At 38.6% G+C, this 243,793-nt stretch overlaps 9 protein-coding genes and 2 long non-coding RNA genes across 46 annotated transcripts in view; 5 read left to right on the plus strand and 6 right to left on the minus strand.

Moving 5' to 3' along the window:
* LOC122572905 (zinc finger homeobox protein 4-like) overlaps positions 1-94,615 on the plus strand; it is a 404,144-nt gene extending 309,529 nt beyond the window's left edge. For 9 of the 11 annotated variants that reach the window (XM_043738577.1, XM_043738576.1, XM_043738579.1 and 6 more), the window contains one exon: positions 86,416-94,615. In XM_043738577.1, coding sequence (XP_043594512.1) covers positions 86,416-87,134 — 719 coding nt within the window. In that variant the 3' untranslated portion in view covers positions 87,135-94,615. Of the gene's footprint in view, positions 1-53,946; positions 54,018-86,415 lie in introns of all 11 variants that reach the window. The other 2 variants (XM_043738585.1, XM_043738586.1) reach the window with 2 other exon arrangements.
* A 24,782-nt stretch (positions 94,616-119,397) lies between these two features.
* On the minus strand, positions 119,398-128,874 carry LOC122572289. The gene is made up of 4 exons (XR_006318432.1): positions 128,743-128,874; positions 128,513-128,670; positions 120,170-120,292; positions 119,398-120,089 (listed from the first exon to the last, which is right to left on the minus strand). It is a non-coding gene; the product is annotated as an uncharacterized LOC122572289 (long non-coding RNA).
* A 3,658-nt stretch (positions 128,875-132,532) lies between these two features.
* LOC122573112 lies at positions 132,533-134,705 on the minus strand. 2 transcript variants are annotated; one of them, XR_006318661.1, is made up of 3 exons: positions 134,004-134,705; positions 133,750-133,892; positions 132,533-132,745 (listed from the first exon to the last, which is right to left on the minus strand). It is a non-coding gene; the product is annotated as an uncharacterized LOC122573112 (long non-coding RNA). The 2 variants fall into 2 exon arrangements; XR_006318660.1 differs by lacking the exon at positions 132,533-132,745 and adding an exon at positions 133,260-133,380.
* A 208-nt stretch (positions 134,706-134,913) lies between these two features.
* Positions 134,914-176,102, plus strand: LOC122573111 (protein-L-histidine N-pros-methyltransferase). 3 transcript variants are annotated; one of them, XM_043739073.1, is made up of 6 exons: positions 134,914-135,256; positions 149,712-149,923; positions 168,248-168,460; positions 170,996-171,383; positions 171,453-171,561; positions 175,985-176,102. In XM_043739073.1, exons 1-6 carry the CDS (start codon positions 135,065-135,067, stop codon positions 176,026-176,028), a joined length of 1,158 nt encoding a protein of 385 aa, XP_043595008.1. In that variant the 5' UTR covers positions 134,914-135,064; the 3' UTR covers positions 176,029-176,102. The 3 variants fall into 3 exon arrangements, with proteins under 3 accessions (XP_043595008.1, XP_043595010.1, XP_043595007.1); XM_043739075.1 differs by lacking the exon at positions 175,985-176,102 and adding an exon at positions 175,155-175,418; XM_043739072.1 differs by lacking the exon at positions 175,985-176,102 and adding an exon at positions 172,310-172,533.
* On the minus strand, positions 171,567-177,735 carry LOC122573110. Of its 3 annotated transcripts, XM_043739071.1 has the most exons (8): positions 177,525-177,735; positions 177,310-177,443; positions 176,767-177,009; positions 176,221-176,605; positions 175,733-176,120; positions 175,452-175,574; positions 175,095-175,227; positions 171,567-175,008 (listed from the first exon to the last, which is right to left on the minus strand). In XM_043739071.1, exons 3-8 carry the CDS (start codon positions 177,006-177,008, stop codon positions 174,960-174,962), a joined length of 1,320 nt encoding a protein of 439 aa, XP_043595006.1. In that variant the 5' UTR covers position 177,009; positions 177,310-177,443; positions 177,525-177,735; the 3' UTR covers positions 171,567-174,959. The 3 variants fall into 3 exon arrangements, with proteins under 3 accessions (XP_043595006.1, XP_043595005.1, XP_043595004.1); XM_043739070.1 differs by lacking the exon at positions 177,310-177,443; XM_043739069.1 differs by having other exon boundaries at positions 177,310-177,735.
* Positions 177,736-178,738: 1,003 nt separating this feature from the next.
* LOC122572338 (Golgi to ER traffic protein 4 homolog) lies at positions 178,739-180,421 on the plus strand. Its single transcript, XM_043737200.1, has 6 exons — positions 178,739-178,851; positions 178,937-179,015; positions 179,389-179,666; positions 179,754-179,852; positions 179,941-180,081; positions 180,172-180,421. The coding sequence occupies exons 1-6, from the start codon at positions 178,739-178,741 to the stop codon at positions 180,419-180,421; spliced, it is 960 nt and encodes a 319-aa protein (XP_043593135.1).
* Positions 180,422-182,811: 2,390 nt separating this feature from the next.
* LOC122572340 (serine hydroxymethyltransferase) lies at positions 182,812-186,382 on the minus strand. 3 transcript variants are annotated; one of them, XM_043737206.1, is made up of 7 exons: positions 186,243-186,382; positions 185,295-185,477; positions 184,458-184,651; positions 184,160-184,371; positions 183,755-184,079; positions 183,173-183,672; positions 182,812-183,084 (listed from the first exon to the last, which is right to left on the minus strand). In XM_043737206.1, the coding sequence occupies exons 2-7, from the start codon at positions 185,457-185,459 to the stop codon at positions 182,918-182,920; spliced, it is 1,563 nt and encodes a 520-aa protein (XP_043593141.1). In that variant the 5' UTR covers positions 185,460-185,477; positions 186,243-186,382; the 3' UTR covers positions 182,812-182,917. The 3 variants fall into 3 exon arrangements, with proteins under 3 accessions (XP_043593141.1, XP_043593142.1, XP_043593143.1); XM_043737207.1 differs by having other exon boundaries at positions 186,239-186,381; XM_043737208.1 differs by having other exon boundaries at positions 185,295-185,586; positions 186,243-186,378.
* LOC122572339 (ubiquitin carboxyl-terminal hydrolase 7) lies at positions 186,243-200,113 on the minus strand. 5 transcript variants are annotated; one of them, XM_043737205.1, is made up of 18 exons: positions 199,618-200,113; positions 198,453-198,551; positions 197,851-198,123; positions 197,624-197,742; positions 197,209-197,343; positions 196,746-196,940; positions 196,462-196,633; positions 196,172-196,364; positions 195,921-196,074; positions 195,576-195,770; positions 192,767-192,988; positions 192,190-192,484; positions 191,816-192,035; positions 191,574-191,741; positions 190,977-191,481; positions 190,802-190,873; positions 190,641-190,740; positions 186,243-190,471 (listed from the first exon to the last, which is right to left on the minus strand). In XM_043737205.1, the coding sequence occupies exons 1-18, from the start codon at positions 199,709-199,711 to the stop codon at positions 190,347-190,349; spliced, it is 3,336 nt and encodes a 1,111-aa protein (XP_043593140.1). In that variant the 5' UTR covers positions 199,712-200,113; the 3' UTR covers positions 186,243-190,346. The 5 variants fall into 5 exon arrangements, with proteins under 5 accessions (XP_043593140.1, XP_043593138.1, XP_043593136.1 ...); XM_043737203.1 differs by having other exon boundaries at positions 186,243-190,450; positions 190,641-190,734; positions 199,618-199,851; XM_043737201.1 differs by having other exon boundaries at positions 190,641-190,734; positions 199,618-199,851.
* Positions 200,114-203,361: 3,248 nt separating this feature from the next.
* Positions 203,362-209,282, minus strand: LOC122572321 (inositol polyphosphate 5-phosphatase E). Of its 4 annotated transcripts, XM_043737171.1 has the most exons (7): positions 209,207-209,282; positions 207,529-209,068; positions 206,132-206,353; positions 205,135-205,444; positions 204,499-205,058; positions 203,930-204,398; positions 203,362-203,858 (listed from the first exon to the last, which is right to left on the minus strand). In XM_043737171.1, exons 2-7 carry the CDS (start codon positions 207,995-207,997, stop codon positions 203,744-203,746), a joined length of 2,145 nt encoding a protein of 714 aa, XP_043593106.1. In that variant the 5' UTR covers positions 207,998-209,068; positions 209,207-209,282; the 3' UTR covers positions 203,362-203,743. The 4 variants fall into 4 exon arrangements, with proteins under 4 accessions (XP_043593106.1, XP_043593107.1, XP_043593105.1 ...); XM_043737172.1 differs by lacking the exon at positions 206,132-206,353 and having other exon boundaries at positions 207,529-209,274; XM_043737170.1 differs by lacking the exons at positions 207,529-209,068; positions 209,207-209,282 and having other exon boundaries at positions 204,499-205,040; positions 206,132-207,502.
* Positions 209,283-209,415: 133 nt separating this feature from the next.
* LOC122572318 (uncharacterized protein CG5098) lies at positions 209,416-218,893 on the plus strand. Of its 10 annotated transcripts, XM_043737159.1 has the most exons (7): positions 211,559-211,814; positions 213,071-214,279; positions 214,388-216,496; positions 216,590-216,771; positions 216,874-217,192; positions 217,279-217,488; positions 217,792-218,893. In XM_043737159.1, the coding sequence occupies exons 1-6, from the start codon at positions 211,682-211,684 to the stop codon at positions 217,479-217,481; spliced, it is 4,155 nt and encodes a 1,384-aa protein (XP_043593094.1). In that variant the 5' UTR covers positions 211,559-211,681; the 3' UTR covers positions 217,482-217,488; positions 217,792-218,893. The 10 variants fall into 10 exon arrangements, with proteins under 10 accessions (XP_043593095.1, XP_043593096.1, XP_043593098.1 ...); XM_043737160.1 differs by lacking the exon at positions 211,559-211,814 and adding an exon at positions 209,416-209,946 and having other exon boundaries at positions 217,279-218,893; XM_043737161.1 differs by lacking the exon at positions 211,559-211,814 and adding an exon at positions 210,761-211,076 and having other exon boundaries at positions 217,279-218,893.
* Positions 218,894-221,678: 2,785 nt separating this feature from the next.
* LOC122572939 lies at positions 221,679-243,322 on the plus strand. 3 transcript variants are annotated; one of them, XM_043738693.1, is made up of 6 exons: positions 221,878-222,031; positions 223,664-223,798; positions 240,948-241,266; positions 241,350-241,502; positions 241,572-241,716; positions 241,960-243,322. In XM_043738693.1, the coding sequence occupies exons 2-6, from the start codon at positions 223,786-223,788 to the stop codon at positions 242,572-242,574; spliced, it is 1,245 nt and encodes a 414-aa protein (XP_043594628.1). In that variant the 5' UTR covers positions 221,878-222,031; positions 223,664-223,785; the 3' UTR covers positions 242,575-243,322. The 3 variants fall into 3 exon arrangements, with proteins under 3 accessions (XP_043594627.1, XP_043594628.1, XP_043594629.1); XM_043738694.1 differs by lacking the exon at positions 223,664-223,798 and adding an exon at positions 229,018-229,097 and having other exon boundaries at positions 222,015-222,031; XM_043738692.1 differs by lacking the exon at positions 223,664-223,798 and having other exon boundaries at positions 221,679-222,031.
* The last annotated feature ends 471 nt before the right edge of the window (positions 243,323-243,793 follow it).

The following is a 243,793-nucleotide window of genomic DNA, read 5'->3' on the forward strand; positions in this document are numbered from 1 at the left end:
CGAGGGACCTAGTTCGAGACGATGATTGTCACACGGCTAGGCTGCAACCTTGGGAAACGCGTGTTCGTCTGGTAGCCGTTACGCTGATGGCCTGAGACGCGAGGCTGATGGTACACGAACCGATCCTAAATCATTTCTTCTGGCGAGGATTAATGGGCTTTCGCCGTTCTTTACGGTCCCCTGCTGATTGTCGCTTCTCCACGGGGAGATTACCGCGACGTCTGCTTGAACGTTTTCTGGTTTTGCGGCTGGTGCCACTATTCTGCTACCCTTTGTTCGCTTCGAGAAAGATTGTTTTCTTTTACGGGCCATTTTAGAAGTGGGTCAATGAAGTACGGCCAGATAAATAGTCGAGACCTTAGATATTCTCTGACCGGGGTTAACTAATAGCGGAAAAATGTCACCCATATCGGTAATGCTTTCGCGAAGTGATCCTAGCTTTGAATTATGTGCAACTTTTTACGATCGGAAGCATCGGTGCGTTTACGACGATGTTCTTGCAAATTCAGAGATTTCGGACGATATTTTAAAAGAATAACGCGGGAGAAAAAAGCGATAAGTGCATCTTTGTCGATTTCCTGATTTTTAACGCCGCTTTGTGATTGAACAGGAGAGTTTGGATGCGACATAATTGGCGCGAGTCTTTTAAGAATAGCTGAGAAGTCGACGAAGTTATACGGCAGCGATATTATGACGTGCGATACTCTGCAAATTTTGGAGCGGGGGAAAAAATACACAAAGACAATTTTGATGATATGAGATTGATCGATAACGTACCGAATCCTAAGATTGTTTCCCTGTAAAATCTTCCTAGTCTACCCCTCTAGTCTTCCAATGAAATTAATTGTTATCAAAGTTTCTTGAAACTCTTATGTGACTGTTCGATGATTTATAATTCTCTCCTCCCTCGGTCGTTTTATTATTGACGACGTTCCCCACGGTTTTAATATTTTTTCCTTGGAAAATGATAAACTTCAAATGTCCTCGAATATAAAAAATTTTAGGTAATTATCATACGTTGTTGTGGAAACCCTACTTTATCCTTCAATCTCAACTTTAATATACAATTATCAACTACACAAAGAGAAGCAATTATTATTTAGAGAGAAGGACTTGTAGTCTTTTACATTCGTTTAAACTTGATTACTTCGTTTAAACTATTAAGTCGAACATATCACTCAGTTTTAATACTAGAATGGAAACCGAACTTTGTCAAACTTTAACATACAATTATCGATCGATTACGGATGTTCATGGATTTATGAAGAATTCAACGTAAAAATGTACATACGTAATACGCATAACCGTCTCCTTGACTGTATTAACAAAACTAAAAATTTTGCATAAAATTGAAAATTCCTTTCTATCTCGATTATCAATATCGTAGAGAAAAAAAAACCAATTATGGTTAAAAGTCTCCGCTTGGAACATATAGTTCCATAAGGTATAATAACTGGAAGCGCGAATTAGCAAAAGCTACACGAATTTCGGGTTGGAATTGCCTCAGATTGAGGCATTCGGCAGAATCTGCGTGAGCTGAAGGCGTTCGACAAACCGGCAATAAGACAAATCAGATTCATTACACGCATTCGCGGAAAATCAACGCGCCATGTAGCCAAAAGTGCGTACAGTATTGCGATTCCCAGAAGCTACATCCGCGAAACAGCAATAATAAACAGGTATCCGCGAAGGCGAGCGTGCCGTGCGAGCATAAAGTGCGAAATGACTATGCTCGCGAGAGACACCCGCTTTTTTCAAAATATCTTCCAACGTAACGTCGAACCCTCGATGAAGACGAGAATGAAACCCATGGACGCGAAACGCGGGAAAGAAACGCGATCTTTAAAGCGTTGTAAAATATGTGCGAATGTTCCTTAAGGTTTTGGTAACCTGAAGTTTTTGCGCTGAAGTACACACGCCGCAAGAAACGCACGTTTACAGCTTCGCTAAGGGTAATCTTCTTATAACTCGAAAATCTGTAGTGTGTTGCGTAGCAAGAGCAGAGTATTATTTTACGGATACTGAGAAGTAACGTGTACGCTCGTGTTTGAAAGTTTGGAACACGCTTTGCTTTTCGGGCGAAAAGTTTGAACGCGTTCTTCTGAGAAATAAAAGTGTTGTGATTATGAGTTTCGTTTATCGATATAATTAATTAGCGTTTCGATAATATGCAATGCAGTTTAATATCGACGAGTCCTAATAACTTTTGTATTCAAAGTTTCTCACAACCTTGGTAATCAGCTCTCATTTATATTTTAATTTATTACGTTTGTCAATTGTAAATTCCGTCCCTCAACTTTGTCGTTTCTTTGCGCTGCGTATCTGCTTTATTAATTTAATAAATAATTCGATTGGCTTCCTTGATACTCCAACTTGATACTCCAAATTATTTTTTATCATGTTCTTCAAAATGTTTTGAATATATGAAATCTGTCGTACACCGAACAACCTAAGATCGAACGATACATCATCAATGATGAAATACACGCATGAAATATGTTTCTCAGCTAATATCGGCGAACATTCGGCAACTTTTGTAAAACTTTCGTTACAAAATACAAGTTTACCGGATACCTGGTTTTACATCCATCGACTTCCACAGGAAATCGATTAGTTCGCGTACCGTCCGCCGACGACCAATGCCCGATGCATTATCGATGCAATGCGGGCCCTCATACACATACATGAAGAGAAAATGGCGGCCGCGGGTACAGCCGCGGGTACAGCCGCGAAGGTGTTGATAGCATCTTGCCCTCTCGCTTCAGTTCTTTCTGTCTCTCTCTCTACCTAGTTACCTGTTAGAGCTGCCATCGATGGACCAGCCACCATCGCTGACGTCTCTAAGCGTACAACGAGCATCCCTCGGTAATATATCGATAGGACGCCGACGATATTGCTTTCGCATATTTATACTTGGCCTCGTGGGAATCGCCTTGAAGGATAAGAGGGAGAAACGCTATCGGCTCGCTGCGATCGCCAGTCCCTTCCACGACTCCCAACGACGCTCACCTGGCCTATCGAGCGTTATCTCGCGGATACCCGGCAGATCGCAATCGTTTTAATATACATTTGCCGCACGGTCACGCCTTTCGGTCGATAGCTCGGATCTCATAGGGTTCGATGGAGTTGTACAAACTTTGTTAACACTTTGGCCACGGTGCACGTGCTTTATCGGTCCTCTTACGCGAATACGGCAGATAAGGAATATTTTAATATCTTTAATGTCGCGATATTGTGACGAAGAATATTTTGATACTGTGTGTACTCGCTTGGTTTATTAAATTTTTATTGCCACGCGGTTGAGTCGAAGATGATGAATTTATAACGTTCTTGAAATGGAATTTAGGGATTGTCTTTGTTTGTCGTGCCAGTGAGATCGATAAATCGATAAAACGAATAGATCGGGAAAACGCGACGTTGGACGTTTCAGGAGCGTCTCTATTTTCTTATTTTTCTAGACGAACAATGTATCACGTTACGAAGAATAGTTAAATTCGTTAAACGTCGATATGTACAACGATTTGGATAGTTAATGACATTCTACGTTTATTCGAAATTGAGACGTAACAATTTTATAAATTATGTTCATTATATATTCGTACAATGTCGAATATGTATTACAAAATCTTTTATAAATTCTCGTTTTCCCTGAACATCGGGCTATCTATAAAATATATTCTTTCGAGGTATACGTTATTTCCAATAAAAATAGAATATATAAAAGCCGTTCATGAATCATTGATGCCAAAGGAATAAGAAGCGACTCCTCGATTTTCAAACACGGCGGCAGATGATTCCCTTTTTAAAAAATCGACACATCCCCGCAAGATGCATTCGTATTCATTAATACAATTTCTTACATGTAATACGACACGTACGAGATTTTATAATAGAAACCGAACGGAAGAAGTTTTTCAAGTTTCGTTACTTACAATTAGATCTAGTAACATTCTATCATTTATCCAACAACATTCTTACCAACCATATCAAAGAACTAGTAAATTCGTTCTTACCGGTGTTTACAGCAGTGTATAGAACATCTGATTGGTTAATGAGAATCCTCAACTAACTTAGACTTTCAGCATATAGGAAAAATGAATTAAAGAAGCAATAAGAACTACGAAAAATATCAGTTCTTTTTTAAATTACAAATTTAAGGATTTTTCTTCGAACGAAACATCTCTGATAACCTACAAGACGTAACAATTAAAACCGTAATAAACCTAATGAATCTTGGAATTTAACTTTCTTAAAAAGGAAATATCCCACAAACCGAGCATAATATTATACAGTTAGTATACAAAATTTATCAACTAAAAACATGGCGATCTCTCTACAAATCCAACTGTCTCGATAACGAAACTTAGAAAGAAAGAAATTTTATAGAACTTAGTTCTCTAGACAAAATCATCCCCTGCCATCTGCGCCATCGTTTACCCAATGCCTTGTGCATATAATTCAGCGCAAAGCTACGCCGGATTTCAAACACGCGCTCGTGATTAAATCACGATGATGCCACGTTTATCCGCGTTAAAATACGTTGCTCCATTTCGGTTACGCTGTTGTGAACCGAGAGGACGAACGACGCCATTGTTCACCGGAGAATTCTAAGGAACCGAGTGTTTTCTGGATGCTGTAACGATTTCGATCGTACGGGCACACCTGGCTGGGTGGCATTGCTTTCTCGGGGCCGAATAAACATAATGTGTCGAGGCCCGGCCTTCCGAGGGCTCCTCGCACACCCTCGACGGCGGAAGCGCAGATGACAAAGCGTTTTCTCGCTAGTAGAAGGACAAAGAACGCTTCCAAGGATTACCTGGCCCGAAGGGATACACACAAAACTGAGACACGATCGCGACGTGGGGGCAGATTTCGAGATTTCTTTCTGGTACACGACCTCCTTCTTTTTTAGAAAAGGATGCTATCGAATTGCTATTCACCGAAAGAATAATCGATGTACAGGTCGTGCACGGTGTTTAGTTATGGGAGTGTGGGTTCATCGTAGAACTGAATTAACGAGGGTGTGAAGGAAGTAAGGAAATTTTATTCTTTGTTACATTGGTTGTATTATATCGTGAACCTTGTAATATTAGTTTGAATTCTGAGTCTTTGTTAGCGGTTATCTCGACTTGGGATTCGTCGAGGAAGAAAGTTTCTTCCTGATGATGATTTATAGAATTACCGGAGCGTTGCCCAGAATGATAATACAAGGCAAGCAAGTTTCTGGTAATTCTCGAGTTATCTTAGTTTGTAACTCGTTGAACGGAAGAGAGTCTTCTTTGAAAAGTCGATGTTAATACAGGGAATTATCGATTCGAGCGTCGTTTTAAATAACGATCGTTTTGAACATTCAGAAGTATTTTAACAGCAAACTCTGACATTCATTCCCTTATATTCTATATCAGCCGAAAATTCCGCATTTTCAGAGAAAAATACGTAAAATTTCCCCACCTATACATGTACGTACCGTATCAAACGTATCAAAAAAGAAAGAAATACTCGTTCGACTTAAAATCCGTCTACGTAAAACACGTCAGCGCCATATCTTCGCCCTGATCGCGCACAAATCAATTCTTTTAATAATTCCGCGCATATAAAGTACCCGCGCAAATTCCCTGGACGACGCGATACAGCCGTGGATCCCATTTACTCGTGGAACTCACGAGTTCTATCGAACTCCCGAGATAAGGAGAACGCGCACGGGGTCCGGTTGGATCCGTTTGCAAAAAGCGGCGAACCGGTGGTCCACTTTCGATCCACGACTCTACTCAGCACGGCCGATCGAGGGATTGTTCCCGCGACATCCAGCGATCAGCGGGGAAATTATAATTGAGTCGGAGATTAAAGGTTTGTCCTTATTATGCCCGGGCCAGGGTGGAGGCTCGAAAAGACCCGAGATCCGAGAGAGTGGCGAGAGGGATCCAGTTTTTACTGCTTCGTTTCGTCCTCCCTTTCCACCCCCCTCCCCTCGTGCGTGTCGTGCACGAAGTCAACCGTCAGCCCAATCTTGATGTATCTTCTACCCGAGGTTGCCCGTTGGCTTTTCATTGGGCCGGTCCTGCCTCCATTTATATCGCATTACGAGACCAGCTCCTTGGAATCCTCTCCGTGGAAGACCCCCAGACCCACTGGTCCCCTTGCATCTTCGGCCACTGCACTCGTTTTACCGTGTTCGAGATGGTACAGGTCAGGAGTAAGGTCATCCAAGTGGGGAAGGTCGTTTCGTTTTTCGGCGATCGGACTGGTTGGCGTGCATCCAGGTGTGAAAATTAAAGGAAGAAGGCGGAGGATAGCGAAGATCGGTTTGTTCCATATTAGGATTTATTTGTACATCGAGACTTTTGGAACTTATTTAGAATTTTACGGATGTGTAGGCTCGAGCAATGGATTTTTCTGCGCGATATATATAATCGTGAAAATTGGTGTACGATAAAAAGAGAATTAACGCGAATGATTTTATCGCATTAACCGAGCAAGCAGAAATAAATTAATTTTATAAGTTTCAAATCGATGGAAAGAGCGTGAACGAAAAATATCGCACTAGAGTACAAGCTGGTAGGAAAGTGGACGTTGATGTATCAACGCTTCTTTTAACTTACGTACTTAAGCGCCCTTTATTTTTACTCGATCAAGCGCTACATTATAGAATTCGTTGATGTCGATAGACTGCGAAGAAGAAACAGCTCCGATCGTGTACTTCATCATCAGCGTAAATCATCGAATCAAGAACGTTCATATTTCTACGTAACAGTCTAACATTCTATATTACACGTAGGGAAATAGTTGGAGGCAAATAACAGAAGAAATCCTGCGAAGCCGCGTCGAAACGGAAAGTGATGTGTTTTGCCCCGCGGAGAGGAGCCGAAGTGGCTGTTGCAACCTCGTTCCCGTCAGAACGAACGAGCCTTTCGAACAAAAAATAAATCAATTTGCCCGTTACGTAACGATGCAGTTTGGAGAAAGTGACAGTGGTTCCGGTGGCCGGAGTCGGGTCGAATGCTCGAGTCGAGTGATCAGGGAAGAATTAATGGATCGGCCTGGGATTGTCTTCTGGAGGGCGGAAAGTTGAACGAAGGTCGCGTCGGTTAGCAATTTTACCGCGATGACAAATGACTTACGGATGCTTCGACGATGTTTAACAGGGTGCCATCTGTGCCCTGACGGAGTCGGCGTAGAAAGGCGAAAAGTGGCTTTGGTTCGCGCGATGGAAAGCGAGAGAGACGAAAAGGGACGGATGATGATGCGAGCAAAATTGATAATACCGGCGGATGTAAACGATTACGAACCGCTCTCTTGGTTCTTTCTTTCTCTCTATGACGTATCTTGCTCTCTATGGTGTATCTTTCTCCGTCGTTTCCCTTTTCTGCGTGGCCCGTCGTGCTTCTTGAATTTTGACGAAGTCCACGGCCCAGAGGGGACGCGAAATCGATTCGGGGCTCGGTACTTTGTTAAAGTGCGACCGCAAAAATCGTCGCCGGCGTCGTTGCGAAACCGGTTTCGCAAAACGATGACATAATGACGCTCGGCCAGGCGAGGGTGAATTTAATGTTTCGCGAATCTCGGCGTCTCCCACGTTGTACGATCTAACGATACGGTTTTTATTATTTTCCAAAATGCAGGATGAATCCGCGTTGTACTTTGCGGAAGATTAAGGTCCTTCACTCGGTAATCTCGAATTACGCGTTTATTAATACGATCGATACTCTACGACGACGCCGCTTGCAAATTACTTACCTACGTGTTTTGAATTACCACCATGATTATTGGTTTCTAACTTTCAACTTTGGAAACAATAACGAAATGCGCAAGTAATTTAAACGTTCTTGAAAATGTTCTCGCAATTTCTCATAGCAAATTCGTAGCTCGACCCCATAAATTGCAAACGATTTCAAATACCAGATAGTTATAAACGCTAAATTCACTGGCTACCACAATTCTTACTGAACGTAATATCCATCGACGTACAACCCTCGTCTCTCAGTGGTAAGATACAATTATCATATATAAAAGGAAACATATGTCGTACAAACAGGTTCGTTAGTGCTAATCAAAACGAATCAACACTGCCTGCTTTCTACGTCAATACCAGCCACAAACCAAACGATTCACCAAAACCAATCTGTGGGAAATCACTTGAGCGTCGCGCTTATACTTCCAACTAATCACGTTGATTTACACGGTGTTTATACGTATTTATATTTCAAGCGTTTAGTGCATACCGAGATGATCTATGAGTTGCATTAACCGAGTCTCGTTAAACGGGGCCCGAGGCCAACGAAGAAGGTTCGACGGTTCCATGGTCCCCTGGCACCGATACCCTTCTCCACGAGCAGCACACCATCGTCTTACCTTCTCTAACTCATTCTCCTCTACACCTTCGTTCTTCTTCCTTTCTCTCTCTCTCTTTCGCGCTTCCTTTCCATCCTCGCAGCGCTGACCGCGCACCATGACCTGACCCTTCATAAACTAGGGCCCAACTGTGCTATATTTTAAATGCATATAGACGTAGGCGTTGCATGCCGTTAAAATAAATACAACAAGTGCCGGGGAGGCTCTCGGTGTGCATCGGTTCGGGTATAAACGCTGGCCCTCCGACACCTCGTTCGCCCTCTTCGAAAAAGAAAAAAACAACCAGACGACCGACCGTGAAAGAAGAAGAAGAAGAAGAAGAAGAAGAAGAAGAAACCACGACCCGTGAACGTCTCGTGGCGTCGTTATACGCGAAACCGCGTACCGTTCTGACGCGTTTTAACGCGTTTCTAGACTGTCCAAGCTTTTACTTTTTTGGTTGTTCGACTTGATCAATTTGGTCAATTTCTAATGGCGGAATCGTGTCGGTGAATCGACAGGTGACGAATCGTAGGTTTATAAGGTGACGTACAAATTTATACCTAGCGGTCTTCGAGTTTTTGGAAATTATCGAGATCATCGAAAGCATATGTATAAAATTATGTGTTCGTACGGGAAGGTGGTCCTTTGCACCCTTCCATCGTCATCGCTACTAGACAATTTACAATTTCTATCTATCAGAAAATTCCCCACGATGGTTATACGATATAATCATCACGATAGATGATTAACACGATTTGAAGGGGAAAAAAAATTATATTCAACTTATTTTCAAGCGAACCGTCCTATTCTCCAGGATGTTCGCCGAATCTCCTTCAAAATACACAAAACATCCGGCATTCTCCCGATACCTAACAATTCGCAAGAAATTACTGCGAAGTATTCCACTTGAAAGAAGCCTTCTGTACTCTGGAGAAACGCCTAGATAGCTTCCCGAGAGGATCGCGATCAGCTCTCGCAGAAGTGGCATCGATATCTCGCGTCTTCGGACAAACTCGAACCCGTCATAGCGAGCGCATTCCGCCTCGGTTGCCTTTTCTCTCTCGTAATGGGAATTTTGATTAGAGGTGGATTTATCGTCTCTGAAAAGAAATCGGAGTCGAGAGTCGCGGCCAGCATACCGCTAGACTCCAAGCAGTCTGGGATCCTTGGCGAATCCTTGGATCGCCTATCTCTTCTCGGTTTATTGCCGTGTTTCGTTCTTTCCTTTTTCCCCCTCTCGCTCTCTCACTCTCTCTCTCTCTCTCTCTCTTCCTTTACCTCTCGTTCGATGCTCGTCCCGGTGAGCTCGACAGCGCCCCGTAGCCCGTAGCCGGTCGTCAGAATCTCGCCGCTCTCACCGGCATCGGCACACGAACGTAGGCTTCGAAGAAGAAGCAGAGAAAAGGAAGAAGAAGGGAAGAAACTAGCCGCGCAAAAACTTTCGACTACCTAGTTCTCGCCAGGCTGCCATTCGATCTAGTTAAAATCATCAGACAGACCGGCCACTCGTTCTCCACCTTCGGTCTCTTCTCCTTGCCGGATCTCCGTCGATATCCTCGCGATCCAACTTTACGGTAATCCCATTTCCAATACCAACGGTGTAATACTACGAGAACGGGTTAATCCGAACGACGAGACGCTTTTCTAAACTCGGAAAACACACGAGGTGTTGTGGTGGAAATTGGTGTTTTTTGAGGGCGGTGATCGGTTGGAAACGGATAGTCGATGACCGCGTGATAATTGCCGAGCGTGAATACCCTTGGAACAGGATGAGAAACGCCGTAGTGCGAACGTTCGTTGATTTCGATAATAGATAAAAGTGCACTTACCTCCTAGACTTTTTAATATATGTAATACACAATAGGCAGTCAAACAATCTCTTCGGTGCGAAAACCGAAAGAAAGAGGAAGAAAGCATTCGACGTGAAAAAATCGAAACCGTCCGTTCTTCTACGCGGATTCGATGCATAAATACTAAAGGGTATCCGCGTGCAGAGCTCGGAGCAGAGAATTTATCGCATGACGTACGAGCGTGTTACCGAATCTTCGCAGAGGCATCGTCGCGCGGGGCCACGACGCGATCAGTCGACACGTGGTTTTATCGCGGCGCGTTGTCGAGGAGGAGCGGGCGCAACGTCTGAATCGGCGGTGTATCCGGTCATGAGGCGCACACTCGTTCGCGCGGAAGGTAACTCGATTAAAGCGAAACACACACACGCACAAAGGGGACAACAGGGTGCAACGAGAAACAGGCAAAAAGACGGAGATAAACGGAGAAAATTCGCTGTACATAAAGCGAGAGGAAACAAGGGGAAGAGGAGAAAGAGCGGCGATGGCGAAGGTGGAGCAGGAGGCGACAGGGCAACCTGGACCAAGGGGAACCTCCTCGCGGGCAATGGAAGTGGTGGCAATACGGTGGTACGCGACTTCCTCGAAGGAAGGAGAGGGCGCGGTTCTACCGCGAGGAGGAATCCTGCGGTAACACATGGAAGGATAGAGTTATTTATTGTTATGGCCGGTTGCTCGGCGTCGTTGTGTGTGGGTGTTGGGAGGGTTCGGGGGCCTCCGCTGCTTCGGCCGGATTCTCTCGCTCTCTTCTCTTCTCTTACTCACCGTTCACCGTGTGCTCCATCTTTCTCTATCTATCTATCTATCTATCTCTATCCATCTTCCATTCTTTCTTCTCTCTGGCTCGCGCTCACCGTTGGACTTTGGTATCTACAAATACAGATACCAAACTTCTCTGGTGCTATAACACAGCCACTCTCTTTCTCCGGACCTCCGTTCTTCGTCTCTCTTTCTCTCTTTTTCTCTCTCTCTCTCTCTCTCTCTCTCTACTATTCTCTTTCACTCGTGTCCTCCCTCGTTTCTTCCCTTTCCTTCTCCTTGAGTCGTTCGTTCTTCTTTTCCGTCGCGCTCTGTCAGGGTCCTTCTGCAACGTGTGCAACGGGCCGCCCACTCCCGGTAAACCCCGCTGGGTGTCCAACACCTACCTACATGGCCGCGGCACAACTGTATCCGTCCCGAGCTCCGTTGACCCGGTCCACACACCGCGATCCGCCGCCAGCACCACTGCCATGCCGCCACCGCGTCAGCCACGGGGACCGCACTAAATTTATCCCCCCGAACGACTTTATTACATTACTTCGAACGTTTAATTCGAAATTATTACTTAGACCCGGACACCAACGGAACTAGCGAGCAGGCAAGCTACGCGGAGGCGGCCGAACGAAGGCACCTTTGATTTACGTACGGTAAAAACTACTCGGCCTTCCCATGTTCCCTTTACGTTGCCTCTCGCGACAATCGACCCACTCACAAATCAGACTGATCGATTCCATTTTTACGATTTTTGAGAATTTAGTATCGGCGCATACGTATACAACATATTTTGGTGCAGTCGGTTGCGGTCAAAGGGACTTTCACTGTTAAGACCTTCGAAACTAGAATTTTCCAACTGGAAGTTTCTATGACCGTGGAATTATAAATCCAGTCAAAGTCTGCCTACAGAAAGTTATCGGTGCATATTCTTTATTTCCCAACGAAACCTTCTTCCCTCGGGTCCTGTATATTTTATTTTTACACTACCAAATCTCGTGTCGATACAAAAGTACTGCACCAAGTGGCGCTACTAAATGAAATTTAATGTACTTGCACGAAATGAACATGAATATGTACGAGGAAAATAATAAATACAAAGTGACGTACGAGTAGCTTTCCTACGGCACTTTCTACCAGAAAAAAAAATAGACGAACGGTGTTGCTAGTCATCTTTCCACGAAGAGTACCAAGAAACTCTTCCTCTTCATAGATCAAACTTTCTGAAGAAGAAGAAATTGTGGCGGTTCGCATCGATGAAACCAGATCCAATTTAAAGTTTCGCGGGGACAGGTAGAGGGCGAGAGTTTGCAATCTGGAAGAAACGAACGCAGTAGGTAGAGTATGCGGCCAGGCTGGGCATAAACTGGCCGACTAACAACCCACACGTACTCTGTTCAGCCGCGGAAGAAGCCGAAGTGGGGGCCGGGTAGACGGACGGACAGACAGGCGGACTCAGACACACTATTAAGCGGCGTGGCTGGCTTAAAGCTCTAGCGAGTTCGCGAGCGCGCCGGAACAATCTTCCTCGAGAGTACGTGTGAAAAGTGAGAAAGGGTGGGCACGTGGGGAGGAGGGAGAGACAAGGCAAAGGGCTGTAAATTATAACTCCACCGCGAGGAGTCGAACCCAGAGAGCCTAACCTCAGCCAGACTCGTAAAAATATCTCTCTCTCGTTCGTGGCCGACACCCGAGCGCGGCTCACGACTCCCAGTGGAACCGGAACCGCGAAAGCTTTCGACCATCCGTGCCACTTCCGACGTAATTTCTGCCCTTCGGCGTCTGGTGTATCGTTCTGGTTAAAATAATTTCGCGTACGATCGATCTGGCAGTATCCAAGTTGCAATTTAATCGACTCGAATTTTCCATTCGTACCGTCTAATTTTTATGTTCCAAGCTTGCTGTTGCCGCAATACGCGAAAAGATCGTGAACGTTTCCAGAAAAATACCAACGTACATTTGAGATAGAACAACACGCGTGTCAACGACGTTCTTTCATATTTTCGTCAAATTTAAATCGCAGATTAATACGTATCGAGTGTCGTTCGAAGAGAGGGGGCTTCGATGTAAAACGAAGAAGGAATCTCGCCATTTAAAACCCATCGATTAAAAATATCGCTAGCTTTAAAACGAGTCGACTCCCCGCAAAAACGATCTTCATCGCTGGATTTCCATATCATGGCCGTTTTACGAATCCGATATTTCACTTCTGTTCGGCGATTTACCACCGCTCGTTTATTCGAACAGAGATCTCCGCGAGTTATTGAGCGATCACGTCTTATTTCAATACCCTGCAATTCAATATTTTATCCTGGTTAGCAATTTAATTGCTAGCACGACAGAACATTACGAAACTTTCGAACCTTAATGCCGCGAAAAATACGATGCCCGTAGAGGATTCGTTCCCGTGGTATCTTCGTTCGATAAACAAACGACAGCAGCGTTCTTCCGGCGTTAGAAACCACGAAGATTCCAGCGATTTAAATCATAGCGACGATAGAGAGTCAAAGGTAGTCCGCGATATAGGAATAACGATGGCCCGTAACAGCGACGAACCAGTCGTGGCGGTAATACGTAGCGATTTTACAGTGATACGGTGTAATGGCGTCTCGATAGGCGAAAACATATTACGTAGCTCCTGTCTTCCGTTGGCTGGAACAAAAGTAGGGAACAAAGAGGCCAACGAGTCTCATGCAAATGCGCATACACGTGTACACACGTATATAGACACATTCTGGCTATCCAGTCGAGTTTAACATTTAAAGTGGATTGTGGTCGACCAGTGAAAATAAAGAGTCAATTATACCAACGTCGATAGACACAACGAACGATATAATGGTCGGGTAGGAGCGAAAGATTTTGCGCAACGATATACACACGCGACTCCGACACGCTCGTCGTCGATCACGTTGCAAACGATCTTACGTTCAACCGTTTTCCATCCTCAGATTCTTCTGATTTTCTCCCCTGCGTCTCGTCTACGAGAGCAATCGCGTCCACTAAGCTACATTATCTATATTACGCTAAACCAACCGTGTCCAAGGACAGCAAGCGATACACCAAGATGAATCTAACGACGGAGCTTGTCCACGTGTCGTCGGATTTTTCAGGTAGCCGCGGATATCTCTCTGCCGGGAATAAGAAACACGATAGGCCCGCTGCATGCCAAGGGGGAACGATCTCCACGCCGAGGTGGATCGATGATCCATCGTCGACCACTTGCCGTTCCGTTGCTACGTACTTGTATAGAGGTTGTCGGCTAACCTCTTTCCCCGAAGAACGATCATCATCATCGAGCGCCGTAAACGTCGCGTTTACCTTTCGCTTTTTGCGTGGCTCGCTGACTTTCCCGAAACGGGACGGCAAAGGACGCGTGCAAGCGCAGACCTTTCGCGCGTCACGAGCGTCGTCAGATCGAAGGAGGGATTTAAATTATGAAATCCCGACTATACGCCTAGGAACTGAATTTTTCTTCATTGCCACGATCAGAGAGTAATGGAATATCGTATAACTTTTCATCCTCGTTAGCGTCATATTTCAAGTTTCGCGTCTGCTTTCGAATTTCTGCGTAAATACTCCAAAAGACAACCCTTCCGAGTCTCTTGGTTTCTGCAAACCCCAGATCTCTGCCCCGATGTAACTTACCACGCACTTGACAAAATGACTAATTCCTTAAACATCACCTCGTCCGGCGGTCTTTGCCGGTGAAACACCGATCCACTCGAAAAAGCAATCCTTCCGAATCTTCCTCCCAAATATCCAAATCCTCGTCAAATATCCTATACTCCCGGCTCTCCACCACCCACGCGGGAAAACAAACAAAATTCCGCTAACCCCCGAGTGTTCCGCGTGAAACTTCGCATATACGTGCAGCCATAGCAGCACACGCACACACACAATTGCAGGCGGCAGAATGAACGATGAGGCTGGCCAATGATCCGCTACTAGCGGGTCGGCACATTGTTACACCGGACGGTGTATAGTGTTACCGGGATACACCAAGACGGTTGTTGTGTACGAGGTGTTGTTACGTAGGTGTAGAGAGAGAGAGAAAGAGAGAGAGAGAGAGAGAGAGAGAGAAAGGTAGAGACAGTAAAGAGAAGAAGGGGAGAGCGAAAAGAGCGAAGAGCCTCCGTGGTAGCGTCGGTAACTCTGCCAGGCGACGCGTCGTAAACTTTCGCCTCCATCGGCGAGCGGCTTCGCGCCTTCCTTGGTCCACCTTCCTCTCTTTCTTCTGCACCCTTTTTCTTCCTCTTTGGTCCCCTTCTCGCTATCTGTTTCTCTTTCTCTCTCCCTCTCTCTCTGTCTACCTCCGCTTCGTTTCACGGTTCTACGGCCGAGGAACATTCCCCCACGCAGCAAACACCTCGACTGCCTTCCTATTCTTCTCGCGCGTATGATTCAGCTTCGCTTCGGTTAAACGCTTATGCAGATTGCCGATAGTAAACGACCGGCTCGACGGAAATAAAGGCCAGAACCACTGGCAGGACGGGGACAGGATGGACCCAGCACGGCGACGGAAACCGCTGCCGTCGTGATCTCCTTTGGTGCTTCGTGAGGAAATTTTCGAGATATGTAAATACACAGGCCAGACGAGAAACGTTTATCCTCTACTCTTAATAAAAAACAAGAGTAAAACGAAGATTTCCGGAATTTTTTATATTTTATTTTATTTTATATTTTATCGTAACGGTGAAAGATCGTAGATACCGAAACGATGAAAAAAGTTCTTCGTCTACAAAAGTGTCGTTTGAGACTTGCCTTTCGATATATAGCTTGAATATATAGCGGATAGGAAAAGAAAAAAAAAGGGGGAAACAGATATAACGAATGATGTAAAAAGTTGTTAATAATTCCAGGAATTGTGGAGAATACGTAAAACGAATAAAAAGAGACATAGTAAAAAATTGTTAATGATTCTAATAATCGGGAAGAATACGACACTGTGGAAGACGCGTCGGTTACGAAAGCGTTTCCTAAAAACGTCAGAAACCTCCGATGTTGAGGCATTCTTAGCGGTGTTCCGAGTAATCCTCGAGTAAGTCCTGTGGAATTTCACCGTCGAATTTCGTTGAAAATCCGCTCACGACCCCTAGCTTCTTAAAAAAGACTTAATTATCTCACGTTCATCGTAAGATCATCACGCTCACAAATAAAGATTTTGACCCAGCCGTCATTCGAATCACGTACCACGTGTACCCTATACTTAAGCATAACCTTGAATGCGAATGGTAGAACCGATTCTTCCATTCGGCCGAAACGTTCCCACCTTTCTTACTTCCTCGTAATAAAAAATAGACTCATTGTTTAATTTATATCGAACCGAAGGACCGAGAAACCTACGTCCCCACGAGTAGATACTCGAAGAGAAAAATGAAGATGCACATTGTGACGAATGTCTTTTGAAAAAGATTCGTGGACGGTGATAATCTACGTACGTGCAACTCTCGCGGTTAAATATAAAATCGTGCAGCGTGTACATAGAAAATTGTATTTAATTGAATCCTGGCATAAAGTCGTTGGCATATCACACTGGAAATAGTTAGAATACATTGGAAAGTCGTGCACGTTACCCAGAAAAACACTTTCAAACATTCCACCAAAACGATAAGCTCTTCGACTTTCTATCTCCTCCACGAAACTCATTAGACCGGCGATCTTAACGAGCGGACACCATTTCTCGGTGATTTCAACACACGTATCCCGCGTCTGTTTGCACACCGATTAGAATTCCATGGACCAGCGGTTCGGTGCGCCTCGTTTTTCGCGACTTCCAAGCAATTTGTCGCGACGGTGTCTCCTTTACCCAACCAGTAATTAATAAACCAGCCATCGACGGAATTACCGGGACACGCGAAACGGCAGCGCAAACACTTTAACTCTGGTTCGTCCGGCTTATACTAATTGAGACGCTCCCTTGAAAGACAGTCGTCGTGGGCTCGCTAACAGCCATTGTCAACAATCAGCGGGGCTTAATTATGCACGCCTCTAATTGCCACGCTCAACGGCCGTTAGACGAAGATGAAAGTGTTTGGGAAGAAGACGATGGAAAGGGAAGAGGACAAAGAGAAATAACATAAAGAAGAGGGGGAAGACAAAGAAGACGTTGGTCCGATGATGTTGCTAGCCGTGTACGGGACCAGGTTCCTCCACTTAACGTTTCTTGCGTCAGCCTTAATTTGTTTAACTAATCAGAACAGAGCGTTAATTGTTTAATTACACAGGCATCGGTCGGATCGGAGGTTAACACGGTAGGCTAATCATCGTTCGACTCTCTCGGAACGTCGTTTGAGGCTTGAAACGGCTTCGTGACTGGGCCGTGCTAATTGTCACGACGCGCACGGCCGATCCTAATTGACCGCGAAAGGGGAAAAGAGACGCGGACAAAGATAAACGGCTGAAGACGTCCGGTCTTCTTGGCCAGGGACGTAGCTTCGATTAAAGCGCCCACCTACAAACTGGTCGCATTATATTCTGATTAACGTCTCGGCCTCGCGAGGTGGTCCCCGCACTGACCACGCGCGCGCGGTTCGCTCTTCTTCCTTTCCCCGAACCCTTTCCGCGTCCCGCGAGTGGTCGCGATTATGCGAGGCCGAGCCAACCTCACCTTAGCCTTATCATCGCATCTACGCGACCGTGGATAAGAGTAATTGTCCGCGTCTCGGAGGAAAACCGCCTTGGGTACTGTTAACAAGTTCTTCCTTTTTTTCGACGGGAATCTAAGGGTCTTTGGAATTGGGAGATTGCTTGGAACGTTCGTGGGAAATTTAAACGATGCACATGATACAGAACGATGTAGAAAGTATTCAAAATTGTAGCACGTACTCGTGATTATATTTAATACGTAGTTATTCCGAGTAATCATGAATTTGTGCCAAGTATCGGGCAAATACCGTTCCTGTTTCAAAAAGAAATTACATTTGATTAACTCAAAAAACTTTGTTTCTCAACGAGACAGTATGGAAGATTGAGAGACATAATTATATCCTTGTACGGTCTATTCGCCAAATATGGTATCTCTTATTTTCCAAGCAAACTGCTTAAAAGTAAAGTTTTCCGAAACTTCTCCTCCAGAACGGACAGAAGTTTCATTTTTGAAATTCCTTCTTTCTTTAGAAATGAAACAGTAATATAATTTTGTAGTCTCTGCTCATGCTAGCTGCTGCATTGTTAGTAATGAACCGAGGAGAACGAAACGCGAAGTGTCTTCGTGTCTGGCCCCATTTACATTCCTAATTCTGTTCCCGGGTCTGTCCACGTGACATCGAACAGTTTTATCAGTTATTCCGTACTATTCCCAGTTGTACGATTCCACGCATATGTAAAGAAGTTTCACAACCGCGTAAAAGTTGGTGAAATTACGTCGAGCAACGGAAAGTATTCCAAAAGAAAAAAAAAAAGAAAAAAAAGGAAGAGGACGAAGAGAAGAAGTCCAAAAATCATATAATTTCCGTGTACGACTAACTATTGCAATTTATTTATTTTAACGGAGATAAAATGTTGCCTGAACGAAAATAGAGTTGGAATTAAATAATTCAATGGACAGCTCGGTTTTATTCGTCACGTAGGTGTAGAATTACCTTGCTGATCTTTTAGTCAAAGCAAATATCCACTTGCGTAACGGGTTAAAATAATTTCTAAAAATATATCGTGTAGCTGGACACCAAAGTAATAACTAGACACTAACTAGTTTTCAGAGGCAGTCTAATTTGCTCTCCATTCATTCTTCGATCTCGATCGGATCGATAACGTAGCTAATCAGGAAGCAAAGAACCCACTTATTCGGTTCCCCTAAATAGTTTAGAATAGTTTTATATGCATCGAGAAAAGATACTTTATATCGATATAAATCAATTAGTTATCTATATTTGAAAGAAATAAGAGCAATTTGCTTAAAATCAGAATAAATTAGCTTATTCCGAATACTCGATATTTATTCTTTATATGAATAGATTAGAATAGATAGGAAGAAAAGATTTCGATTTCGCTTCTCTCGCACGCCTAATTATTACTATCTTATCTAAAGCGTAATCAAGCTTCTCATAAAACTATATCAATTCTACGTAACTAGTAACGTTTTGGTTAAAGCAAAATGTAATTCGTTCAAAGCGACTGCAGCTTACTTCGTGATATTTCGCATTAATCTCGGATAAATCGCAACGCCTGATTCTATCATTCACGTCTTATCTCGCCTAATTCAAAACGCTGCTTCTATATTTTCATTTAACATATTTACTATCTTGTTACGAGATCCATACGTCCTGCTCTATGTTTCACATTCCCCCTTCGATAAGAACATAAAACTAGCAACCGGAGAAAAATGATAAATTCCTTCCAACAGCTACCATTTCGGTTCAAACTACGAAATAAAATCTCCGCCTAGAACATTGAATTCGATTAAATATAAAATCGACTTGAACTTCCTACGATCTTCCTCAGATGGAATTTCTTAGGGAAATACGAACGAAGAATAAAAATTGTAAATTCGTCCCATAGATCGCAACTTTAACGACATTTGCTAGAATAGAAAACCTACCTAGGAAAATAACCCTTTCACCAACAAACACACGCGAGACTCGCTAAAACGCAATTCTGAGGCAATTCGTAGATGATCCGAGGGAAACGTCCGACGACGTGATCGCGTTCCTCGGTGTCTCTCGATTCGTTCTCTCCGAGATCGTACGTTCTGGAACCACGTATGCGAACGACATCCACCGGACGATATCCACCAGAGCGAGCAAGAAAGTTAGATTAAGGCCACGGCAGCTCCGGTGCTTCGTTTCTGACGAGACAATCAAGTAATGCCTGTTCGGTATGCCCGGCGTTGAAGCGGCCGCGCCTCTTGGGTGCCGTAAGCCACGCCACCGAAAGGAAAAACCGCGTACCACGGCATCTTCGCGCCACCTTCGACCTTCTTCTTGCCCTCTGCGTCCGCGAGCTTCTGAATTCTTCATGGGCATCCAGCCTCTTTTTAATGGGCCGCGCGCCATTTACTTTGAATGGACAATCTTACGTGGCTTTGGTCCTGGGTAGTCGGCAGTGATCGTGCGCACGGTGATTCGTTTTCCTTCTGGTCCACTGGGAGGCTGATTGATATTGGTAGTCGTTACTCCTTCCACTCTTTCGTGCGTCTTCGCTGTTATTCAAAATAGCGAGAGCGGGTTACGCTCTGCTTTTGGTCTGAAAAGCAGCGTACACGAATTTTGTTTTCCTTGGGTCTAGCGAGAACGCGGCATGCAGCATCCTCCTGTTTCGGAAGTTATGGTTTACGTGGGAACAGTATCTGAATTTCACCGGAGTGTAGGAATTAACGAGGAATTATCGATTAGACGTAGAATTTGCTACGTCTTTGCGGAACAGAGACGCTATGTTAACACAGAATGTAAGAGGAACTGTTATATTAAATATGATTTTGAATATGAGAATAAATGGTATTCGTAAATAGAATTATGATTCCAACTCTCGAGTGGAATTATAGTGTCATAGGGATAAGGGTGCTGTTCGAATGAAGCTAAATGCAACCAGTTATAGCTGAATTATTTGCCTTTGAGCTGGTATTCTTTAACCAGAAAGTTTTATAATTACCAAGTTGAAGGCCAATAAAGGCCAGAAATAGATAGATATGACAGAAGATACAGGATATTACAAGTCCTATTATATGGTTTATATATTTTTCGTGTACTATACGTAGATACTTGAACAAAGTGAGGTTCGTTTGAAACACGATGTAATAAGGGAACAGCCGAGGAAAAGGAATAAGTGCGTACAATGCAAATAATTTATGATACGTCTGACACGCATGGACATAATCGAATTTCACGTTCATTTTCACGCGGTGTCGTTCGAGTGATAAAAAGAGGGAAACGTAAAGCGATGCAATACAAATCACGTTGTTACAATAAATTTTCGCGATTGTGTTCACTACTGTACGCTGCGACATATGTTTCGAGGTATTGTCCGTATTTTAAAAGATACATATCAAAACGAATCAATTTCTCCGTTATTTACGATCAGTTAGAGAAATGTACACGAATTTTTGGAACAAGGAACAAGTTGTGTTGAACGATATTTTTTCAATTTAATACGCTGCGTATTACACTGCTTCTTTTAATCTAAATGCATGTTAAACTTCAGAAAGTAACATCATAGCGTATTTTATTTAAAATTCTACTCGTGCGGTATTTTACAATTCATAGGATGTGTATCTATTAAAAAATCGGAGAACGAAATATTTACAGAAGCCATGTCATTAGCATTGTTTCGGAGATTTATACTTGCTATGTTTGATACTTAATTCGTTAACAAGATGTTGTCTCGGTTCCTAAAATTAGTAGTTAACTCACTGATTACACGTGTATGCTTTACGTAGGTGTTAATTAGGTAACGCCTTCAGAAAGTTTTTTTCTTTGAAGCGTCGCGTTAGATTGATTTACACCGGACAGTGTGAAATTCTTTGAATCGTTCGGACAGTGTGGTTTCAACTGTCAATTTTAGATCTGATCGACACGAACGAGGAAAAGTCCATTTGCTTTTGTCGTGCGTTAATTTACTACAAATAATTTATACCATTTTTACTCTAAAACGTAACACATGTGCGAGAAAATACAATTTACGTGTTTTATATAGCGAACACGAATTGAAAACAGTGGAATATTATATTTGTGTTCTTCTAACATTTACGAACGCATCAAACTAGTTACCAAATTAATTAACAAGTCGAATCGTACGATTCTATTTCTCCAAAAAAAAAAAAAATGAACCTCAAACGTATCATCGTCTATTTTAGTCTGTTGGCTCCAAGCAAGAAGTCTTCAATTTGCCCGAGAGATTCGTTTCCCCGCAAAAAGATGGTATATCGGTAGTGTCATTAGGCGCAATTAGAGAGGTAATTATGTTTTTGTCGCGGACGAGACGTTGACAAAGTCATCTAAACGGCTCGGAGAGCAGCGTGGAAAATCGTGAAGGAAAATGGCGGCCTAGGTTCGCCCATTAAAACGACAAGCAAATAGCTAAATTATGCAAGCTGATACAAAAATTTCCGCTGCTCCCGAGGCGGTAAACGTCGCTAATGCTTTTACGGGAATGCTTAACCGCGGTCTAGCTGGAAATCGTTACGCGTGTTATTTTCTCCGCAATTATATTACCGAGAAAATGAGATGAGAAAGCAACCGTCCGACAATAATCCGCGAAAGCGCGATGCTAATTGCTTCCTGTTCGCACGTTTGCGCGCTGTTGCTTATCAGAATTATTTACGGCGGTGTGGAGGACGCGAAAAACGTTTAAACTAACGTCGTTTGACTGCAAGGTTACCGGAAACGGAAAAAACATGCGTGTTCCTACTCGAGGAATATCGTGACAATCGTTGACAGAAGTAAAAGCGTATTTAGTTTGAAGAAAGTTGCAGTTGTTGGATAACAGAGGGACTTTAACACAGTTTTAAGGCAATTACAGAACGCTGACGCAATAAATCTTCCAATAAATTGATTTCGAATGTAAAGTTTATTCGTTCCAGCGTTTACTCGAACAATAAACAATTTCTCTTCTTTTACAATTTGCTTAATATTCTTGGAGTTTTCTAACTTTGAGAGTTTCTAATAGAATATCGCTCGAGTGTGTTGTTTGCTATTTAAAAAAAAAACTTATAAAACAATTCCACTGTGAATTATAAATATTATCTTTAAAATAATCGTGATCTTCGTCCTAGTACAATCTGTCACGAAAGTGTTTGGACGTTTTCATCGAATTGCGATATAAATAAGTTACTTTTAGAATTAATTCTTGCAAATCGAACAATCGACGACTTTTTTTAAATGTATCGTTCCTTATAACACAATTCACCCCTCCCAAGAAAATCTATTAAAAAAATTCACGCAATCGAATAGGTTGAAACACAAATATCCGTTAGAAACAAACACGCGCCTCTTTCCACTCCCTCGGCTACTACATTTAATTTTCCATCAACGAGTAGAACGTTACATCGTTTCGCGTGCAATCACATTGTTCAGGGTTCCGATTGTTCCTGTACGCGATCGGTACGGTAGTTACGTGTTAATCCGTCGTCTTATCTCGCCGATGTCGATGGATTATGATAAATGGTATCGAGGTTTCTCCAGCGGGCAATGCAAAGATCGCGCACGGAATACGAAAACCGTCGAATGTTCCGCGTTGAATGTTCCGATGAAGGGTGGCTATCGAACGGCCCCGATGACTCAGGCGTTTCTTTTTTTTTTTTTCTTCTATTCTTTTTACTGCTATCGCCGATGATAATTCATGTCAGGGGTGCGCGACACGATCGGCAATCAATACTCCGAACGATACTCTCCCCTTGCCATTTTTCGGGTCACGATCATCATTCCACGTGCTAACGTGTCGTCTCCCCCTGCTATGGAAACGGAAGAACGATCACGCAGTTTCTGTTTGTCCGATTTAAAATTCGATTCGCCGTGAATACGAGGGGAACAAATAAAATGCTTTCCCATTGACAGAGAAAACGACGATTGTTTATAGAGAATGGAAGCCTATTCGTTGAATTGGAAATGGAAAGTTAGTGAGATCTAATTCTCGAAATTTCAAAATATTTTAATTGCGATAAACCTTCCAATTATGGCAAGCTGCTCCGTTAAGCTTAGCGATATCGTAGACGACACTGTTGCGTTCTACACTGGTCGAGGGTTCCGGCTGCGAGTCGTGTAAAAATAAAAGTTGCCAATGTTTCGCTATCATCGTAGCTAGCTTCGTCAAGGGTCGGCAGACGCGCTGATATTCGCTGATATATTACACCTGGAAGTACCTCGAACAATATCGAACGCGGCAATTTTATCTACGATAATGATAAACGTAACATTCGTGAGAACGCAAATCGTAAAAATCTTCAAGACTCTCTTCCAATTATCTTTCGATGGACCATTTGAACGACTCTCGAACCACAAGTTCCCACGATTATATAACTTACGAAATTCGAATAACGTCCATCGTTTAACGAACGCAGAAGATCCGAGAAATGGGACGAGCTTCGTACGTGCGGTTAATCGCGACTTTTAATTCAACGCAGTCCCCCGGTTTCCACAATTTCTCAAAAGCTTCTGATTGATCGATGGCACCGTCGGCCAGCGGGAAAAATGACGAGGGATGGATTTTACGTCGGAGAAAGTCGAGGGGAAGAGAGGTTACACGTACACGGCTACGTGATCAGCATTAACCCTCGTCAGTCTTCGTTGCTTTTTTGGCTAAAAAAGGGAGCGTTTTAAATTTCCTCGACTATTTCGAGGGTGGCTTCCTTTGATCGCGGAGAATGTCATTACGGCTTCTACTCTTACGAGCTCCGTTGCCGCAAGCCCAGTGCCTGCCTCCAAACGAATTCGAATTTCCTTCTCTAGCATAACGGGGGATTAATTTTGGTTCGTTGAAAATTAGAATAGTCTTAGTTTAATCTTATTTTGTTTATAAAAAAGAAAAATGTACAACAGCAATTGTAGATTACATATGGAAATATATTTAAAGTTCACGCAGACGGACGTTGTAGGCAAATGTTGCATATAGAATGTTACTTTCGTTCTTTGTACACTCGACTCGATTAAATCAGAAAACACAAAGTTTTAAATAAAAATAATCTACGATAGGAAATACCACTCGTTGTACCGTACGTACGCTATTTTCATGAAAAGCGTGCCGAGATTATATCAGGTCGTCCGAAAGGTTTCTTTCGTTTTATGAGGAAATAATTTTAGTTTATAAACAGTTTTATATTATTTTATCGAATTACGTACGATCCATCTTGTTTTATCAAGATAAAGATCACAACGTTCGACAGATTAGGTTTCATGTTTGTATAAAGATGCGTGGTTGTAAAAGAAAGACGCTTTTCGGACAACCTAATACCAGAAACTATGGCGATAATTGCAACCGAGTATTTCTAAATCTCCAAATTTCCATAACTATACACTTCTCCGAGCTATATAAAAAAACTTTGCAAAGCTAATGGACCCGAAATATTCGAAACGACGGAGAAGAGGGAATTTAAATAGGAAGTAGGAAGAGAGTCTAACGCAAAGATCACTGACATCTATTTACGCGGTCAACTACAAAGAAGGAATACCAAAAAGAAGAAGAGACATATCCCTCTTACTGATCACGTACAACGATCAGCTTGATCGAACGTAGCGGCCACGACGCGGCGGCGTCTGGATCGTCCAGCAACGAACAGATAATCATAATGGGAAGAATTTCACGGATAATGCGCGTGCATACGAGATGCAGCCCGGATCAGTATGCAAACCGTACACGGAAAGTTAAACTTTGTCATCACTCTGTGTAGAATACGTATTATATTGTTCTTCCTACTGTCATCAGGGTTTGCATCAATTATTAAGCCTGCCTGCTGAATGGTAAGGGGTTTCTTAAACGAAATTACTATATAGTAGTCATACTAAGTAGGAGTACCATATAAATAATATGCGCAGGTATATCTTACATCGTTCCAGGACCCTTTAAATACCAAAGCAACGTATATTTAGAAAGTAACGTGTTATTTACTATGAATGCGTAGACGTAAAATGGGTTCGATGACCCGTGATATGATGACCCTGAAATAATCCTGAACTTCGTTCTGAATATTCCATTGTATCGCTGCAAGTAGATACATGACAAACGAGTTGGTTTTGAAACGTGCGCTGCATTTTTATGCTTGTAAATACGGATAAATATATCGATAGTCGAACAACGTACGCTGGTTCTTGAGTGTTATCATTATCGCAATTAAATATGGTGTAATACATCCTCGTTTAACTGCAGACTTTTCGATTTAATATTACGTACGTTAACGTTTATCTAATATTCTGTAAAGAGGATCGTAGTATAAATTTAAAGAAAAATTAACTGAAAGTATCTCCTTCAAGCTTTGCAGAAAGTTACAGAAAATAACTCTGTACAAAATTGCTATAAATTAGTTTTTACAAGAAAGAAAACTCGAGTAAAAATCGAGTAAAGAAAAAAAGAAAATCGAGTAAATTACGTTCTGATAATCTCTGTCGAAAGTTTATCACGAATTCGAATAATGTAGCTCGGCATTCGAAGAAACCGCATTATATAGCGATTGTATCAAAAATCTATTAAAACGCTGAACGTGCTTATAAACAATCATGAAAACCGAGAAACAAATCGAATGAATTACGTGGTAATAATTTCTATCAAAAGTCGATTGCCAACCAAACATCCAAGTACCCGCATAAATTAAGAAAAATTCAAAGCAACAAGAAACAAAAGTTGCGCGTACGAAGAGATCGCATTATAATAATATTTCTCTACCGTGCAGCTCACCCTCGATGCACTCTCGCGGTTTCAATATACCCCTTCACGTAGGCGTAGGCCAATGACAAAAAATATGGTAATGCCGCCTTTAGCGAAATTTCACGTAGTAAAAATATTAAGTCTCGGTAATCGATCGGTAACGCTGCGGTGCTCCATCGAGCATAAAGAAAATAAGAATATCGAGAGAGGCAGAGAGAGGCAAAGAGAGAGAGAGAGAGAGAGAAAGAGAGGGGAGAGAAGTACCCTCTTACCGATCACGTACAAAGCTGAGCTCGATCGAACGTGCCACGTACATCTGGATCGTAGAGTAACATAATCATAATGGCAGACGTTTTGCGGATAATCCGTGCGCGCGTACCTACGTTCGATGTATCGATTCAAGTATACCCACCTATACACGCGCGAAGGATAGCCCGAAGACGCGATTGTAAAGTGTACAAGATCACGCATACAAGAGACCGACGCATAGATCAGAGAGATTCACAAGCATAAGCGCAGGTGGACGCGGTGGTACGAAACGATCGTCATTCGAACGATCTCCATTTTTCCTCCTTTTGTTCCTTTTCGATGCTTATTCGATTTGATCGATGCAGGATGCGCAGAAATAGACGAACAAAAAACGTTAAACGATACTTTGAAAAGGAAAAGTTGGTACGGTATGTAGCGAGATTGCTGGGAATCCAAATTGGTCACCGCATTACGGCATTTGCTAATGATACGAGCCATGAATTCCGATTCGATGATTGCTCGAAGATACGCTACTTCTAGTATCTCGTACGCGCGTGCATCTGCAATTAGGAGGACAACTTGAGAATTCTTCGGGGATTTTCCGAGAAATACGCGGAACGAGGACGGAAGGTGGTGTTTGATGACGTTTATCGATGTGTTCATTGCCGATCGCATTTTCTTTAGCTATATTTATATATACTTCTTCGTACAAGCGTTCCTCGTTCAGTTGGATGTTTCTCGTACTCGGTTCTTCGCGTACAATTTTCCTGTCTACCTTCCACTTTATTTAAGAATCGTTAATATATTATCGAGAAATACATTTGCAACACCATCGACTGGTTCTATTGCAAGCTACGACGTTTCATCGACGGAGAGTTCTCATTTTCTTCGAAACGTATATTTTAAACCGATTAACTTCAATTAGTCTTCGAATTAACAAAGATATTAGCGTGAAAGTTTAAGGATACATCAAAGAGCTTTCTATTATTATTCCTACGTTATTTTGCGTGTGCTCGACGTTATACGAATTACGTGTCGCTTGAAATATATATTTGTATTTCGTATTTACGCAATTTGTTTAAACATCTGATCGACAGAAACTTCAAGCAAACAACTTTCCACTCGTTTGAAAATTCGCTTCGCTGGTGACAGAGCTTTGGCGAACCTTTAGGCACCCCGAAACCGACTGAAATTTTCACAGCAATTTATTGCGTCGTATTTTACATCGTTCGCGGGGAAAATAAGAAAAAAGAGCGTCTCCGTCTACAGGTTAAACAAACGGACAGAACTCTCTGTAGCTTATAAATATTGACTGACGGCGCCATCGTGCTCTCACGCTCGCGTTTCCACGTACTCGTACTCCTGTACGCGACGCTATAAAACTCACTCACGTACACAAACAATACATATACATCGTGATGCTAAATTCGTAGTGGAAAGCAAATCGGTATGATTCTATAGGTAATAACCATTGGAAACTAAATTTCCTTCAAAACGATCGCGTCCAATGCAATCTCGTTCTTCGTGATTCTCTTTTTACCTCGACTCGTAGCATCTCCTTTGACTTTACTTGTATCGCGAATTTAGAACCACGGTGTATATATACAGAGGTGACCGTACGAAAATCATGCAGCGACAGAGCTAGAGGATTACCCGTGTGTTTCGCTCGCGCGCACATTTCTCCCATACGGTGTGCACGTACATTCCGCAGACGCATTGCCGTGCACCGGTGCACATATAAATAATTTGATATACGATTATGCATGTATGCCACGCGCAATGCCCTACACGCACACAGAGCGCCGCTAATGGAATATTCGCGGCCAGAGGGACGAAGACGAAGAAGAGAGAAAAGAGAGGCGCGTCTTTACATTTCAAATAAGTCGACGGCTCCGTACGCTCTGGGCTTCCCTCTCGCTCTCCCCTTCTCCATCCCCCGTTTCGACTCTGGGGCTGCTCCTTCCCTCTTCCTTATACGTATTCATTATTGGTACGCGCCTGGTTATACCGCTCGAAACGTGCGTAGCCAGGCCGAATTCTCTTATTTGTCATAAATCAACGCCGGATCACGCAACAGTCCGAGAATTCGTGATTTCGGTCCGCTGTTGACGTGGGACGGATTTGCGATGCGAATTCTTACCGGCCAGGTATTCGATTGTTCTTCTTTTCTTTTTCTTTCTTTCTTTCTTTCTTTCTTTCTTTTATACTTGTTTCTTTTCCTTGTTTTTCTTTTTTTTTTACGTTTCCTTTTTAGGTTCGAGTTAGGTCTTCTTTTTTTTTTCTGTTTCCCGTAGTGATTCGGCATGTTGGTGGTGCACTCGTTTGTTCCGTTTCGGTCTGATTCGCAATGGAATTCGAGCTTCTCCTTTTTCGCCTTCCTTTTTTCACTCGGCTTGCCTCAACATGTCACCATTACATTTGCTCTTGCTCCTCCTATAGATTCGCAATGGAATTTCAGCTTTCTTCTCGTCTCTTCTCTTCTTAACTTGCGACGTGTCATCGCAATCGTTTGTACCGTTTCAGTTTCACTCGCAATCAAATTTCAGCATTCTCTTTTCTTCGCGCATTCACAATATCACCATTACCTTACTCTTCTTCCGATTCCTAACAGAATTCAAGCTTTTTGATCTTCTGCCGTTTCACGCTCTGCTCCATTCCCTTTCATCGACTTATTTCATTTCCAGTAACCCAATATTTTTAACATTTTGCGATAGTTTTGCCCTATATATATATATATATATATACATTTAACAATCGCATAGTCAATATCAGATAGAAAAAAGCTTCTTTCGTAAAGTCGAAAGTTTAACACGAGGATTTTCTTTCGCGATCGGTTCTTCGAATAAAATCGAAGGACCCGTGAAAGGGACTCGGTCTAACGAAGCCCAACCCAACTACCATCGCCAAGGGTTGTCCCGTTATCTTTTACAGATAGCGAGACCCACCTCCGTACCCTCTCAACCTCGTTCGCTTTCTACGTGGAAGGACCAGCTCCATAATCACGAGCAATCCTTATTTATTGGGAATCGATCGTATTCAAATCCCTCCAAGGTTCTTCCACCGGCAAGAACTGACGGAAACTTCTTTTTCTGACCCGTCGACCATCGTAGACCAGAAAAGAAATTTATCTTGCACCGTACCGGTCCTTTTTACCTTTCTCTTATTCCGGAGGAAAAAGTCTGATTGCGAGCGAGCCGATACTAGAAACGAGATCACGGTTCTCCCTTCTTTGCACAATTTGTAAGTCGAAGTTTCTTTCAGTCGCGGGCAATTAATATTTTTCACGATGATTCGAATTTGACATATCTAAAGCAAACTCGGACATCGCTACCAAACGATCATTTCTCTTGTAAATCTTACGTACGTTTGTCATCGCACGAATTCTCCGAAATTACGAATAGATCTAACCAACGTTGCCTGTATATTTCCAAATTGCTTCTCCCAAGGATCTACACGTTGAAACCATTAAAAGTATCAAATGTGAAAAGGCAAAGTCCTCTCGAAAGTCTCGCGTATTTCTTTGCCGGTCGAATATTCCTAAGGCTACAAGTGGTTACAATGGATCCGTATCCAGACGAATTGACGTTTTGATGGTCTCGATATGGCAATGTAATCAAATATGTATGTATATATATATATATATATATATATATATATATATATATATATGTCGCGTTAGCGTTAGGATTAGAGCTGGGGTAAGGGCGTGAAAGAAACCTTCGTTGTGATTAAACATTGTCGTTATGCAATAGAGAAGATATTGACTAGAGCAAATATGATTGTTACAGATATCGACGAGTAACCGTGGTAATTAGATACTCGAGACGCTAATGACAATGATCCTAGGTTCGATAACGAATTCGCGGTCAACGGGATAGTAGACGTATGCTCTCACAAAATCCAAGTCCGACTCTTGGTTAACAGATCGCGAAGACGTTATTCCTTTTCGTTAATAAAGTCGCAAGCAGGAATGAATTTTCGTCGCGATGATGCCACCGAGGAAAACTATGACGTGGTGTGCCCAAGGGCACGAGACCATCGGATTCGTGGAGAAAGCCTTCGTTTGGAAAGTGAGGGAAATTGACGTTGCTGTTAATTGGTCAATTTCCATGTCGGTGGTTAGAAAAGAACGCTAGCCGCCCTTGAGGAAAAGTTGCTAGCGGGAAGCGTCGTTCGTGAGGAAGTAGGTTTCCCCTATCCTCCCGTAATTGGGACAAAGACTGTTTGTCCGTTTGAAGGACTTTAGTTAACTAAATCTTAAGATTTATAACGGATCCTCAGGCTAGCTGAACATGCACTGCGGAGACGCATCGACATCTGGCAACCATCTTACCCGGGGAACAGGGTCTGCGTGTGGAGAGCCACGGGACAGAGACCGTTGAAATGTCTATTGTCAAGTATCGCTGCAACTATTTCTTTTAAGGAGAGCTATACTGTTACTCTATACCTTTGTTAAACAAACGTTCATCTCTTGACCGCGGTTACGTTGGCGGCTGGTTGTCGCCTCGAGCCCAAGCTCACTATCACGAATCTCAAATAAGTACAATCGGGTTGAATGACAATTGTTTAATTACGGCTATGGTAGAATCTAGATTACAATATTACGGGATTTTCCCAAAGTTCCAAAGGAAGGCTCCGGTGTTCTTTCATCTCCGACATATATATATATATAGATTTTTATGAGCGTGTGCATCACAGTCTTCGGATGTTCCGTATGTAAGAACGTCCGAACACGCGTGTAACGATGGCGTAAAGCATTAAAGAGCGGGATCAATTTCCCTCGTAAATTGTCGAATTGAAAGCGAATCTATCGAAATGTTCCTTCTTACGAAAGCAACGATCAAGCCAAATTCGAACTCAAATTCGAAATCAAGTATACAGGATCAGTTCTCTGAAACGTAATTACGCTGTACATCTATCGTTAGATGCGCGTTTTTACAGATTTATGGGAAATCTGGCAGATGCAAAGCAATATCCAAAGTACTCTTTCTTAGATATTTAATAGATACAACAATTTTCTGCCAAAGTTTCGTTCTTTAATTTCATTCGTAAAAGCGCGAATTTGCATAAATATTCACGATCTATTTATCATTCGGCAAATTCCTCCGATTCTCTCGCGTCTCTAACATCTCTCGTACAACTTTCTAAGCGAGTTCTTTGTCATTGGCTAAGATATTCGAATAGCTACGCTCGTAAAACCGATTTCCAGTTCCGCGGGAAAAAAAGATGGCCGGTCGCGCTCTTAAAAGAGCGTTCGAAGGCTCGTGGCAGCGCGTCCCGCCTGAGGAAACAGTAAAATCACGCGGTGCGTGGACGTGGAAATGTAAAACATAACACGTTCGAGCCTAAAACAGAGGAACCGAGTTGTCCGGCCATAAAACGGGATAAAGAATCCAATGTTATCTCACGAATTGTCGCCGGCCGCTCTTTTTACGGGCTGGCCGCGTTGAGCAGGCGCCTTTAAACGCGGGTTTTACACGTGACCAGGTCCGGCCGACTTGGCAAAAAGAAAATGCGCGCGAACCACGCCACATAATACGACTATAATTGCGGTTTCTGTCCCGTCCGGCTATCCGCCGAAGGAAGAAGAAAAAAATATATATATATTTTCACCGTGACTGGGACCCCGTAAAATTTCCTAACTCGCTTTTGTCGCGTATTATCTCGTAAATGTCACTGGGCTTTAGCAGTACGTGTCTTTAGGTGTCGCCTTTACTAGCTTCTCTAAGATAATTCCTTTGAAAAGCATATTACTCGATAACGTTCGAGGTAAGAGAGGGGAAAGGAAGGAAGAAGTTAGGTAGAGGCAAAGAACTACGAAGAAGATGGTCAAAAACACAGTGTGAAAAGGGTTTTCGATATAGGTTCATGGCACGTTGGCGAACCATCTGCTTTCTTCGGTAGAGGCTATTAGGAGAGGAGCTCGTTATTTTTATTAGCCGAATTTCGATCGAATAGGAAGAACGTACGTAGGAAATGATCCCGGTAAATTTTGAACGACACTGTCTGTTTTGTATAGGCGGGCAAAAGATTGTGCGTATATTTTTCTATTTACGATGTAAAAGTGAAAAAATTAACGAGAATATCGAATATAATCGTAGAATATTGCACGTGAAAACGCATGCACAAGATGAAAAGTTTGCAGGTTTCGCGAGTAACAACCCATTGACGTGTCTTTACAGCTCGAATCAATTACACAGAGGTGATATTACTTTTCATTTTGCAAAATAATTTCCACCGAACACGCATCTCTGGATATTACGCGGCACGCCAGAGCGCGATACGAGTTAATTTGAAATTCGCCGTTGCCATCAGAGCCGCGCGACGAAACCTTCTCTATCGAAGAGAAATCTCATTTTCTTCGCCCTCGCGACCTCCCCTAAGAGCCAGTACGCTGTACGCCCCTGTTACGCGACCAGGGCCAATATTTGCCTAAGGAAATTCAGAAAAGTTTACACACGGGGCTGGCTGCCTTACGAGCTCGACTTTTCTTCAGTCAATTTTCTTCTCGCGACCCTCTCCGTTTTCCACCGTTTTAAAATATCACTCGAAGGGATCTCACGAACATTTTTACGAGAAATAATAATTCCATTGGGCCGTAGTTAAATATTATTTTAGAGACGGAAATATGCGAGAAATGTAACTTTCCAGGCAACGCTTACGCGTTATTATTTCATTAAATTATATAAGCAATTTTAACATTTAACCGAATATCGCTATCACATAATGGGCGTCGGAAAAATTCTCTTCGTTCGATTCTTTCCTTTGTCGTTGTAAAACAAAACACTCGATACTCCTGACGAAGATAGCCAAATCTCTATCACGCGAGGGTTATCAGTTTCTTCTCACCGAATCGCGTGTTTCTATAGTCATATATAGAAATTTCGAAAAATTATGTAAAATACGAAGGAATCGTTGTGATGGCGCATAATATTTCTCGATTATTAATTACAATAATAATACAGAGATAACAAAACCTCCAAATTTACCTAAAATTTTCATCGACCTTCATACAATGAAAATTTGAAACTAAACCACGATTATTAGTTATAACAATAATCATGATAATAGTAACAATAATAATAATAATACAGAGACAACGAGACTTTCTCTAAATTCGCCTAAAATTTTCATGAAATTTTTCCAACCACCGTAACAGCCCAACCGGCTCGTTTAATATTACTCTCGGCCTAATCTTCGGCATCTTTCGCGTCCCTGCAGATCCACTCCTGTGTATCGTTCTTCCAAGGTATTCTTTCATTATTGAAGGTCAACATAGCGAAGATACTTGGACAATAACCCGTAGGCGAATTCCTGAGGACCCGTGGAAGAAGAGGGGAAGCCTAGATTACAGACACGGAATAGCATAGAGACCCGTGGTGGCTCCCGTGGGCGAGGGTTGTCGGTGGTTCACGGTGGAGGGAACGGCAATCATCCCTACTTGATGAGTTTTTCTTATTTTCCCGACGGAGTTTTAAAAATGGCCGTTTGGCATGCAAGCCCGAGCTCACTCCGCTCTCTTGGATTTATTTCGATTACTTTTTCCAACCCCTGTCACTTCACCCTCGTCCTCCTTCCGATCGAGAATGAAAGGACACTCTTTGATCGGTCGTGTATCCCTGTCTCGTTCTAAAAATGATTTTCCTTGATGCACTTCTTCTTTTGGACGACAATCGTAAATTTAGAGATATTTTGAGAAGATTAATCCTAAGAGCGAGATGTCATATTCTTCAGAATGGAATTTTCACTATTTTGTCGAAAAAAAAATTATTATCGTCTGACAAGAAAAATATCATTATTGAAAAATTCTTTAAATCCCTTTTAATGTCTGTTATTTGAATGATAAGGGACGAACATATTCGTCGGTTAAATCTTATCGAAAGACCCTTGGCAACCACGAACCTCGCTGTTTAAACATCTATGTAATCAATAATATATAAATATTTCTTTGGTTCTAACTAACAAATGTAATAATATACCGTGGTAGATGAATAATTTGTTGTATCGATTCTATAAAGGATCCGTGGCACCTGTACAAACAAAAAAAAAAGTTTTTCGATTGAACATCCAGGCCGAAGCGCACGGTAGCTTGTCTGGCAATCATCGAGCATTGAACGAAAGATTACATTAGTAATAAGCCATTGATATTTCATAGGGATCTTGTAACACGGTTCACACGTACGTACCACTGCCTCACGAACCTGTTCCCAAGAGATCTCAATCAAGGCGAAAAATAATTTTTATCCCGACTCACGCGAGCTAGCCTCATAATCTTGCCTGGGTCTGATCGAGTTTCGTTGCGAGTTCGATGGTCCTCCTGCACCGAGGATATTTCATTCCCTTGCTTTTTTGCAGCCACTAAATGTCTTCTTTAAAACTCGACTCTGTTAGAAGACATAGGCCGGAAAATTAGGATAGAAACTGACACAAATCGTTAGATTTTTATTCAAAAATGGGGGAAAAAATGGAAAAATTAAATTACATACCGTAGAGCATGATTCTAGTACAGATAATTAAGATTCCACCGCATTCGAAAGTTTACCATTACGACAAGTTCGATATCTTCCATCGACTTTACCTTCCATCGACATATCGTTGACTTAACATTAACGATAAATCACAATTCTGTCCGATCAAGAAATCTCTGAAAATCTCAAGAAACTACAAAAACCGTAAAAATAAATCAGATATTAAAAAAAAAATAATAATAAGGAGGAGAAAGAAACGAAAATGCGAATTTTGGGAGAGCGCGTTTTATGGCGAACGGAAGAGAGGAGAAAGAGAGACCGATAGAAGGTTCCGGCGAGCTGTTCCTCCAGTTCTCTTCACGGCGTTTCGTCACACCTCCACACCTCCTTTGTTTTAGCCGCTTCGCCTCGGTTTCGCCTCGGTTTTTCATGGGGCTTTTTGTCCGCGCGTTTCGCCACTTAACTCCAGTAGTGTCACGTCATCGCCGTGCCTGTCCAACAGCTATCCAAAGGACCTCTTCTGTGTGCGGAGATATTAAAGGTATGCGAAAACCACCGGCATCTCCGTCTCCTCCTCGAGGATTCGTCCCTGTTCCATTCCTCTCTCCTTTCTTCGCTCTTCTTTCGATCTTCTCGACGACCCGTTCTTCTTCTACGTTTGGCCAGGCCGCTCTCGAATCTCGATCCTAATTCCACAAAACAATGCCGATCCGCGGCTGGTCTCCGCCGATTAAACGCGATCGCCAGTCCTCTCTCGTTTCGTTGGATTAAAACTCGCTCACCGAACAGTTGGCAGAGGCTTTAATTTGACTAGGAAACGACGGACGAAACCTTCTCGGATACCTTTTTGCTCGGATCCCTTAGGTCCATGCTGAGTTCCTTGGAATCGTACGCCGCGCATAGTTAATGAGCTTCTTCTTTTTTCTTAATATTCGTATGGCAAGGATGGCTTGATCGTGTGGTTAGACGAGACTCGCTCGGTTGGATGGATTTATTGGAGTTGGAAAGGTGGTATTCGGTTTCTCATTGTGTAAAAGAATGTTAAGATTCTGTGTGGAAACGTCGCATCGATTCGGCTGAAGTTATTTAATTATTTTGTATAATTTATTTTCATTGTATTGTTCGATTCGATTGAACGTGGGTAAATTTTGACACAAACTGTTGTCGCAAAAAGATCTTGATTCTTGATGAAATAATTAAATATAAGTAACGAACGCGTGATGCAGTTCTATACACCGTAGTAACAATGTTCGAAGAAACGATCGATTCGAGACGATCTTAAATTCTACAGATATTTTTACAATTAATTGTCTCTGTGAGTTCAACTTTATTCTTATTCCTCTACACAATTGTCGAGCTAAAACTTACTTGCAATTTATAACGCGATATTAAAAACTGTAATTTATGAACTCGGTCTGCTTTATTATCCTTCTGTAACGATTAAAGCCCGTCTGTTTAACACGTCATCGTGCAGACAGGTTCGACGATGAAACAGACGAACGAAAATGAACGGGAAATCGATGCACAAAGGACGGATATTTTTCTTGCGTGGTGGGTCACGTTTTAACGAGACGGGACTGAAAGAATTACGACGGCATACCAAAAGTGCGGGACAATTAACTTAGAACGCATCGGCCTGATTGAGAAAAGGTTCGCCCGGGCGTCTGCCTGTCTGTTTGTGGGCATGTCTGACATCGTTGGGCATGGCCGTCTGAATGGGCCTTGGAATGCGGCACCCACACCACCGGTGTATTCCCTTTATACGCAAACACGTATACATACGCCTGACCGCTCACCCACGCCACCAATAGCTGCTCCATCAACGGCGGATACCAAACCAATTCTATTCCTGTATTTTCTATATATAAAACTTCCAACCTTTTTATTTTTTCGCACAGCGTGAATCCATTAGCGAACCGACAGTATCTTCGTACGATTGATTTGTTAATAAATAATCGACGAAGTAACAGGTTCACTTAACATTTGGAAACATATAAACTAGATACAATTTGAATTTTCATATCGTTTTCATAGAATTTTGTACAAAGTATCCTATTTCAGACGACTCACGTTTCCTGATGATGATTTCCAAAGAATTAGTGACGTAAATTAACGTTGACAGAAATTCTATTCTTTTCTTCTCGTAAGGTTTCGTCTCAAAGTAACGTTTAGGATAAAACGACTTTCTCCTTCTATTTTTTTTTATCTATCATCATCACCGACTTCTCTGCATATTTCATCTTTCGCTTTGAAAATTGTACACGTTTCTTTGTATCGCTATCACTTAGTTGCCAACCTAATACATTCGCGTCCATTTAAGTTACCCATAAACGCGTAAAGATCCGCAGTCTGAGTCGATTCGAAATCAGATTGCTAGGAAGTGTGTTAAGCAAGGACTCTGTAGCCGCTAGGAATGATTTCGCCCGCGTGGACGTGTAGATCGCCGCGGTTTGCCCTTGCAAAGGCAGGAACCTCGGAATGCCGCACACCTAATAGCCTCCGGTGGCGCTCCGCGTGCCCCGCAGTCTAGTCCTCTTCGTGGCCGCATACCTTCGTGGACCCTGGAGGAAGCTGTGCCACGAGCTCACCGGCTAACGCGGCGGAGGACCTCGGGGTTATGGTAGCCACGCAATTTCGTTTCGTTCTTTTGGGTGCGCGAGGCGCGACCGGCAAATCGTCAGAACGCCTCGCCAACCGAAATGAGTTTACTGCACGCTTGAACATGGTCGGGTCGTCTTGAAAACTCCGAGTATAAGCAACGCTGGATTAGCTTAGGTAGGAAATTTGCACAGACAGCGAAAAGATTTAGGAATTTTGAGAATGCAGATTTCAGAGGAGATCGATGATGTTTTACGCGAGACGTATTTGCTTAAGTCGGTCGATTCGATTTTGTACTTTCATCTTCGCTGGACTTTTGTTCTTGCAGATGGTAATTATTGTTTTTATAATATGAAATATCGGACAGTATTCTTAACGAATGTCGAAAGAAAATGGCACGAGAAATAGAAAAGAGCGTTCTCTCTGCAGAAGTCTTCCTTTTTCGCTTGTAAGCTAGGTAGCTTACAGTGATCTTAGAATAAAAATATATATGGTCAATTAAAAGCATCTACATTTTATTTCGATCGTTTCATCCCGATATTTTATTCCGATATGCCGTTGTCAGCAAAGCGACGAAATATGTTGCGAATAATCCCGTCTAACGCAACTTCAAACGGATGATCGCTTTCTAAATTAACAACCAGCCTCGTGAACCTCTAAGGAGCCCTTAAAACCACGATTTCAAAGATAACGCCGGGTCCCATTGAAAATCAGCGCGGCACGATTATGCATTTTCGGGTCCGCAGCGTCCGGCCACTTCCAATTATCCCGAAACTTTTGTCCTTCCGCCTGGAAGCCTTTGGTCTGGGTCAATACCTTTCCTTGGCCAGTTGCCCGCGAAAGGAGCACAAAGGAACGAGTTCGTTCACGGTGGACCAACGGGCGCACTGATTAAAAATTATCACCCAACGACTACAAAAGGGCCACTTGCTTGCTTCGCGCTTCTCCTCTTTCTCGCTCTTCCACTTTTATTCGGCTTCCCTCGCGAACAGATTCCACCCTCTCCCTTTTTCTCTGTCGTACGGTCAGCTCTCCTTTTCGCCGTGACTTCTCCTTATTTATCTTCACCAAGTTCTTCCTCGAAAGCTAAACGCTTTCGTTGCGGCACAGTCGCCCAATAAAGAAAGAAACTTAGCGGACGAATGAGAAGTTAGACACCACAGCGGTGGTTGGCGAGGCTTTCGCAGAGGGCGAACGTTCGTGGAAAAGAGAAACGTTCGAGGATAATGCTCGCTTATAGAGAAATACGTACGGGCCTGTGCGAAGTCGAACTGATCAATTTTTGTTGATTTCTTGACTTCGTTACGCAAGTACAGGATCGATGTTCGATTCTCGACTATTCTGCCAACTTCAAGTAACATTCACGGTGAAAAGCTCGTTCGTTGTCGAGGTTTCTTGGATCGAACACCGATCGCGTACGGCCATAAAGCGAATTTCCACAAATTACGTCGCGGCGTTTACAACCGATCGCGAAGGATCGCGGACACAACGGCCGCGTCTCTGCGACGTGATTCGAAATTTCAAAGTGCGCCACGAAACGGGCTGACTTTTACACGTCCAGCGATGATAACAATGTTACGGACCCACCTTCGGCTACGCGCGACGTTGCATTCGAACGGAGAACGCGTGAAATTTTCTAGTAAAACTCCATTTGTCCAAACTTGCGGGAGGAAAACAGTTTACGTAACCGCGGAATTTACGTAATACGAGTTCATCCATTTTCTCCGCCGCTTATTGTTTTTCGTTCGCATAATAGCAGATAGCGTTCAGACCAGCGTACTCAATGGACAAAAGTGCAGTTAACCGTGTACCAATTACAATTTCCTTTCAATTAGTACAGTTCTACCGTCCATTAAATTCCGTACCATTTAATCGTATCTTCAAATAACTGCAAAGAAAAATTGACAACGAGATATAAGACCTGCCAAAAAGATACTTTCTATATGCACTGCAAATACGATTTCAAGGAGAGAATCTATGGTTTAATACAAAGTTCCAAAGAAACTGTCTCTTACGTGGAAAAACAGTTTCACATGGATCAACCTAATACGTATCTATCCCATCAAAGTTCCAATTACGAGACAAGATCCTCCCGTCAACTCGATCACGATGAGACGTCGCACGATCATCACCCGATTCAAAGGTGATCGACGTTCGAAACGTTGGAGCGAAGGCGTAACGTTCTGTTAATCAATAAGAGAAGGCCGCTACCGATGCCTCCGTACGGACAGTCCGCTCGATCTTTTCAGATCGATTCTCCCTTTCGGACGTATACACGAATACACCCATCGGCATTCACGAGCGCCGGTCACGAAAGGGGCCGTGACTCGCGACGTGATTCGCACGTATCGTTGCCCTCACGATAATTCCAATGCCAGTGAACTTTCAATCCCGAACGAGCTTCGGGCTAGTCCAGCGCTGAATTCTCGTGTCTTGAGCCGATAGCTTCCTCCTCGTCAGACTGGCCGGACTATGATTCTCCGGCCAAGATCGAATCGCCAGGATTCGGCCAGGATCGTCCGCGTGAATTAGATAGGAACGAAATAAAAAAATTAAAGTGTAGATTTGAGAAAGACGTTGGTAGTTCGCGTCGTTGCATTTTGTGTAAATGACAAATTTCGTAAAGGTTTCAGACGAATTTTTTATTACCATTGCGTTGGGCGTTGGGATATTGAGAGATGACGTTGTTTATAGAATTTTCTGTTTTCTCTTTTCCAAATTTGTTAGACGATTTGTTGATGTAGTTAGCGATTCAAACCTCGAACGATTTACGAAGCTACGTTTACGACTTTTCTTCGGTTTCGTTGGTTACACGCCATAACTAGAGAAAATATGCAAATCTATCGCTGTGAAAGTCCAAACACGTTAAAATAGTCGTTGCAAAAAAAAATGTAGAATCCTTCATTATGCAATCTTCGTGAAATTTCTTGCACTATCGAAGCAAACGTATTACTCCTTCCTTTATGCGGCAATAGAATTTCTAGAACGAAAATTACACAAGAATTTTGCAATTCAAGTTACTTAAAAAGCGCATTTACTTATTCCAGTCGGCGCCGAGCCGATTAATAATCGAAAATCAACGTTTTCCGCTAAGATGATTCCAATGAACGAAACAACAATAATAACGAGAGAAATATATATATAAAAACATTTCATCTAAAATTAGCAGGTTGAACAATAGAAGAGCTATTAATTTCCTAGACTCTCTAGAACGGTACCGGAGCGAGCCAATTCTCGTACCCCGATTCTTGGAACTCATTTCAATCCGGCAGGATAATTCTGTGCCGAAGACATTCCGACGGTCAGTGAGTCCTTCCACGTCACGGGCCAGAGATTCTTAAAATAAATCTTTCGGCTGGCAACTTCCTCACTGGAAACTTAGTCGATGAAACGAATACGTTCTCTGAGAGGCTGGAGGTCGAGGAAGTTCTTAGTGACGAAGGACGCAGGAGTAGGATAATTTAACTCGGACAGAAGCGTTTAATTTTGCTTTTGTATATTGCTTCGTAGAATCTTTGTGACTAGGAAATCGCTAGACTATGGCTATTTATATAAATTCCATTCGGAAGATAAACCGATCGACCTTCTGAATATTTCTTAATCTTAATTTCAAAAAATTTTTATTACTAAACCGCGTGATTGGTATGCGATTCTTTTTTATTTTCAATTTAAAGATTAAGCTCGAAGAGGTTGATCAGTTTGATTTAAAAAGTTAATTTCTGAACAGACAGGAGGATGCAAAAAGGTGACATGTAATATTGGTCAATGTAAAATTTAAGACGAAGAAGCTTAGCGCGATTTGGCAATGCGCGAGTCTGCCGCCACCCGGTCGTACTATAAAAATCTTATCGGCGATCTTTGTGCCGCTCGAGTGGGGACGCTTAATATTAATGTCTCCTCTCGCGCGGTGGTATCCTCGCATCCATACACACCGGGTGACTCTGAACGACGTGCAACGATATTCCAAACAAGACGTTACAAAACGAAGCAGCAATATTTTTCCGAATAATGTTCAAATCAATATTTCGTAGCTAAAATTTGTATCAAATCGTCTAATTTCTACGCTGAAATCTAAACTTGGATCGATAAAGAAATGATATCTAACGTGAGATATCCTTTAGGTAATTTTTTAAACGATACCGTCACGAAATCTTCGAGGATACCGAAAAATATGAAACTGCTTTCAATCGCTAGGCTCACGTTTCACGTGGCTCTTTACGGTAACTCTTTATCGAAAGAGGAAACTTCAGATAGCCTTTCGTTTCCGTAAGAACGGCGATAAGGAGAGAATTAACGAAGATATCGAAATCATTGACCCTCCTTGACTCTCTTCTTCGTTCGTTCTGACTGCATGACTTTTGCCAATAATTGCGAGTCACCTCGCCCAGGGGACTTTTCGCAAGCGGAATCGTTGCACGCAAAGGTCGCCAGGTAATTTCCGAAGGAGCAAACATTCTTCTAATTGCGATAATGAACTGAAACCGATACACGGAGACTAAGCAACACCGTCGATTCTTCGACTAATGACCAACTGAATCGAACAATCTGCATTCCTCGAGTGTCACGATCATGAAATATGTATGCGAACGGTGTTCAAAAAATCCACAGAATTAAAATTCATGGATAAAGACGAAACGAATATAGCTGCTCGAAAGATAAAGCAGAAGATAAAATATTAATCACCAGCGTACAAAAGATCATTCTTAAACCGGATTCCATGGAACATCTACAAATCTGTAAAATCGTATATTTATCTGTCATAACTCGACTGCTGATTTTTATGCCAATTCCTATTTTTAAAGCATATGCTGAAAACAATTATTTCGTTAGAAGTTATTCGTATCGCGTACAATTTTGCGCTTTCGAGTTCCTCGTAAATGCACCAAAATCCGCAGTCTAATCTTAAACACAGCACCTAGAATAGAGATCGAGTGGAACCACCCGTTAGAAAACGCTAAACGCGAACGCGTAGAAGAATCGTGCACCAGGTACCAACGTCCCGTATCCCCCAGTATAACGTATGAACACCACAGGCTCGAGGTAGTATAGGAGTTTAATTGGTGGTAATATGAATCCGCGTAATATAAACCGCCATCAGTCTCTCGCCAGGAGAGTGCGCGAGCAAGAAAGTGGCGGAGGTGGCCCTCAAGAAATAACAGAGAAGGGAAACACGTTCGACCCAGACCCACGAAACGATGTCTCCACCTTCGTAATACCGACGACTCTTTTTATCACTGTCGCGAAACACGTTGCCCTTTGAACGTTCCGAGTCCAGCCTCGTGAAACGAGAGTAACGGGGGCAATTTAGATCCGGTCGATCGCTTTGTTCAGCTGAGAATTAGGCGTCCTCGAGGATGATAGAACTGGGACCGAGAACAAACGATCTCTACCAGGCGCTAACAAGCTTTTTAAACGAGCGCAAATTGATTCGCGATCTACTTGTTCCACGCGCCAGTGTATATGATACGTAGATTATCGTTCGTAAGTATTTAGATAAATTGTTTGATTCTTAATGGCGATATTTCAAACAACGCCTATTGAAATGCCCACTTAAATTTGATATTTAACGTTTCTATGTATCGTTCGAATTTCCCATTTGAATCTGGTATTCGAATTCGGTATTTGATCAAAAGAATGGAAATTAATAACGAATCGGTAATTAGACGTGGTATTTGCTATCTATTTACGGAATCACGGTAGACTATGAGGTTTAAGTTGCTCGTTAAAGTTACATAGTCGCATAAACGTAGAAAAGTTGCAAATCTAATTTAATCATGAAACTTAGCATACCGACGTAACGAACAACCCCATTTCAGCCAATTTATACACGTTCGAAACTCAAAACCACGAAACTCTCTACTATTACGAAACTTTCCATTCTCCCCGTCCGTTTGCTCACCAAATGTCAAGTCCACCGCCATACGAATAACACTGCTACACATCGCCGAAAGTTCGTAGCAATCAAAGAACGCTCACAACCCTCGTCCGTTGTCTCGGGGTGCGACAATCTCTCCTGGAATACCAGGGAGGGCCAAGTTCCAAGTTCGTTGACTCGCCACGAGTCGTAAGCGATCCTAAGAAGATAAATACACGAGCAGAAGACGATTCCAAGGCGTTTCCCCCGAGGAACCCGCTATCCCTCACAGTCCACCCTCTTTTTCCTCCGACTGCCGTGCATTTTCTCTAATGTATTCACAAATCTTCGTTCTAGCGCGACGTTATCATTCTCCGAGCAGCCTGGAGCGTCGTTTCACGGCGAGCATGTGTCCGTGCATACGTGTGCGATAGCGCGAGGGCGCTCGCTTTCTTCCAGCCCCGTTCGAGCTGCAAGGGTGGAATTCATTTCGCGGCCCAACGCCCTCGTCTATAGCCCGGCAGCGGCGTTCGATTGCTTCGATTATCCTTACCTTATTCCGAGAACCCCTCCAACCCCCATCCAACCTCTCTTTTTCTTCCACGATCCTCGATTCGCCATTCTCGTTCCCGGGACGTCGACGAGAGTGACTCTATCGCGAGCGACTTCGCGTTCCACGTAAACCCCTCCCCCTTCCCTTCTGCCTGATCGGAGAGCTCTGGAAATCTATCGTTCGGGGTGTAACTACCCTCGAAATCCCCGATGGTCTTTCACCTTCGTCGCAGAGCGGATCCTCTTCGCGAAAGCTCGCAATATGACTGAGAAATACAGATAAAGAGATGGAAAAAGAGTTGGAGCGACGAAGATGAGGGTAGAATAAAGAGGAGTAGTGGAAATTAGGGTGAATATAGTCGACAAGATTTTCCACGAGGAAGTTTGTTAGCGAAGTAGTTGCAGGTTGAGAAAAAATCGGTCAAAAGTTTGGAATCAGCACGCGTTCCAGGTAGATCTAAGAATTTAAAGAGAAAATGAGCTTAGAAAGATTCTGCTACCTTCGGCAATCCTTTCGTAGGAAATGAATGAAAGTAAGGGAAATTACTGTCGATATCCGGAGAAGAAATTTGGAATTCATAACAAAATTACCTGATAGGAAAAGCAATTCTACATTGTCGCAAGTATATGCGCATGGATTTCTCGTGTTGCTTTGTACAATTTTTATCTTTGGTCGTGTAGTTTACGACTTCGTTTAAGAATGTAATTAACATATAGTTTAGTTTATCAAGTTCATTTAGGTGTTTTTGTGTTATAAATGAAAGAGCCGATCTTACGCGCGAAGGTAATAAGAGAAACGCGATAAGTTTCAGTTTTATCGGCTTCCGGATTTTAACGTTACTCGCCGATGACTAAACGCGAAATAGTTTTTTCGATGGCTCTTAGCTATTTATTGTCTTTTAAAGTAAAGGAGAATTTTACGAGAATTTTACGTTTTCGCAATTGGCGCGGACACAATGACGGTTTTATTCGAATTTTAGTCGCTTCGAGTTTAATCCCGGAATGCTTGGCTCGGTACCATGAGCATCGGCCGTGACAAATATGCAGGCGAAATATCACTATAGGGAAAGGAGTTTCTTCGAGAGATCTATCGCATACCGATCGTACAGAGAAAAACGGCGGTATCGTTGGTAATTTAGCTTTCACGGTTTAATGATTCTGTCGAGCGCGTAGCAAAGAAACAAACGTTTCGAATTTTTCCAGAGGAATGCAAATTTTATTTCCTCGTGGAATCTTATTGTTCGCTTCAGATGGAACAGTTACGCAACAAATATACAAACTACGAATAAAGCACTTAGAATTTACTTTAAAATTGCACGAAGCACCAACCATCGATCAAAAATCAACCGAACAAATTGTAAAATACACTTTAACCGAGGGAAACCGCAAATCCTCGATCCTCGATAAAACGATAATACATCGAAAGGAACACTAATCTTTCTACATTCTCGATGCACAAACCTAATTTCTTCGAAACTTTCTACCTCGTAAAACAGGGATTTATTTACGCGATTGAAATACCATTTATAACATAACTCACATTATAGTTTATACTTTAGTTCGCCATATAATTCGTGCAATTTACCATATCCACGAACTAAGCTCAAGTACTATATAAAATACCATGGAGCTCGTATTACGTCGAAACCAAACGAGAGAGGCAAACGTTCCTCGGCCTCCAAGACAGCTACCAAACAATTCATCTGCCATCAACTATGAAACCGTCCGTATCTCGAGAAACAGGGTCGAAATTTATTCATAATCGAGGCTGGAACGGCGATATGGCGAACATTTCGGTGCCAGAAAGAAGAATATCCACGGAAAGACACGAAGGGGTGGAGAATCGAGGGGTCGAAGTCGCGTCGTCATTCCAGAATATGAGATTTCCAGCAGTTCCAGGCGAGGGAGTGATCGTAGGTAAGAGATCGAGGGTCGAAGAAGGTCCAAGGGAGAATTCGCCAGAGAAGCTAGAAAGAGAAGCGGATATAATGGGCACCCAAGCGGCTGAGGGGCATAAGCCAACGAATCTGGCGACTCGTACGCGAAGAAAAGCGCGTACTCGTACGAGCAGAGTCGATCGGGAGACATTATTGGATTCTGAGCATTCCCCGAGTTATTAAAATTCGAAGCGAACCGCGTGGCGACCAGAGCGAAAACTCCCCCTTTCGTCTCGCTGGTCTTCGGGGGTGGAACGTTTGTCGAAGAATATTAAAGCCTCGGTACCCGAAGCTCCGAAGAAAAGAGAGGAACTGTTGGTAAAATCTTAGCCCACGCATTTCTTACGCGATTTGTTAGCGACGAGCGAAGAAGGTTTCAACGAGCTTTAAAAATTTCGGCTGTTTCTGCTAATTTTATATGAAAATTTATATTTTATTGCGTTTGAATTGTTTGAAAGATCGTTGGATTGTTTAAAAGATCGTTTGGAGAAGAGCATGACCGATATCGACGTTGCTTGTAGAATCTCTTTCAACAATTAGGAACTGTGATTAGCTTTCAAGAACCAAGAGCCACGACTCGATTATTTATCATTGCTATTAACATAGAATACCCGAATATTTTGACGAGCATTGTTAGCTCCATTATCATACAATGAATATTAGAGAAATAAAATTGCTCCGAAGAAATTGTCAAGTTCTTAAAACCGGCAGATGCTATCAAGTAGATAATTATCCCATTACAATGGTAATGTAAAATAAAGAGTCGTTATATTAACATCCATAGCGTGAAACTTTAGTACAAACAAATCTATACCAACGATTGGTAATACGTTGAAAGCAGAAATCGCGATATTTTCCACGTTAATTTACCAAAGAGAGTCCAGAATATCGCAAGCATTTTATCGGCGGTCTCCGCCTACTCTTCGTCGATGCTATCATAGCCTATTATCAAATCAAAATGATCAATCATCAGGGTCAATAGCGAATACCGGGGGAGGGTTACCTTCTCAGTGGTGCGAGGCAAACACAAAAGGCGACAGCCAGTTTTCAAGAGGGTCCGGTAAAAGGCGGTAGAAGTCACCGAGGGCAGATTCAAGGGAGGGAAAGGTGGCAAAGGTCGTTCTCGAACCTTGATCAGGGGTGTCCGTCTCGTGTGAGTAAATACAGGGATCTTCTTCGTAATCGGCGTAATCGTTCGACCGACCATCGATCATACTTCCACAATAAACTTAATATCATTTCGCGTCGAACTGCCTGAAAAGTTGAACGCCCGAGAAATGATCCCTCGATTACACAAACGCGACTCGCGTGGTCGACATTGTACGTATTGGGAAGCGTATCGCGGAGAATTTTAAAGGAAACTAACGTAAATACCTTTGCTATCGATGCAACGATGAACGAAACTTTTTTCGAGTAAATCAATCGTTGAGGAATTTTCTTCGGATCGTTTAAAGAGACAACGTTTGATATAATCGATATATCTGTTATATAACGGGATCGGTACGTGAGAAAAGAATAAATTAGTCGAGATTTGCCATTGTGCTTGGAATGAAAAAGAAACCCAGACAAACGTCCAAACGAAACCTATTTACGATTACCCAGAAACGCGATTGACATTCATAAAAGAAAATCTCCGTGCAACGTGTAACCTTCGAACTACATAAAAGCTCTAAGATAATAATCAGCCTGCCCCCTTACGAACAAAGCAGGCCGAACAATCAAGTAACGCGCACGGCACGCTAACGAACAAATAAAAATCCCTTCCGCGTATTGCATTTTCCGGCGCATTAGTTGCGCACAATGGTTCCGGTAAAAGGTACAGCGGTAATGGTACGCAACGTAACGAGATCCAAGGAAAAAGGCAAACAATTCCGCCGCCTGATCGAACATAAGTAAATTAAACGCTAGACAGCTATATATGAAGGTATTCGTTTATACGACGAATAAAAATACAAAGAAAAGCAGAGGATGTTCGTCTTTAGCGATTTTATGCATAGAGCGTCGGAATGAACAATTTATAAAAATTGACAAATAAACGTATTTGAATAAGATGAATTAGAAAATTACGTATACCGGTTAAGAGGTTGTCGATCCATTAATGCAATCACAGATCTTCCCACTTCTAATACCGATTACCGTCATTTTCAAAAACGAAATTGATGTTTCTTTCAAAGTTAGGCGCGATACCACTGTGTCGGCAGTACGTTCGCAATCCATGCGACATAATTTTCAACATGACCTTTCATTCGTTTCAAACATTTTCACAATCATCTTCGAACGCGTAACACGAATCTTTCCCATCAATTCTTCCGACACACGCTGCACGCGTGTTACGGTAGCAAATAAAAACACCGAAGATTAAAAGCGAGGGTGTCGCAAACGCGCATGTGAGCGAGTTTCTCTGCTCGAAACGAGAAACGTGGGACGAGAAAAAAGACCGGGGGTGAAAAAAAAAACGAGCAACTCCACGGTTACGTTTGATTTTTGATCTGCATTGCTGTTCGCCGGCCCGGAAGGAAAGCCTTTAGAGAATTTTTCCAGCTGGGAAAGCCGTTCGAATATTCACCGAGCTTCTGGTGGCTCTCTATTCAATCCGCTCTTTCATTTCCGTGATTGCTGTTTTAAATAATTGCATCTCTATACCTCTCCGGCCGCGGAGTCCCTTCCTGACTCGTTTGAGCAAAATATTTGAAATCGACCTGGGTTATCCCTTCCCCGACATTCGCCCCTCCACGACGTTTCCACGTTTTTCATCGGATGGCTTCGATAACTCGCGATTTTTAATTAAATCCTTTCTGACTGGCGGCCGAGATCGATGAAAAGAAAAATGTTGGCACTCGTGCGCGACACGTTGCCAAACGGGATTCTATGAAATTGGCTATCGGCCCAAGCTGAGCGCGAATACTCGCGAATCGACGGGGGTAAAAAAGTCATTTGCGGGATTGAAATGGAAATTCGATCGTGTTCCCGTGGAAATTCCATTCGCACGAGAGTGGAACTTTGAACAGGCTGTTCTATTGATTTCACCGAATTCGATGGTCAATGAATATCTTTTTTCTTTCCTCTTCGTTCTTTTCGTCTTTTCTTTCTCTTTCCTTCTCTTTTTTTTTTTTTTTTTTTTTTTGATGCAAATTATAATGGCCGTTAGAGGTGTAACACCGCTGCTGGATAGAGACACGACAACCCTGAAAAATTAGAAAGGACCTTTTCCTCGCTTTCCAGGGTGTCGAACCCTCGCTTTTCGATATTTTTTAACAAGCTGCTCCATAGGGAAAAATATCATATTTCTGTAAAGGCAGCTCGAGCGTCTCCCTTTGTCGTCCCCTTTTAAGTTTAGTTGCCATCTCGAGCCGGTGAACGATCGATCGTCTTGGTTCCGTCTCTCCCTTCTATTGTCACAGCATGGCCGGAGGGTGAAGCGAGGAAAACTGCTGGAAAAATTTACATCCTCGATTGCGACAGTATGGTCGTGTTTGGGTTAGCTACGAACAAACGTGACGAGAAATCGCATGGAAAACGTATCGAACGTTGGAAGAACGTTTTTATAGCTATTGACTGAATATGAATGTAAATGTGGCTGGTTACGTGTTGGTTATTGTGGACGTAATAGCATATTTTTATTTAAACCAACTGTTGTAAAAAGATTGACAGGGAGAGGACGTTGTTACGTAATATTTATATAGACCGAATTTAATCATTTTTTGATAGCGAATTATCGAGTACGTAAATGACAATAACAAGGACAGAATATATATTTCAATTTCGCATGAGCGCGAAATCTTTTCTCCGAACTGTTAAACCTCGACATTGCCAATCTATTTGTTAAATGGGTTAAAAGTTACTTCTTTGCGCGTAAAATAACGATCGTAAAATATCCGTAAAACAATAATGCAAACTGCAAATCAAAATTTCGAGATAATAATCCAAACCACAAATCAGTGCGATAAACCGCCTCCTCCGTGAAATCCACCTCGTTCTACAACCACGCTGCGATCTACGACCAGTTACAATGTCAGAAAAGGACGAAAGCGAATCCGGGCGGCGCCGAACCGAGCGACAAGACTTTCTCGATCTTCCGTTCAAATCACCGGGGCCACTCCTGTCGCCGTGATATCTTTGTTCCACGAAAACCGGACGGAAGGAAAGCCCGTTCCTCGAACCACAGCAACAAAAATAAATCCTTCCGCGAATCTGCGTTCCATCCAGCGTGAACGATCGACGAGGAAGAAATCAGAAAAACCGCAGAAAAATCCACGGGACAGTCGATGCATGCGAGGGTGGAAATGCAAGAGAAAAGAAGAGAAGAGAAGAGAAGGGATGGCGTATCGCGGGTGTCGTGATTCGTGCGAACCGGCCTTTACGATTCGAAATCGGTCGATGGAAGCGGCGGAACGGGAGACAACGGCGAGAAAAGAAGAAAAGGAAAGGGAGACGAGGGAGAAAAGCGAGAAAGGAGGGCGAAGGAGAGGTGAGACAAGAAGGGAGGAGATGATAGAGGAACGGAAAAAGAAAGAGAGAGAGAGGAGAGAGAGGAGAGAGGAGAGAGAGAGAGGAGAGAGAGAGAGAAAGAGAAAAGAGAAGCCTCGAGTGCTAAGCCCGATGCGAGAGAGTGGCCAGGCTAAGCCCAAGGCAGAAAGAAAGGTTTTATCTGCTCGTAGTTATTTATCGCTTTCCGTTGTAGCGCTGGCGTCGGGGCACGACCAATCAGAAGTCAGTATCCCCGGGTACCAGTCCGCGCCATCCGCATACATTATCGTGCGGAGCCTCGGCCATTGTCTTTCCACCGTTGTAAATCACATTTTATTCCCTCGCTTACGGTTTCGTTTTATTTATTTGTCGGAGAAACGTATCGCTACCGTACTCGTGGCCAAAGGGGCGCTCGCGCGCGCTCCTCGCGCTCTTCCAACGTGTACAGACGGACGAAGAGACGGACGTGCACACATAGAAATAGATACACCTATATACGCACGTGTACCATCGCGGAACAACACGAGAAGGACACACGTGTAGCCAAAGGAAACACACGCTTCCCCGTAAAATCCGTGTAAGGGGAACACACATCCGTGAGTCGAGGGTACCATCGTAGTTGTTCCCTCTTGTTTTCTCCTTTGAACGCTCTCTTGAATCGTCCTTTCCTCTCTTTCGTCGAACGACGTAGAACGTGTGAGAGAGGGCTTCGAGGGGGAGAAACGAACGAACGACTTGGATTTTTATTAAGCACCCGGGTGGACCGAGCAACGTCCTCGTCCTCGTCGTCTCCAACGACGACTGTTTAACTAAATTCCATCGCGGGATCACCCTGCTGCTTCGTGATCTCCCCCTAGGACCCCGATAGCCTTTTTTCTTGCCCCGAGCTGCTCCGCTGGCCCGTTGTCCTCGTTCTTTTGGCCACGCTTTCTTTCGAGCCTTTTTCTTCTCTCTCTCCTTCTGCACGCCGCGGAATAAAAGTGAAAGGATGCCTCGCATGATTTACGGAAACGACGAGCTGATGAAACGGCTCTCCGGGCCCCGTTTTCGAACCGCACCGCTCCCCATCGGCCACCGCGATCACCGCCTCGATCCACTACCACGCCATTCTAATTCCACGCGCTTTTTCTCCGTCCTCCTATCGTGCCCGCGTTCTTTTTTCATAGCTTTAGCGCCGATGTTATTGAGCATTCTATGGCTGTTGTTCGTGCATCGATGAGTTAAGCAGTAAACTATTAAGGCGTTTATTATGTCCAGATATCCTGGAAGATATCCCTTCGCGGACGTTGGTCGTCTTACTTCGTATAATTATCATTCATTTACGATAATCATGGAATACGTGTGTTCGACACAAAGTGCCCGAAACGTCTCTGCATCCTCTTGTATTTAATCGATAACTCGGATATCGTTGGAGGATCGATCGTCTTCACGATTTCCTGCCACGATACACGTACGCTTTCTTCGCGTTCCACGCTGTCAAATGCTCGCAACGATATCGCACAGTACGAGATATTGTCACGTTCAAAAAATGCACGAACGTTCGAAAGAGATATATACGTCACGCTTAATAATTGTTATCTGTAAATCGTGTTGCATTGACAATTGGCGAAAAATATCTGGTCGGTGAAGCAGTAATTTCGAATTAATAACACGAAGGAGAAAAGATTCGAGGAATTGGGTCAGTGATACGAAATTATAGTTTTCACGCAACAACAACGACGACTAAAGATCCGTACGTACAGTTACAACTGGATAAATAAGTACATTGTACGATCTGCTATAAACGTAACGACGTCCATTTCATTTACAAGCGTGTCGCGTCGTATTATTTCATTTACTCTCGTATCACCGAGCATCGATCTTTATGCTTTGCCTCTTAACGATTCAACGATTCAACGATTCAAAGGGAACGCATGATTTCTCCGAGTAGCAATGAAATCACATTTTGAGAGTTGAGCCTCGACTCCAAACGATTCGATGCGTAGCGCGGTTTATTAACATGCTTCGACGAACTGCTGTTTTATATGCGCGCAATCCGCGCACCATGTTAATTATGGGTTGCGTTACCTTGTGCCGATACTTAACCACAGCGTTGTACTCGACCCGGGTGAATTATTTCGCTCGTACAAAGCCAAAGATTTACGAAGTTTCGTAGTAAAAACTATAACACCCCGATACCATCGTTGCAGTTATGAAACTCTTTACGCATATGCTCGTAAATGTACCATATAAAAGAAAAAAAGGGCTCGCTGATGTGTATAATCCCTTTGGGTTTTTTAATTAATCATACAGTTTTTCGCGTTATAATTGTGTGCCGCAGTTAGGCGCAATAACGATGCTTCGGCATCTTCGGGTTGTTCGAATGTAATTGTGAATTATCTCTACTCTTTCTGAAACCACTGCCATCATTATTATACGACGATGTAGAAAATTATAGTCGAACAAGCTGAATACGAGGTTCGTTTAAAACTTCTGTATTACCTTGTCTTGTTTATATTTTAATAATACGTGTTGGGTTATAGTTTTTGCTGCAGATCGTAGGAATAATAACGTCGATAGTTAAGTATCTAATTCGCGAACGTGTAATATAAGAGATATTTTCTCGCAGAATCCACATTTACGCTTATCCTTACACATGTGCGCTTCGTTTACGAATTATCGTCGAATTTCCCGTTTAAATTTCGTTTTCAATCGCGTTTGCTTCGTCGTAGGATTTCGATCAGACGCGTAACCTGGCTCCATGAACGTATCAGTAGGCTGACTAAAAACTAGACAATGACAAGTCAATTAAAGAAAATGAAAGGAAAAAAATTGATTATATAATAGAAAGCGACATGCAAAACAATCGAGTCTCGAAGCGTAGCATAAACTTTCACGCTTATCAAGCTGCACCTACGTGGTGTTGCCATCGACGCATACGATACTCTCGTACCGCTTTCCTACGAAATATAAATCACGCTGCACGAAAGTGTCCACGGCCGCACTAAACCGGCCTCCGCGTGCCAGTAACGAAACAACAATCGACCATAACGTGACCCACCAACAACAATATTATTGATCTCTACTACTTGAACGATCAACGTCCTCGATGTTTATCGTTCGCGGGAATGCTCGAACCCGCCGAAAAAGCGAACAGAGACTGTTCACGGCAGACAGAGTGAAACGGCTGTATAAAGAATTCTACTGCAGTACGGCGACGCGACGGAGGCGCCGGTTTCGAGGCGAAAGAGAGTCTGGCCTGCTCTGTGGTTTCTTTCAATCGGCTCCCAAAATTAATAACGACTGATTTTTATCTCCGATCCATCTCCGAAGTTAGCAATTTCATTTTTAACGAAAAGACGTTGGAAAAGAATTTCGAAGAAGTTAAAAATTTAATTTTCTTTTTAATCGTCTCTAATAACGAAAAAAATTTTCTCTAATTTTGTTCCAATAGAACAGAATAAATCAATCGAATCGATGCTCGCTAGAGGTATTACATAGATTTAGCCCTGACCCTCTTCTCCTTTTATTCAAAATTGTTTCGTGTATGAAAAATTAAAAAAAGAAAAAAAAGAAAGAATTAAGAAAAATACATCACGACCGAATAAAACACCAAATGCTTGTGATAGTTTCAGCGGTGCAAGTAGACCATGCAGGCCAGGTTCTCTCCCAGCCTCAGTCGCGTCCTGGCCATCAACAGGTCAGTAACAACGATAAATATACATACATATTACTCAAACTTAAGCGTGCGGATAGAGACAGACGGGCGAGAACAGTGTTCTATGTTATAATGGTACGACGCTGATTATCTGGATAAATAGGAGAATATACAATTTGAAACGTAAAAAAATCGGTAAAATCCGGATAATCGGCGTTTTATCGTAGAAGCGTATAGTTGCGTTGTTAACGCATTATGGATCGTTTAATTGAAAGCGGCGATGATGACGGTACACGTGATAGCGTAGATAACGGTGCGCAAATTACATGGCACGCATTCGCACGTGTTTGACTTGTATGTAGATACTATCGTTTTTGTAACAGTATTGATGTGTTTGCCTGTGTCAGACGAGGAGTAACCTTTTTACCTTGGATTCTCAGTAAATGGAAATTATTGAAAAGAAAAGGTACATTAATTTTAATGAGTCGGATAAGGTATCTGCTGGTTCGTTTAGCCCGATAATATAACCAGTTTGAAATTTTTAAAAATATTACGCTGTGTGAGTTAGGTATCTCATTTCGATATTACTATAGTGATAAATATATAGGTGCTCGAACGTTTCCAGATACCTGTAGTGTGTATAGATGATATTCGGATAATGAGTTTTTGAAACGAAAGCTATAGGCGTAGCAAGATTTATAAAATACCAAGTTCTTCTTGAGGAACATTTTATCAACGTACAATTTAATCCGCAACAGAATGTTCGACCTACAAATTTCGATAATTCGATATGTTGATTTTTCGTTAGCTTGAGATGGATATTTCACTTGTTTCGTTTCTATATTAAAGACTTTGCGTAACAAATCATTCGAGCAATAATTTGAAATTCAAAGTTTCGAGATTCGAAGTTCGCAGCTCACACAGATTCGAAATGTTGCACTTTTAAGATTGTGTGGCAGTTGCTCTACGTTTCTTATTACGAAATTGAAAACTATTTTTTCAACGTTCCAATAGTATAAGCGAATGTTTTCAAAGTATAATTTATTCTACTTCCGATGAATTTTTCCATGTAAATCTCACTTTTTCAAATCCTGTCTTAAGTAGACCAATAATCGTTAAAACTACGTCATTGAACGCACGCTCGAAAAGATGAAATATTGTCCATAACGTGTAAACTGCAACATAATGCCAGATTTACATCGGCTAGCGACAAATTCATAACGCGTATAGAAAACCTCGGCGGGCAATTACAACGTGGCAGTGCAATTATTTATTTAATAGTCCGTGAAAGAGAAAGTCGTAGAACAGGTTGCTGCCACTGTTACGCGTCGTGGCCCTATCGATTATCGTTTCACGAAACATACTTCGATAGTTCGCTTCAACTTTTTCTCGTAAACTGTCGCGCGTTTTATGCAGGAACGTAACAACTTGGGAACAAAGAAACTTGTTGACCACTGACAACGAAGGAAAAGGCTTCTCGAAGCTGTTTTTCAGTGCGTTTCAAATATCATCTACTAGACTACGAAAAATATTATTTCATATCTAGCATGGTACAAAATTCTAAAAATTTTTAAATATTTTTCACTCCTAATATACGCGTGAAACTTTAAATCGTCGTAATTGTTAGGTCTGTGTATTAATTCGGCGTCTTTAGATCTAGCTATCTCTACTTAAAATTTAAGTATATTTTTTTTATGTACTTAAAAATCATCTACATATCCAAAATAGATTTTTGAACAAATTTTTCATTTTCTACGTGTCTTACGCTTTCCTCGTTAAAGATAAATCCAACGTATCTCGCAACTCATATCTAAAATTTCAATTTTAGATCAAGCAGGCACCGAATTAATTTACGATCGTAATAATTTCCATCGTTATCCTCGCACGTCCAAACGACCATCCCTTGTTTTCCCCAATCCCCAATCGCGTTCAACTTTTTTTTTTCGTCGCCGTACACCCTGTTGCCTTCGCCATGGACGACCTTTTTCTTTGCGTGCGAAATTAGTCTAACCTCAAATTAGCTCCCCGTCAAACATCCAATGTTTCCCTCGTTCTGCCTTATGTCTTGTTACCGTTGTTTCTTTTTTTCCCTACTTTGGCGAACGAAACTCGAAACCTGCACGGTGGGTAACCTTGTTTTGCGTTGGGTCGCGCGACCAGAAGCTTTTTTGCCCTGCCCTTTTTTCAATTCTACTCCAGCGTGTCTCACCCTCCATGCAAATGAGCGTATCGCGGATGTTCCTCGCCCCGTGGCAAGGGCGTGCTCGTCTCGTTTAGAAAGGAAATACTCGACGCAGAACGCCTCTCTTTGTGGCTTTGGCCGCGTACTCTGTTTGTTGGGGGTTGCACTGATTAACCTGTCGCGTGCGAAATTGCGTTAACTGCGATTAAATACTTTGCCAACGATGTATCACGGTTTAGAAAGAGAAGAACGAATTTCAAACTATAAATTTTATTAACGCGATTAGTACCAACCATCACCGTTACGTTATTAGCACCTTATATTACTAAAATATTATAATATCACGTTATATCGGTATAGCGGTCGGCGTACGGTTTCTCTAACGTTATTAACAATTCTAGTCGAAACAATAAATATTCATATTTGTTATACACAAGACGATATAAAAGTCACCCTTTTGAATTTTGTTAGTCTTACTTCGTATTTCATAAAGCATCCTAGATAGATAAAATTCCCTTTTTAATATAGCCTGTCTGGCGTTAAAACAGTGACGTGGCAATGAAAGAAGGAAAATAAAGGAGACGATTAAGTATGTAAGAATAAACTCGATGTGAGGTCTACCAGGCGTCACCTCGACCCTTAACACGACCCAAAAACCGTCAAAGTCTGCCCGTTGTCATGTAGATTCGTAATCTTCCGCATTGTACCAAACAATGGAGGCATTCAGTCCCAGGAATAGTGTGAATGCTTATTAAAGTCACGCTGGTATTCACTGTGTTTAGCCTTTTCTGAAACCTTTGCTTACGATCGACAAAAAATGCCTCGATACAAAGAAAAATGTCGACAAAGAAAAGCTGAATTTCTACCAGTCCTTGCATTAGTACGATGATTGGCCATCTAGCCGTAAAATTACGCTTTGATTGAATTTCCTTGCCTGGTATTTTAGACGTTTCGATTATTCTCTCGTTTCGCGCCATCTTTTTAAATAGATTCTGATGAAAAATATTTCTGACTTGCGTTGAAGGTTGAATCGCGATTAAACCCACCGTGATCCGATTAAATTATGCATAAGCTTCTTAGGAAGATGACAAAATTTTCTACACGAGAATTTTCATATTTTGTAAATCAGCGATATGCTAGGAAACAATAGAATTACCAGAAATCTCGAGAATAATTTGTACATCCAATTTCGCAAACTATTTTTAATGGAATTAATGATCGCTCTGGATTTAAAGATCTGGCTTAATTAAATACCTTTCGTTATCTTTCTACGAAATTTCCATTGAAAATATTCCGTTTAAACGCTCGCTTAACTTACAACGGAAAGATAATACAGCAACGAACGGCTACAAATGTTTAATTAAAAAACTAAGGTATTCTTTACCACGATTAGATATTGAAAGTGAAATAACGGAGATTTCGTAATCGTTTGTGTACAAAGGAAATACAACGAAACGTACATCATTTCGTAACGAGCGTTGATCGTAGGTTCGACAGAAAGTTCTTAAAAATATTCTACTACAGAAGAAATATTTCCGTGGTGACGCGAAAACGGTGAAAGCGAGCAAATGATACGAACGATTATTTTATTGTACCGAGAAGATAAACTGTCTGATCGATATCTAAAGGCGAACCCCTCGGTACGTATGCAGCAACAATGCTGCACAGCTCGACTACTCAATGATTTATAACCCCACTTATGAACCAAATCGATTTCTCTCGAAGGTACTATCCTGACGCCTACACGCTCTTTTAATGCGGATAGATTCGTGTGTCTTCTGTGAAAACAACGATGCTTTTACATCGTTTCGGTACGAAAACGAGGGATTAACCGTGCAAAAATCGAAACGTAAATTTCTATAATACGCGTGCGTGGACAAATTTTGGGACGCGTAATAGATTTGGCTAAGGATTTATCACTATTTATTATTTAACACTATCGTTGTATTCTTTTGTGCGATGGACGAATGCCAAATGATTAATAAACGAATAAAGGAAACTAGCGAATATGTTAGAGCTGAATCTCGATTATCTCGACGCGTTTAGCCATCTAAGTTCTAAAAGATCTTACACGTTCGCGTAACCGGATCGTTCTATATTTTACGTGTACAGTAATAGTCCGATACAAGTAAAATATAAAAAGATCCACGTACAATTATCATTCGCGTAGATAGAGCAATTTCTAGTGTAATTTAAATACAAGAGAACCATTTGCATGGACAGCGGCGCTCGTATATCATACACCGTGAATACCTCTCGTCCGTTAATCGAAAGCAACGTATAAACAAATTATCGATCAAACGACGAAGGGGAGGCATCCCAATATCATCGGTGTCACGAAGACACCGTTCGCAGGATCTCGCGAGAATGATCGTCAATTCCGCGCCTGGAAACCTCCACCCTTCGATCACATACCGCGGCGTTCTAATAAACGTTTCACAAAAGGATTTTAAAAGCGGAACGGTATCCAATTATCGCCTGGTCACGACATCCGATCGTGCTGGAATTGCAAAAATAAATTCCCCGGATAGCCTTGCTCCGTCCGTAAGGAATAAAGGGGATGATGGTTGACGAAGAGAGGGTAAGCGGAAGGTGGCGAGGATGCAGTGTCAAGAAAGCGGAAAGTCCGATAATGAGACGTCCTCGCTTTGAAGTTGAAGGCAGGGCGATCGTCGAATGTCGACGTTCGATCGACGAGAAATGAGGCGAGCCCGATGAAGAACGAGGAGAAAGGGCAAAATAAAAAGAAGGCTACGAAGGTGGCAGAGGGTGAAATAAAGGCTGTTAGACGGTGGAAATTACTCTTTTCTAGAAAATCACGTGTGCCAGCTGCTGGTTGCACCAGCGATCGCGCTGTCGTATCGACTAAACAGCGTGTCACGTTCGTAGACAGACGACACGGACCGTGAAAACGATGTATGTACCGTTCGAAACGCTTCCATCTTCCTTACTTTTCGTCGTTTAGCGATCATTCGCAAGGATGAGGGGGGGGTGGTCTCGTCTCTTTCTCTACAAATTCAATAGCGAATTTGCCGCATCGTTAAACGATATAACTCATAAAATTTCGCAGTTCGATGCGAATAAACGATTAAACGGATGCGCGTTGACGATCGCAGTGGAAGACTTTGCGTTCAGTTTTACCTTACAGTATCAATCTTTTATATGGCGATTTAAACGCGAAAGCTATTATTCCTGATGTTTGAAGATATCGTCATTAGCGTAACGTTGCAAGAAATTTGACCAAAATTAGATAAAACGTAATTTTTCCATCACAATTACGAATAAAATAATTTCTTTCGATCGTACGTTCAGGGAATATATATATTCGAAAGGGTGGATCTCGTGACTAGTACACCATCGTGTCTGCTCGCGACGATACTCTGTCGCGTATCGAAATGTCACGACAGAGATACCGAGGGTCGACGTCCGAATTAAAATGTTTTAAATAGGAATGAGGGTAATTGCTCGGTATAAATAGTCTTTTTGTATTCTACCTCCTTCGCCGATTGATTCGAAGTTAATCACGCCCGATGAGACGATATCATATAAATTAGCTTCTTTCAGGTTGAAAATGATCCGTGTGATTCTAAATCGAAAGTTAAATAAATTATGAAACTCATATGTACATATAATCGCTTATTTCGCAGCCTAAAATCAACGTATAAATTACTCTTAAAGCGTCGCACACATACACGACGTCCGTAGCAAACGCGTTAAGCTCGTGTAGACAGAAAAACTTACAGTGAAATGACAATCGTGAAGCGACGAAGTTTCAGAGTGCCGAATGAAATACAGTGTATAATAAAAAGGAAAGTAAAGAAGTACAAAGAGACATACACATGATTATTTTATGACACGATGGATTGGTCAGCACCTGCAGGACTCACGATCGTCAAGGCGAATGACCGTCTCCTCGCATTGTCCAAGGTTACGGGTCATCCCTGACCCTGCCACGCGTCCACCCCCTTTGAAAAAACTTCGGTAATGATCGTTCGTGACATAAAGCTATTTTTTGTTTCGACGCCTGCTATCCGTAAGAACCAGCGGCAATTGCGGCCCGCAACGCACAACCACACAAAGAAACTATGTATGTAATCGGAATACATTTGCGAGAATCACTGGGGTGAGCACGCATCCCCCATACTTCCGATAATAACGGATATCCGCGTATAAGGGGGGAAAAAATAGGAGAACTAATTTACCACCCCCGTATACTGAACGAGCGACCGCTCGAAACGAAGTATTAATAAGGGTAGTGTGGCTTTACATACAAAATACATGTTATAATTGGGTGCTTGCGAAGCTCTTTGCTCGAAGGTGCTGATAAAAATAGTATAGGAACAATTTCACTGTACCCTTATTCTTCGATATCTTGACATTTATTTTTATACATATATATATATTTGTATTTCTTGGAAATTAGCATCGTTTAATGTGAAACAACAACCAAACGTGTATTTAAATTTGTTGGAATTTTGGCAAAATTTCTTTCAGTTTTTATGCGAAGATACGACTAGATCGTTGGGACAAAACTATAATGAATAATTCATCGAAATAGTAGAATTAAAAGATCAATAACGACGATGTGTGTAAATATTAAGAAGGAAAGTTTTCACGGTTAAACTGCAATAGCACAAAATTGAAGGTGCAAGATACAATTGAACATAAAGTTTTCCAATTTGATCGTCAACGTGTAACAATTTAATAATTTATTCGAGTTACGTCGTATGACAAAGCAGAAACTTTAATATTAAATTTCTAGAGGAAGAGAACGAACCCCCGGTAGTTTTACCTGCGAAGGGAATGAATAATTAACATCGAAGCATGAAATTTTGTAAATTGAATGTTATTTACTTGCAAAAAACAATAACGTGGAATCTTTTCCATTATCATTTTTCGACCCTTTCTTAAGGGCACGCAACCTATCATCGACCTACCATTACTCTGTTACCGCACAGCCCCAACTTATTTAAGTTTACTCGTGCATGACATTGTATAAAATAATAAAATTTCGTTTCTATGAAAATGAACGATATTTGGTTAAGTTTAGCTGAATTTTTTACTCGGCAACAACGGTTAATTAGACGCAGTATTTTCTTTTTTAACTGTATGCATATAAATTGATGTTTACACGAGCGTTTTAGAAATTTTAAAGATTAATGCAAAGATGTTAATTAACCAAATCGACTGGAAATTTTATCGAAGAACGGATAAACGCGTCGTACACGATGAACAGGTCGCGTAAAGATGTGGCAGTTCGTATAAAAAATATCGTCATCCCGTGCGATCCATAGACAGCCTCTCGAAGCACAGTTTTTTTCCTACCCCGTGAAATATCCTCACCCACCCCACAATTCGACTCCTCTTGGTCTGCGTGCCTATCGTTGATGGTTATTAACAACAAAAGAAAGAAGAGTGGGGATATAGACATTAGTACCACCCTTGCCCCCGCTCTTCGTGATGCTATAAATATAAAAATAACCCTCACCCCTAGGATAAATTTCTATCAGCCATGCGGGAAAATGTGACCCCGTGGAAAATACAATTCGAAACCGACATATGGAACATTTGTTCGATCGTTGCTACCGATGAAAGATTCTTTCGTTGAAAAGAGAACGTGTATCATCGGCAAATATTCAAATGACAATTTAAAAAAGTTCGTATTACTTTCTAACGTGTTCTTTAACGTAGGCAATTTGATAGTCTCTGTACGTCTATATTTCTTTTAACAAATTTTAAACAATCCCTGTCATAATATCTCTTCGAGTCGCTGATCTTTCGACATATTTACGTCGAAACGAACGCCACGACTATTTTTAGTTTTATTGCGTTGTAACTGTTGGCGATAGAAATTCCTGGCCCGATATAGTATGACACCTAAAAATCAACGATACAGCATTGTGAAAACTTTGAAGAAAACTTAGAAGCTACGCTTCTACGGAAACGTTTACGAAGGTTTTAGGATAGTCGATGGTTGACTGGCCCTTTTTTTTTTTTGTACAAAGTACAAAGGGGCCGGTCGAAGGGTGAAGAAATCACCCTTTCCGCGTGTGTCTATGTACCGCCAGGGGTGATAGTAAAAAATAACCAAGATATACGGCGTAGCCAGCAGTGCCTCCGGGAGCATAACTTTGCTAATGTATCCTTGCGAAACTTATTCTATGCTACGATCTCTCCCTTTAGCCAGTCTCTTCCCTTTCTCCGAACCCTCTGCAACCCCTGTACCTATTTCTCCGCTAATATAAAGAAAGGCAACAGTCTGTATTAGGATCTACATTCGCTAAAACGCGAAAGCTGCAAATTTTCTATCTCTGTATTTCGGTGAACCACTTAGGGACGTTCGAGGACAGATATAGAACGCTTCGAAGTTTATCCAATTTCATTCTGTTTTATAAAAACTGCTATCGAAGTTACAAAATGCTACGAGAGATTGCACGTTTTCGTTAACACAGATCATCGTAATTCTTATTATTAGTAATAATACAGAAACGCGAGAAGCGTTAACGTTACGTCGTTTGGAAAATTTATAGTCATTTCTAACGGTTGATATCGTTATATTTAGTCAGATTGGAAGAAAACTATTTGTTAGAAATGTGTTTCGTTAAAATCTTGTTTACTTTGTTAACAATGGATTGGAACACGTAAAATGGAAGCTGTCGTGCGACTACTACTGACTTTGTCAATCGATGATAGATTCTTACAGTTTAAATGATTCTCGCCTGATTTTAGTTCACACGCCACTTCTAAAGAATAATCGTAGAGCGGAAGTAAAAATCTGGGTTCTTTATTATGAAGAGCCATATGAATAATCACGGAGGGAAGCGTTATCGCAGTAATTCGTACAGTTTTCAGCGTTTCGCGCGTGATACAGGATGTATGTTACACGATCGGTTTCCTAAATTGAGTTGTATGTGTGATGTGCCCCTTCTTCGTACTCGAACATGTGCGTAAATCAAATCTGCTTCAATTAATCCCATCGAATAAGAAAATCCATCTTGGCACTTACGGCCTTCTTAAGGAAGCTACGTAATGAACTTACGTCCTTTCATAAAATATAAAATTCTTTTTACCGTTAATTAACGAGTCTTTGATATATTAAAGTAGAAATATTACAATGTTACGATACGAAACGGTATAGCACGTGTAAATAAATTATATCGTTATATTCGGTGGATAAATAACGTTTTGATAAACAAAGGACTGTTTCCCACAAAACTTTAGCTTTGGCACGCGCGCATTTATTCGACACTTGCAACGTTCAATTAGCTTGGCTGTTAATAACTCACCAAAAACTTCTACATCCTCGTTCCAAACGTAGTATCATTACTTAAACATAGCTATTAACGGTTTCCATTCGATCGTAAACAAAAGCATTCTCGGTCACTTAATCAAGTCATCAAATTAATCCACGTAATTACAGAAGACATAAAAACATCCCCGTGCCGCGTCGAAACCGCAGACTAAACGTTTCCCCAGCGATTCGGGCATTAATTGCCACGATGTAACGGGTGTACGAAAAGAAAAAGGGTCTGAAGGCTGGGAGAGTGGAAGCAACCGGCTTCGAGTCATAAACGTGAGTTATGTCAGCCGTTGGATAGTTGAATCTCAGTATTCTGTGGCGCGCTTTCGGTCCGTTAATATCTTCATTACTAAATCATCCCCGCCCACGGAGCATCGTTCGCGTTTCCTCGCGCTGCCTTCAGATAGACGATCGCGTAGATGGGAATTTCTGGATTCCACCCTAACCACGGCCATTTTCATCCACGGCACATCGCCGGTTTATGCGATCGGTTATCTCCAATCCGGCAAACTACTCTACTCTTGCCCTTTCTTGCCGAATTTCCCTGGAAATCTTGATGAAACGGAAAGGTAGATTAGGTACGGAAAACGAGGAGGATTGAGAATTTCAAAGGAGAAATCGCTGTAAGTTCGAGTCTCGTAGAAATCTCGTTTCGAGTGAAAGAGACAATTTTTTATTAAAAAAAAAAAAAAATTGAATTCGAACGGAATCCAGTTCTTTCGCAACTATTTTCTATTCTTTCCGTTCTGTTCTTCAAGAATCACAGAAAAGTCGACTATGAAGATACGTATCCACGTAGAAAGTTTCGGTCGAATGAAATGTATCTACGATGCGAAGGAAATAATCTCGTAAAAGAGCATCGATTTGAAGCACCTCGTCGAATCAATTTCATCGTTGTGAAACGCTGTATTATTCTCATAAAATTCCTACTAACTCTGTTTCTCGTGCGCGTGAAATTCATAAATAAGAATATTTATTCCTATAATTTTTCGTTCTTACCTTGTTAAGGATATTTAGATGAACTTCGTCCTCAGTCGTATCATACGCGCGAGTGGAGTCGACGGACGATTTAATACAAAGAGCGGATTTTAAATGGCTCTCGATCGGGTGGCATCGTTTTGAGAAATCAGACGAAACGTACATACAAAGTAACGGAGCCATCGGGTCAAAATTAACGTTCTCTCTAATTTCCATGGGCGCTGTTGTTCCAGCTACTGTTACGAGGACACGCTTTCTACCAGGAATTAAACCAGCGACCTTAAATTAAACCGTTCATACGGACGGGTCGTAAGGCCTGACACTCGCGATAATTCACGTCGACCCACGTTGACAGCACCGCCGTGTCGCATACAAATGGCGAAAATTCGTATGGTCGTTACCTTCGTGTAAAATGAGAAAAAAAAACGAAAGACAGAAAGAATCTTCCATGACCGAGCTGAACGAAGAAGAGAAATGGAGAAAGGAGAGAAAAAATGTTTCCCATTCGCGCTGGATAACGCGATCCTGTTCTTCGCGTTGGAAACGAAATTAACAAATGACGAACAATCCGAAGTAACGTTCGCTGCTGCGAGTTTCGTGTCCGGTAAATTAATTCCTCGGTTTATTAACTCTTTCGAAATCCATGATCAATGTATGTCATAGGTCTTGTATCTATAACGCGTATTTCATTTTATTAATTTCGTTTCATTTATTTATTCGTTACATTTCTTATTTTTTATTCCTTACTTACGTCGTTCGATGTGTGTTATGTTGTGTTATTCGATTAATTAAATTAATTTTAGTAATACATTAAATGTCAAGCATAATAATTTGTTTTTATTGTACGGAAACTATAAGAATCGCGATTGCCGTAACGAAGTGTTGAAAAGATTTCGAAAGTTCAGGAATAACTAATACTCAAATGTGTTAAAATTAGTCACGCGTTGCACTTAGCCAGTGGATACGTACAGACTGGTTCTGTCAGAAAAGTACATGATTATACCTTGTTACACTAATATCAGCTGTTCTCTTTCGCTTCCAGAGCTTGCTTATTTTTCTCCGAGAATGATTTGACAAGCTACATGAACGACAGATTCATATGTACGACTTTATGCTACATCGAAGAATATTATTAATATTCTTAAGCGGTAAATATATCAATGTAGAAGAAATGTTTATATCATAATATACAGCGTATAGACATTATCGATGAATAGTAGGCTGATATTTCAGTCGCATAAATCGTACAAATAATTCTCTTAAATTGTTATCACCGGGGATACAACGAGTATCCATAACGATTCAGCTTTAGATTGCTTAATTTCGTAATTTTCAATTTAATTTTATCACTAACCTCTATCACGAGGGATATCAACTACAAAATAAAATTAAATACTCCAAATTTTAGTAGTCTAACAAAAAATATCATAGTAATCTGTAACCAAACGATATTATATTTAACGACAGACCATTTAACTCGTTATATACATCGACGCAACTCGACGGTCGTAGTTTTCCACGGAGATGTCATTTCTGTTCATCCAAAGATAATAATAAGCGTCGTTCGGCCGATGCGAATATTCTCAAACGATCATCGCTCGCTGACACGCGTGTATATTTATTCCAGAGATTATTTTCTTCTGTTCAATATAAAATCGTCTATTTCAGAGTTAATGATGACACTCGTCATTGTAACACCGAAAAACGTCGAAGAAAGAAAGAGATAAATAACGGCGGGGATCGTTTGGAGGCTCATTAAAAACCAAAGTACTTTCTCCGCCGCGTAAAAGGGCAGAAAGGATCGCGTTAACGACGTGCTCGACAATTAACCCCGCCGGATGGTCTCTCTTTTCCCTTCCCCTCGTTGTCGGCAACCGACCTGGGACAATTAATTAATGCTCGGCCCGGCCGTTTAATTCGGGACGCAAACGAGTTGGATCCTATGTACCAAGAGACGACAAGACAGATAGAGAGAGAAAGAGAGAGAAAGGGAGAGAGAAAGTGAGACAGCTGGATACAAACGTCTCCCGTTGCAACCTGTTGCTCGAGAGATCAACCGGATGGGCGAGCCAGGATTGTAGAGGAAGAGAGGGAAAGGTAGCAGAGAGGATGATGGTCGTGATCCTTTTGGGGGTGGCAGTGATGCTGCGCGAGCTGGCAATTAAGCCATCAACCCCTTAATGAATGAACTCTGTGAACGGGCATCGAGCCACCGGCAACCCCATTAGCTAACTAACCCCGAGTTATTTGCATGCCTGTCGGCGAGGGTGAGTCGCTCAGATTCACCGAGACAATTACCAGTGACTTTATGGTCAGGTGCTTAAAGGCTTAAAGCGGAGGATCCCTTAAAGAGGCGGGTTGATGGGACCGCGATAGAAGACGTTCTGTTACGAATCGGGTGGATGAGAAATGGGGTGATAACGAGGTGTTTTAATTGTAATTTATTTGCTCTCGCTTTTCCTTTTCTTTCCGGCGTGGGAGCGAATGAGAGATGGGAAGAATTTTAATATCTTTTTATTTATCACGCGTATGGTTCGTTTCTTCTTTGATCTATTTATTTATGCAGAGTGAATCGCCGCAACAGAAGTTTCACTTTTGATCGTATCGATAGCGTGACAAGTAACGTCGATCGTTAGTTAGTTATTATTAGTTCGATTATCAGTCAACTGAGAAACGCGTATGGTAATCGTAACAGATGTTGTTTAATCAAAAATTTATCGGTCAACTTCATCATCGACATAAATAGAAATCTTCGATCTTCGACGTAAATAGAATTCTGCCGTATATACTAATCCAAGAGGAATCTTATAATATCATCTTCGTTCCCAACGAAGCTAAATTTACGGTACGGTAACACGGTGAAATTTGAAATTACAGGAAAAGGAAATCAGAGTATTTTACGGTGTGTTGTGTAAACATTTTAATACCGCGGAAAGGATGAGGCATTAAAGTTAATGGCGCAGAACCTTACGTGCACGCGAAGACGAGTTTTTTACCCTCGCGATGGAACCCTCGAGAAAGCAGGAATTTGCTCGAGCTGTGTCCTAAGATTTTCCTCGAAGATAAACCAACCCACGTGGTCAGAGAGCTGAACTATCTCATCGTGTTTTTCACGCCCCAAGACGGGATCGTTCGTCTCGTGTCCATAAGGGGTACGCTCGCGTGTGAAATTGACCAGGACTATAGACGACTATGTTAAGTGCTACTAATTAAATGCTCCTTAACCTCGACCGGAAACTGTTCCTCACTTCTACCACCATCGAGATAATGTCTCTTGTTGTTCGTACATACTGCGCGATAAAGTTCTTATATTTATTTCTTTTCCAAGATCGATAATAAATTTAAATACACTGCTTCGAACAATTGGAAAATCATTTTCCGCGCGACTTTTATTTATCTAATCTGACAATTTCTTTTCAACTGTTCTTACGATCAATGTATCAGATTGTAGAGGTTTTCAGATTTTATTTGATCGGTCGATACGATAACGTTGCGTTCGTAATCGCAACCCTCTAATTGTATCGAGTTAACGTATTTCGAGAGAAAATACATTCGTATACCTTAGCAGCTAACTTGAATTCTATCGTTCCGTTAGGCTGGAAAATTAAGCAACGATAAAGCCACGCTTTAGAAACCACTTCATACACTGTCCAAAGAATTAAAATACCCCAGAATGGCAAACATACGTGTATCCAGCGCTATGAATACATTCAGTCCTTTGAGATTTGCATTTGAAAAACTTCAAACAATTTCTCAAACTTTCCATTCGAAACAGAATTCATAGAAAGAAGAGAAAGAAGACTGAAAGGATGGTCGAAGCACACAGCTGGTATCGACGAAAAGACGAATCTTGGAGCGTGCATCCCGTACAATTTCGGAGGATCGCGTGTCGAGACGCACTTTGTCCTCCTAACTCCCTTATACCTTATCCAGTCCTTAGCGCGGAAACGCTAATTCGTTGATTATCCTAATGACTGTCAGAGAAGCAGCAGGAAAGAAGAAAACCACGTACCGCGGGCCCATCCGCTTGATTTATTCCGAGTAGCCCCTTTGAACTTACCGACCAACCTCTGCATATTCCGTACTTTCGCCATTTCTCAGCGTTTTCTCCTTCGTTTTTCTTCGTTATCGATACGCTTATCCGTGTAAAGTTTCTCTTTTTACGATTTGCAATGGAACGGCGATCGAGTCACGGTATCGCGAGAATCGACGATTCGCGCGTCGTGATTCCCCGTGGAAATCTTCATTTCTCATTACGGCATCGGAGTATCTAATAGTTAGACGCTCGTGTCTTGATCACGATAGGGCTTCTTAATCTCACCAGACAAATCTGACGTCCCAGTTTCTTACCCCCTGCCCGGCAAGCTTCGTCCCAGATTGTGTCAAACTCGAGAAATTAGCATCAATGGCCTACCTACGTTTCTATCTTCCGATCTTCCTTTCCAGCTGATAATATTTTCTAACAATTATCTAGCTACGTATCCAACTATGTACATAAAGTTAACGTTAACTATTGGAATACTATTAGAAACTCCTCTAGACAGTTCTTAAGGCGTCGAATCAATTTACAAATCCAACAGCGATCGACTTTACAATTATCTCACACTGTTTGCTTAAATCCATCGCTTGTAACAGCCTCTCGATGAAATTTTCGAGAACCTTCGTTCGCTCTACGCCTCTGTGTTACTTGCGTGTAACCGCAGAGCAAAATTTGTACAGAAACTTCCACAGAAACTTCATATACGCGTACTCAAAGTCTAAAAGGAACTTTGAATTTCTTAAATAGTGAACTATTCGTTGACGAGCTATAGAAAATGATTCCAATTGTGCACATCGCACAAGAGCAGGAAATGAAATACGATCAAAGACAAAACAATCAGTTAAATACAAAAGCAAAATTGAAATACATAAGAGTTGGTTGAAGAACTCTCGGTCGGAGCGTACATGGTAGACAGCGTGGGCACATAAATGCGAATTTAAATTATACGGGTACCGGTCGCCATCTCGATAGGGTTTCTTAATCCCCTCTGGGAAACGCTAACGCCCTACTTCCACGCGGAGCCTCTACTTAATTACTCTAATCACGTGTCGATGTCGCGTCCCGAGGATCGACCAATCGGCAGACTGGTTAATGCCCGGCTACAACGGAATCTCTTGGCGCGAACTCGAAAGAAGAAGACCCTGGTATGCACCGAACGAATCTCTCGTTTCCCGTGATAAGTACCGTGATAAGTAAGTAACTTCGTTCATCCAATTAACGCCTCGAAGCACTTTTATTACACCCTGTAACTGCCACTTTATTTCTTAATTTCGATGTATCGGCACCGCTAATCGCGTTCGAGACAGCAGTCCAGTGAATCTCGAAAGACCGTTTCGTTATTTCACAGAGTTATTTCATAGTGTCTTTATCACGCTGCTACTCCATTCATCCGAACTCGTCCCGTGGCAAACAGTTTGTATAATTGTTGTTCATGTAACAGAAGCTCGCCAATCTTCCTCGCTGAATTTTATCTCGCGTTCGCGCGAATGAAATCAAGCGGCAAAAGTTCGTTCGATCGGGCATTAACTAGAACTCGGTTGCGACAAATGGAATTGCACCGTGATAAAAGCACCGCGAACTCTTCGAATAATCCGATATTTGTTCGAAGCATGGAAACGTATCGTGTCGTAGAGCAAAGTTGCAACTGAATCGATCGCGATACGCTGAAAGGATGATACTTGCAAGAGCCGTAAAAATACGTGACAAGTTGTAAGAACGCTAGGAATACGTGGTTGAATGCAGATTCTGAAAGTCTTCGCTTGCTTACAACACGATGATTCTCGACCTGCTAATTAAAGCTCGCGGTATCGATTACCAGCTCAACAAGTTTCACCAAAGACTTCCTTATTGGCGCATAAATTAAAACGCATCTCGTTAATCTCGTGGATGATAAACCGGCCAACGCGAAGAGGGGATACCTGGGATAATCGTTAATTGGGGATTGTTTCCTTATCCCTTCGTTCGAACCGTAAATTACGAAACCGAAGAAAGTTGGGCTCGGAATTCTTCAGCTTCTTCAGCTCGGAAGAAGTTCCCGTTTCCTGTTTGGCTCATCCTTCTTTCTCTTTTGAAGAAATACGCTTCGTTTTCCTTTCGCGAGGATAACAAGGGGGTGATAAATAAACGGAGGTTTCGATATTAAAATCTCTGCTTCGAGTGTTTCTCTGGGCGTTTGCCGGACCATTGTTTGCGGCAGCCAGAGTCGAATCCTCCTAATTAGGAAATTCTCGTCGCGACCCCGTCTTCGCGCACGCTTTCTTCCTCCAAAGCTTTTTATTATACCCGGTATAACAGGGAACGAGGGTGCCTCTATAATTATTATTCAAATATTTTTCTTTACCCCGGCGCGGTCGCATTAATATTTACGACGCAAACCCCGACACTCGCATCCCTCGCGAACTTGGCGTTTCCACCACTGAGAAACACCCTGTGTATTTTCTGCTTCTTTCGATTTCTAGTGAAATATATTTTCTAATTTGAAATTATCGAACTCCTTCGATATTACACCTGAATATCTATTTATTTGCTTCATTATTATTCAGTGTATTTAATCATATTTTCTTTGTATCGCATTCGTTAATATCTCCGTTATTTCGATAAAAAGAAAAAAAGGAAGATTACGCGAGAATAGAATTAGTTGCTTTGAGAACATTGCAACGACTTACTATTCTTTCCCTTTGTCTCGAAATAATTTTCTCCATTTTCCAAGATCATCGACATTTTTTAAGTCGAACTACGTACGTATATGTTGGACAAAATTCTAACTTACGTCATCAATCGTTTGGCTGCAGAGCTAAATTAAATTAGGACGAACTGCTCGTACTTTGATCAATTCTCATGTCAGCTCGCTCGTATTCATGCAAATCCGCTCTACGATCACAATTATGTATTTTAAGTTACGATTATAGTAATCAGAACGATTTAATCATCGTACTTGTCTCTCCGCAATAACTGCAAAATTACTCTACGTTCTGAATTTAGGGGAAACTTCTGAAAAAATTTTGCTACACGGTTGTAATACACGTATTATCCGTGAGTTATGAAATATTCTGAACATTTAAGTCCAGTAATTATCCACGGACGATGGAACGTAATTTGTACTCTCTCTTTTTCTTTATCGGTAAAACCTATATATAAAAATTGTAAAAAATGATAGCCAGTAAGCGCATTACATCTCACGAAAGTTTAATTAAAATTGTTTACGATCATTAATTGGCGCATATGCGGGACAGTTAACGATTACATGTTGAGACACAGGCACTCGAATTTATCAGATGAATTATACGAGAATCAGATACTAAATTAATACGAGATTGGCAGAAAGTGGAATGAACGTGAAATAAGAGTTTCCAACAACTTTCTCTAACTCGGCTTTATTTTTCTTATTGTCTTATAGCGGCACGCATGAACTTTTAAGTATTACAAACTCTTGAAACGCAAAATTAAAACAGCAAATCGTGGAAAATCTTTCGACTATTACGAATCGACGAATTCAATTCCTGTAACGCGCACGAAAATCATTCGATATTCTGTCTCGCAGGTTCCTTTCTCTCTTCTCTCTTCATTCCAAAAATAAAAGCATAAAATCGAATCCTTAAAAATGCACGTACGAATATAAATAGGGTTGCAAAAAATAAATGTTGCGATAAAGACACAAAACTCGAAACCAAAAAAATCATTGAGCGTCTGAAATTTTCCAACTTCTTTCCTTTTATGCATTCGCCAAATAAAAATACCGCGGAATCACACTCTCGGCAAAGCCTACACACTGAGATAAACAAAATCTCGACGAATAAACGGTTTACCGACAAAACCGATAAAACCGAGTAAATCAATTCGCATGAAAATACCCAAGAGTCGAACGAGTTCGCAAGAAGCGAGCCCAGACAGCTCTATTCGATTAACTACGAAATCCCTTTACATAAATCACCCCTGTAATTTCTCGTCTGGTCCACTAATTTCATTATAAAACGATTAAACAAGTAAGAAGTAAAGGAAGCAGCGTACGAACGAGCAAGGTCGTTCGACCACGTTCCCATTAGTTCGTTACGTGGACGCTCTTGTAAGGTTTACAGCCCAAAGAAATATCGCTGCTCGAAACTTTCAATAAGATAAGATAGGCTGATTTGTGTCGGGCTAATGAATTCACCTTGTAATTCTCCAAATTTGATTGTGAACAACTAGCAAACGATCTACCTTTGAAATCGGATTGTTCACCTCGTTTACGATATTATGGCGCGACGAATAGCGAGATCTATCAGGTACATTAACGTCTCGATTATCATAGTTTTCTATAAGAGGATACACGTAAGCTTAACTAATTAAAAGGAGAAAAAAGTTTGCTCGACGCTAATGTTAACATTCGTCTCGTACATAATCATCGTAGTTTAATAGCGCGTACATATTGTTCTATTTCTGCGAATTGTTTTGTTTAATTTATTAATTTTTATACGTATAATAACCATCTCTAATTAGCTCAAATAACCTTACTATAGATTCATAGATATTTAGGATATTACGCTTACGATACGATTACTGTAGATTTATGGTTACAACGGAAAGCATTTTTTCTTCCTAGGCTCTCGTTGCTTCGTTGTTATATCGAAGATCGATGTTGTCTCGTAATATACGAGAGGTTTAAAATTATTCCGTACAAAGTTCTAAATTGAATTTTAAGACGTCCAATCTCGGCTGACGCAAACGAATCTATATATGATACTTAAAAACGTGAAATTGCTGTAGGTGGATGTAATTCGATGTCCAGAGACTGTTCGAGCGTAGACCGTTCAACGAGGAATATAAATAAGCGGAGACTTGTACCAAACCGAAAAGGGGTTGGGAAAAAGGGAGGAAAGTTGGATTCCGAGCGTGTCTGATCTGCGTAACAAGCCGCGCATGACCGTCAGTCGAGGATCCACGTTCCACCCTCCGATGGTTAGGAATCGCGCACCCCCTTCTGGGCTTCCTAACGATGTGCTAACAAAATACGAGCCGCGGATAAAGAGCTGTTTCGAGGAGGAACGTAAGCAGATTGACGAGGAGACGACGTTACGTACGTCGGGAATAAGAATGGGGAAAAAAAGAACAGAAGGGAAAAGGAAACGAGGAAGACAAATATAAGAGGTTGCAGAGGGTTACGTCTAAGAAACAGACGATGGAAATGATTTCTTCTTTCCCTTCACGAACGGGCTCTACCTTCCACCCCTTAATTATCCGGCTGACAATTATTTTTAACGACTCCGCGATATCCTAACGAGACCTAATCCGCCGACGTGGCGTCTCTTCCCAAAGAAACAACAAAATGGAATGGTAAGCTGGATGTCGAAGGCTGTCCCCTTATCGTGTTTCCTTTTAATCGCTCTGATATTTTTTTCTTTTTCTTTTTAGTATAGTCTCGTGACGTTTCTTATCGAAATTACGATCACTCTGTCTTTGGCAATATTATTGGGGATTTATTCGAAGAAATTCGGATAATAGCGTCTTAGCAGATAGAGAAGGATAGGCTGGAGTTTATATAGACTCAAGCCTTGCACCGCTTGCAATTAATTTCTTCGCTTATTTTTCGATAGTCTCGGTTCGTAGAAGAAAAACGAATTTCTTCGACTCTCTCGACTTTCTTGCATCTCTTGCGTTACTATGCCGTAATATATCGATCCTTACAACGAAAGAGGATAGACGCGATGAACGTGAAACGTCAACGGCAAGTGAATCAAAATGGAAACCTCCGGGATGAACGTGCACGTGGAAGCATACGAATACAGTTTGGTTAAATCATAAGGTTAAATCATTTCTATAGTCTCGTCAGACAATTACTTCTTTATATTACCACTCGTGTGGCTGTTACGATGAAAATTACTGCGTTCTTATATTTATCATAATATACGAATGACGATCGAAACGGTCTTATATACATATGTCCGGAATTAAAGAGTACCGAAGGTCGGTCGTTGTTTGGTTTAAAATATCGAATAGTTTGGCGGACGAAATTATAAAGAGCAGGAAAATTCCTCTCGGTATTCCCACGTTACAATCGGCACGAACAATCGACACAATTGCACAAAACAATCCCGGTCGCCGCAAAGTGGCGAAGCATGACCATCATCGTGATCACGTGAGGGAGTCCACTCCTATTTTCGATCGCTATTACAGCACGATAATTACAGTACGATAGGCGACTTCCCACGTCCGGCACGCCTCGCTCATTAAGTCGTCGCTTAATGATACCTGCAATCGGCTGCGGTCTTATACCCGTTATGGTTATGGCAACGCGCGTCATGATCGTCGTACCATGTATTAGTTAATCCCGTTTATTTCGTTACCTGCTACGCTCGCTAATAAATCTGCCCTTATACCTACGTTGAATATTACGAAACGACACGATACAACGTTCTCGATTACTTTTCGCGATTATACAATGATTAATCCAAGTTGACCGAAGAGAAGAAGTTAATTCGTGGTTCGATCGGCCGATATTCGTAACATCGTAATTTATTCGAAATATTCTATATGTATTTGAAATATTTTCTTGGCATTACATCGTTACAGTGTCCCATGATTTTCCGATATTACGTTAATTCAACGATTCGTTGAAATAAGTTACGTCGATACGTCGCTCTCGAAAGATCTTTTATTGCCACGTTTTCCGGAACACGCGAATTAATAAGTCTCTTAACTTGTCCGTATTACGATATATCGATTTTTAAGCGCACGAAACGTTTGCGTTTAAGAAACGAGCCGGTTAGCAGATCAAAAGTCAAGCTTTTCAGAATTAATCTGTGAAAGAGAGTTTACGTACGGGTTGATCAAGAGGTTTCAATCTCGAACGTCGTTGTTTCTTGAGCTGGGGTGCTGTGAGAACCCTGTGATTCGCGTGTCGACCAGTTAAGAATCATTAAGGCAAATCTTCGAAGGGGTATTGCTTGCCATCGTGTCAGGGTCAGGCTGGCCTATATGCGCGTACCTACTCGTTGAGACAAATATTGGATTGTTACCGGATACATTGTTGATCTAAACCCATTTACGACCACGTCACAACCACCATTCCCAACGGGACCAATCTCACTAACAGGGCCGGATCGTTTAACGAACTTACTTTGCATTCTACTCTTCGCCTTTCACGAGGACGACCAAGATGCGCGACTCGAACCAAAGAAACCAAAATGGAAATGTACGAAGAAACGCGTCATAAATGCAGAAGGAAGAAAGCAAGAAAATGACCGCTAGCAGTTTATAAAATTTCTATGAGAAATTACTAATTGGTCGTTTCTTATAGTTAAAGCAAAGATCTTAAAGTAACCCGAAGAAAGTGTATACTGTAAAAGAGAATTTAAGGGATATTACGGAATTTTTTCGAGAAACTTTCTCTCTGTCCGATCGACACTGACGCAATTACGATCTTCGGACATACCGCAGACGAGGAGACGAAAAAATAATTATGGCAAACTTGAATCTCCATTCGCCTCCGAGGAATAAACCAGCGTCAAGAATAAACTAAGAAAAGCTTACCTAAAAGATATAATACCTTTGCTCTGGTTGTTACGAATCTCCAACTCCGTCACTGTCTACGTCGTTTACTCGTTTCGACTCGTCGATTCTCGTAACGCTACGATATATACCTGTCAATCTTCTAAAAAGAAAACTGCAAAGACAAAATTGCAAAGGCGACGCAAGGTGGGCATAAACTTTAACGAGTCGAAGGCTGGAGCCGTGGTCCGCCCCTGACTTTGGCGGGTCCGCGCGTACCCTTCACGTCGGATCCGCAGCGTTGCTCTGCATTTAAATAATTAAAGATCCGACGGGACGGATGGATGCACGGACTCGTCGGTATTAATGGGATAATCGAGCGTTCAACGTCGAACGAGAAGTGGCCGGAGGAGCGGCGAGGGGAAGGCAGCAAACGGGGGGGGGGGAGAAAAAGGTTGGTGGTTGGTGACGATGCCTCGGTGGTGGTGGACGGGTGATAATGATTTTATAGTCAGCTGAACTGGCCGGGGGAGGAGGGTGAGAGAGACAATTGACTCGATAATACGGGTCTTCCTGCCTGGCACCCGTTGATACCGACGGCGAATCAAGTGCGAACAACCGACCAGGAGAGAAGAGAAAGAGAAGAAACGAGGGACAAGGATAAATGTTCCGTTCGCTAATGACCCTGGTGCCTCTTTAGGGACTGCTTCTCGACTTAGGCTACCGGTCGAAGACCTCTCCTCTGCCTCTTCGTCACAGCACGGGGAATCAGGTACCTGACAGGGAACTCCACCTCCTGGCTTCTGCCGCGTCCTCCCGTTTTGCAGACTCAATACATACTAGCGGCCACCGGCTTTCGGTGGATCGCGCTCACGATCCTCGCGCGTCCAGAACTTTGAGAAACCTAAGCGGTGGATAGCGTGAAGCGAAATCGTAGGCTGTCTTTTGGCCTTTTAGCAAGACCTTGGCGAGTCCTTTAGCGCGTCTCGCTGACGTTTTCCAACAAAGATCGTGCACCGAAACAACGTGATAAATCGCGCTTTGTTGTTTCCATTTCGTATCTTTCTGTGGTAATTGTTAGATAAAAGGGAGGATTTTAACATGACGTACGAATGGAAGAAGGAACAAGCTTCTAGACTTAAAATTACTACGACGCTTTTAAAAGCAGCCGTTGAATTTATAAAGTTTTGAAAATATCAAGCATCCAACGGATGCTACTGTATTGTTTCATTATTCAAATGGGAGGAACTGTGTGTTTAATTCGATGATCTAACAGAAAGACAGTTTTGTTTAGACGGGATTGATCGCAAATACATCTCGAGTAATTCAAAAGTTGCCTCCCAATAAAAGACACGATGTTTCCCTCTGTGCTCTTCAAATCTTACGCGGGGTGTTACTAGATACGAGCCAGATATTTGTAAAGTAATACGAGCGATTGAAAACGTACGATTATATCGAAACACAATTCGTTTCGTCCGTGTGTTTGGATCATCGCCATCGTCATCGGGACCCGATCTGTAAATCACCCGGTCACCAAAGAATTCAGCAGATATCGATCAGCAGTTAACCAAAAAGATGGATAACGAGTGACACAAGTGTACAGGTGCTTGGCGTTGATATCCTCGAGTTTCACGACGAATAAGCGTGTACTTTTGCCGGCAGTTTTTTATAACGGTCCTATTCAACGAGCCGTAATTCAGCGATAAAGCGTCGAGTCATCGATACGAAGAATTAATATCGTGTCACGTAAAACATTTAACAAATGGACGCTTGAGTTTCTTTCGCTGCTCGTAAAGAGCATTTGCTTGATCTCACCTTTTCCACCGAGTTTGACGTTCGTACACAGGTGTCGAAAAAAAACACCTGCCCAATAAGATCGTTCGCGACGTTTCCTCGATATGCGTGTCATGTCCGAGATTCAATTTTCTTCCTCCCGACGTTTTCAAAAAATCATCATTTCTTGCATAAAACTAAATACGTTATGCGTGTTCGTAATCGTATATTTTTCGGACGCCTTGTATTACTTTCAAATCTTTCAGCTACCTTTTTGCCTCGTTTTACGCAAAACATCGCCTCGGCGCGAAGTTTCTACGAAATTACACCTTACGTTATATGTTTTCACTTACAAGCAACGATCGTTACCAAAGTTTGAAAAAGATCGCGCTTCTTCAACTTTCTCTCTTCATCCATAGTATCTGGTTAGACCTACGCTAATATACCTACTCTAATTTCATAAAAAACTAAACAACTGGAAATATCTCACGAACAAAGAAAGCAAAGTAACGAGACATAGCGGACACAAGGCAACCGTACGATCCGCCACAAAGAGACGATGGAAATAAAAGGAAATTCGAATCGGCCGGCTATCGAGCGATATTTATCGATCTCGTTACGAAAACGGCCACCTCGAAATGAACGAAGGAAGAGAGAAAAAATAAAGAATCGATTTCACGATTAATACGGTGGTACAAATAATTTTGCTGGGCCACCATGGAGCGACGAAAACGATCGAAGGACGTTCGCAAGGAACGGAGACGGCGAACGAAGGATAAAAGCAGAGAAGCGAAAAGGATGCGGTCCCGTAGGTTCACGTGCGCGCGGCGAACGCAAAAATAGCTCCGAGACACGTCAATAATTAATTAGCAGAATTTATCGATACGCCACCGCCGTTATCTTGTCCGATACGCGTACGAAACGATTTTGTGACCGTGCAGGGAGATAAGCCGTCGTCAATTCACTCGGCTGCCTCGTTCCCGTAGAAATTACGACTTCCTCGTGATCCTCGACATCCAACATTTCCAAAGGGAGGCGCAGAGTGCCCCTACGACGAAACCTCCTGGCCTGTATCGAACGTCAAATGGGTGGGCAGGTGACTCTCCGATGGTCCAACCCAAATTTGGTCCCTCGAATATGAATGTCGCCCATTCACCGTTATAAATAACTATTCCACCGTTTATTTCGTACACAGCCAACCTCGTACACTTGCACGTATAGCTGGATGGGAGCTGCTTTTGGTCATTTAATTATTCGACTTTTCGTAAAACTCTGTTAACGCGTACAATTAGACGGGCTGCTGTAAATTTTATTGGATTCCACGGATATCGCGATACACGCTCCGGAGATTGCATTTAATTGCATTTAACGAGACCTTATCGGTCGTTGATATTGTAGAATAATAAATGGAAGTTTCGAATACGAGCTTGCAGTGTTTTATCTTTTACGAGCACAAAGTTGAAGTTGAATTGCAAATAGCGGGAACTTTATAGGGCACGGGCGAGTTACTCGAATGTTAAACCAAGTTGGAGAAATATACGAGTTAATCGTCGGATAACCATTTCGATAAATTTGAGAAGCTGCGTTGTACAACTGCAAACAACAAATTTTATAATCACTCGCCCCGTATATATTTTGATTCAAAGAGCCTTTTGTAACGCGGAAAGCCCTTCTGTTTGTTGTTGTCAAACGAGAGTTGTTGTCATTCGAGTACAAAAACTCGTATATGGATAAACCGACATTCTATCGATTAGCTTGACATCGTGGACTGATACGAAAATTTCGTAACGTATTTCGTAATACGAACATTTATCACGCGATAATATTTGACAAAGCTACAACAATACGTTCGATGAAGGATCTCCGATACCAACGATCGACAAAAAAATCAAGCAAGAAACACTTGCACGGAGCAAAATACAATTTGCTCTTCCATCCATACGTTGAACCGCGTCTTCCCTGCGAACAACTTCGTAAAGAGCCACAGCCTTCGGATTCGAGAACGAAAGCACACAGATTCCATGGTTGGTACGAGGCGCGACAACTTTTTCTATATAAAACACCGTGGTCCCATCGGGCACCATCTCAATCGGAACCGAAGCGTCTTCTAACGAAGACCCGTTCGCCGATCCGGCAGAGATATACTCTTTGGAAGAAACGGGACGGACAACATCATGGAGAGAGCCATTGATCCTGGTGTTCGGGACACGGTTTCACCCATGTCCGAGCAGCGGTTCGAAGGCTCGGGACATCGGTCCCTTGACGTCTCAAGCGGGAGGGTCTCGCGTCGGCCGAGATAACGAAATTAGCCCGGCCGCTAATTTATTTCCTAATTCTCGCGCGAGCGGAGGTGTGAAACAGCCGTTCTGAACCGTGGTATCCACGATAACGGGCCTCGATGTGGAATAAAAAGAGGAAGAAAAGGTGCCTCTCTGTTTCGGTTGGACGGTGAATTAAAAAGGGACGGAGACACCACGAATGGGAATCGGCCGAGAAGGAGAAAGAGAGAGATAGCGAGGAAGGTTATAAAGAGAGGCGAAGAGGAGATAATGCGAGGGAAGGAATGCACGCCCACGTTCACAACGTGTTTTCCTACGTCGGTGTGTACGGTCGCACCGCGCGAGAACACGCTGGTAGACGTACGTGGAATGCACCGTTGTTGCATACTTCGCGTAGCAAGCTTATGAACGCGCGAATGCATCGATCCCCAACCGTGGCATTGACTTCCCGAGCGCTGAAAGATGGTCGGATCGGTCGGGTGATCGACTGCGCCCAGGATCGCCGCGAGATTAATGCCCTTACACGAGAACCTTCCTTTCGACCAATTGTATAAATGGTATTGGTTCGGTGCGCTGATATTGTCGAGTCAATCTTCGGCTATGGAGATACGACAGGCACGCTGATCTTTTGGGCGATCCTGATCGTCCAGCGAATTCTTCGTTCGACAGAACGTCGAGGACTAAATTTGTTAATTACGATATTGGCATCGGATGTAGTCGAAACGAAGTTCGATTTGCTAGACAGCTGGGAGAAGAGATTTGTAATTCGTAAAAAACGAGGGTGAAGAAACTCGGAGATGGTGGAAATTGAAATTATCAATTACGATTTATCGTTGGATAAATCGCAGCACGATTTCTGTAGAAAATTTTGGTAATTGAGCTTCGATAGAGAGTTGCGAGGAAAGTAGATCAACGCGGCATTTAAGGAGACTGGTAATATCGTCTCTCGATTAACGGAGACAGAAATTAAGTTGTTCTTTGATATACCAAAAACGTTGGTCGATCGAATCTCAACTTTAAAATGAAACGCAAAGATAATTGCTAAAGAAGATTTAGATAGACGAGCGTAAGAAAGAGAATTGCATCGTGGAAGAAATTAATTAAGGTAGAAATACATAAACGACGACAACGAAGGAGCTTGTGTTTTCGTTTTGCTAGAGTTTCTATAGTGTCGAAGACTTCTGGCCTGACAGTAATTCTTTGCGTCAATTATCCACAAACGCTTCGTAGCTATCGAAACGAACATGTCACGAATGGAAGCGAAGGGAAAAAAGTAAACTCATATCGAGAGTTAATATTGAAAGAAAGCATATCGAGGCTGCTACGTTCCGCAGCAGCAATTACCTCATTCGCTGTCGTAATTGGAAGACAGACTGTTAGGCCGTAATTTTCTTTTCAAGAAATGCTCGAGCAATTAGCGTAAATAGATACAAAATTGCTCGTCTCCCTGCTAACTATATATAAATTCGTATAACCAGTGTCCCTTCTTTTTCCTTCATTATCATTAATACACTCGATGTGAAGTAAAAATAGATTCAGAGCAAGCTAGTATCACGAGGAAAATATTACAAAATTCGTATCAATGCGTTACACCAACGTCTCGTACCTTATTTCCTTGGCATGAATAATTATTAACGCTCTGTATTACAACATGATATTACCTATATAAAAAGGTAAAAGAGATATCTTCAAATATACCAGATGGTGTGTTCCATACATATAAATGAAATAAACCGTAAAAGGATAAACGACGAATTAGCATAGTTTTAATGAACGAATTTAAATGAAGTTCCATTTCCTTTGAGACTAGTCACATTTACAAATGTAAATATCTTGGTGCGAGAAAAATTAATCTTCTCTATTGAGAATTCCTCCTCTTCCAGTCGTTAAAATACTCATTAGAATAACGAGAAAATTAAGGAAGAATTTCAAAGAAAAAGAACGAAATATAGTCCCTTGTCGCAAAGTTCTTTGTTGTAATTCTCGTTGTAATAACCGGAGACTTGTAAAGAATTTCGAAGCAATGGAATTAAGCACAGTGGAGGAATGCATTGTAAAATACAATTTAAAATCGGTAGAGGAATCGCTCGACTGTCCTGGATGGGACGCAGTACGCGCGGCTTAGCAAACCAGCTTCAATTTGACAAACTTGCGCGTTGTCGTTACGCTGTTCCAGAACATCCATTAAAATTCCTGGAGGCGCTAACTAACGACATTCCCGATTATTCTGTTCGACGCCCTTCGAATGCGGTTTTATAGCTGTCAGGATATACAGACATATACCTACTTACCAGCGGAACCCACGGTATTGCGTCTGACACGGAAACTCGCTCGTAAATTCCCGCCGAACAAATTTCCAGCATGTGTCGCGGCTATCTTAGGTCCAGTGGTCCTCAACCGACAACGAATCCTTATCTAACTCCGCTAAAAAATTGAATCGATCGACTACTGGAAGATACGTGAAAAAAATTCAGATTTCAGATTTTATTATATTTAGAATAATTATTTGCTTGAAAATTTGCAACTGAAATGGAATTTAATTCGTTCTACGAATCGGTGCTTCCTATAGTAAAACACATCAGAAGCATTTATCGATCTATAAATTGATAAATAGAGAAAAGCGACGATATCGGAAATATTGTTTTGAAAATTATCTCGAAATTTATAACCGTACATCCTATCTGTTGTAACGAACAAACCTAGTGGAAAATTGGATACCGATCAGGTATCCAGGCAGAAATTTACAAAAAATGGAGTCGATCGGTTACTCGAACGCAAGAGTCTCTCAGAAGCCGAATTGGTCAAATCCGCTATTTATAAAGTTATCAATCCCACGTTACCTAGGTGTGTATATACACGATATACAATTGGTAGCAAATATCTCAAAAGAGAAATCTCATATTTTCATTTGTCACAAGAAGAAAGCATCGGTAATCGTAAATTCGAGGGAAACTTTCGAAAAATGATATTTCTAATCGTCATCGTCGTATGAATTTTAATTTACAAGGTTGATCGGCGCGACGTCTGAACGGCTCGTATATCGAAGGAAGATTGAGAGCCGCTGTGGAGCTGGGAGCGGCCGGCAATCAGAATCTCGTACGTAGTCACACATTTAAACAAAAACACACATCGAGGTGGTACCGAAGCACTACTATCTCAATCCGTACGCAAATGAGCTTCTCCTGCCCTCTAAGGAGACGAGGCGAGAGCGATGCGCGTGTAAAAGTTGCCCGGACCCGAGCGTGTGTCGGCTCGTACGTGTTTCACGCGCGTGAGTTTCTCTTGTTCGATTCACGTACCGTGATGATCGGCCGCGTGTATGTACACATGCGTGGACGAGTAGGAGGATCGCGGGAGGGCAGAGGGAGAGGGCAAATCACAGCCACTCAAAGAAATAACCAGTGCTCATTAAGAGTAATAACCCCTCCGTTCTCTCGGTCGAGCCGATTGTTTCAAGGGTGTCACACGGATCGGGACAGCTGCGCGATCTACTGCGCGTCATTCGACGCTCTTCCTTATTATATTAGCTCGTTCGGGGTTGTAACGGGGTCCTCCAATGGCCTTGGTGCCAAAAGAGATCTCGCCAACCTCGCGATATTCTCCAGCTCCGTCTTTACTCGGGCAACAGCCAAGAACTTTTCGTCGCTTGTTCTTGATTGCACGTTGCAAATATCAACTTGTACATGCGTTTTGTCCACGCTGAAGAAAGTGGAAACTTGACGATGAAATAACCACGAGGAACTTCTCGTAGCTTGTGGTTGGCGCGTCTTCCAAACGAATATCAACTTGCACAAACATCTTGTCCGCGTAATTAGTGGAATATTCGCGTTGAATTTGAAAACGATATTCGTTGTCAGCAACAAGCGTATACTGCTGTCGCCGTGTGTTGCTGCGCGTTTCTTATGTTTCTTTGATCTTTAGCGCTTCGAACGGAAACAGGCAACAAACAGCAGGTCTGACTTATAAAGTAAATAGATTAGTTACTTCTGAAAGGGATTATGAACGCGTGGACGTCGTTCGGCTTGCGTTATCATCGATGAGGAAATGGGTTCGGCGAAGATCGTTTCGAGAGGAAGCGTTTTAAGTCGCGTTAGCCGTCGCGAGATTGAAATCCCCGGTGGAGGCGCGACTGCTTGCGTTCCACGAAATTGTTACGCTTAATTCACGGAGTCGAGGACGATCGTCGACATCTGGACGGTTCCGGTCATCGTACGATCAACCGATTACATACTCGCAGGCTGCTACTTCGTTTCGCGATTAAATTCCGGTTCTTTGGAAATTACGCGTAAATTTCTTTTCTATTTCTAAGCAAATCTCTATCTTAATCCCATTCCTTTGGTTTCTCTAAAGTATCTAATTCGCCCGCAATCTAACAGACAACCGATATCCGAATGATTCTGGCTGTTGCCTAATTTAGAAACGAAGGAGTTCGAACAAATGCAAATAGATCATCCTCGACGATGGACGAATTCTCCGGATTCTTGCAAAATTCCTCAACGCCATCTCTCGCAGAACTATACCGCGGTGAATGTCGCTGCGCTAATCCCGCCATTTATCCGTAACACATTTCTCTCGTCTTTACTACACAAGCGACTCCTTCCAAGAAAGGTCCCTTCGACATTCAAGGACATAAAAACGCGGATTATTTGGCCTCGCGATCGACGCGAACCATAATCCACGCGGCCGCGAATTACCGACGGTCAAGAAAACGAAGCTGAAGAAAGAGAATAAGAAGAAGAAGAAAAAGAAGAAGAAGACGAAGAAGAAGACGGTGAAAGCGTTAACCAAACAGGGCTAAATCCACACTTCGCATCGGCAGAGGTTCTCATTAGAGTTTCAGGTTAAAAGAAGCGAATGTTCGAGGCACGGCAAGTATGGTCTTCGACTCTAATAACTATCAATTCCACGTTGACGCGGAACAGACGGACCAAAGCGAGAGAGACAGAGACGATATCCTGCCTGATATTCCGCTCTCTCGTCCAGGTTTGCTCGCGCCCCACCAAGCCTGATAATTACAGGCGAACGTCCAGCGAATGAGCAGGGGTATCATTAACACTTCCTGCCTCGTAACGACTCCTCGTCCGATACACGATACGCGATATACCCATGCGCGTCACTGCGTAAACCTGTCAACCCGCCTAATCGACGTGCAACAACGCATCCTCACCGACCACGAGATCCAAGATCGCTCCAAGATCGCTCGAGGATCGTTCGAACATCTCACCGGGATCGCTCGATCGAATCTTGTCTGAAATACATTGCCGTGTCGCGCTATATTTCGTTGAAAATTGGTTCAACGAAGGCGTTCGTGCATTCTTACAGGCTATAGCTTTATTTGAATTAGCCGAGCTTGTAATTCAATCTCGAATTTTATGTGGAATAACTACGACTCGTACGATACGGGCCGCTATTAGTTTGCGATACAGTAACGTAGGAATAAGTAAAAATATTTGATATTTCAGGTCTAAGAAGAAGAAAATATCGGAGAATGATTCAGATATCCCTGCTGTGCGAGATATTACGTATAAAAATTAATAGAATAAGCAAGAAAATAAGTTTCCCAAGCGAAGAAAAAGACTACCGTCATCGAATTGTTAACGTGTAATTGCTAAGACATCGTGCGTAATGGAATCTCGTTAATTAGGAGGCAAATTGCTCGTGATCTGTCTCATAAGCCTTACCTCGCCTATGATCCATCGTTAAAAATAAGATCCTTCGGTAAAAAACGGTACGCTGGTTGCTCGATTCGGATCAAACAATGACGATAGCCGTCTAATTGAAATTATCCGTGGATAGACGATGCCACGGTTAGGCAAGCCGGTGTAGAGCGCAAGGAATGACATTGAGCTCCTTTCTGGAGGCGGCCGCAGGAATTATCCCGTCAATGCGCGTCGCCCCGCGGCCAGGCTAATAACTACCAATTTACCTGTCTCGTAGAAGCAAAAACAGGTTCCATATAAATTCTCTGCTGGTTACATCGTTGACGTTATTATGACAACTAAGTCGGCACAAATCAATTATAACCCTATCCGCGTTTGGAAATCATTCGAAAGAAGAACCGCTTCGGTAGTTAGGAATCTCGGTACAATAGATTGCAAAATGATAGTCAGACACCAGTTACGTTCGTTGTTACGATCAAGCGAAGCTGGCCAATTTCGTTGAAGTTTATGGTATTTGATTTATGAAATATCGAACGTTAGTCGCGTGTTCTAAGTCTAAAGATCTAAAAGATCGCGAAACTGTTGGAAGACCAAGTCGACTATTTTGGCTTCTAACTAATTTCTTTCTAATTCTAAGGAAAGATCGTGTTAAGTCACGTTTCCGCGTTTCTCATACAACTTTAAGGTGGTTTCGTAAAAATTTAAAAAACGGAACAGATTAAGAAACCGATTTTCTAACAGAACGAATCTGTGGTTTGATTCCAGTAGCGGCTCCAGGTTTGAGCGGCAGCATGCACAGCAGTGGGCTAATGTCGTTGCACGTGGAAGGGGGCACCCAGGTCCAGGTGCCGCGCTCTTTGATGCAAGCATTCCTGCAGCAAGACCCGAACCATCCAGGCCTGGAAACGGTGCGATTGCCGACGCCTCCGTGCGGCTCCGATGAGAACGGGCCGCCACAGCACTGTCGCGAAGTCGAGACGGAACTGTGCCTGGTCTGTCGCCGATGCGGCCGAGCTTATCCGCAAGAATCGACGCTGCTCGCTCACCAACGCTCCTGCTATCTCGGCAATCAACAGCGTCGCGGTGCGTTGCGCCTCGTTCAATCTCGTTACGCCTGTTCTCTGTGCGATGGAAACACCCCGACGAGAACCTACACGACTGTCACCGAATGGCGGCGTCACGCTGAAACGTTGCAGCATCGAGCTCGCCTCGAAGCGAACCAAGAACGCCAACAACAGCAACAACAGTTTGGTAACATCGGCGCGGAATCTGTGGGACAGTGTGGCGAGGAAGTGCATCCGCTCACGGACGAGATGGAGGATGTGGTGAATCAAATCACCCTGTTGGCTGCTCGCGCGGCCGCTGAGAGCACCACGGGCCAGCCGCAGGCTAACGAGAGGGCGAACCAGGACAACAATAACGCTCCCGACGTCAAGAGGCAGAAACTGGTCCAAGAGGTTGCTGCTTTGGCTGGCGCGCGTTAAACGGAGCGTGTCACGTGCGAAAGAAGCGAATAACAAAGACAGCGGAGAAGAATCGTCAGGCAGAGGTGTTACGACGGGACGAGCCATCGAACGTTCGCGAATCGTCTGGTTCGCAGGCTGACGATTTCTTCGGGAGGGGAAAAGGAAGAGGAGAACGAGGACGAAGGAAGAAAACGGAGCTGGGAGAGAGTGTTCGATGGGTGCTCCTCTTCGACGGGGTACTCGATAACGAAAGCAAACAACGTTCCTAACTGGCTAAATAAAGGGGAGGGGGTTCCAACCTAGGCAGGAACTGTCGGTGAGGGGGGGAGGGGCTTTTTCTTCCGCTCCGGGCACCGGGGAATCCCCGGCTCCAGATACTCGCGCGTGGACGGTGGACCAATCAACGAGGATGCCGCGTAATGGACCTCTCTCTTTATTCTCGTTTTCATTTCGGGCCGCGCACGGGCCACTGTCGCGCGCGCAATCACCAATTTAACTAATATTTTTGTTACAATATATGTACACACATAGCGTGCCACCAAAGCAGCGCGCTCACCAAAGTTCCTTCGATAGAAAGAATGAAGAATGTTTCGGAGTTTTGACGGACACACGTAACGGGACGAGTGAAAACAGAGAAACGAACGACCAAAAGGATTATCGGTTTGTTGTTTGATAATTGAGAGAGACGTTTGCACGAGTCGAGAAACGAGCGATTTTCTCGACGGATCGTCGTTCTTTTCTTTTCTTTTTTGTGTCACTTTTCTTTTCTTTTCGCGAAGCGACATCCGTGTCTCTATCCGTGCGTTGACTGTGTACGCATCGGTCGCTTCGTAAGTAGGATTTTGGGGATGGAAACGGCGGCGCGGAAACCGCGACGCGACGAAGAAGCACGCGGAGGAGAATAAATACGTGGGGGAGAGGAAAAGAATGAGCGTCGACGACGCCGGGAAGACGCGTCGAGGTGGGCTGATTTAAACGTTCCTATGTAAAGTAATAATAAAGATTTAATGAAACAAAAGAAAAAAAAAGTTACTAAAACAAGCGGACAGACATTAAGGACGCGGCGTAGTAGGATAGATGGCGCGGCGTTCGCGAAACTAATAGCGTCGCGCTCGTTGCGAATACATACGTACATATTCATCTCTAAGAAATGAAAAAAAAAAAAAATGAATCTTCACTCTCTGTCTCTCTCTTTCTCTTTTTACGTGCGTGTGTATGGGTGGTACTGCGTAAGTAGCGTGTGTCAAGGAGGATGCGAGAATCGGATGAAGCGTTGTTCACACCGACGATGACCACGAAAAAGGACGAAAGCCTTTCCTTTCAAAAGACACGAAACGGAAGGGAATGGCGAGAAGAAAGGAAGATCACCGCGTGTTCCTCTTTTCTTTTTTAATCGGCAAAAGGTGAACGCGCGAAAGTACGTACAGAGGCCAGAGAGGTTCACGTGTCGGAGGACGATCGGACGACCTTTTGAGGAAATCGGTGGCTGGAAGGATTTTTTCTTCGAAAAGAAAAAAAAAAAAGAAAAAAAAGATGGAGAGAGAACCCACGCGCACACGTGCACACTCACACGCACTCACTCGTGACACGTATACACGTGCATACACGCATACACAAGCCTAGTAATATCCATTCTATAGTTTCGAGAAACACCCACAGGGCACGGTAACCCCGCGGCTGGGAGGGGTTCTTTTTAAGTACGATAAAACGCGTAATGAACGTCGCTACCGGCGCGCGAATTTTAAAACGTGAGTTCCGTTCATTTTTCTCTGGCCGTGAGAGCAAAATGCTCGTAAGGAGAAACGTCGAATGGAAAGAGGAGTAAAGTTTCGTGGGAGAGAAACGAGAACGACGACGCGAAACGAAACGAAACGAAACGGGGAAGAAGCAAAAAGAAGAAATGGGAAGGAAAACGCGAGAGGGCAAGTTGCCCCGGTGCCCGTCGCGATACGGTTCGCGTTCACGAACAAGCAAAGACACAGCAACATGGTTCCTATATTTAATAAATTATATTTAATAACGCTAAAAAAAAAACCTAACGATTAATGATTAATATTAATGATAATAATAAACATAGTAATAATAATGATAGTAATAATGGTAAATAGTTATAGCTAACGATAGCTGTAATTGATTATCGCTAGTTAATCGGTCGACGATACGATAGCAAATCGGTCAGCCGCGCCGGAGACCGCGATCGAGCGCAGTGCTGTTCAAGGCGTGAACATTTTCGGTTCTTTCTCACTGGAAAGCCGGAAACGGTGGATTGCGCGGCGCGTGTGATGCTTTCGGGGTCGACCGAAGGAAAGCGCGAAGTTCACGTACGCGCAAACCGGGTCTCCGTGGTTACGAGAGAGAAAAAGAAAAGAGAATTAAACGCAGTTGAATCGGATGAACACGGCATAGCACTGGACACGATGGAAGAAAAAGAGAGAAAAAAAAATGAAAGAAAGAAAGACATAAATAAAAGTCACCTCTCGATCGACGGACACGGGGTTTTTGTAAAGGTCTGCTCGGGAACGACAAGGAATCCACTATTAGCTCGTAAGTTAACGGTTAATTACAATTAAACTGTAGACTTTAAGGGGAATATGGGAGGATATGCATCGGTAGACGACACACGAGACACACTCATGCATAGGTATATATATATATATATAAAAAAAAGGTATATATATATAAATAAATGAATAAAATGGATGAACAAAAAGTATATATATATTTATGTAGAAAATTATATAAATATATATATATATTATATATAAATATATGATGTTGTAACGTACTAGAATCCTCGCGGGTAATATCCGAAACGGCCACGTGTATACGCGCGTACGTACGTCGTGTTTCTCGCGTTTTGTTTAATTTTTTAAACACGCTTTCGCGCCGAAATCGAATACACACTGACACACACACTGACACAGACACACACACACTGGCACAGACACACACACACACTGACACACACACTGACACACACATACACATACACATACATGTACACAAAACAGGAAAAAAGTAAGCGAATTATCAAAAAGCCTGAAAACTATCTGGGAAAATAGTGAATTGGGGATATCGCGAATGTGGAAAGAAAGCGGGGGTTGTGCCACCGTATGTGCAAGGGAGAATGTGAAAAGAACCTGTTAAGGATCGCGCTCCGAATCTTAACCTCAAAAGCGAAAAAAATTAAAAACCGAGGAGTTAAAACGAAGGTAAAGAGCGTACGACGAAGTAAGAAGAAAACGAATATATATATATATATACATATATATATATATATGTAGTATAAAGAGGGTACTACCCGGCTACGTGGAAAGTAAATTAGGAAGAAGAGAGAGGGGTTGAAGGGGATGTTTAAGGGGATGAAAGGCGGGCGCAAAACGCGTACTGGTCGTTAGACGTCGAACGAGACGCAAAGTAATAACTATTTGTAAGGTAACTAAGCAACTCGAGGTTCCTGTCTGCAAAAGATGCTTTTTCTAATGTAAACGTTGATAACGACGATTATTAATATTATATTTGATTATTACCGACTATTATTATTATTATGATTATTATTATGATTATTATTATTATTATTATTATTATAGATTTACTATATTATATTTAGATATATGTGGCCATGTATTTATTATTATCTATGTAAAAAGTTATAGCGTTGGGCTAAAACTGAAACGAATGGACACACGGTAACACGCACACACGACACACATACGACACCTGTTTAGCGACACTGTACACACACGTTTATATACACGTATTTATACACGCAAAGAGAGACACGTGTAATTATTGAGAAAAAAGAAAATTCACACGTACATATAAACACATATACGTATACACATATGAAAATCGAAATTCCCAATTGATCGCGTTGCTCCGCGACGATTCCCTTTTTAGTTAAATCGTAACACGGAGCATCCAAAACGAATGGAGAAAAGGAAAGAGAAATGTTCGTAACCGATACCTCGCAAAATAGGACAATTGTTACTATCCGGTGATCACGGGCTAATTAAAGATCTGCGTAGATGTTAATCTGTAGATTACGAAGTAGCGAGCCCCCTCTTATTTGAAATCGTGGCTTTCACCACGTTTCGTCGATCTCGAACGCTCTCATCAAGCCTGTATATTGCAAACGACCTAACCGAACGACTATACATACACACGATATATCACTAATCTTAGCAGACGAGACGCGAGACCTTGGAAAAAGGGCGAAACGCGTCCCCTTTTATCGCGCGTACATTCTAACGAAAGAGAATAAGAAAGCGAAAGAGGATGAAAGCAGAAACGAGGAAAAGAGGAAAAATAACGGTATGCACTTTGGCGCACAAAAGAATCAACATCGTGTTCCTTTTAATTGTATACATACACATATGTATAGACGCGTATACATGTATACACGGAATATTTAATTTTTCTAATCGATTCGCGGCTAATAGACACGCAGGAGATTTGCACGAGACGAATCGACGAACGCGCAACTTGTTTCGAAAAAAAAAAGAAAAAAAAACATGTACATCGAACATATATTCACACTGTCTACACGTACGCATATATAATACACACACATATGAACATGTAGACGTAATACACACGAAACATGCGTATATACGTGGACACCACACATCGAGAATTGAAGCGAATCGAAAACATCGAGAATGGTCTCGAATCGATATAACGTATATCGCATATACGCGCGTGAATTCTCAAAACGCGGCAACGTACGTGCGCGTGTACGCAAAACTGGGTTTTGGCGTTTTGAGTTTCGAGTACGGGAGATTGCGTGATAGAGTAACCGAACCTCGCTACTAGCTGTTCCTAAAATCAACAATGATGAATGAGTGATAAGCGTGCGCGGATTAATTTAAGGAGTGAACTATAAGAGATGCAATTGAGTATGCGGAAACTATTATTACGTTGCGAGAAATTTTCACCGCCCCATCGCCGCCCGTCACCTTCCGGTTTCTCTCGTCGATCGTGCGACATTTCCTCGCGAGATCACGCGACCCAAGAACGTTCGACGACGATATGTCCTTTCGATTCCACGATCGATTTTTCTATCCACGGCCTGCTATAATCGTCGACGAAGCTCGTACGAATAGATGCGGCTGCAAAACCGAAGCCATTGCTTATAAGAAAAGAGAAAAAAGAGGAAAAAAGAAGATATAAGGCGATCAGTGAAAGAGAAACTATTCGGATGATCAGTTACACGTATTTACAGGGTCACACGGTCGATTTTTAAGAAGATTGATCGTGGAATGGGAACGACGTTAAGATCGATTCGTTAAAAAAAAAAAGGAAAAAAAATAGGAAAGACGAAAATCGAAACGTTGTTGATCGAAAGAATCGCGGTTTCCTTTTTCTTCTTTATCGGAGAGCACAGAAAATGGACACAACAACGCAAGTGGCAAAACGATACGTCGTGTAAGATTCGACGAGAAAAAGAGCGGCCGGCGGCGAGGAAGTTTTTCAGTTTTCTATAACTGTCGTTGAGTTTGTATGAAATATGTTGAATACGACTATACTTACTGGTATAACCCTATTGGTTATTTCTATTGCTATTGCGATTATTATCTATTATTATTATTATTATTATTATTATTATTATTATTATTATTATTATTATTATTATTATTATTATTATTATTATTATTAATGCAATGATTGAAAGGGCGTTTATTATTATTATTATTATAATTATTATTGCATTATGAATATTATTATTAATATTGTCACTATTATCGTGGTTCACATTTATCGCCGATTGAATATTTTGTGAATTTGTTCCGAGCTACATTTTCATTGACTATTAATTAATAACGGATACTAATTGATAACGATAGCGATTAATTCTTGTGAGAGATTGCCATGTGTATATCTTATATGTACTCACTTACGGGGCCCGTGGCCCTCCGATGGGGCCGGAAGAGGCCGTGCAACCAGCGTGGCCGCGCGGTCAACCCCGTAAACGCCGGCTCAAGGACCCCGACGATGTTGGCGCCGCGCGCGATCCGTTCCTCTGCGTGCGAGAGCAATTTTTTTTCAAGAGCGATCGTGGTCTGTGTCTGTCGCAAGGTACTCGATCGCCATACTTATAAAAAAAAAAAAAATAACGTTTCTCTCCTCGCGCCTCGCGCCTCGCCCCTTTTTTTGTAAAACTCGCGGAGACGCGGGGAGACCCACTTGACGAGAAACGGTAAAAAGAAAAAAAAAAGGAAACGATACCGACGGCTTCGATCGAATACAAACCAGGATAAACGAGAAAAATACGACAAGAGAGCAAGCAAAAAAAAAAAGGTGGAGGTAAAGGAGAGAAAAACGATAACCGGAGAGAGAAAAATGTGGAAGGGCGCGCGAGCATGCAAACAGACATGCGTTTCTCGTACTTGCTGACGAAGATGCGCAAGGGAGACGTACCGGGTGTCGTTGTTCTTTAATCATTTGGCAATCGTTCGCGACTTTCGAACGAAGTTTTCAAGCAAGGATTTATTTTTCTTCGTTGTAGAGTTCGCATTCCTTCTGTGATGCCTGTCACGTTCGATCGCGCGACAATTTTCATGTTCCTACCAAATCGACCTCGCCCGATATCTTTCGCGTCGCGTATCAGTGACCATCACCCTTCGTTAATCTCCGATTAATCGTCGATCGATTAACTTGAAATAGAAAAACCGCGTAAACTCGGGAATCACGATGGAACGATAAGAAACGGAGGCAAAACGCGGCCGAGAGAGATAGAGACATCGCGTACGTTCTTTCTTGTTCATCTCGTCCACCCACGCTCGCCCTTGTGTACAAATATATATTTATGGTGCCATATGTGTTATGCGCGCGCGAACAAGATCCCGTGTTCGCGCACGCATCTAGATTTTATAATAGAGAAAAGAAAATGATGAAAAAAAAAAAGAGAGAGAATAAAAGGAATAAGAGTTGAGCGAGCGAGAGAGAAAATGCGACATGCAAGCGCGAAAACGTATCGACATACGAGCACACATATACATACACGAGCACATGACAATTCATACTTACATGTATACACGCGTTACATGTACACATACACGTACACATACATACACGCACGCGTGCACACACACACACACGTACATACATGCATACACATATTATATACATACATGAATACATACATACATACATACATACGTACATACATACATACGTGCATACATACACACACACGTGCCATGCAAGATGGCTGTACCTGTATACGTATATAAATATACGCGAGCATACAGTGATGCACATATTTACGTGCGCTATTCCTATAAAGAGTAATTGAAGGGAGAGAACAAAAAGAAAAAAAAAATAGGAATTTAAGAGTGAGGCGAGGGAGATCTGCGATCTGGCACCAACATCGTACGGCAAAATGGGTGCGGTGCAATCATGTTCCTATTAGGTTTCATATCTAAGCGAGTAATTAATTATACCACTAAATATAAATGATGAAGAAGGATATAATGATATTATATATATATTATTGGATATATATATATACATACGATACGATTATATATAGATCTAGTCTGTGAAACTGATGAATAATCCCCTTCCTATAATCCTTTTCTTAAATAGATAAAAGCTGAAACGTCTTTTTCCCTGATCGATCTCTCGTTTCTTTTTCGCGTCTTCGTGGAAAATCAGAGAACGAAATTCACGCGTGTACTCCTCATATTAGCGTTCTTTTACAAGTTGAATCGTTCCTTCAACTACGGAGACATTTCTTTCCCCTTAGGGGTGAGAAGCGAGATGTTACGTTCTGTTCCGTTCTTTCTTTCTTTCTTTCCTTTTGATTTTGTCATCGAATTGCCATTAACCGAACGTCTAATGAAAAGAGTTCTCAATTTCTGATTTTCGAAGATTTTCGATCTTCGCCCCGATATAATAAAACGGCTACGCCAAAGCGAATACTAACACATTCGGGATCCACGCGATACCGTGCTTCTTGGAGATAAATTCATATTACTCGATCGATCATCTATCGACGAGAATCTATCAGCGAAATGATATTGTACGAAAGTGAAACAATAAGAAAAAGCAGTATAAAAGTTGAAACCATGAAATGCATCGACTTGTTTAATTGCGTCTGGATCTCGAATGTGTTAAATCTCGAGTCGAATATTTTCTTACGAGAAAAGAGAATCGCAACGAGCCGAAAGAAATCGTTAAAACGCCGTGGCAAGGTGAAAAGAAGAAAAGAAGAGGAAAAGGGGTACGAGTAAGAAAAAATAAAGACCTTCGAAAAAAGAAAAAACGGAGGAGGGAAAGTAAACGAAAACATTTGATTCCTAACGTTTCGCCCAGGGATGGTGTATTCTAAAGTAACTCCGTGTTCCTGTTACTCCGATAGGTTTTGCCGCGAGAAAAATAAACTGCAGAACACGCGGTATCTTTCTGCAAAAATATCCCGAAAATGGCTCGTTTTTATCTTGTTTTTCCATCGTCGCTTTATTTTTCCGGGGTCTTTCTACCGATTTACTACTGAAACTTCAAATACCATTCTCTCCCCATTCTGATTGGTGAAGAAACTCGCTTCCTGTCCAGCATGCATCAACGGTGAACGTCTTCGTCGTTTTACCAAAGGTGAAGATTCGTTCTGCCTCAACGGGTTACTTTTTATCCAACGGAAGTTTCGATACGGAGCTTTCAGCGAACGCGATTACCAACATCGTTTTACGACGAAATAAAAATTTCTTTCCGCAGACAGTACGATATATATCGTTTATTTAATGGTCTCGTTTTATCGTTATCATTTATTTCGTAAAATTTCCAACGCTTCTACGAAATTTTTCTACGAAATTAAAACACCAGAATTCTTTGTACAATTGTTTCTTTCGAACCGTTCTATGAAACTAAAACACTGGGACTTCGCGTAATGCTACCGTATCCTGTCCATTGTTATTTTAGGGCGTAGCAAGTTGCCTTTCTTTAAGTTTTTCTTTCGTTTTTCCCAGATATTTGTTACTCTATCGAGAAACATGTTGAATTAAAAGAAATTCGATTCAATTCGATTAACCAATTCCGAGTAACATTTAAAATATCAATATGAGAAACTGGGAATATCGTCGAAAGAAAAGGATAAGGATGCAAAGATATAAAAATATTTAATATAAAATACAAGTTTCACAAAACTTTCGGAAACTCCTCCGTCAATTGTACCGTGCGTTATCGCGGATGAACGAATCACCAAGCGCGAATATCATTCTATTATGCGGGATTTCATTTTATTTCCGGTCCACAGAGCGTCCCATTTCCGAGTTCCAATATTAGCTCACCTGCTAATTTGCATAGAGACGGAAAACACGGTCGCTTAAGCGAGCGATGTCGCGTGATAACGCGACATCGGTAACGCTCGTACCACGATGACCCGATGCAATTTTTCAATGACGCCATTACGGATCGAAGCCATTCGGTGTCGAAGCGTTCCGAACAATCGCCGTGACAGTCTCCAGTCACTGTCGATACGATCGAATTTATTAATTTCGTGATTTCGCGCAATTGCTGAACAGAACTGGCAAATTCCTACGCGATTTCCAGGTTATTCTTCTCGAGACTAACAACAGACATCTATATTTATTGGATAGTACTTTTCCTTTTCTTCTTTTTTTCTTGTGCTTTAAATATATTACTCTAATATAAATTACCAAAACTTATCTTTTTCGCTCTAAACGAGGAGGATTCGTTCTACTATGATATATTTCCACATGTTCCATTAAATGGTAAGTATTACCTGTAAGAAATTCGATGTTTCTTGAACGACCTCGTTGCACGAGACTCGCGTCTGTCGTTGGTCGCCGCGCTCTGTCGTTAAAGGCTCCTCGAATGGTGCATTTGCGAAACATGATGACACAGATATCGAGGTAAGTACGAGTTTCAAATATTTCAAATATTTCAAATATTCTAAACCCTCGATCTCACAAGTAAAAATTCTGTAATTTTCCAAGGCATCGAATATGTTAAGTTTTAGGATGATCTGCTTATCAAGTTACATGCGAGTCACATTTGGATTTCGCTCGTAAAATAAAACAACGATAAAATAAACCATAATAACATCGTAATAAAAACAAATCACGGGAAAATGAATATAATAAAATTTCTATCTGACTCTTACGTTAGATTCATATATTATAATTTTATACCATTTAATACCAGACATATTTTTCGACTATTGCCTACATTGTCACGACACATCAGTAAATACTCAAAAATTATTTGAAAAAGTTCCGAAACATAAAACATTCGCATCTAACAAAATAATTACTACGACCAAACTTTCCACCGTCGTAAAAGCACGTCCGTCATAGATATTTGTCGAAACAATTCCTCCAAAAAGATACAAGTTTCCAAATAGAAAGCCATTTTTTTCCATTCTATTAAGAAAAAATTCGCATGAATTGGAAGAAAAATGAGCTCGATACAGCCCTATACGCGGGGGGCAAACAAGGAAACTCACGTGGCATTCGCGACGAATCAAGAGCGTTTCGAGAGAACGAAGCAACTCGTCTGGAAGAGGATGAGAGAAGAAGGATCTCGAAAGGTCTTGGAAAGAGTGTTTGCTCGCGAAATGGAACGCAAATTAGGTTTAGACGGGATCGAAGCTCCGTCGTATCGAAATAAAGGCGACACGTAAAATATATGCGACCCACCCTCGCCATCCGTAACCTTTGGGAAGCTGGCAGGGACGCGAGAGCATCGTTCAGCTCTATCTACGTCTCAGCCAACCCCGATTCAACTCCCGTCTCTGAGAAACCCCCAAAGCGTCTTCACGACGCGATTTCGTCTCGAATGCTAAGTTCGTACCGCGAAATTGCCATAGGCGACTGACTTGAAAATTTAAATATCGTATCTTTGCCTGCCAAATGGCAATACGTAAAGTAGAAGTGGAAGGGTTGGAAGTAATAATTTCGCTATGCAACAGGATTTTGTATAAATTATCGAAGCTACGATAAAATTGTTTATATCCCAACATTATCGAAACGAAGCTACAGCAGTTAGATGTAAATGCGGCGAGCGCTATGCTAGGGTCCAGGGTGAAAATATTAATTAGATTTTTCTATCGTTCTCGGCTTAGTTTCTAAAAAAAAAAAAAAACATTACCATCGATACCAAAGATCGCAGGATACGACGAAATAACTTTTCGATTGTTCTTTTGAAAAGTTGATAGACGCATTTGAGTCGAAATTGTCAACGAAGAACGAAAATCTACCGCGTGGAGTGGGTCTTTTTGTAATTTTGAAAAATCGAAATACTTTTAAACCGTGATACATGGAAGTTGATATAAAAATGGAATATCGAAAAATTATAAAACTTGTAGCTAATAAAGAATTACTCTAACATTTTCACGGTCACGATAGATCCATAAACGATAAGTAACCCTTAGCTACTTCTTTATTCCCTTCTCAGGAACAGGAATTTATTTAGAACAAACAAGAGTAGTCTGTTGGATTACCTAGTAACGTCGTTTGTTAAATCACTTCGTAACGTAAATTAATCCGACGTGACTGTTTTATTCGACTTTAATATATAGATATATCTCTGTTTGGAGATTCTTTGTAACAGAGAGTACTCGAAATGTACAATGTACATAACTACATTTAAAAAAGGAAAGGAAGAAGAAGAAGAAGAATATATAACGCTTAACGCGGTATACCGTTACTATTTCGAATTACGTGGCAATCTAAAATTGCATATTGCAAATACATCTGAAATGCATTCAACGCGAAATAGTGAATGGGTACGACGTAAGACAGCACGCGGATCTAAAGGAAATGGCGAGAAGCTCCGCTGAAGATTCCTTTGGACAGAAATAAGGCAGAGATGCATCCACCTACATAGTTTTCCTCTTATCCTTCCTATTTCCACTCAATCGCATCTAGTACATCTTTACCATTACGTACATCTCGGTATCTAGTCACCAACACAGCACACTGTACGTTTGAGACAATTTCTATCGAAGCTATCGCTTTTTCTTCGGTGCTCTCCTCCTCCCCTCTTTCCTTTCGCGTTCGTGCAACGTTAAAATTAAAGAGACATTCCTTTACGATGATGTAAAATATATAGAAGAAGCACGTTCGTAATGATCGAAGACTACAGGAAAGAAATACGATAAATCATCTTCTGTCTCTTATAAGGAAGTAATTTAAAAGAAGCTAATAGGTATGCAATGAAATATTGGCATCCGACAAGAGCGGAGAAAAGAATATTCCAAGCAAATTTACAGCAAAGCATTCTAAACAAATTCTCCGTCCTAAGACGATCTTTCTAGACCTATAGAGAGGCTATCGCGATTAATTCAAGCAACGATATTTGAAATCATCGAATAGACGCATAACGAGACGCGTTTCAAGTTTCGATACAACGCCGGTCGGTTTTCAAACGAACAACTAAGATGTATTATATTTATCGATTCCATAAGACGATGAGATGTTGTTTTCAGCAATTAATTTCTCGTCGATCTATACGTTTCGCTACATTCACGTACCGTTGCCACAAATCAACTGCGTTCAAACACTTACGAGCAGCAGTATACGTACCATGTTATCGGGACGTTAACATAATCAACCGAGTATCCTCGGAATCAAAAGAACCAAAGAAACGAAACCACAAAATGAATCGAAAAGACGAGCGAACTCCGGCTCGCTTTAATAACTCGGAAGAAAAAAAGAGAAGATTATTATACGGCAGGAGAGAGAAAAAAATGCAAGCACAACCGATTCCCCGGTGTTAACATCGTTCTCGGAACGAGCACCCGGTATATAAAGAACGTACGTCTTCGGACGTTGCAGCATATAAGACTGCTATACCTATACGCGCACACACAGACATACACGTATATATAGTTACACGTTTACCAGGAGGTCGTATCTTCTCGTTAGCCGCGCGATGAAGCTACCCGCGCCGTGGAGTCACGTTTTTAATTTCTACCGGGCTGGCCTTAGTTCATTTTCACACCCCCTCGCTGGGCGCCGCGCTCGCCAGCCGTCTAATAAGTAAATAATAACTCGTTCCGCCACATAACTCGTCCCGCTTGGCCAGCCCTGTTCGGAGGCAAGCCGAGCTACACCGCTTGTCCACTTGCAATTAATACGAATTCCACGGTGACACGTCGCGACGAGGCGATGTTTATTTCGCGGCCGAGCTGTGCACGCGCGAGTCCTGGAAATCTGAAAACTCGCGAACCTAAGGACACGTTTACGGTACGTATACGTGGCGCTATTGAAACGAACCGAGCTTGGATTACGTGTGCTGTTGCATGAGCAAGCGTGCGTGCGTGTATTTTAGTTTCGGGCGCGTTGTAATTGAATTGATCGATTATCGAGAGTTTTATCGTTTAGAGTATCGTTTATCGTATTAGAGTTGAGAATTTTGAATTATAGAAGAGAGGTTGATGAGAATGTCTGAGAATTTTGGAAAAGAGTCGCGTAAGACTCGAATTTCCATTAGACGTGTATCGAAATGAACGCGTGTCGCTATCGTAACGTGTACAGTATGTATATGTACAAAGTATCTATATGTAACTGAATTACATTACCGCTACATATCGCTACTACATATTAGTTAGCTGAAGAATTAGAAAGCATACAGTTAGTTGCATAAATTTAATTACACGGGGCATACTATGTAGTTATCGGCTATTGGCCTGTCATTTTGTAATGATGACCGAGGTGAATGAAAAATTGATTGAAATTTAATAAAAACGACATTCGACTTTCTCAGGATCAGAGAATCTTACATCTTAAATTACAGAAGATTTCCCTTTTAAGTAAACAAGAACTACCAGAATTCAGCGGATTCCGCTCGCTTCTACTAACTCGACTAACTAATTAATTCGATTGCGAGCCACGGTAAAAGCTGTTGGATTCGAGATAGCAAGAAGCCTGCAGCATGTAGCGCACGAAAAACAAGCCACTAAACTATGAAATTTAATCATGTCTTCACAAGTGCTTGACAACTTAATGTAAATTCTTTTTTTCTGCCCTTTTATACACGTTGTATTCCAATGGTAATGAGAATTGCTCTAGCATCGCCGGTTGTAATAATACACGAATACAAAGTCATGATCTGTGAATGTGTATCAACGCATTCAGCTAATATATAAAACACCTCTACTCGTTAACATGTAACAAATATTTATGGGAAAATAAAGTGAACCTTTTTCCATCGATCGGCCTCTGCTTCTTCGCATTAAACAAAGAAAGTTCAATGGGAAATTAACGAAAGATCGACCATTTCTTCTTCTCTTTTATTTTCGTATAATTACGACAATCGTGGAATAAATAATCTATGTAATCAACCAATCGACGATTCTCATCGTTATCAATTGCCAAATAATGGCAAGGATGTTCCCCTCTTCGCGGTCGTGTTCCCACTTTCTTGCTAGGTATTATATTGTACAGAAGGATACAAAGATTCGAAAGAGCTGCGAGGAACCGCGTATACGTAAGTACACAGTTTCGCTGATTTGACGATTTGACAGGTGCTGATCGGCGGCTCGTTTAACAGCATTTAATACGCGGCCAGCTGAAAGAGAGCAAATCGTATTCGAACGGAAAACCAGCCGGTGTTTCTTCTCTTTTCTTCCCCTTGGCACGACCATCGTTTCACGATATCTCCGCAACTTTGTCGGAGTGTATATGGTGTTCATTAAACGCAAACACCTTAGGTCCATGGTAATCACGACGCACCATCGCGAAATGCGTTGCATCGAACGACGTATCTGCCACTACAATTAAACACTCTCGGTACGCAGAAAAAGCTGAAAGGAAACGATGCACGCGATTCGATTCTATGGAGAATCTCAAAGCGAAAACAGAGTTAAAATCGTCTTCTTCCCAAGATAGCAACAAGGAACGTGGAAATCTTATCGATTCTCTTAATTTGCAAATCGTTTCGTTCCAGAGACAACCTTGGCCGTAGGATCTCGCCTCACCGTTTAGGCGTTAATTCAAATTTCACTGTAAAAGAATACGATTACGCTACCAGAAGCACGAAAACGAAGCGAAACGCTATATGAAAATTCAATTTTACCCAGAAATTTCAAGCGAAAACACGGTAAAACCACTTTTCTCTGAAAATACCAACAAGCACTATCGGAAGCTCCTGAATCCTCGGAAAGGTCCAGCAAGAAATTATCGATCAGAGCCACGCGTACAGTAGTACGCGTTAGATAGTGTGGAACAGCATGTATATGTGTAAAATAAAAGACTTGGACAGCAGGGGGATTGGCAAAAGTATCTTCTGTGCTCGTATGAATACGTGGATGTATGTCGCGGGGACGAAAAAGCGTACGGTGGAGGTAGGAGAGGGTGAGACGTAGGGCGAACCTCCTTAGAATGCATGTGTTTGCCTTTAATACATTTTTCGACGATGTTGACCGAGGCGTATCTTCAACCTGTGCACGTGTGCACGCATATGTATGTGGGAACCAACAAGCTACGGGGTGCCGCTAAAATATTCACCTTGTCAGAGCCGAGCCGCAAAATGTGGACGGCAATTTCCGTGGCTACCGAATTCAAAGCGACGCAGAGACTAAGAAAGAAAAACGATCCTCCTAGAAAAATTCGCTTTATCTCCGACCTTCGTGTACCAGGGCTTGGCTAGCTACGAACTTGTTTTCAAATAATAATCGCATTCCTTCGACGACGAAAGGTCGAACGATATTATCTTTTTGTAGATCGAGCTAGAATTGTTCGAGCTTTGATAGTTCAAGCCTGCGATGTAACGTAAACTCTGGAAGCGCGTTCTTTTTTGCTTTTGTACTCCAAGCTCAGGCTTGTTACCGAAGGGTAGTTGAGATTAGAATAAAGTTGAGATTAGAGTTTAGGAGTAAACGCTGCTACGTTGTACAATAATCTGACTACGTTTCGCGTTCATCGCTCAAACGTATGCAAAATGTATGTAATATTTAAAATGAAATTAATATTAAAGTCCAAATTATTCGTTGTTCTATCTGAAACGATTAAATGAGGTAGAAAATTACCGGAGGAAATGATTTATCTCATTTTAACGCGAAATAACATCGCTTTAAGATACAAGTAATAAAGTAGTTAAAATGATCCATTATTGCAAACAGTAATTTTTCATTCTTATCCCAAATAGAATTTCCTAAGTTTGTTAATGTAAATAGATATAATTCGGGAACAATGGCATTCAATTTTAACGAAAAAATTGCAGCTACCATCAAACATCTTGGAATTTCTCGAAAGAACAGCTTGATTTATATAACGCGCAATCTATTCTAAATTATACTGTACACAATACGTTTTCCTGATATAACTGATGGCACATCGATCACGGTTATCGATATACTAATAATCTAGATCGGTGTACAAAAATGTGTTTTCTTTTTCTTCCTTCTACGATCGCATAACACACACACACACACACACAGGCAAGCAAGGTACACGCGTTTTATCGAATCATTAAGACAAACTGCATTAACATAATCATAGTATGCAAACAGCGATAGCAATTTCCGAAATAGCTTCTTCCATGTGTGTTTAGCTGCTGGACAACAGCCAGCCAGCCTGGAACAGATTTCACGTGAAATTACCGTAGGCTTCGCCTCCTTTGTAACCGATTTTATCGCGTCTCATGTTATTAACAGACCGTGTGACATGCGCGTATTATCATGGTTGACGTTTAGCCACGCTTATTCGAATTAGATAATCGCATATTGCCCATTGTTCTTCGTTCGGAGTATAATTATTTAATTCCATGGAAGATAATACAACAGTTGCGTCGTATCATAGCGATAAAAATTTTTGTCTTAAATATTCGTACGTGCTACGGATTAAAACATTCGTTTAACGCGTTGATTAAAATTGATTAAATATAATACTCGGCTATAAATTTCAATCGTATTCTTCTTATTAAGTTATAGACCACGAAAATATAAAAATTGTACAAATGTAACAACTGTATGAAAAAGTACAAAACACAGAAAAGTATCGACGTCGATCAGTTATGGATTTGAAGAAGACGTGTTACTTGTTACGTCAGTGAATACAGGTATATTAATCGTAACAATCTACCAACAACAATTTCGTTAAATACTCGTCTAGAAAACTAATAAAGTTACATACAACGATTTCCTTCTGTTACGCTTCTTTTATCAGATTCTGAAACATCGATTCCAAATGAAGATAGCGTTGTACGCTTCCTGTTACGGTAAAAATCCCTGTTTCAACATGTTCATCGCTATCAACCAGTTATCTACACATATCTACGAAGCTGTAATAAACAATTTTCGTTCCTTCGAAGTGCACGAGTCGATTACAACGTAAGCTATCGCATTCCAGCGATCCTAAAAATCCATCTTAATAACATAATTCCGCTGGTAAGACGAATAATATCGGATCAAGGTAGATTTATTATAATAAATCTACTGTTTCAGCCTGAAGCGTCTCCTCCTTTGATCGCGAAAGGTCCACGGTAAATTAACATGATGCTTTACGCGTTCTGGTTAACGCTGAAACATTCCAAGCATCTTTTAATAAGATAATAATCTATCCAGCCGTTGTAAAGGGACTATCCGGCCGATTATCGGATAAACACGATAAAAGGAGCAACTGGATCGACCATTATAAATTCAAGATCGCCGTCCATCGTTCGCAGCGATTAAAAACGCTGGCTAGGGTGGCTGAGCTGCAAGAGCAATTTCGAAGATGGCATTTCCGACGTCCAGCGGCTGCGGCCAAAGCCTATCTTCGAGGCGATTTCACGTGATGTTGTTGCCTCTGGCCTTTCGTTACCGACCGGAGATCCAAAGGGAGGGAGGATTCAAAGACCCCCGCTATTTCCCGCTAAAATCATTCACCAAGATGCTCCTTATCTCGCTATGCAAAAGAAAGGTAAGGCGCAGACAGAAATTGACAATTCCTCGATGGTCCACGAACGTTCCATCTCACCCTCGCCAACCCTTTCTCTAATCCCTTTCTCTGGCTCCTTCGGTGACTTTCGTGAAAGGCCGAACAGCGCGATAAACGAAGAGAGAAAGAGCAGGAGGAGGGGGGCGGGCTGGTTGACGACAAATCTCTTTTCCTACGCGGAGAATAGCCAAAGACAGACGAGAGAGGGAGAGGGTACCTACTTGCAAAAGCTACGGTTAGGAGAAAACGCGCGGCAAGGTAAGAGAAGGGGAGCGGAGAAAGGACAGACAGCGAAGAAAAGAAACGATGCTCGCAGTGTTTGTCCAAGAGGATTCGAAGAAGTATAGCGAATGTGTTCGTGGAGGTCGGCACATAGAGAGAGAGGGTGGTCACCCCTCCCATCCATGGCCACCCACGTGTGGGTGGTGGCTGTTGCGGAAGAACTCAGGCAGAGGTGAGAGAGAGAGAGAGAAAGAGAGAGAGGGAGAAAGAGAGGGAAGATGTTGGTTCCGAGGTAGTCCTCTCTTAGAGCATTTCAATATATGGCAAGGGCCTTTGAGGTTGCGGGGGTTAGGGTGCTCGAGGGCAAGAGGAGGCACCCACCTTCACGGTGGAAGTGAGGAGCGCAACGATGGTGTGGGGTGAGAGGCGCTATTGATTCTTCTTTTAATCTCGTCGCGACCCATCCCTCGAGTCGACCTGAGCTGTGGGGGGAAAGGGAGGAGGTGGAGATTGGGGTGGTGACGCTAGCGAAGCTGGCAAGAGGAGGAGAGAGAAGGCGAAGGAAACGAAAGAAGAAGGACCTTACGGCCAAGGGGTGGCAACGCAAGGTCCCAGGGATGGGTGCCACAGGGTGAACCTCTCCAAGGGGCGAGGGGATGCCCTTACTTATTTGAATGTGTCGTCGCGCGAGACAAAAACGACGCCGGTGAATCCACGGAATCGATGTGCCACTACCACCGAAAACCTCTTCCACCCGTTTCCACCCGCATCGCCATTTGGCTGAAATCGTGGAAGAGAAAAGAAAAGTTTGAAGACGTAAGAGAGGAATAGGCGACGCACGCGTGTACTGGGTGCACGCAGGGGTTTGTCGGGCAGAGGCCCCGCAGAAGGATGATATTTATGTATCTATTGATTGAGTACCGCCACCACCGGCGACCGCTCCAGGCACTTTTGTTTCGCGTGAAATCGACCCCGGTGAGAGGGAGCGGTTTTCTCTGGGACGCTTTGCTCCGCCGTGCTCGCGAATCGATGAATGTAAGCGGTATCGGTGGAGATACGATCTACCGTTGGCAGATTTGTAATACCGTTTCATAAAAGCATCGTTGCGCTTGTGCCGCATTTTCGGTAGGTTTAACGATTGGTTGTATCGGCATCGGGTTTAAAATCGATAGTCGACACGGGTTACTTAGGAAAGCGGTTATTCGCGTAATGATCCAAGATATAGATCAACGATTTGTACGAATCGTTGAAAAGTAACAAAATTGTTAATATTTCAGAGTCGTACGTTAGCCGCCGTAATCTGACAAACTCTTCGCTGACAAGTTCTTATCCTCGCTCTTGTAGCGGCACACGGAAGATTCGAATCGGGAGAGACTCGTATTGTCGTGGCCTTGGAGTGGCGACGTTGTTTTGGCTCGCTAGGTTCAAAGGTAAACAAACTCCGGACAAAACATTGTCGCCGTTATTTGTAATCGTCAACCGGAGTTACATTTGAACTTTTTACGATACTACCGGTCGATACAAATAGACGAACGTGCTCTCTAGGACAATCGTTATAGCGAATCATTATACGAAGCCATAGAGTCGAATAGCAAGCGTAGAGTCGAACAGTAGCATTGATTACGACCGACGTACACTATCTCTGTACTTGTATTTTAATATACACTGACTATTACAATTTTATCACTCGTCTCTTTAATAAACCAACACCTGTAACAAACCACCTCACTCTCATATATTAAAATTTTCACGTATTCTTCCCTGAAATTTGTTTCGTTCCAATCGCTGTTCTTGCAAAGGAATCGTCACTCGTAACAATATGAAAAAGAGCACGATTTTCAGAAATCGGACTGGGAAGCGCTTAAAATATAACCTCGGTTAAACGACGATTCATATTCGCCACTAATCGCATATAAATTACATCCGATCAAAGAACTCTCACGATGCAGGAAAAAACGCACGTGAATCCCTCCCTCCTCCCCCGAACCGTTTCTCGTCGTTCTCTAAAATACTTTAGCATCTTTATTCGCAGTAGATATCGAAATTGCGAGCGTGTAGCACGTGCCAGCTGGGTATTAAAAGTCCATAAGTATGGGCCGCATGCGGCGTATAAAAATTCAGGAAACGCAATAAGCGCAACGAAATAAAGTCGTGCAGTTTCTTCCGTTATCCGCTATACTTCCCCTTCTTCTCTTCCAGTTACGCCACTTCCCAACTCCGTATCCCATGTACGCTCGCTACTCTTTCATCTCTCTGCTCCGTCTTCCTCTTTCGTTCAACATCTCTTCCTTCGTCTTTACCTCCATCCACCAGAAATACAGCCCCAAAAGGGGGTGAGAAGAGCGACGGAGGGGTAGAGAAAAAAAATCAGCTCCGTGGCCGAAACGAGCAGGGAGCAACGACTGGAAGACGCGGGGTTGGATTTTGTGGGATGAGAATCGCTGGTGGAAATGACGAGAAGACGGGGGAGTCACCCTATTTTTTTGTGCACCCTGCCCGGGCTAGGGTAAGATATTGATTTTTTTTATTTTATAATTAGGGGCTCGCACCCCTTGGCTGCCAGAAAAACATGTCACCCCGTGGAAAGGCCGCCGCTACCCTAACAAAGTCCTACGTATTCGGCGATACCCTTACGGCCCACGTATGCTCTGGACCATCCACTGTAAGTACCCTAACTCCGAGATGTTCAACGACGCGATAGGGTGGCAATTCGAAATAAGCTAAGACTATTATTCAGCTTGAATTTTCTAGAATTTGTATCTTCGTCGAAAGCAATGATTGGCGCCGATGGTTATGCAAATGTATAGTCATGATCTTTGAAACCTGTGTCGTAACATTTAGCCAGAAATTATCTACGAAACCAGTATGAATTATTTACTCGTCGTACGTAACATGTACAGGTACAGGCGTATCTGATGATTACCTGTAAAACTAGTACGAATCGAAGAGATTGTTGCGACAGGAAGGCAGCTTTTCGTTAATCGAAGTAAAGTAAGAAATACCAACTCAGAGTCGATCAAAATCGTATCGGATTTTGAAACGTGATACGAATTCATAGATATCTGTAGCAATACACCTTTACGCTTTTGAAGATGAAACTCGTACATCTTTCTTGTTCTTTCAATAAACGCAATCCTATGTCGCCAAAAATTGCAACCGCATCTCTAAACAGTTACGGAAGGACGATGGTCTCGCTACCTTTCAGTCAAGCGCGTGTAACCGTCGCTTTCGATTCCTTGGAAAGAATCAAAGCCACCCCCGGGAGTGCGCTCGCGCCACGGCTCCCGGAATTGAACGAGAGCCCTGGTAAAAATCACAACGCGTCGGCTCACCGCCGTTCTCGTTTCTCCATATATAAGATAGCACGGATTCGTAGAAATTCCAGCTTCGCAGGGTGAGAGAGGAAGCTAGGCTAAGGAGCTAGGGGATGGCTGGAAAGCTGGAAGGAAGGTGGCAGCCTCCACCGGTATGGGGTGAGTTCACTCGCGAGGTGGAAGCTGCCGTGGGGTATGGGAGATTGCAGCAACCCTGCAAAGTACAAAGAACCGGCATAGCCGTGCAACCCCTACCCCGTCGTCACGTTTCTTCTCGCTTCGCCATCCTCTCCCTTTCTCGCTCCTTGCACTCTCCACCCTTCCTCCAGTTCCGTCGGAGGTGACAATTCCTCATCTGCCTCTGCTCACACCTCCGCACGATTCCTTTGCAACCCCTCTACCACCACACGCACTAACATCGCCTATACATACACGCGAGACACCAGTTCATCGCGCTCAGGCATACACACACGTACGTATGTACACTCTCGTTCAGAAGTATTAGGATACCTGAGCACGATAATTGTACGATAATTCACCAACCAATAACATTTCGAGATCGACAAACTTCAAGTTTGGAGTTACGGACCTATTTTTACCTAATTTTCTGATTTCCCATCGATTGGGTAATTTGTAAATTCGTAATTTGTAAAATTTGTTCGTGAAAGTTTGTGCTTTCGTTGGCAAACTCGTTGTTATCACATACGTGCAAGAATATTTATCAACAACGGTACCTTGTAACTCGCGAATAATGAGATTTTATGGATAACATCGGTACGATCGTGAGGCTACCCTGCCGCGCTCGTACAAAGCACCAAAAAAGATACATAAGATACCTAAAGTAGAGTACACGTTGGAACGTTTAGTAGAGAAAACGAATCTCTATTTAAATTTCATTTCTATAACTACGTTGGCGAAAACGTAAACTTGTATAAAAATGCGTGATTGAACCGCGTATACATAAACACAATGGTGCGCGCTTAAGTTTTCACTTATGAACGGGTGTGTACGTAAGCGCGGTTTCTCGTTCGCCTAAACGCACCAAGGCGGCCGAACACACACGCAGCCGTACGATGGTGTACAGCACACCTCCACACCTATACAGTGGCATACATAACGAGTCGGCTTGTCACACACAGAGTATAATATGCAAAGACCCGCCTCCGGGTTGCTATGGAAACTCTAGGAGCCGGCGTGAGAGGTGGCCGGTGCAGGGTGGAGGGCCAAGAAAAGGAGATTCGAGAAACGGTGGGCCAGGAGGGTGACAGGGAGAGGAGGCAGACACTCTTGGAAATTTGTATAACTACCCCCAGGAGCGGCGAAAGCGGGTAGGAGAAGCTGGGTGACTCTTTCCCCGTGGAAGGCGGGGGCACACACATCGATCCGGGGAACCACCCCGCGCCCGACGCTCCTTCGTCATCTCGCAGAGCTACTGCCACCCATCCGCCACCACTTCCACCCTCTTACTCTCCGCCAGGCAACTCCTGCATGCCTGCAGTGGCTCTGCTCGCCGAATGTTTATGCCTTGCATTAGAACCGCTCTTTCTTCTCCGATGCCGCGCCAAGGGATACGATATTATCCATATGTGGAGCGATCGTGAATCGCGTTTAAGGGCGAGGAGTTCTTGCATGGCGAGCGCCCTGGACGCTGAGATTGCACAGAAGGGAATACTCGATCGAATGTAAATAAGGGGTTGATCAGGAAGATCGTTTAAACGAAGAAGAAAGAGATCGAACGGTTGATCGAGACTGGTTTCTTTCGATCGAAAACCTTTTGCACAACTGGACCGATGTTGTTAATGATATTGTACACGCGTTGATCATTGGACTAGAAATCGTTGGGTTATTAGAATATTTAATTTTAACTTATTTCATTCTGGCGTTCTATATTTGGATAAACATCGGTAATTAACGGTCTTTGCTGCGGATAAAGTACAAATTGTAGGTATAAACTTTAAAATCGAATATCTCAATAGAAATTACGATTATTGTTATATGAACCAATGAATCGATCCTAACTATTTTCATTCTAACTATCTCGCACTTACGGAAATACGTGTTCTTCAGACAACAAGTGGACTCGGTAGATACATATTCGATTTTTCATTCGATTTCAATAGCAGCACGCTGTTATTCGCGTTGCATCTCGAATAAATTTTGTATGATTTGCGATCGATTATTTCGAAACGACGTGCGATATAATTTGTCACTGAAAGATCAACTCGCACGATTCCACACGCCGGAACCTCATAACGTCGACTTCGTAACATACGTTTCTATGAAATCCCTCCGATAAGAGTAAAACTTTTGTGTCAATTCAATTTCCAATTCCACGCACAAAGGTGTAGCAGAAACAAAAACCAAAAGGCATCTAAAGTGCTTCGAAAAGGCTAAAAACAAATTTCCATCGAAATAAAAGCCCCCGGTAGCACGATAATTTGCACGCATTCCAATCGTAACCGCGTCAAACGAATTTCAACACGCTCGTAATCGTAATCACGCTCGACCGAATAAAAAATCTGTGAAATCACATGGAAGACAAAACTAACAGTAATGAAATAACAGTAATAATAACGGTAATGATCGCAGCTTGAGTAACCCCGAACGTTGCACGACGAAACGATAATTTCCTCGTCGGCCTATTAAATCAAGATTTCACGAGCAACGCCAGCCGGGACGGTTGTGTTCCTAAATACGAAGGCCATTAATCCGCGCGAAGGAAACGCAAACACCGTGGTCGCGGGGCCTAAAACGCGAAAGGATCGAAGAGAGCCATCAACACCAGGAAGTCCGATAATACAGCGCACGACCCCGAGAAAGGAGATTAGCCGAGCGAGCCTCTCATAATCCGAACGTAAAGCAGATCCGCGATGGAGAGTCGCTCACGGCGAATCCTGACCGCGGTTTATACACCAGGCCGATTCTAATCGAATTAACTGAACTTTCACCCGGCTCCGTAGTCACCTAACGACCGGTCCGCAGCAATTACCAGGCCCTCGTGTTTCGATCATCTCCTTCATTTCTTCCTCTCCCTGTACCATTTACCCTTAGTCTTATTCTATCGTTACAAGTTTTTCGTCCGCAATACATATTTATTCGACGCGTTTCTGCTTCTCTTTGCACGTACTATAACACCGTAGTAAGGTCTTGTTCAGACGAGTCGAGTTACTTGATAGGATACTAACGATTCAAGACCTTTAAATGTGAAATCTGTAAACTAAATAATATCAAAGGTAAACCTTTCTTTCTCTTTCAATGAATGCCGTTTAATTATTCCAGCTGTCTGCGTCCAATAGAATTTGTTAACTTTCCAATGAACGTAACGATTTAAGTTACTATCCTATCCTGATACGTCAGAAAATGCACCGTGTACGCGAATACCATTCGTACGTATCCACGTCTATAGCGTGTTAAACCTGGCAACGAGTTCCTGGACAGCTCGGGGCGACCGCTTCTTCGGGCCACACGGTAATAAGTTTTCGTACCGCGAAGAGGGAAAGAGAAGTACGGCGTCGAGGGAAACGCGTTGCCACGCGGCGACGTGCCCGTGGGTTCCATTGGCTCCGTGGCCAGTCATAATCATCATGACGATAATTATGTAGGTAAATGCGGCTACAAGGGAATTACAAGATGAAAAAAGAAAGAGAGAGGGAGAGAGAGAGGGAGAGAGAGAAAAGAAGAAGATTCGAGGAGGCAAGAAACGAAGATGGGTCCCGATTCCACCGCTGGCCAGCTGCCTCCTCGTTCGATCCTTCGCTAATTATCCTCGTAAGCACCAACTTAATTGCTACACACACTGCCTCTTCTTTCGATCGGTCCCGCTTTTTCATCCCCCTTCCCAAGCAACCGATCGCGATCTTCTTTCGATTTCTTCCTCCTATCGTTGTCTCGCCTTTTCTCTCGCTGTCTCGTTTGATTCCATGCGAACCTCTCACCGAGTAGGAAGTAGCAAAAGTGTAACGTGGGACCCGGACGTTCGTTGCCATTCGGACGTAGATCGCTCGGAGAATCAAGAGCCTGTCCGCTGAAAGGGATACTCGCCTACTTCCTTCGCACTGGATAATTCCGTTTCGTCTTGCGAGAAATATCAAGAGGACGCGTTATGGGATTGGCCCGTATGACTCGTCACTTTGTCGATAACATTCATAAAATCACGAAAGAATGTCACGTACTAGACTGACGCTAATTGATATCAATCGCAAAACACATGAATATTAGAAACTGTAACCTGATACGAGAACATATCGGTATTAATCATTCCAAACGAACAATTGGACGATTCTACAGACGTATGGAATTAAACAACCATAGACCTGCGTCGTATGAATATCAAAGGCGATAGAGATTTTTTAAAGATCCAAAAATTTCAATGCGCGTTTAATTCGACTGGAAACTTCCGTCGTTAAATGAATAATTACAACTGTAAAGTAGCTGTAAGCAAAGAGAATTTATGCCGTACTAAACGAAACTAAAGCGAAACATCGCGAGTCGAAATTATATGTACGCGTAATATGAAGAAGGTGGATCGTGCGAACTCTTGAATCAATAAAATTCTTCCTGCGGCGATTAAAAGCGCGCAATCTGTTTCTGACAATCATTAATGTATTTAACCTGACTAGTTATTTTCAACGCGTCACCAGCGGTAACAAGACAAGCATTCATTCAACAATTCGAATCAGACAAGAATGATTCGGCAGATTCGTAATCAAGATCCCTGAGACGCAGCCCCGCGTGCATCGAGAAGATTGGTTCCGATATGTTGCCAGGCATGTGATACAAAGTCAAAGGTATGCATTATAACGTCATACTTAATATAAAAATCATTTTTCGTGTTATACATAATCTTACATCGTTATTTCGTTGTTACATGTACCTACTACTGAAAGTATTATTTTCTCCCAGTGTCCAATGAACTTGGCAGAGTCATTCTCAGTACCTAACGTGTCCCGCTAAAAAATAATCTTAAAGGGATATAACAGTCGTGCTTTCTTTGACGTAAAACTAACAATGTTACCTTATTTTATCGTAACAAACTCGACAATTAGGTGGAACGTATCGTGACGAAATAAATATAAATAATATGAGAATATAATATTTATATATGGTAGGCAAAAGGATGATGAAACGAATAACGTTCCAACTGGAATATAGAAAGCTCGAGTCCATTTCCTAAAACTTTGGTAGCTTGAATATCATCAAACATGCCTGATATCTACTGACGATAAGAAAACATTTAAAATAAGCTTTTAAAATACGAAAAAATAACAATTGCCTGGTGAAAAATTTTCCAATTAATCCACCCCCTCCTACTTCTTCCGAACGTGCGACGAAGCCATCCGCGAGCTTATCTCACGCAACAATTCACGGCGTACGGCGATCATAAAGGTGGAATCGGTAGGAATGGTCTTTTGTGAGCGCACGATCGGTCGTGGAGAAGGCAATGCTAGACAGGCTCGGAAACGGCGCGGCACCTTCTCGTGATCCCTAATACTAGATCGCGCAGGGGCGCGAATTCAAATGAGCCGAAACGACCACGGCACGGTTACCGGGCGCAAAAATGCACGGTACGAGGATGATTACAATGTTACCGGCACGGTAGAACGTAGAATTGCAGAATCGAAGGACGGAAGAAAAGGTGGGACGACTGGGTACAGAGCGCGCCGGGCCAACAGATAGAAAGGGACAAAACTGAACGAACCATGATACGATAGAGGAAGAGGAAGGAAAAGGGAGATAGACGCGGATACGTGGTGTGTGCGTGGCGTGGGTGGAGACTGCCCCACGAAGCCCTACGGGCAGAATTATCATACCCACACACCGGCACGGAGTCCGATCTAATCACACTCCCATATACATAAAATAACTGCTCTACGGGGCCCTATGGGGCACACGGTGTATACAGGGTCCACGGTGAGAGACCAAGCAGGACGAAAGAACGCCGACAAGAGAGAGAGAGAGAGAGAGAGAGAGAGAGAGAAAGAGAGCGAGACCGGAGGAGAGAAGGGGGAGAGAGAGAGGTGGATTGTTTTCAGCTGGGACTCGAGTATAAATTGGCCAATTATTCGGAAATAAGGTAATTATATAAGAAGGGAGTGATCTCCGATCGCGCGGACTCGAGCAGAAGGAGATGAAGGGCGAGGGAGGGTAACCGGGGGTGAGAGAGCGGAGGAGGGGAGGGTAGAGAGCAGGAATCGAAGAGAGAAATCAAAGGCGATTATCTGCCTATGAGGTAGGAATCGTCGGCTGGCGTCGGACCGTTCTCTCCTAAGAATTATTCGCCGTGGGCCCCGGATCGTAGCTCGCGGTGCAAAAGCCCTCGTTCGGAAACGGCAGATGTTTTTTCTAAATGGAGACGAATTAGTCGATAAATAACGATCGATCGTGCGCTTCGCGACCGAACCGCGTATCGCGTTTGGAACGAGAGGTGGGGGGCACCCAAAGACGACCGATGGAGTCAGTCTTCCCGGCTGGAAATCGTGATCCGGATGAAAGACAGTTCCGAGACAGGTCTCGAAGTTGTAGGAATCCTTCGACGTGAACTTGGAAGCGTTTCCGGATAGATGCGGTTTGGAACGACTCTTCCGTCGTTTCAGGTTTGTGCTTTTTGTTTAGCTAAGATGTATGAAACTCGCGAATCTGTATTTTGGTACCTGTCTAGTTTTTTGTTTAAAACGTCGTACCAAATGTCCGGGATATATGCTCTACGTATAAAAATTAGGTTCCCCTTGAAAATTATATCTTGAAACCTCTGGCATTAATAAATATACTCGCGTCTTGAAAATAATCTCGCGAGAGAACCAAACTACTTAACCTCCTACTTACAAGGTGAAAAACGTTCAAGATTTTCCTGTCTTATTTCGCTTATCGTCTTGTAACGAGAAAGGAAAACTAACGATCGTTCGAATGGCACGACTCGTTGCACGAGGAAAGTTTCCTCTATCGCGAGAAGGAGAAGAAGAAGAAAGAGAAGGACAAAAGCCTTAAAAGAAAGGCTAGAATAGAGGAGGAAGAAGGAGAAGAAGAAGAGGAAGCCGGTGAAAATGAATAAGTTGGTAAAGAGGAAGAGCAATCCCAGTTGAAAACCGTGTTTTCGAGAACAGGGGGTTCCCGGAACCGCAGGATCCCGATTCGTCTGCGTAGGTAATCCGCTCCGTGGATTATCCAAAGAGCGGAAAGTCACGAGCTGAAATTCTGGCTAAAAACGATGGAACGGCGCGCGAAAGAGAAAGAGAGATGGAGCAATCACGCGGCCATTGGAAGCGCACGTATACCCCCGGAGGTATCCGTACACGGCCATTTAAACTCCCTCGCTTAAATACGATAAAAAGTCCCGAATACCTGGAAAACGAGTAATAGAGGAGAAGAAGAGGAAGGGAGAAGGAGAGTCCCGACGCATTATCCCAATTACACGTACGAGCGCTAATCGTCGACATGAGCCGAGCAAGGGGCGCCTCTACCGGGACATTAACATTCCGAAAAACCGGTGATTCTCGCCGACGGTACCATCGACTCCGGGAGACCTCTATAACTACGAGAGATGCACACCGTCCCTCTACGCTGTATATACGAGCGCTAGTTGCTGGCATAAGAGCTGCTCAGCTGGCTATTAAGGGCTGCGTGGTGGCCCGAGGCCGGAATTAGCATACCCTCGAACCGAACTCCACCTCCGCACCGATATCTCGGCTGCACGAGGAGGAATATAACTTAAGTTCAAGCGGATATTATGCCACCATTCTTCCCCTCCCCCCTGTAATCCGGGCCTCCCCTGACCATCCCTTTTATAACCATATAGGTGGGTGCATCGACTGGACCCCTGAGTGAGTGAGGCGATAGAACGAAGAAGAAGAGGCAGAAGAGGGAGGATATAGCCGGGACCTAAGAAGAAGAACCCCTCGACACACGGAGGTCCTCTTCCCTTATCGACGACCATCTCTTTTAATTGTAATTATATGCGGCCTCGTACCAGATAAGAATCGAACGAAAGAAGTCGGGCCCGATGAGTCCTGGTTCCAGACCCACCCAAGCGCGTGCCGTTTACGCCCAGGAATCGACAGGGTTACAACCTGATCTCCGTAACTCTGAACCAACTTACTAGCGCGATTCCATTAAAACGAATCGTTTTAATGGAAGCCATTAGAAAGGAAGAATCGTTGATGTAGCGACGAGTAATTATCCTCCTTAAGTGATACTGAGATATGTCTGTTGTGTGTGTGTATATATATATAGTAGGTATTGGTTTAACCCGTTTGGATCCAAACTATGTTATCGTTTTTTCTTTCTATCTTTTTATCGCAATTTTTGTTCCTAATGGTTAAAATTCGTTCAAATGGCACGTATCGAGCTGTATAAATATTTTTCACAAATACAATACACGATACACCTGTGTATAATATACGATACACGATACTTACGAGCAACGATGGTTCTAGAAATATTAATCTTACATAGAAGCCATAAAATAACGAATTTTATAATATACCTCCTAGTGGTACGATCAAGAAACTTTCCAAGTTAAAAAAATTAAACGTCTAAAATCAACCTGTAGACCGTGGGTCTACATTTATCGAAACCGATTTATTCCCTTTCCACGAATTTCACTCACCGGTTACGTTCTTTCGCCTATAATCCCTGAAACACCCTGTATTTCCGTTTCTCGATTGTTCAGCGATTATCGGTCGATATTTAGGATGAAAATAGGCATTTTAAACGAAATACGCGTTTCGCTGGCAAAATGCGGCGACGAAAAATTAAACGAACGTACAATCAAAACGAAGAACAAGGCCGCGGGCGACGAATCACCGTGGCGCCGAGATTCGGGCATATTAAATCATAGCGTAACATCCTTAAAGAGGTGTATCGCAGCGTTCGATTTATTTTCGTAATCCATCGATTCCGGCACGCCGTTCGATAGCCGTATTCTCTGCTGGCTGTAATCATCCCACTAAGCGGACTATCATTAGGGGCAACATTCGCGTGTAGCAGACGTTGTAATAAGAGCACCGAATCATCCTGCTGACCATTTAAACACGTTTCCCGCGTTCCAGTCATCGTGCGCGCGTGCACGTTCCGTGAAGCGGAGAGAAAGAAAAAAGTTAACGTGTAATATTTAAATCGTTGCACGATACGGAAATACCGTTTCCAGATGAGTGGCGCTAATACCTGAGTCGCCCGAAGCCAATACCGATCAAAGTTTGACTAGAGAAACTACTTGGAATCCCTCGTTGATGCAACTGGAGTTTGGCTGAAGGAGCTACTTGAAACGTTCTGTATTAATACGAGTTAACCGTCGTAATATGCCGTAACAGAAAATTTCATTCGTAAAAATTTCTACCACGAACATACGATACGACCGACGTCAGAGTTTAGTTGGAAAACGATGTAGAACTACTTTGTAAAAGTTTCGCGAAAATATTTGGAACAAAAGTAACGTGGATTAAAGCGTGACTGGATAAACTGGTTGTACAGAGGGTGTCCTCCGTATTGCGAGATAAACGCTACGATATAGAATCGCAATTCGAAAAATTTCGTCTAAATACTTGGAACAGGATCCACGTGACAAATATTTTATCGTCACGTGGACGATTTCGAACCAGCACGAGACATCGCCAAGGACGGTCGATTGGCCGATAGATTTTATTACGACCGCCACGTCCAGCCGTATCTCCCGCGGCAGAAAATTCTTTTATAGCGCTTTTTCCGCGAGATAGGAAACCGGATACGATTAATCCGAGCCCGCCGGGCCTCGATGATATTATGGCTGATAATTGGTCGTTCAGGTATCTCTGGAACACGCGAGAGAAAGAAAGGAAGAGATGGACAAAGGAGAGAATGGAGAGGCAAAGGATGGACACGGAGGCGGCGGGGTGGTTAACCAGCGAGATAACACGGCGCAACTCGGCCTCGACCAACCCATAACTAAGCTACGCCTTATTTAAGGCATTATAAGGGCCCTAATTAATACAATGTAGGGGTAGGCGAGATTTTTTTACGAGGCCGCGAGGTTTTATCGCCAATTAAGCCACGGTGCGCTACGGAGCCGGCTGCGGAATGTAAGTAGAGAGAACTGGAGAGAGGCTCCAGGCCGAAAGCGGGAGGAGAATGAAGAGGAGGGAAAATTAAAAAAGAAAGAAGGGACAGGAAGATCGTATGGCTAAATGTTTCCCTATAACGCTGTGAAACGATCGGAAGGTATTTAAGTGATACTTTCAGTGGCTTCATATCGATGTTTTACGCTCTTTCTTCGAATTCGTCTACAGTAGCGCTTTTAATTATTCGAATGATGCAGATACTACAATGTAATATTAAATTTATAGGCAGGAGTAACGATTATTTCTAAAATAAACAAACTTAAAGAATAATTTCAGAGAAGATCGAAATAGAAAGATATCTGTTAATTTAAATAGCTCGCAGCTTAAACTTTGGAATTAATATTTTCATTCTACAATTTGGTAATAACAATTTGGTAGATATTTACAAATTTCATTTCAAATATTCAGCGAGTAATATTTCCAAAAATTTAATGAACGATTGACGTTAAACGAGATTAATGTTGTAATTCAAGAAAAAATTCATTCTCTAGCTCAGCGTGATATTAAAATTAACGAACGCTTGCTCGTCGTACAAAAGGAAGAAGAAAATATAAGACGTTTCAGATATTTTCAGAAATATTTTAAATGACTCACCGATTGGAACTTAAACTTTGGAATTAATATTTTCATTCTACAATTTGGTAATAACAATTTGGTAGATATTTACAAATTTCATTTCAAATATTCAGCGAGTAATATTTCCAAAAATTTAATGAACGATTGACGTTAAACGAAATTAATGTTGTAATTCAAGAAAAAATTCATTCTCTAGCTCAGCGTGACATTAAAATTAACGAACGCTTGCTCGTCGTACAAAAGAAAGAAGAAAATATAAGACGTTTCAGATATTTTCAGAAATATTTTAAATGACTCATCGACTGGAAGCGTCGAAGACAACCTGGCCTCGGAGGAAGCAATGTTCTCGACGGTAATACTCGAAAAAGAAACATCCGTTGGAATTTAATCCACTTTCCGTTGCATTTCCCGCACCAGCTTCGGTTCTAATCGAAGGCTCGCCGATTCTATCGTGGAATTGATTTCCTTCTCATCTGAATATAATTTTCCCCGGACGATCACGGCCGCCGAGGATAATGACGGAGTTACGCCGTAACACCTCCGAGGCATCTCTCTCCCTTTCTTTTTCTTCTTTTATATACATACATAACGTATATGCATTGTGCTCTGCACAGAGAATGTTCAAGCGTACCGTAAACCAGAATTGTACACCATACACGCCATAGAACTGGCTTGTGTTTATATTAGTGTTCGTACACTCGTATACTGGAACAATAAACTATCATGCTCGACTGACTACTCGAGGTGAGCCTCGAAATTTGACAGACATGACTGCAACGAATTGTAAGATATGCCGCGCTGTTACAATCGAAAGAGATTCAGTGGACAGTTCGTAACACTGCAATTTGCTGCGTGTCGTTAAGACATGTAGTCCATACGTATTCGATCCTAAAATAAAATAAAAAAAAATGGTTTTGTAGTATAGAGTCAATTTAAAACAAGCAAAATATATGACTCGTTACTCGTACCTTTCTTCCTCTACCTTCACGTGCGTTGTAGAAAAGCTGCAAAATCTTAACTCTCACCATCCAAGTCTTCTTCGCTCTTAACACGTTCGTTGCTATCATCGAACCATTATCGACGTACAACAGCTATAAAAAAAAAAAAACAATAAGGAATCTCTTACCCATCGTATTACTCTGTAGCGATTATCGTAAGAAAGTTTCAGAATTCGGCTCTCTAAAGCCTTCTTTACCCTTGACCGACAAAGAGGATAAAGAATCGCTTAACGATGCGACGAATTTTGAAATTATTCTACTACGAAAAACAAGAAATAAACTTATCGCATTCTCTCCTCGCATTACTCGCGTTCATGCAATCGTCGTGAGAAAGCTTCGGAGACCTAACCACCAAACGCTTCTTCACCCTGAAACAACAAAGTGGCATCTCGCGGCGCGTAACCCTTGCCGTTCGTCCCCACTGTCCATCGTAATCGACGTTTCGGATTCTTTACGGAACAACGGACCGTTCTACCAAGATTTATCGGCCGTTCGATCGTATTTCATTACTCGGCTGACCCTCATTGTCCGGCGTGCGCGACATATTTCCATCGGGCTGTAAACGGTCGAAGGAGCCGCGCGGCGACCGCACATTTCGTTCGGTTAGCCTCGTGGCTAATTCCCGAACGTCCGGCCGTGGACGAAGTGCATAAATAACCGGGCAATCGTGGGTGACGAGTTTTCGCGTCGCGTACGACGAGCTTAAATCTCCCCGAGGCCCAAAGTGACGCCTCGTAATGCGGGGTTTGCTCCGTTCGAACGACGACACAAGCGCATCGACGTTACGGTCCCGCATTGGCAGGCGTTTGAAATACACTCGACTGAATTATGAACCGTAAAAACAAGTATAGCGGCCGGAACGAAACTCCGTAGGGCTTTAACCCGACTGGTAACCGTAGGCCGTAGGTAACCGTATTCACCCTCGCCAAGGGTTATTACTGTGCGTGACTCGGTGTGGTCTGCGGTCCAAACACCTCACCAGGATGCCTTCTGCAACGTAGAATAACAGAAAGAGAGGTGAACACGGTTAGGAAATGGGAAAGAGAGAGAATAGAGTGAGGCGAACACGAGCGTAGACGAAAGAAGAAACGGAATGTGTGGTGGACGACGGAACCACCTCTGGTCGCGAATTCGAGTGGCAACCGCGCCTCGTTAACAGCTCGTCTCGTTTCGAATACGAATGGGATACCGCCAGTAATTTCTTCAGGGTTAGTCTTCTTTATGTAGGCGAGCATTGTTCTCTTCGTGAGAGGATTTTCGGCTTAGATGTTGGGTCATGCGTGTGGCAAAGATGAAACGTTTGGAATAACGTTATTTCATCCCTTATGGCATAAATATTTTTACGGTTCAGCGATTGAAACTTGTTCGATAACTCAACAAATAGAATTAATAAGTTACGAGCTGTACCGCGTTTGTCTGTTTCTGCAAGCAATCACCCGTATAGGAATAACGATATCTACTAGTTTTCAACCAAGCCTCGCATTTCCACCTTCAAGAATATATCTCCACGTCTAAAAATTAATAGTTCTTAATAATCGCCAATAAACGAATTGGTAAACCTTAAACCGTTAGTAGCCGAAATTCTTACGCCTATCGAAACATCCATTCTGCCATTTTGTTCACTCGAAATCAATAAACATCTGCCGTTTCAAAAATCCCTTCAGAACGCTATAAACAACACGACATAACGATACATCCATTAAAGATCTCGGTGGACACACGATCCCCGAGGTGCCTTAGAATCGAAACACAATGAAAACAGGAATGACCACCTGGTAACGAGACAAAGAGAGGCGTAAAAAAAAAGGAAGAAAAAGGCGAAAAGACTCGAAGGTTAAGTACCAATCGAAATAGCCTTACGCGCGTCGTTCGAGGAAGGTTGGAGGCGGCAAGGGCATCGGCTGTTCAAGGATTGGAACGCGAACCGTGTCAAGTATCCTTCGACGTGGAGGTGTGGTGACCAGAAGAAACGAAAGGCATCGGGTCTCGAGGATGAAGAAGAAGAAAAGGAGATGGACATTAGCGTAATGACGTCCAGAGTGAGGCGTAATGACACCAGGGTCATCGAGCGATACTGCAGTGGATCATACGGCGAGGTCGTGATGGCGAGGTCGTTCCCTCCACCTGAACCACCTCGAACGCCACCACCATCACCACCACCACGCTCTTTCTCTCCCTAGCTTCCTCTCTCCCCCTCCTCTTCTGCTTGTTCTTCCTCCACCACCTCCTCCTCCTACTTCTACCTGACTCCTACAGCTCCTCTTTTCCTCCTCGTATTCGCAAATGCGCCCGCGGAATGAGCCGGCTCGGCCCCGACTTGCCCGCCAATAATAATTCTTACCGGATTCAATTTGAATAATGCCGCGTGCGGTTTCCATCGGCATGCCCGAGCACGCCTTATTATCTCACGTACCAACTCGCCTACTCGATATCCATCGATGGTAGGTATATCCCCCTCCTCGCCCCAGCCACCATTATATTTTTCCCCTCTACATCCACCGACACAGAGAGGATCTTTTCCCTCGATCCTCTTCCATCTCGGATCGTTCTTTCGTTCCTTCTTCGTCCCTTCTTTCTTCCTTCCTTCTTCCCCTCTCGGCCCCATTCCGCTAGTTCGCGCGAGTACCTTGCCGATGGTTACAATTCTAGGATTTATCTCTCCTTTATCCTTTCATTCCTGTCTCTTGGTTAATGTCGTCGCGCTCTTTTCTGCCCCCTTGGCCGCGGCCTCAACGCCGTGTTGCTCTCGCCTCGCTTTATAGAAATCCGCCAGGAAAAGGAGTACGTTTGAAATACACGGTGGCTCGATCCAAGTATCGAAGGATAAGAGAAGAGAAGGAAAGAGAAGAAGGAAATAAGGGGCGAAAGATCGCGGAGGTATAAAGTGTTTATACTCCGGAATCGCCCTGCTGGAATCGATTTCCAGTCGATCCCCGAGTCTGACCCTTTCCAACAACGATCGATACATATGTACGTCTATCCTCGAAGATTAATGCGATATTGCGCCAACTTTCGTCACGTGGAATTACAATGCCCATCCCCTTCTAGCAAATTAACCCATACTTTACCGTCCTCGTTTTTTTCCTTCTTCGTTTCAGCTACTGATCTCCCCCTACTTGTTTCATCAAAATTACTCGCGCCTCTTCAAACCTCCAGCAATTTCTACTTGTTCTCTGTGTTTCTTCCGATTCTCCGCTTCTCGGTCTCGCTCTTCCGTCTATCTGCTTCGTTTTCGCGCTTTCCATCTTCTTCGTTCGACAACATACACCGGATTCGTGTTAGAGATCCTCGCCACGAAAATTCCCAGGCCATCGGTAGTACTCTTTCTCGTATATGCCGTATCGAAGACGGTATGTGCGCCGTCACGGTCCACGGAATAGTCTGTTTTCCTCTTTCTTTCGCCAGTAGTCTGTTCCATCTTGTCGAAGAAATCAACTATACCAGCCAAGTGGCGACAGATCCTCTTCGCGAGCTCCGACTTTCGACTGACACGTTCAAAGAGTCGATGCACTTATTGTCACGCGTTCTCTTGCCCGTGACTTCGAGTCACGGTTGCCTCTTCTTTGGTCTCGTCAGCTTCACGCCATTTGCAAATTCGTGACACACCAACCGACCAACGTTTGACTTAACGAGCCTTGTTCTAAGATAATTTGCGCCTGAAATAGGCAATAGATATGGAAATTATGGCGACAGGTTTGTTGTTACCCTCGTGTAGTTTTTCGTCGTTCGATCAGAAAATTGATAGTGAAGTTAGGTGAATTCAAATATTGATTACGGTTTCTTTTCTTCCGAGTATTTTAAACGGAATATTTTAATGCCAAATATCGTCTTGTTGAATCACGTTCAGTTTGCAATAACAGAAATGCAAACATCACGTTGCACGATATTGATTTCAAGACAAATGTCAGAAATAAAAAAATGGAACGGTGAAATACCGTCAACTCACACGGTGGATGTCTAGATAGAACAGTAAACAGATATATGTAGAACAAAGTTGTAGCTAAAAGTATTGTTTAATAAAATTGGTTGAAAAAAATTGGATCCGAAAATATTCATTGACCGGCGATACACATTTTAAAAAAATAGATAAAATGTAAAATAAATGTCGAAGATATTTAAGATGTCGTTAAACGTTCCCTGATATTTTCTTCCTTAAAGTCGCTGCAACTAATTTATTGCTATTCCGACAATGAACAGCTGAAAGCAACGTCACAACATTTTTCATACCGTGGTTAGAGTTTCGTGCTCTAACTTCGTAGACTGCCGTCCCTTTTCTCGCTCGCCGACATAATGTCCTTTCAACCCCCTTTTAAAACCCCTAAGCAGTAACAGTTACAATGTGATAGGGAGCTCTCTAGCCTCATCGACTTCGACATTTCAGTCAGAGAGAAAACTGTACGTGACTGCCATTACCAAGGAACCATCTTCGTCAAAATGCTTCGCGTTTATTTTTAAAGTTGCTTTTTTTGATAAAAAAAAAATACGCGTTGTACATTACTCCTCAAATATCCGATGAAAATGTTAACAATATCGTAATTATCATTATTATCCTGACACTCATATTATAACTTTGAATCTATAAATATCTTGCTATTCTAAGGTTGAATCCATTTTACAAAATTAATAATATTAACGAATATATCGTATCCCTGATCTAAACATTCGGAAAAGTCAAACGACGAGCGCTAATAAACTATATTTATTAGGAGATTCGCAGGATGACAATCTGATGGACGCCAATCGCACAGTTATCGATTACCTGTCGCCAGAATCAAATAGGAGATTGAGCGGACTTGTGGTTTGAAAGAAAAACCACTGTAGCATATGTGTCCCGTAGGGGTGCTTTTTATCGGAACCATTATAAAGGTTTTCAGAAAGTTTTCGACAGCCTACCCCAGCAACATTCACCGCCTGAGAAATACATTGAATGTAGGGTTGCCACAACTAAACCGTTTGCTTAAATCTACGAACAAAATACTTAAAATCTATCGGTCACACGTTAAATAAAGAAATGAAAATAACGCTCAATAAAATGTTTATCTATCGTCGACTATGATACGTGATAAAATCTATATTGAATTGTTTAGTTTTGAATTTTCAAATAAAGAAAGTGCAACTAATAGGCGTAAATGCAACGTTGGAAAGTTTTCCTTTCGTGCTTTCACTGACTTTTGAAATAGTCAGATTCCAAAGGCAAATCTTAACGACGTTTAATCATTAATAACGCGACTTCTTTCATGCTATTACTCATCGCACAAGCCTATAATCAAAATACAAACGCCCAACAAACATCCCAGCGAACCTAATGTCCAAATTAAACAAAATCTGTTTATCATTACGATGTTCTCGGTGTCATCTGCTCGAGGGACATAAATACAAGCTGCGGGGATGACTCGGCTGCGCGCATCCGCCGCCTCTCTCAATCTAAAGCTCGTCGGGGGAAATTAAAACGGCCCGCAATCATTCAACAAAATGCCTCTACCTGGTTTTATTGGTCGAAAAAGCGGGATCTACGTGGAGAAAGGGAAATAAAGGGAGAAAAGAAAGAGAGAGTTGCTGGTCCGGAGCTCTGCTCCTTTCGCTGTTTGGCTGTTTGCGATTCAATACGACAGAAACATCGGGCCCTGGCGAGTCGCCGAAAGGAAAAAGACAAAACGAGCCGACATCGGGGGCCGCAGCAGGCTCCACCGCGAGGTAAATCGAGAAGCTGCGCCGCTAGCTGCGAGTCGAGGAGCCGTCCGGGTGCAGACGACCAAGAGGACTCATGATTCAGTTAGGAGGTTTGAGGTTTGAGGTCTGGCCGTCATTATGTCGCCTGCCGCCGTAGCTGGCGGCTTGTCTGACGAAGAACGCCGAGGTGGCGGCGGTGAAGGAGAATGGAGAGGCAAAAGGAGGTGGGGAAGACCTGTGGTAGCGGATCAAGAAGGTGGAGAACGAAGCAACAGCGGCTGAAAGAACAAGAGAAGAAGGAGGAGGAGGTGGAGGTAAACCGAGGAGGGAAGAGGACAAAAACGAGGCATTAGCGCTACCCGTGCTACCGTGTGTTCCATGGTCTGGCTGACCGCCCGCTGATGCCCATTTCTACTTACCAAATTAGCATTATTACCCGGCACGGACGCAAAAATGCAATCAATGTGTATATCCGTCGGTACGTATGTAGAATCGAAAAAAGAAGGTGCCGACCCCCGTCGGACGTCGATGTACCCGCCGCGAACCAGTGTTAACGACCCTGATCCTCACCGTCCCCGAAGACGTACGAGTGTACCTGCGCTCGGGCATCGGTTAGCACCTTCGATGCTTTATACGCGCCACGATTCCCAAAACTTCTTTTTCCCAGGTTTGCTGATTGAACGGCTTGAAAAACAGGATTACCTTAAGATTGGCCATGTCTCGTGTAGAGTACCAGCCACGCACCAAATAAATCTCGAAAACTCGATCGTTATGAAGGGGCGGGAACGCTTTACGTATTACGACTACGTAAGTAAGAGAGAAAAAGATAGAAGGGAAACTTGAGTGATTCTACACGAAGACTACAGACGAAGAAAGCGATAAGACACGTTTTCTGTTTTTCACGGGCAAGCAGTTCTTGCAGTAAAATTTTCGTTTACTACCTATTTACAAGATTCTCTACATATTTCATTTTGAAGCTAAATAAGTTTGTACATCGCGAAAAGATGATATAAACGATAAAAGATTCTAAGGAGAATTTACAAAAAAGTATTTGTGACCATCATTTTTCTATACGTTTCAATTCATAGAGTTGGTCTTCTGAAGGACTCTGTGAGGAAAGAGAAATGCTTTGCTCGCTTGACGGATAAACTGACGAGCAGTGTTTAAAAAACGCGATTAGGCGTGATTTAAAACGGTTGTTGATGCCCAACGAAATTTTAAAGACCTTTTCCATGAGATACGTTTTCGAAAAATTATGCAGCGCCACTTCAGAGAAATCGACGTACATCGGCTACGCGGCCGAGTTTTCGAGCTACCTCATCCGCTCGTTTAATATGCATACTACCCGAATTTTATATATATCAGTCAAGCCTCGCTTTTTAGCTAATTATTTACATCAGGACACAACTCGTCGATTTTAATGATCTTGACATATGTTGCCATTCGCCGCCGTTCGACCTTAGTTTCCGAGAAATTCATATAAATCTTCAATTAGATTCAGTTTCCATTACATTTTATTCTGGCATCTCAGGTGGTCACATTTTTATACAGCCCAACCTAAATTTAATCCATTGATGTTAATCATCTTTAATATAAATAAAAAAAGATAAATAAATAGTTTGCAGCTTGGGTTAGATCGATATCGCTAGCATGGCTCGATTTTTATTTCATTCGATCTAGTAAACGTATCGTAAATTTGATTACTATTTTATTTATTATTATTTACGTATTATATATCTTAGCATTTTGTTCAGTTCTTTGGCGTTCCTAACTATCTAAACTTTGATGAAAGTCTGGTTCGAACAAACGCTAATGTTCTTTTGACTTTACAATTAAATCTTAAACTGTTCAAAAAACTATTAAATTCGAAACTTAATTCTAACCTATTCATACGTTATCTAATTCTTTTTCTCGTTGGTTCAACTTACGGAGGATTAATACACTGAAAAAGTATAGGAAGTTAACGGATACTCACACAAAAGTCATCATAATTCCAAATGATTAAACCAGGTCTCGATACGACAAACCAAAACGCGTGATTAAACGATACTTCGATACCGCGATCGAAGTTAAGAGGCATAATCCGGTGAATTCTCACGCCCCTCTAATTTGTCGTGTGTATAACCTCTGAAACGCCTAGTTTGGCTTCCAAATCGAGCAACGCGCCCACCTCGCCACGTTTTTACGAGAGAACTTTAAAATTTATCGTGCAATTCACCTTCCATCTACGCTCGAGAAACGTACGTTCACGTGGAGCGTAATCACTTTAATCTTCCGCTAATGAGAGTACCCGCGACCCATAAGCAACGAGATTCCATAATTTTTCAACGACGCCTGGCGCTCCTCTGTCGGTCGAGCAAACAACACGAACTCATAAAATGGCGTTCTCGCGCGAGAAGAAGTTCGATTCGGTTCTTCTAGATGCACGCACGGCACGCACACGCACACATGAGCACACGTACGCGTGTCGCGCCACGTGTATGTATGTATGACATGAGCAGCGGAGAAGGCTCGACTTTGGAAGCCTCAGGGCATGTAGACGTATAGGCTCCCCGTGTTACGCATCGTGCCGCACACGGGGCATACATCACTCCACGTGTGAACCCTCACCACCACTAGCAACATCAGCGCCGGCGACCTCACCTTTTAGATAGCTGTTCGTTCCGTGTTGCTGCTGCCGTTGGTTTCTCGGTGTGCCTGCACCGCGGTGTGTTGGTAATTATTATTACGAGGGATAAGAAGAACGAGCCGGGAGAGAGAAACAGCAGGGATCGGTGCGTGGATCTCCTTTCGGTGTTCCCCTGTAATCAGACAGCCGGACCTGACTGCTAGGTAGGAGGGGCGAGGTGAAACACAGAGAAAGAGAAACTTACGGAAGACGTATTAGTGTCGTTTCTGATTTAAGCTGCTGCACAGACCGACTTAATTGTTTCTAACTGATCTTTTCCCCACAACGGAAACTACTGACAATTTGTCGTTAGGTTAAGGTTAGGTGGGTGTTTCTGTACGATCGGCAATATCGGATCGACGAACTTTTGCGTATAATTGACGTTTGAAGCGCCGCCTGTTCGATGGACGAACAAACTCAATGACCGACGAAAAGCATAGGCCTTTAAAATTTAAAACATCGATCAGTAAGTCGAAATTGGAAGGGAAAGTTGGTTTCATAAATTAGAAGATAATCATAATAACGTAGCGATGATTTATAAGCGAAGTAGCAACTTTTTATTCGTCGGATAATTGAAACTCGGCAACGCCGGCCGACAAGTCGCGTATGCGTGAAATAAGAAAGCCGCAGCGCCGCGCGCAGGAAATGTACACTCTCGGTTCGGTGCGGGTTAACATCGAATTATCGTTCCGGCAATTATCGTTAGCTGGGTGTAATTAAATTATTTCTCGAAGCCTGCGAGGAATTTAACCCGTTTTACCGCTTTTAGAATATCGCCCGATAGCACGATTGTACACACACAAACCACGGGTTTCAGCTACGTAATTACAGGTACGATAATTCATCGACGCGCGCACACGCATGCGACCTGTTCATCCGCGTCCGTGTCTACGTACGAGTTTCGTTAATAACGGTTTGCACCTCTGCCGAGGCTAATTAACGTTTCCCACTCCCTGTACCGCTAATTACGCGTCCTTAAAAAAAATGTCCTTATTATCTTAAACACCGGCTTTCGGTAAAATCTGGATTTGTCGATCGACGAGAACGGCGCAATAAAACCACACAGAGACCGATCGCCTGCGTTTTCTCTTCCAGCCAAACGATAAATTTTCAACGTAGAACGAGAACTTCGGAAACACGGCTGGGGGGCACGTTTCGCGCTGCTTTGTCCTTTCGACTCCTCTCAGCCTCCCTCAACCACTTTCCTTTCTATTTCTCTTCTCTTTCCAACTTACTTGGTCTCTGTGCATCCGTCCTTCTCTCGTTTCGGCCTCCTTCTAACCTCCTTCCCTGCAAATTTACAATGCCCTCGCTTGTAATAAGCGGTTGCGCGCTTCGTTCACGATTATGAGCTCACTTCAGGTACCGTGAGGACTTATCGAGTTAAGGCCCTTCCAACCGTGGAACACCAAACAGCATCTTCTCTCCCTCGAACGATACCCCCTCGGTGGAAAACGAATTTTCATTTACACTTTCATTTACACTTTCATTTACACTTTCATTTACACTTACACCGGCGATCCACGATTCACGCGTAAAATGTGTAAAATAATATAGAACGTTTTCTTGAAGATTTGAAGGCCCCTTCACGATGAAAGGAAAATAATATAGTAAAAGCTTAACGCGTTTCGTACTGAGAGAAAGGTAAGCAATTTAGCACTTTACATTTAAGGAAAGAGGTTATATTAGAATATTTAATCACGTAGTGTATTAAGCACTCGCGGCGGTTCGACACTGGTGACAATGGTCCCGGGTCCGATAACGAATCCGCGGTCAACGGGATAACAGGTGTATGTTCTCACAAGCTCTGAGTCCGACACTTGGTGAAAGATTCACTGATCGCAAATACGTTATTCCTTCTTGTCGATGAGATCGCACGAAAGAATGAATCCTCCGTCGTGCTGATGCCACCGAGGAAAACTATGACGGGGTGTGTCTAAGGACACGAAATCGTCGGATTCGTGGAACGATGCCTTCGTTCCGAAGGTGAGGGAAATTGATGTTGCTGTTAATTGGTCAATTTCCCATATCGGTGGTGAAAAGGAATGCTAACTGGCCTTGGGGAAAAGTCGTTCGTGAGGGGGTAGGTTTCCCCTAATTTCCCATAGTTGTGACAAAGGCTGCTTGTCTGTTCTTAATTATACTAAATCTTAGGATTTATAACGGGTCATTAGGCTAGCGAAGATGCATCGGCACCTGGTGGCTATCTTACCCAGGGCACAGGGTCTTTGTTAGGCAAACGTTCGTCCCTTGACCGCGGCCACGTTGGCCACTGGTTGTCGCCCCGAGCCCAAGCTCATTGTCACTAATCTCGAACCGGTACAATCGGGTTGAATGCTAATTATTTTAATTTCGGGTTTTTCTCAAGGTTCCAAAGGGAGGCTCCGGTGTTCCCTCGTTTCCGACATATATATAATCTTAGAAAACATAGAAATTTGTGCAAATATTCAATTTTATGAAGAAACGAAATGAAAATTGATTCGTCCAACTTCTTTATTACGCAATTGTTTTTCACTTTTTAGGTTCATAAAGTTTCTCATTGAAAGAAAAGGAGAGACAAATAAATCAAGTTGAAGATTTTGCAAGGAAACCACTTTTTTCTAGAGAGACAGATTTATGGCGATGTAAAAAAGATGGCATTCTAATTATGTAAAATGTGGTACGTTGATTAGATTAAGCGATAAGTTGCAATTAAGAGTTTTAAGTAAAAATAATTGCACGAAAATAATGAATAACGATACCTTGTACCTTTTAAGTATAATTAACTATAAGAATACTCTCTTGCATTATTGCAAATGAATCTCACGTGACATTAATTTTGCCATTAATATGCAAAGCTATCTAATTTCGAATATATATATATTACTAAATATAAATAACAATAAAAAGCGTGATAATTTGTATCAATTATAGAGATAACAGATATGATCATATTATATTATAGAGTAAATATTACCTACGTGAAAATTAGTGTGTCTTACATTGTTTTAGAATGAATTATTTTATACATGTATGCTATTAGTATTCTTACCTTGACATTTTCAACTGGTGCTTTCAGCAGTTACCCCGTTCGCATAAACGTTTTAAATCATTTTCTCATGAATAAAGGATTTTAGTTTAATCGTTTCTGATTTATAGTTAACTTAATGTCGTCCAACCGCGTTCACTGAAGAAAATTATAGAATACTTAAATGACATTGTTCAAATAATTTTGAAATTTCGAATTTATGAATAAAACGAAAAGATCAAGGTTTCATATACTTAAAAATAACTTACGAAGTTTTATTCGCATATGCTATAGAACGGTACTAAAAATTAAAACCAGAAAAGTATGATGCAATGTTTGATAAGGAACTAATTGCCGTTTCAGATTGCGGTAGCGAAAGTTATGTAAATTTCCGTACAAACGCGTGACATTTGGAACATTTACGGAAACTTGTCTACGAGGAACTTAATCTAGTCAGCTGTGAACTGCTAATTATTAGCTATCGTGTCGATATCCATACACAGGCTATTAATCTCTCTTAATTACTCGACGAGAGATAAATTTCAGTGATATCTTAATACTAGATCAGTATTTAAAAATGTTCGCTTTTTCTAAACGACAAAACTCTCCATTTCCACCTAAAAATAATTTTTTTTCTTTAAAATTTAATGCTGTAAATATTATAAACAGATGGTTAATAGAGAAAAATATCCATCTCTAATCATTCTTTTAGAATATAGGGAATTTTTTGGTAATATTACAGAATTATAGTAAGATTTATTGAACCTTGTTCCCGTATTGGTAAAGAAAGGTACAACAAACAAATTTTTTTCATATAAACTTTGCCGTGAAACTCTGTTCTTTCCTTTTACTCATCAAATATAAGTGAGTAGCACGATCACTGTCGTGTACATCGTCTTCATTGGGTAAAAAAAAATAGAATACGATATCGTTACACTAATGTCCAGCTCCTTAAGTACCTGACGTATGTGAAACTTCTGAATAGCCGGAGGGAAGATTAGGGATTCGAGTCGGTGGAATGTACCACGGGACGGTGGCACGGCGTGCTTTGTAAGGGAGACACGTGCACCACATGTTTAAGCTTTAAGTGACGGTCACAGTCCAAACATGTCGCGGACAAGTTAGAGCTCACACAACTCACCGCGGCAGCATCCTTCTTTAACCTTTCGCGATTCAACGCGCTTCGGAATCTAATAAACCACTTGAAAAAAAGATCGTAAAATTAAGTACAGCATTGTACACGAGACGAATAATTTTATGAAAATGTTGCGATTTCCTGTACAACTCGAAAACTTTCATTATCGTACATTTTTTGCTCACATAATGATATCGTATTGTCAGTTGTTTAAGAGATTAAGATTATTTAGTAAATAAGATAATATCCTTAAGCATTCGTACTAAATATATCGCACGTGAAGTTTATCGCAATACATCAACTTTATTAAAATTTTTAATTGGATTAATGGATTATTAATTTCGCACTGATAGTCTTGTATCTTTTTCTTTGAATTTAAATTTCATATAACTAATGGTTTGCAGATCATTTGAACAAGTATATGCGTATCTTTAAAATTTTATTTGACACATACAGTTTTCATTCCGTCATTTTTCTTTCACTTCGACTTTTCTTATCTTGTGTATTTAAAATGCATTAATACTTAATCTCAGTATTTTTATTATGTTCAGTGATAAAATAAAAATCATGGTCATAAAGGAAAATATTTCATATAAAAAATGTATATATATCATACGAAACACATACACATCCTTTTGCGTGATGTAATCGCAATACGAAGAAAGAAATGATAATCCCAAGAGAGGGTGTCACAGTGTCAGCTACGGTGAAAAATTTGCCAATTAAAAAAATCTCATTTCTCCCAGTAACGAGGGGCGGCGTGCAATTAATGTCAGCGGCGAAAATGATTTATGGGGTGAGGTAGGAGAGATGCAGGTTGTAGGCGAGAGGCTAGCTTATCATAAATTAATGAATTATCAGTACTCGATATGGGGAGCATAAGGGAGGAAGAAACGTTCGCGCGCGCGCAGTACGTCAATATGGTATTTGAAATATTCATCGATGCACTCCGGTGTACAAGAAATTTTCTCTAAGGCGTATTTATATCACGTAAAACTTTTATGTATGACGGTAAAATTCTTTGGGGTGACAACACCGATGAAAAAGATAGCGTCAAGACGTGTGCTTACAGTAGTTATAAATGGGAGGACCCATCAGCAGTCGTTGAGAAACGACATCAACGTCATCGTCTATAGTACTCGTTAAAAATTGATAAATAATTCAATTTTATATAACCATGGATCGTGCAACTTTTAATATTTTTAATTAATTGCTGAAATGACAAGAATATCAATTATAAAATAACTAAAATAATATTAGAATACATGATGACCGGCGAAATACATATGTATATATATATATATATGTATGTCTTATGACTCACAATACGAACTGGTATGTTTATGTCCACTGTCAAGAACTACGTCGATGTTCCGCGATTCTCCTCGACGCGTTCTTTAACCTCTATTCATTTCACTGTCTTTTTCTCGCATACGTCCTTTTCTTCCTCGCCTGCATACTTTCTTGTTCTCAATCGCTATTCTTTCGCTACCTTTGTCTCATACTTCAACAAAGAGATCGTGCATTCTCTTTTCCACTTAGAATCTATTAAGTCCATTAAGAACCGCATTGAAATGAGATTCAAATCAAGGTTAGGTGTGAATTAAACCGTGCGACTTAAAGGAGTGGAATTTAATTGCGAAGACATTGTGCAGTCGTCAATGTTCTCGTCAGCTAAATTTTGTTAATCGGTGTGCTTATCAGTATTTTTTAATAAGTATCATTTGCTATTGTTGGTATTATATTATGCTATAGCTATACTTCAGTCTGTATTGTACCATCTAAATAAGGAAAGCACATATATATATCAATTAAATAGTAAGTAATTGTCGTTAATAGCAGTATAAAAATATCAAATTTTCCAAAGACTTTCAGAAATCTATTATAACGAAGATTAGTTATGAACAATAGTCTCGTAACAGTCGTATAATTGTCACAATGGTTTATTGCCGCAGATTTATCGACGTATTATCAAGCACCATTCATGAAACTCAAGTCTTCTTAACGAAGCATTTCAGTCGAGAATCGTTATTTTACTTACGAAATTATTGAAATCGTTCTGGCTTTATATTATGAAAGATAGATACACGTGTCGAATATCATATTTCGCCGGAAAATCGTCGATGATTCAAACGTCATCCCGTGTTCCTACATCGTCGACTGTAGCTGCTTACAGGAAACGTAATTCGCTAATCAACCTGTAGTCGCCGCCACCATCGCCAACATGGCCACGTGCTAGACGTGTTTACGTGAACTGCGTCATCTTTCGTATTTTTCTTGTTCATATACCAAAGTGTTAGCTGTGAGATTACAGTGTTGGGTATCGGGTATAGTCATATGATGCGCGTGTGGTGACTAGCAGTCATTAACGTGCTCCTCGTGGGCATGGCGGGTGCGGACGTGCCTGTACCACGGTGCACCTGCAACGTCAAGGATTTGACTACCTGTTCCACTGTCAATCAGGATTCACCCACGAGTAGAGCCATAAGAAGTTATAGACCACATGGGAGCCTCGCCAGATTACTTTATGATAAGCAGAAGGCGGATGAACAGCTCGAAGCGTACGACAAAACTCAGGTAAATATTAACGTAAATAGGTTACATTTCGTATTCAATCCCCTGCATACATATCTGTACCCAACCCGCGCGTACTCCGTTCTTCGTATCGCCGCCTGAGGTCACGTCAGTGGCCTCAGGACCGTAGATACGTTATAGTGCTTCCAGCTAAAATAACACAACTACATTACATTTTTATTTAACCGATTTTCTAAACATTACTACAACTGTTATATTAATTTTACAATGAATTCATTTTCAATGTATATAGCTATGTTATATATATGTTATATATATATATATATTTCAACGTTGTAAGGGAAATTTATGTTATCGCTTCGCGAATTTGGCCGTTTCGATTTCGATGCAGATTTGATCGTGCTATATTGAAAAGTAAGATTTGTTTAGTGGGACAGATAAGATAGCAAAATTTGGAATGCAACTGATTCGCGCGTTTATTTTCGTATTATTTGATGGATAACTAGAGATATGTTCGGTGTCGACCTTAGTCGCGTTTAATTGAAACAAGGTCGAGGAGAAATTTCTTTTTCCGTGAATGAAGGGTCTCTTGAATCTGGTCTTAGTAAATTCCGAGTGGCGCACGGGCCAGCAGGGTAATTGGGTTGTCGGGGGAGGAAGTAGCCACTAAGGCGAAAGCAAGGGGGAGGGAGCGAGGAGAGCAGTAATAATTAGTACAATTACCGCACAAGGCCAACCACTGACTGCCCTCTCGTTCCGCGAACGACGCTACTCAAGAGTCAAGAGCATGCTCAGTAATTACAGGATAATTACGTTCTCGATATTCCTGAAACATCTTCAAACGCCAGTCCCGAACACCGTCCAGAGCGTCTAGAGCCTCGCTCTATTTATAATTATATCTTTATGGTTGCCTTCAATTCAACTCTTCTCGAAGTCACGAGCGATCATGCCGAGACCGTTGATCGCGTTGAATCTATGAGAACGATCGCAAGACAAAAGTCTGCCAACTTGGAAGCTACTAACAGCGCTAGTTGCTAGTTACACAACTTCAAACGTTCAATCTATTAATACCGACAACAGCGTGTGATGGTTCGCGTTTCGATTCGTCGTTACTCATGCTACGTGATTACAAGGAACGTTGAAAATAATGGTGTAGTTCGGAAGGAACAGATTTTTAATTCTACCGTAAAGTAACATTAAGACGTAAAATTCGCTTTTGCGAGAAAAATTGAATTTGGAAATGCAAGAAATTAAGACGACAAAAGCATAATATTCCTATGACCGATAGTGGTTGCTTTTGAAATATTTTGAAATTAGCAGTTACGTGTAATGTTTAACCTTCTGTTAGGTTCTTTCGTGATAAGCAATATTTATTTACAATGGATGTATACTCGGTATTATCGTCGGTTCGATGATTGTGTTTCTTATAGGAAATTTATTGAATTTTTTGTAGAGTCAGTTAAATTTAAATGACGAGGTGAGGTATTGTTCGATTGGTCGGTTGAATTCTTCAAAATTTGCGAACAGGCATATATTTCATATAATCCAAGTCTGGAAGTAGAACACAGAACTTAAATACACGTTCAATTCTTCCTACAAAATTGTGTATCGTCCCAAACGAATTTACAAATTTCACAGGAAAGCAACGTCTCGAAGAGCCTTCGCCTACCATTCTTCGCTTTGAACTTATTCTCAGCCTCGAACATGCCTTCGTACAACAATCTCGAACGCGTCCTTTACATCTATATCGTTTCACACGCGGCCAGAAGGAAAACGAGAAAAAAAGAAACACACCTCTTTACGTTTTCCATTACGTAGCTAGCATAGGTTGGAAATCCGCAGAAAGTCGACTGGCGCGTCCGATCGCGTATTTATTCATCTAGCGGAAGAAAGAAGCTTTTATCGGTGTTTGCGAGAACCTTTCGCGTGCGACAGAGAGCAAATCGATTCGGAGGGCCGCTCGCTCGAGCAGGTGCTCGCAGCAAAAGGGAAGAATCCCATTCGGTCGCGTGAAACGAGAAATTTGAAATTCGTGCGGAGGGACGCCCCCGCGAGATTTGCCTCAACCCCCTGCCGACCGAAATCGAGGCGAGACGTCGTCTCTCTCTCTCTCTCTCTCTCTCTCTCTCTCTCTCTCTCTCTGCCGACCCTTTCCTCTCTCCTTGCGTAGCACTAGGTAGTTCTCTGTGCCTGCCATCGCCTAATATCCCTGAGCAGTCTGAAAACTTTACTCTCAGACCGAGTGGCGTGGATGCGTCGACCCGGTGGTGTTTTAAGGTTTTTAAAAGACTGGCGGCGCCGTTCGTTTCCTCGCGGATCCTCCTCCGAGGAAAGAGATGGAAAAATAGAGAGAAAGAGGGTCGCGTGGAACGCTGCTTTGAAATATTAAGTAACTGATGGATGAGACTACCGAGGGGAAGAAAGAGAAAACTGCTGCAACCGAGACAACTCCCACCGAAAGACGTTTCCGTTCTTTTACACCCCGTAGCCTAAACAACGTGTCCCATTTCTTAGGAATTTTAACTCGTCCTCGGTGCTGTCGCCAACCAGTTCACGGCAGCTTGCGAAACTCGCGTATCTCGAGCTCGCTCGTAATAATAACAGCAACGCTCGTGATAATAATGTTTATTACCTTCGTGAAGTGTGGCAAAGAGAAGTGCTGATTGCGAGCAACTTCGGCGAGGCTAATGACGATTCGCTTTGACCATGTTAAATAGAATTTCTCTGTTTGCTTGATGAGGCCCAACTGCTAACTACGAGACGCGATTTTAAGTTTAACCCCTTTGCGTTTGCGGTGCGTCGCGACGTCGTCGCGAATATGTAAGTAGATCATTTGGTGTATCACGGATGAAATATTTAACGAATTACACTGAATGAAATTTTATAGTAGCTACAAGTATATGTATCTACTTACGCGGTATTATAGTTGCGTGAATGTGAATTAGAAATCAAGGAATCTTGAAAGATATTTCGTAATAATTTATATCGGACATGCGGGCAATTGTGAATATGGATTTTCAGATTATTAGAAGTTTTGGATCAGCGAAAGAGGTTGCGCTTACGCAACATAAGATGATACGTTGCAAGAATGTAAATATTATCTACGATCCGAGAGGAAGATGTTATTTTTGAACGCAAAACACGAAGAGTATATTTTCCAAAGACTGTCTTTTATTTTCCTTAAGGTTCGTGTTACAATGATATGTTTTGAAGTAGATGCGAATTTAAACGGAATTGTGTTATGGCGAGTTAAATTTAACTATGACGTGTACCATAATGGTCAAGTATCCGAAGAACGATTGCTATTTACGTCCTTTACGTTATCAGTGAAACGTTGCTTCGCGAATATTAATCGCAAATGAATTTCAATTGATTTTTTAGTACGTAATATCGTATACGATACTACCGTAATTTAAAAAAGATACTTTTAGGTTACTCTTTGGGAATGTTTGTCCGTCGTATTATTCACGATCGTTCGTCGCGTGCTACATTAAGAATTCTAACAGTAACTCGTCTCTTACGTCAAACTGTAATAATATTTTCTTGTCGTGACACGCAACGTAACAGAGTTTAAAGGCTAGCTATCTCGGACAATTTTTAATACAAGAAGACGCGAGTGAAGAATAATGTTCGACTTCTAAGTGGATCGAAACATACGTGCCTGTTACGTACAACGTATATACGACAAAGTCTGAAAGTTCAATGGAATCATTTATTTAAATTAATTACCCACCGACGAATACTACATTGTATCGTAGCCCGTGTTGTTGCAACAGTTCGTCTCGACGTTATCTCTGACGAAATCGGACACCGTACGACAGCCGAAAAAATCAAAACAAACACGAGTGACGATTTACAAAACAAGTGGACGGTCGAGCGATTCGTCATCTCCATCCAAATAGCATAAAAAACCGCAAACGACGAAAATAAGTATGTATAATGTATACGCGAGCGCGTATTCGTAGACTTCGAAGCGTTCTTCGAGATAAATCTCACGTACGATAAATACACAGACCGGGCATATACGTACAATACGTGCATACTTAGCAGCGGAGAATAGCACGTGACACGCTCAGTGGCTCAGACTAAATAACGACAATGTAAATAATATCGAGTCGCGATAGTTGTTACGCGACGCAGTAGCAGAGCGCGGTGCAACGAACGAATCTAGAGAGGAACAAAGACGAGTATACCGTGCGTTATCGTTCGCGTGAGATGGTATTGTTTCGAGAAAAGAACGACCAACGACGAGTACGACTATCGTTCACGAACATAAAGCGAGATCTAGGATCTTTCGCGGCACTTTCACGATGAAGAATCGCGAAAGATGTTGTCAGGACCGCGATAAATCCGTACGGTCGGTGGATCTTCGTTTATCAAGTCGTATAATCGCGGGCGTGCGTCGTGTGCGCGAGCATGCGTGCGCAGTGGATCCACCAGCCGAAAAACTGATTTCTGCAGCGTAGATCGACGCTCGATCGACCGAACAAGTCGTATTTATGTCTTTATTCGTACGCAGGATACCGGTTTCCACCGTGAACGCCGATCCATTCGGCAGAATTCTTGTTCGCCGTACACGATACGCTTTGTCGCCGAACTTCTTGCGCACGAGACGCGAGTTGCCGATGCGAGGGGGGGCCGGTGCCGCCGACCGATTTGAAAGTCGCGGGGCAAAAAAACGCACGGTTCCAAGACGAGACTCGGTGAAACGAAGGATTTCATTAGGCCCGTCCCTCCCGGCTCTTTCGGTATTTCGCATTTTTGCTGATTTCTTCCGCGCCGGCTTTTCGTCCAGCATAGACCGTGAAAAAGCAACGAGCGATAAGGGACGTTGGCCTGGCATACTTTTCTTTTTTTCCTTCTTGCTAGAGATTCCTTTTGCATTTGCTACGCTTTGTAACAACGTCGGTGAACCTTCGGCTTTGACTCGAATCGCTGATTTTTAGGAATTAACGACGTACAAGGTTTCGCTGGTGACCTCCAGCTACGCATCGAAGTTAAGTTAATAAAACGATCGTATAAATTATTCGATGGCGAATGTACCTTTCTGTCAAGCAGTTTCGCCTTCTTTTTTATCTAAACATCGTTATTAGAAGATTACGGAAGATTAGAAGACGCTCCTCGATCACTAAGAATCGTTAATGTATCGTATCGTGCCAATAAAAGGTTTCTGTTTGTAACTCTATGCACGTACGATAACTATCAGGCACTCGTTATTGTGCCACGTTGATGTCATTGCGAATAGGAATCAATTAGCAAAAGTATCATGTAAACCGGATCGGACCCTGTGATTCGGGATCTATCAACAGGCCCGCTTGTACCGCCTTCATCCTGGTCAATTCAAGTTTTATTAACACTTCGTAAGGTGTATCGTTTCAACCACTTATGTCTGTGAAATTGTCCACCAGACACTTTACGTTTCACACGCAACAACAACAAGTTGCTATTACCCCGTGAAAGTAGATCAAAGTATACCGAATGTCTCAACGTAAGTGACGTTTAAATCGGTATTCGGTCTGGTAATTTCGCAAAGTAACTATAGATTCAGAGAAATTTTTTCTGATTTTCCAACTTTGACGAATGCCAAAAAAAATTGCACGCAACTTGTCTTTATTTAAACGTAATTCAATGTATAAAATTTAATCGTAGGTAGATAAGAAATATCAAGTGAAACGTTCAAAAAATGGCATCCTATTTGTAAGGTGATGGGAAATCCGAAAGAAACTTGCAATATATTTTTATTCGCGCGAATCCATCAAATAATAATAATCGGAATTTTATTTGCTCGTGAAAGAGGAACGTTACGATCGACCGTCGTTTTTCCTCTTTCTTTTAATTCGAAATTTGAAAATCACTGACAACTCGAAACCTCGACAGACAGTATCGAAACGAATAAATGAATGAAATCAAATTTGAAGGATATGGACAGAAGGATGCGTAACTTCCAGGTAACTTGGAGTAGTGAAAGATCAAACAACCATAAGTAATATCTGTTTTACCGTAAAAATAGAAAGACACAGGTATCTACACGAGCACTCGTTACCTTTAAGGAGAATTCATTATTAACTTCGGTACTTGCTTATCTTTTTACTACCAGGAAAGTGCAATCCTCTCGATCACAGATAAAAGAAAAAATTCAATCTTTGCAACCTTTCGACACGCTAAAATCTGATTAGTCGCGATAATCATCTCGGTATCCAGAGAAACAGCGTTTCGTTCTCAGGTTCGCATCTTTGAAACTATTAAACAACCACATGCGCGGTTCTACGCGAAGCGATAGAGATTCTGCTCTAGCCAAGCCCGCGGGACTAAGATCAAGATCCGAAAGCAACATTTCGGATCCTCCTCTCGTTAGCGTGGCAGCTTCGACCGATAAACGTAGAGGAGATTCATCGCTACGAAGGCTCAGAGTGAAATAGTTGGTAATAGGAAATAGTTGGTAAAACGAGATTGCCGCGCGCAAGGTGTTATCCCTCGCGACAAGCTAAATTAGCGAGTGTACGGAAGATTTTCGCGCGCACCGTATACTTATCGTGGCTTCGACGAAAGCATCGCGATATCGTTCCTCTCAAAGAACAAAGAAGTAAAGGAAACGAAAAGCAAGGGGCAGGGGGAAAAAAGTTAAAAACCAAGAGAAAAAGAAGAACGAGTCAAATAAATATCAACGGCTTACGAACGGCTCGTGGATATCGCGAAGAAAAGGAGGAGATATTATGGATGTACGAGAGAATACGATAGTCCTTTCCGTACGCGAACACGGACCTATCGATGAAACGAAGCGAGGGAAGAGGAAGAAGGCTGTCATAAAAGCCGTGGAAAACGTTGGAAAGCCTGTTGAAAAAAGGCCGAGAAAGGGGACGATGAGACGGTCGAGCCGCACACATCGTAATTTGCAAGTTATTTTACGCGGCTATACGGATCGGATAACGAAGCCGCGGGACGGACACAGATCGTTATCGGCTCGTTCTCGAAATATTCCTCTGGGGCACCACCGGTAAGTCGAGGAACGTACAGAGAGTAGATACGTAACCAGAGAGTGCTCTTCCAGCCGTTTCACGCATGATCGATCGCGTCTCGCGCCAACCAAAGGCACTCCAAACGATTATATCGGTTCCATCCGTGTGGCTATACGTGCTTGCTTATACAGGATGTTTCAGAAAGTCGCGCCAAACTTGGAAAGTGCGTACACAACGCTCGTTGAAAGGAGCAAATGAGCGCTCACACGTTGGTCCGAATATCATTAGTCTTGGTGTCGTGAGACTTTCTCATCGGTGACATTATTATCCGTCGTATGTCGTACGTTTGAAATTTCATTAACGCTATGAAGAGACGCGACTGTCGCGATTATATCGGTGAAATTTCAAATCTGAAAATGTACATTGTACGTAGTACCTATCTATAGGAAACGTTTGCTTGGTACGTACAAAACGTATATATAGTAAAAAATTAGAATACGACAGATACTACAGAAATATAACCAAAGATGAGATACCAAAGTGCTTGGAAGGGAGGATGAGGTGGAAGGACGGGAAAATTATAGCCAAATTCGGGTGTGGAAACGAGACCAAAGCGAGGGAACCGAGGGAAGCGGGGAAAGAAGAGGACCTGAGACATGTAATAGAAGAATGTGAAATAACGGAAGGACCAAAAGACATGGAAAAGACACTGAACGAGACTGGAGAAGGACCAATGGAATTAAAAGCGATAATAGAGAAGAGAAGGGCAAGGGCAATGCAAGAGGGGGAGGAGGGACAAGAAGGTAGCACAGCAAGGAGGCAAAAGTCCAAAGTGACGATAATGTGTAGTCATAAGTTGCGATAGTTGGTAGTCATTAGTCTTATCGGCTAGAGATAAGAATATGCTAAGGAGTGCGATACGATAAATGTAAGAAATGTAAAGCGAAAGTTCGTCCAAAGCCGAAAGGCACGGACTAAAATAAATAATAATAATAGTAAAAAAATTAGTACGCGTAGCGTTTGTACGAATAGCTGTCTCAAACGTACAAATAAAAGTTCCTTTTTGATGAAGAGTCTTTGGTCGACTCGACCCGTACCACGTGCCTCTGAAGTTTGGCGTCAACTTTCTGGAACGTCCTATACGTAGCTACGTATACGTCTGCATGATGCGCTGTCTGATAACGATCCGATTCATTTTGCATCATCGCGGATAGCGCTTACAAATAATTTCGAATCGACCATGTTCGAGAACGATCGTTCGCGAAATAGTTATAGCTGTTTCCTGAGCGGGAAGACTATGTCCAAGAAGATAGTTGATTGCGATTGGTTTAGCTACCAGTTCGGTCGTGGCTTCGGCGCTGCCTTAAAACGTTGCAAGATACGTACCTATTTATCCGAGAGTATTAGAAATTTATTTAGTCGGACTAGATGTCGAGGAATAGATATTATTACTTAGTTTGTACTAGATTTTATTTGTAGTTGTAAATGTCTATTATATGATTGTGCATTTATTATATGATTATACAGTTACATAGTTAGTTTATATATATATTTCATATATGTACCTATATACGTGGAACTATATAAAATTGTACGCGGAGATCGCAAGCGAATAACGCGATAAAAGTCATACTTTATACCGGAGAAATCGTAGAATTCAATACGCTATCGATTAATTTCCATGTTACGAAAACTGTCTTTTTATTTGCTTTTAAAAATACCGTACACGTTTAATGCATGTTTTTGCTTCTTTAAATTTTTCCTAAATGCACGAATATTCACAGCCTATTCACGAGATTAGCTTCGCTGGATCTTTGCAAAAATCCATAGGCTTATCGCTACGTCGTTACGTGGATACGAGGCGACGCTCATAAAAGCATAAGGACAAGTAGTTCTTCGATTTATTTTCGCGAACGTACGAAAATTTTCGATGTAGAGTCGTCGTTATCGTAGATCATGTCGGCAGCCTGGAGGATTTAGGAAACTCGAATTGCCTCTCTTCTCGCGCAAACGAACTGATATTCTAGGCGCGGCCAGCTTCGTTAGTCGATCGTCGATCTCGATGAAAACTCCTCACGGTTAGTTACACCGACGCTTTCTGCACACCGCTGCTTTTCCAATCAACACTCCCCACCCGAAATGTTCACCGTGTGAATCTTCTAAAAAGGGGCACCATCTCTGCATTCCGCCCTTGCGCAATTTCGTTCGCTACTCTGCCAAGGAAAGAGAGAAAATTAATTGAAATTTTTCCTAATGCCTGCTGCTTTTCAATAATGCATAGAAAAGATAATCAGTCTGTATTATTGTTTCTTGGAATATTTCTTGATTTTCTGATTTTATACGTCGCTCGATGACTACCGATGACTCGTCGTTCGAATAGCTGGTGCAAGGATACGTTACCGATTAACCTGTTAACTGCGGAGTCTAGTTTCAAAAATCCTTTACGGACTGCGCAGATAAAATGAAGCAACGACGAGTATACACGTCGATCTCGGGGCAAATGCTCCTATTATAAAAATAATTAACAATTCGTCGTTGAAAAATGGTATTGTTACCAAAGACTTGAAAATCGCGAAAAAGTAATAAAGCACTTGAGGAGTAGCCGACGCATCGTGGAAAATAATCGAATCAATGTTATAAAAAGCGATATACTATACGGAGGATAATCGATATACCAAAGGGAATAATCGAATGATCAAACTTTCATTTTTCAAACTCTTTTTGTCTTAAATAAAATACATGATAATTTTACTGGGAGCATAAAGAAAACGTACCACTAAATGTCATTTACGTTACTTTTTACTAAAATTGTGAGTTTTTATAATAAATGGTAATTTTGTATTTCGAACGACGAGTATACGCGTCGTGAACTCGGTTAACTAGCTGAAAGTGGATAGCAAGTTGAACAAGTTCCGCGCAAAGCGGAATAACTAATTGCCGTAGAATGGAAAAGAAAACGAAATTTCTTATGCCGAGCCAGCTGCGCAACGATAAACGACAAACGACGTATTCCGCTTGAAATGGTTGTCGCAACAGCTCGATCTCGCCCGCCGAGTCTCGGACCGCGGTTCGACGAAGAAGAAAGGAGCATCGGAAGAATCGATCGATTCGAAAATCCGTAGCATTTGCATCGGCGCGGTTAATCTCGGGGACGTGGCACTCGGTCGTCGCCGGTGAAATCACGAGACAGGTTCAGAAACTTGGAAAGATGGCGTCGATTCTCTCCCACGGCGCCAATATAACGCCTGCTTGGCTCGCGCCCGCCACCGCTGCCGCCTCCGGTATAACATAATGGCACAGGAAGAGAATGCGTTTGACTCGCGATCCAACACGACCCTGGAATTCGAAGAGTTCCACGTACGAGCGACCAAACATCCCCAGTATTCTTCGCGGAAAGCATAAACTGCTCGACGAGCGTTGTTTATCGTTCGCAGTTTACCTACGCCAGGTTTACGCGTGCTTCGGGCCCCCTCTCCATCTCTGAATACTGGAGAGATTTTCAGAAAAAGAGACTCGAGGAAACACTTGCTTCGTTGAGAGAAACGAATACTGCGTATATATCGCGATATCGTAATGGTTGAGAGAGCGAGAAAGGAAATGGAGATTCAAGATCTCGCGATTCGATCTACGCTTGGCAAAATTCCATTTTATTGGACGAATGCCGGATAGCTGCAGGCACAGACGATCCTACGCCGAGGTATAATCGTTGTTGGACACACACAGACGATATACGTACGTGTATCGCTCTCGTGTTTTTAACTCTTCTCGATGTTAATTAACTTATTAGTAATCCGTCGACGAAAGAGACTTTGCGGAAAATCGTACGAACCGGCAATTGAAAGTTAAATAAAGTTGCGTTAGGCGAAAAGTTTTCCGTCGATGGACGTTGAACGACTGATCCTAGTATCGAGGTAACGTTAGAACGCAGCAGGCTGTAGGTAAGTAGGACAGTCAAAAATGTCGTAACCTTGAAATACTCCCATTGACGAGGAATAGTAGGTACGGTGGCACGGGTTATACGGCGAAGTTTACGTTTCACGAGTTCTCCTATGCACTGCAGCGTACCGCCATAAACAGGCGCATAACCATTCGGGACGAAGCGTGTTGAACACGAGTCTGGCGCGATGAGGCGCACAGATCTCATAGACTCGAACTGTGACGCGAAACTGCTCTTTCTTTCTTAGCTTAAGTGCTGATTATCAAGCATGTTTGTCGCATTGCTTTTTATTTTCATCCTTTCCCGCTTTTACGCAAGTACTTTCTTATTAAGGCGTTCGTTTATTACGCTGGCCACTTGAAACTCAACGACGAAGAAGCGAGTCGCATCGAGTATACGTTCATTGCGAACAAATTAAACAAAAACAGAAACACGAGACCTTTGCTTTATGATACGCAAAATAATTGGAGGAAATAATCTCCCAACGAAAATTACCCATTTTGGTTAGTAAAAGTTCGAATATAAGTACGACATTCTGCTGTACGATCGATGTTTATAAAATTATATTTAAAATATTATATTTACGCGATACTTTTACATTTTACATATCGTCCAACTATATTATATTTCTCTAATTATATCTTCTTATGTGTGCGTCTCTCTTTTTCATCGTCGCAACGGCCTTCCATAGATCATTTTCGTTTCATTTTAACACGCAAATGCACAGGTCGTACCATCGCGTCGTAATACTTAATATGTATACGTATAGAAAGATCGAGGCGTCCGTGTCGTTTGTCGGTGGTACGCGAGACGTTGATTTAGATGAGCGTGATTTCCGAGTTGGCTACTTGTTGTCCGAGTGGAGAGATGCGATTGGTGCGTGCGCTGGACTAGACGGAAGGTGCGCGAATCTGATTCCCTTTTGCTCCTTCCCTTCGACGATTTCGCCCCGTCTCTGTCCGACGCGGTTGCCTCGCAGAAAGTCGCCACTAATGACACAAAGAGGAATGCTGTCCGGTCTCCGCACGAGCACCTCGGTAGCCATTTGTAATTTCGTGGTGAGAAAAAGTCGCGAAAAAATCGCGAAAAAGTCGAATGAAAGTGTGATGACGGAGGTGGAAGCAACGCTGGCTACTTGCAATTAGCGATGCATGCTGCCAGCTATAATTAAAATCGTACGCCATTCCTCCTCTCGTCCGCGTAGCTCGCGTAGATCGCTGATTTTCAGATTCCTTCTTGGCCACCTCCCCTTTGTCACTGTTCCAATTCAATTACCAGGGAAAAGTCGTCGAGAGTTCATTAGAGTAATGATCGAGTTACATGATTCATTGCTTCGACAGATACGGCCCCGAGTCGAGTAGTCTCTTTCTCCAGTTCTTCTTTACTCGAGGTTAATTTAATTAAGGCGTTGTTCGAGATGAGTAATCTGGCCGAGGCTATTGTTTCGCGTATTTGTTGCGCTTATTCTCTGCTAAATTCGCTACCTTCTTCTTTCAGTATTTCTATCTTTTCGTCGAAGACGAAATGCATTGCGAAAAAGGTCGATGGCTCGTTGCAGAGGGATACGAGCGGAGTAAAACTTTCCAAGTACAAATTCACGCGTTTCTCCTCTTGAGAATTAAAGGCGTACAGTACCAAATTATTTTTATATCTATTCTACTCTGGATCGGTCTAAAAAATTGTCGCGCTTAACGAAATATCCGTCTTTGAAAGAAGAAATACTAATCGAGACATTCTCGTCGTTTTTACAACGACGATCCAACAGAGATTCCTTTTGACATTGTCCGAGAAATTTTTTAAAATTTCCCATTCTATCTTGCAATTATACGCACTTCGTTGCCTTCTTACGCTACGTCTTCGAACAAACATCGTATCGCATACTTGCAAAGCGATTTAAAAACTCAAGCTGGAAATACGAGCGATAGGACGAGAAGAAACAGAAAAACGATACGAAAGAAGTAAGAAGAAAGAAGAGATTGGGAAATCAGAGATAGCCAGGGCCCTATGGACCTCGACGATGACAGAGTCGACAGAATATTACGGAGGTTTGCCGGGAGTTAATTCCCCGGGGCCGAGAAGGGACTGTTTTAATTAGAGAATCTAATTGATGGCCGCGTACGGTGCGGCTGCCGAGCAATCCATAAACGACTTCTTAGGGCCGCGCACCTGGGCACCACGGCGTTAATTACTCTCCTTCTGTGGCCGGGTCCTTCCATCTCACCATTCCCCACCTACCTTCTTCTTCTTCGTCGTCGTTCTCCTCGTTTTTTCCAGGTCTCTTGACTTGCGAGCCTGAAAGAGGAACAGGGAATAATGGGGTGGGAGAGCAAGAAAAAAAGACGTACAAAAAAATAAAGAGTGCGAGAGAGGAAAACGGACGATTGCCTGGTGAGGAAAAAAGAAGGGATGCGTATAAAGAAAAAGAGAAGAGAGAGAGAGAGAGAGAGAGAGAGGAAGGCGGAAGGTAGAGGCAAGGTGAGGGAGAGAAAGCAACAAGTGTCCCCCGTCGCGAGGCGCAAAAGCATTCCTAATTACGCCCCTGCCCTTGGAGCGAAACGAGACAAAAAGCGCGTTGATTACATTTTCGTATAATTTCATCGGTCGGCGCTCGCCATTAAGAGCCACCACCGCGCGCAAATTAGATCGATTCCTTAATGCCCCGGGCCGCGTAATTGGTTCTCATTCTCGGAAGCTGACGGTGAAATCGGATATCTGTCGTGTACCACAGCCACACCGAGCCAGACTGTGCCGGTGCTGCCGGTGTTGCTGGTGTTGCTGGCGTTGCTCGGTGCTTAGTGGTAGTGGCATGGTATATACATAGCGATGGTCGGTGGTGATGGTCCGGTGGTGGTGACCGCCGCCGCCGCCGCCGCCACCGATGCTGCCAGCGGAGGACCGGTCAACGTAATTGCTTCTCCGACTGTTTTGCGGTTCCGCACCGAAACCGTTCGCCGGCACCGGAGGAATATCGTTAATGTCGCGATACGCGGCTCCGATAATGAAGCGAGAAACACTTTTTGCCGGACACCTTGCGGGATGTTAATGAATCGCAAGGGGGCCGCGGCTCTTATTTCGACGCATTAACCCACCGCGAAATTTTGCGGAGGCCGCGGTCTCGCGGAACGTGATGCGTGTCGTGATTGCCTGCGAAATTGAAAATATTCCTGCCCGATACTCGAACGTGGCTTTGGATCGTTCCTCGCTTCCTTCGGAGCGACCAGCCTGCCTTTGAATTATAATTTCGTACGTCGTTGCTCGAACGTATTACAATTATCGCGCTACGTTCGACCACAGGAAAGTCCTGTCGCTAGATTTCAACGTCGATCGAAACGAATTAGAGGATAGCTTGTCGGTAATTTAATTTCTACACCTAGTTCTTGCGTCTCTGTATGTTTTTTAGATGATCGTTTTACAGGCACAACGTCGCATAAACGTCGTATTAGTTTAACGATTGTATCCGTTTCTTATAGCCGTACGTTCTTCTTTTAAATTGTCTCTATAGAGAAATCTATAGAGAAAAGAAAGTAAATACTTTTAAAAATTGGTATTTATATTAGGTTTGAAATATATTCACGCGCGCGCGCAATTCTTGGCCTTGTTGCAGTGGTACAAAGTAGACAGAACGAAAATCCGGGAAGATTTGCTGCGTTTATGGATTCCCCTTGGAACAGGACTCCAGCACGATCAACCCGACAAAACCGCCGAAATGTTCCTAACGAAATCCATCGAGAGATCGGACTCTTTACCATTGCAAGTCTGGCATTCTCTGGCAAGATCTGCTCTGTCCTGGTTCATCAGCCGAACTTCCATAAACGGGTGAGTACTGTAAACCACGATACGAAAGATTGGAAGATCGACGCGTTAAATGGACTTGATTATCTGCGCGTTTAACGTCGTAAAAACCGAATCCTTTTACCGATGAAAATTTGATCCGTATACAAACTGCATGCATCGCAGATACTTCAAAAGAATTGCTCACTGTTCCAAATTCTATATTATCTCATCCAATTGTAAGATATAAATTTATGCATGCCATCGATTTTCAAAATTTTATGTTCCGCTTAGACATACGAGCGAGATGTAAAAATTTGTTCAAAGTCTCCAGCGAGATCGTTAGAACCGAAACGAAATTAAACGCACGGTTATTAAAACGTTGAGATACGTCTGTGAATATATCCGGAAAAAGCGTGAACTATTTTGCCCGGATAGTGCGAAGCGCGTGAAATTTGCCTTTCGTATCTTCGACAAGAGTGTACAGCTTACGTCCAGAAGCCTCGGTAACTTTGATAATCTCTACGACTCTCGTGAAACCCTCGGATCTTCCGACGACATCGAACAATTTCTCCTCGCTTAACCGGAAGCACAGCCCCCCCAACGAATACTCGGCGAGTGCCGAAAATCCACAGGGTCTGTTTGCGAATCTCCTCGCATCTCCTCGCTAGGGCAAGGTCTCGGCCTCGGCCTTGCTAAGGTAGATCGTTTGCGAGGTGATGAAAGGAGGCTTTCCCTTCTCGCCGGTTAATTAATAACCACGCAGATACGATCTCCGCCTATCTGGCTGTCCGATGAGGCTCGACAACCTGGTGGCAAAGGCTCCTCTGCCGGTTGTACCCCGTTGCTGGGTCGGCTCTCGAGCTGGGTCTCTTCTCGGCCGCTAGACAGGATAGAAAGAGAAGGGAACGAAGGGCTAGAAAGAAGAAGGAAAGAGATAGAGACAGGTGGCAAGGGGTACCTGGTAGAGGGAGAGGGGAATGGTTATTGATGACCAGCTTTGTTTGCCCCCCGAACCGTTTATTAAAATCCAACGCGGGTGATTAACCTCTCCCCGAGCTACGCGTCGTCCTGGCAGCTACCAGGCGAAACACCTCCGCATCCACTGTGCCGCCTGTGTATATGGGATTGACCGGGGAACCGTTTATTAAAATCCAGCACGGTTATCCGCGTGCTACTAGGCGGGACAGCCTCGCCGGTCGCTTCATGAATTAGAATGATGCGCAGCTTTCTTTTTTCTTTTCTTCCTTCTCGTACGAATTTTCGAGACCGTGTAGGCAGGATTGAGCAATTAACGCGTTACGGGAATACCTGGATAGGGGATAAACTTTTGCCGATTTTCTTTCGTTACGTTGATTTTATTGGGCGTTAATGAGAAATCATGTATCGTGACTCGAAGATACATCTAACGTTTATAGAAAGTATCAGGTTGTCCGAAAAGTTTCTTTCGTTTTATAAGGAAATAGTAGACGCACATTTTTTGTTTTATATTATTTTATCGAATTACGTATGATCCATTTTGTTTCGATAGAACATATCCATATGTGTCATTTCCTTGTGAAACGGAAGAATCTTTTGGGGCAACCTGGTACGTATATCTTCAAAATTTGATTATACGACACCGTAAGCAGACTGGCGTAAATAGCGTTTACGCAAGTTTAAATCTTTATCGGTGGTATCGTTGAAGAAGTAAGAGCTTTTTCGTCGTTTTTTTTTTTTTATATGGGAACGGTAGAGAAAGCACAGCGCTTTGCCGCTTTCTCGTTAACTTAACGTCGAATCGATAAAATCGGTAAATACAATTTGCGCGCGTATTAAAATATTCGATAGTGGACAGGATTATTTTCACCGCGAACGTTAAAATTATCAATTCATAATACGAACTGTAAATTAAATTGCCAGAATATTTCAAATATTTGTATTTTATAATACGGTATAGCCAATATTCGTGAAAAACATTCGTAATACCAAGTTGAATTTAAGATGGGTATTATTGGCGACGTGAAACAAGGCAAGTAACTAAGCGTATAGGTAGAAGAATATTCGGCGTTCCAAATTGCATCGCCTTATCGGTTGGCTCTGTGCCGTGGACTATCAAGATAACTTTCGTTTATACCATCCAAAATAGTAATTCCACGCTATCAGATAATTTTCGTTATGCTCGACCTCTTAACTTCCATAATCTCGCAGTTAAGGCTGTTATTTTAAAAATAAAGCCTGCCACGCGTTATTTTCTTCGCAGTTTTTCACGTTCTATCGTTACGGGAATACCTACTTTTATATCATAATCCAGGTATATTATCTCATCGGTATGTCCGATTATTACTTTTTACACACACACACACACACACACCACGTATCTCGAAAGACAAATTTTCAATTAATTAAAAATTTCTCCCGACCGTTTCATCGTACCTGTATATCATTTTAGCGTTCGTTACGCTTTCAACATTCTGCTATTCGAATCTAGCGACTTTTCTCGTTCGTCGATACGGAAATCAATGTCACTGTTACGAGTGAAAATAGCTGTGGAAAATCATCGATGCTAAATCAAAGACACCGATGATTTTATTTTCTGAAGCAAACTGTTTCTCGGACGACCAACTATGCGCTAACTCGTTCTCGGAAAGAAACCGGATCGATCCACGCTACACAGTAGCCTAACTCGATACATAATACTAGATGCGCGTTTATTTTGACTCGATCAATCATCGACGGATCCGGATCCCCCTTGTTTCCGTAAAGAAACCACTGTACCCTCGCTCCTCGGTGCCACGGAATTATCCGTGTTGAAATTCCGCACATACGAAACGAAATTGCACGATAATGATATCGTACCGTAACGAACGGGGGGAGGGGGGCTGCCTTGTAATTTCATCCATAAAGTCTGTTAACGAATTTCTAAATTTGAAAGAAAATTATGTACGCGCGATACACATACGTACCTCACACTCTGTGACTTCTTCTCATGATCCAAGAGTCAAAATCGGTTTCGAAATCTCGCTCCTATATGATTTCAAACGATCGTTCGATAACAACCGAATGATAATAATCGATAACGAACGAATTATTATTTCGCGCGAGTGCTATTCGAAGTCCACGAAACGAAGTTCGAGTACGAAGATCGACTGGGACTTTTCCAAACGCGCGTCGAACTTGATCCCATCGCTAGTTACGATGACTCGCCACGGCTTAAACAGCAATTAGCAGCCATCGTCCCCGGGCTTTTATTATGCGTATTCACGGCAGAACGTTGGCACGGGAGAAGGAGAGCCGAAGCCTCCAAACTAGGATGAGAAGAACGACGGAGTCACCTGGGTGACGTTCACGTGACGTTACAACGCACTCCCGCTGAGAATATTAATTACATTCCCCCCACGGCTGATCCCTCGCATCTTGGTAGCCGCTGACTTCGAGACCCGTTCGCTCGTCTCACGAATTAATCATAATTAGCGGTGAGATGTCCTCCATCGGTTACCAAGAGAGAAACGGCCAGCGAAGCGAACGATTTCGAGCGAACGAAAGATAGAAAAGACGAAGGAGAGAGGAGGTTAGAGGGGATCGAAAAGCATCCGAGAGGAAAGATAGAAGAGAAAGAGGAGAGGAAGAGACGAAAGAAAATCGAGTCTGGTCGAAGCGTGCATCCGTTCGCTCGCAGGACGAAGGTCCGGACGTTCGCCTTTCTCAAATCTTCGACGTCGTCTTCGTTTTATTTTTCGACCGGCTTCGTCTTTCCCTTCGGACACGTCGAGTTTCTAACTTTTTTTTTCTCACTCTGTGATTAAACAGGGGACTTTTAATACGACGTAATTGGAAACAAAAGCTACTTGTTTCGGACTGAACACGTAAGTCTTTCAAACGTAGCCGAGTCGACGAAGTTTTACGAAAGTAAAAGGTAGAATTATCGATACGAACGATGCCTTAACATCTTCGATAGCGTAATATCGTGACTCGAAAGATTGGAAAGGAACGAAAAAAGCGCTGAATCTTAAACCCGTTTGCCTCTCGTAGCCTTCGGTACTTATCGTACTTTACGACGAGTTTTGAATCAAAAAATACCAGTTTTAAGACGAGGATGCAATTGTTTTAACGATATACATATATATATATATGTAAAATATACAAATATATATAAAGATCTCATCCTCTTTCGTTATCTCATCGATGACTAAATGGTAAAGATGACGATGTCCAGCGATATACAAGTTCGATCGTTTCGTAGAAAATTCAAGATCGAACTTCAACGCGTTCGATCTTAACTCGAACAACCCCTACCCTACTACGCTTTTTAATTCTACCCCTGTAAAAACAATCGCATATGCGGCGAAGAAAGAAAAAAGGCCAGATACTCGGTGTACCTGAAAATGAATTTCAACCTTCGAACGAAATTGCGCGCAATTTTCGAGGGATCCGGGAGCAGGTGGAGACCCACGTCGAGCCGAATCGTTTCGCAGCTCCTTCGATGTCAATTAACAATGATTGCTACATCGACGTGGAACGGCCATTATTTCTAATTGTTCGCCGGAAATGTTCTCCTTGAACCAGCGAGTTTCTGTTATTTCCATGGCTGCACGATTGTATCCAGATGCAAATTCGGTCGTTACTGGCTGTTTGCTCCGCGGAACACGGAATAATTATAGCCCGGTCCATTACCGTTTCACTTCTAATACCGGTGTTCCATCGACGTGCCTGTTGATTCGTGCTTTCGTCCTGTTTATCCTGCCACTTTTGATACGTTCCGCGAATGGTAGAAAAGCGAAAGAGTCGTGATCAAGGAACGCGTAATTGAATGTTTCGCTCTCTCGTAGTCGGTTATAGTCGCCAGGGCTCTCGCTACTGTCAGTTTACCATCGTTTGTACGATAATAATTCGCGATTAAACGATTCCTTGGATAAATACGGAGGAATATCGACAAGCTTTAATCCTTTTGATCTTACCGATGCAGATACGCGTCTAGCCGAATCTATCCTCCTCGACCAACGAATCTGCGTGGCTCCGATCAGTCAGTCGTCCTTTCTCGACAGACAGGTAGTTTTCGTAGTTTGCATCGTTTATTCGCGATCTCTATAGAGAGGCGACAGATTTACGTATCGAGGGCCAACCGATGAAATAACGCGTAAAACACGCATAAACGGTAAAGATGCTAAAGGTACATGAGAAAACGTGTATAAAGTGGATTTAGCGAACTTACTGGAATACGTGTCGGGATAATAGATACGTCGCAAGAGACTGTTGCGCGAGTCGAAGGTACAAAAGAGAATTTCCATAATTGGAAGAAAATTTCGATGTGTACGTAAAATATCTACCTACTGAAATATCTCCGAATTTCTCCGAATTATTAAATCGTTCTCGTGTTTCATAAATTGTTCGATGCTCCCGATAACGCGATATTTCTCCTACGGGAAGTTCTACATTTCGTATAAACTGCAGATTTACGTAGATAAAATATCCGACTCTCGTAAACTAAATCAAGATCGCCTAATATCTATCGATCGACTAACGACGTAAGGAGAAAGATAACATGAAATTGCGCGAAAGCGAGAGGGTGGAGAACGTCGGATCGATCGTAACAAAGTGAGACAAGGAGGTCCCGACAGATTCCGCGGTCGGACGGAACACAGCAGCCAGTTTTTGTGTCAGGCCCCGGAGTGTGCGGAACTTTAGAATGGTCGTGAGTATGTACCTGGCGAAGCAGGACGATCGAGAAAAGGGGCTGTTTAGTTCCGCGCGCCACCTGTTATCTCCCTGTCTGCTTTTCGACCTCCCCTCTGTCCTTGTAAACCTGACTTCCAAAGGGTGACCAGATCCTTATTTTCTCATGGGTATATACGATATCTTCTTGCTTGGCCATACTTCCAAGACGTTCGTTCGACACGTGCCGCAACTCGCGCGTCACGCTTGTCCCCCTCGCTTTAAAATTTTCTAGCCGAGAGTCGGAAATTCTTTGTACGTTTTGTTGTACATGGTCGGTTGTCGAGAAATTCAGCGATATCGCAAACTATATGTCGCAGTACCTATAGCTGTTTCGTTTATACGACGAGTAGTAAAACGAGAAATTTTGTTTAATCTGCCCTACTAGTTAAGACGCAGTAATATCCTTTGGTGCTAGGATCGAAGGTACATTAATTTTTAAACGTCGTCGTTAGTAAAACCATTCATTTCCATTTGCCGTATACAACGCAAACGGCAAAGTCACGTAAACTTATGGCGTTATAAGGTAAATAGGATTTTAATGAGCGAACAGAGGCACGTGAGTCGATAATTCGAGGGAACCAGTCCGAGCATTTTCGTAATTACAACGACGCGGCAATGAAATCAGTAATTTTCCGGAAACGATTGGGAAACACACGTTGCCAGGGAATTACGTGTTCGCGATGTTTATCACTTGAAAACACGTCGTTACGTCCCACCTCGTTTTTGTTCGTCGCCGGCCAAACATCGATATAATTTCGTAAGTGCTTGTCGACCTCGGAGTATTAAGTCGCGTCGATTTTATAAAAATCCTCAGATACGGAAAACTAACGAGACAACCGTGTGTCAATTACGGCAGCATATTTTATCCGTTTTTCCATTAGCCACTCTATATTTCTGTCTCGCTATTAAACTTCCCTTCGAGTTCATTTAGCGTTAGAATTTTCACACGAACGCTTATACCTCGTAAATTAGTAGTCCGATAATTTGTTCAACCTGCAATTTATCTAATCGCCCGTATCTACGTATAATCTTCGCGCTCTTTCAAATTCAACTCGATCCAACCATTCACGTTCCTTTTGCTTCGTTCGTTATCTCGCGCGTGTCTTCTTTGATTTCTCAGCTTTCGTAACAATAAGGAACAAGCGTGTTAGAACACACGCTTTTCTGAACTAAAAACGCGTTAAAATATCTCCAGTTTGATGAAAAACGTACCTGTTGAAGTAATTACTTCAAGAAAAACTCTACACCTTTTTCTTTTGTATATCCGTCACCCGAAGACCGCTGTTACGAAGAGAACGGAATTTAGCGAAAGAAAAGATTCGAAATAAGAAGAGGTCCGTATCATCGCGCTGTTGAATATAAATTTTGTTTTGGATTACAAGATCTGGAAAGAAAAGAGCTGCAAGTAAATTTCTATCGCTGTTTCTCGTAGCCTTCAGCTACAGCTACGAGGCTAACTTTTTGCTAATGTCCTTTGCTATAAATATTAGGTTGTCCGAAAAGTGTCGTCCTTTTACAGACATGTCTTTTACAACATAGAGACAAAATGGATCATACGTAATTCGATAAAATAGTATAAAACGGATAACGTTGTGCATCCATTATTTCCTTATAAAACGAAAGAAACTTCCCCTATCGTAGCTCCTTCTATTGCACCGTAACACTGTAAGAGTGAGGATCTGAATCAGCATACGCTATACCTGAACTTGCACTTATACCTTTATTCATTTCGATATATTTTTCTATTACAAATTCATCCACTCGTTCCTCTATCAGTCGACCACAACGGCGCCTGCTACTGGTATGCCTGTTAGGATGTCTTCGGATAAGAAAATATAGATAGAACGTGGAACAGATAAAACTCTCAGTCGACAAAGTGTTACGTCTTCCTTCGTGAAAACCGTCTCGACCGAAAGAAATCACCTAGGAACGCCCACGTTTGTCGAGTTTCTGACGAGGTAAAGGGTTAATGAGCAATTAGCAGGGCGCAAACTCGTGGCGAAGGGCGCGTGGCCACGAAGAGGGTGGTATGCGTGAAACGAGCGCCGCCCCTCGTTTATAATTAGTGGCCACGGGACTGGGAACAGAGAGAAAGCCAGAAATCCAGAGGTTTTCGTGGGGTCGACGCCCACGAGACGCTTTTCCATTAGACGCGAGAATTCGCGCCTGCGCCCCTCGATTAATTACGGAGAGGGTTGCCAATCGGAAGGAGAACCGAGAGCCGCGCAAACGCGCTAATGATAATTACTGACCAACGAGCCAACGTCGTCTCCGTGGACCAATCGCAGGATGCTGACCGAGGAAAGAAACGAGACGAGCGAAGAAAGAGGAAGGGTTTGTTGAAGGGACGTCTGAGGGGTTGAACGACGAAACTCGCGCGCTCCAAGATCGAAACGCTCCGTACAGCTGAGAATTAAGAAAACTTTGCTTTATTCAGAGACGCGTTATTGTACGTGGTTTGTCATTTTGGTCGATAGAAGGAGGAACAACGAGGAAATTACAACGCCATCGAAGTAACAAAAGAACGTGTCTCGCTTGTCTCTTACAGCATCGATGGTTTGACGATAACGAAAAAGAAAAAAAAGTTATCGATTAGAAAGTATAAAAAGGAAGGAGATAATAAGAAATCGGTATGACGTAATTTACGAAGAGGAGCAAACATGCAAGTTTGAAACGTGTTAGTATTCCAAGAATCGCAGTTGGATATTTACAAAGAAAGGAAATAACAGTGGTTCGTATTATTAGTAGGCAGATAGGTATATAACGAGCCTTATTATTTTTATATTAACTATGTCTCCCTAGAAAATATCGCAGTAGGAAAAAGAAAGGAGTCGTTCGAATCACGATTGGGGCAGAGAATTTTAAAATTCACCCTCGTCGCGCACGCGACATAGGTACATACACGGATAATAATACGTAACCGTTTGATGAAACCGAACTGTACGATATTTTATACTTTCCCTTGTGATTCATTTATTTATATCGATTGTACAGTTTTTTAGAGGTACATATCATCGTGTATTTTTACCATCAATTCTACTTTCAATCGAATACTTTAACTTTAATTGGGCCTTTCAATACTCTCGAAACACGTGCACGTAAGTTTGAATTTAACAGTCGAACAAGCTTGATATTTTTCGAATTGTTAGCGCAAATTCGGAACTCCGAGACTCGCTATTTTGACAGAATCTGTTCGACGGAAAATTATTTCTCGCTTTCGATTTGCCTGCTCGCTTTTGCTCGCGAGTAACCACTCTTTACGATCAATTTTACATGTTCGTCTTATTATTCCAATTGCAATGGGATATTTCAATACTTTCGCGTACTTTGACGCATTCGAGTTCAACGATAGCGATATTCGTCGAATTAGATACTGTTACGATAACCAATCCTAAATTAACGAACCCCGTCGATTCGACGCAGTTTGGTGGTTCTAACGTTAAATAGGAAATTATTTCTCGCTTTCGATTTGCTTGCAAACGGACAACCACCCCGTTCCTGATCGCAGCTCGTAATACTCGGTCTACCAACGCAACATCGAACGTATCGAATACCGCTCGAATCATCTATCCTATCCGATACGAAAATAAACAGCTTGACGCGATGGAAGTTAAAGAGGAAAGCAAGAAGCATCCCTTTGTGACAGCGTATTGGTATCGGCGGTACAGGCGTGACGAACGCATCTTCCCCGTATATAGTATCGGTATAAACCGGTATGTATTTCCACGGGACCAGGGGCAGAGGAAGAATCATAGACCGCGTAGCAATGGTTCACCAGCAACCCTACGAATTACATATGCACGGGTGTCGTTCGTAGAGTCGCGCGTCCACATAAATCGAACGATATGGGGCTGGCCAACCAGCCAATCGGAATGGCCGTTAACGTCTAAGATAAAAACTAGCCGTGGCCCCCGCACGATCTCTCGTCGCTACCATGAGGATTCGCCTAACGAACGGCGAACCAGTGTCTTCTTCGATTCCACGTACACTATATAGATATACAGGGAGTTTCAGCCAACTGGGCGGAGCTATATCTTCAGCCACCGTAAATGCAATTTCGAAAGTTATACGAATAAGTAAAATCGAGATCAATTTGAACGAATACGTTCGAGATCCAGAGAACTTGGATATATGTAACCCTTTTATTTATAAACGTAGTACGAGTTTGTCGTAACAGGTAAAAATTACACCATCCGGTGATACAGATCGAGGAAGAATTTTCTAATCCTGAAACGCTACAGCGAGAAGGCGCATTCCGCGGTTATCTTTGTTCGTATCGTGTCTGACAGTACAAACGCTATGTTTCCTCCGCTGTTTATACTTTTCGGTAATGTTGCTGCGTGAAAGTTGCAGTTAACATGTACCGTTATTCGTTCTTTGATCAGAATATACCACAATTTACTGACATTACGATAGTGGGATCGTGTGTAATCCGTTACACGTTTGTCACAGAAAGATCAGAACGAGAGATACGAGGAGAATTAATGATCATCGATACGTTCGTTAATTATTCCCAGCTAAAATATCGAGTAGATCTGATCGTCGAGTTTCTCGTTTCTAATGATCAAAGTACGTACACCTCTAGAAGCAACATTATTGTTTCAGAAGGAAAATATTTTCACGCTCTTTCGATAGCTTTTCCAGCAATGTAGAAAATAAATTTACCATCTTCGCTCGATTCCTAATCCCGTTAAACCATTCTGAAAAGCTTGCGGGCAAACTGTGCATAATACGCGCTACTGTGAAACCGAGTTGTAACAGCGTCGGTATCTGCGTTCGATCGGAAAAGTTATATCAGAGAATGGAGTGTTACGCTTATTATATATATGGAACACGTTCGCGAGGAACTTGCACTTGGGAAAAGATGTGTAACTTATTATATACGCTGCAGTCGATAGAATGGAAGGTTCCGGTGGGGGCAAGATACATTGACCTTACACGCGACGATCGAAGAAAGCTCAGCTTGAAGGAAAGACATGTTCGAACATTATTTCGCGTTACTCGATCGCTTAGGAACATTTGCTCGATAAAAACGAATATAAATTCGGAAATATTCCAACGACGCCTGCGAGCTATGATCAGACGTATCTCGCACCGCTTCAACGCAATTAATCTCTGTTGTCACGATTCTTCATTCTTCTCGTATACTTTAGAACGAACGACTTTTATCCGCCTCTTATCCTTTGATTATCGATCGCGATCAGGAATACATGTGTAAATCTTTGGATCTTAGCTTCTTTGATTATATTATGTAGCCGAACATCAGACAGATATCTGCGATTTCGTTTAAACGCTCGATTCTTAATAATTCCGATTTGATTTTATACGCCAAGAAAATAATTTTCTTCCATGCACGCTCTTATTCTTTCTTATAAGCTAGCTTATTCTTTCTAGTAAGCTACGATATGTAGCTGGTTGGTCGAATCAAGTCTACGGCCGTCCTTCTTTATCTTTTATGGCGCAACAACTCTTGGGGATCGTACTCGAATCACAGTGTTTAAGGCGTCTAAAATTCAGAAATGTCTCCAAGGAAGGGGGGAGGATTTGCTGTAGCTGGCGCCGAGAAGAAACGAGTTATAAAAGCGTGTATTTCCCTCGCGAATAGTCCGCTTCGTGCTCCTATATTCTCCCACGACAATCTCGCTGAAAATCGGACGATGTTCCCGAACTTGCGACGAAATTACAAACTGATACGATATCCTACTCTTACGGATTCATCGAGTAAATATTAGTAACCCTATTTCATCGAACTATGATATCCTGTGGTAATAGAATAAAATAGACTACCGCCAATTAATCGAATTATGATACGGTGAATCGAGGTAAACTAATTCGATCAAACTGCTGTGAAATCGAGGCATCGAGGAGAAAGACGTAGGAAGAGAACTGCGTATTTAATCTCGAAACCAAGTAAAAATGGTTTTATTCTAAACAGTCGATTCATATTCGAGCATAACCTTTCAGCAAACGCTATTCCTCGATACAACCAACGATAGGAATTCTTTCCTTCGTATACTTCCCTTTTCAGTGCCGACTTATCGCGACGAAACAAACGGAGCATCGAATCCTTCAACAATTGACGCGAGGAAACAAAAGGAAAGGATACGGAGCGTTGCGATTTCTTCGCTCGCGCCCCTTTCGTAAAAGCGTCGCGGTGTATAGAGAACAGGGGGGGGGGTGGAACCGCTCCCTCCCTCGTCGGGAAACGGTCGAATTGGTTCGAACGGATACGCGACGTGTGATCCACGTCTCCGCGCACACGCTCGCCGACGATGTTCGCAGTCACGACGAACGCAACGGCGAACGTTTCGTGATCGCGAACGCTCGCGGAAAAGAGAAAGAAAGATGGATAACGTTTCCAGGGGTGAAACGAGCCTCGAGACTGACAAAAGTGGGGGTAAAGGGAAAGAAGACGAGATACGTGGAGAACAAGGAAATCGAGAAGTATAAAAGAGAAAGGGAGAGAGAGAGAGAGAGGAAAGTAGAAAGGCAACACGATGCAAAAAGGGAAAGAGAGTATGCGAAAAACTCGCATAACGATCCCGTTTAAGAATCGCTCCACATCCCCCTCCCATGAGACAAACCCTTATCCCGTTTAACTCCTAGGCGAAGCTGAGCGAAGTAACGGGCAAACATGCTCACCAGCCACCCACTCAGCCCTCTTCCCCCGTTTCCTCGTTCTTACCCGGCTCGGAGGACAGCATTTGCAAAACTCCGACGTGTATAATAGTAATTATTGTCCACGGATACTCCTATCCACCCTCCCTCCCCATCCTTCAGCCGCCGATCTGCCACCACCACCGCGACTATCGCGGCGTGGCCTCCCCTCCATCGCTCGTGGACAGGGTGGTCCATGTTCCACGCCTACCCAGCATCCCTAGCTCCCAACTACGTCCTCTCTCCCCTCTTCTCTTCTTCTCGCTTCTCTCTTCCGCTTTCCGTTCTGTCTCGCATAGCCCTCGGAACTTCTCGTCTCTCACACCCGCGCTCCAAGCACGACGAACGAGCAGAAGGAGAAGGAACGAAAAGCCAGCTAACGAGATACCGTCGCCGCGGTAGGGGGAATGCTAAATAGACGCTACGTTTCTCTCTGTCTTCTCCGTTCTCGTTCCTCTCGTTTTTCCTTCGAACGACACCGTTTTCCCCTCCTTTTCTCGCTCCCTCTCTTCGTCCTTCTTTTCCCCGTGCTATCCCCACTATCGCTGTTCCCCCACCACGCGCTGACTTCTCGCACACATCAGCGAAGCTAGCTAACCCCCACCGCAGCGAACCGGCGCACGAGCGCTTACGAAAATAGTCGAATGAATCCGAAATCCGTCTACGGTCTGCATTGTCACCGCGGACGCACACTAGCTGCGCATACGCTGTGTCGAGCGCGTCGTTCCTTCCGATTCTGTTTCTGCTTATGCTTATGCTCATGTCTCGTCGCGCTTTTACCAAAACCTAGAGCGTCGATTGTATAATCGTGATTGAAGAATGAAAAGGCGAGGAAGATCGAGGAAGTACGAGAAACGATGACATCGGAACGAAAGACCCTTGGTTCTCTTCTTGTTCGATTTCTTTCAAATAATCTTTACGCCTTTTCGATCGTTCTGCTTTCGTACAGTCCGATGACGGCTCTACCGCTTGAATCATTTGTTAATTAAATTTTGGTGCTTTCCATCTGATAACGAAAAATTGTTGTAAAATGAAAATAACAAAAATGTATTTGCTTCTATGATAAGTTTAATTCTTTGTAATCTATATTCTTAGCTTATGTGAATCATTTTGTTCTCTGTGAGAGATCCTTTGTTACCAAATAATTCAAAGAAATATATATATCTTAAAATATCGTCTATGCTTTCGATATCTTCGAAGACACGTGATAAATATCGTCGATGCCAATAATGTTTCATGGCGGAAAAGTAGAAGCCGAGTTCAACGGTTCCGTTCCATTATTGATGTTTATAGCGAATTGTCAGCGACTATATGTACAACACAGAAGACTCGGAATTAAAAGTTTCACGGTCGATTTGAATTTGTAAACGTACGAAAAGCTCTCTCGAAGAAAAGTTGGCGAACGATCTGTGAAATTTCTCAAGCCACCGTGATCCCTTTGCTTCTCACCAATTCGAAATACATTTTTCAGTCTGGCAGACATTGATTGAGTGCATCCTAGGAAAGTAATACCGCTGAAATTGACTATTGAATCGAACGAGGAAGTTATAAACATAACTCAAGATCCTTGTTGTCTCTCGACATTTGATTTTGTAATTAGGAAATACAAAATCGAAATTAATTTCTATCAATATCTACATATGTAGTGGGTTATTGTATGTATAGGGGCATTTTTATCAATTATTTTGGTTAATTTATAATTTTATTCAATAGATATGTTGTAATTATTACAGACCACAGTTGATGACAGTTACTTGTTAATTAGACGTCTCTTATAATACAATATCCGATAACAGTAACGCAATAGTGCGATAGAAAATAGAGGAATCCAAAATTTTGGCAATTGCAGTGGCAAATTATAGATAACATCAAAACATTTAAAACATCTTTTGATATTTCGTACAAATTGAACATTTCCCGTTGATTTTATTTTCTAATTATTTTATTGTTGCTTACGGTCAGCAATGTAAGTCACGAAACGAAAAGTGAGTCTCTCGACGTGCTCGAAAAGCGATCTAGAGCAACAATATGAAAAAGTAACCGAAGAAGGGGAAAGAGAAGTGACATAAGGAAGAATAAAAAGAAGGAGGAGAAAGGTCAGGATAGCGCGTTATGCTCGTTCAGGGCGACAAACGAAGGTAAAGATGACTGGACGGATTCCTTAAGTGTTGCCCCAATCAGATCCCATGTCACTCGGTTCATTAATCCATTCAGGGCGTACTTCGAAAAGTTCCACGTTGTATTACAGTGTTACACCGGTCCCGAATGTAACGACGTGAATATATAATGACGTTCGAAGCTTGAAAAATCTCGAGCGTGACAAGATTGAATCAAATTATAATTGTACCGCATCGATGTAACCTCTTAAAGCGGTTTACGCTGAACCGAACTTTGCATCCATAAATACAAACATGTGTTACATTGGCCACGTGGAAAATTGAATGCGCGATAGTACTCTAGTACTCTCTTTACAAGTAGTAGTTCTTTTTACTTCTCTGACGCCGTTGTTACAGTTGGCACTATGAAAAGTTTCAAGTTGTTCGAATTCAATTCGTGTATCTTGACTAACCTAAATCGCACGCCATTACCCCAAAATATTTACGTAGCGATATTAATATTTTAAACTGATTCGAACCGTTCAAAACAAAAGTACGAATGCTGAAACCGAAGTTCGATAGTAATTGCCATTTAGCATTTATTTCGATCTTCAATTGAGATAGTTACTCGATTCAGTACAATACATTTTCAAAAAATAATTTGCTGTAAAGCTTCCTGTAAATTTATGATATCGTGGCATATGCTCGTTTTCCATCGTCCTGGACTCCTCGATTCTTCGAATGCAAACAGCAGAATACCGTAGAAAAACCGAGATACGATGAGACGCATCTCGCGTCTGTGTCGTTAGGTGTGTTTCTGTAATGCTAGCCTACCTTCGATTATTTGCGCGTCCGGTATCGGGAGAAGGACAGATCGCAGGTAAAACGATGGTGCAAAAAGAGATGGAGATAGGTGTATCGAGAGCTTTGCAGCAATCCAGCAGAGAGCAGCACGGCTGAAACGAAGATTTGCAAACAATAGGCCCGTAGCGGGGTGGATTCTTTAGATGGCGACTTGATACGCATCGCATTTACATATTATTGCTATTATTAGGTAAACGGTCCTTCGAGCGCCTCTTTAACACTACGCGCTCGCCCTTCGAGGTATTTTACGAGCGAACGCGAGAGGCCCTCACCGATAAAAGCCACCGAGGCCATAGCGAACTGAACCAGCGCCGCCTGTCGGTCGACAAAAATTCAACCACCGCACCGCCCGGACCGAGTAGGTGGCTGGAATTGTAAATAATCGTCCAGAACCCCTGGAAAAAGATTCTTATCACCTTTATACCCGCCACTGTCCCGTTCCGTGTAGATATGACTCGTAGACTAGCCGTCAGCGCTTCGAAACTACTTACAGTCAGTTATTTTTAATCCCGATGATGTATGCTTTGAGATTGCTACATGATTATTGGTATTGATGTACATATATAGTTACTTTTATAACACGTTACTATGTTGGAATCGATAGTGTTTAAACGCGCGTTATGTGCAATTCGTCATTGGTATGTGGTAAAACATGGTACATATTTGTAGATCTATTTATTAGTACTGTGAAATAAGTGTTATAATTGAATATCGAGTAATTAAATCGATACCGAATTGTACGACTCGTATCGATTGTAGTGCAAGTAGCAGATTCACAATTAAACTTTTGTATGAATTTTGATATAGAAGATGTGACCTTTCGTTTTAAAGGACTCGGGCTTGAAACTGCGAAGATGTGTGAATTTAATTATAAAGTAGTGTTACATTCAAATTGTCTAAATGCATCTTACCCTAAGACAATTGGCTCTAATTTCTGCGATTTGAAAAATAATAATATATTATTAACAACGTAACGAAGCTGCGTGGGAAAGAAATAATGGGCCGATTCAAAATCCGCGTAATAACGCAAGATCGCGAGGGATCGGCTTTTTAAACCTGGCAACGCTGTGTAGCCGCGCGCGCACCGGACTTCTCTAGACCGCGTGACGCCAGGGTCGAAATTAAAGACGCGGCTTCGAAAGGTAGAGGTAGGGGGCCCCCGACGACGAAGTTGTGGAAAGCAAAAAGGGCGAAAAGAAGGGATCGGAATCGCTCGATAAAACAGGGCGACGTTGGAAGCACCGATAGGCCCCGAACGATTCTCCATTGGGAGAGACATTGCGACGCGGGGAGAAGGGAGGAACGAGTACGTACACACAATGGGGTCCAAGAAGAGGAGCCGAGAGCAAAAGCGGTGAATTAATTGTCGCTCGCGCCGCCGACGAAGCCGCCACGATCCGCAAGCCTGATTTGTGAGCCGCACGCGTGTATATCGTATGTGTATCTACCCGTTCCTTTCCTCTGCTCTCTCCCCCTCACCCTCTCTTTCTCGCTGGCTCTTTCGTTTTCTCTTTCGTTGCACGCTCTCTTCCCTTTCCATTTCTTTCATTCTTCACTGGTTAATCGTCTCCGGCGTGCAACAAGGAGACCCGTGTACAGGTTATACGCGACCATGGTGGAGACTGACAATGGAAACAAGCCCAACGGTACGGCAAAGTAAACAGGCACTGTATAAGAGAGACAGAGAGACGGTAAAACAAAAACAAGATGGTAATGAAAAGAAGCAAATAATAAACGGAGAAATAAGAGAGATAGACCGTGAATGATCCGTGGAAAGAATAAAGAACAAGATAGAGAATCGGAAAGATGCTACGAAAAATGCGGCAACCGGGTCTCCATGTTTCTTTCTCTTCTTTCCATTCGCTTCTTTTCATCCTCCTCTTCCGCACCTCTTTCCTCTGTCTCCTCTGAAATCTTCTTCTCTTCCTTCTTCTTCTTCTCCTCCTCCTATCTCGTCTGTTTTTCTTTTTCTTTCTCTTTTTGATTTTTATTTATTATTCAATAGAAGCCAGAAGGTGCTCGTTAATTGATGGCACCGGCTATGGTCGAGCGCAGGAAGCGGTAGAGAGGGAGAAAAATCGAGGTGGGCCCACGAAGAAGGGGACCATGAGACCACCATCGCCTTATTTATAACGCCGGGGGTAACCGAATTCACGATCAAAATCCCGCGTTCCGCGGCATTGATGGATCGCCACCGTTGTGCGCCGCGTTGCGGCAGCGCTGGTATTTTCAAATGAACCCGCCCTTTTTCCTCGTGCGTTCAGCCATGGTTCAGCCCTCACCATCATCCTCCGGCTAGTCGGAAGATTCCCTCCGAAACGAGGCATCATCGAATTCTCCCGACTAAACCGAGCCACAAACACGTCGGACCTTTTGATTTCTATATGCAGCTGCCTTTCATCGATCATGGAAGCTCCGTCGACCCGCACAATGAGATGTTGAAATATGTGTTACCGTTGCGTTGATTTATTCGTCTCACCCTTCTGTAGCCGACCTCGTGCACCACCAAATCTCGACGTTTACGACTTTATCTTGTAATAACTTAGATTTACCTTGTCAAAGTTGTTACAGCGGAATTATATTTTCTACGGGACAGAAAATGCGAAAATTTCTATACGTGTTTGTATAGCCTTGTAAACTTTCTTCGCTTTTCGATACTTTAAAATTTATTCACATTTAAAATATGAATATTTTATCATCCAAATGCGATTTTAAATGCCTGCATTTTTAAGCAACATTTCGTTCGAAAAATTATAATTTTACATAGCAGAATAAAGACAGATTTCTGTACCGGTATCATATAAACATATTTAAACGATTAAAACTTGTTTAAAGAATATAAAAATTATTATGTATAAGATTATATTTTATTATATTACGAACAGTTATGTGGTAAAATAGTACTTTACCATATTATATGTTATATAATTCCATCAAAATGGAATCTCACCAATATTAATATCAGATATATTTCTCAAAGGAAAGACAAGCTATTCTGTGTACGTATATTCTATGTTATTAATTTTCGCATTTCAACATTGTAAAATGATGATTTCAGGTTGCTGGGCCGCGGCTCCATGCATGTCTTTTCCTGCGAACAGTTTCAAAAATTTATGGCAGCGAGCGGCTTTACAGGGCCGTGGCATTCGTTGGTGGATTTAGGAGCTGGCGACGGTGCCACCACTGCTCATGTAGCCCACCTCTTTGAAAAAGTTTACGCCACAGACATATCAGCACCGATGAGATGGGCTCTGGCTAGAAGGAAGTTCACGTAAGTCACGTTCAATCTTTCGTTCAATTTGCATTCTTCGAAATGAAAGCTTAAAAGGGACAAGAAAATTGTAGGGTTCCTACTTGTAACTATTTAACGAAATATCGATGGGGTAGAAATATGAAAATTTTCCACATTTTTATTTGCCCATCTATCTTACCTTTTTTTTATATTAGAATGTCGTAATTCCATCTGTGTTTAAAATATACAGAAGTATGTAAATTCTTTGCTCAAGTATGTGATACTTGCTCGATATTAACTAATAAATATTAACTAATTTTAAAGTATTCCAAAAATATTTGCAAATGTGTAAACGATCTAAAAACGCAAGTTGTTTATATTAGTAGGTAATTAAAATAAATCGAGAGAATTTGACAAACGTTTTAGAACTTTTGTCGAAAATAAATATACAATTGTCTAAATTATCCTATCCTTCTTTTGAATATTGTATCTTAACGTATGAGATATCTATTACAGGTTTCTTTTATACGATTGAAAAGCGATAGATATACTATATTCAATATACCAACTAAAAAGATAAATAATATCTAGCAAGAAAAATTCTGCTTTCCAGTGATAGTTAAATCACGTCAAAGGTACATTTAAATCGACGTTATTTTACCACTTTGCCCTGTAGACGTCTATTTCTTAAAAACTGGACAAAACCACTAATTTTAATTCCAAAAAAAAGAAGAGAAAAAAATGAAAATACATTTCGTTAACGATAGATTTCATGGAAATTGAAACTGATCATTGAGGATCATTCTTGGAGTATCGATGTATAAATTGATTATTCTTAAGTTTCATATCGAACGACCAGTTCACCCTAGAACGAACATAGAATTCTTCACTCATGGAACGTGGACTATTTCAAAGCTCCTCGTAGTCGCCTTAATTAAGCGCGTAGATGCTTAATTCAATGGTATCCGAGAGTTGGAGGAACATCTAACGACTCAATGTCGTCGAGGACGGTGCATGTAATAGACCATGGTGCGCTACTAACAAGTTTATGGCACCGAATTGATTGGAGTAGAAGTTTACGGTGGTTTTACACCCGGCCTGTCTCGCGTCGATACGGTTGCAATCCGAGACTATTCGAATTTTAAGTAAATGTCCGTAGGGTGCGATGTACCCGTAACCGTTTTATAGAAATCCGTTTGCTCTTTTCCAGACGAGTTTAGAACCCTCCCCCCGTGATCTTAGGCGCGAATGAAGATCTTCGAAGAGAAAATAGGAAGAGAAGTACGTGTTAACACTTAGAATACGATAGTAGTTAGAGATGCAGTCACCGTGAAGTAAACAGTAACTTTGATTCGGATCATGTCCAAGGTGTGGCATTATGTGGGATCCAGTTATACGAGCGAATTCGATGCTTGAAAATAATTAAACAATAGGTTTGTACGAACGTTGAGTTTTGATATTGCTTCCGCTTTGGAGTTAAGACTAATTTCTTTGTTATCTAATTATTAATATGATTTTCGTGAGACATGCTTTCAAGGATTACTTTTGTTTCTTACAGTTTAATGCTGGGTAGTGTTTCAAATAATTTACAGTATTTGAGTTTATTATTAATAAAGGAAAAATATTTTGTAAAATGAATGAATTGGAAAGTCCTATTTTCTGATCTACTAATCAAAATTTAACTAATTTGTTTGGATAACATTTACGTTTCAATAATTTTATTAAGATATTGTGCGTGCTTTATTAAAATTTGTAACTTGAAAACAAGTTTGAGTGATTGTATAAACATATTTCATTATTTTTAAGTATTGAATTTATTAAAACAAATCCCACATAGGATGCTACACCCTGCTACAGCATTTATATTTAGCTATAGTATTTAAATTGTAATTATATAATTCTTATTTTTTTACTATTTTAAAATTAGATAAAACTTTGTTAGAAAAATCTAATATCTACTATGTGACGCTAGATTTTTCGCTGTTTCAAATCTTACTGACAATGCAAATTTAATTTATCATCCAAATCCAATTTAATTTGCTATCCAAATGTTTGTGTTATTAAAAATAACGAGAACATGAAAATAGGCAAAATAAATAAAATACTTTTTGTAAGAGCATAACCGTACCTAAATGGCCTGCATTTAAAATATCTGAATTTACTAACTTCATATTAACTTTTATATTTCTTTTATCCCAAATAAAAAGAAATTATGTAATACGTTCCAAATTTAACAGAAGAAAATCACCAAAATCTATTAGAAGAAATATTCTATATAAAATAGGCTACTAAATTTTTATTTGAATTTAATCCCACGCAATCCACAAATTAAATGCATTCTTCTCTTAAAATTAGTTCCTATACCTTTGACCAAATAGCATGCACGTAAATAAAATTCCAAAACATTAAACGAAACATCTTAAACACAATATGATGAGAGGAAATGTTTAACAGATTGTGTGAATTAATTGTATCAGCATACTATCACCCCTTTCTAATATCAAACAACATATGACGTAATATTCTATGGGAATAGAATAAAAATGGAAGAAAATATACTCTATTATCTTATAGGGTGCTGGACGTAGAAAAATGGCACGAAAGCGGTCCATTCAACGTAATCCTCTGCCTGAATCTGTTGGATCGTTGCGATCGACCTAATACTCTACTTCGCCGTCTGAAATCATCTTTGGCTCCGGGTGGACGTCTGGTCGTAGCGCTGGTTCTTCCCTTCAGCCCTTACGTGGAAGTTGGTGAAAGGGGTGACCACAAACCGTCAGAATATCTACCAGTAAAAGGGAACGGTCTAGAAGGTCAAATAGCCAGCCTCGTCGACAGAGTTTTCGCACCATTGAGCCTAAGGTGTCTCGTATGGAGTAAACTGCCTTACCTCTGCGAGGGAGACCTCGGCCAGGCGTATTACTTTCTCGACGACGTAATATTCGTGCTAGAGGCACAGCCAGTTAGTACACAATCCTGTGAATATTCAATGAGAAATATTTCTAGACACTTATACGCTAGAAGCTTTTAGGATACCTCGCGATACTCAGCTTCCGAATGGATGGATACAGAACCGTTTGAAAAAGAATGCCCGAACGTGTTCAAACAACAGACTTATCAAGAACGGAAATGTAATACAGGCAAGTCACACTTGTAAAAACTTTAATGATTGCTGTTCATCGGTTAGAATTATGCAAGAATACAGAAGAGCAATACTGGCAAGCGACAACGAGCTTAATGTGCAAATACAGCGGTAGCATTGGTGTATTATAATTCATCATTCATTAATCGATTGTCCATTTATGCGACATGATAAATGAACAACGACGGTGCGCATCTTACAACGATCTCTTACTGTCAAAGTCAGAAGGTGCAGAAAACTTGTACACGGTTCCTATTGATAATAAATATGACGCGAGAGCGATAAAACTTGGAAACTGGATTCTGAACAACAGTTCATACGGCTTGCGACTCTATCTCGCAAACACCTAAAACGTTTAATTTGTCTCGAGACTCGGTTTTTTGTACCTTTTATCATCAGACTTTGTTTCCGTGCTCCCTCTTACTTTTTTCTTCTCATTTTTTTTTCGCTTTTTTCTCTTTTTTTTTTTTTTTATTTGGCATACAAGTAGCGACTTAGTCATGGATATGCTTAGTCGTGTCGACACTTCGACAACAAGACAAACGATGATACGTTCCGCGTTAGTCTCGTAATAGCTACTAGAGGAAATAGTTCCATTTAGTTGCTGTTGCAAATACACTTTGGCGTGTAACAGGTAAATCGTCAAAAATTACTTAGATGATATTGCAGCAGCTTTACTTTTAAGATTCATGTCGATTAACAAAAAACAAGGGATATACAGGACTTAAATTTCGGTGATATTTCAGATTGCATGTGTTGCTCAGTGTATAACATTCTGTGTGCCAAATGTGGATGATCCGTAACTGAAAACACAACCTGTACCTGTTTTGTCCGCTAATCTCAAGCATAAATCAGAACACCAGAAACCGTAAAATCGATTTGTTCCTAGTAATTTCAACAATTTCACAGACAACGTTGATTTGAAATCTATGTCGATTGTAAGTTCTATTATTAAATTTTATTAATAGAGTACAGTTTGCTGGCTTATATTATTTCTCCACAATATTCATTCCAATGGTAAACTACAAAGACAAGATAACAAAATTAATTTAGGATATAGAGAAGAGAATGTCAAGTAAAATAAAGGTAAATGGTTTAATGTTTTATCTTTCACATTACTTTTATACTGTTATGTATATACACCCACACTAGATACACATGATGAGATATGCTAAACTATAAGTAGCATTTCTTCAGGATACTGCTTGAAAATTATGAAAATAAAATGCTTATCTTTGCACAGCTTTTATATATAGTAGCATCCACAATCCTGCAGCCTGTATATGCAGCAAATTGCTAAAAAACATATTTTAAACAATGTAATTAATTTTGAAATATCTTTCATACTTTCTACCTTTTTTCCTAAAAATTTTAACACTCCTTCACATTTTCTTTATTATCTACACATATGTATATTTCATTTTCTCAATTCTATTAATAATTTTATTCAACTGAGATATTCTAACATAATAATTGATACACAGATAATATAGATGGTATAAATAAATTTTTATGAATGATTATGTAACATTATACAAAATTAAAATAGAAACTTTTAGTTCACACTTCTAATATTGAATTAAATAATTACTAAATAAATTGAAATTTTATTATGTTTCATTAATTGACATATATGTCAACAGCGAAAAAAATTATCGTTAGGACGATATTAACGAATGTAAACGAAAGAAGATGATTAAAATATCTTGATCCTATCATCCTACATACTAGAAATGCAAAAATGTTTGAATTTAAAAAAGGTGTTAACACACAGATGTAAATAGTGGATCACAGAAATCTGAGCCCTGCTAACAATTGATCGACATATTCGCTGCAGATGTTATAAATAAATATACATGCGTTTTATAACAGACACGTTTATAGAAAGATATCTAAACAGAATCACGCGTTCACGCATTCAGATACGTTCATATAAAATTTTGCTATTTGATAGCCGAAACTTTACATCCATCGAACCTGTGTACAAACAAGATTCAGACATTCATCCACTTTCCAAGCATTCATTACACAAATTTATTGTTTATGTTCGGAAACATATAGTTTATATTTTGATATTATCGAGCGAGAAGGAAACATTTTACCATCGCAGATATGCGTATAACAATTGAGTTTAAAACGATTTTACTTCTACAACCAAAATAAAATGCATTTCATCGAAGAATTTCGATTAAGATAACGCATAATATTTTCTCTTTTCTCTTCTCTTGGTTTATCACGCATTTCGCGGTTGCCAGAGGTAATACCGTTTTTAAGTAATAGTGCACAGAGAGAAATTTTTTTGAGCATCAGTGCAAATCACGCTTCGAAAATTTTCTAATAATGTAACTTTTCGTTCTTTTCTTTTTTTTCTTTTTAATCGTATATAGTAACGAAATAATTTATTCCTCGAAAAATATCTATGAATTGACCAATGATTTATTTTTTTATACGTGCACACCGCATGTTACTGCCCATGGAGCTTATAAATTATTGCAAGTTTTAACATTAACTTGTCAGATAATAATACTAGACATAACAACAATATATGTTTGTGATCTATTTTTATAAATAAACAATAATTTATACAAGTATAATTTTTAAAAAATGTATATATATAGTATATAGAAATTGAATATTCATTTTAACTAGATAATTTTGTCGTGATTTTAATTATTTAATTCGAAACAATAGTCCAATAATTATATAATAAATATTCAAAAATTAAATAATGCGAGGTCAAGCGACAACAAGAATTGCAATTGCTTATTTATACTCTCGTATTTAGAATACTTATAACAATATCTAATTAGCAAACCTTTCACGCTTACATGCAAGACTGAATTTAGTCTTTACACTTTGTCCAAACTTCCAATACGTACAGAAGATTTACTTATATAACAAAGAATCTTTATAATACAATGTTGATCAGGTAATCATTGGAACACAAGTGGTGAGCTATTAAATCAATGCACAACAATAAAATATAAATGCCATTTTATAATACGTTCATAATATGTAAATTATTCATGATGGGGTAGATAATTTAAAATTATCCTACCCCATAGTTTCCAAGTAAGCCCCATAGGCAGATTATAAAAATTCGAAAAAAACTTATAGCAACGCGAAATAAAGCTAGTTCGAATTTGAAATAACGGTGTGGAGATTCGATTGACTATATATAAATTTTTTTCTTCGCTACCCACGTTTATCACAGTCCACGCATGACTCGTTTTGTCTCTTAGTATTTTGAAGTCCTAAACGCCAACAACATTTGAGCAATCCTTCGGGTTGTTTAAATACAAAACACCCATCTAACCCATAAACACCACATGACTAGAACATCATAGAGCGCAAAGACAAAACCCTGTCTGCCGCTTAAAAAGCGAAGACATTTGTTTAGTCTAGCTTGCGTTGTTCGCATAACTCTTCTAAACCTCCAGTCTTTCTGCATAAAAATTATAACTCTTTATTTGATATCTCTAGTCATGTAACGAGGGTATACTTAAAATATAGACCATAAGAGATACTTACAATGATGGGAGATAGGGAGTACCCGTATGATCTAATCGATGTTTATCTTCATTTTTCCAGCTTGAGACAGGAATATGTGGAGGTGGCAGGAAACTCCTTAGCGACTGCACAAGCTGTATTGTATCCACCAGCGCTGTAACAAAACCAACACAAAACATACACATTTCATTTTCATCAATGGAGAAAGATTGGCATGATCTAAAAAGTAGTCAAAGAAACACAGTATTTAATATCTAATAACATCACGCATCAATATTATGTAAAATATAAATAATTTATAAGAAGAATCTATTTGTAAACCTAATGCAAATATTATATTAAAAGGTAAATCATGATAGATGCTGTGTATTTTATTACTTTTTTGCAAAGCTTCTGATTGTTTTCCATATGGCTTGCACATTGCAGGACGTACACAAGCTTTCATCCTTGCCATGTTCTTCATAACTTCTGCAAAAGCCCTTACTATTTTTTCTTGTCCTCCTGTAAAATTATAAGAAAATAATCATTTTTTAAAGACATAAATTAATAAACGAAAATAAGGAAAAAATTTCAGATATAAATTACTAAATAAAGACATAAATATAAACATAGTTTCAATTTCATAGATTAAATATTATACGTATATATGATCTTCTAACCTTCTGAATTTGAAGATGCCCGAGATCCTTTCTCATTTTCTAATGGCCAAGCTCCATTATGTAAGGCTAACAAATCCTTATTTGCATTTCCTATTCCTTGTAAATTCCCCAAACCAAGCCCACTGAGATTGTCCAAATTATCTAAATTCGTTCTTAAGAAGTCTGTTAATTTATGATCAGACATTGGAATATTAGGTATTAAGGATTCATAATGCTGTTTCCCAGTGGCTACTTTCTTTTCTTGTGACACAGGTCTATGTGGAATATTTAATGATGGACGGCTTGGAGGACGTTGAAGATTCATTTGGTTCCCAGCACCTCTCATTTCTGCCAAATCTGCTGTTGATCCTCCTCCCATGTGAGTATTTGGATTAGCACTGCTTAATGTCTATAATATAAATACATCAAATGTAGTTGATTTAAAAGTATGTAAAAGTTAATTATTTTTTTATAATTAAATTATCAATAAAAATGGCTCTTATGCTTACTGCTTGAAAATCTGTGTTATGAGGAAAACTACTACGTAAGAGAGAAGCTGTTGTTTCATTTTCTTGAATGTAAGTTGGTGCCATATGTCCCATTTTTTGAGTTAACTCGAGTTGATTTTTGTAATAACGGCAAGCAGGATTTGGACAGTTTTGTACCACCTCTATTATAAATTCTTTTTCCATACCAAAACATTCCCGTCCGATAGTGTATGATTCCATAACAGCTCTAACTGTCCCTTCTAAGCCCAAATGTAGACCATGTGGACCATTCATATGCTTTAACATCACAGCATTCGCAAAATGTTCATAGGGCAATATTATTTTTCCATTTTCTCTAAGCACTAGCCTTCCCTGAGAGTCCAAAGCTATTCTTGATGCCATCATCCTATTTATACATTACAGAAAATGTAATAAAAGGATTGTAAATTTTACATAAAAAGTTATGTTTTATAAAAAAAAAAAAAACTATACAAACAGTTTACATTTATATATAAACATACAGTATAATATATTAATACATAAAGACAAAAGATCAAGCAATCTTACTGCAAATAGGCAGCACTTGGTATCATAGATGCATCCTTGAATTCAGAAAAACATTGCAGCAGTTCGATGCTTGGATTCCAACCTTTGTTTTGAAGATAGGCTTGTAATAACATATACATCTTTTCAGTAACATAACCAGCGCTACTTGGTGTACCAGGGTAACCAGATCCTCCACCTGGTGGTCCCATTTCGGTTTGCATACCTTTGGCAACAATGTTTTTCATAGTTTCTGCCAAGTCCATCCTGTGCAAATAAAATCATCTTTTCAAAATAAAAGAAAAAAAGATTTCTGCAATTAAAAAATTAAAAAACACGTCATAAATATAAGATTGAGTAGACTAAACTGAATTGCTAAAGTTATGTGTAATATCAGTTACAATTTTCGTAGGCGGTAACATTTCTCTTTCTTATAATACATAGAAAATTTCGTTAATTTCTGATGAGTTACATCTCATAAAAATTAATTTACAGAATAGTACACATTGGATAAATTAATTCGTAGAAAGCTATTGTTGAAAATATTAAGATGTACAGTAGCCGTACCGATGCTAATTGACACATGTAATAAAAAAGGGTCAGGAAAATGTGTGTAGGTTGCCAGGGTAGCAAGCTTGGCATTTTAAAAATCCATGCATATTCGAATCCTCCGGCCATTGTTATTTTCGGGATGAAGACGTCTAAAGAAACGATAAAAAAACACTGATGCGAGCCACCGCCCCCCTTTAAAAGCGGGGGGAATGAACGTTTTGGACACTCACCCCGTTACCGAGCACGACTTTCACTCACTCGAAGTGTAACCGGGAACACTACAGGACCCGCTTATCACCCTAATCGCCGCTACTTGGCATACCCTCATTAATGATTCTCTTCACATTTACAAATAACATAAATCGTGATAATTATTTCCGCAAGGATTGTTTGCGCGGCTGGCCACCAGAGGCGCATTGCCTTCGCGATTTTTACTGTATCCACGTATGTATGCACCTACGGCATCTCAGCGCTTACGCGACTCCACTTTGCGCATTTATCAATATTACTTTTTGCAATTGCTATCACCTCCGAGACAGCCTTCCAATTTTTCCTATCGATTTAACTAAAAACTATATATTATGACTTTCATCTGTATCACGACCTATATTATCTTCTTTGTATTTTGATTACAACGAAATGAGTTTCATTTTCTCTCTAATATATTTCATGAAATTTAATCTCTATATTTGATTATACATATGTATATTGTATTTCATTAATATGTATCCCTAATTATTGTTTTTGAAGTAAAACAATCATTTTACATTTCATATGTTAAAAGTATGAGTAATTGGATAGTAAAATGTACATACGAAATTGAATAATATAAGTTATATTTTGAAATAATTTTATATATAGAGCAGTATTTTAATATTGCTCCTATAAATTTCCTATAAATATCGTATTACTTACACTACTCATTCCCGACTTAGAAATGTAATAACAAGTAACATAATTGCACACTGAATGTTTTGTGTTGTTTATAGAAAATTATTTTCTATTTATAAAAGCATTGCAAAATTGTAACTACACATGCTACTTTATATTATAATTACTCGTTTAATTATTAATGGGGAGTATAAATTATATGTATAATTAACACAACTAAAAATAAAATTTGCATTCTCAACATTATAATTATATATATATATACTTTTATAAAACATATATAGATAAATAAGTACAAACATCATTTATGCACAACTTAATTTCTAAAGCTAATTGTATTAGCGATCAGTTTATATTAATTTGTGATATTTCATATTAATATCTACTATAATGTATTACATATATATTATTTGTAACTTTGTATAATAATGTCCTTTTATAAGTGAACATGTTGAAGTTCATTTTTTAAAAAAGATTCAAATTTAAATTACTTACACACACAGCAGTGATACCAATTACAAAAGCAGAAAAAAATATTCCAAAGAGCGTAAACATGGCCTCGCGGTGTAATCACGCTATTCAGCGAGTTTTAGCAAAATTAGAAGCATCCATAAATTCGGAAAATTATTATGAAGCTCATCAAATGTATAGAACTTTATACTTCAGGTGGGCCAACAACGTAATTAATCAACATCGTCAAAGAATCGTTTTTATAGAATCGTCGATATGATTGCTTAACCTCTTCTTCCAGATATCTTGGGCAGAAAAAGTATTCGGAACTTTTGGAATTACTATACAATGGTTCTACTCTTTTATTACAACACGAGCAAGTACGTAATCTATTCCACTTTCTATATTTTTCATTGATTTTGCAAATATGTCGCGAAAAAAACTATTTTCAAAATGATGTCATAATGCACATTCTTAAGTGTTATTTACGAATTCCCTTCTCGAACAATCTATAATTAAGTTCTATTATCAGTTATCATTAATGTCTGTTATATTAAAATGTATTTTTATAAATAAAAATGAAAATGTTGTGGAATATTCTAGAATATTTTAAGACATAATGAGATTATGTTCTATATCAATTGATAATACTATATAACGTTGAGTTGTATATAGCATATTTGCAATTATTTACGCATATTATACGGATGTGTAAAAAAGTATTGTTATATTATTATATTTTATTACTTATAGCATGCAAGTGGAGCTGACTTAGGAATCTTATTTGTAAATGTTTTAACACAATCAGGAACAGAACCTTCTCAAGATTATTTCGAAAAAATTACAAACTTGTTCAGTATAATGAGTCCTTTATCACCTGAAAGAGATGTATTTGTACAATCTGCTCTTCGATGGAGTATAAAAGGTACAGAATATAAAACAGGTCATCCAGATTTGCATCAGAAAATAGCGCAAGTATTTTGGAGAGGTAAATTGATTAAGATAACAAACATCTTTAAATATACATTCATGTAATAATATTATTATTATTGAAGAAATTTATTATACATTTTTGTAGAAAAAAATTATATAATGGCAAGGCAACATTTTATATATAGTAGAGATGGCTCTGGATGTGCTGCGATGCTTGTCGAGCTCCATGAGCAACGTGGTTACAAAAATGAAATAGATCTTTTTATAGCTCAGGCAGTTTTGCAGTAAGTATGCACCTCATTAATTTAAGCATCTAAATAGTATTTAAAGTACTTTAAAACAATTTAGAAAATCCTGTTAACTTATTTTTAGATACCTTTGTTTACAAAATAAAACTACTGCACAGGAAGTTTTCAATTCTTATACATCACAGCATCCAAAAATAAACAGTGGTCCACCATATCTTCTTCCTTTACTGAATTTTTTATTTTTTTTATTAAAAACAGTTGACAGGTGAGTGCAAATTTTAACTCATTTGTTTAATTATTAGAAAGTTGTAGGAAATTTGTAGCAATATTATATTCTGCACTTCATATTTTTCAGTGGTAAACTCGCTGTGTTCACAGTACTTTGTGAACAATATCGAATATCTTTAAACAGAGATCCATGTTATCGACAGTACTTAGATAAAATAGGGCAATTATTTTTTAACGTTCCATCCCCACGTCCTCGCAATCAAGGATTGTTTGGTACACTTTTACAATCATTTTTTAACGGTCTTGAAGATGAAGGTTCAGATGATGAACAAAGAAACACAGCTTCAACTTCACAAACAGCACAAGAGCTTGACTGATTAAAAGTTACACGTCACTGTGCAATGTGATGAAAGTAAATAACGAACTTTATATATATATATATGTATGTATATATACATAATATATATATATATATACACATATAATGGTGTCCCATATATTTTTAATACACATATTGCGTTGATCTAGTAGATCTTCAAACATTGTATTAAAATTAATTTTCTTAAATGACTTGTACAGATAAACTTATTTAAAATAAAAATATGTGGGATGCATTCCTAGAGGAATTTTTCAAAGTTATAAGTTAGGAACCAGTTTCTAAAAATTCATTCATCAGAAAGTAAAACTACATAGAAGGAAGATATTTGTTAAAAATAATGACTCTTTATACATGTCTTTCTTTATATCACCATGGAAGGTCTCTTTTGATACTATATTTGAAGTATTATTTGATATGTTGCAACTTAGTCGAAACTTTCAAATTATACATATGGAATCTTATTTAAATATCACAGTGAAGCTTAAAAACAAACTTGAACTTTGAACAAAATCCTTGTACTAATAATTATCTATATATGATGATGTATGTTCAAGAAAAAAACATGTATTTGAGTGTAACTGCTGAAATGAAGATTTATTTTATATAAACTTAATCGTGTGACAAATAAACGTTACATTATACACTTATAGCTATAGAGAAGGAGTGCTTAATACTATTTGTTGCTGAAATACTAAATGAGTGAAATTAATCTTATGTATGTAACTGTCATAGCGGGAAGTAAAATATTTATTTATCAAACTCTGTACTAATATGATTTATATTGTTTACAAGTTTTAGCTAAAAAAGAATATATATTTAATTATGAAAACAACGTGGCCATGATTCTGTAACAAAGCACTTTTCATTACTAATAAGAATAATGTACAATTGCTGTGTATTGAATCCAAAAGTACAGGAAAAAGATATGATGAAGGATATAGATTTATAATAAGTATATACATATACAAACATATGTGTATTCTTGTAGTATATATTATATGTATTATGGGTGTAATAGCTTATTTTTTCATAATTTTTGAACACAGCAAACATTTTGCAAATATGAAATGTTTAAATTTGTGTTACAAACACAAAACACACATGGTTCCACTTTAAACAAAATAAATTAAAATATGTTGATAAAATAGATTTTTCGTATAGTACATTGACAGACGTGATATGTATTTGTTTTTCGTATTAATATGCGCGCGAACATTGATATAATTTTACATACATTATTTAGGGAATTATTAAAATTTATACCATATACAAATATTATATATATGAACACATTATCCTTAAAAGATTTATCACGAAACAATAAATAAATTGAAATACAAAACATTGGAATACTGCGTATATAGATATTATACATAATAGTAAACAAAAATAACATACAAGTAGAAATCTTGTTTTATTTACAATTGCAACTTAAAACGTCTTATTTCAGGTCCATTTTTTAAATATAACTATACTGGATGTAAAAAGAAATGCAATGTCTCAAGGTATCTCAATTAGAAAAACTAATCTGAAACGAAGCAAACAATATAAAAAGATAATTTCAATTAACTACTCCTAACTACATTCATTTCTATTGAGCAATAACTGAATATATGATATTATAAATTAGTTATAATATTGTAATCGAAAAAATGATGCTGATTGATAGTAATGCTGGATAATTTATGTGATAATTCTAAATAAATATCAATTATCAATTCGTGAATAAATCTTGATTGTTAAATAAAAATACACAGCTCTAAACAAAGAAACATAAAAATAATCAATATCATAATATAGTTAAAAAAATTAAGGATTGATTTTTATTAATATTTTTATTTAGAATTGGTAAGCAACGAATAATAGCAATGGGACTATTTAAATGTTGATGATTAATACAGCAACATTTAGAATCTTATAAACAAATATCATAAAAATAAAGTATAAATATTGAATTTTTTTATGTAACAATATAGGAGAAAAACTTTTAATATTCGTGTTTATATAAATGTAATATTCAAATTTCTCTTAATAGTAATTTATGCAACTAAACTTCATTTTTCAAATGAAAATTCAACTCACATATACAAAATACGTGTATATTTAGTTGCAATAATAAATGTACAAAGTTCTTGAAAATTAATGAAAAGTATGGAATTTAATATACTGTATGTACAAGTAATGCAATATTGTAATTCACATAATGTAATACCTTTTAAATGTATAATTAAAAATTATCTTATATTTAATTTCTTAATGTACCCATAATAAGCATTTTTCAAATAATTTATATCTATAAAAACATTATATATGTATATAAATACATATTTCACACATAATTCATACATGTATATATTTATGTTTCTTATGAATAATTACAAAACATAGTTCCTTTAAACATATTTTATTCTTTTTTACAAAATTAATAAAAAATGAATACAATACAAAATGTTATGTAAGTAAATATTTATAATGTCATAACAAGATTATACCATCAATATTCTTCAAAACCGGGAATAGGAAATTGCCTAGAAAATGTTTCAACTTCTTCTCTTAAAGCCGTAACCTTTGCCTTTATGTTGACATCGGTATTCAATACCCTTTTATAGTCAATAAGTTTAGGACCAGAAATGTTAGACACTTCCTTAGCAAGTAATAGCCCTAAAAGAGATTAGAATCAAAGAATATTTTTTGTACACGTTTAATATTTTCAATTCTATTCTAAGATATTATTTTAAAACATAGGTACCTCTGTGTATAAAATCAACAACTTTATCAATATCTTTTTCAACTAAACCACGAGTGGTTAATGCAGGTGTACCAAGTCTGATACCACTGCAATTCAATGCACTTTTATCACCAGGCACTGTGTTTTTATTGCAAGCTATGGAGATACTCTCCAAAATCTTTTCTGCTTTAGCTCCTGTAATGCCTTTATTTCGTAAATCTACAAGAAACATATGAACATCAGTTCCACCTGTACTGATTTTATAGCCATGCTCCTGAAGTCTTGAACATAGTCTCTTTGCATTAGCTATAATTTGTTTCTGATACTGAAGAAATTCTGGCGATTTAACTTGTTTCATTGTTGTAGCTATGCCTGCAATTGCATGATTGTGAGGTCCACCTTGTAGCCCTGGGAATACAGCCTGATTAATTTTATCTTCCAAATCATACATAATTTGTTGACCATCTTTTCCAATTTTTCTGACTCCTTTACGAAAAAATATAACACCAGCACGAGGTCCTCTATTGATGATAAACAAAGAAATGTTCTTTGATAAGGAAATGAGAAGCCATTTACCAATAAGCAATATGTGCTAGCAATTACCTTAAAGTCTTATGAGTTGTAGTAGACACAACATCACTATATTCGAATGGACTAGGAATTAATTTAGCTGCAACTAATCCTGATACATGAGCCATGTCACTAAATAGATAAGCATTATTCTCATCTGCTATTTCCCTGAATCGCTTGTAGTCTAAGCATCTACTATAACAGGAAACACCTGCTATTATAATTTTAGGCTTAAATAAACTTGCTTCCTGAGCTAACTTATCATAATCAATTAAACCAGTATCAAGACTAACTTTGTATGGCATTGATTCAAAAAATATTGATGTTGCAGAAACCTTTTTAGTTGCAGAAAAAAAACCTAGAGGATTGAAACAAAAGACTTTAACATCTATAATAGCATAGCTTATAATGTTTTAATATGAAAATTTTATGTGGTACCATGTGTAAGATGTCCTCCATCAGGAAGATCTAAACCCATTATACGACCATGAGGCTCAATTAAACCTGTGTAGACAGCAAAATTAGCTGGACTTCCTGAATACGGTTGTACATTACAACCCCATTCTTCAGGATTTAAATCGAATGCTTCCAAAGCACGTTTTTGTGCCAACAATTCAATTTCATCAATGTATTCATTTCCTCCATAATATCTAAATATATAAGGACAGTTTTAACAATTGATAAACATATAAATACGTTAAAAGATAATAATAATTGTAAGTTATAAGAAACATACCTCTGACCAGGAAGGCCTTCACTATATTTATTGTGAAGACAAGAACTCAAACATTGCAAAACACTGAGAGATGTAAAATTTTCACTAGCAATCAATTCAAGACCAGACTCTTGCCTCTTTTTTTCCTTTTTCATTAATTCAAAAAGTTCTGGGTCTGTTTCCCAGACATTCTTATAAATTATTTCAGGCATGTGCTATGTAATTAAAAATTCAAAGTTTTTTAGTGTCTTATCAATATACTTATCACTTACTTCATATAATAGAAACAATTTATTGGAGTAATGTTATACTATTTCCTGAATGTATACTTGTTTATTTCTTAAATCTGCAGGGGATATTGCAAAATAGTGTTTAGTTATTAGTCTTTTTATTATCTTGATAAAGTTCAAAGTGTTTTCACCGATAACCTTGTGTATAGCATGACACAATGAGATTTTCTTTATCAAGAGGCATATATGTTTTACATACAAGACTCTCTGATTACTACTCCCTATTAATTACTTATTTATATTCAATTATTTCTATTACTTATCAATACTCTGATTAATATTTTTTAAATTTAAATAAATATAATATAGTTTCTTAGAAGTATTTTAACAAATAAAAAAATTGTCCAAAGAAATTATACATTAATAATCAAATACATAATATAATATATAAATATATAAACATTTTTATACAACTTATTTAATTATTATGCAAATAATAAAATAATAAATTGAATATAATATACAGCGATAATTACAAATAATTATAAAAAATTTTAAATATGTAAGATAATTATAAAAAAAACTGCATAAAATATGATTTTTATGAATAACTTTTACAATCACTCACGAGTTTAAGTGTACGACACGCGGTTGAAAAGTACACGTTAGGATTTGAGTCTTGGAAGGCTTCTGATAGTCCCTGAAGAACACGATCTTTTATATGCTGCGTGCGGCTGATTAACAGATTGTCAGCCAATCGAAAGCCATAACGATTTAAATTCGCCCAGTTCATTGTTATAACAAATAGTTTCTTAAATCATATATATACAAAAGTTCATGAAATATACAAGGTGATTAGAAATTTCTTAAATCATGTACATATTCATTGTAACTGACACATTTTTTCTTTAACCTAAAAACTGTGAAGGAAAAAAACTTCAACGGCTCAACTGTTGATACACGCGCGTTCAATTATGAGAAGTGATTTAAATGATTTGTAATGATAAAAAAATATTTGAAATTGTTAATTTATGTAGCAATTTAAAATTGTCCCTCAATAAAATATGCAACTTTCAAATAAAAAGTGTCATATTATTACATGAAGATATATGTTTCAAAAAATAAGATTCCTGTTTATTACTAATTTATGAAGAAATCAAATACGTAGTAATACGAGATGTAGTATAAATTTAATATAATAGAAAACGAATTTCTTTTGTAATTCAATAGAATATTTTAAACATTTTTTTAGAACAATCGAAATTGATTGAAATTATCAAATTGAAATATTTTAATAACTGTTATAAGCGATTAAAAAAGTTTCTTGTTGTTGGCCTTTCTTTAGAAAGGATATAACAGACCTAGACACTTCCTTGTTGTACCAGTTTAATTAAAATTCTTCGACCATTTAACTTCACTTTATAATTATTCAGTTCGAAATATTTCACTGAATTGCAATGCAATTTAGTACATGCTTTAAATGTTTTTCTAATAAGAAATAATGATAACAGATCTTACAGTTTTACTATGAGCGATACTGATTTGAAAGTATGTAATTCACTATCGACATACTTACTTTCTTCGAATACACGCAAGTCTATAGCGTATATATCACATTTCTTAGCGACCAATGCACTCGACACTTTTATCAGAACCGTTTAAACGTTCCTTTTTTATTATATTACAAAAACTTTAAATATTTTCGTCAGATTGATTGTTCCTTCTCATCTTCAATGATATCTTAGCGAACAATAATACTATATCGGGAAATTATTGTTGTTACAATTATGACGAAATTTCTAAGATACAAACATTTACGTAATTACCACTTCGTAATTGGATGAGCATTATAAACATGAAAATGATCGCACAATTAAAAAGGCAAACATTTGAAAATTTAACAATTTATTTGAAGAGATTATAATATATTGTACACTTGTATATATGTACTTTGTAATAATTACTCGTTAATTATATTGCAATGTTCATTCCAAAAAAATGTTTACAAGTTAATTTCTTGTCGTGATAAACAGATTATCATAACAATTTTATACTCGCGCACAGCATTTATTATTTTGCTTCTTTTTGTTATTTATTATTGGCATTTTAATATTTAGCATCCCTGGAAGTTTCCGGTAATTGAAGAAAAATTAAATTTTGTTACATATAAATCATCATCTGCTAAGTGAAAGTCGTATTTTTATTCAATATGATTTGACAATATCTGTCCTCAGTCCACTAAAGTAACACAATGTACTATTGATTGACAAATGTCATTTAAAGACAAATAAAATGTTTCTTCTTTTGTCATTTTTTACTATTAAAATAATTAAGAGTAAAAGTAATAATAATAAAAAGTAATCCAGAAATATATGTAAGTCAGCTCCCTTAAATAAATTTTTTAAGTTTATTTTAAATTTGTATGTTAAAAGAATTAAAGGGTATTTGAAGAAGATATTGATAATATTGAATCATAAAATGATAGAAAATATCTGCATTATACGTTAATGTTACTATTAACCTATTCGCTAAATTTAATACCGCTTTTAAAAAGGAAAACAGTTTAATTATATACAATATTTATATCCAATATTTTACCTCAACATTGAATTTTTCTTGTAATGTAATTTTCTAATCAAATATTTCGTACTTAGTAGCATTATATAATTTTAAATAAGTTAATATAATGTTGAACAATAACATTGTTCTAATACTAAATATTATCTCAATCCTTAAAAAGAAAATAATATTAAAATAAACGTATGAAGAAAAACGAATTGAAATATGTCACACTGAAATCATGTGAAGTAAGATAATCAAATAAATTCATAAAATGTTCTTTTTCTTATTTATTATCTTGTTTATGCATTCTGTATAGTCTTGTTTATTGTGTGTATTTTGCTTTTTATTTGCTTAGAAAAAAATTAGTGAAAAATTATTGATGAACTTTACAATCACAATTGAGCAGCTGCTATAATATTAGCTGTACAAAAACAGAAACAGCGTTACAATTAATTACAAGCATTATATTATATATCAGAAGTGCATATTTTCGCGGATTATTTGTTACATGTTAATTTGATATTTTTTTTCGTTTGCTTTTCTCTTTTTTATTATAATACAATAACTTAAACAATTCTTTTCAAATATAACTTTCGTATGATTTAGTGCAAAAAATACATAGATACTATTAACATCGTCATAAGTGATATTCATACTATCTCCAACTTTAAAATCATTGTTATTGTTAGTACTCATTGAGGAACATAACAATAAAATATATATGTATACAACTAATATACGGAATTGATATCTATATTTAATAAAATGTGTAATTCATATTTTCATAATGAATACATATGTCTCCAGGTAAATACATATGCTCTATTCATGACATCCTTTGATCAAAACTTTCGCTTTACTTTTGTCAGGGAAACCAGTTATGAATACTAATATTTTTACAAAAAATTAAACATTAAGTTTTTGTATATAATTTAATTAAAGGAAAAATGAAGTTTTCAATTTTTCCAACGTTTAAAAAATATGTACTTCCTTTTAGTGTCTTATCTTTACATGATTCTAATAATCTTATGAATTGAAAAAGAAATAAAAAGAAAAAGAGAACAAAGAAAGTTCATTTCAAAATCACGTAATGAAATGTGTTATTTGAGAATTTCTGTCATTTAAGAATTTTTTAACAGAACATATATTAAAATTATTTTCGAAAACAAAAATAAGCGACTGCAAGTTGCAAGCATATACATGATTAAAATTACGGCTGTAGTTAGTCAAACTAGCTGTACAATCACGTTCAGGTTTACAAAATATTGCAATCTTCACAATTAGCATGTCCAGTCTTCGTAAATATTACTGCACATCGCATAAATTTCTTATGTATTATCGATTCATAGTAATTATTCGTCGATGTTGAAATACGCTCTAGAAAACATGTGACATCATGAATAATACATACTCATTGTAAGAGCTACATTTGACGTATTTCTTTAAATTATATACTCAATCGATATAAATTATCGCTCCAATTGAGCTGCAGCAATTTATTATTCTAATAGACTAACAGCTAATTAGCTCGAATTAAAATCATTAACTTGACCTATTTAAAGAGTTCTTTTAAAGTTTAAAACTCTTTCCTTTCTTTATTTTTTAATAATTGCAACAAACTATTCTCTTAGAAAAAGATTTATTTATTAAATAAATTGAATAAATTGCTCCATCTTTTTTCAACATTTAGTAACATTCTTAGGTATTGTGGAGCCATGGATTTAAACGTTTCGAAGAAAGACTATAATCACAGTTAAGAGAGGAGAAAATGTTGAATAAAAGATGATTCATAAATAATAGGATATCTAGTAATAATATCGTGGCAAGTTATCGTGCGTAAAGTGTATGCAAAGAATAAAAAAAAAAAAAGAACAGAGCTATGAAATAATGTTTAATAAAACAAAAACAAAGGCTTAATTAATGAAATGGTGAAATAACACTTTTTTTTAAACAACAACTTTTATCTTTCAATGTATTCCATATAGTTATGCTCATAGCACAGTGAATTCAACATTCACCATATTTGATGCATTGTTTTGCCGTTTTTTTGTTATTTTAATTGAAACTGCTTCATTAATATGTTAGTCTACTGTTAGATATTTGCAAAATTTCATAGAATCCGAGTAAAATATATAGGAAAAGATGTAGAGAACACACACAAAAAAGAATATACTCAAACATAAAATGATCCAGGGTGTTTGGAAAGCAAATCGAAAATTTTATTTATAAATTATCTTGTAAATATTATATAATAATTTTTGTTATGCAACAATTTCGTACTATTTAATTACATTCCCCTTCAATTAAAGTATAATAAGCAACGAATCTATAAACAAGATGTTAATGTTTTGCTATTTTGCGAAAAAATATGAAGAAGGTTATAAAAAGTAATTGTGTGCCTGCGTTTCAAACATCCTGAATATAATATAAAACAGGAATATGTAGACAATTCTTTTGTGATAATGGGCGTTAAGTATTACATCACGTAGAACAGTACATAATGTTTCTTTGGGTCTCATTATATTCAGCTACAAAGATTTTACATGGCAGGATCAAATAACCGAGATTTTAAAAAAAATTATACTTTTCTAAACTAATGCACTATATTTATAAATACCTTACTGTTTCTTGACACAAAAGCATTTTTTTACTTAGTAATAAAATATGCTTTTAAATAAATTCTTACTCTTGATAGACGTAAAAGCAGTGAAAAACACTGCTTTCAAAAATATTTGTTAAATAACTGTCACTGAGTGACAAAATATTTACAAATTTCACAGATAGAATCCATTGTTGTAGTATAGTGGAATCAATCATCAGTATATATGATTGATCCAGCCATTACGTAAAATCCCTGTCGATTCGAAAGGGAGAACTTCCATGATGTATAAAATATCATTGCATGTTCATTACAGTCTCTTAATCCATCGTATACAAAGCGTAGATTTACCTTTTGTTAACATGATCATAATATTAAAACCGCGCACTATCTGGTTGAAGAACCGAATACATAAACGCATTTCCAACCATCCTATGTCAAACGTTGCTTTCTTACTATAGAGTCGTATAAATTATATGAGTGGCTGCCTAATTTCATTCTTCTTCATGTGATGAAAATTTAATTGTAAATTTTAATGGCCTTTTCGAGGTAGTTGATACGAGAGCGCTTTGGCGCTTTGTTGACGTGTTCTAGGCCGAGCCAAGGCCTAAGTGGCGATGTGCCTGCGTTTAAAAATGGATAAACTACAAAATTTATTTTTCATCAACGTCAATTTAAAGTTTTTACTGTAAAATTATTCGCTACTTCACCTATTTTAATATTTTCTATCAAAACTTTGACGTTTGTATTTATATGCATGTGTGAGTGAGTGTATTTTTTTTTTATTTGTATCTTTTTTATTTGAACACTTACTTTGATTTGGATGAATACGGAAATCTGCAAGGTCCATGCAGTACTCTGGCGAGTCCATAATAAAGTGTGGTTTACCCATCGTCACCACCGCGAACTTAAACTTCAAAGTTTTTTTATGAATTCTCATAGAATATCAAATAAAATTAGATTAGGATGCCTACCTTTTCAAATTCTTTTTCTTGTACCCCCAACTTCTTCAATAGTCTTTCTTTCATCTTTGGGAAAGGCTCACCCTGTAAACATATAAACGACGAAAATACAAACAATATTGTTGTAAAATTATGAAATTAAAATATTTACTTGGAAAAACATCTTTTCATATTTTACTACACTTACATGTTTGATTTTAAAGAAAAAGGGAATACCAAATGTTGAAAAAATATCCTTATGGAAATGGGCAACAGGAACCAACATTTCATCTTCTGCTAAATTTAACTCATCATTTGGAATTTCTTCTATCCTGTATAATTTTGTGCCAGATGTATTTAAATTATCTAAAGGTACATCTTCCCGTGGACCAGGCGAAAGTTTACTAGAATTAATTTCTAATATCCTTAATTTTCCAGATCCATTTTCTGATAATTCTACTTGTTTTTTAGCTTCTTCCAGCAATGTTGCTACTGTTCCATTTTTGTTAGGATAAAGAATAATTTCCTTCTCTTCTTTAAGAGATGGACCAACCCATATACATTTGAACTGCTTTTTGTTTTCGAGTTCATTTACTCTAATACTAAGTTGCTGATAATATAACTTTTTTGCTTTAGGTTTGCAATAAGAAACCAAATCTTTCAACGAACCTTCAAATGTGCATTTTAGTGGGTGACCAGGTGAATCTTTGTAGCTGCAAATGTAATAAGAAATGTTTGTATATATAATATAGACGTATAAAAGTATATAAAATTGCATAAAGTTATATATTATATATATTCTTACGTTTGACATTTAAAGAATTGCAAAAGATAAGGATCTGTACCAAGTCTCTGTGCCACAGCTCTTGCCATTTGGTCATATGTCATTCTTAATGAAAGTTCCATTGTAAAACCAGTATCATTAGGAATTGTTTTATCACAAAATGTAACTTCCACTCTATGAAATAGGTCTCTGAAATATAACAAAAATTTTTGTATAAAAATATTTGTATAAATATCAAATTTTACAAATATTTCTCAACTTACTTGAAGTATTCTCTACATGTTGGAAGCTCATACATTTGATTGTCACCCTCTTTTTGAAAAACAATTATATCTCCATCCATTAATTCCTCAAGGACTTTCTCTAATGGTTCTGTTAAGTTGTCTATCTTTTCTACCAAGTTTGGTTTGATTTCTTCGTAAAGAGCCAATTCTGTATCAGGTGGGAAACCGGCTCTTTCATTTAAGATTGGTATAAGTTCCTCTGCACAAAACCGTGATAACAATTATTTTCCACTGTTATGAAGATATAAATCTATTATATTTTATACTATATAAATTTGTTTCTTAATCTCTGACAATAACATTATAGTAAAAAATGAAATTAAGGAAAGGAAGTTATTTAAAATAAAACTTACGGACTTTAGCTGTGACAGGCATATAATGATGTCCACAGTAATGAATCTTCTTATTTTTGGGATCGTATAATTTAAAAAATAGCAGAACATCGGTGTCTTTATCGAAAGGTGGCAATGCTGTTAGATCAGAATCTGGAGGAACAAGTTCAACAAACACGTTCCAAACATTTGGGTTCTCCGCGCATTGGTAAATGGATTTTTGTAGGTCATTTTCTAACTCAATTGGCATTGGTCTACAAGTCTGGTTTGAACGCACATTCAACGGCCACAAACGAATTTGTTCTATTGGATATTTCTGTAGAAAAAAATCCCATAAAATTAATTATTTAAATTCTATAATCCTTCAATTTGATAAAATAGTTGTTTCACTTTTAAGTACAATTTTTTTAATCACCTACCGTGTTCGTAGATGATCACAATAATATAATATATAACCAATTAGTAGCACATATTATGAAGTCACACCAATATTTCAATATCAAATAATTAAAAATATCGATAAAATAAAATATCGATAGTAGCATATTTTAATACAATATGATGAGAGTAATACCATGAAAAATTTGTCAACACTTACCAAGCTATCACTCAGCAATTCGAGAAACTCGTGCAAGGTACACTGCTTACGTACGCGAAATACACGATACAAAGCATGCTCTGGATCATATAAGTCATTCCCTTGGTGACCGTCAAAATTATCCTCAAGAAGGACGTTGACGGTTATATACAAGTATGCTTCTGTTCTTTCCTTTCTTCGTATTTGTTCCAGCCTCTTCTCCTCTTGCAGCCTCTCCACCAGCTAGACCAACAAAATTAAAATTATCCATATATGTACTAAATTCATCTCATTGGTAATTTTTCCTCATCTGTCTTCTAAAATTTAAACTTTTAGAAAAGCAGTGTGCCAGTATCATGCTTTTGAGATTCGAGAACAAATAGTATTCGAAACATCAAAAGAATGAATTTTGTTTTGTCCTTTATATAATTTTAATTTTGTTCATCTGCCGCAATACAGACTACTAAGTCAAACAATTACACAATGAAAATTATTCAGCTGTAAATGATGGTTTTATGTAACATACTTCAAATTAATCCAAACAATTAGAAAGTATATAAAATACATAAAATACTAATAAATTTTTACACAGGGATGATGTTTTAAATAACTAAATAATGATTTATGAAATGTACTAAATGTTTGTTTCATAGTCCTATAAAATAAATTTCCTATTATCTTCGTTTTGTGTATTACATTTTGATTAAAATATAAAACACAATGTTATATTATATATTTCTTTGAAATCAAGAATCATACAATGTTAATAATTGATATTTGCAGATCTTAGACTATCATACCTGTGAATATTTACAAAAATACATGACCATCATTTATGCTAAATAATAAAAAGAATGTAATGTATAACTATAGTAGTGTGGAGATGCTTTACATATTGAATTACTGTCATGCGGATGTTTTAAATAATAATACAACTACATTTTTAACAAGTAAAAAGTAAAAATGGTAACAAATTAACTAATATGATTTTTAGTGTTTGAAATTCTCTAGTATTCAACAGTTTATTCTATATTTTTTCATTTATTTTATGTCTAAGATAAAGAGTAATATATATATATATATATATATATATTATATATTATATATATATATATATATATATAGGTATTTTATAGTTATTATGAAATATTCACTTTGTTCATGAGGCATTGAATTTTTTCTATTTATTAATACGTAACAACAAATAAATAGATAGCATCTGTTGATGGTCATACTGACTATGAACATTGACAAAATTTAATGAATTAACGACTCGATTAATTGATTCAGACCTCATTACAAGGTTCAATATCCTAATTTTATTATTAACGTTGATTCAAAGTGTTAATTCATGAAAATCATAGATTTGATAATATAAATCACATTTCACCTCACTCACTAAACGATCTTCATTAAATAACAAATACACCTTAGAAGACGTATTAAGGAAGAAGCAGACATTAATAAATCCTACTTATTGTTCATTTTCTCTTTTTCCCACAGCATTATCTATTTCATGAGTTAAGACTCATTATTTTAAATCAGATTTTGAATAATTATCTCACTCTATTAACTAATAAGTCTTTCTTGCCTGTACTTTTGTTATAATTATTCACACATTTCAACCTATTCTGCGATATGTCTGTGCATTTGTTACCCAAAGCTTTAGAATACTACAATACAATTATTTTTTTTAGGTATAATATCATACAATATTTATTACAATAAACATTTCAAACTGATTCTAAGGCTCACCATGATAATAGCCTAATAATCAGATTTTATGCCAACCCGATTTCAATTTTTGTATAGTACCTGAAGTGCAACGCGTACATTAATTATAGCTGTTTAACCTTCAATCAACTAATATATAATTAATATAAAATTTTTAAGTAACGAGAAAAATAAATTAAAAGAACCAACAAAGACGTAATTTTTACATGACTCAATCGTCCATACAAAAAAAGTCCTCTGTCAAAAAGTTTAAAATGCGTCCATTTGAATAAAACAAATCTCTATATAACATTAACTAATAAAAATCTATTGATAATATACATATTAGATAACTCTAATACAACATTTTATATTGATTAACTGCCATTTTCAAACCAAATACCTTTGCATATAGACATCAATTCAATATAATATAATGAAATATTTTCTTTTCTCCTTTCTTTTTTAAATATGTAATAAATATCAGCAAAGTAATGCGCGCGTAACACTTTTAAGTCACATAAGAGTGACATATTACATATAACATGCTGTACCTGAAAATGGACACAATGTATACAATATCAACATTTGGTGATATAACAGCCTGTAGCTGATAACGCTATAAATTTCTGGTTATTAAAAAATATTAAGAGAAATTTTATAACAAATATTTGAAAATATATATATGTATGTATAGGTGCTAAAAAAAATATTAATTTATTAAATTTAATTTGTAGATATTATTTTCTGATTAATTCACATATCCAAAATATTGAATCTATTCAAATACGTTCCTATGTTATTAAACTTATTTCATCCTTGTATATAACTTGATGTAATGTTTTATGAATTTGATGATTTTATATGTTATGAGCTAATTAGCTCAAAACATATTTAAGAAATGGGAAGTTTTGTTGGAAAAGAATTCAACCAATTTGCAACTCTTTCCATCTCTTCAAAAATCATGAATATAGAGATTTGGATTTCGAGAATTTTGTGTGCACGGACGAAGAGTCGTAGTCTCTGTATGTGAGTCTTTGATTGAGTCAGTCGCGTCTTTGTCACGTTCATGGTCGCTCAACTCCTGGGAAAGCTCTCTTTGTAGGACGTTTCTGACCTCTTGAGGTATATCCTCTTCCTTGACTTCTTGTAGGACGTTTTCCAGCTCAGAGTCCCTTATGTACACCAACATATAGGCGTTCGTACAATGTTTCACAGCTATAGACATATCCTCATCTTGACCACCATAATTGTGTTCAATAGCTTCTTGTTTCGTACACCTTGAGACGACATCATCGTCGAATTTGCACCACTGTTTCAGAATTGAGTATACACAATCAATGATGTTTGCATATAATTATTTAAAATTATTTAAATAGAGAATGAGATTATGTTTAAAAGAAATACATAATTATTTCTAACTAAATTAGAATAAAATAATTAGAATAAAAAATGCACATACTTTTCCATCACCAGCTGGATTGATAAATACAACATAATGCCCACCATGATTATCCCCACTGTGTACTAAGACTGCATGCAATGTATAATCTGCACTTGTTGCTTCTTTATTTTGTAAATATTTGCCAAGGCTTATTTTTTCATAGAATTCAAACCTTAATGAAATTTAATATATATAGACATAAAGATTGCAAATATTATGAAAAAATAGATTCTATGTATTAAGATTATAATTTTTTTGTTATTTCTTACCTATCATTAAATTTCACAGAACAATCTGTAACTGGATCATATTGAAATCGCATTAAATGTAAATGCAACACTGGTGGAAATGATGAAAAGATAACACCCTTTTCTGCCTCTTGTAATCCATTCTCTCCCGCATCATATTTATTATCACCATCCAGACTTTCAGTACTCACATAATCATTAAAAGACTCATAAACTAAAGTTAATTTTTACATAATATAAAATTTTATAAGTAATACGCAAAACATGAAATTTTTATGTATTTAATAAGAAATATTTCTTCATATACTTACTATTTTTCTTTCCTTTTATATTTAACTGTATATCATAGAAAGTTTCAACTCTAGTTGATTTGTAATCAATATTTTTACATTTGATAAATGAAACCATCTTTCCTTCAAATAATTTTGGCACTGTACCCTCTACACATGTACCTTTCATTTTACTTTCCAACTTGTCTAAAAGCTAAAGCAATTATTAGTAAAGAAAAGCTCTTATCATTGATAAATAAAGCTTAAAATACTACAGATTATTGTCAAGGATATTATAAATAATAGTAAGTACATTAATTCCTTACCACTCGTAAAAATTCTTGTACATCATGTTGCATGAATGAATCCAATGTTTCCCAACCGAAGCTTTTGGTTAATTTTTTTGTACCTACTGGTTTATCAGAGAACTGTAATTCATGAAATACCCTTTGTAAAGCCAAAGCAACACTTTTGCTAGAATCATCACTTTCTGTTGGCATTTTGTAAACTGCTTTACGTAACTAGAAACATAAAGGATAAATACTTAAATATTTATATTACAATCATAAAAAGTTTAAGAAAGTAAAGGATATTAATTAGTTTTTAGTTTAAAAAGTACAACAAAATTTATTTTACTTCTGTTAATCTGATAATTTCATAATATCCATCACTATCAATGTTTCTTTAGAAATTTGTATTAACATAATATACACAACACATACTGATACAAATGACAATTATAGTTAATATTTAAGTTTTGAAATACTCAAAATGAATTTATTAACCTACCTGATTCGTAAAATACAAAGTTTGAAGTAAAGAGTTCATATAGCATGTAGCACCTTGATTTTTTAAGCCTACAAATCCTGTATGTTTTTTACTATCCCAGCTGACACCATGTGGAGCATCAGCCATGACATGAACCTATTTAAAAAAATTAATGTTATAAAAATAGCTATAAACGTGTATGTTTAGAGAAAATATTTATTAAACAAATGGATCGAAACTTAATATTTATATAATATTTCATAAACCTCCTCAGAGAATTAAATTATAACATAACCAAAAAATTGGAAATTTTTAAAAATTTTTGATTGAAGATACCCTAAAATAAAAGTAATGAATAACTATAAATTTTTACATCAAATTAAACAAAATATTTCTTTATTACTCTTTGATTTAAAAAATCTAATATCACACTAACCTCAAGTGTAATAGAATCATCTTTAATAAAACCTTTATCAGGATCCAGGACATCCTGCCATGTCATAAAATGACTAAATCCCCAATCATTTTCTTTACTATAGAAGAGATGTTGAATTTCTAAAATAAGAATACAGAATCATAATATTAACTAAATTAAAAATTAAATGAAACAAAACAATCTTCAGTAAAAATAAAATATTAATATATAAAAATATATATACTAACTTCTACTAAATGGTTCCTGCCCTTCCTTACAAGAAAGTAATCGAAGATCTGCAACTGCATAACAACTCCACGATGATTCACTTTCTCCATTACATTGCAGAAAAAAACCAAGAGATTTCTGAGGAGCTCTATCTTGTGTCTGACTTGACCTTGGCATTATCATTATTTTCCATGGTAAATTACGAACATAACATGGAGGTGACAATTGGGTTTCTTTCATTTTAGAAAGATTTTCCACTGTATAACGAAATGTTGCTTCTGATCTTGCTTCATCTAAATAAAAAGATATTGAGATTTATAATTAATGATATGCATTTAAATTTTTATAATTGCAACATTAGATTACATCTCATTATAATATTCTTACTCATTATAACTTATTATAACTTTTATAACAACTTTTAATATATGTATCTATATACCACAATTTTTAAGTCCCCTTTAATTGCTAATCGAATTTAATTACTAATAAAATTTAAATAAGCTGTCACTGTTAGCAAACATTTATGCCTTCTATTAAGATTTTAATGCTAATATTGTGTTTAATTTGTAAGAAAGGTGACATCAATAAAATAAATTTCTTTTTAATATTTTTCTCCTACCTTCCTCCATTTCTTGATCTTGAACTATACAAGCTAATTCTGATTCTCCGTTCATAGGACTAGTATCATTACCATCTCCTCCACCATCATTTGGTGTTTCTAGAAGGTTAAGACATCTATTACTGCAAAATTTTTAAACGCTGCTTTTTGAAAAAAGCTTTTATAATTTTAGCAATAAATTAGATGGATAATATTACATTTTACAATGAATTATGCGCTGTTTTGTATATAATATGTAAATTTTTGACAGTATTTTTATATTTTATAAACAGTACCAAAGGAATGTTGTATATTTGAACTATTTGAATTGTAGATTATCCACAACACTAACATATAAAAATAAAAAATTTACTTAATGTTTTATAATAAACTTAAAAAAGTGATTTACAGAAATATCCATGTAGTAATTTATACACATAAAACTTGATGAAAAATGCTGTGTCAAATTCCAGTCATTGTGTCATAATTAGAAAACAAATGAACGTTTTCATCAAATGAAGGTCTGCTTATAACCATATATTTATAAGTTGTTAAAAAGAGTATATATACATTCACTAACTTAACATTAAGTGTTTAAAGTATTTATATAGATATGAAGAGAAACAAAAAATAACAGTACATTTAAAATATATTTAGAATCTTACTTTTCTTTGTTAAGTTAATATAATTTGCGTGATTATATACACATATATACTATATTGGTGCGCGCGCGCGCGTGTGTGTGTTACGTATTATACATATATATTACATACATATCCCATTGCTATATTTTTTATAATGAAAATTTTAATAAACATCAACACATAAATTTTAATTCTTTTTGAATATATAAACTGCATGACTATGCAACAAACCAATCAAGTAGTATAAAATCAAAACTATCCCAAATGTAGCATAATATAACACAAATTATCGAAATCATATAAATATGTCACATATTTTTAACTCTAAAATCAGCATAATTTTTATCTTATATTCTAACTAATGCCATTTTTTACTAAAATACGTACATACGTAAAAAAAGTTCACTGTAAAATGTTCGTATCAACATATAAAGTTCGAAATAATTTCCCATAACCTTCAAAGCAAAAATCAAAACATATGAAACTAATAGAAAAAGCTAGAAAAATTTCAATGAAGTGAAACAGATGAGGGTAACCCGTACCTCCTTCTTGTGTATCCATTTCCTCGACTTCATTGACCTGAACCGGTGCCAGGTTGAGCTGTTTAAGATTTTCCTGATCGTTAACGTGGTTCATCGCAATGCCGATATTGATGGTCGTCTTGATTGCGCCGGGAACCTCGGAGGCGGCTTCCGCCGTCGAGGTTACTTCTGAAGTTAATTTAACTGATGCAACTGCAGACGAGTTTCGAGTAAAAATGGACTGTTGTCGTTCGACGGGCTGATTATTCTCGTCAGGGACGGAAGATTTTTGCTCGAGCGAATGTTGCTGATTTAGTTGTTCGATACCAATCGCAACCGGGCTCGCGTCACTACTACGACTCGAGAACGACGTCCTTTTGCCACTCGACGATGGTTGATATTTACTTGCGATGAGACCAATTTCTGCAGCTCCCAAGTGCCCCCGCTTTTTCGGGGGACGCCCACAGCATATATTCCACCCTTGCGAGATATCCTCGTAATTTCTACGATGTCTCTGCTCTTGTCGCCACGACTATTTCTCTCCTTATTCTCGAACCTATCTTCCTCGCACTTTTCACTTTGTACCACCTCGCTCTTTCTCGACCGATCCGAGGAACGGTTTCCGCACCGCGGGACCGGCGCGCTACTAATCGTCAAACTTACGTACTTCTTGCAAGCCACCAATCTACTATATTTCGATCTTACTATTTCATCCAGCCTCTGGCAACGATCACCTTTACAACCAAATCTTTCGTACAGTGTTTCCAGCTTTTTAACCTGATCACTGATACACTCAGCTGATCTTTTCGCGGACGAAGCAGGACGATCTGCTTCGATGATAGTCTTTCAGACCTCTTTTACGCGAAAATAAACAAAATGGCGACAAACCACACTGTTCTACTGCCTGCCTGTCTGTTCTGCATACAATTCATACAAGTCACGAAATTTTCAACATCTTTTAGATAGCACACTCGATGCTACCTTTTGTCCTGTCAACGCGGCAAATATAAATAACTACAAACTAGGATTAGAACAATTACGTACTAAAATTCAGTCTTAGATTCAATTCTATCTGTATTTTTTTGAAAGATATTACTCTACACCATTGTTCTTATATTTAAGTTTATAGTTATGTATAATAAATGATATATGATATAGTACATTGATACAATAAATTCTAAATAAATTATTATGAAAATAATTCATAGTCGTATGTGCTGTTTTCTGTTTGTAATATTATTTATTTAATAAAAGAACTCTACCAAAAAATGGATAAATATATTGAAATATATGTTAAGAATTTCGAGAAGTTATATAATATTCAACCCATATTCAGCCGATGATAAATATCAAAATCTACCTATATAATGTATGTACGTACGTACGTCTATCTTTTGTATACAATTATACATATGTATATACGTATTTGTCTTGCTTCTATGAGACTCAAATATCACGCGCTGAATATTTAATTTGAAAATTTGACTTCTTTATATTTTGAAGATGAAGTTCCAGTTTTCAAGATACGATGTCTTTTAACAAATTGTGATTATACAAATAGCTTTAGTAATTTATAATAAAATAAAATAAAATTGATTATCATCATCATATGTTACACTTGACAGCTTAACCTACATCTGTGTACTTTATACGATTATGTACACTTATTTATTTAATTATACAACTGCATATAACTAATTAAATTAGTTTTAACAGCTTTACAATAATGTTGTTATCTTTAGATTGACAAACATTTCTTTTCGAAAATGTAATAATTTCATATCATAAATTTTATAGATATAGGTTGGATTTATTTATTGCTGTAATTCAAAAATTACAATATTACAATTTTATATCATTGTATTATATTTTATGTATTATAATTTAGAAGTATGCACAAGGAAAAGAAGGATACAATAGTATAAATGAAATACTACTGTAAAAAATAATTGGAAACTACTTGATATTTCAATAAATATTTCTTTTTATGTTTATATTTTTCACAAACAGCAAAAATAAATAACTTGCTAAAATGTTTATTTATATTTATACAAAAGCATGTTAGCGCAAATCTTCCATAAATAGTGATTTTCGATAATATGTATATTAAATCATTAGCAAGTTTTATACACTGCTTGCAAATTATTTACAAATAAGGATTCTATAGCTAAAGTTAGTTAATAGTTAATAGAATTGATAAGCATTTTAGTAGATAAATGTTTTACAATATTGATTCAATCAAACTGAATATATTATTTGCTTCTATATAAACAGAAATGTATTTAATACATGCTTTTTTATGTTTTTCAAATTAAATATCTTTCAATATAAGATACTTTGTACACATTGAAGCTTTTAAAACATACTGAACATCAGTCTAATTAAGCATATTTGAATTAATAATCACTTTTTAAGTATTTAATTTATATTAATGCTGCTTTTTGTCTTCCCAGATCATTTTGCAGTTAATACTTATTTTGTGGTTAATGTTAATCCGTTATTATGAATATATGTATGTTGTTCTTAAATATATAATATTTATATGATGTATTACATAAATCAAATTCTTATATTAATATATTATTGTTGTACATTATTGTTTAGTATGAGTAATTAAATATATGATACTTGCAATATATATAAAACAAAATGATCACAGTTATATGATAATTATAATCCACTTTTAATAAATATTTAATTACTAAATAAATATGATCATTTGTGTAATAATAATAATAGTTATGCTATACTGTATATGGAAAATAGTTACTACCTTACAAGCACCAAATTTTGGATATTTTTTATTATAAATATCTATTAATTGTTAATTGAAAGTATTATTTCAAAGATGATATAATATTGAAAATTTCATTTTCAATATTTATATATTGTACTAAAGCAAGATAAATAATATATCTTTACCACTGCTCATCTAAATTTAATTAAATAAAGCACTTCCATAGTTATTTAAAAGTTAAAATATTAAACTATTTTATTTGACGCAGAAAAATACACAACAATATCATACAAAAAATGTATATAAAGAAATTTAGTTTATTTTGAAGAAAAATAATATCAAATGGTTTCAAAAAATAGTAACATTAATTGTAATTGTTTATATTTTTTCATACACTATAGCATAATATTTTAAATTCATTGAAACATTCGTTAAAAAATAATTTATAATATTATATTCAGTAATAATACTGATGAAATTTTTGTTGTCTTATACAATAACGAATTTGAATTTTCATATAATAATTATTATCAGCATTTTTAAATATTAACAATAAAAGTAGGTATATTTAAATGGTAGTAATTACATATAAGCAAAAACAAACTTTTTAAAAGTTTAACTATGTAATAGGATTTACTTAATGCGATTCAATTATTCAAGAATGGGAACTTCAAATTTGTTTAAGTTGAATACTATTGAATATAATAAGTAAACTATAAAATTATTATAAGTTATAATAAATATAAAACCATAAACAAAATAACTTACACATGTTTTAATATTATTATTACATCTTGGAGTGTGTAATTTAACATATTTTAGGCCTTACATATTTTTTATGTAAATTATTTAAGTGGAAAATATATTGCAATATGTAATTTTTTATAATGAAAATCACGGTTGAATATTCTTATGATATTCTAGAAATAAAATGCAGTGATGAAATAACATTATAATTTATATATAGAGAACCTGTAAAAACTATTTGTCTTTTATAAATATTTTAAATTTCGAAATAATGAAGCATCTTTTATTCTTATTTTTTTTATATTTTTTTAGAAATGGCACATATATTTATAATATCTAGCATTTTCATTGCTAGTTATAGGAATGGGAAGTCTACTTTATTTTGACTAGACATTACAAAGTGCACATTGTACAGTAACTTGTCCTATAAACTGCACTAAAAAACGGTATTTGATATTCATATAAAAAAGTTATGAACAGTTACAAATTTATCATATATATAGAGCATACAAAAAAAGAAGTGATATTAATTGTAAGAATTGCAATAACTATGATTTCACATTTTGGCATTAAAAAATTAGAATAAATAGAAATATAATGCTCATGTTATATAAATTTCTTAATATGAAATATTTTTTCCAATGAAATTTATATTACCTATATTTATTGAATTGAACATACTTTTGAAGTTCCATGAGATTCATCCATAGCAGCTGCTCGCCTTTTTATGCCTTCTAGATATATTTCACGATTAAACAGACCTCCACCAAGAGGAATACTGTAATAGATGTTAATTAAAGAATATCATATGTTTTATATAATAAATTATACTATATGAATGGTACATACGTGTCAATACCAGGTCTTATGGTTGTTTTAAAAACACCCCATACAGGTTTATGATCCGAGGTACAAATGCTGGGTACAGAGTCATAAACCAAACATTCTATAACTCCATCTTTATATGAATTAGAACTTTCATAACTAACTCTTCTGATATAGCCTCTTGTATGTCCTTTTCCTTTAAAGAGAATTCTATCAGTATATGCAGGTGTGCGCTGTTTACTACTTGAGTCAAAATTTTGTGTTCCAGGATCATATTTATATGTAGGAGGAAATGTAATTGGTGCTTCTTCAAAACCACGTAAAACAGCTCCTTCACTAAGAATTGTTTTTAATTGATCTTTGTGCAAATTTACAGGTAATTGTTGTGGAAAGCATGCATTTGTGACCCATTGAATAACTTCCTCTCTTGGCTGAGCTAGCCGAAAGTTTAAATCACCACACCAAAATACACAGTCAAAATTTTGAGTTACATCTAAAAATATAATATTCATTCAATATTTTTATAATATAAGCTTATATAATACAATGTTCTTATAATACAACAATAGTAATATACATTTATATATCCATACCTTTGCTTTTATGTCTCGTAGGTAACTCTTTAGGAAGATCAAGATTTCTAACTATTCTTTTAATATCATTTACCCTTTCTTTAACTTTATCTTGATGTGCGGTTAAATGTGCAGTAACAAACAGAAAACTTGTGCCAAATAACATTAAAGCTATAGCTACTGCTCCTTTTGTTCTAAAAGCAGTTCCTGTTCTAGTTGAAAAGCTAGCATCTTCATGGATGGAACAGAACCAAATTAGATCTCTTCTTAAGAAAAGTGCAAGATGTAGTGTTCCTAAACCAGTACTACAGAGTAGTACGTGGGAAGGACCAAGAGTTTCTTGCAAAGCTGCCTCCCATTCACTCCGCTCAGAACAAGATTCTTGTGTTCCAATTGCTAACAGGTCTGGAACAGTTTCTATATCTGAAGGTAACATAAAATCATTCAATTCTTTTGGTGGATTCTGTCCATTCATATTCCATGTTCCAATAAAAATTTTCAGTTCGCGATTTGGTAGTACTTTCTCAAGTTCTACTGGTCCAAGTAGTGAATTTGCAGCAATCCTACCATGAAGGAAATTTCTATAGCAAAAAATCATAACACATTTACAAAGACAAAGACGAGTACAAAATTAAAACTTTATTAAAATTTATAAACCTTTCTCGTGCTTTTTGTGTAGGAATTAGATTAAGAACTTGAGCAGCTAGTAATGCTTGTTTTGCTAAACTGTCCATAGATGCTCCAGTTTGAGATTGATGACGCTCTTTTTTTTTGGACAATGCATCATGAGACGTAGAGCGTGGTTTAAGTTGAACAGGTGCACTTTTTATAGATTCTGGACTTGAATGTCTCATAGAATTTGTTGGTGAATTTCCTACTAAATTATCCACAGATCGCCTATGAATTAGTCTTTGCCTTAAATATGTAGGAACACTTGGAGAAATAGATCCAGAGGATGAATTTTCACCTAGAACATCAAAGTAATATAAAATTATGTAGAACTATATGAAAACCTTTTAGGAAAATACAAAATTCAGGTAACACATATGTATTTTAAAGTAATGTCTTGAAGAAATGAAGTTAATATTAGAAAATAGAATGATAAAGGATATTACAACTTGTATCTGTAATGAAACTAAATTGGTTCAATTGTCAGTTATTGTATTCTTGATACTGAGACAGTTATTCAGAAATTAGCAAGAATGTGATTCATTTGAAATGTTATAATCAAATATTTTATTCTTTTCTCAAGAGACATATCTTATGTAATTAAATATAATATTGATATATGATTACATATATGAACAAGATTAAAGTTCTTTTAAGATGAAAAAACTTGTCTTCAAATATATATAGAAATACTATAAAATTTATATTAAAAAATTTATTTTTGTATATATAATATAACGTAATATAAATTTTCTTGGAAAAAAATCCAAAATAATTACCTCAGAGATTTTTAATCTATACAATATTAATGTCCTTAATAAATGTCTATGTTATTAATAATACCATAGTTTAGATATTGAAATTTTTTTAAGTGGCCAAATAGAAGAAATAATGTAACATTTATATATTAATAAAATAAAAATGTTTGAAGAAGCATGAGAATTAAATTTTAAGCAGCAGGTATATTTCATTTATTTTATTATACCTTCTTTTCCTGGTCTTTCAGTATTGTTAGTTTCATGGTATTGAACCATACTGTAAACATCAAAAGGATTGTAGAACATCCGTTCCATTTCCAAGAAGAAATAAGTGATATATTTTCCTTTTGTAAAGTATTCATCCTTGAAGCTTTTTTCATTTCTTTCATAATCAATTAAAAGTTCATTTTCATCTTCTGATGATTCCTCAAATGAATCTTCTGTTGACTCTGCAGAGAAATCACTATCTTCACTACTTTCTTGTGACATTATGCTTTTTTCTTTTAGTAAAAATTTATGTGTATTTTGTAAATTTTTTATAGTTCCAGAATATGGTACTAAATTTGATATTTTAACAAAATCAGAATGTGATACTGAATTTGCAATTTTTAAAAAAGAATCAGAATAGTTTGAAGAATCATTTTTATTTTGTAGATATACATTTTTTATATTATAATCTTCATTTAAAAATGCAATTTTCTTATCTAAATTTCTATCTGAACCACAGTTATATCCTTTTTCATCCTTTTCTATATTAATATTTGTTGCACTGAATGCCTTCCTATGTTTTTGGATGTTTAATATATTTGTACATAAGTTATTAGGATATAAATTATCATTTTGTTTAGAACTTTGAGTTACATTTTCATATGATGTCACTTTATTGTTTTTAAAATGTTGATTGTCACATGAATTTTTAATATCAATTTTATGATTATTATTTTCTCTACTGTCAAGATTTATGTCAACATTAATATCATGCTGCAGTTTAGATGTATCTTCTTTTTCACAACTAATATTATGAGATTTAGTATTTAAATTTTCAGTACGTTTTTCAGAAGCTTCTCCAAATTTTAATTTTTGCTTTGTTTCCCTCTCTAGTTTGCCACTTTTATTTCGTTTAAATGCTTTAAACAATTTATTAAAGAAAGAAGTTTTTTCTACTTTACTACTTGGATTAGACATGCTTAAAACATGATACTTAACACTATGCTTCAGATACGTTTTTATGCCAAAGATCAGGTACTAACTGACTGTCAATAAGAACTATGTCTCCTTGCATAAACACATTAGAAGCAATCTTTGCAGGTATTAGTGTAGAAAAAGATATGGTAGGGATGTGCAAGGTCACTACCTCATCAGTCAAATTACAGATTTGATAAAAAGAGAAACATCATAAGGAATGTATTAGTCAGTGTTATATATATCTTAATAACCCTTAAACAACTAATAAATACAAAATTATTTAGGGGAAACAATTAAACAATCAGTTAATAATTGCTTAAATAATTAAACATCATTTAAGGAATTGACAAATAATTTTTAAATTTATGAACCCAATATATCATCATTAAAATTGGTATAATTTGAAAACTGTTTAATTTTTAATGAAACTAATTCTTACCTTCAATAAATGTACTTTGTCGTTCTTTGCCCGTAAAAACACTATTCCTTCCTATATTTTCTTCAACATTGTGCGTACTACTTGCTATATACATTTCCTCCTTCTCTATCGTCACATCTGTTTGACAATTTCCATTAGCAGAAGCTACCTCAGATTTAACAGATGTGTGGCTTAACGTAGTTGGAGATAATCTACTGACAGTCAAACTTTGTGGCGGTGTTCTGCTGCGTTCAGTCATTGCACAGCATAATGAAAGTTTTGTACTAGTATGAGATCCATGTTGTGAATTTTCCAGTTTAGAATTTTTATTTGAATCACCATCTTTGTAAGATGTCTCCAAACATCCAACTTTGGTCTTTTTATTCATAAGCATACGGCAAAGAGATTTTTTCTTTTGCTTCGACTTAGGGGAAATATCTGCCTTAGTATTTGTCACGTTAGATACATCAGCTTCCTCACACTGCTCCATGGTATTTGAAATTTTATATTTTGAACACCATGTAATTAATCCACTATCAATGAATAAAGTACTTTATTATTGCGTGAAAAGTTTAACGAAGTTAATCTATCATACATGTCACTATTAAATAAATCAAAACATAGGCATTTGTAATTTTGTTTTATAATTATAATTATTCTTCTTCTAATATGAGTTCATATATAAATAAAAATTTTTTTAATGTTTATGCTCATTTGTGGTATAAGTACTTGCATATATATAGTTTTTATATGAACAGTGTGCAATTATATCACTAATAATATATATTTTATTGTATAATATAGACTAGAATCGTAAAACAAGATATTTATCTTGTTAACATCTATAGCACTTTGTTATGTTTATGTTTTTGGCATATTTCTCATATTTAAAGAAATACATTTAATGTTACATTAATAAATAATTGCACTTCAAATATAATAAATTTAACACTTTCATATCGAATAATTTAGATAAAATATTTAGAGTAAATGTAAATAATACATATTTGTAAGTATAATATTTAGGATGACTATTTAGTTTCTTGATGTTTTTCCTTAGGCATAACATTCATTTTCTTTGCACATGAATATCATTTCATAATTATTCGAAGGAACTTGTAGATGTATATATGTATCTTTCAATTTTATTGTTACAAATCAAATTCGATAGAAAGACATTGTGCTCATTGAAAGTCAGAGGTTAATTGGACTCAAGTTGTATACACTTTTCTTGTATTATTACGAAATTCACTTTGACTTTGAATCTCACATTGACTATACATCTATACATTGACACGTCATTCACGTTAAAATCCATAACAAACTGCATTCTGATTGAAAATACTTGAAGAACGACGATTAACTCTAACTTCCGCCTCCATGTTTAAATGAAAAGTTAAACAAAATATATAACATCTATGTTATATTTTCAAAAATTCAGTATAAACTTCGCTATAATTATCATTTTAGCGATAAATTGTTCTTATTTTCGGTAAAGCTCTCACGAATCCAAATACCGTATCTCTTCACCGCTTCGGCGCTGATTTCTGAACTTGCGCAGCTGTCAATTAAGCAGACGACAATATTACCACATTACAATATTTTCTATAAAATTTCATATTTTACCGACTAATATTCAGTCTAAACAATATACTGAAATAAGAAATTTCTGATATTCTACAAAATTTATAATGATTACTTGAAAAAATGATATTTCTTGACCAGTTAAAAGAATAACTGTCAGAGCGAGCAGACGACATTTATTGGCGCCTCACTGTTGGCAAAAACCATCTGTGACGCAATATACTTCATGTACTCGATATACATATGTAAGTATACGATTATATGTAGTAGGTACTTGGTTGGTTCATTTGGCGGGTTGCGTCACTACAATGTTTGTTTACGTGACGATAAGTGTACGTTTAAAGAAATGCGAATACACAGTTAAATTATGCTAGAAAATACATATATGTCCAACTAGAATAATTATTTGATTGTAAACAAAAAAAGACAGCTGTTTATTTAAACTTTATAATTTTCTGTTTTGCAAGTCGATCGTGTAAATAACACATAATTGTAAATATAAACGAATAATCGTGGGCGATTAACGAGGAATAGTGTAAAGTAAATATTTAAATGTTGATGATCGCGGTTATTGTAAAAATGATCATTTATATAAATTTATGTTCGTGTCAAAGAAGATTCCAGAAAGACGCAGAAGCGGTACTATACACATGTAGGGAATAAATGTTTGCATATAAGTACATTGCCGCGTTTTCCAAACATTCGTTGGATGTTATTCATTGACGAAAGCGATGTAATATAGATTCATCCATCATTGAGACTTGATTATAGTGAATTTTCTACAGAACTAGATATTGGATACGAAGCATTTTAATAAATATACAAACAAAGTAGTAAAAGAAATGCCACGGCATGGTAAGTAATATTAATGACTTGATTGTGGCTATAATATTTGTTAGACTCTACAATATATTCATATTTATATCAATAATAATAAATGTATTAAACATCTTTAAAAACATTTTTACAACAAATTTTGACCGTAATAAATATTAGGAAAGTAAAAATAATTCATGTACGAAAAACTGTCGGAAACAATGGAAGAATAATTTCTAGATATATGTATATGTACAGTATATAAGAAATTTTTAGAAAGAAGAATAATACATACAATATAAGTCTACGTCAATAACAATTTTAGTCTTTAACAATAACTTGAGCGAAATATGTTTTGTCTCTTTTAAGTTATGATCAATGATTACGTTTTTCAACTAAAATTTATACACGCGCTTCTACATGGCGTACCAAATACATGGGCAGAATTCTAATGAAAGAAAATTTCATAGATATAGATTGCGAATGTGGGCGGTGTTAAGGGTGGCTTCAAATTTTCAATCACTTTTTACGATGTTAACAATAATTATAATATCAACAGTATTAACAGAAAACGCGATAGAAAGTGAATTTAAACGTAAAATTAGTATTTAAACAACTATAATTATATGCATTTCACATACTATCGCGAAAAATGTTTTAAAACGCATGTAATCTTCTTTTCATGCATAATTTTGACAAATAAATAGATTTTAATTTAGATGATAACACTAGCAGTGCAATATTTTTGGTAACATTTCTTTTAACAAATGAGTTCAAAATACCTATGTATATTTTATACAATCAACTTCGCTAAACAACTTGCAATAGACTACATCTAAAAGACTATGAACAAGTAGGAATGCATTTTTGAATTGATATCCGTTACTAAATATTTCGATAGTTGTACGAAAAATAATAATATTGTGAAAAAGATTGTACATATACGAGGAAGAACGTGTATGACTGTGAACGGGCGAGCGAGATGGGTTAACAAAAGATGGAATGGGATAGAAACGTAATTCGCGCCGCCACCGCAAGGTGTCAGCATTGCATGCGGCTCGCTCGCTAGCGGCCACCATTGTTGAAATTCTGCTTTGGTTGATGCCCCGACAATTTTTTGACGGAAAATCGTAAATTCGCCAGCCCCTGGCAAGGGCCCTGTGCGGAAGGTGCGTATCCCGCGGTAATCCTTGGATCATGGCTCCACTATAGCTACCGTCAGTAGCATGTTTAGCGATAAAAAAGGGCCCACCGGGGAAAGCCAGTGAAATCGAGTGTGCCCATCGATTTACGCGAAAGAAAGAGGCACCCATGTCCGTGTCGTACGTCTTGTCGGGGTGTTGGTGTTGTGTGCGCTGCCTGAATTGTGCATGGTACGTGCGTGCATGCGTGCCGGTACAATGCAACGCGTCTGTCCTCGCGCACCATGCAATCTGTCGATCTTAGATTCTGTTGTCCGAAGTGAACGAAACGTTCGATTATCCGAGTGTCCCCGAGAGTGTGAGATATTTGGGCGTCAGGTAGAGATTGTACGAATAATTTGGAAATTTTGAATATATAAGTACACGTTGTTCCGCGTGTCGGCAACACGCGACTCGCGCGTTATCGACGATACTGTCCAGGTGCGGGGAAACACTACATCCCTGCTTCGGTGTTTCGTTAGTGTCTCTGTGTGCGTGTGCGGTATCCACGGGGTTAGATGTCTTCTTTCCACGCTTTGCACGTTGTGCGTGCATAGGCGTGTGCATACGCGACGCACGTCATTCATACATGTATGCATACGTGCGCCCCTGTGTATTTTCCATGGGTGTATATGCGCGGCTTGGTTAACGTGCTTCATTCGTATATATGCGTGCTCTGGTGCGGTACGTCTACGCACACTGCATGCCATCGGAATTCACGAAAAAGTACATGAACTGTAATCCTGCTACCACGCCGTTGGATCAGCAAATCGAGATACACAGTGTTACACTCGCATGTCCATAGCTCCCCTCGTGGCTAAATCGTAACATCGGCTACGAAACACTTACAGTGTTATTCCTTGTATCGTGATTCTGTGCAATACTGTTAGAATTTCACATCGATATTATTGTGACAGTTCTTTTCAAAGATATAACGCTCGATCCATCATGAGGAATTTCCAAAATAAACTGAGCTTGGTGCTTCTTGAATCTTTTCATATATCAACGTTGACACCCTGACAAATACTGTGATTTTTTATCATCACCCTTAATCTTCGTTCACAGATATCGAATCTTCTGTGTTTTATGGGTTTTACGTCCTTTATTGTTTAAATATTGTGAAGGGTTACTTCCAATTATGTGTCCTATTTGTTGAACAAGTAGATATGTTTGTCCTTTAAATTGCTCTTGTGAACTTTTCATGTTGCGATTATATTATTAGTGTAATGTATTGTATTTTAATACAAATACCTTAAAATTATTGATAATGTGACATTCACTCATAATACTGGATACTGTAAAAGTGTAAGATAAACACCATTTAGAGATGTAAACATTGAAACTACAAACCTTGTTGCAAAACGGATTTGCGCCTTGTGAAATATGTGGGTTATATAGAAATATTTTAACAGAAAAGATTAATCTTCTTTTTGCTTAGTATCAAGTCAATCAAAAATTTATACAGTTGTATAAAGAAATATTCATTGCCAATAATACTTATATTTATATTTGTTTCACTATTAATATCTCTGGAATATTTTAATTTTACATCAATTACAGCTTAACAAGATGTAAACATTCAGTTATTTATTAGTATAAAATAAACTAATTTAAACTAAGTTAGTTAAAAATAAACTAGTTTATTTAAATATTTTCTTATAATACTTTCAGAAATAGAAAATATTTGTAATTGCACATTACAAGGAAGAACAATTAACTTCCAATTTATATAATTCATTAAATAATTATCAATGTTATTAATGTGTACATAATATTAATGAGCAAAGAGTAAATATTTTAGAGCAGCATTATGATGTGAATTGTCAAAACACATGAATTGTTCCTATCAATAGTAAACGTAATTTTTGACACTTTCTTCGCATAACTTATTTCAAAGACAAAAAATTATTTTAATTTTTCAAGTTCATTTAAAACAATCTATAATTGTAATCATAGTTTTCAATGAACATGTTTGTTTACAGGGCCATTTATATTTGGAGTTGCGCCAAAATGGGCGCTATCAAATAATTTCATGCAGTGGGATTACATACAAGAATTGGTAGCACATGGTGGTGTGCCTGACGTTTATAATTTACGTCACAAGGAAGAAAATATAAGTGTGTCGGATTTAGATTTAACTTATGTTAATCAATTTATAAACTTCATACAATCAACAAACAATAAAAAGATTGTAGATTCTGATATACAGAAGGGAACAGTTGATAAATGCTTATCAGAATTTTTAGAGCCTGTGCTTAAAAATCGCAAGGAAAGTTATAGTACCTGTCACAGTGACGATAGTAAAATAAAACCATCTAATTTATTGGATAATAACCAAACCATAGGCACCTACTTATTTTGCAAAGACAAAAGCGAAAATTTATCTGAAACAAAGGAGAAAATTGATCATCATCATAAAATTATTGATTGTGTTCCTTGCTTGTCAGAACAATCAAACATACAAAATATTACACAGTACAAGACATTGTCTAAAATTTTGGAGCAGTATAAAAATATTTATAATCTTTGTCCTTCTGAAGAAGACAAGCCACTTAATTTAGTAAAAAGCTTGGAAGATAATAAAGGCTGTTGTAACAAACAAAGTGAAGATAAAAAGAAGCTGTGCAATTTTACAGATATAAAAGTATCTTTAAAGGACTGTGCCATTTCAGATCGAACAAATCATTCCTGTAATATAGAAAATTGCTACAACACAAAGTACAAGGAAATAGACTATGGTTTATTAAAATTCTCAGATCTAGATGATTTATCTCCTAAATTAAAAATTGATAAAACGTTACATAAAACTTCAAAACCTAAATTATGTAAAAATTTAGAAACAAAGTTAAATTGTGTACCAAATAAATACTTAGAACAAGAAAGTACTCTTGTTCTTAATAAATATTTGACTAATAAAACTTCAGTGTTTTTGCGTGAGAGAAAGGATACAAATCTTTCTTTTCTAAATTCATCTCTGAATGTCAAAGATACAAGTATTAAAAGTGAATCTTGTTCAGACGAACAGATAAATAAGTCAAAGAACTCGTATTTTGTAAATACCTGCAAACCAACATTAAGTAATTGGGAGGATTTCGAAATGTCAGGACAATATCCAGGTCATAGCCGACCTCCGGTTGGCACACCTCCACCTCAGACAGTTTGGAATCATCTTACAATGGCACAAAGTCAAGGTAATACCTCTCTTCAATTTTTTAGAAAATTTAAAAAAGGAATATTTTTATCATTTTTAATATAAAATGATAAGTATCGTTTTTTTATATTAAAAATATTTGTCTTAGTTTCAGGGTTGAACATTCATCCAACAGCCTTGTCAGGTGCAGCGTTGAGTCCGGCAGGATTTTACACACATCCATCTATGGCAAGAGCATCTCATATAACATCACAGCTTACACCACAACTTGCACATACTCAAGCACCTCCAACATGGCATACGCCAACTGTTCCATCAAAAACAGTTACTCCAGCCAATACACCAGGAAATCCTTTGTTTAGTTTACAAATGCTGGTAGATAATAGACAGAACCAAAGTCAGTATAGAAACTCACCAGGTTCACAAAGTACACTAGATTTATCATCTACTTCTGAAATTATTCCTGAAAATTATTCTCGCATACCTCAAGATATCCCAATAAGTTTGACTGCAAGGAATGTAGATAAGGGCAGCAGAAATGGAAATATTATTTCTCCTCCAATACCTCTAAATGGAGAAACTTCATCTGATAGTGGAATTAGTTCGTCGGTTCCAACACCTAATTCTGTTAGTGAACCAGTTTCACTCTCAACTAAAGAAGTTACAACACCTAAAATAACAGTAAAAAACTTTGAAAGCAATTTAAAAGGAGTGGCAAATCTTCATGATAAGATTAAGGAGATGAATGTAGATAATTTTACGCAAAAAGTTATAAACTTACCACCTAGTGTTACGATTGAAAGGGTAGTTCCGGAGAAGAAAGAGCCTGAGGTTACAAAAAATAAAGATACATTAAGTGTCATTGCACAAGTACCAAGAAATGTTTTGCCTGTTATTGTAAACCTTACCTCTAGAGTGGACAAAGATGTAACAGATAGTCCGAAAAGAGAATCGTCTTCAGAACGAGATCGAAAGATCGAAGAGACGAATGTAAGATCACCTAAAAATTTACCAAAAAGAGGTAAGAAGGGTGTGGATTCTCTGTTAGAAAAGTTAGAAGGTGGTAATAAAAAACTTGGCAGTGCTGAAAATATTGGATCTGTTATTGTAATGCCAGTAGAGGAAAGAGATACATCGAGTGTTAAAAGCATGTCCCCTGATAGACAGAAATCGAAATCTCCAAATAGGGAAGACGAAGTGGTATCTCCAGCATTCAGTAATGATGATTCTAATGACAATACTAAGCAACGCAGGAAAAGAAAGCTAGAAAAGCCTGTACGGCTTAGTAAAGACTCTAAAACGGAAGTAGAGGATATGGAATTAGAACCTACAGAACCAACAGAACCTAGAACAAGTGAACCAATAACAGAAGAAACAAATGCAACTCCAGTTGTCAAATTAGAAGACAATATTGACACAGCAGAACAGAGAATATCTGAAAAAATTGAAGAAAGTGTAGACGAAACAAGTGAGGAGAATCAACCTATTAGAAGGCGGAGGAGTAGTGAAAGTACACCTCCAAGTTCAACTCCATCGAATCAGAGGGTTAGAAGAAAATCCAGCGATGATGCGACTGAATTTTCAAAAGTAACAAGTCCAAAACCTGTAAATAATACAAATCCGTTTAATGAGGTTGAATCAGAACTTGAAAAGATGTTTGCCGGTATTGTTGAGACAGAGACAGATGTCAAAAAGGAAGAATCAAAATCAGAACTTACAGAACCTGAACTTCAATCCGGGAGCACGACGAAAGCCGAAAATTTAGAAAATAATGTGTTACACACAAAAGAGGCGCAAAGTATAAATCCTACTGATGTTTCGTCTACAGTTGATACAAAGATGTCTGGAAAGAAAGGGAAAAAGACTAAAGTACAAGGTGGTAAACGAAAAATATCCAGATCATCTGAAAATATTTTTGGAACTGTGGGTAATGATATACCTCAGAAGGAAATCAAAAAGAGAAGGATGTCTAAGAGTTCAAAAAAGCAAGACGCCTCGAAAAAGACTAAGAAAAATGCAAAAGTGGACGGAATAAGAGAAATGGCATATGATTCTGGGTCAAATGCAAGTTCTATTAGGTCTCGTGGGCCAGTAGTTCATGTTGAAGGTCCAAGGGACAGTCCATTAAGCATTCAAGTAGTTAATGCACCACGGGAAGAAGAAGAAGAAAAAAGTAAAGAAAAACGGAAGAGTATTGGAAATGGTAATGCGGGGAGAAGTAAGAGACTCAGTCACCAAAACGATTTAGATTATAGGGGTGTGTAGTTTTAATATTTATATATATTTATATTACATATATAAATGAAAATTTGTAAATATAAAACTAAAAAAAAATATGTATTTTATATAGGTAAAGTCAGTAGAGCGGGTCTCTTTAGTTCAACGTTATCATCACGTTATGACGCACATACAACAGATTCCACATGGGTGTGCGTATTTTGTAAACAAGGTCCTCATTCTGTAATACCTGGGGATCCTGCTCGGCCGCATCCTAATTTGGCTGGTCCACATATAGCACCTGGAACATACACTGTGCGTATAATATTCTTTTTTTAGCATGTATATTAAATATTTTTTTACTTTATTTTAAATTATGAGTAATATTTAGAAATAACATTGTTTATTAAATTATAGGTTCCAGCTGGTGTTTTGAGTGATTTATTTGGACCATATTTAATTGGTAAAGAACGTTTAGAAGATGGAATTCTTTCGGCTGATGAACAAGAGATTACTACAGAACAGAAGAAAGGTGGTAAGAATAAAAGGAGTTTGAGGTACGCTGGGTTAGCCGATCAGTTTACTGCAAAAATGGGTAAAAAGAAAAGAAATTCCATTGAAAGTAATACTAATGCCATGTTTACGGGAATGACCGTACTCCCCGGGGAAGAACAACGTTGGGAAGTGTGGCTTCATGAACAGTGTGCTGTTTGGGCAGCTGGAGTGTACATGGCAGGTACAATAAAAGCAACTTTCTTAGAACTAATTGCAGTAAAAAAAATTGTTGTAAGATTCTTAAGAAAAAATTAATTTATATTACAGGTGGAAGAGTAACAGGTTTACAAGAAGCTGTATGGGATGCAGCAAAGTCGATATGTGACTCTTGTGGTTTAACAGGAGCAAATGTTGGTTGCGTTAAACGCGGTTGTAAAGCCGTTACGCATTATCCCTGTGCATTAACGAAAGGCTGGCACTTGGATACTAATCAGTATATACCGAAGTGCAACCTTCATCGGGTTACGTGAAACTTCGGTGAGTTCGCCAGTATGCGTTACTATGGAATAAATTATCTGCATTATTTCACAACGTATGGCTTTAATTTGAAGCACCGAATGATGATTAATAATTATAGAAAATTATATCCAAATTTGTTTATAAAAGAAATATGTTAAAATTAACAAAGCGTAAAACAAAACATCTTTGTATATTCATATATACTATGAGAAATATTTAACTCTTTAACCTCTTGTTCACTCTGTATTATATATAATCAATATTTTTGTTGAAAAAAGTTGAAATTTTAATCAAGTCTAATAATTAATTTATATTTTTCAGCATTTAACAATTTTGAGAAGTTTTGAAATTACGCTTTGCATCATTCGATGCATAAGTGTGTTTGGAGTGTGAAAGTATAAATGTCAAATGTATAAAGGACAGACATATGGTAATTTGCATACACGAAATATCAATATGCTCGACAGAAATATCTTCCAATGTACAAGATGTTCAAACGAGAATGCTGTTACTGTCTTAAGAATTTCAAATGAAAATGGAAATTAACGGATATGAAGAAATGGAAGTTCTTCTCGTTAATTAAATTTAATTAATTTTCTTGGCCTGTGGCCTTGAACAGTGGCCTTTTCGACCTAATGTAAAAGGAAGATTTTTTAATTTAAAATTTGTAGTATAGACGAATCGTTGCTGAGGAACAATGTTAATCAAAAAAGTATTTGCTTTCTTACTAATACTTATGAAATTTGAAAACGTTACAAATTTTTCCCTAAAACATCATGTACGCAGGAATAAAATATGGGGCATATTGTATTAAAATTTGAACAAAAATCAGAATTCGGCAAAAGAATGAGAAAGCATTAAATTTCTTCTAAGTTGTATGTGTGTATATAAAATGGAATGAATTATTAATCAAGTAATTTAATGGAATTTGAACACGTGTTTCGAATGAAGTGTGGATAAGAAACATATAGACAAGTGTTCTCCTGTGAATGTAAGAAATCATCTGTAAATAACAAAGTTTTTATGTGAAAAAAATTATTATTATATTATTATACAACTTTAATAATATTGCGATATTCTTCATTTTTAAAAATCATACTATTTTAGTAAGCATGTGTAGTTATGTTCTTTATTGCGGGAAACTACATTTAGTGTAACAATACTTATTTCTATTATAATTTTTTGAAGATTAATTGTGACATATAAATCTATTGTAGGTGTAAATAAATAGATTTTCGCTCATATAATATTTCCCTTTATTTCTTAACCTTGTCTATTTTATAACTATGTGTTGAAATCATTTTTATTTAAAGAGAACGAGCTCACATGTTTACTTGAAAAGAGAACACTTGTAATAATTGTAATTATCGTTGTTAATATAACAATAAATTTCTAAGAAAAAGATGGACATTTGTTCCAGAAATATTATCTTCTCTTTTTCCGGCATGTGACAATTATAACTTCACTGTATACTATAATTTATGAATGTGTGAAATCAGTGTTTAAGGTTCAATAGTATATATACAATTCAGTGATTAAATTAATCGCTACTTATTATTATAAAATTTATGGTAATTATTACTGATTTATATTATTTTTTCATATTACTATTATTGTAATCATCTGCGCCGTCATTATTGTCATTGTCGTTTCCATCAAATTTTGTAAGAATATAAAAGAATCAAGTTTTTATAATAACAAGTATAAGAACATGGATAATATTGATTCTCTTAATGTATCAGGGAGAAGTAGTAAAAAACAGGAAAATTGTATAAAAACATATAGAATAAAATGTACATAATATTAATTTGAGTAGATAAAAAGAAATATGTATATACATACATGTGTATATGTATTTGTATATACATAAATCTGCAAACATGTTAAAAAAGATAGTTGCCACTCCTCCTCCCACAACACAGAGTATGGCAAAGCAAGAGTAATCATTTTTAAACGTTAGTTATATAGATACAGAAACTAAGTTGTCTAAGGAAAAAGATTCTTTGTATATATTATATATCATATAGTAACAAATGTCTTGTAAAAAGGATTCAAAGAGCGTAAAAAAAGCATTTTATTTAGGACTATAGTCTATCTGTTTTAATATAAGATGATGAATAGTTTACATAAAAGTCAACGTATTTGGGTTTTTCTTAAACTCCTCAAGACATAGCTCGTCACTTGAACGGCAGTCTTTGTAAGATAAAAACAAAGAAACAAACAGCCAAAAAATATTGCTACTGAGTTTAATAACAAAAATTAAATTGTAAACAAAACGCTTATATTATACAATTGTGTATGAAAGGGAAACAAAATTCTATCTTAGATGAATAACTGTAATATTAATACTTGTGATACAAAAAAAATTCTGGATAGGAAGGTGTGATGAATAATTCCAGTATATTCTTCCTTTAAATCTAACTGTGCGTACATAGAGCACTATCTACATATTCCTGTACAGTTCAGCTTTATGATAAGCCACTGTAGTATTGTATACATATATTAGACTATTTGTGAAAGAAAAGTATAAAGCAGGATATTGTCAGAAGTTTTAGAGATTTTAGGATTCTCTTTGTACGCATAGTTTATCAATATGTAACAAATTTTGAAAGTGAAATGGAAGAAAAATGTTTTATTATCTGTCTTGTATAAATGCTAAATTCATTTGGCTTGTAAATTGCGGAGAAAATAATTTAAAGCACTGATGCGCAAACAAAATTTGAATATCACATTGCCTAAGTAATTTGTATAAAATATAGATCTGTAAAATAAAATTGTCACATCGTGATGTGTGGTGAGAGAGGTAACGGTAGTAATGTTCGCGAATTGAAAGTAGCAAAAAAACAATTATGTAATGTTAAAAGATCAATAGGTATTTTTATTCCTTGCCTTCGTATTTTTTAGGTCTAATTTAGTTTCGGATCTTCCCTTCTCTTTTCTGTTTAGTCCTCTTTTTTTTCTTGCTTTTATATTGCTTTTAAGAGCTACCTATAGTTTTATACAATTTCTGTGACCTGGTTTAATATTAATAATCAATAGAAAAAGAAAAGTATCGGTTTTAATCTATTTACTGATGCCCGAATAGTAGAACAAAATTCGCGAAATGTATTTGAAGTCGATACAATAATACAGCTAAGTATATATCTTTGTGTAATATAAATATAATGAATAATAAAATATGATACAAGTCACAAGTCAGAATAACTACAGACAATTTCAAAATGGCCCTTTATATATTAGGTGAATGTACAAAATTAAAAAAAAAATAATATGAAGTTCTTGTACCAATTTTGATCCCATTAATCAAAACATAATAAAGAAACATTACGTACAAAAAGTACGCAAATTTCGGTTGCGTAATGAAAATTTTTATGTAAATGACAAAAGAGATAGTATTATTAATATTTAATTTTTTTTGTTATAAAGCGTAATGAAATGAACTTTTGTAAATATATTTAAATACAGTAAATCCATAACCAAAATATGCACTGTTATATTGTGAATTATATACCAATGAATTATAGTTTTTTTTACAGCATCTAACAAAATAATACAAGTATTCTATTTTACATGCAATAATGTCGTGAAAAAGATATTAAGAACTAGTGATAGAAATAGATTTAGAATTGTCTTATTCGGTAATCTTATTTCAATTAAAAATAATTTGAGGACAAAAATAAACTGCGAAGAATATTTTTAATAAAAGAGACACTAAATTTTACAGAAATATTTGAAATTTATTTTAAAACTGAAATCTTGTAATATAATACATTTGTTTTCGAAAGGAATTTGCAAAATTTTATGTTAGCAAGCACTTTATTTTAATTGCAAATAATTTATTTTTACTTTTGGTAATTATATAAATTATAATAATTCATAGTAGAACTGTAGTGCATAATAGTAAATACTTTATGGTCTGTTATATATCACGAATTAATATTCTTTTAATAAAAATATATTACAAGTAGTAAAATAAACCTACTTTATTTTATTTTTCATGTTATTTAAAACGAATGTAATAATCCAATTATAGGTGATAATATCTTTGACCACTTTTACTTAAATTTTTTTATGATACAAACGTGAACTAAGCAAAATTTCATGACTTACTACAGAGTCTTAAAATAGTAAAAAATTGTCCATTTACAGGTGCTGTAAAAATAAAATATTTTATTTGAATGTTTGTGCGAAGTCATACGTCGCGCTCAATGCGCCATCTTGAAATTCAAAGAAAGGCATGCAATGTTGTATGTCTTATCCCCAATATATCAATGGTTTTAATCTTCCTGTCATTGGTCAGGGAACGAGAAAGTCTTCCCACTTCCCACTTTCTAGTAGGATGTAGGATTAGTTTCTTCAGTATGCTACTGACTGCGGTGAGAGATGGACGTGTTGTGTGGTGATCGTATGGTGTTTAAGTTTTCATGAAGTTTTGTAACTTTTGCATCGACATAGAAATTATGTCGATTCAAAATGGGTAATTTACCAACGCTAGTGAAGTTTAGTGCGGCACTTCTCTCCTGCATTTTGGATTATACGCGGGCTGATAACGAATTACAAGGTAATAAAAATCTTCTGTATATCTATATTATGATGTTCCAAACATCAAGCACACGTGGTTATCCTAATCTACTTGATTCCTACGGTCGTTTACTGACATTTAATATTTTGGCGCCCTTGCTTTCCGTCAAATCCACTTCATAACACTTAAGTTAATAAGCTTGAAAGATAAATTAACTGTTTGTCAACATTGCATACTGGCTGTTATTTTTTTAAATGATAATCCATAATTTAATTTTAATTTTCCTTAAAGAAATTTAAATTTGTTCTTTAAATTTTAATTTTAATTAAATTTCTCATGTTACAAAGTATACAATTACATTTTTAGATTGTACTTTTTGACTAAATCTTATTTATTTAATTAATGAATCCGAGTATTAGTTTGTATTGCATTACTGTGCCTATTTCATGTCATGAAAAGTATTCTTTTTCACTGCATACTTATTAAACACAACAGTAATCGAGTCCAGTTCATCTCGAAGCTAATTGTCGTACAATGCTTGCGAGTTCATAGGCGCACTATACCAGAAATCCTCCTTTCATATCAACCCTGTTTCCTTAGTGTTCATTGTAGTGTTGTCATGCTAACAATTATTCGTAGAATTATTTATTAACGATTATTTTCATAAAAGGATGTTTACATCTAAAAGTAATTAAATAGAAATGTATGTATTTAAATAAGAATTTTTAAACAATAAATATGTGCAACATATCTGTATTTGTGTGATCTAAACTGTCGATACATTTTCAATATTTAGAAAAATTCTAAGTAATCTACATTCTTACCTTCTGTTTCCTATTTTATTCTGAAATGTTAACAAAGTGATAGAAAAAAAGGTAGTAATTAAAAAATGCATATTACGGTGATAAAGAAATGATTGATATATCAATTTTATGATCTTAATAGGAAATCTCAATGAATATAACTTAGAGTCTAATTCTACGTAAAATATTTATTCGCAAGTATTTTTTAGACATTGTCATGTTTCTAAGAGCTTTCTAGTATTTAGCAGAATTAATTCTGAGACATTCTAGTACTCACTGCATAGTACATTTTATTTCTAACATCTTTAATAACAAACAATCTTGTCATTATAAAACATTTCAATTGTTTTCATAACTGAAATATCTTTAAATTTTCTATAGAATTTATAGGACGTAAATACATCTTACTTTTAAGTAACTTTTTAGGATAAAGTTAGGAACTCTTAAATCAGCCGAATGAGCGCACTAATCAAGGTGTTCATAACACAATTGTTATCATAATCGTAGATTTCTTTGAGATCCTAACTATGTTTATTCGTGAATTATTTCTGTAATGTTTGTGTAAAATTTATGTCATTAACGTTGCTGCATATTATACAAAAATTTCAGCTTTATAATATTCATGAAGATTCTCTTTTATCGAAGATAAGAATTAAGAAGATTAGTATTGTCAATTAATTACAAACAATTAATTAATTACAAATTTTACAAAAATTCTTATCGTAATTGCTTCAATCGAATAATAGCGAATTGTATGTTCTAAGAAGAGAGAGAAAAAAAAAGAAAGATGCGAAGAAGTTCAGTAATAGAGGTGTGCCATTAATCAAGCCAAATGATACTAAACCGATGTTTGGCTTGTTTGTGCAAGTGAAAGGAGACGAGGATCGTTTTTACGTAGTTGGAACTCGGTTGTGTACGGGCTCTAGGTTAGAGAAGGCTGTGCTCACCGGCCCTGACCAGGACGGACCACCACCGGGCACAGGAGCGTAGATGCAGGGGAAAGGTATAGCCATAGTTCTAGGATGGAAGTGCCTCCGTGAAACCTTCTAGAAGCAAATCGCGGCATTTGCCGTCACTTTTAACGTAGTTGTACATATGTCTACTCATTGAAAATTTTCATTTCAATCCTCTACATATACCATGAATCATTCAGGAAACCGAGATAAAGTACTTCAAAGAGATATGTACTAGCAACTCTTTAAACAACTGTAGTAGTTTAAACTGGCGTAGGTTTTTTCTTCGAGGTATAGTTCACTTGCGCACAATACATGAATACACGCATGAAAGTATACTTTCATAAATTAAATAGCAATTAAGTTCTTGAATGATAAATTCAATCGAATAGTTTCGTTATTCATTCTATATGAATTCATCAGTCATGCTAATTGTTTCCACTGGACACATACCAATTAATCGGTTGAGCTCGTAACTTTCGCTGAATTCCTTAACAGTTTCACGATATTATTTTAAAGATTCGTTATTCATTTCGTATAATGTTCGAAGCTTTCGTAATTCGAACTCTCCTAGTTAATATTTATCAAGCCTAGGCGCGAGAGTGACTTCGTAATTTTTTCGAAGGAATGATGTTTACTTGGTATATACGGTGATGCGAAAGAATGTCTATAGTCGATAATTTAATTACGTCGCAATTAAAAATTTGATTATTATAACGAGAAATAAAAATTTACATTTATATACATTTAAGTCGTTTTATTTATTTTACTCGTAAATTTCATTCATAATGGTGTGATCGTAATACCCGTATCCTATTTACGTAGAATGTAGAAGAACGTAGAAGCAATGAATTTTTGAGGAGCACGTGAAAACATGCAAAGTAGAAGAGGGATAGTGAAAGGTACGCACGAAAAGTATTCGCACCTACACCGACGTCATTGTTCCAATGAAAATGTTAGTACTTAAAACGCGTAACTATTTCATCAGATGTGAAATATGGAATAAATTTTTACCTAATCCTATGGTAATATACACGGCAGCGTAAAATTTTCGAAAAGAAATTGATTACGTAAAGTTGAAAAGGAAAATGCTTATTACGATATAATTGTTACGTAATGTATTATAATTTATATCTACGATGCATATTTGTGCAATACATGGGACATATATTTAATTCTTATAAATCGCAGAGATTATCGAAACGATTATGTAATTAGGTAGAACATTTGTAAGAAACGTGTTACTGTTAATTAATTATTGATCGTAATATCCTTTCCCTAACGAAGAATAAAAAACATCGTGCATCTTATCTGATGAAACGTTCGTTCGTTTTCCGCGAAGCGTGCAAAAATGAAATTGAACGTTTATTTATTTAGATTTCTCTCTCTGTTCGCCTGTTATTTTTAAGCTAAATCGGAGCTAACAGACAATTCTAGGGCACAATGAGAGACATATACCTTGCTAAATAAAAGATATCTTGCGATTGCACAATTTCTTTTGCCTCGGTGTAATAGTTGTTTTCCTTTCTGTAATCTTCTTACGGAGATTTTAATTAACGTCACCCATAAAGATTTTCATCTGTAGATTAAGAGTTACAATTATGTTACGTTGCAATATTATGTAATAACACATAAGAAATATTTATAAAATAATGATGCCAAGTTACTCGGTGTCTACAATCCTACCAGTAGCATTAATTTTGATCGCGTACAATTTTGCAATCTTGTATTAGGTCGTCCGAAAAGTTTCTTTCGTTTTATAAGGAAATAATAGACGCGCAATGTTTTTTGTTTTATATTAGTTTATTGAACTACGCACGAACATAATAATAGAAATATGACGGAATGGATCATAACTAGTTCAATAAAATAATATAAAACAGAAATTGTCGTTCATCTATTATCGCCTTATGAAACGAACGAAACTTTTGGTAAAACCTAATATATTTTTAACAGACATCGCTGTTCAGTATTTTTCTTCGCGTCATATTCAATAATTTTCTTGATTAGTTTCATAATAAAGTAATTATACTTTAGCGAAGAGTTTCACGCTTAACGAGTATTGCAAATCCTCACATCCCTTTCTCTATAATCATTTTGCATACCAAATACATAGGTATTTTACTTTATTGCCTTGAACAATATATGATATTTATAATACGTCTATCTGTAGACACAATTGAAATACGAATAAACGTCCGTGCGTTTGAAAGGAGACACCTGTATTTCTTAAGAAACGCCACACGTTTATTCAACGTAATAATATTTGAATTTTTACTTAGTGAGGTAATGGTGCGAGATGTTTAACTGCGCGTTCATTGCAAGGATTATAATTAATCCTGGTGAATTTATCGTTATTCTTTCTGAATATCTCTAACGTTGAACGGAGTTTAACATTATCGTAGTTGCGAGGATATTTCGTTTTCCTTTTTTTCTTATGTCTTCGCGACTGTCAGTAGTTATGATGAAAGCGAAACTTGTACGTAAATACTTGCAACTTTTTATATCACATTACAAGTAGAAAGCAGGTACCTACTAGTTACCTGTACAGACTAAATTACTGGTAATTTCTATCGTAACAGTGCTACAGCGTCCAGTGCGTTACTAACTAACAAGTTTCATTATAAAGTAATTCTTATGATGTCTAATAATTTAAAGTATATTTTGATTACACATAGTATAGGATCATAGTAAATAAATTTCAAAGAACATCATGAAGTTGGAAAGCAATGACAAGTTTTATGAAAATTGCGATTTAATCTGTTCAATAATTATTATATCTTCCTAAAATAAATATAGAATATTCTATCATAAATCTGCTTTCTTAAATGCATAAAAACCTTGTTAAATTATTAGAAATTAGTCAAAAAACTTACGTTAATTATGTCCGATTCCTTAATGCGCATAAAATAACATGCAATTTCTAAATATTTTCTTTACATTTTTCGTAGTTCATCTATTTCATATATCCCATTAATAGTAAAAAAAATTGACGAGCAACGATTCAGGCGACGATTAGCATTAGAAAACTCTCTCTTTGTTGCGTTAAGTCGTTTGATCCCGGTATAATGGAATATCGGATATGCTGTGATCATAAAGAAATAAAATAAAGTACGCGTATAGCAGAAAATGTCCATGTATATATGTAAATGTAATGTAAATAAATGTAAATGTATATATATATATATATGTGTGTATCCACGATTGTTCGATATGTTTTGTAATAAAATTTTGCAATAGTTAGTCAATTAATGAGCAGTTGCATTTTCCTGGCACATTATGATTCATTCTCTCGTTGGAAAATTATTCTCCCTCTAATTCACCGAGCATGTCCGGGGTTAGCACTGTGCGTTTAGTCTTCCATCGTATACACGTGCCATCAGTGGATCGCTGATAGTCCGATAAGCGGTGGCATCCTGTGAGCGAAGCGTGCTTAATATAGTACCATAGCTATCATTTAGATGAAAAGATTACTCCAGAGCTTTTTTAATTAGTAGAATCATATGCGACTGTCGTTTCACAATTATTGTTTCATATGCATCGATTCGTTCCTGCTACAGAGTATAACCATAGAAGACGATTGTTTGTATACTTTAATGGTATAACGATCATGTTATCACGTGAATAGAAACGTTGCAAATCTCATAGCGATAGTTTTCTTTTTCAATTAAAAGGATCGATTTTCATTCAACGATAAGTCGAATTTTTCCAATTACTAGATTACATTATTATTTAATGTTCTATTCAGAACAAATTGTCCTTCTTTTAGATTCTCGCTTTGAAATAAACTTTGAAATAAATCGTTCATTCCGTTATATTATACGTTTTACCTTTTCAATTTTATTCCACTCCACTAAATCTTTACACCACCGTGGTCACTTTAATTAAAGCAATTACGTATCACCAGTTGAATTACTTGCGTGCACCACTGCCGTAGAAATTACATACCCAGTGCAACCAGGTCAGAACTCCTATTTTAAATCAGTGAGTGCGCGTACGCATTTGTAAGCACATAATTCGCGGATCAAGAATAATATGTTGTATTACGATGGTTATTGAATTGGTTGAAAATTGTCCCTGTATCAATTGATAATATCGAAACGAGAATAAACGTCATTCAGATACTGTGGGATTAATAAGTACTTTGGACACCGATACTTGCTGCTGCTGCTACTACGTTCCGTGAAGTTGAAAGGAAATAACATAAGAAATAATTTAGATCCACTTAGAAATCAGACCAGAAAATAGCTGTAATTTCTTGTACATAGGTCAACGTTGAGCCGGCAAACAAGAATTTTAGATTACGAAGATTATGGATACGAATTAGAGAATTATGTCATTCATCGTTTTATCGTTTCCTTATTCGATGATTAGACGAAATAAACGTATAATTATATTTATCAAATGTAAAGATACTTTTGTGCAATTTTTCCTCGTTTAACAGAAGAATTCACTTGTATTACTTTTCCATTGAGTTTTCCAATTAATCATCGCTCGACGATCAAACGAAAGGCTAGTCAGTCGTAACTGGATTTCTAGCAGGTTCGTTAAGGTCACGCGGTGGTTTCTTATCTAGAACTATACTCGATCTCGAAGGCACCGTAGGTAAGCGGAATCTAGACTTTTTCGATGCGGCGAGCTGCTAGTAGAAAGGGAAGTGGGAACAGTAGTCTGTGCACCGAACTACCATTTGATTTTCCAAGGTACCGTTTTCTTCCACGAAACTAGCCTGATCCATCAGAGTCTGGGTGCAGGGCAAACTAACTCCTACCCACGTAACAAGACCCGCATTTTCCAAGTATGTATATCCACAGCTCGTGTACAACGCGGAATTCTTCTTTTTCTTTTTCTCTTTCTTCCTTACTGTTCATCTAGCCACAGTATATACCAGTACAGACAGGTACATAGTTCCGATGGTCCCGAGTTGAACAAGCGAACAATGTAAATATATTTGAACGTTTATGCGATCGCATGCGACCGACTTCAGCGGAAGTATCACGCATAGTCTGGAAATGCAGTGCTGGCAAGTGTGTTCGTTGTTTAGGCGTTCTCGTTGTTGTTTTCTGTGATCGTTGCATTTATGGTGAATTTGTGTTGACTATCTTAGTTAGTGAGCTAGTTGGTTGATGATATCTATGTACGTAATGATATTTTAATAATATTTAATTATCCACGCGTTTCATGTGACTGTAATTTCTCAAATAATATTTAGATTTTTCTTCAGTCTTTGACCTATTAACTGTGGAGTTTAGTTTTAAAAATTCCTTAGGGGGTGTGCAGATAAAATCAAGCAACGACAGATATACACGTCGACCGCAGGACAAATGCTCCTATTATAAATTGAAAAAGGTAAGCAGAACGTGGAAGGATTACATTTTTATTCGATAAAGAGTTAACGATTCATTGTTGAAACAAAATATTGTCATTAAAAACTTACAAAATTACCAGAAAATAATAAAGCAAAACATTTCGGGGAATAACCGATGCATCGGGGAAAATAATGAACCTAATTTATAAAAGGCAATATACAGAACATAACCGATATGCGAAAGAGAAAAATCAAATAACCAAACTTTTTTTTATTTTATTTTTGTTAATAAAATATATAACAGTTTTACTGGAAGTGTAAAGGAAACGTACCACTAAATTTCATTTATATTACTTTTTACTAAAATTCTGATTCTTTATAGTTAACGGTTTTTATAGTAAATTTGGAATGAAAGCTTTATCGATAAGAAAGTTTAGGATAAGTTTTTGCGCGATAGTCGAATGTAATTCAGCAAATTATCACGATGAAATGCAGTTTCGTAACGGAACGTGAAGACACAGAATTTGACATATGTACGGCAGAGTGACTCCCCTCTAAAGAAAGCAGCAAGTTTATCATCCAAATGCAGGTTTTTACGAGGCACTGAGGCAGTCTTACTATCGGCATCCGGCCTGACAACTTCCGTCTCGGCTCTGGTAACTCATCGTCAGTGGAACATCTGCATCCTTCTTCAGTCTACCGCTTCGTCATTTTCCGTTCCTCTTATCCTCCGCTATCTCGTTACCTGCTATAAAGAACTTTAATTCGCTGAGAACAGTTTCGAAATACAATACTCGTGCGATGCAATAAAATAACGTTTGCCTCGAATTTCTGCGAAAAATTATTAATCTATGATCTACTTTTCAAGTATATTAACAGGCGATTACCTTTAAATATCTCAGTTTGGAACATGAATTGTAAGTGTAGTATTTCGCGAATGAAAATATTGTATGCAGGTAAATACATAGTTTGATCTAGTTCTACACAGCGTGAAGTAGATGAAAAAACATAGCTTTTATAATTACAATTAGCGAAGAACTCTATCAAATGTAGAGTCAGAATCATAAAAGTAGCGAAAAGAAGTTAAGACATCGTACAGATAATTATAATTGTCGAGTATATTCAATAAAAGAAAAATAATCGTATTCGTAAAATGAAAAGTAAGCTATGTACAGAAAAGAGATGTTTTAAATATTTCTCAGTTATACGTGTAAATAATACATATTTGAAATTATTCAAAGTTTACATTGCTGTTGAATAGGGATCGATAGTAATTAGCAATGTATTGAATTATCTCTCGTTGAGCTGAGAAAAATATGAGCTATTAAATTATGTATGCATCCATAATAGGTGTTTGCAATTGTTATGCGAACGAAGGCATTGGATTACGAGCCGATTCTGTTCTGTGAATCTATTCTGAAGATCGTTACCCATATTTGAAAGTACAGTTTAACCGATATTCTGTATACGTGTAACGGTGTCGTGTGAATGGAAGAACGTATACGTTCATTAAGAAATACGTTGTTCTTTCATCGGAATTTTCCTCATAACGATATATTGCTACAAGATATATCTATATGCAGCTTTTTATTCTTTCTTTTTTTCGACCTACAGTGTCAACATCATCTTTCATTGTACTTTCACTAGCATCTTTTCTTCTTCTTTTTTTTTAATCATCTGAACTCAAGCAATTTGAAACCACTTTATCAACGCGTACCTGTCTTTTTTTTTTTATTTGATCGTTTGAAATCTTAATGAACCTTTATTTCTGTTTACATTGTTAACTAACTTGAAACATCCTTTCATCCTTTCATCCTTCCATCTTTCTTCTCATTAGTCATAACGCTTGACATCAGTCAAGTCGTTTGAATTCAAATAACTAATTTGAACGAGGCTTTAATGGCATCGAGATTCTGATTATGTATTTATGACCGGAAGTACGTATACGTATACATGTACATGCTTAAAAACAGCCGGTAGACATTTTTCAACTCCGTGCCATTTCTCCATAGAAATTTATCTCTACTTACATTACTTACTTGACATAAAATATCTTATCAAATTTCCATCCTTTTCCTCGTAAAGTCTCTTAAACTCGTGTAACTCGATTAATCCGAACGAGGCTTTAATGCATCAAGATTCTGGCTACTAGAGCGTTTATGCAGGTTCGTATGTTCATAAGAACATACCTGGAAAGAATGAAAGCTAAGCAGACATCTGTTTCATCTATCAAATATTACGCCGATCACTGCGCTTCGGATATTTTATACATCTCTGCGTATTGTGTCTATTCCGTGCGCTTTTCCATCTGTAAATTTCTCATACACGCATAAACATCTGCAATCTACCGATTATTTATGACGGGAAATATGTGTAAGTGAATATCCTCGAATCAGCTGGTAAATATTTTTCAACACCTCCAGGCCATTCAAGCTTTTACACCTGTTCGTTTCCCCTCTCGATTTACCGGCAAGCGGATTCTCGCGTAGCGAGGCAAATACCCGGGGAAAATGAATTCGAAAACGTGAAGCGGGATGCGGATTCATTGTTATGCGGACAACGTTGCTAGGTCACCGGTGCATTTTACGCGACAATGCCCCAGGGTTCTTCTCCTTCTTAGCTTCGACGTCTCTCTCATTCTTCGCTCCATTCCCCTCCCTACGTTTTACTTATTATTATTTCACGGGATCGGGCCACGAGTTATAACTGTACATTTCTGTGGTGCCGGGATAGGTCTTGGCATTAACTAAGTTACGTAATGACTGGTTTCCTCGGAGAATGAATACTCGGTGCGCGACCTGCCTCTTTTTCCCTCTTCGCGGCGCGGCATCGAGACCGCTCGCTTCGGGGACCACGCAAGTAAATCCCGATGTACAGTTACTTATTTGTACAAACGCGAGAAACTCGAGCGACGATACCACCGGTCAACGGACCCAAAACGCGTCTATCCTTTTGCGTTGATCGTTCGAGTGACGTTACGTTGCATAATAAATTAGATCGACGATCTTTATGCATTCATGGGACATTTCAAGGTGCGAAAGTACACAGGATACGAGCAATATGCAGAATTTGTATTTGTTATTAATATTTAGTAGAAACGTTAACGTTTAGTAGCTATAGAAGCGATTTTTTACCCAGGTTTCATAATCGTAAAGAAAATAACGTAAAAACTAGGTTTCCGTACGTTGCACTTTTAATTAAAGAGCTTTGGCCAAATCGGCCATTTTCAACAAAATCATATACGAATGAGAATAATTGTCGAAGGTTTTGTCGCTTTAGAATGATAATTAAACGGTGAGATCCCAATGTACGTATACTGTTATATTCTAGTCATGCGCGCAGTACTCAATCGAGGCTAGCCGACTACAACGACACGATTAGGATTCCGATAGAATTTGGTCGCTTCCTGGTACTACAGTAATCTCGTCATTTTGGTGCCAAAGAAATCCGAAAGCTAGTTCCTAAGTATCGCTTTACAATGTTGTATCGAGATTTGCCAAACAGGGGAAACTTTACGTGATCACTATGAACGTAGAAACAAAAATGTTTTCTTACTTGCGTGGTTTTTGTCAACTTTTCATTAATTATATGTAACTTTGTCAATGTTTGATCGACTATAAATCTATTTACTTTCATAAACTGTAACGCCTACACAAATATCGAATTACTTATACGTTTTATATTCTATCGTCTAAAAGAGTTTTGGTTAAAGCGTGTATTATATCTCTACAGTATTTTCTACTTTCACGTGCCTAATTAATTTTATGTTCCTTCTGTTTTTGCAAATTCCGATACGATAATCATCTTAACAATGTAGTATAGATTTGATAAAATCTGCCAGTGAAATGTTATTCTATCAAAACGATAATCAGTGAAAGTTTCGAAAAGCTTCGATTAATGAAGCTAATTTAAGCGAAGGATCCTAAACGATTGTTTTCAGCATGCTTCTGTACAATGGTATTAAGAAGTCAGTGTTCTCTTTTCTCATTAAAAATTAAATTTCTATTATTAGAAGACAATTACAAATTTAAAATTCCCAGTTCTCTTAATTTCACGCAGAAATTTAATAGATTTATCACAATACCCTTTTAAAGACTTTTTGTAATGTAAAATACATATCCAGGTAAAGAAACATTTTCTTTGCGTTACGTATCTTTTTAAATAGCCCCATACATTTTAATTTCTTTGATACAAGTCATAAACTTTCTCTCTCTCTCTCTCTGGTATCTTCATAGAACCGACGAATATACCTTTACAATACTGATCAACGCGTAATTTCTTCGTCTCTTTTAATTTACGTATCGTTTAGCCGTTTTCACTATAGTACAAAGACGTTACTAACAATGGTTAGCATCTATGATGATTATACACGGTCGTTGCATTGAAATCTTTTGTACGTTTCTACAAAATACAGTTAGCAATTAGCATGGACCGATGTAAATGGCGTGACAGCGTTTAATTATATCAATTCACCAAGTATTTCACAGTCTGGTTGAAGATCTCACGAAGTTTCTCCTGGTTTAGACATTGATTGTCGCACGGTGACCGAGGAACTTCCACTTTGCGAAACGGGAACGGATTCCGCAACGAGGAAACGTTTAGGAGAGAGAACTCGGTTCCTACTTTGGCAATGATGCAGATTGTCGTTCTAGATAGCTAAATTGACCGTGGGTATGTGGAAAGCTCTTGTACGCGGCTAAACGACAATTTCTCTTTCACCAATTGGCCGAAAACGAACTCGTGCGCGATCAAAACTGGGTTACTTTTAGCGATGCTCTCTAAATCAATGATCGATGACGACGATTGTTAGCTTTCTTTTCTTCTTTTTTCGTTATATCAAGATCACAGTAAAGAAACGCGATAAAAATACTTTTTTGTCGACCATTTTTACTTTAAAGCCATTTTTGAGTAAAAGGGAACGTTTTTCCAAAAAGTAGTAGAAAGTGAAAAGGGCTTGTTAGGTAAAAGATTGACAAAGTCTTGTGGAAGCTATACCGTTAAGACGAACGATATTCTAATAACTTTCGATATTTCAATATCGCGACAAGCAATATTTATAAAATTACGAAGAAGATAGAAAAGTAAATATGTATGCCGGTCCCCAGATCAAATGAATTCTGAATTCTGAGATTGTTCTGCTATAAAAAAAAAAAAAGGATGATGCCTTTTTACTCTTCGTATCAGAAAGCGACTTTTCCTATGACAAGAAATTGTTCAAGCGAAAAGTACATTTCTTCTAAATTAATTATGATACATTTTCTAACATGTAAGTTTATAGTTACATGGAAATTGCGTAGACCGCGTTCCTTGCCGGAAGGGATAATCGGTTAAAATATAAAGATACGGATCATTCTGCATCTAGGCAAAACCGTAGAATGTAGTTCTACGAAATGTTAGCCTGAAATATAAAAGACCAGAACTTTCTCCCAATGGTTACCGATCGTTGATGCGAATTCACATGAAATACTGGAAAGTGAGTTTTACATTCTTTGTCCAAGTGTCACGATACAATTCATCGGTCCGATAAAAGTTAATGAAATTTACATGTTGTCAAAGAACGACGAAAAGCTTTGTTAAAAAATATCTTCAAGGTATTGAAATTAGTATACGTTGCTTGTTTCTGACTCAGTTTAATATAATATAATATAATTCTCTATGTGGCTCTCAAATGTTTGGAAATAAGTTTAACTATTTTTAAATCCATAAAAATTACTTCGACGATCTGCTTCTCTGTTTTACACATCAGAAAGTTATAAAAACTTACAAACAATTTCAGTTGTGATAATTCGTTTAATTATCGAATCGGAAAAATATATATGAAATAATCTGTTTAATAATAGAGTATTGTTATCTAAACTACTGACAAAATAGAATGAGTTTCACTTATTTTGTTCCATCGAATAGCTCGTCAAAACTCCTCTTTCATCTTCTTGAAAATTTCTCTAAGAATCTGCTATAATTGGGTTGCATAATGTCTATTAATGATCCGTTTAATCGAAGAATGAAAATTTAATTGGCAGCAACTCGATTATATCTATATGCATATAGCACTTACGTATGAGCGTTCTTCCTTTTTATGTCGAAAGAACACGATGATCGTCAGTCAGATCGCTGAACAAAAGCGTTGCATCAGTGACGTAATGCATTTATGCGATAATACAGTGGCATAAGTGAACTTACCGTGCATGATGTCAGTAAAGCGTGATGACGGTCCAACATTTAACAACGTGAAGTTTCTTAATAGAGATGCTAATTGCTAGGTACAATTTCGAATTTATATTACGAGACATATCACGACAATGATGTGTTTAATACTCTTACGGTATAAAACACTGAATCTATATTAGTAAACGATATAATTTGAAATTTGTATTATAATCTGCATTTGACTTTTAAAAATATATAACAAATATAACAGTATAACAAATTAATTATAAAAAAATGTAAGAAATTTTATTAATTCGATAAAAATTTTAAAATCGTGTCGACGAGATATTTTAATATTAAAATACATAAATACATTTCTGCATAAGAAAGAAGAAAGAAAAGTTTCGGGCATATAACAATCGTCTATTCGAACAATCTAACGATGTAAAACCTACTATATGTATTTTTTATTCAATCTCATGTAACACTTATCGCTACCATAAATTCTTTTCATTGTTAAAACAATTGAAATTTGGACGGCAATCGTTGATGAACGGTCGCGATAAAATGGAAGAACGGCCATTGCCGGATATTTATGGAAAAGATGCGCTGCTGACACAGTACCGCTTGTTCTACGCGTTTTATGTCAGATTAGACGCGTAAACGCGCGTACGCACGCGCCAGTCACGAGCATCTGCTTGCTATCCGGCTCCATTTACCAATTGTGCTCGTTAATTTCACGACACTCCGTTCCTTCGTGCTAATTGGTCGCTTTAATGGATTTCATGCAGGCTAAAATGTCCAAAAACAGGAATAAACCATCTGAAAGTTAAACCTGGAATACTTAATTGCTTAGTTAGATGTTAATGAAAATATACCGTAGACATTATGAATTATCAACTCCATCAGAAAATTCTGTCTTCCTTCCGAGGCACAAAATTCCCAAACATAAAAAACTATTAAACAACTATCTGAAAAATTATTCCACCTAATTGATCCGTTAGTAATAAAAATTTATTTCTCTTAACAGAAGCTTGTGTGGAACTATAGATCTCAATCTGATTGAAAAAAAATAAGCACTTTTAAAACAATTTTTAAAATTTCGTTAGTCACGCAAGGAGTTAAAGGTCATCCTATATTAAACTTACTATCTCGTTTAGTATGAGAACAGTGGAAGTTATTACATATAACTAGTACGACTTCCTGAACAATTTCTCATAATCTTTTATATTTCATTCTAAAACAACCTGTAACTAAAGGAATCGTTATTGGAATGTTCCATAAAAAAAATCATTACGCTAAAGCTATTATGCTTTCATTTAAATCAACAATCATCGAATCGTTCCCCGAACTAATGAAACACGAAGTAGTCCGTAGTCGATTCTCGAGTAACCTAATAACACGAATCTCGACCGCAGATTACACACGAAAATAATAAAACCTTAAAACTGTTACCGTAACATCGTATAATTATACACGATGATGTACCTCTAACATTTGAATCGTTCCACATTCTGATTCTCTACTGTGGAAACATCGCGAATATCAAGATCTATCGTAAGAAAATTTTTCTAGTGAAACGATACTTCCTGACCCGTTTTTCCTTTATTCGAAATAAAAGAAAATTTGAAATTTCATTTAATTAACAACTACGCAGAAATTTATTTTGTATGTGGCAAAGTACGAAAAATAATCCGAATTTAGGAAATTAATCTCTGCATTTTACAATAATTTGTCAAACATTGCTTCTATAATTTCTACAAATTGTATAATTTCTTCTTCGTCGAAAAATTCTGACTTGTTAACTTGGCGTGACTCGTTAAAAAAAATAATGGATTCTATCTATCTTCTTAAAGTCATACAAAACTCGAAATGAAAGTAACGAAACCTTCGCGAATTCATCATCTACATTTGAAATTAACACGTTATTTCGTTTTCCATATGAAAATACTTTCTTTTTACGCACCAAATGACATAAAAATCGACGATAATAAACTTTATATATCACAGTATATAATAATCGTTTCTTTCGTAGCTCATACATCTGCTCACAATCGTCGAAGAGCGAATGAATTAATTGGATTTGTCTATAGATTAATTATTAGTTGCTTTCACTTGGTTTTTCGGATCGAAGAATGAAGAACCTCCTTTAATCTTTTGACTTTCCCTCGTGCATCCGGTACAGGAAAAGGCTAAACATTCGAGTTCGCCGATTGCATCTTGTATATCGCGAGTTTCGATTTCGCAATAGACTCATTGCTTTAGCTTGCCGACCTCTCAACGTCCTTGCAGTGACTCTCATTAATATATTATTTCATTCGTTCAATATGAAATTTCATCGTTTATTGAATAGTTTCATGATCGCTTTTTCGACAAATATTCCGCTCTTTACAGCGATGAATTCATTGAAGTGGCACTTATAGACGTTCAGCTCGTATAATTTTTTTATCATTAAAAATAATTTCACGAAAATCAGAATAAACGATAATTGCATTATTGATTATCGCAGCGTGATATAGCGCTATCAAAATACGAATGCCGTGCACACAGAGGAATAGTCGTAAAATCACTTTTGTGAAAGTAGAAAACACGATGTGTCTAAAAACTACGTTAAAGGTAATAGAGCTGTAACAATATCTGTTATCGTTTTACAACGGAAATCTTAAAAAACTACAGGATAGTTGGCGTAAAAACGTTAGAAAGCGATAATTTCGTTGCAAGAGATTATATTATTTTTGCGCTCGAATACAATCGAACATTCCTTAAAAGTGAAAGTACATACGGTTGCGAACGATTTGTGTAAAATTCTACGATGTACCGGAAAAGGAAAATTCTTTTTCCTTTTTTTCACTAGTAAAATTTTTTTGTACGATAATTTGCACGTTTTACTACCCTTAGCTTGCGCTAGTTCACTTTTTATATGGAAGATGTCGGAAAATTGAGAAGATAAAGAGGAGCAAATGAAAAATAAGAAAATAATCAGGGGAAACAGCTGATCCTGATCGAACATTGCTTTCTTATCGTACATAATTACATTAATGAGTATCTTAATTAATCTCTAGAGGTTGAGAACCTCCTCCAAGGTAAATCACCAACACTTGATGTTACGAGCAGTGCGCCAATAGCAACAAGAGGGGAATGCCGTGCGCGGATCGTTGAAAAGTTTCACCTGACCAGTAATGGTACTTCCTGCTAGTCAGGTGGACTATACGTTGATTCATTGGGGGCATATACCCTTCATTGGATTGCAGTTTTATAGTCGTACAACTTCCACGGGTATACCACCAAGATGATACGCTTATCGCTGCTAGAATCCCGAATACATACCCAATCATATCATCTATTCTTTCTTTTCTTCTTTGTCTATTACTTTGGTTTCATTCTAATTATATCAATTCGGTTTAAATGAAATTTCTTTACCATCGTTTATTTATATTTCAATGGACATGCGAAGGAATTTATTTACTAAGTATAAAAATGATTTTTATATATAAATTACTTAATTTATTTAGAAACGTGTAAAAGAATTTACAAAAATTCGTATATGATCGTTGTGGTTGTGTTTATATTCATAAACATTTGAATATTCATAAACATTCAAATGTTTATGAATATAATATGTTCAACTGCTACCTGAAACAAAAATCGAGATAGTAAATTACATTTAAAGTAAGAAATTTAAAAGCACATTTGACGGAACAGATTTAAATTTAAATTAAATACAGAATAAAATATTCACGTGTAGATAGGAAATTGAATAACCAAACAAAGGAACTCTTTAATGTTCATCTACGAGAAATTTCCTTTGCTTTGCTCCATCTTCTAATCATTTGCATATCAAAGGGATTTTAAAAGATGTTTTTTCACCTAACTATCGGTACAAGTGCGAACTAAAGATCTGTTTGCTTCAGAGAAACTGGTAATACTGGAACCGTTTTGAATTTTCTGGTTTTCTTTTCGTCAGCTTGTGCGACGTGTCATTTAAAATTAAAAATACTTTTTTTTTTCTAACCCTCTTTGTCGTTAACCCCCTTTTGTACTATAAAATTGATAAAACAAAATTCGTTATACATATTTCAACTTTTTTTTTATTATAGCATTCTTTAACGCCTTAGAATAAAGAAAAATAATATTTTAAATAAGGTTAATTGGTATATAATTTTCACAGTCAGCTTTATTATGTATTAGATAATATGTATCATATATAGTGTAAGTTTTCTATTTCTAATTGCGTTGGAATTTATATTTGAATCGTGAAGTTATTGACAAAATTCAGCATTGTTTCTGCACATGCTCGAAACAATCAACTATTGTAACTAAATATAAGTATTTAGAATCGATATGTGAATTCTATGATACGTTAAGTTTCGCTTATTTCATTAAATATCTATTACTTCGTCTATACACTATTATATATAGTAGAAGAATTTTTTGCATTATTTCGTATTAAATTCTATTTATATTTTTCAACTTATTTTCAATTTATATTTTTCATTGTCAAGCGTATCGCATATTTATTTAAATTTTCTACAAAGCTATATAATTTGGAAATATCTTTTAAACATTTAATTTGTTTATCATTGTAATATCGTTACATGTTAATACATTGTTATACTGAACTAAATTAAATAAACTAACATAAATTTGGACCAAACTAAATTTTTTATTGAAATATCATTGAATTTTCATATGTATCAAAAATTAATTTATAACAATATTAATATAATTATGTATACAAATAAATGTATCTTGCTTTCTACTCTGTCTATATTTTGAAATCTTATGTCAAACGATGTAAACTTTTTGAGTTTATACATCGAGTGAAATAAATTTGAGTATGCAAAGTTTAGAATGTGACAAAGGAAGTAGAGACATGAGATAACGTTCTCAACCTAGGGAGAATGTAATCGTTGATCCTTCCGCTACCCTACGAAATGGATTGAACACGTAATCATGAAACCAACAACCGCATTCCTCATATACGTACTAATAGGCCCTCACAACTGCATAAGGTCTACCTGATACGAGGACTCTGTTTCATTGTATTACGAGTCATTGCTCTTCTTCTTTAGAATACATACCTCCACGAAGAATTGTAAAGTTTGCATTAGGTCATCCAGTAAGTAATACGGTTTAAAACAATATAAATCACAAACAAAAATATAAAAATTACATAAATTTTTTATATATAATACAATAATTAAAAAATTTATGTAACTGAATTGTAATTATAAAGAGAGTTGCGTTAGGGGCAAATATATTACACGTAAAAGACATTTTTCATTCGAATAACGTAATTAAAGATCACTTTATATTAGCATTCTTTATATTTAAGTATATTTAACATTGGTACTTGGCGAGTATGTGTGTCAAGCATTTGGGGCACAGCTTCAGGCTATGGATCATTGATCAACGCAAGAATTCGACTTGCATGTTCTTCTTACGTCCCTCTTACGCGAGATTCATAAAGTGGCACATTTTATTCTAGAAGTATAAAACAGTTCAAGTTATAGTTGTTTTTTAATAATATAGTTTTTAGTAAAATGGATAATAGTATTTATATTGGATTATTTAAAATAGAAATATATTAAAAATGAATCGTTAATAGCACTACAATGTAGCACTACAAATATATTAATATCATTAATTAACATTTAAAAACCATTATATCTTTTTGCGTTATTTGATTCTTAAACATTTATTATTATATAGAGGAAACTATTGTACATTTTTTATGATTGCAGAATGTATTGAAGGACACAGTGGCTGCAAGAGATGTAGAGATGGAACATGTGCAAGATGTGCAGTTCTTTTACATCAAGGTACTTGTGTCGATACTTGTCCACCAGGTCATATTGCAGATTGGTCAACTAGAGATGAATACATGGGCAGAATTTGTAAAGAAACAGGATATATGTTTGGATTTACTGGTAGTCAAGTAGCCATTTTGGTAGGAGTTGTTTCTGGCGCAACTATATGTATTCTGATAATATTATGTGGGGCTATAATTGTACATAGAAGAAAGAAAAAAGCTGCTAAACTAATCCAACAGTTCGAAGACAGGTATTCCTTGCTATATCTTTAATGTATTGTAAGTGTGATTAAAAATGAATAATATTAAAAATATGATTTAATTTATGTTTTAGTGCAGAGAGAAGAGAATTTTTAAAACATCTTGCAATGCTTAGAGGGGAAGGCAACACGTTTCTTTCTATGCTCAATGATACAAGGAGACAAGTTAGGGAGTTATACTATTCAGGAAATAATGGAGATGGTGCTGTTGGAATACAAGCCTATAGGTACAATTATGCAATTAGCGCAAGCTATCAATTGATATATTCTTTCTTTATTATAATTATAATTTACAGACCAGTTTTGCGGGATTTGGCAAGGATACTGGTTCTTATTAATAGGAGAGACGATGAAATACCAATTCCTCCAGATGATTGGCAAAGACTTTTTTCATGGGCTGAGAGATTATTAAGAAGATACAAAAGGCACAGCTCACCTGAAGTAAGATAATTTCTTTGTTCAAAACTTATATGAAAAACAAAAATTAAATTCCAAAGAGCTTGTTATTTTAAATTTTGCTTTTTTTCATGCAAGTCTCTAAAACACTTTGGTGAGTCATGCACGTTGAAGGAGTAATTACATATGCATGAGTAAAAAAGAATTTCTTTTAAGTGAAATTACATAAACCAATAAAAAATTATTTATATTGTATCAAATTTAAAAGATAACATTTTATACTTCAAGGTGGCTCAACTTATAACATTCTTACAACAACCAACAGCATCCGTCCAAATAAATTCAACACAGCAAGTAACAATCACACAATCACCTCAGCCTTATGAAACAAGAACCACTCCAACTAATCTAACTACATTCCAACCAAATGCACCACTTACAACATTTCAAGCAAGCGACAAATCAAGTATCAGCCCTGCAAGTTCCAGTCTTGGGTATATAAAAGATAGCCCTGTGAGCTCCAGTCTTGGGCAAAACAGCTCTGGAGCTTATAACGAGAAACTTAGTCCAAATGGATCTAGCATAGGACAAACAACTCCACTAGTATATGATAACCAAAAACGACTGAAACCTTCGAATACACATTTCCAAGAACTTGCCATTTCCACTTTTAATCATAAATACAATACTGGTGCAACATTAACAGAATCCACTTGTGCAATAGATGAATGCGAGGCAAATGGACTCGATCGCGAATTAAATCCTCAGTGGGAATTTCAAAGTAGTACAGAGGCTGCTAACTATACTATTTTATCAGATTGGTCACCTGCTCGTGAATACCTCATTGATGACTTTACAATTCTCGGTTTCCGACCACAAGATGAAATTACCACGGAATTGTAAATAATATATTATGATATACATAATTTATATATTTCTTTATAGTTTCTGCTCACAAATATATATTTTCTATAAATAAAAAATTTTCTATTTTATAAATAGGAAATATATATTTCATTTATTTCTATTCTTTCATTCATTCTAAAACTGTAATATCTAAAGCCATAATCGAGAAATATTATGCACTCTCATATTATTGGGCTAATTTATTCATATATAATGCATTTCCAGCCATTCTTATAAATAAAATTTTAAATAAATATATTATTTCTATATCGTTCTTTAGACATTCAAGTATATATAAAATATTTCATAATTATTAGGTTGATTGGGATAAGTAAATTTTTCATACAAAAACAAATAGAAAAATTGTACCTAAAGCTTGATTTTCAAGAATCAAAAGTAAAAATTTCCACCCTATATTTCTAGCACATGCTATTTCAAGTATTAGATGGTAGAATGCATAACATATTGGCTTCTCAATGTTTTTCGAGTATTCAAGAGCTGTAAGAAAGAAAACAGATATTATGTTCTTAATTTATTCGTAATCTACTATGTTAATGTAATAGATGTAACACATATCTTTCAAAATCATTATCCAGGTATTTTTTGATCTAAATACATAATGCGCCAATGCACATTTGATCCTATACTTAAAGAGCATGCGCCAGAATTAAAACACTTAAAATCTTCAAACCAAATCTTCGTATTGTACAACATAATAAAATACTTCTTAATTTCTTTCTGTTTAGGAGAAGTTGTTTTTCTTGATATTCCATGATTTTGAAAAAATCTGTATGTGTCTGTATGCATGTATGTATCCTAGTTTATGTATTATATATGTATGAGTTCTATGATAGAATGAATTTATGATACTATCAGCTAATTGTAAGCGTTTTGTTTAAATATTCTTTATTTAATTTCTATATTACAAATTAATAATTATTATATAATTTACTGTACTAGTCAATATTTCCTTTTATGCAAGAATATGAATTATGTCATGAAATTATGTCCTTATACTACCAATGTCTGAAGTATGTCTATAAAAATAGTTTTAGATCCTTAATACAAATATTTTTTTATCGATGCACCAACATATCATTATTAAATAAAAATTGCAAAATATTTACGATATAACACATGTATGTATACATACCTGTATATGTTGTTACACAAAAGACCATAATGGTCGGCTGTATGTACAAATTGATGTAAATAA

Source organism: Bombus pyrosoma, linkage group LG11, assembly GCF_014825855.1.
Source record: "Bombus pyrosoma isolate SC7728 linkage group LG11, ASM1482585v1, whole genome shotgun sequence".
Lineage (NCBI taxonomy): Eukaryota > Metazoa > Arthropoda > Insecta > Hymenoptera > Apidae > Bombus > Bombus pyrosoma.

Coding starts and splice junctions, on each gene's coding strand:
- LOC122573111 (XM_043739072.1), top strand. CDS start 135,065: ATGGCGGGTGCGGACGTGCCTGTACCACGGTGCACCTGCAACGTCAAG. Junction 168,461..170,995: donor CTGGCTAGAAGGAAGTTCAC/GTAAGTCACGTT, acceptor ATTATCTTATAG/GGTGCTGGACGTAGAAAAAT. Junction 171,384..171,452: donor TCGTGCTAGAGGCACAGCCA/GTTAGTACACAA, acceptor AGAAGCTTTTAG/GATACCTCGCGATACTCAGC.
- LOC122573110 (XM_043739070.1), bottom strand. CDS start 177,008: ATGGACTTGGCAGAAACTATGAAAAACATTGTTGCCAAAGGTATGCAA. Junction 176,606..176,766: donor CCAAGTGCTGCCTATTTGCA/GTAAGATTGCTT, acceptor ATGTATAAATAG/GATGATGGCATCAAGAATAG. Junction 176,121..176,220: donor ATAACACAGATTTTCAAGCA/GTAAGCATAAGA, acceptor TTTATATTATAG/ACATTAAGCAGTGCTAATCC.
- LOC122572338 (XM_043737200.1), top strand. CDS start 178,739: ATGGCCTCGCGGTGTAATCACGCTATTCAGCGAGTTTTAGCAAAATTA. Junction 179,853..179,940: donor ATAGCTCAGGCAGTTTTGCA/GTAAGTATGCAC, acceptor ACTTATTTTTAG/ATACCTTTGTTTACAAAATA. Junction 180,082..180,171: donor TTATTAAAAACAGTTGACAG/GTGAGTGCAAAT, acceptor CATATTTTTCAG/TGGTAAACTCGCTGTGTTCA.
- LOC122572340 (XM_043737206.1), bottom strand. CDS start 185,459: ATGAACTGGGCGAATTTAAATCGTTATGGCTTTCGATTGGCTGACAAT. Junction 184,372..184,457: donor GAAGGCCTTCCTGGTCAGAG/GTATGTTTCTTA, acceptor TTATATATTTAG/ATATTATGGAGGAAATGAAT. Junction 183,085..183,172: donor TGTTGATTTTATACACAGAG/GTACCTATGTTT, acceptor AATCTCTTTTAG/GGCTATTACTTGCTAAGGAA.
- LOC122572339 (XM_043737205.1), bottom strand. CDS start 199,711: ATGAACCACGTTAACGATCAGGAAAATCTTAAACAGCTCAACCTGGCA. Junction 196,075..196,171: donor TCTGTGAAATTTAATGATAG/GTAAGAAATAAC, acceptor AATTTCATTAAG/GTTTGAATTCTATGAAAAAA. Junction 190,874..190,976: donor TTTTCTTTAAAATCAAACAT/GTAAGTGTAGTA, acceptor ATATGTTTACAG/GGTGAGCCTTTCCCAAAGAT.
- LOC122572321 (XM_043737169.1), bottom strand. CDS start 207,089: ATGTCTAATCCAAGTAGTAAAGTAGAAAAAACTTCTTTCTTTAATAAA. Junction 205,059..205,134: donor ACACAAAAAGCACGAGAAAG/GTTTATAAATTT, acceptor TTTTTGCTATAG/AAATTTCCTTCATGGTAGGA. Junction 203,859..203,929: donor ATAAGACCTGGTATTGACAC/GTATGTACCATT, acceptor CATCTATTACAG/TATTCCTCTTGGTGGAGGTC.
- LOC122572318 (XM_043737158.1), top strand. CDS start 211,682: ATGCATACGTGCGCCCCTGTGTATTTTCCATGGGTGTATATGCGCGGC. Junction 216,497..216,589: donor AAACGATTTAGATTATAGGG/GTGTGTAGTTTT, acceptor TATTTTATATAG/GTAAAGTCAGTAGAGCGGGT. Junction 216,772..216,873: donor TAGCACCTGGAACATACACT/GTGCGTATAATA, acceptor ATTAAATTATAG/GTTCCAGCTGGTGTTTTGAG.
- LOC122572939 (XM_043738692.1), top strand. CDS start 221,944: ATGGGTAATTTACCAACGCTAGTGAAGTTTAGTGCGGCACTTCTCTCC. Junction 222,032..240,947: donor GGCTGATAACGAATTACAAG/GTAATAAAAATC, acceptor TTATGATTGCAG/AATGTATTGAAGGACACAGT. Junction 241,717..241,959: donor AAAGGCACAGCTCACCTGAA/GTAAGATAATTT, acceptor TTATACTTCAAG/GTGGCTCAACTTATAACATT.